Source organism: Ranitomeya imitator, chromosome 4 (genome assembly GCF_032444005.1).
Source record: "Ranitomeya imitator isolate aRanImi1 chromosome 4, aRanImi1.pri, whole genome shotgun sequence".
Taxonomy (NCBI): Eukaryota; Metazoa; Chordata; class Amphibia; order Anura; family Dendrobatidae; genus Ranitomeya; species Ranitomeya imitator.
In genome coordinates this window covers 447,413,165-447,701,522 of record NC_091285.1, presented here as the reverse complement: position 1 = coordinate 447,701,522, position 288,358 = coordinate 447,413,165, and the positions used below count along the sequence as shown (strand labels likewise).

Below are 288,358 nucleotides of genomic sequence, written 5' to 3'. Positions count from 1 at the left end.
GAAGCGTTCCAGAGTTATAACCTCATAAAGGGACAGTGGTCAGAATTGTTAAAATTGGCCCGGTCATTAACGTGCAAACCACCCTTGGGGGTAAAGGGGTTAAAAGCAAAGCCTTGCTTTCCGCCTCTCACCCATTGCCATCCTCTTGTATCTCTGACCACCTCACTGTTCTGGGCTTGCTTACAAAACAGATCTGCTAATGACTGACGTAACAGATGACCATCCATTATAAACCGTTACTCATAGCCTTTAATTTAAAATAAAACCCTTTCATTTTTTTTTTCTTCTTTGTCTAAAAAATAGCAAGCAGAATGGATACAAGCTAGTGACATTTTATGCCTTATTTTCATTTTTACGCTTCCCAAACTGAACAGAACAATGGAAATAAAAAAGGACATGTCAACAGTGCCTGAAGCTAAATTCACATATCGCAGTCGTAATGTGGAATGTTATACGGAAGCCTTCTTAAACTGCAACATTATTTTATATGATCTTGATAGTAACAATGTAACTTCTTGCTGCGATAAGGCTACCTACCCCGATCAGGAATAGTAGCATTTCGGACTCGACGCTTTTTCACTGCGTTGTAATCTCCGCACTTAATTGTTAGTACATGTGGATTTACCCCAGGTAATTACATTCTATTGGTCAAAATACACAGCGGAAACTAGCGTCTTCACTACAGAAAATCATCCTACTCGTAAGCCCGCACCGCGAGTGAGTTTACTCACCGTTAAATAGAAGCACAGCGGGAATGGGATTTGTACAAATCTCATCCACTGTGCTTCTAATGAAGGACGCAACGGCTTGGACACAACCATTCCTCATCGTGGGCAAGCACCCTAATACATTATTGTATCAGAGTGCAAGAAATACCAATGTATCCATGTTATGTTCTGACTCCTACTGGTGTCATTTGTGCTTTACTATAGATAGAACGTTAAATGGATCCCTATAACAATACCGCAACCTTAATATAGGATGTTACTGTGTCCGCCATAAGGCCACGTTCACACATTCAGTATTTGGTCAGTATTTTACCTCAGTATTTGTAGCCAAAACCAGGAGTGGAACAATCAGAGGAAAAGTCTAATAGAAACACGTCACCACTTCTGTATTATCACCCACTCCTGGTCTTGGCTTACACATACTGAGGTAAAGTACTGAATGTGTGAATGTGGTATAAGAGGCCATGTCTACTCTTTGGCCGCCTCTTTTTGTCAGAAATGGTAAAGATCTTCTTGGAGACCCTTGGTGTATGACCAGCAGATAAGCAAGCCTCCTATTAAATACCAAGGAGTATCCTCACCTTCCCACTCAATTCCTCTAAAAGGTTCAAGGGAATTTACAGGAATGGTGCAGCAACTGATTAACAAGCTTCCTGTATTAAGAGTTTTCCAGGCTTACTACACCAGTGATCTCTCTGTTTAATGGTTGGTTAATATCTGATTGGTGGGGTCCAACACCCCCACTGTTCCGCTTTTTCCAGATGTAAACGGAGCCAAATATCTCTGCTCTGTAGTGTCAGTTCTCAGGTACTGAAGGGTATAGGTGCTGATCTGCAGTACCCACGGACGGCCGCTACATGGTGACCGGAGCTGTGCTGTTCATCACTGTTAACAGCCATATGTGTATCCAGGTCTCCGGATGGGGTGGGGGTGATCCAACATTAATCAATATGAAAAGCCCCTTAAATGTATACCCTGAGCATTGCTATTGGCATAGTGAGAGTGCCCCCCTCTTGTTTAATTTTTCTAGCCAGTCATTGGCATCATAAGTAATACCCTTTTTTAGTTTTACATGTTTGGAGTGATATTTTTAGAGTAATTTTTGTTGTTTCAAAAAAAGAAGAAAAAAAACCCCTTCATACTGGTGGAAGCAGTTCCTCTTTTTTTTCTTCTATAATTTGCATCTTGAGGTTCTCACCCTTTAGCCCTTACTTCCTCCTGCACTGCTCCCCTTGCTGCTCAGGGGTGAGAAATACAAGAGGAGGCATCCGGAGTCTGACTGTACAGTTAGAGGCCCCCGCTATGCTTCTCAGTGCGGTTTCGGCCTATAGCCCCTTCTCCATTTCAAACCTTGTTACTAGTAGAAATCTATCACATTCCTTATTTCATTTTTCTGCATTTAAAGGTAATCTGTCATTAGGTGTTAGCTACCTAAGCGGAGTGCAGCATAATGTAGTTACACTTACTTTAGTTTTAAACAGTCATTATTTTATCAGATTATCACTAAAAGACTGCTTTGCCCCCTGCCTGGTAGTACAGTTCCACTCACACCACTGATGGCTTTGTGCCTATGCACAGTGTACATGGGAAGCTACCAATCAGTAGTATAGCTTGGGCTGTACAGAGGTTTGCATTCAGAGAACACCTAGATCTGCAGTAGATAAAACTGTTTTAATCCGAACTGCAGAACTTGGTAAAGTATGTGATTCATTGTGGAATTGGCGCCTCTGTACCTACATTAGGATGCTCTCTGATGGTGGAAAAACAAAACAACTAATGACAGATTCACTTTTATAAACATTTGTTCTGTAGGCAATTGGCACTTCTCACTCATTTTGCATATATTTTAATCAAGGGTTAAAGGGGATCTGTCACCAAGTTTTTACTTCATCAGAGACTAGCATGAGGTGGTGGCAGAGACCCTGATTCCAGTGGTGTGTCACTTTGCTGCTTACTGTCATTTTTTACATAAAATCTGCTGCAGGTGAATCAGTGATCTACCAGTTATCTGAATCCTGAGCTCTGTATAACCCCACCCACACCACTGATTGGCAGCTTTCTGCCTATGCACTGTGTGCGCAGAAAGCTGCCAATCAGTGGTGGGGCAGGGGTAAAACGGAGCTTAGGAATATGCTTGACTATCTGACAGTAGGTTTACCAGTCCTCTAGTGATAATCTCCTGCTGATTAAAACTGTTTTTTTATCAACTACGCAAAGCATCCCAGTGAGTGACACATCACTGGAATCAGGGTCTCTGTCTCTACACTATTTTGCTCTCAGATCAGCCCATATGTAGAGATATGTATATGGAAATGTTAATGTATCCTCAATTTTGACACCTCCGTCCATAATTAGCATGATCTATCATATCTGACTGTCCTCAGGCTCAGATGAGGTATGGATGCTAATGCATTGATGCCTTTTGTATCCTGTAGTGAAAACTAGTGCTGACACAGTGGTTTCCCTATCAACAAGTTGAAGGGTCTCAAAGGCAGGAGGATTCTGCAGCCATGTTTTATTTAGGGGGTGCCTAACCCTTTTTTGTGTGGGCACAAGAAGTTTTGAACTCTTATTTCTGCATCTTCTTTGTGATAAAGCTGTGAGGACAGGATGCTGAGCAGACGGTGTCACAGGACAGACAGACAACTATGGTTTCCCTCGCTGAGCTGTGACAATGCCATGCTGTGTTCTACAACCAGTAGCCTGGCAGACTAAGTTGGTGTACTATGACTAATAATGAAAATATGACACAGTCCAGCTCCTCACCACTGAGTGTCTGTAGGGACTCACAACTGGAACTTGCCTTTCACCACGTTTTAATCTAAATTACCTTGTTTCCTCCACAGCCAAACACCTCTGTCAGTGGCTGATCTCCGGGCGATCACACAGATTCATGCTGCCTGACACTTTTCTTTTCCGACAATAGGTATCTTAGAAAAGTCGGCATGTCCCCATAACATTTGATGATTGGCTGCAATTGACAAGTTTACGGACTGTTATCTAATGTTTATGGGGGGCTGTAAAATTAGAATAGCCTCAGGTTACAATATTTTCAGTGGGAAACAAGTTTTAAAGTAGGAAAAATCTCCTTTAAATCTTTTATTTTGGTGAAGGAGGGAGCGTTGCTGCTTTGTGCTCACAACGTGAGTCTGAGCATGATCTTGTATGTCTGACCGATTTTATAAGTTTCTTTAACAGAACCCCTTAAACTGATACAGGAGAAATTGCCTCTTCCTTAAAGGGACCATGTAATTAGGAGTCACTCTTAATGGTTGGAACAACTCATGCGTGAGATTTAGGGACCAGCAGAGGTGCCATCACACAATGCTGACTTTGGATCTGCTGTCAATCAAGCTTTGGAGGGTTGTGTTGGGTGGGGAAAGCAGAAGAGGAGCATAAATTGCAAGTGCAACCAGTGTGTCCCACCACTCCGGACCAAAGTGAATGTGGCACACTAACTTATACAGTTTTGCCTTTGGTTGACACCATATAATGAGCTGTATGGTTCTCTATAATGTTCTTTATGATCACATTGTATCCAATAGACTAAGTGCTGATGCCAAATATTCTGTGACTGATCACTTTACAAATTGCATGATTACTGGCCGCCAGCTACATGCAACACTTTCTGGAATGAACTTGGCTCTATAATTTATATACCAAGGCTACACTTCATCTGATATGTCAGTCCCAGTTATCGGGAAATGCAGCTTGAAAATAGATGTAATTTTTAAGAGTTCCCTAAGGGTCTCTTTTGACCTTTTGGGGAGGTCACAAAAAAAAGAAAGTCTTATCTTGACAATCCAGAACTATAATGCACACTTCATGTATTGTACAGAGCTTGGCTGCTGTTCCGCTAAGAAAATCTCCAACAAATTAAACTGAAATTTACACACCGGAAGAATAGCTGCGTTTTTCAAGGCATTCTCTGGCCTTGTATATGTCAAATTTGCTGTAGATATGCGGAAAAAACCCACTGCCAAAAAATCTTCTGCTCCTGAATATGCCCTAAGGCTTTGTTCACATTGCTTGATTGTAACATAGAGAAAAGGTTTCATTGCTAAACTTTTAAAGGGGATTTCCAGGAGTATGCTGCTGCTATTATTATTATTATTATTATTTTATTATATAACACCATTAATTCCATGGTGCTCTACATGAGAAGGGGTTACATCAAAATACAAATATCACTTACAGTAAACAAAACTAACAATGGCAGACTGTTACAGAGGGGAGAGGACCCTGCCCTTGCGGGCTTACATTCTACCGGATTATGGGGAAGGAGACAGTAGGTCGAGGGTTGCAGTAGCTCCGATGGTGTTGAGGTGACCGTGTGGTCTTTACAGGCTGTAAGCTTCTTTGAAGAGGTGGGGTTTCAGGTTTCTTTTGAAGGATCCAAATGTGGTGCATAACCGGACGTGTTGGGGCACAGAATTCCAGAGGATGGAGGATACTCAGAAGAAGTCTTGGAGGCGATTGGGTGAGGAGCGAATAAGCGTTGGTGAGAGGAGGTCTTGGGAGACCGGAGATTACGTGAGGGAAGATATTGAGAGATTAGTTTGGAAATATATGGAGGAAAAAGGTTATGGATGGCTTTGTAGGTCAGTGTTAGTAGTTTAAACTGGATATGCTGGGAAATTGGGAGCCAGTGAAGGGATTTGCAAGGAGGGGGAAGCAGGAGTGTAGCGAGGAGATAGATTAATTAGTGGGGCAGCAGAGTTAAGGACTAACTGGAGGGGTGCGAGAGTGTTAGAAGGGAGGCCACAGAGGAGGATGTTGCAGTAGTCGAGGCGGGAGATGATTAGGGCATTCACAAGCATTTTGGTAGAGTAAGGGTTGAGGAAATCACGGAGTTTGGAAATATTTTTGAGCTGGAGGCAACAGGAGGTGGCGAGAGCTTGGATGTGCGGTTAGAAGGACAGGGCAGAGTCAATGGTTACTCCAAGGCAGCAGCTGATTTGGGGGACAGGGGAAAGTGTGATTTCATTTATTTTGATAGATCAGGTAGGGAAGATACGTGAGAATGAGGAAAGATAATTTGTTCAGATTTGTCCATATTGAGCTTGAGGAAGCGAGAGGAAAAGTAGGAGGATATGGCTGATAGACACTCTAGGATTCTGGAGAGCAGAGTGGTGACATCTGGGCCAGAGAGGTAGATATGCGTGTCATCAGCATATAGATGGTACTGGAAGCCATAGGACCTTATGAGTTGTCCCAGGCTGAGTGTATAGATTGAGAAGAGTAAGGGCCCAAGGACAGAGCCTTGATGGCCACCAACAGAGAGGGGGCGAGAGGAAGAGGTAGTATGGGAGTAGCAAACGCTAAATGTGCGGTTAGTAAGGTATGAGAAGATCCAAGATAGGGCAAGGTCTTTGACATCAAAGGAAGAGAGGATCTGTAGTAGGAGGCATTGGTCAACTGTGTCGAAGGCAGAGGAAAGGTCTAGAAGGAGGAGTATAGAGAATTGTCTGTTAGCTTTGGCTGTAAGTAAGTCGTTAGTAATTTTGATCAGGGCAGTCTCAGTTGAATGGTGGGGACAGAAGCCAGATTGTAGGTTGTCGAAGAGAGAGTTAGATGCAAAGTGAGAGGAAAGTTCAGTATGGATGTGCTGCTCAAGGAGTTTGGAAGCAAATGGGAGCAAAGATATGAGGCGATAGGTGGACATAGCTCTTGGGTCAAGGGATGGCTTTTTGAGGATAGGTGTGATTGTGGCATGTTTGAAAGCAGTGGGGAAGGTGCCAGAAGTTAGTGATAGGTTGAAGACATGGGTTAGGGATGGAATTAGTGTGGTGGTGAGGTTGGGGAGGGGATGGGATGGGGTCAAGTGCACAAGTGGTGAGGTGTGTTTCGGAGAGAAGATGAGCAAGCTCCCCTTCAGTGATTTTGGAGAAGGAAGTTATAGGGTTTGGGCATTGGTCTGGTATACAAAGGGGTTGTGGTGGTTTGACAACAGACTTGCCTTGTTTGGTCTATCTTATTTTTGAAGTGCGTGGCAAAGTCCTCTGCAACAATTAGGGAACTCTGAGGGGGCAGTGGTGGGCGGAGGGGGGAGTTAAAAGTGTTAAACAACTGTTTAAGGTTGTGGGATAAGGAAGATATGAGGGTTGTGAAGTAGACCTGTTTAGCAGAGGTGAGAGCTGATTTGAATTTGAGTGTTGCTTGTTTGAGTGCAGTGAAATCATCTTGCAAATGTGTTTTCTTCCAACGCTGTTCTGCAATTCTGGATACTTGACGAAGCTTTTCAGTGATGTTATTGTGCCAGGGTTGTCTATTGGTTCGTCGCACTCTGCTATGCATGAAAGGGGCGACTTTGTCAATAGCTGATGCAAGAGTGGCATTGTAGAAACTAGTGGCAGTGTCTGTCATGGAGTGAGGATATGGATGCCATTGGTAGGATAGTCAGAGAGTGTGTGGGTGTCTAGGTGTGCAAGGTTCCTGCGTGGGTGCGCATGTTGCTGGACATGGGTGACAGGTGACGAGGACAGGGATGAGAAAGTTAGTAGATGGTGGTCGGATAGAGAGGAGGTTGTGAAGTTAGATAGGGAGCAGAAACGGGTGAAGACCAGGTCTAATGTGTGTCCGTCTGTGTGGGTGGCTGAGGAGGACCACTGAGTAAGTCCAAGGGATGAAGTAAGGGACAGGAGTTTGGAGGCTGCTGACTGGTGGGTGTCAATGGGGATGTTGAACTCACCCATGATGATGGTGGGAATGTCAGCAGACAGAAAGTGAAGGAGCCAGGTGGAGAACGGGTCAAAGGCAGTGGTTGGGCCCGGCGGTCGGTATATGACGGTTATTTGGAGGTTGTAGGGGGAGTAGATGCGGACAGAGTGGACGTCAAAAGACGGGAGGATAGAGGTGAGTGTGGGTTAAAGGTACAGTTGGAAGAAAGGAGAAGGCCCACTCCTTCACCATGTTTCTTGTCCACTACTTTTACATTGATGCCCTATTGTTAGGATAGGGCAATAAGGTCACGTCGGCACCCCTGTCGTTCAGCTGTTGTTGGTGACAGTGGGGACCAGCAGCCGGAAATACTTGTACTTGTAGTGGCCGGGGCTTGTTACTGCACATCAATTCGATAAGAAGTGGAATAGGAGAATATTAGAATATTGAATATTAAAATTAAAATCCAGAAAATCACATTGTATACATTTATTTGCATTTTGCAGTGAGAAATAAGTATTTGATCCCCTACCAACCATTAAGAGTTCTGGCTCCTACAGACCAGTTAGACGCTCCTAATCAATTCGTTACCTGTATTAAAGACAGCTGTCTTGCATAGTCCCTTTTATAAAAGACTCCTGTCTATAGACTCAATTAATCAGTCAGACTCTGACCTCTACAACATGGGCAAGACCAAAGAGCTTCCTAAAGATGTCAGGGACAAGATCATAGACCTGCACAAAGCTGGAATGGGCTAGAAAATCCCAAGTAAGACGCTGGGTGACAAGGCGACAACTGTTGGTGCAATAGTAAGAAAATGTAATCGATCCTTCCAAGACCTCCTACTTTCCTCCACACTTACTCGTTCCTCACACAACCTCCTCCATGATTTCTCCCGAATATCCCCCATCCTCTGGAATTCCACGCCTCAACACGTCCGATTATCCACCACCCTCGGATCCTTTAGACGTAACCTGAAAACCCAACTCTTCAGGATAGCTTACAGCCTGCGATAACCATTCTGCCGCCTCACCACCACCAGAGCTGCTGCACCCCTGACCTTCTGTCCCATTATCCCGTTATCCCGAAGAATGTAAGTCTGCAAGGACAGGGTCCTCTCCCATCTGTAGCAGTCTGTCATCGTAAATTTGTTTACTGTAAGCGATATATATAACTTTGTATGTAACCCCTTCTCATGTACAGCACCATGGAATTAATGGTGCTGTATAAATAATAATAATAAATACAAAATGACTGTCAATTGATATCGATCTGGGGCACCATGCAAAATCTTACCTCTTGGGGTATCCTTGATCATGAGGAAGGTGAGAGATCAGCCTAAAACTACATGGGGGGAACTTGTTAATGATCTCAAGGCAGCTGGGACCACAGTCACCAAGAAAACCATTGGTAACACATTGCGCCGTAAAGGTTTAAAATCTTGCAATGCCCACAAGGTCTCCATGTGCAGGCCCATCTGAAGTTTGCCAGTGAACACCTGGATGATTCTGTGAGTGATTGGAAGAAGGTGCTGTGATCAGATGAGACAATAATTTAGGTTTAATTCTGTTGCATTGTGCTCATGTTTTCTTGATTCGTCTTCTACTTTGGAAAGTAAAATGTTTGTCAAGCAGTAGGTAATTTGTAAGAAGTACTCAGCAGGAAGCCGGGGTTTTGATATGTTTGATTGTAGCACAGCTTTGTAGCACTGGGCATACGTGTATGTAAGACTACATGAATAATGGGCAGTGTAGGCTTAGCAGAGGGGAATGCAGTTAGACGAGACCATCGCACACCTTTCTTCCTTAGGGCTTGTACATAATCTTATCCCTGTCATTTACGACTACTGTACTGTAGAAACCCCGCTTGTATGAATACTTGTCTAGGTGTAAATTACTGCAGAGCTGCAGCCAGTGACTTCATATCTTTACATGATTTCAGGGATTTCTTTATTGTATATTCAGTCTGGTACTGTACAATTGGCAAAGGACGTGAAGAAAAAAGTAATGTCTCTATTTAGTTTTGTTGGCCGTTTACAGCGAGTAGTGATTTGTGTGACAGGAAGCGATTTGGGTTAACAAAAAAAAGCCTTCCCTTCTGTATCCTCACCCACCTCCCTTATAATGTTTAGCAGGGTTTTTTTTTCTTCTTGCGAGCAGGGTTATTTATTTATTTTTTGGCTGTTTATATGCTGCATTAAAAAAAAAACAGATTCTTGGGTACCATATTTTTCGGACTATAAGACGCACCTATGGTTTAGAGGAGGAAAATGGAAAAAATTGAAGTAAAAAATGTAGTCAATTCTGTACTAATATCCCCCATCCTCTTTAATAGCAGGCACACTGATCCCTCCCATCTCTCGGCACCGGCTTCAGTGCATAGAGGCGGGAGAGAATATGGTCATGGGGAGCAGTGAATATTCATTTTGTCTCCTACATCCTGTGATCCACTGCTCCCCCCCCACCTCCACAGCAGGTACATCCGGACAATAAGACGCGTCCCCCATTTTCCTCCAAATTTTGGGAGGAAAAAGTGTGTCTTAGGGCTTGTTTTCACTTGCAAGGAACACGTCCGTGTCTCGCATGTGGAAACGAAGCTCTGGTGCCGGCACTCCGGAGCGGAGCGTGCGGCTCCATGTGTTCCTATGCGGCCGCACGCTCCGCTCCCAAGTGCCAGCGCCAGAGCTTCGTTTCCACATGCGAGACACGGATGTGTTCCTCGCAAGTGAAAACAAGCCCTTATAGTCCGAAAAATACGGTAGTTTACATGTGAGATATCATCATTCGCAACGCAAGACTAAAGGTTCACACTTTTACAATGCTCTCGGTCAAGCACTGCATTGGTTTTTTTGTTGGAGTTTCAAAAAAACTGTTTTCCACTGGGAAACCAGACAAATTCCTGTCAGCCATTCGCATAAATGAAGCTGGAGTCACTATGTGGTCTTTATTATAGTGCTTTTGTAAAAAGCACTATATTGTTATTCCCCCGTAGACAACTTATTCTTCTTCTTATTATTATTCAGTCCGCAATTAATGCGGCCCGAACCGCTGCACGCACAGACTCCAGTGAGGTGTCATTTCGAAGCCAGCGTTCCTGTGAGGTGTGCTAAGTATTTTTCGTGTCGATCGGATTTGTAGTTTTGGCGCAATTTGCGTTTGAAAATGTTGTCTCAATGCATTTCAATAGGGAAATCTTGCCATAAGCTTATAATGGCAGTTATTTGGAAATTGCCTCAGAAATCAGCCCAACTGCCACCTGGCTGATTAGCTCATTGATATGCGAAGTCAGACCCAGTTACTATGCCAACGCCTACGAACTCTACATGACCCCACCAGGACACAGTTTTGCCAGATAATATCAGCTCTTAAAGTGACCCGCACACCAAATCCGACCCAGAGTGACCCCGGCCACCAAATCGGACCCAGAGTGACCCCGCCCTCCAAATGTGACCCAGAGAGACCCCGCCCATCAAATGTGACCCAGAGTGACCCCGCCCACCAAATGTGACCCAGAGTGACCCCGCCCACCAAATGTGACCCAGAGTGACCCCGCCCACCAAATGTGACCCAGAGTGACCCCGCCCACCAAATGTGACCCAGAGTGACCCCGCCCACCAAATGTGACGCAGAGTGACCCCGCACACCAAATGTGACCCAGAGTGACCCCGCCCACCAAATGTGACCCAGAGTGACCCCGCCCACCAAATGTGACCCAGAGTGACCCCGCCCACCAAATGTGACCCAGAGTGACCCCGCCCACCAAATCGGACCCAGAGTGACCACGCCCACCAAATGTGACCCAGAGTGACCCCGCCCACCAAATCGGACCCAGAGTGACCCCGCCCACCAAATGTGACTCAGTGACCCCGCCCACCAAATGTGACTCAGTGACCCCGCCCACCAAATGTGACCCAGAGTGACCCCGCCCACCAAATGTGACCCAGAGTGACCCCGCCCACCAAATGTGACCCAGAGTGACCCCGCCCACCAAATGTGACCCAGAGTGACCCCGCCCATCAAATCGGACCCAGAGTGACCCCGCCCACCAAATCGGACCCAGACTGACCCCGCCCACCAAATGTGACCCAGACTGACCCCGCCCACCAAATGTGACCCAGACTGACCCCGCCCACCAAATGTGACCCAGAGTGACCCCGCCCACCAAATGTGACCCAGAGTGACCCCGCCCACCAAATGTGACCCAGAGTGACCCCGCCCACCAAATGTGACCCAGAGTGACCCCGCCCACCAAATGTGACCCAGAGTGACCCCGCCCACCAAATGTGACCCAGAGTGACCCCGCCCACCAAATGTGACCCAGAGTGACCCCGCCCACCAAATTTGACCCAGAGTGACCCCGCCCACCAAATGTGACCCAGAGTGACCCCGCCCACCAAATCGGACCCAGAGTGACCCCGCCCACCAAATGTGACCCAGAGTGACCCCGCCCACCAAATGTGACCCAGAGTGACCCCGCCCACCAAATCGGACCCAGAGTGACCCCGCCCACCAAATGTGACCCAGAGTGACCCCGCCCACCAAATCGTACCCAGAGTGACCCCGCCCACCAAATCGGACCCAGAGTGACTCCGCCCACCAAATGTGACCCAAAGTGACCCCGCCCACCAAATGTGACCCAGAGTGAGACCGCCCAACAAATGTGACCCAGAGGTGCCCCGCCCACCAAATCTGACCCAGAGGTGCCCTGCCCACCAAATCTGACCCAGAGTGGCCCCGCCCACCAAATCTGACCCAGAGTGGCCCCGCCCACCAAATCGGACCCAGAGTGGTCCCGTCTACCAAATCGGACACAGAGTGGCCCCGCCCACCAAATCATCCCCTGAGGGGCCCCGCCCACCAAACCAGCGCCTGAGGGGCACCCAAGTGTGAAAGTCTTGCAGGGGCAGCCCGGGCACCATTACAAAGCACTATCTGTAGTTCCTTCAGGAAATACCCATCTAGTTGGTATTGATCTTTTTTCCGACATGTCAAATCACATATTTTTTTTTTGCATGTCAGAAAAGTTGAATACATGCAGTATGGAGACCATGCAGTGACTGTCAGCTTCATTTAAGTGACTGACTCCATTAGGGTTCCCGTCACAGGTACCCATATGTAGTACTCACCTTAGAGCACTCTATAAGTGTGAACCTACCCTTCATGTTGTACATTGCCCTACAATTGGATAATGATTAGTGATGAGCGAATATACTCGTTACTCGAGATTTCTCGAGCATGCTCGGGGGTCCTCCGAGTATTTTTTAGTGCTCAGTTTTAGTTTTTCTTGCCGCAGCTGAATGATTTACATCTGTTAGCCAGCATAAGTACATGTGGGGGTTACCTGGTTGCTAGGGAATCCCCACATGTAATCAAGCTGGCTAACAGATGTAAATCATTCAGCTGCGGCAAGAAAAACTAAAACTCGGAGGACACCCGAGCGTGCTTGAGAAATCTCGAGTAACGAATATATTCGCTCAGAGTCATCACTAATAATGACGCTTATGCGGTTTGGCTTTTAGAACAATCTTGTAAAAATTGAGACTTAATAAAGGGGTTTTCTACTTATAAATAAGTGTCTATCCAAACAATAGCACTGATATAAAATAGCAAAACCTGCTGATGTATTTAGCACTACACGTTGAGCTCAGTGATTGGCTGCAGGTATGATGTATGCCGTCGATGTGACGTCACAACTACTGCCAACACCGAGACAAAAGCAGTGACTGAGAGCCTGCGCTGGACCCGGGGTGGGTACAATCTGATTTTGTTTTACATGAGTGCTGTCATTAAGGGACCACTTTAAAAAAAAGGAAAACCCCTTTACGTATACAAGAAAATTCTATGTAATTATGTGGAAAAACAGCTTGAAAAAGTCCTCCCCCAATGTCTGTAATTGTGAGTGCAGACCCTGTGGAAAGTACTGAGCTGTGGCTGGTAAACTGGAGCCCCACAGCCCCTTCAATCAGCTGCTCAATGAGGCTGCTGGGCGTGCAACACATCGATCTGATGAATGTGGTTTTAAGGGGGGAATGATGTAAGCCACCTCCAGAGATCTGGGTAAGAAAAATGGAATTTTTTTTTTTTTTTCAGCCTAACCTTTTACTTCTTCTGCAGTAATTAAACCCCTTAGATGCTGCTGTAAATAAACCTGCAGCCTTTGAGTGGTCAGGTCAAGTGACGCAGTCCCTTTTGAAGGCACCCGAGTATGCCATCTTTGTGTGCAATTCATCGCCACATCACGATTGCTGAAGTGACAATATAGAAGGAATACAATGTATTTTACTCGCCATCTAGTTATTGCAGGTTCAATTCCGCAGTGGGACCAAAAGGGTAGTTAAAAAAAAAAAAGCACACAAAATTCTATTTTGAAATAACAAAAACCTGAAGAACAGAAAAAAGTCCCTTATTTGATATTGTTGCACCCATAACTGTCTGAACTAATCCTGCATGATGAATGCTGTATGTACCTGCCAAAAAGGAATTCTCATACTACGTTGATTGGAGGAGGGTGGATAAGATAGCAAAATGGCCCTCACTACATAGCAGCACAAATTAATTTTATTTTTTCCCTTATAAAACAAGAGGCAAGATCCAATTTTTAGTACCATAACTGTACCTCCTTCACTAAAAAAAAAATTGCAATTGCAGTTTTTTTTTCCTTTCACTTACACCACACTCAAGTTTTGTGTTTTTAATACCTTTTACAGTAAATTAAATGTCATTATTAAAAAATCTAATTGATCCCCCCCAAAAAATAAGGCCTTGCACAGCTATCTAGATGGAGAAATGAAGTTATGGCCCTTGTAAGATGAAAAAACGAAAGAGAACACTGGCAGTTTCCTCAAGGGCCTAATTATAACTAATCTCCTGGTCATGTGCCCACAGTTAGTGAAATAGATTTCCTGAAGGAGCACTTGATTCACCAACTCCTTATTAATATTAATCATCCCACATAGACATGTGTGGAGATCAGGTGCCCACGCGCTTGTGGCCATTTAGGCCGGGACTCTTGATTTAGTGTAGTGAGTGACTAAAAAATGTTAGGTATCGCCTTCGTGTAATACGTCAGAAGATTTGAGTTTCTGGAGAAAAAGCTATATTTTGGGGTAATTCTTATATTTAGATGGCCAGGTGACTTGTGAAATATTGTGAATATGAAGAAAGGAAATTCCAAGTGGAATTTTGTAAAATAAATAGCTTGATGTTATCCTCTTGTGGTTTCTTCTTCTAGCAGTGATGTCCAGGTACACATGTATATCCGTGCTATATACAGTGCAGAATGTAATTACGCTGGGAATGTGCTATGATGGCTGGCTGTCAGCTGTTGTTAAACCAGATTATCCGAGCTCTTATAGACTGCAGCAAAATTGTAAGGCCTAATGACTACAAAACAAGGAGTGGCATGTCCCTCCACTCCTCATGTATAGACTTGGTCCATACCAATGCGGATCAGTCATTAGAAGAGACTCAATTATATTATAAAAAATGATGGACCTGAAATGTAGTCCATGCTGAAGGGAAACCATGTGTGCAGTGCTAGGAGAACAAATACATGGGGGAGCCGACTTGGAGATTTCCTCAACCAAATGTAACGTGAACCCTCATGGCTCTGACCGGCGATCGTTCCGAGACGTGCCAGTCGCTTACAGCTCAAGCTACTTTTGAACTTCCCATCATTCATTCTTCGATCACTGAGCCTACTGTCCCCACATCGGCCATCTTCATTGCCCTCCCCCTTTTTATTACCTTTTTGCCCTTGTCATCAAACCCCTGTTTGGATGGTGACTGTGCCCCTTTCATGTTGGCTTTTTAGAGTCCCTGTTGCGGTATACCGCTAGATCTGACAAGGCTTGCTAAATCCTTGCACCCTGGTAGCACCTAGTCTTTTTTCTCTATAGCTCACCGTGTGTTGTATCTTCAGCCGACCTTTGATTTGCTCGTAAATGTGCTTGTTTTAGTAGAAGCAAGAGTGTCTTCTGGTGCATCTAGCATAACAAATGTACAGTTAAATATGTAATGGAAATTGCCTTATTTTGCCCCAATGGGAAATGGTGGGACTGTTAATCTGTCTTTCTATACAATTAATTAGGTGAAGTTTGCCCAAAATTATTTCATTTTTAACTGGGCAAATAAATTAATTTATGCTGACTAATAGGAGACCCATGACACTTGGCCTGTAAGATTTTACATAATACTATTCATTTTTACCCCTAGTCCTTAGTTAGAAATGTGGAGCCAAGCCAGTTCTAATGCGCCTACCTAGGCTTCAATGTAACGGGTGGTACTTTCTATAACCTTTGTGATGGAGTGTTGGGGAGAATACACAGTAGCCAGGGCATAAAGTACTGCGGTATAAAGCCACAAGTTTTTTGTAGCTGCATAAAATATTGCCAGATATACATGTAGGGATGACCTGACCTAGGGAAAAGAAATCAAATAGAAAAATCCCAAATAAATAATTATCGTATCACATTTTTGTTCTGGGGGATTGGATCGCACCTCCGTTTGCTGCAGGGTGAGATTCCAAACCGTTTGATTCCTACTCTTTGCCTTAATCTTAAAGATCTTCCGGAAGAAAAGTGGTTAAGGCGTCCTTCATGTCACGAGAGTGACCTTCCTTCGTGGTGGCATCGGCACACAAGGCATCTAATTGTTGTGACCTCCTACACATGATGGGCATTTCATACCACTAGTAGGCAAAGTATTTTGGTATGTAATGCAAATATGGATGCTGGCACTGATGAAATGTCTGATAATGATTATCATCAAGCGGTATCAACAATGACACAAGCTTGACACGTTCCAGGAGCCATGTGTAAAGGTACCATTACACTAAGCGACGCTGCAGCGATATAGACAACGAGCCGATCGCTGCAGCGTCGCTGTTTAGGTCGCTAGGAGACGTCAAACACAGCAACTCCAGAATGATGCAGGAGCGATCCAGTGACGTACTTACCATTCTCGCTGGTTTTTCGCTCCATGAAGAAACATTGCTGGCGTTGTTGCTTTTGCTGTCAAATATGACGAATCACGCCGACCTGACAACAAAATAAAGTTCCGGACTTCTAGCTCCGACCAGCGATGGCACAGCGGGATCCAGATCGCTGCTGCGTGTCAAACACAACGAGATCGCTATCCAGGACGCTGCAACGTCACGGATCGCTGTCGTTCTCGTTGTAAAGTTGCTCAGTGTGACGGTACCTTAAGAAATCTGCAACAACCACCAAATTTTTAGAGGTTGTTTACTCTAAAGTTTGTGTCTATTCAGATGCTCAGATCTGCAAACAATTCAAGTGCCATGTTTGGTATGATGTGTGTTTTTTTTTTTTTTTTTTTTAATCATGGATAACCCATCCAGTGTCATTCATAAGCCACTCCAACAAAGAAAGGGCACTTGCACCATTTATTTTCATATTTTTTGAGTGGCGATATTATCAGTCTGCAAAAATGTCATCTCTTTTGAGTGGGAAAGGTAGTGAGCCCTAGACCAGTGCATGCATGGAGTGACCATGATTTCTGGGCCCACTAACAGAAGACGTATTATGCATGCCCCAGTCCTCTGCTGAATCCGTCTAAATCAATTCAACCGATAAATTGTTTGTGCCACCTCGGCACGACAACTTAATGGTCTGGACACAACCATGCAAAGGGTATGGGGTGTCCTGGAGAGCGGGAGTGCCAGTGGAAACAATAAGGTTGGTGATGTTAGACTTCAACATGCCTGATCTTATTGTTCCTGCCTCGTGAATGGTCCACCAGCAACTTATTTCCACCCTTCAATGAGGGTACATGTAAACTCTGAGCACGTGGTTGTCCGGAGAAATCGCTGTTTTCCCATTCACAGTTTGACCAAGAGACCACCTATGGCAGCTTTATTATTTTGGCTTAAAGACAAAGGGTTGGACATGTTGAAATTTAAGATGCTCATATTTTTAGGGTCTTCATTGCAAAAGGGGTGAATACATATACACATTCCAATTTTTAGTTACGGTATTTGATCCCATAAATTTAATTTTATGCCTATATTTTTCTCCCTTCACTTCCCATACTTTTAGTGCTGATGCATCACACACAAATAGGATTGGAAAAGTATTTAAACACGTTTTACAATGTAACAAAATAGGTAAAACGCCAATAGTGGATCTTTGCAAATCTACATAGTATACAATTTTTACAGCGACTTTGAGTAAGACGCGGGAGAGTCAAAACGTCAAAAGTTTGGGCGCTTACTGTACATACTACACCATTTCTGCTCCCTTAATGATGTTATGTGAATAAAAATCATATATTGAATATAATTACTGTATCTATAGATTGGGCGGTGTATCCTTAATTCTTATATTGTTTAGGACTTTCATAGTCCATTACACCTGCACCTCGCTTTTTCCGACTGAGTGCACACCATTATATATTCTAACTATGTGTGTAACTAGATATAGGCGGATGAGACTACTACTCCCATCGGCCTATGTCTGTTCCCCTTTATTGGCAGCAGGATCAGCTCGATGGGAGCAGTATTTCCCATTTAACTGTTCCTGCTGTAAAAAAAAAACACAATTTTTTTCCCCCCAACTTTATTTGTGCTCAAAAACACTTAAAAAACGCATTAAAGAATGCATCAAAATCCGCATGGGTTTTCCTTGGCAATGGTGTGCGATTTTGATGAGGAAAAATCTGCTTCTATTCTGCAACGTGGGCACATAGCCTAAAGGGAATCTGTCAGCATATTTTTGCTACTTAGGCCCCTTTCACACATCAGGTTTTTGCCGTCTGGCACAATCTGGCAAATTTTGAGAAAAAACAGATCCGGCAAAAGTTGCTGCCGGATCTGTTTTTTTTCTCAGACTTGTGTTAGCAACGGATTGCGACAGATGGCCTCACGTCTCATCCGGTTTTTGCTGGATCCATCGAAAATAGTTTTTTCGGCAGCCAGAGAAAACGGACAGAGTAACGTGTCCATCGAAAAAATGGACAGCGACATCGCCATCCATCGTTTGCTAGAATGGAACCATATGGCGCCGGATCCGTCAAATGACAGAATCCGGCGTCAGTTTCCGTTTTTTTTAACTGAGCATGCTCCGTTTTTTTTTTGTTTGTTTTTTTTGTTAAGGATCCAGTTAGCTGTATCAGCTAGTTGGATACGTCGAAAAAAACAGATCCGCCGCATCAGTTTTTCACAATCTGCGACGGATCTGTTTTTTTCAACATTCGATGGATTGTGACTGATGGCAAAAAACTGATGTGTGAAAGCAGCCTTAGGGTACCGTCACACTATACGATTTACCAACGATCACGACCAGCAATACGACCTGGCCGTGATCGTTGGTAAGTCGTAGTGTGGTCGCTGGAGAGCTGTCACATAGACAGCTCTCCAGCGACCAACGATGCCGAGGTCCCCGGGTAACCAGGGTAAACATCGGGTTACTAAGCGCAGGACCGCGCTTAGTAACCCGATGTTTACCCTGGTTACCAGCGTAAAAAAAAAAAAACAGTACATACTTACATTCCGGTGTCTGTCCCTTGCCGTCTGCTTCCCGCACTCACTGACTGCCGGCCGTAAAGTGAAAGCACAGCACAGCGGTGTAATTAGCAGCTTGCTGACAATTCACGGTGTACACAAACTGCCAATTGGTGGTGGCGGGGCTACACAGATTAGCTGGACTAGTCCGGCAATGATAATCTCCTGCTGGTAAAACAGTGATTGTACTGAAACTACAGCAAGTTGCTGAGCAAGTGACACAGCTATGGAATCAGGCTGTCTGACCCCACATTAAGCTGCTCTCAGATTGAATGGCATTAACATGGTGACAGATTCCCTTTAGCCATGAAGTGCTCATTCTGCTGGGAGTTTACTGAGAACTCGGGAAACCATTGAACTGATTCTGCTTAGACAGCTGTAGGAATGTAAAGAATGGAGAACATCCGCCTCTTCTAACTGACCCCTCAAACATTTATGTACTGACTGCTTGAGAAAGTAAGCCAAATGTTGCATATGCTGTAGGAATGTGTTTATATACATAGACATAGCAGATAGTTATAGATATATATACACACACACACACACACACACACACACACACACAGTTATTTAAAAAAAATTCCAGAGAGCGTGGGGAGGGGGGGGGGGGGGCATAAATACATCCCACCTCACAATGGCAATAAAAAATGTCATACACGCGGGAAGACAATTATCAAATTGCTGCCATATCCTATCCATTGGGTATTGCCCTATGCATTATGTACTACCACTTAGGTCTGTGCCCCACATGTGCTTTTCTCACCTGATATCAAAGGTAATTTTGCTGAGAAAGGTAACAGAACCCCACCTTTTTAGTGCCATAGAGAGAACTGTCATGTGGATTATTAATTGGGATTAGTGATGAGCGAGTGTACTCCTTGCTCGGGTTTTCCTCAGCACGCTCGGGTGACCTCCAAGTATTTGTTAGTGCTCTGAGATTTAGTTTTCATCACGACAGCTGCATGATTTACAGCTACTAGCCAGGCTGAGTACATGTGAGGGTTGCCTGGTTGCTAGGGAATCCCCACATGTAATCAAGCAGGCTAGTAGCTGTAAATCATTCAGTTGCCGAGATGAAAACTAAATCTCCGAACACTAACAAATACTCGGAGGTCACCCGAGCGTTCTCGAGAAAACCCGAGCAACGAGTATACTCGCTCATCACTAATGGGGATCTTTAGTTAGGATACGTTTAGTCTTCCATATTGTAGTCGTATGGACTCCAGTCTCTGCTCGGGAACTCTGCAGCTCCTTCAGGGTTTCCTTTGGTCTCTGTGCTGCCTCTCTGATTACTATCCTCCTTGCCATGGCTGAGGGGATTGGTGGGCGGCCATCTCATGACAGGTTTGTTGTGGTACCATGTTCTTTCCTTTTGATGATAATGGATGTCATGGTGCTGCAGGGGATCACCGGAGACTGGGATATTTTTTTTTATACCCCAACCCTGGCTTGTACTTTTTAACATCTTTGTCCCTGACCTGTTTGGAGCTCTGCTTGGTCCTCATGGTGTTGCAGTCTCTGTGGCCTTTCAGAAAAGGTGTGTATATACTGACCGACCACAGGGCACTTGTACTGCACCCAGGTGGACTTCCTTTCACTAAACATGTGACTTATGAAGGTAATTGCTTGGACCAGAAATTTTTAGGGGCTTTATAGCAAAAGGGGTGAATACATACGCACATGTCAATTTTTAATTATTTGATTTCATAAACTGAATGCCTATATTTTTCTCACTTCTCAGATTGACTATTTAGTGCTGATGTATCACACATACAAATCAGATTACAAAATGATTTAAACATGGGTTCTAATGTAACAAAAAAGGTAAAAAAAAAGCCAAAGAAAGGGGGTCTGGGCTGGGTGAATACTTTCACAAGCCACTGTATCCTTTCTAGAAGGAGGTGTGAGAACTCCGTGGGGAATGCTGGATATTTGGCGCATATCTTTGCTGCATTTTAATGTCTCACATTTCATACATAATTTTCAAAGTGTAGTGCTATAACGGCAAAGGCATAAATCTGTTGACCTGACTGCTACTGCCCTGCCATAGCACATTTATTGCCAAGGTTGCACCGTCTTAGCATCTGACCCTTTTTATGACATTTGTCCTCTTCTGACGGTCTCATTTTCTTGATTATCATCCTCCCATGTCACATTTCCTGCTCTGGCCATCTGTAGTGAGTGCTGCTTTAATTTTTACATAAATCCCACTTGTCCGCCTCCATGGAGTGCTTTTCTTGTATGCCAGCATTTTCTTCATCCCCTTGTCCTCTCTTTCCGGCTTCCACACTACTCAAATAATGTCCTAAAATAGCATCAAACAGCTGGGACTCTTAAATATTCCTCTTTGCGCCTTAATTGTCTGCCGGGCTGGGGAGGGGTAATAATGTTCTCTTATACGGCTGAGCTTTTGCAGCGTGTTGTCCTTTGCATATAGGATTCTCTGGGGAGCCTCTGCTCGGTCGTCAGCCTCTGATATTAATAACCCCAGATGACAAATTAATCCATGCTTTTAGTTAATGCATCAGATGTCTTCACCGGGGTTAATCAAAGGTGGGGGTAGGGGCTAGTGTGTGTCCAAAACCACAGGTCAGTTAATGATGCTCTTCACACAGCTCATCCCATTGACGTGCAGGACATTTCAGCTGTTGTCCTCTTCTCCGTATATTGGTGTAAGGGACGTCCTATAGCCTCCAAACATAGTTCAACTATAGGTTGATAACTTAGGGAGTTAGTTTCTTATCGCTCCTCTGCTTATTTGCCTATATTCTTTGCTAAGTACACATTCTGCAGAAATGGTTCATGGTCAGACTTTCTCAGTACTTTGGTTTTGTAAGACAACAGTGCTAACACTTCTTAAGACTTCAGCTCTCCACTTACCGTACACACCGGTGGCCTGGCATCGGTAGAGGTATACATTATTGACATATTAATTTTAAGTAAAGGGGGGTTTAAAAGGACAGGAGAGATGACATTTTCTATTTTAACGTTTTAAGCTGAAAAGGTGTGTAGTTTTTCCTTTTTTTTATTTCCCTTTACAAACCATTGTTTAAAAGTACAATCTCATTTGTGGGCAAAAATGCTCATCAAATGAATATATGACTGCGTAGAATATGTAATCTGTTACTTGTAGATTTCGATCACTGTGGGCTTAGGAGTCCAGTGGGTGGTCTTTGAGTGTGCGTACAAAAATGTCCATCACTGATTAGGATCACTTGACTTATGATCACAGAACAAGCTGGAACTTAAAAAGGTAAACAAATATAATTTTACTAAATCTTTTCCCCACAAAGCCTATATACTTATGAATCTCCTAAACTCAACATGCTGCCAACCCACAGATTGGACTAAATATTACGCGTGACAGGTTGACTTTAAGGTAGATTGCTTTTGCTCATAACTATATCTAATAGTGGGAAGAGCTGAGATTTTTACAGTAATCCTGTAAAGTGTATAATACTTACTTTATTGGGTAGTTTTTGGTATTTTATTCATATGGCATGCACTCATTGCTATCAATATCAGATAAGTGGGATCCGGCGTCCACAGTGATAAGCTGTGATCAGCTCTGGCAGCGGCCAGATGTTACACAGTGGACAGAAATGAACAAGAATTTGTTCTCTAATATGTTTTGTTGCCTCTGGATACCTTGGCCAGATGTGTAAGAGTATGCACAATAATATACCGTAGTGTATATATAGTATGCCGATACTTGCCAATACTTCTTGGATTAGAGTATGCCCAATAATACAAATGTAAATCCACAATACTAAACCTAAAATAAACATTGAGAGATGTAACCAGTTTTTCGGGTGGTAGATTACCCTCCACAAACGTGATGCAGTGTGCAGATTGTTATCATGGCTGCCTATCCGAGAAGTCATCAAAACTGATTTACCTGCTCACTAGACGGGTCGATCAATAAGCCTGGCTATACATAGTTCTATTGCTAAGACTACTACAAGATCAAACTGCCATCTATGTGGGTGTCTGCAGACTTTCCACACCATATGACAAACCCGCTTCCTGTGCAATGGCTGATGCTTAGTAGTCTACATGTTTAGGCGAAGGTGGTAATGAGCATCCTTTTCAACCTGTGATGTATAGCTTCACACTTTTTGACATATTTTATGGGACATACCTTCTTACGGAACAATATGTTACCTCTTGTGATATTGATGACCAGTGAAGGAAAGAATATTCATCATTTAAAGCACCACTCCAGCGGGTTTTTTTGGTTTACCACTGGAGTGGTGCCACTAATCCAAGTTCCCTTCCCCTAGTAATATACTCACCAGCTGCCGACTTCACCTTTTATCAGCACCGCTCCAGTCGTTTTTCTGAAGTTTGTGGTCTAACACTGGGCGATTGTGACCATTACCTCTGACATCTGGCCAGTCAGAAGTTGTGGTTATAAGATGGCAGTGCCGGGAACAGCTGAAGACAGCGGTTGATAAGTGTAAGACACAGGTCAGAGAACTTGCGTTTACCGGCACCACTCTAGCGCTGAAATTAATAACACCATATACTGAAGTGGTGCTTTAAATAGAACCCGTCACTTACAGAAATGCAACTTACCTGCAGAAATAGTGGTAATCGGCCGGTAAACAGGGTTTATATAATTTGTACCCAGCTTATTTTCCTGCAGCTACTCTCTTCTTGTCATTGGGCCAGTGCAGGAGCTGTAACGGTGACCACTCACTACACAGTGACTGTGCGGTAATAACGCCCTGGCAGAATGACAATGCTCTTCAGCATGTGCGCATCTTATGTGTGTGCAGGGCAGGCTGTCCATCAATGTGTCGTTCGATGTATAGAGGTTGGTGACACTAGCGGCTCTGTACTGCCCCGATGATGGGGAAAAAAGTGGCTGAAGGGAGAATGTCACTTTGTTTCCTCCCTGGAGCTGTTGCTCCAGTAAGCTGTAACCGCTGTTTACCTGCAGATATAGGGGAAATCCATAAGTAAATTACATTCCTGAACATGACAGGTTGCCTTTAAGTTACAGAAGTAAATGGTTATAGCTGCTGTTGTGTTCAACTACCTTTTAAGAACAAATGGCTATAAATTACTATAACCACAATAAATGTTTGATGAATATAGATCCATATCTGTCTCTAGAATGGAGCCCAGTCTCACCCCACAATCGTCAGGTCAAAAATGGACAGCTTTTAGTCTTATTTTATTCCTGATGCTGCCCTGAGTAATTTTGTTTGTTTTCTATACATGTGCCTTATGATTGGTACTTTTTCTTGTCTCTAACAAAGGGTCGTGGCTCAAGGGATTCTAAGAGTCCTACTCCTTGTAAGATCAATCGGCAATAAATGAAAGAGCCCAGATCTCTGGAAGTGTATGGAACTGCAGTGGAGCAGCATGAATAAAATAAGAGTGAAAACTGAACACTTCAGACCTGGTGACTAATGTCCTTTTAAAGAGGACCTTTTTACCATGTACCATGATAGACGAGATTTACCTCCCGACAAATCCAAGCCAGGTTTTTTCCAAGCCGAGGCTATAGTTTGTTTGGCTGCTAAGAATATAAACGTGATAAGGGCTCGGGAATATTTAGAAATATGTTATACTCACTGACAAAGTAGAGAGATTTGAACTTACTTGGCTCCCCTGGGCGGAATACGCCAGCCACACCCCTTTCGCTATTCCAGTATCTCGACTATCTAACCGTAGTCCTCAGGCTTCTGATTAAAATTACCCAAATGGGCATGGATTCATTATAACCTTTTCTCGGGTCCCCCTTCCCTTCCCCCTCCCTTAACCCTTGTCACCCATTTTGTGTGTGTTTTTGTCGCTGTTACACTCGTCCTTTGATATGACTCGTCTTAAGTTTATTGCCAGTTATCAGAACATAAATGAAGGACTGTTACCCCCTTGTTATGATGCAATGTACTATATGATAATACTAAAGTTTCTTCTTTTCCTGTATCATATATGCAAACTTCAATAAAAAAATTTATGGTTTAAAAAGAGGACCTTTTTTCCTTTATCGCTGTTTAAAATTAAAAAAATAAAATAAATACCGTAATTAGTTCCTTCTTCAGTTGCCGCTGTTCCTTTGACTCTGGATTATTTTTTTCTTTCTTCTGTGCCCCTCCTTTCCAAAGTTATACATGCGTAATTATTTTTAAGCTATTGTTGCCATCAGCATCTATAAATTAACTCTCTAAATACCTTTTCTGTTACATACGGTAATTTTTATTCTTTCTTTATTCTTAGGTCTGATTGTCTGCAGAATACCATCACTCTGAGTCTCCTTTACAAAGACTGCTCCCAAGATGTCTGTGGTGCAGGTAAGTCTTTGAGTTTTTTGTTGTTTTTTTTTTCTATTCTACAGCTATGTACATTTTTTTTTGACTCCTAGTAGAAGATTTGGACTATACAGCCCTTTTACCTGGAAAGAAGGATTTGCAAGTGACAAGTTCATTGCCTTTAATTAAAGACCTGGATTAAAACAAAAATGCTCTCCTTACATTTTCCCCCAAAGGGTTGTCCCTTTCAAAACTTTTATTGTACCATAAGGTTGGAGAGATCTAAAATTTCAAATGCAACTGTTACTCACCGTCCTGGGGTTTAGTCAGGGCTGTGGAGTCGGCGTTGGGGCCCATTTTGGTGGATTCGGAGTTATGGAAATTGAGGAGTCTGAGTCGGAGGTTTGGCTTACCGACTCCACAGCCCTGGGTTTAGTGCTGCCTTTCTACCTTTGCCGTGGTCTTTGATTTGTTCACAGTGCGTTAAAGAGCGGCCTGTTCAACATACGCCAACAAGCTGCTGTCAACTCAAGTGCCGGTATATGCAGAGCGCTAGCGCAGATAGAGCATCTGCTAGCTCTATCAGCGCTAGCAGTGACGGACCCGGAAACGCTGCAGCCCACGTCTCAGGGTCCGTCACTTAATGACGGCACATCGCCCATTGTGGTCGTGCGCTAGCGATGCGTCCGACATTAGATTCAATGGTGGCGCTAGCGGACTACGTTACACCACGGTATGCCGCGGTGTAACGTAGTCTAACGGACGGGTTCAACGCATTGTGAACCCAGCAGTTACATCACGTATACAGTGCTAGTAACCGCAGAAGCCAATCACTGGGCTCATTGCTCCTGCTGATGTAGACTACACAGTCTGCTGAGCCTAGTGATTGGCCGCAGCACTTATAAAGGCTGCAGGCGTGACAGTCGTCTGCAACACTGCAGCCAGTCAAGTATGGGAACCGTGTTTGGGCAGCATCGCTGGACCCCAGGGATGTTGAGTTATCAGTCCATCTGTTAATTTACATCTCCGCATCCCTATAGTATAATACAATTTTGAAAAGGAGATAATCTCTTTAAAAGGGTTCTCCAGCTGAATACTCTATTAGTATTTCCTTTGCAGACTGCTCGTCCAGGTCATGACGCTTCATGTTATTCCAGTCAGTTACGGAGTCTTTATTCTTGTCTGGAAAACTCTTTTTACACTTTGGTTAAGTTGACTTGAGTGTTTAAAAAAAAAAATAAAATAAAAAAGTACCGGTAATTAACAATTGTGTTACTGCATTTTATGAGTAGATTGGAAAAACTTTTTTACATTTATTTATCTTCCTTGATTTTTAAAAAAAATATAATTATTTATTTTTTTAAGCATACATCTCCCTCCAACTTTGTAACGTTAAACTGGGTCACACACATCAGACTGCATGTACTACCAAGTATCCTTGGGTTACTGATCTTGTACAATAAATATTAGCTACAGTATTGTCAATTTTAAGTTAGGAATATTTTATTAAAACTCTTCCTTGCATCCATAGACGCCCTGGCAAGCTGGTACAGAATGTGTCGCAAACTATGATTTCCAGAGGAGAACAGACCAGGATCTTCCATTTACGAAAGGAGAAGTCTTGACAATTGTGGCTGTGACCAGGGTAAAATGAGTTCCCATAGATCTTTTCCTGATGTACTATATCTATATCCTTAGACCTGCACTTATTGGTACTACTGTGTTTATCAAAGTGTTTTTGTTTCTTGTTTCCTGTTAAGTGAATTGAGGAAACAATAATAACGTAGAGAGAAAATGACAAATAAAAATACACAGTTTTTAGATGTATTGTTGGTTTTTCACAAAAACTGTTCTAGGAGCAATGGAAATGACAAAGTTAAGAATCTAATAGAAAACACAAAACAAGTACTACTTTTACTTAGACTGTACACGTCTGTTAGGTTTTATAATTATTGTGTTCTGTGAATGGTCAGCCTATATAACAGTCTGTTTACATGGCATAACCAAGAGGTCTTGAAACTTGGAATGTAGTCAATCTAAGGTTTTATAGGGTTTCCTGAAGCAGTTAGTTTTTCCCTGTAATTTTTTATATAGACTTTGTACACATCTCATTATGTGATCATATATAGCATATGCACTGTGAGAGTGCACAGTGCACACAACATACATGGCCATAAATACCCTTTCACCCAACAGAGACCAGTGTTTTCCACCTCCCTATGTGAAATGTTTTTCAATAAGGAGAAGCTGATGGATAGATACCATAACCTGACCCTTCGTCAGCAGCCATTTTGAGAAAAGGAGAGTTGTGCAGTCTGTGAGGAAGCTACATGAACAAGCAGGCGACACTTCATAAAGTAGAAGATGTTATAATACATGTATGCTCCTCAACATTGAAATTGCAACACCAAGAACGATAAGTCATGGAATTATTCCAATCACAAGATCAATAGATATGTTAATGATATATTTAAAAAATAAATAAATGGAAACAACGTTTTCAAACCATCTTAATTTATCATTGAGTTGAATAAATTGTTGTCTGAGGATTGTTGTCACTCTGAATGCATTTGGGCATGGAAATCATCAAGATCTGATCCTGGCAGGATTCTGTGTAATTGCCAACCAGTGATGTCCCGGATGTGCTCTATAGGAGACCAGTCCGGAGACTCTGCAGGCCATGGTAGCACGCTTAAGCCACACAGGAAGCACAAGCAGCATACAGCGTGGCATTTTTGTGTAAGGCCGGGTTCACATTGCATTAAACAGCAGCCCCTTCAACACATACGTGAACGGGCTGCTGACGCAAGTGCCGACATTCTCCATCGCTCTAGCGCAGATAGAGCATCTGCTAGCTCTATCTGCGCTAGCAGTGACGGACCCAGAAACGCTGCAGCCCGCGTCTCTGGGTCCGTCACTCAATGATTGCACATCGCTAGCCCATGCCCATTGTGGGCGTGCGCTAGCGATGCGTCCGACATTGGACTCAATGGCGGTGTTAGCGGACTACGTTACACCGCGTTTATGCCGCGGTGTAACGTAGTCCGTCTAACGGACGCCACTAACGTAATGTGAACCCAGCCTTACAGAAAATAACTGCTCTTGGGAACTTTGGAGAGTGGATGTACCGCTGGTTCACGACAAAGTCAGTGTAACATAGAGATGTTAATGTACGTGGAATGAGGAATAGAGTAGTTTGGCCACCTAACATTTATTCTACTGCATACCACAATGCCAGGAGCTGGACCGATGTGATGTTCTTTTGTGAAGGCCTCTTCATGGTGCTGTCCACGTGGTTTCATCAGGTTCGAAGAATGGTTGGTAGTGATTAATTCTGTACTGCAAGTGAAATTGGACGACACATACTAAGCCTAAAACGTCAAACTGTGCCTACACAATCCCAAGGCGTTTGCATGACGTTCGGGTACGAGCCAGATGTCCAGCTAGAAGGGTGTCCCAAGATATACTGATAGGGAATTTAGATTGTGAGCCCCACTGGGACAGTGATGATATGTGCAAAAATGTAAAGCGCTGCGGAATATGTTAGCGCTATATAAAAATAAAGATTATTATTATTATTATTATTAGGGCTGTGGAGTCGGTAAGCCAAACAACCGACTCTTGACTCCTCAATTTCAATGACTTCCAACTCCAACCCCACATCACTGCCTCAGTGCAGCACAGTTTCATCTCAACTAAAAGCTGAGATCCTTAGATCAGGAACGGAAGAGACATTTATAGGACCTTTCATAGTTTTCCCAAATTCTTATGAAAACATTTACAACACATCCTGTGATGTACTACTGTACCCAATTTATATATTTTAGTAGTCCAAGTCGGTCCATTTTATACCAAGTCCACCAAAATGGACACCGACTCCACAGCTCTGGTTTCATTAACCTCATGCCACTGCTGTCAAAGGCGAACATTGCACAGAGCAAGATGGCAATGGAGGTAGCAATGGAGGTAGTAATGGAGGTCTATCTTCAGCACTTGTTTTTGATATTAATATAGCTGAAGATTGGTCTGAAGACAACGTGGGCAACTCCATGAATAAGCCTTCACGAAAGAGCATGAAACTAACCCAGATGTCATTTTTCAACACTACTAGCCAGGCCGCTTGTTACTTGTGTTATTGTCAGCAACTTACGTGGTCTAAACATGCTACCGTGGCCTGCAGCTTCTTCAGACTTGTCTCCCATTGAACACATCCTGGACATCATTGGTCTGCAATTGTAATGGGAGCTGCCAGCAGCAGATTTTGATGATTTGTGTGACCAAGTGCAGTCAGTGTTACAGAACATTCCTTGGACAACGATTAAAGGGAACCTGTCACCCCGTTTTTTCAGATTGAGATATAAATACTGTTAAATAGGGCCTGCGCTGTGCGTTACTATAGTGTATGTAGTGTACCCTGATTCCCCACCTATGCTGCAAAATACATTACCAAAGTCGCCGTTTTCGCCTGTCAATCAGGCTGGTCAGGTCGGGTGGGCGTGTTCACAGCGCTATTTCTTCCTCAGCTTTACGTTGGTGGCGTAGTGGTGTGCGCATGTTGAAGTGACTAATCCACTGTGGGCACGTGAACAAGCAGCGCGCGATCTGTGCTATCACCCCCTGTCATCGGTGGGGGCGGCCATCTTCCTGGTGCCGCGCGTGCGCAGATGGAGTGCTCTGCTGCACGGGGCTTCAGGAAAATGGCCGCGGGATGCCGTGCGTGCGCACAAGAGATCGCGGCGGCCATTTTCCCAAAGCCGAGATGCAAACTGTTTGGCCTTGTGCGCACGCGCGGCATCCCGCGGCCATTCCGGATTTTTTGTGTTTTTTTTTTAAAACCGAGAAAAAAAAACGCTCACATTAAGCATTCTATTAAAAGAATACAATCCACGTTTTGTATGCACATGTTGCGTTTATTTCCTGAGCGTAAACGCATTCCAGAAAAAAATGCAGCATGTTCATTAATTTGCGGAATCGCGGGCATACCGCACACATAGGAATGCATTGATCCGCTTACTTCCCGCATAAGGCTGTGCACACCATGCGGGAAGTAAGCGGATCATGTGCAGATGTTACCCAGGGTGGAGGAGAGGAGACTTTCCTCCACGGACTGGGCACCATATAACTGTTAAAAAAAGAAAAAAAGAAAAAAGAATTAAAATAAAAAATAGTGATATACTCACCTTCTGATGGCACCCAGAGTCCTCCCGCCTCTCAGTGCTGAGGAGATTGGGGCCGTCGGAAGGTGAGAATAACCTTTTTTTATTTTTTTAACATTAGATCTTTTTATTATTGATGCTGCATAGTAGTAAAAAGTTGGTCACACTTGTCAAAAACTGTTTGACAAGTGTGACCAACCTGTCAATCAGTTTTCCAAGCGATGCTACAGATCGCTTGGTAAAGGCTATCATTCTGCAAGCTAATTACACTTGCAAAACGCTAGTGTTTAGCGGGAATACACATGCCAATTCCGCATGCGACGTACCTGCTGCAGGAGTTGCGGAATTGCAGCTGAAATTTCTGCGGCAATTCTGCAACGTGTGCACTTAGCCTAAATGAACTTTCATCAATAGTTTGCTGGTAAGTGGTCATTAACCCCTTCCCGACCTTTGACGCCACGTAGGCGTCATGAAAGTCGGTGCCAATCCGACCCATGACGCCTATGTGGCGTCATGGAAAGATCGCGTCCCTGCAGATCCGGTGAAAGGGTTATCTCCAATTTCACCCGATCTGCAGGGACAGGGGGAGTGGTAGTACAGCCCAGGGGGGGTGGCTTCACCCCCCTGTGGCTACGATCGCTCTGATTGGCTGTTGAAAGTGAAACTGCCAATAAGAGCGATTTGTAATATTTCACCTATTAAAACTGGTGAAATATTACAATCCAGCCATGGCCGATGCTGCAATATCATCGGCCATGGCTGGAAACACTGATGTGCCCCCACCCCACCGATCGCCCCCCCAGTCCTCCGATCCGTCCTATGCACCGCTCCGTCCTGTGCTCCGCTCCCCCCGTGCTCTTGTCCGCTCCCCCCGTGCTCTTGTCCGCTCCCCCGTGCTCTAATCACCCCCCTTGCTCCGATCCAACCCCCCTGCACTCCGATCCACCCCCCCCTGCTCCGATCCACCCCCGTGCTCCGATCCACCCCCCCGTGCTTCGATTCCCCCCCCCCCCCGTGCTCCGATCCCCCGTGCTCCGATCCCCCCCCCCCGCGCTCCGATCCACCCCCCAATGCTCCGATCCCCCCTCCCCACCCCGTGCTCCCCCCCACCCCATCATACTTACCGATCCTCCCGGGGTCCGTCCGTCTTCTCCGTGGGCGCCGCCATCTTCCAAAATGGCAGGTGCATGCGCAGTGCGCCCGCCGAATCTGCCTGCTGGCAGATTCGTTCCAAAGTACATTTTGATCACTGTGATATAACCTATCACAGTGGTCAAAATAAAAAGAAATAGTAAATGACCCCCCTCCCCTATGTCACCCCCATAGGTAGGGACAATAATAAAATAAAGAAATTTTTTTTTCCACTAAGGTTAGAATAGGGTTAGGGTTTCGGTATGTGCACACGTATTCTGGTCCTCTGCGGATTTTTCCGCTCGCAGTGCTAAACCGCTGCGGATTTATGGCGGATTTACCGCGGTTTTTCTGCGCATTTCACTGCAGTTTTACAACTGCGATTTTCTATTGGAGCAGTTGTAAAACCGCTGCAGAATCCGCAGAAAGAAGTGACATGCTGCGGAATGTACACCGCTGCGTTTCCGTGCAGTTTTTCTGCAGCATGTGTACAGCGATTTTTGTTTCCCATAGGTTTACATTGAACTGTAAACTCATGGGAAACTGCTGCGGATCCGCAGCGTTTTCCGCAGCGTGTGCACATACCTTTAGAATTAGGCTATGTGCACACGGTGCGGATTTGGCTGCGGATTCGCTGCAGTGTTCCATCAGGTTTACAGTACCATGTAAACCTATGGAAAACCAAATCCGCTGTGCCCATGGTGCGGAAAATACCACGCGGAAACGCTGCGTTGTATTTTCCGCAGCATGTCAATTCTTTGTGCGGATTCCACAGCGTTTTACGCCTGTTCCTCAATAGGAATCCACAGGTGAAATCCGCACAAAAAACACTGGAAATCCGCGGTAAATCCACAGGTAAAACGCAGTGCCTTTTACCCGCGGATTTTTCAAACATGATGCTGAAAAATCTCACACGAATCCGCAACGTGGGCACATAGCCTTAGGGTTAGGGTTGGAATTAGGGTTGTGGTTAGGGTTGTGATTAGGGTTATGGCTACAGTTGGGATTAGGGTTAGGGGTGTGTTGGGGTTAGTGTTGGAGTTAGAATTGAGGGGTTTCCACTGTTTAGGCACATCAGGGGTCTCCAAACGCAACATGGCGCCACCATTGATTCCAGCCAATCTTGTATTCAAAAAGTCAAATGGTGCTCCCTCCCTTCCGAGCCCCGACGTTCGCCCAAACAGTGGTTAACCCCCACATATGGGGTACCAGCATACTCAGGACAAACTTCGCAACAATTACTGGGGTCCAATTTCTCCTGTAACCCTTGGGAAAATAAAAAATTCTGGGCTAAATAATTATTTTTGAGGAAAGAAAACGTATTTATTATTTTCACGGCTCTGCGTTATAAACTTCTGTGAAGCACTTGGGGGTTCAAAGTGCTCACCACACATCTAGATAAGTTCCTTTCGGGGTCTAGTTTCCAAAATGGGGTCACTTGTTGGGGGTTTCTACTGTTTAGGCACACCAGGGGCTCTGCAAACGCAACGTGACGCCCGCAGACCATTCCATAAAAGTCTGCATTTCAAAAGTCACTACTTCCCTTCTGAGCCCCGACGTGTGCCCAAACAGTGGTTTACCCCCACACATGGGGTATCAGCGTACTCAGGAGAAACTGGACTTTTGGGGTCAAATTTCTCCTTTTACCCTTGGGAAAATAAAAAATTGCAGGCTAAAAGATCATTTTTGAGAAAATAATTTTTTTATTTTATTTTCATGGCTCTGCGTTCTAAACTTCTGTGAAGCACTTGGGGGTTCAAAGTCCTCACCACACATCTAGATTAGTTCCTTTGGGGGTCTAGTTTCCAAAATGGGGTCATTTGTGGGGGATCTCCAATGTTTAGGCACACAGGGGCTCTCCAAACGTGACATGGTGTCCGCTAATGATTGGAGCTAATTTTCCATTTAAAAAGCCAAATGGCGTGCCTTCCCTTCCAAGCCCTGCCGTGCGCCCAAACAGTGGTTTACCCCCACATATGGGGTATCAGCGTACTCAGGACAAACTGGACAACAACATTTGGGGTCCAATTTCTCCTATTACCCTTGGCAAAATAGGAAATTCCAGGCTAAAAAATCATTTTTGAGGAAAGAAAAATTATTTTTTATTTTCATGGCTCTGCGTTATAAACTTCTGTGAAGCACCTGGGGGTTTAAAGTGCTCAATATGCATCTAGATAAGTTCCTTAGGGGGTCTAGTTTTCAAAATGGGGTCACTTGTGGGGGAGCTCCAATGTTTAGGCACACAGGGGCTCTCCAAACGCGACATGGTGTCCGCTAACAATTGGAGCTAATTTTCCATTCAAAAAGTCAAATGGCGCGCCTTCCCTTCCGAGCCCTGCCGTGTGCCCAAACAGTGGTTTACCCCCACATATGAGGTATTGGTGTACTCAGGAGAAATTGCCCAACAAATTTTAGGATCCATTTTATCCTGTTGCCCATGTGAAAATGAAATAATTGAGGCGAAAAGAATTTTTTTTGTGAAAAAAAAGCACTTTTTCATTTTTACGGATCAATTTGTGAAGCACCTGGGGGTTCAAAGTGCTCACTATGCATCTAGATAAGCTCCTTGGGGCGTCTAGTTTCCAAAATGGGGTCACTTGTGGGGGAGCTCCAATTTTTAGGCACACGGGGGCTCTCCAAACGTGACATGGTGTCCGCTAAAGAGTGGAGCCAATTTTTCATTCAAAAAGTCAAATGGCGCTCCTTCCCTTCCAAGCCCTGCCGTGCGCCCAAACAGTGGTTTACCCCCACATATGAGGTGTCGGCGTAGTCAGGACAAATTTGACAACAAGTTTCGTGGTTCAGTTTCTCCTTTTACCATTGGGAAAATAAAGAAAAATTGTTGCTAAAAGATCATTTTTGTGACTAAAAAGTTAAATGTTATTTTTTTCCTTCCATGTTGCTTCTGCTGCTGTGAAGCACCTGAAGGGTTAATAAACTTCTTGAATGTGGTTTTGTGCACCTTGAGGGGTGCAGTTTTTAGAATGGTGTCACTTTTGGGTATTTTCAGCCATATAGACCCCTCAAACTGACTTCAAATGTGAGGTGGTCCCTAAAAAAAAATGGTTTTGTAAATTTCATTGTAAAAATGAGAAATCGCTGGTCAAATTTTAACCCTTATAACTTCCTAGCAAAAAAAAATGTTGTTTCCAAAATTGTGCTGATGTAAAGTAGACATGTGGGAAATGTTATTTATTAACTATTTTGTGTCACATAACTCTCTGGTTTAACAGAATAAAAATTCAAAATGTGAAAATTGCGAAATTTTCAAAATTTTCACCAAATTTCCGTTTTTATCACAAATAAATGCAGAATTTATTGACCTAAATTTACCACTAACATGAAGCCCAATATGTCACGAAAAAACAATCTCAGAACCGCTAGGATCCGTTGAAGCGTTCCTGAGTTATTACCTCATAAAGAAACACTGGTCAGAATTGCAAAAAACGGCAAGGTCTTTAAGGTCAAAATAGGCTGGGTCATGAAGGGGTTAATAGACTGTTCATATCGGGAGACCTCGATACAGATGCTCACTAGGCCGGTTGGTAACAGATCGCTCAGTGTGTATAGGCTGCCGCTGTTCTCTGCAGCGCAGGTACTGTTGTGGCTCTAAAATGGGTGATCTTTTGAGCTAGCTAAAAGATGAATCATTTGACATGTCAAACATACACAATACTTGTTCATCTGGTGATCGGCAGCCTGTTTACTCTGCAGGATTACTATGAGACGAGTGTTAGGAATGCTTGTTCACATTAATTGTGCTGTGTAAGTGCACCCTTAGAATAGATATCTTGGACATCACTAACCATGGTCACCTACATACTCTAATTGTACGTCTGTTTACTCATCAGAGATGCGTGCAAGTTATTATTGTAATGAATAGATTGTTTGTTTTGAAACTTACTCACACCACTTCCTCAAAGCTGCTTAAAGGGGTTTTTCATATTTGACATATTGATGACCTCACCCGTACACTCCTACTGATCAGCTGATATCTGCTCTGGTGGCAGAAGAATATAAATGGCTCTGTGGCCCGGCAGCTGTGTAGATTGTATAGTGATCTCTCTGGTGCTGCAGATCGCCCATGCAAGTGTCCATTAAAGGTACAGAGCCACACTGTTCCTGCTCCATACAATGTTTATATCTGACCACTGCTGGACCAGATAATAGTTAACCTGGGGGTGCCGGGTATCAGACCTTATGGATAGGTCGTGTGTTGCATACAGCCTTTCTAATTTCTAGGACATGTCCTGTCACTTTTTTTAATTCACTTGGTTTCAGTGGGGATAATGTAAGTCATGAAAATATTTTTATAAAACCATGAAAAAAATGTGAACCTTTTAAAAAGATCCTGGCATACGATGTTAATGGCATCACAATTAGTATTTCTGATAACAGAGGTCCCCCCGTATATGCGACAAGGAAAGTTAGCTCACCACATTCAGATGCACGCTGGTTAGTGATCATCGCACAGTGCCAGTCTGGGACGTTATAACCGCATACAAATGAAAGAGGGTGGTTCTCCAGATTAGATAAATCCAATTAAAAGTGAAAAAAAAACCTATTAAAGTAATAAAAAAATGTACAACCGCTGGTCACCATGAAAGTCCGCAATTGGAGTTGAGCGAATATGTTCGGATTTGGTCACCAAATCTGAATTTGCCATATTGTTACCTTATTTGTGCCAAATTTATGTGGTGATCGGTTCCAAACATATTCAGTAATTTATACTCCCATTGACTCCAATGACGTTCGGGAAATATTGCAAAACCAATATTCGCTGACGATCGTAATCCGAACCAAATTTTCCAAAAATTCCCTCAACTTATCCGCTATATAGAGCCAACTCATTTTCAGCTGGAAGCCTTAGGGCAGTGTTTCTCAACTCCAGTCCTCAAGACCCCATAACAGGTCATGTTTTCAGGATTTCCTTAGTATTGCATAGGCGATGGAATTAATGCTTGAGCAGGTGATGAAATTATCACCTGTGCAGTACTAAGGAAATCCTGAAAACATGACCTGTTGTGGGGTCTTGAGGACTGAAAAGTCCTGAAGAGTTGAGAAACACGGCCTTAGGGTATGTGCACACGTTGCGGATTTGCCTGTGGAATTTTCTGTGCGGATTCCTTGGCAGAAAACACAGGTCAAATTCGGCGCGTTTTTTGTGCATTTTTGTTGCGGATTTCAGGTTTTTTTTTTACCCCCAGGGATTTCTATTATGGAATGGGTGCAGAAACGCTGCAGATCCGCACAAAGAATTGACATGGTCCTTCTTTTAATCCGCTGCGTTTTCCGTGCGGATCAGCAGGAAATCTGCAACATGTGCACATACCCTTAAAAGGGAACCTGTCACCCCCAAAATCGATGGTGAGGTACGCTCACCGTCATCAGGGGCTTATCTACAGCATTCTGTAATGCTGTAGATAAGCCCTCGATGTAACCTGAAAGAGGAGAAAAAGAGGTTAGATTATACTCACCCAGGGGCGGTCCCGCTGCGGTCCGGTCCCATGGGCGTCTCAGGTCCGCTCCGGCGCCTCCTATCTTCATTCCATGACGTCCTCTTCTGGTCTTCACGCTGCGGCGCAGGCGTACTTTGTACTGCAGTGCGCAGGCGCTGGGCCTCTCTGACCTTTATATATTTATTTAAGTAATCGTACTGGATTTTTAAACTGCATATACTATTTTTATAAAAATATTTGTTTTTTTTTGTTTTTTTTTTATTTTACTGGCATTTTACTCATTATTAGTTGTTTCATTTATGTATTCGTTTATTTCTGCTCTGATAAGGGTATACCGTGAAGATTGGTAGAGCAGCTTAGTATACATTTTTTGCAAAAAACGTATATCAACAAAATACCCTGTTTTTTACATCTTTTACTAGCACTTGCGGATTACTGCAACATTTTTTCAAACTGAGTGTTTTTGGTTTTACTATTCTCTTTTGTGTCTTCTCGTTTATTACTTTGTTTACTGCTTTAATAAAGAAGGTTTTTCACTTTTAATTGGATTTGTCTTTGCTGGAGAACCACCCTCTTTCTTTTGTATAATTAGTATTTCTGGTTGTTTGAGAACTGAACACAAGGTTCTATACTTCATACAAGTGGCGTATTGTTAGTGACAAGTCTCTGTGTTGGGATTTTCCCATGTCACTTCCTTGTTACTAATATGAAGGCTGATGTCTCTAAAGTACAACCTGAGATAGTGTGCGCTGTACCAGGAAACCTTGTGCTGGGTTTGCGTTTCGTACACGAGTGTTGGATCCTAGTGTCAGGTTGTAATATGGCTGTATATAGAGACTCGTGTAATATTCAGCTTGACTTCAAAAAGTCTGTGCATTTCTTATTAAAGGTCGCTATTATAACATACATTAGGTGATAGAAGAAAACTCTCAAGATTCTGTCGTTTTCTTCTATGGGAGCTGTTAATTTTAAGTGCACATCTTTAACCGCTTAAAGACTGCTGATCAGCCATTTAACGGCGGCAGTTAGGGGTACTTATTCCTAAGTGCCACTTTTTAACGGCACCAAGAAATAAGGTTATAGCGCCCCCCAGCGTCGGAAAAGCTCTGGTGTCTGGAGAACGTAATTAGGGCCGTTTTTCACACCCCCTGTCATGTGATTGCAGTTATTCACCGAATAACGTTGATCACAAAAAAAGTCAGAATTTAAAATTCATTTCTCTCCCTTCTGATATAATCTAACATATCAGTGAAGAGAGAAATGGGGACCCCGAGCCCACCCGATACCTACGTGCCATCCCTGGGCCCTCCTGCTCTGTCCCCGGCCCTCCACGTCATCTTTCTTGGAAATAATGGCGGGCGCCTGCGCAGTGTGCCCACGGAGACCTATTGGTTCATTTTGATCACTGTGAAAGGGTCTATCACAGTGACCAAAATAAAAATAAAAAAATAAAATTGTAAATTAAATCCCCTTTTGTCACCCCATTAGTTAGATGAAAATTATAAAAAAAAATTAAAATTTGTTCCCATTCTTTACAGTTAGGGTTGGGTTTTGGGTTGTGTTGTGGTTGGAATTAGAATTGAGGTTTTTTCGAAAGAAAAAAAAATGAACGATATGATGGTTAGTGTTGAGGTTAAGTGCTTGCTACTCGAGTTTGCATCGGGTGCACGGAGTATTGCGGATCCTCACATGTTTTTTTTGGGTGGCTAACCTGCGGGGCAGGGACTCGAGCATGTCACTTGCGCACACGCAATATTTGATGTCTACCCGAGCACCCGATGCAAACTGGAGTAACGAGCACTTGCACTCAACACTAATGATATTCAGTATGACATCCTTATTTTATCAAATTCTGTGTCGTACCTGTGGGTTCAAAATGTTCACTATACACCTGGATAAAATCCTTGAGGGTTGTGGTTTCCAAAATGGTGTCACTTGTGGGACATTTCCACTTTTTAGGCACATAAGGGGCTCTCCAAATGGGACATGGCGCCCACTCTCTATTCCAGCTAAACGGTGCTCCTTTCTTTCCAAGCCCTTCTGTGCACCTAAACAGTGGTTTTCCCCCACATATGGGGTATTGGCATACTCAGGAGGAATTGCACAACAAATCTTGTGGTTAATTTTCTCTTGTTATCCTTTTTAAAATAAAAAAAAAGTTTGGGTCTAAAGTAAATTTTTGGTGAAAAAAGGGAAATGTTAATTTTTTTTCCTTCCACGTTGCTTCAGTTGTCGTGAAAGGGTTAACAAACTTCTGAAATGTGGTTTTGAACACCTTGAGGGGGTGCCATTTTTAGAATGGTGTCACTTTTGGGTATTTTCTGTCATATAGGCCCCTCAAAGCCACTTCAAATGTGATGCGGTCCCTAAAACAAAATGGTTTTGTAAATTTTGTTGGAGAAATGAGAAATCGCTGGTCAACGTTTAACCTTTAAAGCTAACAAGAAATTGATATTTCCAAAATTATGCTGATGAAAAGCAGACATGTGGAAAACGTTAATTACCGTAACTATTTTGTGTAACTTAACGCTATTATTTAATGGCACAAAAATGAAGTTTAAAAATTGAAAAATTTTCGCCAAAATTCTATTTTTTTCATAAATGCTAGTCATATCGAATAAATGTTACCACGAACATGAAGTACAATACGTTACGAAAAAATTTTCTCGGAATCAGTGGGATATGTTGAAGCTCTTGAGTTATCACATAAAGTGACACTGGTCAAAATTGTAAAATTTGGCTTGGTCACTAAGGTGTTAAAGGGGTGGTCCATTACTGGTCAACGCCTCATTATATGCTACAGTACAATATAAACTTTTACTTTCCTCCTGGATTGGCGCAGTTCCAGTGATGTCTGCGCTGTGTCTCCCGACGCCGATGAGCTGCAGCCTTCATAGTCCCGTTTGATTAAGCTGTTCTGTCTACGGAATTTGGAAATCAAGTCATGGTGTCTTGTTTCTCAAACCGTTCCAGGGCTAGTTCTGCAGTGAGCAGGGTTCATTATTCTGCTGAGACCATTGCCATTAGGAAACGCCACTCCCATGAAGGGTTGTACGTGGGCTATATTAAGGTAGATGATGTTGTAAATCATGGTCTTGGGCAGCAATTTCTAGATACCAACAGACAGCTGCAAAGTTTACTAAAGTTTTTTTTTAACATGGGCAGATAGATTAAAAAGAGTGCTGATGGACAATACAAAGCGTTGGTTAAAGATCACAAGGCATACATTTGTGGTACAGTAATCACATGTTTTTGTACTGGCGATTGCTTGTCTTTCCTTCTCTCATGCTTCTACCAATTGAAACCACTTTTAGATGAATGGTTACATTGGTAGATGTATTCTCGGTAAACTTTCAATCTTCTGTCGGAATATAAGATGCGATCATTGATAAATGAGTGAATTGCTTACATTTTTATTTTTAATGTATCGCTCACTGAACAGTAATTGTGAACTGAACCTTTTCTTTTTTTATTTCATAAGGTTATCATACCATTATAAACAAAGAACAGATTGGGATTAATGATTTCTGGACCACCCATAGACTTTAAATGTTTGGGTGGTCCTCACTTTACGCTGCAGTGATGTTCTAAAAGGTCAATGCAGAGTAAGCTTCTTGCATAAGATTTTGCAGTTGCTCCATCAGGGAACCATTTGTCAGAGAAAGCAAAGTTTATTTATTACCATTTCTGCCTTTTTGATCGCTGTTTACTCAGCGAAGGACACAATAACGGGTGGCGCTTCCTCCTCCGGACTCATAGATCTTGTGGATCACTGTGTGTAGCGAGAGACAAGCAGCCTATGCAGGCAGGAAGCTGAATTTCCCCTGTAACCAGGGTGAATATACCAGCCACAGTTACAGGGAGCATCTGTAATAAAAAGAATATACTAATATGTTAATATTCTCTCCCAGTGGTCTTTTAATACCATAAGGGGGCAGTGTATGATATAAATTTAAAAAAAAATAATTAAAAACAGCAAGTAAAATAAATGGGTTTCCAGGGAGAACATTGCTCAGAACTAGTGATGAGCGAACATGCTCGGATAAGGCGCTAGCTGAGTATCTGGGTCATGCTCGAATAATATGTTAGAATCCCCACGGCTGCATGTCTCGCCTCTGTTTGACAGTCTTAACAACCACAAGACATGCAGCCGCGGGGATTCTAACATATTATTCGAGCATGACCCAGATACTCTGCTAGCGCCTGAGTATGTTTGGATAAAACCTTGTCCAAGCACATTCACTCATCACTACTCAGAACGCTACATTGCTGGTGCTGGCTGGCATTCTAACAATAGTGATCCTGGTGCAGCTTCTTAACTATTTAAAAGGGTTGTCCACTATTTGATAACCCCTTATTAATGTCCTCAGGGTGCTAAAATAAAGAAAATCTACACTTTCCTCCTGTACCAGCTCCGCTCCTTTGCTCTGAGCCACATGACCCACCTCGGCCTCCTGATGTAAACCGTGCCACATCACCGCTAGCTGCTGATTTGGCTGTAGCCTTCACCTTTTACATTCAAGTGAAAAAAAACACTGTTGTTCCACTCAGATGGAATTGTAATTTTCAAGTTATTGATTGGTTAGTGTTTACAGATTTATGACCTGGGGTAGATTTACTATGATTTTATTATTTGTGTATATTTTCATGCAGGATCCTAACTGGTATAAAGCAAAGAATAAAGGTGGCCAAGTTGGCTTTATACCCGCCAACTATGTACAGAAGAGACAAGGCGTGAAATCTGGGACAAAGCTTAGTCTAATGCCGTAAGTATATCTAGCATACTACCTGTATACTTCTAGTAGCAATATACTGACAATAATTCTTGTGCTATAATACATAGTAATCTGTACTGTTTCTAAGTCATTAAGTGGACTATCATATGTTCATTATCACCACGCACCACATCGGTAAATGTTCCTGTGGTATATAATTCTGTCTCTGCTCATTGGGACAGAAAGAAATCAGAAATAATGATGTATCATTTTTACACGATGCAGTAGGCTCAAACTAGTGTCAAAACGTTATTTATATCTAGGTCTTACTTTGGGACTTGCAGCTCTGTATCATAAAAACAGAGCTCCAACCATGTTATACGTTAAGAATTGATTAGCGTAGAGTTTTGGACCTTTAAAGAGAACCTGTCATGTCCCCAAATGCTATTAACCTGCAGCTTTGGTGTTATACTTCAGGTAAACAATTTTACATTTTTGTTGCTAGTTTTATACTGCCAGGATCCACAGTCCTATTTTTTGGTCAGTGCTAGTGACATATTATATGTTTAACCCCTTAACGACTGCCGATACGTCTTTTAACGGTGGCAGTTAAGGGTACTTATACATCAGTGCTGTTTTTTAACGGCGCTGAGAAATAAGGATACAGCGTTGGAAAATCTCCGGGGTCTCGGCTACCGGAGGTAGCTGAAACCCCAGAGAACATGATTCGGGTCGGTTTTTACTGTTCCCACAGTTGCGATCACCGTTAATCACTTAACAGTGACCGCAAAAAAAAAGGCAGATTTCCCAGTTATTTCCCTCTCCTCTGATATGATCTAGGATACCAGAGGAGAGAGAAACGGGGTCCCTGAGCCCCCCCCCCCTTTCCCCATACCCCATGCCCTTGGACCTTCCGGCTTTGTCCCCCGGCCCTCAGCGTCTTCTTCCAGAAAGAAAATGGCAGGCACATGCGCAGTGTGCCTGCCGAAATCTGCCCGCAGGCATCCTGCAACAGTAGATTTTTCCTATTGGTTCATTTTGATCACTGTGATAGACCCTATCACAGTGATCAAAGTAAAAAAAAATGTTAGATCAAACCCCTTTTATCACCCCCTTAGTTAGGTAAAAATAATAAAATGAAAAATGTATTTTTTTTCCATTTTTCGGTTGGGGTTAGGGTTGGGGCTAGGGTTAGAGCTAGGGTTGAGGTTAGGGTTGGGGCTAGGCTTGGGGCTAGGGTTAGGGTTGGGGCTAGGGTTAGGGCTGTGGTTAGGGTTTGGGCTAGGGTTGGGGGTGTGTTGGGGTTAGGGGTGTGATTAGGGTTATAGTTGGGATTAGGGTTAGAGGTGTATTGGGGTTACGGTTGGAGTTAGAATTGGGGGATTTCCACTGTTTAGGTACATCAGGGGTCTCCAAATGCGACATGGTGCACGCCATTGATTCCAGCCAATTTTGCGTTCTAAAAGTCAAACGGTGCTCCCTCCCTTCTGAGCCCTGCCACGCGCCCAAACAATGGCTTTCCCACACATACGGCGCATGGATGTACTTAGGAGAGATTGCACAGCAAATTTTGGGGTCCATTTTCTCTTGTTAACCTTGTGAAAATAAAAAAGTTTTGGTCTAAAGTAATTTATTTGTGAAAAAGTTAAAATGTTCATTTTTTCCTTCCATATTGCTTTAGTTCTCGTGAAGCACCTGAAGGGTTAATAAAGTTCTTGTATGTGGTTTTGAGCACCTTGAGGGGTGCAGTTTTTAGAATGGTGTCACTTTTGAGTATTTTCTGTCATATTGATTCTCCAAACGCACTTCAAATGTGAGGTGGTCTTTAAAAAAAAAAAAAAAATGGTTTTGTAAATTTTTTTGGAAAAATGAGAAATCGCCAGTCAAATTTTAACCCTTACAACGTCCTAAGAAAAAATGTTGTTTTCAAAATTGTGCTGATGTAAAGGATACATATAGGAAATGTTATTTATCTATTTTGTGCAATATGACTCTGATTTAAGGGCACAAAAGTTAAGTCATATCGACAAAATTTTACCACTAACATGGAGTACAATATGTCACGAAAATACAGTCTCGGAATCAGTGGGATCTGTTGAAGCGTTCCAGAGTTATAACCACATAAAGTGACACTGGTCAGAATTGTAAAAATTGGCTTGGTCATGAAGTACAAAATTGGCTCTGTCATTAAGGGGTTAAGATGAGGTTTTGTTTTGTGGTGTTGCACTGTTTTGCACTTTCAGTCCTGCGGGACAATATCTGTTCAATGGATTTATTTGCATTATTAAAAGCTAAGTTTTATAATACCACTTTTTGCTTTAGTACTGTGAACGTGGCCTTAGTCTAACCAAAAGCTGAGACGCCACACCTTTCATAAAAAGAGATACTTGAGATGTGCAAAGTTCTTAAATGTCAAGTCTGTGTATGTGTACATATGTTCACGATAACCATGCTTCATAGATCAATAATTCAATAATGGTTCTAGATGCCAATTCGCTTTTGAGTCAAGTTTGACAAATGTCATAGTTGGGTATAGGAGTCGTGAGATGTAAAACTGCTCAGCTTCTTACCCCTTTAGTAGTGCTTAAATTAAAATGAAAAAAAAAGTCTCACCCCCATTACCACCAAAAGGGACATACCCTCTGACTAGGAAGGATGGGTGGTATGAAGAAAAGTTTCTGTCTAATCCACTCCCTCAGGTCACTGGAAGACTATGCAGAAGGAATAATGGACCGAGATCCACGAGCCCTCATTTAGCCATCTTCCCTGGGGTCTGACCAATTTTTGAGTCTAATCTAATGCCTGATATTTGAGTCTGAATAAATGTTGACCTTTTTGTATGTTGCCGCGCCCTGAAAAAGGCCACTAAGTTTTTGCCCACTGCCATTAATTTTTCCTCTACATGCAAATTGAGTAGGCCCTGTAAAGGGGTCCTCTGGACTGGGATCTCAAGGAACATTTCACTAAGAATATTGAACCTGATATAATTTGAATATTAAGCATCAGGATTCTAAGCTTTAGTTCTTATTGAATGTGTTATGACTTATAAGGGTTAAAGATCAATGATGCATTCTGTTTAAAGGGATATTTTGGTTTCAATAATGGCCATGTTATGGTCATACCAATGTGCATCTTGTCACAAAGCGGAGGTCTAAGAAGTGTGCCACAACTGTATTAACCTGACCTTCACCGATTTATCCCTGAGAAGTAAATTAGAAGGCTAAATTCACACACAAGAAAAAATCATTGAAGAATTGTAGGCACATAAAGATTTTCTCATCCTCAGGTCTTCTGCTTCAGATTTATTAATTATATAGGGCTAAATCCGTGTGCATTGCCTGCTAGAATGAAGGTATGGAAATAGTGGCGCTGTTATACTGATTCAAATGGTACTTTCAGTGAAGATATCTGCAGGTTGGTTAATCATCATTAGAACTTTTGGTTTCTTGAGTTTTCTGATACAGGAAAAATAGATATATTTCTATCTGGTTTGGGTTAGGGATCAACCATTGGGGATAATATTTTTCTAAGGTTTCTGTGCATATGGATGTCACTATGGGTAGGGTCTTCAGTTCTGGCCGAGCCCTCCGCTGTCCCTGGTGACAGTATCTTCCTGTATTAAATTTTGCTCCTGCCTAACCACGGGTGGCGCTTGCACACATTGATCTCTCGGCAGCCGTCAGTAAAATGTCTGCGCATGTGTAGATTTAGATCTTCGCTCAGTGAGGAGCCAAATTCTGAGTCTGCCTTCAAGAGAGGGAAGAGGAAATTGACATCAAAGGAACGTCACTATGTACCCCTTGACAACCCCAACTAGTCACAGACATAGTTTTCCAATGCAGCACCGGATTATGTTCCTGTAACCATGGAAAACCCAGTACAACAACATCATGCAGGTTATGCAACACCAGAAAACGGCAATCTTCCTGATGTGCTGGAGCCATGTACATGGTCATCTGCGTCCAGTACTGAGGTTTATCCTTGGCCAATGGAGTAGCATCAATGCCCCTCAAAGGAATAGGGCTCTGCAAAGGCTGCAAGGAAAAACCACAGCGCCTGGCGAATTCTAAGTCCATTAAGTTCAGGGCAGCGCCTGAATCCACAAATGCCATGACAGAAAAGGACGATAATGAGCAAATCAGGGTCACAGATAAAAGAAATTTAGGCTGTACAGTACTGATGGTAACAGACCTAGCGACTCTCTTAGGGTACGTTCACATTTGCGGTCTGCGCCGCAGCGTCGCCGCCGCAACAAAACGCATGCGTCGTGCGGCCCTATCTTTAACATTGGCGCCGCATGGGGCCGCATGTGCATGCGTTGTGTTGTGTTTTACGCCGCATGCGGCGTTAGGGCGCACCTGTCTGGGCGCGGCAACGCAACATGTTGGATTTTTTGTGCGGCGCCGACCTTTTAAAAAACGCATGCGTCGTGCGGCCCTATCTTTAACATTGGCGCCGCATGGGGCCGCATGTGCATGCGTTTTGCTGCGTTTTTGTTTGCGTTGTGCGTTGCGGCGACGACGCTGCGGCGCACAACGCAAATGTGAACTTAGACTTAGTACGCTTAGGGCAATCAGAGATAACATGAGCCGAATCACCACAGTAAAAACACAGCCTATTCTGACGTCTGAATTCCTGCCGTTCTGTTCTAGTCAAAATCCTATCACATTGCATAGGCTCAGGACTCCACCACTGACGTAATTTTACTGAAGACTACCGATCGCTGTTAGGATGGTGCTGGGGCGAACTTTAAACAGGAAGAAACTACTGTCTTGAGAGGCAGGGGCAGAACTGAAGACCCTACCCACAGACCCGCCACAAAGCACAGAAAGCTTAGAAAACCCAAACTTCTAATGGTTAAACAACCTCCAGGCTGCGTATTTCTTCACTGAAGGCATTATTTGAATCATTATAACAGCACCATTATGGCCCTACTTTTATTTTAAGAAGAATAATCCTGATAACAGGTTGTCTTTTAAAAATCAAGAAAAGAATATTAGATAAATGGAATGCTTCTTTACTAATCCCAGCTCTGATTTCTTGACCTGCTGTCTTGCACGTCATTGCTTTTTCTTACAACTGATCATACCTTATTATTGCCCTTTGATCTTAATTTGCATACGCATTTTCCTGTAAACTTCCTTGTGCAGTATTGAACGTTCGCTGTTGTTGTTGTATTAATGTGCTGCTACTTGATACGTGTACCGGAGCGACAGCAATGTCTAAAATGCCATTATCCTCCTCTGCGATTCCAGTGTCCAGGTAATCGGTAACCCCGTTTTATTATCTGCACTTTTTATGTTAATTTTCTGTTTTGTGCACATTTCAAGTTGTTGTAAAGAAACTTCACTTTTGTACCTGTAGTCTATTACAGTGGATACTTATGTGGATATTGATACATTAAGAAGTAACTGTTGTTTTTATTTTTTCCCATAAATCAATAGTACGCATCAGAATAAGTAACTTTGTAATATATCTTATCGGAGAAATCTACTTTTTTCTTTGCCATATGTGATAGTTCGTTATCAAACTTCTCAATTTAGAGAAGACAGTCTTTCCCATTACTGAGATAGGAGATGGCGGCTGCTACTGATGAGTCTATGTATGACAGGAGGCGGTAGAGACAGAGCTCCTGACTCCCATCTACATAGGAGATGGCGGCTGCTACTGATGAGTCTATGTATGACAGGAGGCGGTAGAGACAGAGCTCCTGACTCCCATCTACATAGGAGATGGCGGCTGCTACTGATGAGTCTATGTATGACAGGAGGTGGTAGAGACAGAGCTCCTGACTCCCATCTACATAGGAGATGGCGGCTGCTACTGATGAGTCTATGTAGACGGGAGGCGGTAGAGACAGAGCTCCTGACTCCCATCTACATAGGAGATGGCGGCTGCTACTGATGAGTCTATGTATGACAGGAGGCGGTAGAGACAGAGCTCCTGCCTCCCATCTACATAGGAGATGGCGGCTGCTACTGATGAGTCTATGTATGACAGGAGGCAGTAGAGACAGAGCTCCTGACTCCCATCTACATAGGAGATGGCGCCTGCTACTGATAAGTCTAAGTAGACGGGAGGCGGTAGAGACAGAGCTCCTGACTCCCATCTACATAGGAGATGGCGCCTGCTACTGATGAGTCTATGTATGACAGGAGGCGGTAGAGACAGAGCTCCTGCCTCCCATCTACATAGACTCATCAGTAGCAGCCGCCATCTCCTATCTCAGTAATGGGAGAGTCTTCACTGAATACAGATTTTACCTCAAAATTAATCATGACCAATTTTGGCAAAATAAGCGCAGATTTCTCTCACCGGGGGAGCGCGGCTGATCGCGGCTAGGTGTCAGCTGATGATCACAGCTGACATCCAGCACTATGGCCACGGACCGCTCCCGGCACATTAACCCCCGAAACACTGCGATCAAACATGATCGCAGCGTTCCGGTGGCATAGGGAAGCATCGTGCAGGGAGGGGGCTCCCTGTGTGCTTCCCTGAGACCCCCGGAACAACGCAATGTGATCACGTTCCAAGTGTCTCCTCTGTCCTCCTCCCTGCAGGTCTCGAATCCAAGATGGCCGCGGGGGTCCTTCCAGGACCTGCAGGGAGGTGGCTTGCGAGCGCCTGCTGAGAACAGGCGCCGGCAAGTCACCAGCACTGCATGTCAGATCGCTGATCTGACACAGTGCTGTGCAAAGTGTCAGATCAGTGATCTGACACTATACAGTGATGTCCAACCCTGGGACAATGTAAAAAAGTTTTTTAAAAAATCACACTGTGTAAAAATATTTTTTTTTAAATTCCTAAGTAAAGAAAAAAAAATGAATAAATATTGTTCCAATAAATATATTCATGTAAAAAAAATTAATAAAAGTTCACATTTAGTATCGCTGCGTCCGTAACAACCCGACCTATAAATCTGTCCCACTAGTTATTCGCTTCAGTGAACACCGTAAAAATTTTTTTAAAAAAGAGGCAAAAAACAATGCTTTACAATGCCGAACAAAAAATGGAATAACACGCAATCAAAAAGACGGATATAAATAAACATGGTACCGCTGAAAACGGCATCTTGTCCCTGCCATACAGCGTCATCAGTGAAAAAAAGTGATAGCCCTCAGAATAAAGCGATGCAAAAATAATTATTTTTTAATATAATAGTTTTCATTGTATAAAAGCGCCAAAACATAAAAAAATTATATAAATGAGGTATCGCTGTAATTGTACTAACCCGAAGAATAAAACGGATTTATCAATTTGACCAAACGCGGAACGGTATAAACAGCCCCCAAAAGAAATTCATGAATTGCTGGTTTTTGTTCATTCTGCCTAACAAAAATCGGAATAAAAAGCGATAAAAGTCATGTGCCCGAAAACGATACCAATAAAAACATCAACTCGTCCCGCAAAAAACAAGACCTCACATGACTCTGTGGGCCAAAATATGGAAAAATTATAGCTCTCAAAATGCGGTGACGCAAAAACTATTTTTTTCAATAAAAAGCATCTTTTAGTGTGTGACAGCTGCCAAACATAAAAATCGCTATAAAACCCGCTATAAATAATAAATTAAACCCCCCTTTATCAACGCCTTAGTTAGGGAAAAATAATAAAATAAAAAATGTATTTATTTCCATTTCCCATTAGGGTTGGAGCTAAAGTTAGGGTTGGGACTAAAGTTGGGGTTACGGGTGTGGTTTGGGTTGGGATTAGGGTTAAGGGTAGTGTTGGGGTTAGGGTTGGAGTTAGAATTAGGGGGTTTCCACTGTTTAGGCACATCTGAGGCTCTGCAAATGCAACCTGACGCCCACAGACCATTCCATCAGTCGGAATTCCAAAACGCCACTTCTTCCCTTCCGAGTCCAGACATGTGCCCAAACAGTAGTTTTCTCCCACATATGGGGTATCCGCATACTCAGAAGAAATTGGACCCGAAAAGTTGTCCAATTTCTGCTGTTACCCTTGGGAAAATACAAAACTGGGGGCTAAAAAAATCATTTTTGTGGAAAAAAAAAAAGATTTTATTTTCACGGCTCTGCGTTACAAACTGTAGTGAAACACTTGGGGGTTCAAAGTTCTCACAACAGTTAAAGATAAGTTCATTTGGGGTCTAGTTTCCAATATGGGGTCGCTTGTGGGGGGGTTTCTACTGTGTAGGTACATCAGGGGCTCTGCAAATGCAGCGTGACGCCCGCAGACCATTCCATCAAAGTCTGCATTCCAAAACGGTGTTCCTTCCCTTCCGAGCTCTGCCATGCACCCAAACTGTGGTTCCCCCTATCAGCGTGCTCAGGACAAATTGCACAACAACTTTTGCGGCCAATTTCTCCTGTTACCCTTGGGAAAATAAAAAATTGGGGGAAAAAAGATCATTTTTGTGAAAAAAAAAATAAATACATTTTTTATTTTTACAGCTCTACATTATAAACTTCTGTGAAGCACTTGGGGGTTCAAAGTGCTCACCACACATCTAAATAAGTTCCCTAGGGGTCTAGTTTCCAAAATGTGGTCACTTGTGGGGGGTTTCAATGTTTAGGCACACCAGGGGCTCTCCAAACGCGACATGACGTCTAATCTCAATTCCAGCCAATTTTGCAAAGTCAAATGGCGCTCCTTCCCTTCCGAGCTCTGCCATGCGCCCAAACAGTGGTTTACCCCCACATATGGGGTATCTGCGTACTCAGTACAAATTGTACAACAACTTTTGGGGTCCAATTTCTCCTGTTACCCTTGGTAAAATAAAACCAATAGGATCTGAAATTTTTTTGTGAAAAAAAGTTAAATGTTCTTTTTTTTTTTTTTTTTTTAACATTCCAAAAATTCCTGTGAAGCACCTAATAAACTTCTTAAATGTGGTTTTGAGCACCTTGAGGGGTGCAGTTTTTAGAATGGCATCACTTTTTGGTATTTTCTATCATATAGACCCCTCAAAGTGACTTCAAATGTGATGTGGTCCCTAAAAAAAATGGTGTTGTAAAAATGAGAAATCGCTGGTGAATTTTTAACCCTTATAACTCCCTAACAACAGCAAAAAAATTTGGTTCCAAAATTGTGCTGATGTAAAGTAGACATGTGGGAAATGTTACTTATTAAGTATTTTGTGTAACACATCTCTGTGATTTAAGGGCATGAAAATTCAAAGTTGGAAAATTGCGACATTTTCGCCAAGTTTCAGTTTTTTTCACAACTAAACGCAGGTAATATCAAATAAATGTTACCACTATCATGAAGTACAATATATCACGAGAAAACATTGTCAGAATCACCGGGATCCGTTGAAGCATTCCAGAGTTATAGCCTCATAAAGAGACAGTGGTCAGAATTGTAAAAATTGGCCCGATCATTAATTTGCATATCACCCTTGGGGGTAAAGGGGTTAAACATCCCAAGGAGCACTGTGCAAGCGATCATATTGAAATGGAAGGAGAATCATACCACTGCAAATCTACCAAGACCCAGCCGTCCCTCTAAACTTTCATCTCAAACAAGGAGAAGACTGATCAGAGATGCAGCCAAGAGGCCCATGATCACTCTGGATGAACTGCAGAGATCTACAGCTGAGGTGGGACAGTCTGTCCATAGGACAACAATCAGTCGTACACTGCACAAATCTGGCCTTTATGGAAGAGTGGTAAAAAGAAAGCCATTTCTCAAAGATATCCATAAAAAGTGTTGTTTAAAGTTTGCAACAAGCCACCTGGGAGACACAAACATGTGGAAGAAGGTGCTCTGGTCAGATGAAACCAAAATCAAACTTTTTGGCAATAATGCCAAACGATATGTTTGGTGTAAAGGCAACACAGCTCATCACCCTGAACACACCATCCCCACTGTCAAACATGGTGGTGGCAGCATCATGGTTTGGGCCTGCTTTTCTTCGGCAGGAACAGGGAAGATGGTTAAAATTGATGGGAAGATGGATGGAGCCAAATACAGGACCATTCTTGAAGAAAACCTGTTGGAGTCTGCAAAAGACCTGAGACTGGGACGGAGATTTGTCTTCCAACAAGAAAATGATCCCAAACATAAAGCAAAATCTACAATGGGATGGTTCACAAATAAACGTATCCAGGTGTTAGAATGGCCAAGTCAAAGTCCGGACCTCAATCCAATCGAAAATCTGTGGAAAGAGCTGAAAACTGCTGTTCACAAACGATCTCCACCAAACCTCATTGAGCTCGAGCTGTTTGCCAAGGAAGAATGGACAAGAATTTCAGTCTCTCGATGTACAAAACTGATGGAGACATACCCCAAGCGACTTGCAGCTGCAATCGCAGAAAAAGGTGGCGCAACAAAGTATTAAGTTAAAGGGGCCAAATAATATTGCACGCCCCACTTCAGTGTTTGAATTTCCACAAAAATTTATAATAACCAATAAATTTCGTTCAACTTCACAATTGTGTTCCACTTGTTGTTGATTCTTCACCAAAAATTTACATTTGGTATCTTTATGTTTGAAGCATGATATGTGGGAAAAGGTTGAAAAGTTCCAGGGGGCCGAATACTTTCGCAAGGCACTGTATCTCTGGCTCTTTATACTCACTATGATCATACTATGGGATCCATTGCACTTGCTTATGTATAGCCACCTGATTGATTGTGACCATTCAGTATTCTCTATTTGTAATCACTAATATTACCTCACTTTTGTGACCAGCTTTTATCACCTTCCCTTGCTTTCGTATTGCACATGCACTTTGATAGATTGTGTGCTTATTTTTATGTGACTCGTTATAATCTCTGATTAAAATTTTAATTTGTCTTGCATCTACTCTCGTTTATCACCTTGCGCTCGTATCTTTTTTGAGATTTTTTTTTCTGGTTATATATAACTTTTATATTTGATTTTTTTTGCACAATTTCACCTTAGTTACACACATGTTCAATTTTATACTATGTTCTCCGGTCATACTAACAGTATAAGACTGTTTTTTGAGCTCTTTGACGTTAACGCTGCAATGCCTATATTAATTCTCTTCGTATAAAACCTGGTGTGTTAGTTTTTAATTTCAATTTTATTTAACATAATTTAATATACTCTTTTGTATTCTATTTCTGGTGTAATTATGTGTTGTTTTTCTACTTGTGCGGGCACCTCTTTTTGCTTGTAGTGCTACATTTTATTACTAATAAAGGTATTTTAGCCTCAATATTTAATTGTCCTATTGTTTTCTGACATTTGTTCGGTCCTCTTCTTCGGTTTCACACTTATTCCCAAATGGTCTGCCATTCTCCCTTATACAGCCGATATATATCATACACTGTCTATTAGACTCACTACTATTTTTTATATACCGTAATTGGTGATATACATCCATTGCTGTGTTCAATACGCGTTTTAAAAATTATAGATCTTCTGTATATTTTTAGTGATGAGTTAATTATGGAAAGAAGGGAAGTAGTCTTCTAATTTCTCCTTCATTTTCTCTTTTTGCAAGTGAAAAAATCTATTATCCGGCCTTAAAATGGCTAAAGGCAGATGAATGAAGTCTGATTTACAGATTTGGTACTGATATCTGGCAATGAAAAAGTATCAAGAGACAAAACATCCAATAATGTTCAATTAGGATCATCTTCCATGCTGCCTCTTCTGGGCTAAAGTGCTGCATTCTTGCTCATCTGCAAACTGAAATAACCAAAGTCAACTATGCCACGAAATCCTCACCCTTACTGTCAGCTATGGGGTTGAAGTGCTGAAAGTCACATGCAGTCTTATGTGGGTTGTATAACATGTCTGACCCAAATTAAGTGATTGTAAAATTCTGGCATTTTTCCTATTTATATCAGAAATGTATTTCCCCAGTAAGTCATCTATTACATAAAGATTATTTCTAACTTGCTGCAAGTTCCTCTAACCTTTGCCCTGTGTGGCGACAGAATTGACATATTTCCATTTATGGTTTAAATGGCATTATTTCCTGAATTAAATATAGCATAACTTTACATGAATTCTGCCTTGTTTTCAGTGTACTTTGTTTGCCGGTAATAAAACAAGAATCTAATGATTTTATAATGGAATCCGATTTATGACACACATGAATAATTGTTGTTATCGCTATCTGGCACATTGCACCTGAATCTACGGTTCATGTTGCAGGTGGTTTCACGGCAAGATTACTAGAGAACAAGCTGAGCGACTATTGTACCCGCCAGAAACGGGCCTGTTTCTTGTGCGAGAGAGCACAAACTATCCCGGAGACTACACACTGTGTGTGAGCTGTGAGGGGAAAGTGGAGCATTACCGGATCATCTACAAGACTGGCAAGCTGACTATTGATGAAGAGGCATACTTCGATAACCTCATGCAGCTGGTGGAGGTAAGGGGCTTTACCCAGATCACTCGTGATTCAGTTCCGTAAGTTAGCGTGATATGATGCGTGACATGAATCATTTTATGGTATTCAGAGTCTACGCAGCTTCTTCTTTTTTTTTTTTCACCAGTTTAGTAACACGGTTAAACACCATAAATGCTGCCTGGTGAAATTTCTAAATTAAATAATCATTGTAAGACCTATCCCTTCACAACCTCTTTAAGGGGAGCCTACACTTTCAGAAGAAACTGATTATGGTGCAGAACTGTGCTGTATGATCACTTTTAGTGATAACCTGCAGCACGGACCACCCAAAGAATGTGCTGCGGGCTAACTAGGCAGCATCCCACTTGTTACTCTTAGCCAGTGTCTTCAGTGCCGGAGCAAACGCTATAAAATTCTTTGACTCTCGCACTGAAGACTGCAGCCTGTTAGCAGAAGGATGCTGTTTAATTTAGTGCACCCTGGAGCAAGTCCGTGCTTGGGGTTATAGCCAAAAATGATCATATTAGAAAGCTTGAGGTGCACTTTAAGCTCTGATTTTTCACTACTTTGTCATGTCACTGATCATTTGAGCTGTTTGAATTGGTTGGTGTCTCTAAGCCAAAATCCCCACCACTTCTGTACGAAAAGGGGGTTGCAGTGTTTTAGCAAGCGCTAGTGTCCTTTCAGAGCTTTCTGTTGATTGTGGTAGCTTTCAGGGAGTAGACTGCAATTGATTCTGAAGTGCTATGATACATCATGGTTAAAACCACAGTTTCAGTTATATGGCTAAGGCCCAGAGTATATCACATTGATTGCAGGGTCTCAAAGCAAAATATAGACTGCTCTGCGTAACGTGTTACTTTTATTTCAGTTAATGTCCACCATTCCAATATTTTGTGTCTATTGCTTTTAATAGTTTCTGTGTAAGGATTCTCTGATGTTTGATACATTTTTATAATTTTGACTGCATGCAGATGCCACTAGGGGGAGCTAACTGCATATGGATAATCTCTAACTGCATATGGATAATCTCATACTGGCATGCCAGACCTGGCATGTCACTTTCCACAAGGAGAAACCTCAAGCATCTCACTTAGCCAAATCAGATCTCATACTTTGCACTGACGAGGGGCAATACCCTGTCTGCAAATTGAGATTCTGATTTGGCTTTTATCCTAAGTCATGTGGCAAGGCTCGTTAAAGGGACAATATTGAATAGTAGGATTGCTACTTCCCATATGTGGCATTAGAGTACAAGTCCCCTTCCTCTCTGAAGAGACCATTTGCATGTGGATTTATACAGCTTTTTAACTCTGTAGAAGCCAAATCTTTATACTGTAAGCTCCTAGTGGAATCTGCAGGTAAATTCTATAAGTGCCACAACAAGCTGGGAAGTAATCCAGTGGTGCCACGTGCCTTGCCTCTCTGATTAGGTGCATTACTAAGCCCTTGGATGTGGAGATTGTCTTGAATGTCTTACTGCTGACAAATTTACTCACCGTTGGAAGATAATATGAATTCCATGCAGCCATATATAGTAGTGCAATTTATACAATTTTCTAATATTTTTGTCTAGGTTAGCAATTCTGCATGTGATCAATTAATGCAGATTTTTATTTCGTTATTGTTACATTGAAATTGAAAATGCTGGATCTGATGTGCAAGATTTCCCTTCAAAGTTGGGTGTTACTTGGTCCAGTATTTTTAGAATGCAGTTGGAACATGTATGGTCATATAGTAAAAAGCATAGAGCTGGGTGTATATGCTGTATTCCCTACGCATTGATCTGAAATGGCTGAATAGATAAAGTAAAAGTAAGACAGTAGACATCTGGCTGAATTTTCTCCAATAACTGTCTATCATAACTTGCCAAATTTAGTGAATGTTTTACACACATATTGTGACTGTGGGTCACGTGAACCCTGAAATGCGTAGAATAAACCACGTTGAAACCTCTACAATGTTTGGAATTCTTGCAGCAGCACGTGGATAATCCTTTTTTCCTACCTAAGTGTATTGTCCAAGAAGGGGGCATAGCACTGCTGAAAAGGGGTCTAGCTGCTATTCCTTGTCCAACAAGGGGGCATAGCACTGCTGAAAAGGGGTCTAGCTGCTATTCCTTGTCCAATAAGAGGGCATAGCTCTGCTGAAAAGGGGTCTAGCTACAATGCCTTGTCCAACAAGGGGGCATAGCTCTGCTGAAAAGGGGTCTAGCTTCAATGCCTTGTCCAACAAGGGGGCATAGCTCTGCTGAAAAGGGGTCTTTTTGCTATGCCTTATACAATAAGGCGGCATAGCTCTGCTAAAAAGGGGTCTGGCTACAATTAGGTAGGAAAAAAGGATCATCCCCGCGCTGCCGCAAGACAAAACAAATATTGTGGTATGTCCTGATGAAGGGGTCAGGTGAACCCTGAAATGCGTAGAATAAACCACGTTGAAACCTCTACAATTTTTGGAATTCTTCTTGCAGCAGCACGTGGATGATCCTTTTTTCCTACCTAAGTGTATTGTCCAAGAAGGGGGCATAGCACTTCTGAAAAGGGGTCTAGCTGCTATTCCTTGTCCAATAAATGGGCATAGCTCTGCTGAAAAGGGGTCTGGCTACTATGCCTTGTCCAACAAGGGGTCATAGCTCTGTTGAAAAGGTCTTTTTGCTATGCCGTATACAATAATGGGCATAGCTCTGCTAAAAAGGGGTCTGGCTGCCATGCCTTGTCCAACATGGGTGCATAGCGCTGCTGAAAAGGGGTCTGGCTGCTATTCCTTGTCCAATAAGGGGGCATAGCTCTTCTGAAAAAGGGTCTGGCTGCTATTCCTTGTCCAATAAGGGGGCATAGCGCTGCTGAAAAGGGGCTTGGCTTAGTTGGAGGCGCCATAGTTAACTTCTGACATCATGCACCAAAATATGTAGAAAAAATGTGGTGCAACTTTGTACTACTCAGTAAACCAACTAATAGGTGCCGTATAATTAGAGTAGGCAGTCTAACGATGTAGAACATTTATCAACTATCAAAAAGCACTTTGTTAAATGTGTCCCATTAGATCGTGTAGTCAGCACTAAGAATTAGTATACCGTAAATATGTCCTACTGGAATCGGCCTCCATACATCCGAAGATGTGAGAGAAAATGTCTCCATTTAGGCTATGTGCCCATGTGCAGAAAGTATGCAGAATTTTCCTGACAAAATCCGGACTCCCATCGCAGGAAATCAGCTTGCGTTTTTTTTAGAGTTTTTATCACGTTTTTTGCACTTATTTTTTTGCATTTTTAGCGTGTATTTTTTATTTTTTTTTTTCAATTGTCCAAATACAATTCTATTGTGGGAAAACCGCGGATTTTACGCAAAATTAATGAACAGGCTGTGTTTTTTTCTGCAATGCTTTTCCGCTGCGGAAAAAAACGCAGCATGGGCACAAAAATTGCGGAATGCATTAAAATAATGGGATGCTTAATGTAAGCTTTTTTTTTTTTTTTTAGCGTTTCCACAGCAGAAAACCGCCTCAAAAACGCTAAAAAAAAAAAGCTAAAAATCCAGAACGTGGGCACATAGCCTAATAGTACTATTCCTTCCCTGCAGAAAGACGCAACATATTTCATTCTGCAAAACCATGCATCATTACATATAACCATGTGGTGCGAACATCTTCCTGAACATGACTAACCTCACCCGGTTTCCTGTGTCAGGAACTGAGAGATGCCGAAAAAGCGCAGCCAGTTCCTCTATGTACTGAGCTGTGCTGCGTTCACATTCTGGAACATAAAGCCCCGGCATACTCCGCCATGCTGTCAGTAAAAGGAAGAAGTACAGGGTGGAGCGCGGTAATTTGCTTTTTTGCACTGCATGCTGTGGCGGCACTGTCGGTCGAAGAGAGGGGAGAGTGGGTGTGGCTTACAGTGGCTGATGGGAGATTTGTATTCCTCTGCCTTTCAGTTGCCATCATGCAGTGGACACGTGAGGAGAGGTCATTTTGTGTTGAAGCGTATTTTTCAAATGCCCACTCGATCATTGCAGTGCAGCGTGCTTTTCGTTTACAATTCGCTGTTCCTCCACGCGGACGTGTTCCTGGACGGCAATCAATTGTAAATTGGGTGAATGCATTCAGAACAGCAGGGAATGTGTCATGTGTACGAAGGGGACCTAAGAGAAGGATTACAACACCACAAAACATCGAGAGAGTTAGAGCAGCAGTACTGCAATCTCCGAAACGCTCTGCTCGGAAGCAATCATTTGCTCTTGGCATTTCAAGACGTTCTCTCCACCGGATTCTTCATGATGAACTGAATTTTCACCCGTATAAAATGTGCGTGGTCCAACATTTGTCAGCATGGGACTATTTGACACGGCGGACCTCTTGTGAAGACATGTTAGCAACGATACCCCGTGACGCAATTGTGTTTTTTTCTGATGAGGCACATTTTCACCTCATTTTCACTGTGTGGTGCGCCATATCACGAGTAGGCATCATTGGTCCTTACTTTTTTCAGGATAATGGTCGTGCCATAACTGTGAACTCCGAACGGTACTTGTCTATGATACAGGATTATTTTCAGCCGGCTCTTGAGGCAATGGAACTAGAGGATACATGGTTCCAACAGGATGGTGCCACTGCACACACAGCGAGGGTTACCATGAATTGTTTGAGGCAAATGTTTCCTGGACGGCTTATCTCTTTGAGGGGAGATGTGAACTGGCCAGCACGCTCACCAGATTTAGCCCCATGCGATTTTTTCCTTTGGGGTTACCTGAAGTCTAAGGTGTATATCAACCGTCCCAACACCTTGGAAGACCTAAGGAACAATATTGAAGCTGAAATTGGCAGAATACCAGTGGACATGCTTGTTAGAGTTCATGAAAACTTCAGAAAACGTATGCAGCAGTGTGTGGATAGCGAAGGTCGACATTTGCCAGATACACTATTTAAAACCATGTAATTTAACCCCTTTACCCCCAAGGGTGGTTTGCACGTTAATGACAGGGCCAATTTTTACAATTCTGACCACTGACCCTTTATGAGGTTATAACTCTGGAACGCTTCAACGGATCCCAGTGAATCTGACATTGTTTTCTCGTGACATATTGTACTTCATGACAATGGTAAAAATTCTTTGATAGTACCTGCGTTTATTTGTGAAAAAAACGGAAATTTGGCGAAAATTATGAAAATTTCGCAATTTTCCAACTTTGAATTTTTATGCAATTAAATCACAGAGATATGTCACACAAAATACTTAATAAGTAACATTTCCCACATGTCTACTTTACATCAGCACAATTTTGGAACCAAAATTTTTTTTTGTTAGGGAGTTATAAGGGTGAAAAGTTGACCAGCAATTTCTCATTTCTACAACACCATTTTTTTTTAGGGACCACATCTCATTTGAAGTCATTTTGAGGGGTCTATATGATAGAAAATACCCAAGTGTGACACCATTCTAAAAACTACACCCCTCAAGGTGCTTAAAACCACATTCAAGAAGTTTATTAACCCTTCTGGTGCTTCACAGGAATTTTTTGAATGTTTAAATAAAAATGAACATTTAACTTTTTTTCACAAAAAATTTAATTCAGCTCCAATTTGTTTTATTTTACCAAGGGTAACAGGAGAAAATGGACCGCAATCATTGTTGTACAATTTGTCCTGAGTACGCCAATACCCCACATGTGGGGGTAAACCACTGTTTGGGCGCATGGCACAGCTCGGAAGCGAAGGAGCGCCATTTGACTTTTCAATGCAAAATTGACTGGAATTGAGATGGGACGCCATGTTTCGTTTGGAGAGCCCCTGATGTGCCTAAACATTGAAACCCCCCACAAGTGACACCATTTTGGAAAGTAGACCCCCTAAGGAACTTATCTAGAGGTGTGGTGAGCTCTTTCACCCACCAAGTGCTTCACAGAAGTTTATAATGTAGAACCGTAAAAATAAAAAATCATATTTTTTCACAAAAATTATATTTTCGCCCCCAATTTTTTATTTTTCCAAGGGTAAGAGAAGAAATTGGACCCCAATAGTTGTTGTACAATTTGTCCTGAGTAAGCTGATATCCCATATGTGGGGGTAAACCACTGTTTGGGCGGATGGGAGAGCTCGGAAGGGAAGGAGCGCCGTTTGACTTTTCAATGCAAAATTGACAGGAATTGAGATGGGATGCCATGTTGCGTTTGGAAAGCCACTGATGTGCCTAAACATTGAAACCCCCCACAAGTGACACCATTTTGGAAAGTAGACCCCCTAAGGAACTTATCTAGATGTGTGGTGAGCGCTTTGACCCACCAAGGGCTTCACAGAGGTTTATAATGGAGAGCCGTAAAAATAAAACAAAAATTTTTTCCCACAAAAATTATTTTTTAGCCCCCAGTTTTGTATTTTCCCGAGGGTAACAGGAGAAATTGGACCCAAAAATGTGTTGTCCAATTTGTCCTGAGTGCGCTGATACCCCATATGTGGGCGGAAACCACTGTTTGGGCGCATGGGAGGGCTCGGAAGGGAAGGAGTGCCATTAGAATGCAGACTTAGATGGAATGGTCTGCAGGCGTCACATTGCGTTTGCAGAGCCCCTAATGTACCTAAACAGTAGAAACCCCCCACAAGTGACCCCATATTGGAAACTAGACCCCCCCGGGAACTTATCTAGATGTGTTGTGAGAACTTTGAACCCCAAGTGTTTCACTACAGTTTATAACGCAGAGCCGTAAAAATAAAAAATCTTTTTTTTCCCACAAAAATTATTTTTTAGCCCCCAGTTTTGTATTTTCCCAAGGGTAACAGGAGAAATTGGACCCCAACAGTTGTTGTCCTATTTGTCCTGAGTACGCTGATACCCCATATGTTGGGGTAAACCCCTGTTTGGGCACACGGGTGAGCTCGGAAGGAAAGAAGCACTGTTTTACTTTTTCAACGCAGAATTGGCTGGAATTGAGATCGGACGCCATGTCGCTTTTGGAGAGCCCCTGATGTGCCTAAACAGTGGAAACCCCCCAATTATAACTGAAACCCTAATCCAAACACTCCCCTAACCCTAATTCCAACGGTAACCCTAACCACACCTCTAACCCTGACACACCCCTAACCCTAATCCCAACCCTATTCCCAACTGTAAATGTAATCTAAACCCTAACTGTAACTTTAGCCCCAACCCTAACTGTAGCCCTAACCCTAGCCCTAACCCTAGCCCGAACCCTAGCCCCAACCCTAACCCTAGCCCTAGCCCTAACCCTAGCCCTAACCCTAGCCCTAACCCTAGCCCTAACCCTAACCCTAGCCCTAGCCCTAACCCTAACCCTAGCCCTAACCCTAGCCCTAACCCTAGCCCTAGCCCTAGCCCTAGCCCTAACCCTAACCCTAGCCCTAACCCTAGCCCTAACCCTAGCCCTAATGGGAAAATGGAAATAAATACATTTTTTTATTTTTCCCTAACTAAGGGGGTGATGAAGGGGGGTTTGATTTACTTTTATAGCGGGTTTTTTAGCGGATTTTTATGATTGGCAGCCGTCACACACTGAAAGACGCTTTTTATTGCAAAAAATATTTTTTGCGTTACCACATTTTGAGAGCTATAATTTTTCCATATTTTGGTCCACACAGTCATGTGAGGTCTTGTTTTTTGCGCGACGAGTTGACGTTTTTATTGGTAACATTTTCGGGCACGTGACATTTTTTGATCGCTTTTTATTCCGATTTTTGTGAGACAGAATGACCAAAAACCAGCTATTCATGAATTTCTTTTGGGGGAGGCGTTTATACCGTTCCGCGTTTGGTAAAATTGATAAAGCAGTTTTATTCTTCGGGTCAGTACGATTACAGCGACATCTCATTTATATCATTTTTTTATGTTTTGGCGCTTTTATACGATAAAAACTATTTTATAGAAAAAATAATTATTTTGGCATCGCTTTATTCTCAGGACTATAACTTTTTCATTTTTTTGCTGATGATGCTGTATGGTGGCTCGTTTTTTGCGGGACAAGATGACGCTTTCAGCGGTACCATGGTTATTTATATCTGTCTTTTTGATCACGTGTTATTCCACTTTTTGTTCGGCGGTATGATAATAAAGCGTCGTTTTTTGCCTCGTTTTTTTTTTTTTTTTCTTACGGTGTTTACTGAAGGGGTTAACTAGTGTGCCAGTTTTATAGGGCGAGTCGATACGGATGCGGCGATACTAAATATGTGTACTTTTATTGTTTTTTTTTTTTTTTTATTTAGATGAAGAAATGTATTTATGGGAATATTTTTTTTTTTTTTTCATTATTTAGGAATATTTTTTTTTAATTTTTTTTAAACATTTGGAAATTTTTTTTTTTACTTTTTTACTTTGTCCCAGGGGGGGACATCACAGATCAGTGATCTGACAGTTTGCACAGCACTCTGTCAGATCACTGATCTGACATGCAGCAGTGCAGGCTTCACAGTGCCTGCTCTGAGCAGGCTCTGTGAAGCCACCTCCCTCCCTGCAGGACCCGGATCCGCGGCCATCTTGGATCCGGGACCTGGAGCAGGGAGGGAGGGCGGCAAGACCCTCGCAGCAACGCGATTACATCGCGTTGCTGCGGGGGTCTCAGGGAAGCCCGCAGGGAGCCCCCTCCCTGCGCGGTGCTTCCCTGCACCGCCGGCACATCGCGATCATCTTTGATCGCGGTGTGCCGGGGGTTAAAGTGCCGGGGGCGGTCCGTGACCGCTCCTGGCACATAGTGCCGGATGTCAGCTGCGATAGGCAGCTGACACCCGGCCGCGATCGGCGCCGCTCCCCCCGTGAGCGCTGCCGATCGCATATGACGTACTATTGCGTCCTTGGGAAGTAGGGCCCACCCCCCATGGACGCAATAGTACGTCTGATGGCAGAAAGGGGTTAAAAATTCCATTACTGTTCAGTATAATTAAAATATAAAATAATTTTTTCTAATTATCATAATTTTTTTATTTAATTCCCAAATCAGCAAATTACCGCGCTCCACCCTGTACATGATCATACTATAGGAATGGAAAGAGTTGTGTTTTCAGACTTCAGAAACACATCTGCCATATAAAATGTGATATACCAGAGCTGCAAGAAGTTATCCCATTACAACATCCATTTGAATGAAGCTGAATACTATAACGTCTCTGTTCCATACAAGGTTGTCCATGTTTTGAGACTACTTTTTGTAATCCTTTCATTAAAAATATCGCACCATTTGCCTTCTATTGCCCTGAGTTGCACGGTGTATAGCTGGCTGCAGAATGGGTTTGTTAACTGTTGGTCTGATGGGGAGTTTTACATTTATCTGTCTTTATCGGAGCTCCTCTTGGATGATTTATGGCTGCAGATGACCTCAACACATAATTGCAGGGAAACAAAGAGCCTGTAAAAGCCAAACTGCAAAATTTGTAATAAAACCCAATTACAAAATTATTTTTAGCCCCAAGTACATGCATTAAAAAAAAAAAAAGAGGGTCGCAAAAGAAGGACGACCTCCTTTAATGGCACAGCCTACCATTCGCTTCTTCAATGTGGATTTTTCCCCACTTTCGGATTTTGTTAAAAATCAGCCTTTCAGAGTAGGAGAAGTTCACTGTGGTATGGACGCACTGTCACTGTTGTCCTATGCATGAATCTGCTGTCTGGTTCCGTTTAAAGAGATTTTTCTATGCAATACTTGGCTTTGTATCCAGTCGGGACATGAATCCCCTCTGCTAAGGCTTTTTTCACACTAGCGTCGGAATCTCCCCGTCGCAATGCGTCAGGGAGAGATTCCGACGCTAGCGTTTGCTGCATTGCACAATGGGTGCAGCGGATGCATTTTTCCGGCGCATCCGCTGCCCCATTGTAAGGTGCGGGGAGGTGGGGGCGGAGTTCCGGCCGCGCATGCGCGGTCGGAAAAAGCAGTCCGTCAGGAGAAAAAAAACGTTACATGTAGCGTTTTTTTCTCCCAACGGTCCGCAAAAGCACGACGCATCCGTCGCTCGACGGATGCGACGTGTGGCAATCGTCGCAAATGCGTCGTCAATGCAAGTCTATGGGGAAAAAACGCATCCTGCAAGCACTTTTGCAGGATGCGTTTTTTCTGCAAAACGACGCATTGTGACGGATTGCAGAAAACGCTAGTGTGAAAGTAGCCTTACTCCGAACTGGTCAGCAGCGCATTTGTGTGTGTTTATTATTATTATTCTTCATTTTTATAGCGTCATTTATTCCATGGCGCTTTACATGTGAGAAGGGGCATACAAAGACAAGTACAATAAACATGAGCAATACAAGGCACACACAAGTACAGAAGAGAAGGGTTATTCACTTTATCTTTATTCACATATGTTGGGGTAGGATGTGGTTTTGTGGGACTGAATGTTACCTGGAATGTTAGTGCAGCCTGCCTCACAGACCTCATCGCTCTCCTGAACACAAAATGGCCGCTGGCGGAGTAGCATGTGACACTGTCCATTAGGCATTTCTCGTTGAGTAACTACTGCACCGTGGAAGAGGCTGGTGGATAGGTCGGGTCACATGCTCCTCCGCCAGCAGCCATTTTGTGCTCAGGAGAGTGGTGATGTCTGTGAGGCTGGCTGCCCTATCAGGCCGCAAACCCATGTTCCCAATACTTGTGTTAATATAAAGCAACTAACCCTTTCCTTTTAAGAGCCAAAATGGAAAGGAAAATTTCCTCTTTAGATTTGTTGGCCACATCCACTCATTTTGCCGGAGTTCCTTAGCTGTATAATGTTGATGAGGGGCAGCGTGATTGTACCCCGATGGCAGTCATTGGAAAGAAGTATCTGCAGGCTGAATTTCTACATGATATAGTGTCTCCTAGTTCGAGGTGTCCCCTCTCCTAATTATAATATTCTTGTATGATGTGATGTTTGAGGTAAATAGCTGAAGGAGCAACTTGCAGACGGTTTCTATTGTAGCCCTGTAAGCTGGATACATAAATGCAGGGAGCGCTGGTGTATTCTGCACTGTGGTTCTTACAGCAGAAACTAATACAAACCAGAAAGCGCTCTTTAACTGTACCTGAAACGCTAAGCAAATGGCGGCCCCCCTGTGTGGCTGTCTTGCCCTTTATGCATGTTTCCAGGCTGCCCGCTGCTGCACAGGTATAATTTGCCCTACTGTAATGTGATGGGGTGAGGTGTCCTGCGTAGGCAAATGTGTTTCATTTCTGCTTTTTCTGTTGTGAAGCAAATGGCACAATTTTCAAGTGAAACTGTGTAAACTTCCTTATTTGTCCTATTAAGTGCTTGCAGTGACCTCATCTTGAAGAAATAGCTACGGTATTTTTTAATGCGGAAATGTGCAATATACAGTTAATAATGTCAGAAGTGGAATACTTAAACTATGCTATCGCAAAATGTGCCTGAAGTTGCTAAGCTGTATGCAGTGACCCGACAATCAGGACAAATTAGCGTTTATTATTATTTGTTTTCAGGAGCATGCCGTTCCCCAGCCCCCCGGTTTCCTACAGGCCGGTGGGCGGTGTGCTCGGGGTTAGCTGAACTGTGCGCTTTCCAGTGCTGCCAACAGCATTGCAGTGCCTCTGCAGCCTCAGAGGAGCGCAGGGGAACTGAATATGGATGGAACCAGTGATCCGGTCAGCTTCAGAACAGTGTTTACAAGCTCTAAAGAAGAGTTTGTAAATGCCTCCACTGATAGACTGCAGGAATAACCGGTGACTTAGGCCACGAGCAGTATGCAATAAAATGTAAAAATCTATCTTATTCTTGAAATTGAGATTTATTTTCGTTTTTAGTAACGAGTAAGTTACAAAGATGCTTGATTTTGCAAACACCTAGTAAATTGAACAATTTAGGATGATGAGTAAAAGCCCTTTAAACTGGGCTCTTCAGATTTCATGAGACGACTGTCGTAAAGTTCTGTATCCCCCATGAAATACTAATTCTAGAACCTCTTTTCTCTCCTTTATACCGTTCCTCTGTTATTCCTTCTAGAAATTCACAAATAAATTGACCTCTTGGTGTTACCAGTTGAGGGCTAGTCCTTGCGCACTGACACTGTTGGTCTGTATTGATTATGACCCTTTTGTTGAGGGGGATGTTTTCACCCATTAGGAAAAATAACAAAGGAATGGTAGATTATTATTATTATTATTATTATTATTATTATACATTTTTATAGCGCCATTTATTCCATGGCGCTTTACATGTGAATACGGGGCAAATATAGACAAATACATTAAACATGAGCAGATAACAAGGCACACGAGTACATAAGGAGGGAGGACCCTGCCCGCGAGGGCTCACAGTCTGCAGGGGGTGGGTGAGGATACACTAGGAGAGGGAAGAGCTGGCTGTGCGGCTGTTCAGTAGGTTGAGGATCACTGCAGGCTGTAGGCTTGTCGGAAGAGATGAGTCTTCAGGTTCTTTTTGAAGGTTTCTATGGTAGGCGCAAGTCTGATGTGTTGGGGTAGAGAGTTCCAGAGTATGGGGGAGAGATTGAAGAGATGCTCCAGAGTTCCTATATTATGGAGAGTACAAGTATTTTCTAATCTATGCACGTCAGTGGTCACCTTACGTTGACCCTTTATCATTACATTAGTACGTTTCCTAGGCTATATAGGGCCTTGTTTTTCATGGGATGAGTTGGGGGTTTCTTAACGCATCATATAATAATTTTTTTAAAAATATGAATGATTTTTTTAAGGTTTACATTATAATGGCAAAATGCATATCTGCCGGTGTTTCTTTTTATTTTTTTTCTTGCATTGTTTACTGTAATCATGGTAAATTATATTTATAGACTGTACAAAAATCCAATTTTTGAAATATGCTAATTTATTTGTGTGCAAAAGAACAGTCAATCAGGTATATCAGATCAAAACAGAATTATTACAGAAATGGTGAATGCGACTCAGTATGATTTCGACGTTTCGACCCCTCCCGGGTCTTATTCTTGTGGTCGCACTGTGAATATAAAACGGTATATACATATCTTAACATAGATAACAAACAACGGATAAATACAACACAACAGACAAATATATGATACAATATATACAACATGATTTGATTCCTTAGTTACTGCTCCCCACAAGGAAAATGTTTATATTATGAGGCTAGGCTCTAGTTAATACTGTAGAGGGAGTCTGTCAAGTGACATGGTATCTACGAGAACTTCAATCTCATAAAGTAAGGTTATTACCTTAGTCCAGGCTACGTGAATGGTTCTTAGGATAGAAATGATGTTGTCCCTGTGATGTCCAGGGGCTATGAAGAATGATAATTACATTAATATCCGGTGGTGAATATCCTGAGTCAGGATCAAATATATGTATCTAAAGAGGTGAATTACCAGGTATAGTTTCTTTAATATTTACGTGTAGCCTAGAGATTGATCTGTCTCCGAATATGACCTGAAAAAGTCACATACAGCTGTAAGAGGCAGTGGGTGATAGTGTCCCAAAGAGATTTGGTAAAGTAATTACCTTACTAAAGATAAATAGTGACGTTTCAGTGTCTTGCTGATAATTGATATTTAATTTGGGGGCTGGCTCGCCTCTTGGTACAACCTGGAAAGTTACATATATGGTGGTAATATAATAAAATAAATGTAATAAAATAAATGTAATATACAGAGCTCCATGGTAATGGTAAAGGGTAATTACCTCATCCGGCCGTAATGGTGTATATATTACGAGTGATTGGTAAGGTGCATGCAGCCTTCTGGGTATATCGTTTCCAGGGAAAGCCTAAAATATCATAAGTTGGTCTAGTGAAATACAGCTATTTACATGGAAGTGTCCCAGGGAGAGTGAAAGAAGATTACTACCTTGGGGAGGAGTAACAGCGGCGCATCCGCATCTTGCTGTTGCTTATGAAGGCATATAACCCTATGGGGACCAAAATAAAGTATTAAGTGTGATATCACCACTGCCTCTTACAGCTGTATGTGACTTTTTCAGGTCATATTCGGAGACAGATCAATCTCTAGGCTACACGTAAATATTAAAGAAACTATACCTGGTAATTCACCTCTTTAGATACATATATTTGATCCTGACTCAGGATATTCACCACCGGATATTAATGTAATTATCATTCTTCATAGCCCCTGGACATTTTATTATTATTATTATTATACATTTTTATAGCGCCATTTATTCCATGGCGCCTTACATGTGAATACGGGGCAAATATAGACAAATACATTAAACATGAGCAGATAACAAGGCACACGAGTACATAAGGAGGGAGGACCCTGCCCGCGAGGGCTCACAGTCTGCAGGGGGTGGGTGAGGATACACTAGGAGAGGGAAGAGCTGGCTGTGCGGCTGTTCAGTAGGTTGAGGATCACTGCAGGCTGTAGGCTTGTCGGAAGAGATGAGTCTTCAGGTTCTTTTTGAAGGTTTCTATGGTAGGCGCAAGTCTGATGTGTTGGGGTAGAGAGTTCCAGAGTATGGGGGAAGCACGGGAGAAGTCTTGGATGCGGTTATGGGAAGAAGAGATGAGAGGGGAGTAGAGAAGGAGGTCTTGGGAGGACCGGAGGTCGCGTGTAGGTAGGTACCGGGAGACCATGTCACAGATGTATGGAGGAGACAGGTTGTGGATGGCTTTGTATGTCAGTGTGAGGGTTTTGAACTGGAGTCTCTGGGCGATAGGAAGCCAGTGAAGGGCTTGACACAGGGGAGAGGCTGGGGAATAGCGGGGGGACAGGTGGATTAGTCGGGCAGCAGAGTGTAGGATGGATTGGAGTGGTGCCAGAGTGCTAGAGGGGAGTCCAGAGAGTAGGAGGTTGCAGTAGTCGAGGCGGGAGATGATAAGGGCATGCACTAGCGTTTTTGCAGTGTTGCGGTCAAGGAAAGCACGGATCCGGGAAATATTTTTGAGTTTGAGACGACAGGAGGAGGCAAGGGCTTGGATATGTGGCTTGAAAGAGAGGGCAGAGTCGAGGATCACCCCGAGGCACCGGGCGTGTGGGACTGGGGATAGTGAGCAGCCATTGACATTGATGGATAGGTCTGGTGGAGGGGTAGAGTGAGATGGGGGAAAGATGATGAATTCTGTTTTGTCCATGTTCAGTTGTAGAAAGCGAGCAGAAAAGAAGGCTGAAATGGCAGACAGACAGTGCGGGATTTTGGTAAGCAAGGAGGAGAGGTCAGGTCCGGAGAGGTAGATCTGCGTGTCGTCAGCGTAGAGATGGTACTGCATACCGTGGGATTCTATGAGCTGTCCCAGGCCGAAAGTGTAGATGGAGAAGAGTAGGGGTCCTAGAACAGAGCCTTGAGGAACACCGACTGACAAGGGGCGAAGTGAGGAGGTGGTGTGGGGGAGGGAGACACTGAATGTTCGGTCTGTCAGATATGACGAGATCCAGGAAAGGGCCAAGTCTGTGATGCCAAGGGATGAGAGGATTTGTAGCAAAAGGGAGTGGTCTACAGTGTCAAAGGCAGAAGACAAGTCCAGGAGAAGGAGGACAGAGTAGTGTCGCTTGCTCCTGGCAGTTAGTAGGTCATTGGTGACTTTAGTTAGGGCAGTTTCAGTTGAGTGATGGGAACGGAAGCCTGATTGTAACCGATCAAAGAGGGAGCAGGAGGAGAAGTGGGAGGACAGTTCAAGATGGACGTGTTGCTCCAGCATCACAGGGACAACATCATTTCTATCCTAAGAACCATTCACGTAGCCTGGACTAAGGTAATAACCTTACTTTATGAGATTGAAGTTCTCGTAGATACCATGTCACTTGACAGACTCCCTCTACAGTATTAACTAGAGCCTAGCCTCATAATATAAACATTTTCCTTGTGGGGAGCAGTAACTAAGGAATCAAATCATGTTGTATATATTGTATCATATATTTGTCTGTTGTGTTGTATTTATCCGTTGTTTGTTATCTATGTTAAGATATGTATATACCGTTTTATATTCACAGTGCGACCACAAGAATAAGACCCGGGAGGGGTCGAAACGTCGAAATCATACTGAGTCGCATTCACCATTTCTGTAATAATTCTGTTTTGATCTGATATACCTGATTGACTGTTCTTTTGCACACAAATAAATTAGCATATTTCAAAAATTGGATTTTTGTACAAGATATTCCACATAGGGAGTGCGGTGGATCCCAATATAATACTAGTAATAGACCCTATGGTCTGTCGCACCAGCACCCCGACTTTATTATAGAGTGCAGGCTAAAATATTTGTATTTATATTTATAGACTGGATTGTTAGCAATATGTAGATGCAAAAAAAAATCTGAAATATTTACCTAAATTTTTATTATTTTTAACATTTTTTAAATCTGTTTAGGAGACCCTTTTTTTTTTTTTTTAATTTAAATGTATGTTTAAATTATTTCAATTTCATTATTCTTTTTGACACAATATTGCTGACTGTGCAATCTTTATGCACAGGCAACAAAATACAGTAGCTTCGATATGCTGTAACATAATGCCCTGCATTATTTCTGGACAGCAATGGATTTTTTTTTTTTTTATTTGCAAGCTGGGCTGTCCATATAAATCCATCAGACCTGGCTACCCCAATTCTGGAACTTGCAAACTTTTGGCAGAATCATGATTACCTTAGAATAAGTTAAAGGGAATCTGTCACCAGGGGTTTGCCACCTAATCTGAGAGCAGCACAATTTAGTGATCAAACAAGGATTCCAGCGATGTGTCGCTTTTTGGTCTGCTTGCTATAGTTTTGATAATCTCTGCTAATAAAACTGTGATTTTTGTCACTATAGGACTAGTAAGTCTGCTGTCATGTAGTATTTAGTGATCATCGGATAAGGTGTTATCTGAGCATGCTCGGGTGCTATCTGAGTGTCTTCGGCATGCTCGAAAAATGTGGAGTCTCCGCAGCTGCGTGTCTCGCGGCTGTTAGACAGCCACAACGCATGGATTGACTAAAAAACAGGAAATCCCTGCATGAGTTGCGACTGTCGAACAGCCGCGAGACATGCAGCAGCGAGGACTCAAACATATTTTTCGAGCACGCCCAAGACACTCGGATAACCCCTTATCCTATACCGCCTTATCCAAGCATGTTTGCTCATCACTAGTAGTAATCCATATTCCTGAGCTTTTATAACTCTACCAGCACCACTGACCGCTTCCTGTGTCCACTGTGCATAGGTAGAAAGTTGTCACAGTGGTGTGGGCAGGGTTTACATAGCTCAATATTCAAAGAACTGGTAGATCTCTGAGCAGCCCAATAAGTAAGGGTATGTTTCCACGGTCAGGAATGGCTCAGTATTTGCTCAGGATTTGACGCAGGTAAAATCTACATCTGAGGTCACTGGTAGGTCACCTGCGTTTTTGATGTGTTTTTTTTTACATGCGTTTTTTATGCGTTTTTTCATTGCATGCGGGGGTTTTGTCACTTGAAATAAAGCAAATAGAAAGTTGGCTTCAGGGAAGGAAAAAAAAAAGTGATTTTTTTTTTTTGTTTGCAGATATATTGGGATATGTTCCCACGGTCAGTAAACGCTGCGGGTTGGATGTTGTGTACATCTGCAGCGTCCAACCCGCAGCGTCCAGCTGTTACAGCATAGTGGATGGGATTTAAAGAAATCCCATGCCCAATATGTGTGCACCAATGCCCGCGGCTCACCCGCCAAGACGGACATGCGGCGCATCTTTCCAGACCACAGCATGTCAATCTATGTAGTGGAGACGTGCTGTATCCGCTGCGCAAATTACCCATACACTTTCATTAGATGCGGTAAAACCGCATTATCTTCCTAGTCACATGCATATTAAGTGCGGTAACTTAATAATCTTTTTATAAAAATAGTGTGGGGTCCCCCTATATATGTTAACCAGCCAGAGTAAAGCAGACTACTGGGACTGGTATTTCAGGCTGGTAAGGATCCAATATCCATGAACCTTACCAGCCTGATAATACCAGGCCGCAGCAGTCTGCTTACCTTGGATGGTTAGCAAAAATAGTGGCATCTCCTCCAAAAACAAAACGGCGTGGGGTCCCCCTATTTTTGTTAACCAGTCAAGGAAAAAGCAGACAGCTGCTGCCTGATATTCTCAGGCAGGCGAGGACCATGGATTTTGACCCTCACCAGCCTAAAAATAGCAGCCAGTAGCCACCCCACAGCTGGCACATCCAAAGATGTGCCAATTGTGGCACTTTACCCAGCTCTTCCCACTTGCCCTGTAGCGGTGGCAAGTGGGGTTCATATTTGTGGGGTTGTCACCTGTGTATTGTCAGGTGAAATCAAGCCCACGGCTTAGTAATGGAGAGGTGTCAATAAGACACCTATCCATTATTAGTCCTATAGTTATATGGTCAATAAACACACAGCCAGAATAAAGTCCATTATTAATCTTAATTTGCCATACTTACTGCATCGACTAATCCCTGATCCTTCGATCTCCTGCAAAAAAAATTTAAATAGTAAACCGACACACATGCTCGCTGTCCAACATAGCCCATTTACCGAGTGTTCCATGACAAGTCCAGCTCAGCTACATCTGGACGCCTTTGGATGAATGGTGGCAATATGCAGCAGAGCTTGTAGATGACCACTGGAAATAACTCGGTCTCCGACGGTCACCTGTATAGCTGATCAGCTGACCGGAGATAACCCCGGCGGTCACGCGCACGGCAGTTTTCGCGGTCAGCTCATCTCATTGCGAGAACTGCAGTGGACGCGAAGTTCCGGCTGTGGCAGAAGGCAAGACATTATTTAAAGGGAACCTGTCACCCCAAAATTCGCGGGTGAGGTAAGCCCACCGGCATCAGGGGCTTATCTACAGCATTCTGTAATGCTGTAGATAAGCCCCCGATGTTACCTGAAAGAGGAGAAAAATACGTTATATTATACTCACCCAGGGGCGGTCCCGCTGCTGGTCAGGTCAAACGGGCGTCTCTGGTCCGCTGCGGCGCCTCCCATCTTCATTACAAGACGTCCTCTTCTGATCTTCAGCCACGGCTCCGGCGCAGGCGTACTTTGCTCTGCCCTGTTGAGGGCAGACAAAGTACTGCAGTGCGCAGGCGCCGAGCCTCTGACATTTCCGGCGCCTGCGCACTGCAGTACTATCCTCTGCCCTCAATAGGGCAGAGCAAAGTACGCCTGCGCCGGAGCCGTGGCTGAAGATCAGAAGAGAACGTTTTGTAATGAAGATGGGAGGCGCCGCAGCGAACCAGAGACGCCCGTTTGACCTGACCAGCATCGGGACCGCCCCTGGGTGAGTATAATATAACGTCTTTTTCTCCTCTTTCAGGTAACATCGGGGGCTTATCTACAGCATTACAGAATGCTGTAGATAAGCCCCTGATGCCGGTGGGCTTACCCCACCCGCGATTTTCGGGGTGACAGGTTCCCTTTAAATTAGTTCACGTGCATAGTAAGCTGCGTTTCCGCACTTACTACGCATGTGACTATAAAGATGATGCAGTTTTACCGCATCTAATGATAGTCTATGGGACATTTATGCTGCGGAGAATGAGCGTCTCTGCAACATAAGTAGACATGCTGCGGTCTCGAAAGACGTGCCACATGTCTGTTTACGCAGGGCTGCTGCCGGCGTCTTTTAACGCATAGTGGAGATGAGATTTCTTGAAATCCCATCCACTATGCTATAACATCTGGACGCTGCGGGTTTGACGCTGCAGATGAATGCAGCGTCAAACCCGCAGCGGTTACTGACCGTGGAAACATACCCTAACACATTGTTGAATTCAGGGTCTCTGCCCTTTATATCTTGCTGCTCTCAGATGAGGTAGCAAAAACCCAATGACAGATTCCCTTTACCACAGTGACCACAGGCAAGTGCCAAGTGTAATTCAGGCTTTAAAATAGAGGAAGGGGCACAGAAACCCTTGTGAGAGGAGGAATGGAGTAAGACCGCGATCATTAAGTATATAATAAACACGTGCAGCATATACACCATACCTATTGAAAAGGACTAGCATGAAAATGTTGCAGGGAGTGTTTCTCTGTGAACTCTAAGCGAATGTTTCCATTAGCAAAATGTAAAGCGCTGCGGAATATGTTAGCGCTATATAAAAATAAAGATTATTATTACAATATTATTACTGTTTGAGGTCTTGTCAGCCTCTAGTGGATGTAAGAAGAAGTTTCCTGTGCCACGGTAACATTTTACTTACCATTTTCAGCACTACACTAATGATGCTGATGGCCTCTGCACCAGTTTGATGAAGCCCAAATTGATGGAGGGAACGGTGGCTGCTCAGGAAGAGTTTTTTCGGAGTAAGTTTTGAAGATGTTTTAACACATATTCCTGAAAGTAACTTTGTGTTATACTATTGTTGAAATTACTTGTATTCCATTAACTACATAGCTAGAACGATGTGCTGGAGAATACAGTGAAACTTCTTAGAGCTGTCCACCCAACATAGCACTTTAAGTGTGGTGGTCCTCTCAAAGAAGATGGCCAGTAAAAATAAAATATAATGAAACTGAAAACCTTATAACAGGAATTTTGTTCTGGACAAAGGCCCATTCTTACTGGCATGTACTCCCATTTTCTGTTGTAAACCCTTTCTGTACTTTATTCTCTCTTCTCTAGCACTTCTGTCCTCTACAAATTCTTGTCTACTAAATAGTTTTCTTTCTTTTATTTTTTGTTTTGTTAGTTTGGCCCTTTTTTTAATATCCTGTAACTCTCCCAGCCTCCTTTTTATTTATTTTCTTTTTTACTTATTTTTCTTCCTCCGATTTTTTTTTTTTTTTTGCTTATACTCTACCTTCCCACTCGTCACCAACTGTATTTTTTTATCAGGTGGCTGGGCACTGAAGATGAAAGAACTGACCCTTTTGCAGACTATTGGGAGAGGAGAATTTGGAGGTACTTATTTTTCTTTTCATAGTAATTAACGAGTGGAACTTTACTGTAGGCCATGAGTATACTTTAATACTGGTTCATTTTCTTATATTCAATTAATACACCCACATCCTGAATTCATATGGGCAAAAAGAGGCATTTACCATCATGGATTTTCTTCGGCTTTATAATGGGGAGGTTTACAACATGTAAGAGATCACAGAACAGCTTCAGATAGTGACTTACAGCTGACGTTCTTTCTGATGGAATTGTCCACTTTTCCTGTCTATACCAACTTTCCCAGACCGACATGACAACTTCTTCAGCCCAGGACTCAACTGCAGAGATTACAACAAAGACACATCTGACTTCTCACATTTCACTAATCGTCACCATCTATCCCCAACCTACACAAACTCCTTATCCTGCTGATACCCAAATGCCGAGCCGCTGCTGCTTTTTGTGTCCCTACTACAGCACCTACTGCGTGGTGCTGTGTACCCTCTAGATGGTAAAACAAACCTATAAAATATATTAATTCCCTTTGCAAGTGCCCCAGAAAACAGTTCCCAAATTTTGCCCCTTAGAAAGTAATACTGCCCTCTGTTTACCCCTTTGACAGTCCCGATAACCACTTAACATTTAGTAATGTTCCGAATCTCCTCCTCCTGTACAGCTCCCCTCTACAAAGTATGATTCTCCCCTATACATACTGTAGTATAATGCCTCCAAACTGTTTTATGGTGCCAACACTGTATCATGGCCCCCACATTAGCTCCCACTCTGTATAATGGCCCCGTCACTGTAATCACCACACTGTATGATGGCCCCCTAAATAGCCTCCATATAGTATAATGTACTCCACAGTCCTCCATATTGTATAATGCACCCTATAGCCCCCTGTATAGTATAATATGTCCCCCATAGGCCTTCATATAGTATAAAGCACTCCCCATAGGCCTTCATATAATGTACTTCACTCCCCATAGGCCTCCATATAGTATAATGCACTCCTCATAGGCCTCTAAATAGTATAATTCACTCCCTATATTCCTCCATTCAGTATAATGAACTCCCCATAGACCACCATAAAGTTTAATGAACTCCCCATAGGCCTCCATACAGTATAATGCACTCCTCATATGCCTCCATACAGTATAATGCACTGCTCATAGCCTTCATTATTATTGTTGTTATTAGTCCATTTATTCTATGATGCTTTACATGTGAAAAGGGGTATACATAACAAAAAACACGCACAGTAATCTTAAAGAATCATAGAATGTTAGAGTTGGAAGGGACCTCCAGGGTCATCAAGTCCAACCCCCTGATCAATGCAGTGCAGTATTCACTAAACCATCTTGGACAAATGTATGTCCAGCCTTTGTTTCAAGACTTCCATTGAAGAAAAACTCACCACCTCTCATGCCACCTGTTTCACTCATTGATCACCCTCACTGTCAAAAAGTTTTTTCTAATATATAATCTGTATCTTCTCCCTTTCAGTTTAATTCCATTGCTTCTCGTGTTTCCATGTGCAAATGAGAATAGGGATGATCCCTCTACACTGTGACATCCCTTCACATATTTGTACACCGCTATTAAATCTTCTCTTAGCCTTCTTTTTTGCAAGTGAAACATTCCCAGCAATTTCATTGCTTGCAGGAAAACATTTGCAGTCCGCTCACCATCCTGGTAGCTCTTCTATGACCTTGCTCCAGTTTTTCAATGTAATTTTTTTAAATGTGATGCCCAGAACTGGATACACCATTCCAAATGAAGGCTGCCTAAGGAGGAGTGGAGGGGGATAATTACTTCATGTGATCTAGACTTTATGCTTCTCTTAATACATCCAATTACTGTTTTTGCTTTTTTTTGCTGCTGCATCACACTGTTGACTCATGTGCAGACTGTGATCTATTAGTATACCCAAGTCTTTTTCACACGTGCTGTTGCTCAGTTCTATTCATCCCATTCTGTCGATGTAATTTTTGTTTTTCTTGCCCGGATGTAGAATCTTGCATTTCACCATGTTAAATACCATTCCATTAAGGTACCGTCACACTCAGCGACGCTGCAGCGATATAGACAACGAGCCAATCGCTTCAGCGTCGCTGTTTAGGTCACTGTAGAGACGTCAAACACAGCAGCTCCAGAACGATGCAGGAGCGATCCAGTGACGTAACGGAGACTCGCTTATCGTTGTAGCTGGTTGTTAGCTCCATGTAAAACATTGCTGGCATCGTTGCTTTTGCTGTCAAACACTACGATACACGCCGACCTGACGACCAAATAAAGTTCTGGACTTCTAGCTCCGACCAGCGATATCACAGCGGGATCCAGATCGCTGCTGCGTGTCAAACACAACGAGATCGCTATCCAGGGAGCTGCAACGTCACGGATCGTTGTCGTTCTCGTTGTATTTGCTGAGTGTGACGGTACCTTTAAGGTACCTTCACACTGAACAACTTAACAACGATAACTATGGCAATCCGTGACGTTGCAGCGTCATGGATAGCGATATCGTTGTGTTTGACACGCAGCAGCGATCAGGATCCTGCTGTGACATCGCTGGTCGGAGCTAGAAGGCCAGCACCTTATTTCGTCGCTGGATCACTGGCTGACATCGCTGAATCGGCATGTGTGACGCCGATCCAGCGATGTCTTCACTGGTAACCAGGGAAAACATTGGGTTACTAAGCGCAGGGCCGCGCTTAGTAACCCGATGTTTACCCTGGTTACCATTGTAAAAGTTAAAAAAAAAAGCAAACAGTACATACTTACATTCCGGTGTCTGTCCCCCGGCTTCAGCTTCCCTGCACTGTGTCAGCACCGCTGTGCTCTGCTTTACGGCCGGCCGGCGCTGACACAGTGCAGGGAAGCTGACGCCGGGGGACAGACACCGGAATGTAAGTATGTACTGTTTTTTTTTTTTTTTACTTTTACAATGGTAACCAGGGTAAACATCGGGTTACTAAGCGCCGCCCTGCGCTTAGTAACCCGATGTTTACCCTGGTTACCCGGGGACTTCGGCATCGTTGGTCGCTGGAGAGCTGTCTGACAGCTCTCCAGCGACCACACAACGACCTAAACAGCGACGCTGCAGCGATCGGCATCGTCTATATCGCTGCAGCGTCGCTAAATGTGACGGTACCTTTAGTCTCTGCACATTGTTCTAGCTTATCTAGATCCTCCTGAATCCTTTCTGTTATCTATCCCTCCTAGCTTTGCATCGTCTGCAAATTTGATTCATTTACTGTCAGTTCCCTTTATCTAGATCATTTATAAAAATGTTGAAGACTGAGGCCAGGACAGAACTTTGTGGTACCCCACTTGAAACACTCTTCCAATTGGATCTGCAACCATGTATTACTACTCTTTGAGTACGATCACTAAGCGAGTTATAATTCCACCTAACCATAGCCTTGTCAATCCCATACTTGGTCATGTTTACAATAAGGCTAGTGTGAGGTACTTTATCAAATGCTTTGCTGAAGTCAAGATATACTATATCGTATTTACCTGATCCACCTTCCATCATAGAAGGAAATTAGATTAGTCTGACATGACTTGTTTGCTACAAACCCATGCTGGCTCTTGGTCAAAACGCGTCACCCACTGGTACAGGTGGAGAGAACCCTGCTCCCGAGGGCTCGCAATCTATGAGGAATTGGTGAGAATGCAGTAGGTGAGGATTGAGCTGGTCGTGCAGCGATTTGGTGGAACAAAGGTTTTAGTCTTGTCGGAAGAGGTGGATCTTCAGGTTCCTTTTGATGGTTTCCATGGTCCTCCATATAGTATAATGCACTACCCAGAGGCCTCCATATAGTATAATGCAGTTTCCAAAGGCCTCTATATAGTACAATGCACTTCCCAAAGGCCTCTATATTGTATAATGCACTCCCAATAGGCTTCTGTATTGTATAATCCACTCTTTATTGACCTCTATACAGTATAATAAACTCCCCAAAGGCCTCCATAGAGTATAATGCACTCCCCATAAAAAATACAATACTCACCTTTCCTCCTAGTTCCCTTGCTGATCTGATCGCCCGTTCATCTCAGCACAGCGGACGCATTGTACTGAAGTCATCGTGCCCGCTGCCAGAGGGGGAATGATGGGAGAGGTAGCCTCTTGTTCCCTTTCTCATCATTGTTTTTAACTATAACGGCATCCAGCCACTATAGTTGAACGTGCGATTATGGGTGGGGGCCCCTGTGCTGCCACACACACACACACACACACACACACACACACACACACACACACACACACACACTCCTGTTCAAGGGCCCCATAGCGGCAGGTAGATACTCAGCGGCAGAGCAGGGAGACTAACTGTATGGGGGCACTGTGTACGCCGATACAGTTACAGTAGTGTAGCTCCGAGTGAGCCCCGTCAGAATGTGGGGCCCAGGGGGACCACCCCCACGGTGGCTCCACCTTTGCACTATACTGGTGATCAAGAATACGTTTAATATACTTGTAGGAAAGGATGTGAGTTATCGATTAAAATCTAGCAATAATAACACCACCACACTTTTTCTGTCGCCAGAATATACTGATGATTTAAGTTCACAATGCACTATACATTCCAACAACAAACTGAAAAAGTATTCTATTTGTCGAACAGAAGCAAAAAAATGTAGTAGATGTTATATACAGTAGCTGTATTCACGAGTAGAGTGCTCCACTTGCCACCTCCGTTATCAGTGTCTGGTTAATGGTATATTCAGATGGCAGCAATGTAGAAAATAAATGCCTCCAAAAATTGATAAATAAAACTGATCAAAGATTGGAGACAATACCCAAACTAAATACAGATCCATATAAATATCTTTATTACTTCATAGATAGACAATTTAAAAAAAACAACAACACATTAGTTATATGAGCCAAACAGGTGGCTCTGTACCAACTATAATGATACATTGGCTATACATTAAATAATTAGTAATTGGGTCCAACCAATTTTGTATCTAGAATTTCAGTGGGATGTCATAGAATAAAGCTAGACACCTGGCAGACAAAAAATAAATTATATAACAATGAGGAAGTGCAAATTTATAAACTTCCCAAAAAAGTATATGTCAAACCATGCCCTTAGCAAACAACTGGTAGTTACCAGGGTATCTGGTATGGCGCAGAACAGGCCTCAACTCTTGTTTTGCATTCGTTTTTTGGGGGGCATCCTGTTGCATAGACAGGCAGGAGCTGACAGTCACAGGTAAAAGGGAATTTCTCAGCAGATTTTTGCTATGTAATCTGACAGCTGCATGATCTAGGAACAGAGATCCTGATTCCAGCGATGGAGTTTACTGGGTGCTGCAGTTGGCGGGGTTGGCCAGGAGGCACGGGACATCTAATCCTCTAGTGATAATCTCCTGCTGATGAAACACTAATTTTATTAAAGCAGCACAGGGTAAGTGACACATCACTGGAATCTTGGTCTCTTTCCCTACATCACGCAATTCTCAGATTACCGAAGAAAAACCTGCTGACAGATTGCCTTTAAGGGAGACCTAAGAGGCTCGGGAAGTGCTACACTCAGTGACCGGTCAGCTACTATTGGACTGAACGGCACATTATATACACCCTAAAATAGGGCATCACTAACGTGACAGATGTGCTTTTATGCAGTTGCTGGGTTTTGCTATTGCAAGTTACATTTTGGAAATTCGATATTCGTATTTTTGTGTCTGCTGTAGTCGTATTTTTTTGTTTCTAGCAGACAAAGCCGGATCATGCTGTGCTCCTCTACCTTTAAAGCCCATCTGTGACCAGGTGTGATGAATAACGCTCTGACTGTGCTCCACACTTTTTTTGCTATGCTTTTTTTGGGGAAAAAAAAATGTTGTGCTCTGTTTACTTGATTTTTTATTTTTGTGTGCACTTCTTGAACTGGCGAGCTAGAGTTTTTAAAGCACATGACTCCATTTGTCTAAACCTATTTGCCACAGTTTTCTCTGCAAACACAAAATTTGTGCATGAATGTTCAGCAGAATGGCAGGCCTGAAAAACGTGAAACTGTATTCGGCACAAGCAAGCATACCACGCTCTGGGAGGCTTCAGTCACTCTCTCTATGCATAGCTGAGTAGCTTACCACGGTGTTTTACTGAACCTACTGCAGAATAGATATCACAGTTACCTGCTGGATAAAAGAGAGAAAAGGAGACTGAAGAAGCTCATAGACCTCATAGGTTGGGCTTCTTTCACATTTCCATTTTTTGGAATCCGTCACAATGCGTCGTTTTGGGGAAAAAAAAATGCATCCTGCAAATTTTTTCCCATGGATTTGTATTGCCGACGGATCGCGACGTATGGCCACACATTGCATCCGTCGTGCACTGGATGCGTCGGGTTTTGGCGGGCTGTCGTCACAGAAAAACGTTCAAGGGAACGTTTTTCTGTACATCGCATCCAGTGTTTCAGACTGTGCATGCCCAGCAGGAAATATCGCTCTCACGATCTTTCCTCACCCTGCAGTCTGACGGAAATGTGAAAGCACACACTTCCGTCGGTACGTCGTGCCGACGCTTAGTGAGGGCCCCGTACCGACGGAAATGTGAAAGTAGCCTTAGCCGGCATGCTCCATTGCACATGGAGGCTCAAACAGAATCTGTCACCATTTTTATGCTTCGCAATTTGACAGCAACAAGAAAGACTGAGACCCTGATTCTAGCAGTATGCTTTTTACTGGATTTTTTGCTGTAGATTTTCCTAAAATCACTATCTTCTCTGTTGCAGCTCTGCTAGTCCTCTCAAAGATGAGTTCTATCTAACTCTGCTCAAATCTTTGGCATCTTTCTGTCTACACAGTGCATAGGCAGAAAGCTGCAAATTAATGCCGAGGGGGCATGATAACCAAGGCTCATGAATATCAAGAACCTACGTAGCAACACTGTTAATCAGTGGTTTGCACTAAAACCTTGGAGCGCTGGCATCCTGGGTTTCTCCTTCGCCTCATTGGGGGACACAGGACTGTGGGTGTATGCTTCTGCCGCCAGGAGGCTGACACTAAGTAAACGTGAAAAAAAGTTAGCTCCTCCTCCATCGTATACACCCTGACACTGGCTACCAGAGACTCCAGTTTATGCTTAGTGTCTCAAGGAGGCACACCTCTGAGTCCTGTTCCTTTGGACTCCTTTTTTCTACATTATGAATTGAAGGGGCGACGGATCCTTTTGAGGGTCCGATCTCCCCAAAACCATCAACGGGCAAGCACGTGTGATTCCATATCCACGTTCTCTTTCCCGCTACGTGGGATTCTGCACCGGACTTGGCCCTGACCACCCTAAGGTATTTAGACCCTGGGCTGTACAGGCGCCCCCAGACGTCCGTGCTTCCCCCCGGATTTCTACACCCCTGCTCTGCTGCGGTGATAGATGGGGTGGTGGACGGTCCCTCTCCTTATCCTAGATAATGGAGATAGGGCTCCTGCACCGTCTTTTTTGCCTCCCTCCTCGCTGCTGGCATCTAACATGGGGGGGGGCTCCTGACAGGGCGCCTTAGGTTTTACCTTTATGCATCTTGCGACGACAGGGGCTCTCCAGTGCTGGAGGGGGATCCGTCGCCTGCGAGTGGTTGTGCTGCGGCGCTGCAGCGCTGCTTTGCTGCTGACCCCTTTTTTCTTTCTTTCTTTCGGCCGTTTCTGCGGCACTGTGGTGGGGTCTCTGTATGCGGCCGGCGCTGTGGTGCCGCCGATGCTGCGTTGCGGCCGGCGCCGCGGCGCTATGGTGCGGCGGCGCTACGTGCGGCTAGTACCACACTATTATCTCCAGGTGCGGGCCAGGTCTCCAGATTTCATGGGGACATCTTCGGGCAGCACAGGGCCCGGGCTTCCGCCCTGCACACCGCGCCGTTAGGCTCCTCCCCTTCCGGCGCGTCCACTTCCGGTTCCGCCTTTCCCCTCTCGGGGGGAAAAAATTGAGGTCCCGGCTTTAGGCCTACTACAGGCCGCAGCGCTGTTTGGCGGTCCCTCCCCCTGACATCTGCTCTAGGGGCTCTGAGAGGATAAAAGCAACTTCCTTTTGCTCCGCAGCGTACGTCTGGATCTGTCGCTACAGCCTTGGGGACACAGGACTGGGGTAAGTGCTTCTCCCTCCGGCTGAAGCAGTATTTTTTTTTTTTTTTTTTGTCCCAGTCTCTGGCCCTGGGTATAGCATTTACGGATCACTATGTCTAGAAGAGTTTAGTCTCACACGGTTCTTTTTACCGGTTGTGTAGATTGTCATGCCCCATTCCCGCACGCCCAGAGTAATCGCCGCTGCGAGGCCTGTGAGTCTGAACGCGCCCAGGAAAGCCCCCCCCCCCCCGCCAGCCCCCCAATAATCCCTCCGGCTCCTGGCCCTCAAGATTCTGGGGCAGCTCCGCCGGAATGGGTCACGTCTTTGTCGCAATCGATGGCGTCCCTTACTGAAGCAATCAAATCCCTTCAGACCCCGGCAGTTAGGGCCAGCAGTCCATCTGTCTCGGAGAGGGCCTCGGAGTCTCAGGAGCCTCCAGCCTGCAGGGGCCGCGCTCGCGCTAGACAGACGCGTGGTAAGCGGATTCGCACTGCGTCTCCCAGACCCTCAGGTGCTTCCGCATCCTGGAGCTCTGTATCTCGTTCTCCTTACCCTGCAGAAAGCGGGGAAGTTGAGACAGACTATGAGTCGAGAGGGTCCCTTAATTTTAAGAATCCTGGTTTTCAGGAGTCAGTAGATAGCCTCATTGAGGCTGTCAATCAGTCCCTGGGAATAGAGGACGAGTTCGCCTCGCCCACGGATCATAATGGTCAAGGTCCTCGCCCTTCGGCAGGAAGTGTGGAAGCTTCAACAACCGTACTTTCATACGATCCGGTCTTGCATGAGGGTGTTAGGAAAAATGGTTGCAACTATAGAGGCAGTTCCTTTTGCGCAGCTTCATCTTCGTCCTCTCCAACAAGCTATCCTGGCAGTGTGGAACAGAAATCCTCTCTCCCTCAACCACAGATTCCGGTTGTCTCTCCAGGTCAGGCAATCCCTCTCTTGGTGGCTAAACAGCTCATCACTCCTCAGGGGGAAGCCCTTTCCTCCAACCAATTGGCTTGTGGTCACAACAGATGCCAGTCTCCGGGGTTGGGGAGCAGTGTTCTTCCATCACACAGCTCAGGGGCTCTGGTCCCTTCAGGAATCAGCCCTCCCCATCAATCTCTTAGAGATTCGAGCAGTTCGGCTAGCCTTGCGACATTTCCACCATCTTCTGGCGGGTCGCCCTGTCCGAATTCAATCGGACAACGCCACAGCTGTGGCCTATATAAATCACCAGGGGGGCACTCGCAGCAAGGCAGCCATGCAGGAAGTAAAACAGATTCTGTTCTGGGCAGAGAGAAATCACTCTGTGATTTCGGCAGTCCACATTCCGGGCGAAGAGAACTGGGCGGCAGATTTCCTAAGCCGTCAGGGTCTAGCTTCCGGGGAATGGTCTCTCCATCCCGAGGTTTTTCTGCAGATATGCCATCGTTGGGGGACGCCAGACGTGGATCTAATGGCATCCAAGGGCAATGCCAAGGTGCCCAGATTTGTCTCTCGGTACCGAGATCCTCAGGCTATCGCGGTAGATGCGCTAGTACTGTCTTGGAACCAATTTCTCTTCCCTTATCTGTTCCCGCCTCTGGCTCTGCTCCCGAGAGTAATCAAGAAAATCAAGGCAGAGAGAGTACCGGCTATTCTGATCGCTCCGGATTGGCTTCGTCGGACCTGGTATGCAGACCTGGTGCAGCTTCTCGCTGGGGTTCCATGGCGGCTCCCCGATCGACCAGATCTTCTTTCGCAAGGGCCGATCTACCACCAGAACTCAGGGGTCCTACGTTTGACGGCTTGGCCGTTGAATCTTGGGTGTTAACTCGGGCTGGATTCTCCCAAGAGGTAGCAGATACTATGATCAGTGCACGTAAGACTGTTTCGGGCAGAATCTACCATCACACTTGGAAAGTTTTCCTTTCTTGGTGTAGAGAGCACGGGCTGCCCCCTCTGCGGTTTTCCGTCCCCAACATTTTAGCCTTTCTTCAAACAGGCCTGGATTCCGGGCTTGCGCCAAGTACTCTTAAACGGCAGATCTCTGCCTTATCTGTCTTTTTTTTTTTCAGCGCAGGATTGCTACTAATCTTCAGGTCAAAACTTTTTTCCAGGGTGTCGCTCATAAGGTCCCTCCTTATAAGACTTCCTTGGATCCTTGGGACCTTAATCTGGTCTTAAGGGCTTTACAGGACGCTCCTTTTTGAGCCTCTTCAGGATATTTCCTTGACTCTCCTTTCCTGGAAAGTTGTTTTTTTAGTGGCCATAACCTCCATAAGGCGGGTATCAGAGCTGGCAGCCCTCTCCTGTCGTTCTCCCTTTCTTCGTTTTCATCAGGACAAGGTAGTGCTCAGACCAGCACCGTCTTTTTTGCCGAAGGTTGTTTTCTCATTTCACATCAATGAGGATATTGTTATGCCCTCTTTTTGTCCTACGCCCACGCACCGTGTAGAAAAATATCTCCATACGTTGGATCTGGTGAGGGCACTGAGGAGGTACGTCTCCCGAACGGCTCCTTTTCGCCAGGCAGATGCTCTGTTTGTCCTTCCGCAGGGTCGTAGGAAGGGATGCGCGGCTTCAAAATCTACCCTGGCCAGGTGGATAAGGGCCACCATTCAGGAGTCTTATCGCTCCATGGGCATGACGGTTCCGGCCGGAATCAAGGCTCATTCGACAAGAGCGGTGGGGGCTTCCTGGGCCATTCGGCACCAGGCCTCAGCAGAACAGGTTTGCAAGGCTGCGACCTGGTCTAGTCTGCATACGTTTGTCAAACATTATAATGTCCATTCCCAGACCTCTGCAGATGCAAGTCTGGGTAGAAGGATTCTTCAAGCGGCAGTGGCGCACTTATAGACAACCATCATCTGGATGTCTTTTACTGGTGAGTTATTTTTCCCACCCAGGGACTGCTTTAGGACATCCCACAGTCCTGTGTCCCCCAATGAGGCGAAGGAGAAATAGGGGTTTTTGTGTTACTCACCGTAAAATCCTTTTCTCCGAGACGCTCATTGGGGGACACAGCTCCCTCCCTGGTAGCCTTATGGCTGCTTTGGTTATATCTGATTACATTAGTCAGTAGGATCTTTTCTAGACATAAGTTTTCTGTATTTATGCTGTTATATTATTTTTTGTGTTTTGTTCTCCTACTGCTTTTGCACCAAACTGGAGTCTCTGGTAGCCAGTGTCAGGGTGTATACGATGGAGGAGGAGCTAACTTTTTTTCACGTTTACTTAGTGTCATCCTCCTGGCGGCAGAAGCATACACCCACAGTCCTGTGTCCCCCAATGAGCGTCTCGGAGAAAAGGATTTTACGGTGAGTAACACAAAAATCCCTATTTTAATCCCACCAAGGGCTTACACCTGCAATGAATTTTGTATGTTCTCGCCTTGTTTTCGTGTTTTTTCTTTTTTTTTTTTTCAGGTACTCCGGTTTCCTCCCACACTCCAAAGACCTGCTGACAGGGAATTTAGCTTGTGAGCCCCAATGAGGACAGTGATGATGTCTGTATTAAATAAAGCTCTGCGGAAGATGATTGCTCTATATACATACTAATAATATAGCAGGAGATCATCATTGAGAGGACTAGCATATCTGCAGTAGATAAAACAATGCTTTATTAAAACTACAGCAAGAATCCCAGTATGTCACCCAGCATTAGTCAGGATTTCCGCCCAAACTTTATACTGCTATCAGATGAGGCAACACCAATCTATTCGCAGATCTTTAGAGGTCCTTTCATTGGGTTTGTTTCATTTAAAGCGAGCACCTCCTCCAATTGGTTGCTGCTTCACTGTTTCTGCAACTGTTTTTCTTTGGTGCCCCTTTTGTGCCAAAATGATTTTACACAAACCCCCACACCCCTCACCTCACTTCCTACTTTTCTGTAGCTGCAGACTTGTTTTGATTGGCCAAACATCAGAGAAAAAAAAAGCCAATGCCCACAGAAGTTCTCAATTGGTAAAAGGGAACATCTCCATTTTTATTACTGTGGGACATAACTCTGGAACAGTGGGTCACAGGAGAAAAGCTGTTCCAGACTCAATAGAGCAGTGCCAATTGGGTGAGGTGCTCAGTTTTAATAAACATAAATAAAAAGGTTCCTCTTTAATTCTCCCTGCCAGACATCCTCATTTTTGAATGTGATGCTAAACTGGGCAGTGCATGTTTGCATACTGTACTTCTTACAGAGAAGTAGCGTTTAGTTATTGTAAATGATACACATTACATTTTCCAAGCTGTAATTTTAAATGTTAGTCTTTAATTTCTTCTGCAGATGTCATGTTGGGTGAATACAAGGGATCAAAAGTAGCTGTCAAATGTATCAAGAATGATGCAACAGCACAAGCATTTGTTGCAGAGGCTCTGGTGATGACGTAAGTAAAGAACTCCTTGTATGAATGCATAGTTTCCATGTATTGCTCAAGAAATAAATTACCCTGATCACTTCCAGGTATTTTCACCAATTTGCACCTCCGGTAGTCAGGACAATTTTCACACTTGACTTGTGGAATGAAAACATAAATTTGATGTATGCTATTTAAACATGTATAGCTAGCTAATATGTTACCGAGAGTAGACCCATAGTACACTGAGAATGCTAATGAGCACCATATCCACGAGAGTGCTGCCATACTATTAAAAGGAAGGTGCCACCAGTTTTCTTGTAGTTTTTTTTTGGTGAAATTAAGCTTAAAATAGTAATTAAAATGCATTAATGCAATGTTTGCAAACATTTCTATATGAAAAATATTATATATTTTCTTACAAGTATATATATATACTTATCATTAGGGGGAGCATTTTCCATTTTAGGCCTCAAGCAGCTATAGTGAGACTTACCAGCTTTACTGTTAGCAGCAAAATTGGGGCAGTAACTGCTGATATCACCATTTCCCTTCCCTTTTGGGTGGTCTAGTATCCTTGGGGCAGAATGAAGAGTAGCATCACAGGGCAGTGACATTTTGTGGGTGACTGCTAGTGATGAGCAAATATACTCATTACTCGAGATTTCCTGAGCACGCTTGGGTGTCCTCCGAGTATTTTTTAGTGCTCGGAGATTTTCTTCGCCGCAGCTGAATGATTTACATCTGTTAGCCAGCATAAATTACATGTGGGGATTCCCTAGCAACCAGGCAACCCCCACATGTACTTATGCTGGCTAACAGATGTAAATCATTCAGCTGCGACGATGAAAACTAAATCTTCGAGCACTAAAAAATACTCAGAGGACACCCGAGCGTGCTCGGGAAATCTCGAGTAACGAGTATATTCGCTCATCACAAGTGACTGCCTTTTGATCTGCTATCACCAGCAGTTACTGTCTCTCTCCCATCAGTCTCTCTCACCCAAATTACAGGATTCTCTCACCCCCCCCTCCACAATATCTGGCCATTCACTGCAGACCCACAGCTCCTTATCTTATCTTAGGAAGGGATGAATCACAGCTCCTGCCGAGCAGCTGGCAGCTCCTGCTCCGATAATGCTAATGTTACTCTGTTCCTCCTTGATGTCTATGCTATTCTGCTGTGCTTTTCTCCTGCTGGAAGCAGTACTGCTTATGTTAGCAGATCCCAGATCCAAGGGCTTCATGAATATGGCTGCAGAACACTCCCACTACTGTGAATTGTGCAGCCCACAGAGGTGTGCCCAGTCCACAGCAGTGACCGTTCTATTACAATAGATAGGGTCGGCGTCTGTCGGTTATCTCCTATGACCATGGGGTGCTGTATTAGGACACTGGTAGTGTCGCGCTGCTACTGTGAAAACAAGATGTCAGCCCTCAGTGCCTTCTTTAAACTCCTATAACACACAAAATATGTTTCAAATGCATTCAAAACTTGGTTTTAACAGCATGTTAAGTAACATTACATTGATCTATTAATGATCTACAAACGCGTTACCTTCTCTTTTAAGGGCTAAAATTAAATTTTTATAAAAGTTTATATTGGAGATGGAAAGTGTTATTAAAATTTGGTGCACAACACCTGCAAAAAATGATGATTTGAAATGTGCATCATCCATTCATACTACTTAAGCTTCTTTATAAACATCTACAATATGAAGGATCTAGCTAAATGCTCAAATAATAAATATACTCATAAGAAACCATTGGACTACAATTCAAATATAAAACTGACTACAACAACCCAGTAAGTGCCAACATACGATTATGAAAATCAAGTAAATTATTTACTGGGATAAATACAGTAAGCAGACACCCAAAGATAAAAAAAAAATTGACAACGGAACGGATAAGTCAAGTGTGACATTTCTACAGGGCAGCAGATTGATCAAGTTGTAAAAGCTATAGAGGGACTTGGGAGCTCTGTCTAATGAATATAGAGGGCCCCCCAAGAATCATACATTTATCACTTGGCATGTGGATAATAATGGTGGATGTAAATGTTCTAGTGGCATTTCCCTTTTAAGGCTGCTACACTAACAGTATTTGGTCAGTATTTTACATCAGTATTTGTAAGCCAAAACCAGGAGTGGGTGATAAATACAGAAGTGGTGCATATGTTTCTATTATACTTTTCCTCTATTTGTTCCACTCCTGGTTTTGGCTTACAAATACTGATGTAAAATACTGACCAAATACTGCTAGTGTGACGGCAGCCTAAGGCTGTGATTATCTCAGAAGCCATTATTGGTGCCATATACCGTAATTTATACTAGGAGCATTCAGTGGGGTCTGTCAAACTGAGGACAAAATTAGTGTTGAGCTTTTTTCATTCTTGCAATTAAGGCCGGCGTCACACACAGCGTAAAACAATACGGTCCGTATATTACGGCCGTAATACGCTGAAAAGTCCCGAAAATAGTGGTCCGTAGCTCCTCCGTAGGCAGGGTGTGTCAGCGTTTTTTGCGCATGGCATCCTCCGTATGTAATCCGTATGGCATCCTTACTGCGTGGTTTTCTCGCAGGCTTGCAAAACCAACATACCGCTATAGAAGTGATCCATGTGTCCCAAAAATATATATATATATATATATATATATATATATATATATATATATATATATATATATATATATATATATATATGTCAGTGAGACACATATATGTATATATATTAATATTTATTCCAGCGCTATACAGCTTGAAAGCCGGTAATTCAATTACCGGCTTTTTCTTTCTCCTTCCTAAACCCGACATGATTTGAGACATGGTTTACATACAGTAAACCATGTCTTCTCTCCATTTTTTTTGCAGATTCCACACTACTAATGTTAGTAGTGTGTATCTGCAAAATTTGGCCGTTCTATCTACTAAATTAAAGGGTTAAATGGCGGAAAAAATTGGCGTGGGCTCCCGCGCAATTTTCTCCGCCAGAGTAGTAAAGCCAGTGACTGAGGGCAGATATTAATAGCCTGGAGAGGGTCCATAGTTATTGGCCCCCCCCTGGCTAAAAACATCTGCCCCCAGCCACCCCAGAAAAGGCACATCTGGAAGATGCGCCTATTCTGGCACTTGGCCACTCTCTTCCCATTCCCGTGTAGCGGTGGGATATGGGGTAATGAAGGGTTAATGCCACCTTGCTATTGTAAGGTGACATTAAGCCAAATTAATAATGGAGAGGCGTCAATTATGACACCTATCCATTATTAATCCAATTGTAGTAAAGGGTTAAATAAAACACAAACACATTATTAAAAATTATTTTAATGAAATAAAAACAATGGTTGTTGGAGTATTTTATTCTACGCCCAATCCAGTCACTGAAGACCCTCGTTCTGTAACAAAAAAAAACATAATAAACCAACAATATCCTTACCCTCCGCAGATCTGTAACGTCCAACGATGTAAATCCATCTGAAGGGGTTAAAATAATTTGCATCCACGAGCTTTGCTAATGCAATGATGCTCATGTCTGCAAAAACCCCGGAAAATGAAGGTAAAGTAGGTCAATGACCTATATTTACCTTCATTTGCGGTGAGGCGCCCTCTGCTGGCTGTTCCTAGATCGTGGGAACTATCCTAGAAAGCTCCCTGGCTCGAGATCATAACAGGCGCCCTCTGCTGGTTGTCCTCATATGAACTCGAGCCAGGGAGCTTTCTAGGAAAGTTCCGACGATCTAGGAACAGCCAGCAGAGGGTGCCTCACCGCAAATGAAAGTAAATATAGGTCATTGACCTACTTTACCTTCATTTTCCGGGGTTTTTGCAGACATGAGCATCATTGCATTAGCAAAGCTCGTGGATGCAAATTATTTTAACCCCTTCAGATGGATTTACATCGTTGGACGTTACAGATCTGCGGAGGGTAAGGATATTGTTGGTTTATTATGTTTTTTTTGTTACAGAACGAGGGTCTTCAGTGATTGGATTGGGCGTAGAATAAAATACTCCAACAACCATTGTTTTTATTTCATTAAAATAATTTTTAATAATGTGTTTGTGTTTTATTTAACCCTTTACTACAATTGGATTAATAATGGATAGGTGTCATAATTGACGCCTCTCCATTATTAATTTGGCTTAATGTCACCTTACAATAGCAAGGTGGCATTAACCCTTCATTACCCCATATCCCACCGCTACACGGGAATGGGAAGAGAGTGGCCAAGTGCCAGAATAGGCGCATCTTCCAGATGTGCCTTTTCTGGGGTGGCTGGGGGCAGATGTTTTTAGCCAGGGGGGGGGCAATAACCGTGGACCCTCTCCAGGCTATTAATATCTGCCCTCAGTCACTGGCTTTACTACTCTGGCGGAGAAAATTGCGCGGGAGCCCACGCCAATTTTTTCCGCCATTTAACCCTTTAATTTAGTAGATAGAACGGCCAAATTTTGCAGATACACACTACTGACATTAGTAGTGTGGAATCTGCAAAAAAAATGGAGAGAAGACATTGTTTACTGTATGTTAACCATGTCTCAAATCATGTCGGGTTTAGGAAGGAGAAAGAAAAAGCCGGTAATTGAATTACCGGCTTTCAAGCTGTATAGCGCTGGAATAAATATTAATATATATATATATATATATATATATATATATATATATATATATATATATATACATATATGTGTCTCAATACATACATATATATATATATATATATATATATATATATATATATATATATATATATATATCTCTATCTATCTCTCTCTATTCTATGTGCAGACATTAATTCTAGCTATTCTATTGTAACCTGTCAGTATGATTTTACTGTACACCGCACTGAATTACCGGCTTTTCTCTATAACACCGCTGCGCATTTCTCGCAAGTCACACTGCTTGTCTGTGTGTAATCCGTATTTTTCACGCTTCCATAGACTTTCATTGGCGTATTTCTTGCGCAGTACGGTGACAAACGCAGCATGCTGCGATTTTGTACGGCCGTAGAAAGCCGTATAATACTGATCAGTTTAATACGGCAGATAGGAGCAGGGGCATAGAGAATAATTGTGCCGTATGTTTTGCGAGTTTTACGGACGTAGTTTCTGCGCTCTTACGTCCGTAAAACTCGCAAGTGTGACGCCGGCCTAAAAGCAATGAAGTCCAAATTGGTTCTAAAAGCCTCCTATGTGAATTAAGCACATTTTTCACAACCAGATACATTTGTATGCAGAGCCCATTTGTTCTTTAGTATGATTACAAAAATAGCCGAGTCTAGTTAATTGTAGCAGTTCTACGCCTTATAATGTTGATAGACCTATAGCATCATTCCAATATCCAATTCACAACAATCCAACTCTTCAATTTTTCCTATTTATTAAAGTAACACTTAACATGGAAAACTCACAAAAATATAAAAACTTTTCTCTGCAAGATCAGTCTTGTACCCCGTTTTCTTCTTCACTATCTTAATAAACACGGAGGGCAGGATTATCATTCATTTGTAGGTTTATGGGCCTCTAAATTTGTATACGTTAACCTTGGCATTCCCTAGTCATGTATTCTCTATCTGCAGTAGATAATGTGACCATTCTTTAACTGAAGGAATGATTTGTATTTTCAGGCAATTACGACACAAGAATCTGGTTCAGTTACTGGGAGTGATTGTAGAAGACCGGAGCAGCCTGTTTATCGTCACAGAGTTTATGGCAAAGGTAAATCTGGAACAGGTTGGCTTTAATGAAGCTCCCAGATTATTGATCTAGTCACCTTCTGGCCCATGTGTTAGGGTACCGTCACACTATACGATTTACCTACGATCACGACCAGCGATATGACCTGGCCGTGATCGTAGGTAAATCGTAGTGTGGTCGCTGGGGAGCTGTCACACAGACAGCTCTCCAGCGACCAACGATGCCGAGGTCCCCGGGTAACCAGGGTAAACATCAGGTAACTAAGCGCAGGACCGCGCTTAGTTACCCGATGTTTACCCTGGTTACAAGCGTTAAACTAAAAAAAAACAAACAGCACATACTTACATTCTGGTGTCCGTCAGGTCCCTTGCAGTCTGCTTCCTGCACTCAGTGACTGCCGGCCGTAAAGTGAAAGTGAAAGCACAGCCGCTGTGCTCTGCTTTCACTTTACAGCCGGCAGTCACAGTGCGAGAAGCAGAGACGGCAAGGGACCTGACTGACACCAGAATGTAAGTATGTGCTGTTTTTTTTTTTTAGTTTAACGCTTGTAACCAGGGTAAACATCGGGTAACTAAGCGCGGTCCTGCGCTTAGTTACCCAATGTTTACCCTGGTTACAAGCGAACGCATCGCTGGATCGCATCGCTAGATCGGTGTCACACACACCGATCTAGCGATGACAGCGGGAGATCCAGCGATGAAAGAAAGTTCTAAACGATCTGCTACGACGTACGATTCTCAGCAGGATCCCTGATCGCTGCTGCGTGTCAGACACAGCGATATCGTAACGATATCGCTGGAACATCACGAATCGTACCGTCGTAGCGATCGAAATGTTATAGTGTGACGGTACCCTTACTTGTGCGCCCCATTGTTCTGACTAGTTGTATGTTTGTCGTTCCTAGGGGAGCTTGGTAGACTATCTAAGATCTCGAGGAAGATCGGTGCTGGGAGGAGACTGTTTACTGAAGTTTTCTTTGTAAGTATACCCAAATTTGCTGTTAATGTGAAGACAAAAATTTGATGTCATTACCACAAGACGTTCTTACAAAACTACAAGAAAACAATGTGATTTCCAAACAGTTGTAGTGGGAAATAATAAATCTGTCTATACAGTAAAGGCTCTTATACACATTAGACTAATGTTGGCTAAACTTGCTGATATCCATGGGTTCGACCCACAATCTAATGTGTATGGGGGAGATAACGATTAGGCATGTCTGATTTTGAACTGCTCTCCCTGAGATGAGTCCTCAGCAGGCATGTCTACACCAGCATTCTCATGGAGCACACAAGATCGATGTGCTTAATGAATGCTCACGCATATGGGAGAGCCTGCCAAATGATCAGCTGAAGCTTCGCTCAACAGACAGCCATCTAATCAGTTTGGCCTACTTTATGGGCTTCAGGTGGTCTTTCTCTAGTTTTATGGCTTGTCTATGAAGGTCATCCCCTTGGATTACAGTGCCACTGATTATCCCCTTTAAAAGGCTTGTCCACTAGTATTGCTCACAACCACAGGTAGATTTAGTCTTTGTGGTCCCCTGGTCACTATAAATGCTTTTGTTTTTCTTAGAGACGTGTCGGAAGGTATGGAGTATTTAGAAGACAATAACTTTGTGCACAGAGATTTAGCAGCACGAAATGTGTTAGTCTCAGAGGAAAACATTGCCAAAGTCAGTGATTTCGGACTCACAAAAGAAGCATCTGCAACACAAGACACCAGCAAATTGCCTGTGAAGTGGACATCACCCGAGGCTCTACGAGAGAAGGTAAGTGGCATTTGAACATAGTCAGCAGCATCATGACTTGGCACTTAGCTGGATATGATCAATCTGCTCCAAGCTCTGAAATATTTCATTTGATTTCTTAATTTCTTTCTTTCTACTACCTCTAGTATATTTAGGGGGTGCAGAGGTGGTGGTGGTGCCGGGGCACTGGTGATTCTGGGGTTCCAAAAGCTTAAAGAATACTGGAATTTTAAAAGTGACACTTAATGGCTGTTACAGATATGGCTCAGGTGATGCAAGTCACACTTCCAGGCATAATTATGCATCTTAAAGAGGTTATTGGTACAGGCCACTAATTAGCTATACTCTTCACTATTCCAGAAGAGCAGATTTCCAGTCTGGCTGCAACCTTCTCTGTCAATCAGCAGACACTGTCGCATAACAATGTTTGTCATGGGACTGCCAGGTGATTGCCCAGTAGTTAACAACCTCATAAAACTTTGGGTGTAAAACTGAAGATTTTAGCGTCTAAAGTCCTTAGAAATAGATACCGAAAATCAAAAATGAATTAAGATGTGTTCAATGTTTAAAGAAGTTATTATCCTTTATCCACAGGATAGGTAATATGTTACTGATCACTAGGGTCCTATTTCTGCAGTCCCGCAATCATGAAAAGTGAGACACGAAACGCCCCGATTAAATAGAGCAACGGGGAAGCATAAGCACTGCCCTCCATTCAATGTCTATTGGACAGCTGGAGATGGCCATCAGTTCCATAGATTTTGAATGGAGCAACAACGAGCAGGGCCGAACCTTGCTTCTTTCAAATGATGGACGCTGGACTCCTGTTCTTGTATTTGGTGGGAGTTCTAAGCTGTAGGATCCCCAGTTTCTTACCGTTCTTAAAGATTGAGTAGAAATGTTTATTTTTTTGCATAATTTACAACATTATAATGTATGTTTTTTCAGAATTTTTCAACAAAATCTGATGTGTGGAGTTTTGGAATACTGTTGTGGGAAATCTACTCATTTGGGCGAGTGCCTTATCCACGCATTGTAAGTATATTGGTTGTCACTTATCAGCTGAAAATGCTATTGCCAGCAGATAGAATTCATATAGGGAAGGGTATATGTGAAATAAAATTAGTAAGGTATCTATATGTTTTCAGTAGTATAATTATTTGCATACATACGGCTAAAAGTGAACACTTTTTATGCTATAGCTTAGAACTTTCAGCTTAGTAAATTGCTTTATATATTGTACTATAGTTATATGCAATAAAGAGAACTCTCAGGCAATATGTCCACTGAACCTCTCCAATCACTAGACATCAAGCTCCTGTCAGGCTGTGTGCACACGTTGTGTTTTTGATGGGGATTTTTTCTGTGCAGTTGAATGTGTCCAATTTGTGTAAGGCTAAGTTGACATTGCGTTAGTGCAGTCCGTTCATCGCATGCGTTAAACTGACTACGTTAATGCAAGTGCGGAAAAAGATCGCGTTATACGATCGCGCTAGCGCAGATGCTCTATCTGTGCTAGCGGTGCCGGACCAGGAAACGCTGCAGCCTGCGTCCGAGGGTCCGTCACAGAATGACGGCACATCGCTAGCGCATGCGGATTATGGCACGCATTGGCGATGCGCCCGATAATTGGGGTTAATGACATCGTTAACGGACTGCGTTATGACGCAGTCGTCTAACGGACTGCCATAACGCAATGTGAACCCAGCCTAACACCCATGTAGAGATATTCTCAAATTTGAAAGTTATTCCCTAGCAATGCGATATAGGTAACTTTACGATCACTGGGGGTCCGGACCACCATGGTTCCCAGAATTTCTGCAAGCTGGGGCTCTGAAGAAGGCCGGCTGAATACAGTTGGAGGTTGATCATGGACTAGCACTACCACTCAATTCAAAAAACAAACCAAACTAAGGCATAACCCCTAAACTTTTACTTTTATTGTTATATTAAAAGTACACAATTTTTAAAAAAGGTATTTTCTTTCTATTCTATCTCTCAATGTTAAAATTAACCTATCCTTAAAATTATAGACTGTTCATGTCTTCGTCAGTGGGCAAACTTACAAAATTATCAAGGGATCAAATACTTATTTCCCCACTGTAACTACTGGCATTGTAGTAGTCTAATTTCATTTATTATAAAGAATCAGGGATTGGCATTCAGTCCACCAAAATATCAAAATCCTAGAGAACCCTAGCTTTTCGTTGCAGTATGTTGTTTTTTTTTTTAATTAATTTTTATTACACTTTATAAAATTTTACAATCAGAAATAAGACAAAACAATCACAATTTGTCTTGAGAATTAGAGGATCAGAAAGAATGGAGTAAGATTAGAATGAACTCTTGGAAGACGTTTCCCTTTAGTGGCATCAAAACATATTGTGCAATAGAACAGAAAAAGACCAAGCCCAACAGCAGTTCTAAATTATACCAAGTTAAGATGACTCCATCCCCATACACCTATTACAATTCTTATAAAACCTCAATACTAATTAAGACGAGACATTCATGTAGGGAAGGGAAGAAGAAGAACCCTGTTCAAAAGCCAACCTTCTCCTAACTGTTGTTTTGGGCCCTAAAATAGTCCCAGGGAGCCCAGACAGTTTGAAATCTTGAAATCTGTCCAGACTCGCATTCAATAAGGCTGTCGTGCTCCATCCTGTGGATGTTGGCTATTCTATCCAAAACCTTCTGATAAGATGAGGGAGTAGTCTGTCTCCAATGAAGGGCAATCAAACATCTAGCTGTCATCAACAAATGTAACAGCAGTCTGGTTGAATTCCGCACCATCCCTCTAGGGGAAACATTTAGTAGGTATATAGCAGGGTCCAGTTCAACCTCCACATATAGAACCTTTTTATATTAAGGTTTTCACCTTTTCGGAAAATCCAGCCAGCCCAATGCAAGACCAGAAAATGTGGAATTGAGAACCCGGTGCTGAGCAACAACACCAGCAAATATTTGGGAGCTGGTGGTTCAGTCTATGAAGGAGCCCTGGAGTGTGATACCAAAACATAAAAAAATGTATATTGGTTTTTGCGGTACGTTTTAACATCTTGATTGTTTGCTACCTAGGCCCTAAAAGATGTTGTCCCTCGGGTAGAGAAAGGATACAAGATGGATGCACCAGATGGATGCCCCGCTATTGTGTACGAGTTGATGAAACAGTGTTGGCATTTAGACCCCAACCAGCGACCTTCTTTCAGGAAACTAAGAGAACAGCTAGAGCATATCAAAGACAATGAGCTGTATCAGTGAAGGCAAGGAGGCCACATGTAATCACAGAGCCAGAGACAGTGACTCCTCCATATCCAAATTGTGGATATCGGCACAGAAAAAGGACTTTTGTGGGTACAGTAAATATATGTTGGGCTCTCCAAACTCCCCTGCCTTGCACTACCTACCACTCTTGTGCCCAGAAACTGGCTGAAGATCCCTGCTGGTCTGGAGAAGGATTCAGAAGTTCTCCAAACAAAAGTGGTTTTATTGTCACATTTTCCATCTCCTCCTGACCTGGGTGTTCTGATACCTGGCTCACCCCTCAATGGCTATGCTCTGGAAGAGAAGATTACATGGCCAGGCAACAGCAGATATAGAGACCAACACTGAAAACTTCTTTGAATTCTAATTGTTTAGTTTTTCTCTTTGTTTTTTTGTTGTTTTTTTTAGGTCACTATGTTACGCGTGTTATAAAATCATCAGAGACCAGGGGAATCATTGCAACAAACAATCAGCAATGGCTACTTTTGATGCTCTTGTATAATATAATGCAAATAATAATGCATGCTTCAGACCAGGAACTTCTTTTCTGATGCTTCTCTGCCTTACTTAATGGGTTATAAACTGACATGGAGCTGGAAAGCAAATTTATGGGGGTGATATAATTCATAATAACTTTTGTCTCCTTTACTTTCCATCCTTCCTGCGGAGCATGTCATAAGTCTAGTGCAATCCCTCCTAAATTTGGAAAGTACCACTCTTTAAGCATTTTGTACTAAAATCCTTTATGACCCCACTACTTTTTTTCATAAATGGATAAACCTATGTACAAATATTGGAGCGCAAACATTTCTTTAGGCCGGACATATGATATTAGCATTTCAAGTGAGGGAGGTGCTAGCATTTGCGTATTCATCATCTACCACAGTTTTAGGGTTTGGATTACCTGGTCCTGTCACAGCAGGTGGCAATACTTCTTCTTCTTTTTTTCTTCCTTTTTTTCACATGCAGCATCTTTTTAGATGTTTCTTGGTCCTCGTGCAATTTGTTTTTTTCCACAATTTTGCAACAAACCAATTATTGGCAGGCTCCAATAATTAATTCCTTGGGGTCATATTTAGCTTCCCTTTGTAGCAGAGCGCACCGCCATGATGCAATGCCATCCTCTTTCAAAATGCTTTCTTCAGGCCCGTTGTGTTGATGTAAATACGAGAAGCTTTTTACCGATATATATAATTGTAAGATAGATGTGCAACCAGGACCACATGTGATTTACAATGGAATGGTAATACCCAACAGTCAGAATAGACCTGTCCATTGTCAGGTCTTTCTACTACCGGGGACTGATTCTACAGGAGTGCTCGTGAATCTTGACCTTCAAGGCTGACTGCTCAGTCGTCTTCATTTTAGCCGGTGTCTATATTCAGTCAGTTTTGAGGATAATGGCTTGCAGTTTTCTGATCCATACAGTGATTTAGAGTTTTAAAGCTTGCTCAGGGAAAGGGTAGATCAAATCTTAAATCTGCAGCTGAAATCCAAGACAATGGTAGCATAGCAGACCCAACTTTTATCCCTGTCCCTCTGCCCATGCCTCTCTGTTACTTAAATTTTTATAAAGAAAACCATTCACGAAAATGTAACTATTGTGCTGTGAGCCTTAAACACATATTATGTAAATTATTGGCCTATCAGATTTACTGCCTTCTTAAATAAAATTAGATTTAATTAAAAATTTATCGAAGCTAGAAAATACCACAATTCAGCCAAACCTTTGCATGCCTTTTGTTGAAGACGCCTCATACTACGAAATGACCAGGTACCAGTATGTGTCAATAGTACAGTGGAGAAAATGCTTGTACAATAAAGTATATACCCCCTTCAGGCTTTTACTTTCGGTGTATGCCCCTTAAAGGTGGACCTCCATAATAGATTCTTCCTCCGCGATTGCAGCCTGGGATGCCTGTTTCTGAAACGCTGCGGCCTTTAAGAGAAAAAGTACTTTGGATATATATATATTAGACCTGACAAGTCCGGCGCAGCTTCCAGCCGTCTCCTCCCTGCACCGCTCCAGTTGATTATCATATCTCTACCATGTATGTACATAAGGAGATATCTGTTAATTGACTGACGCCAGGGCCCGTGGCGGACTACTCTAGTCTCTCCTTATGGTCCCCATTCACTTTTCAAAAATGTATTTCTCTGGAATTATACAGGGCAGCAATCACCTGTGGTTTTGGCTGTATGACTCTAGTAACGGGTTCCCTTTAATGTCCTGTTCACACTGCATTAGGACTTTCTTTCATATCAAAGCTATGAAAGTTGTGGCAGATTCACTTTTAAACAGATCCCACCAAATCATAACTAACCAGATTTACTTGTAAAGGGGTCCTTTAAGTTTCCATCAGGGTTCGGGTATTTTTGATGAGAAAACTAGCATTGCCGATTTTGCTGTTATCAAACATACCAGAACTCTTTACTAGTTGTGTGATCAAAACCGTATAAGATGTTTGTTTTTTTAAGAGAATCAATATTTTTTAAATGTATGAAAACTGGGTATCAAAATATAGGATGTGTTATACTATATTCACTTTCAATTTTGGCAGGGGGAGGGGAGGAATACTCTCTAATGAAAAGTCCTGAATTTCTGTCTGATTGTGTGCTTGTATTTTGTGTATAATTTGCCATATATTTTTTTTTGTTGTTGTTTTTTAAAAGGGGCGCAGGAGGGTCCATTTTTCATATTTTTTTTTTTTTTTTTTTTTTACTCATGTTTTGTTAAAAATCACAAAAAAATACTGCCTTTTTGGTTAAGGAGGTGTTTTACTGAAGTACGAATTTTATTGTATACAAAGACAAACATGGTTTGGGGAGGATGGTGGGGGAAAAAGATACAATCACTCTGGAAAGGTGAACTTTCTTGGATTTAATCTTGTGGAAATTGTGTGCATGCTGTCTTGTGTCTTCATTTCCAAAGGCCTTTCCTTTCTTCATTCCTGTCCAGTGCTTTAAACACATGTATATGCTGCATTTTGGTGGGATAAAAATGTAATAAACCATTCCATATGGAAGTTCTCGTTGCCTGTTTGCTCAGTATACATTCATTGTATTGGTCAATTATTGCTTTTAAAGGTGACGTACACACATACGGGGAGGGTGGTGACAGGGGGGACTGATTTTCACTGAAAAGGTCCATCGGTTTACTCCTTTCTTGGTGCCCTAGTTCACTTCCTTCATTCTGTACATCCCTTCACTAGGAAAAGTGCAAAGGATGGACTTAACTGTTCTTCTTATGTATTTTAAGGGTAGGTTCACACAGGACTTTTTTGGTGCGTTTTTTTTTTTCCAGGCTAATGTCCTTGGATTTTCAGCAGCAAAAATGCAGCAAATAATGATACCTGCGTTTTTGCTGCGTTTTTTTTTCAACACCCATTCAAGTCAATGGGTGAAAAAACGCAGCAAAAACGCTCAAAGAAGTGACATGCTCTATGTCCAAAAAAAACGCAGCAAAGCACAAAATACTGATCAAACAAAAAACCAATGTGTGTGCATGAGATTTCTGAAATCTCATAGGCTTTGCTGGTACTGTAAAAAGCAGCTGAAAATTAGCATATAAAAAGCAGCAAAAAAGTCCTGTGTGAACTTACCCTAATAAAAGCCATCTCTTAGGAAGTTCACTGAAGAACGAATGAAAGGTGGCACTCACCCAGAAATTGCTGAAAATAGATGTCCTTTATTCAGAGGAATACGTGGACATACATACGATGGAGCAGCGGCTGGTAGTGGTTAGGGTGCGGGAGGGAGGTGAAGGACGACGGCCGTTTCGCGCTTACGCGCTTCTACGGGTCCACCTCCCTCCCGCACCCTAACCACTACCAGCCGCTGCTCCATCGTATGTATGTCCACGTATTCCTCTGAATAAAGGACATCTATTTTCAGCAATTTCTGGGTGAGTGCCACTTTCATTCGTTCTTCAGTGAATTTACAATAGTAAACAGCTTTATGTGATGCACCTCCGATAATTCCCATGGCTGAATTGTGCCGGCTAGCGTTCTGAAATAAATCCAACGTGCTAGAAGATATTTTATATGGACTAAATTTTAGTGCCTTCCGATCTCGATTTTGTTGCTTGGCATCTCTTAGGAAGGTTTGGGATGACAAAAAAAACTGCTTCATACAGACTTGAATTTTCTGGGCAGAGACCTTCCCTTGTACCAGGTGTTGGGAAAATAGTCCAGCTCTCAGGATTACATTGTTCCATATATACAGTTAGGGCCAGAAATATTTGGACAGTGACACAAGTTTTGTTATTTTAGCTGTTTACAAAAACATGTTCAGAAATAAAATTATATATATAATATGGGCTGAAAGTGCACACTCCCAGCTGCAATATGATAGTTTCCACATCCAAATCGGAGAAAGGGTTTAGGAATCATAGCTCTGTAATGCATAGCGTCCTCTTTTTCAAGGGACCAAAAGTAATTGGACAATGGACTCTAAGGGCTGCAATTAACTCTGAAGGCGTCTCCCTCGTTAACCTGTAATCAATTAAGTAGTTAAAAGGTCAGGGGTGGATTCCAGGTGTGTGGTTTTGCATTTGGAAGCTGTTGCTGTGAGCAGACAACATGCGGTCAAAGGAACTCTCAATTGAGGTGAAGCAGAACATCCTGAGGCTGAAAAAAAAGAAAAAATCCATCAGAGAGATAGCAGACATGCTTGGAGTAGCAAAATCAACAGTTGGGTACATTCTGAGAAAAAAAGGAATTGACTGGTGAGCTTGGGAACTCAAAAAGGCCTGGGCGTCCACGGATGACAACAGTGGTGGATGATCGCCGCATACTTAATTTGGTGAAGAAGAACCCGTTCACAACATCAACTGAAGTCCAGAACACTCTCAGTGAAGTAGGTGTATCTGTCTCTAAGTCAACAGTAAAGAGAAGACTCCATGACAGTAAATACAAAGGGTTCACATCTAGATGCAAACCATTCATCAATACCAAAAATAGACAGGCCAGAGTTAAATTTGCAGAAAAACACCTCAAGAAGCCAGCTCAGTTCTGGAAAAGTATTCTATGGACAGATGAGACAAAGATCAACCTGTACCAGAATGATGGGAAGAAAAAAGTTTGGAGAAGAAAGGGAACGGCACATGATCCAAGGCACACCACATCCTCTGTAAAACATGGTGGAGGCAACGTGATGGCATGGGCATGCATGGCTTTCAATGGCACTGGGTCACCTGTGTTTATTGAGGACATAAGAGCAGACAAGAGTAGCCGGATGAATTCTGAAGTGTACCGGGATATACTTTCAGCCCAGATTCAGCCAAATGCTGCAAAGTTGATTGGACGGCGCTTCATAGTACAGATGGACAATGACCCCAAGCATACAGCCAAAGCTACCCAGGAGTTCATGAGTGCCAAAAAGTGGAACATTCTGCAATGGCCAAGTCAATCTCCAGATCTAAACCCAATTGAGCATGCATTTCACTTGCTCAAATCCAGACTTAAGACGGAAAGACCCACAAACAAGCAAGACCTGAAGGCTGCGGCTGTAAAGGCCTGGCAAAGCATTAAGAAGGAGGAAACCTAGCGTTTGGTGATGTCCATGGGTTCCAGACTTAAGGCAGTGATTGCCTCCAAAGGATTTGCAACAAAATATTGAAAATAAAAATATTTTGTTTGGGTTATGTTTATTTGTCCAATTACTTTTGACCTCCTAAAATGTGGAGTGTTTGTAAAGAAATGTGTACAATTCCTACATTTTCTATCAGATATTTTTGTTCAACCCTTCAAATTAAACGTTACAATCTGCACTTGAATTCTGTTGTAGAGGTTTCATTTCAAATCCAATGTGGTGGCATGCAGAGCCCAACTCGCGAAAATTGTGTCACTGTCCAAATATTTCTGGCCCTAACTGTATGCATGAAAAAAAATCCATTAAAAATCTATTTGAAACATACTAGGCCTAAAACAAAATGTACAAAATCCAAAGTGTTGGGAGAAACATATTTTTGTATTATTTTTTTTTTATTTGCTTACAAAGTCCTTTTATTTTTAAAAACTTTCTAAAAAGTTGTGAAGAATCAGTTTTTTGATGCATCTGTAACGCCCTGTCCAGTTGAATGAAACGTTCTAAATAGTGATGAGCGAACGTGCTTGGATAATGTGTTATCTGAGCATGCTTGGGTGCTAACAGAGTGTCTGCGGAGTGCTCAAATAATATGCTGAGTCCCCAAGGCTTCATGTCTCGCTGTGTTCAACACCATATGCAGGGATTGCCTGTTTGTTAGACAATCCCTTCAGCTGCAGCTGAGGGGACTCGAGCATATTATTCGAGCACTCCGAAGACAAGAGCATGTTCTTATCCAAGCACGTTCGCTCACCACTAGCTCTGAACCGTGAACACTGCTGTTCTTGTTAATTCCGCTTATATGAAAACAGCAATAAAAAGTAATAAGGTTATATGTTTCCAACAAGGGAACCAAAGTCGCTATGCAAAAAAAAAAAAAAATCAACCCTACACAGCCCCATGAACAATAAATGTCAACTTTTTTTTTTAACCTGGTACCCAAAAATATTTTCTAATCTGAGAGCAGCATACTGTATTTGCAGAGAGTCTAGCTCCAATAAAATGAGTATTTTATCACAAGGAGATTATCACTACAGGACTAGGTCTCACATGCAAGCCAGACCAGCTAATCTGTGTAACCTCCACTACAGATTGGCAGCTTGCGCACAGAGTACACAGGCAGCTGACAATCGGGTGTGGTCAGGGTTAGACACAGCTCAGCATTAAGAGAACTGATCTATCTACAGAGAAATCGGGGATTCTATCAAAACTGCACCTGCAGACCAGTAAGTGATACATCGCTGGAATCTGGCTTTTTGCCCCTACATCGTGCTGCTTTTGGATTACACACCAAAAACTTGCTGATGGATTTAATTAAACAAAGTGTTTGTGTTTTTTTCCCATACATGCACATTTTAGAACTTGAACTGAGTTACCTTACAAAATACCAAGCTGAGACACATCACACATGGATCTCCAGAGGAAAATGATTTTTCAGTCTTTTTACAGGACTGTGTCATGTGAGCTGAACTATTACTACACAAGTGAATGGAGATACCACCCCACTATGCAACATTTCTCTGCATTATTTATTGCACTAAAATGCATCCCCATTTGGGCTTGTTCAGGCTAGCATATTTTACTTCCATGCTTTGTCCAAACGCAAAACTGATAGGAAACGGAGAGCACCTGAATAAAAGTAAGTAAATAGTTTACATGGTTCATATGTAACAAAAAATTGCAGTGCACTAGTCTTCTTTATCAGAAATGGCTGTCCTTTATACTTTTTCCCTTTTTATGATCCACATCAGGTTTTGACTTCACAATTTCATCAGTAAACCAGACAGTGTGGCCGCACTGACACCGATCCAATAACTGGTGTTCCTGTTTACACAAGAGTCACAGCGCGCACTAGTCTGGTCCGATATACATTTACAGGCAACTCTGGTGCTTGTCCAATTTCCTGAGGTGTTTGGCCTGGCAAGATGTTTTAGTAACTAGTGTATGAAACATCATTTGTTTTCCAAGCAGAAAAAAGGACAATTTTAACCTCTTTACTAGTGATGAGCGAATATACTCGTTACTCGAGATTTCTCGAGCACGCTCGGGTGTCCTCCGAGTATTTTTTTTAGTGCTCGGAGATTTAGTTTTCATCGCCGCAGCTGAATGATTTACATCTCTTAGCCAGCTTGATTACATGTGGGGATTCCCTAGCAACCAGGCAACCCCCACATGTACTTATGCTGGCTAACAGATGTAAATCATTCAGCTGCGGCGATGAAAAGTAAATCTCCGAGCACTAAAAAATACTCGGAGGTCACCCGAGCATGCTCGAGAAAGCTCGAGTAACGAGTATATTCGCTCATCACTACTCTTTACCCTTCAAGGTGGTTTGCACGTTAATGACCGCTCCAATTTTTACAATTCTGACCACTGTCACTTTATGTGGTAATAACTCTGGAATGCTTCAGTGGATCCCGCTGATTGAGATTGTTTTTTTTCATGACATATTGTACTTCATGACAGTGGTAAAATTTCTTTGGTATAACTTGTGTTTATTTGTGGGGAAAAAAAAAGGAAATTTGGAAAACTTTTCAACTTTCAAACTTATGCCTTTAAGTCAGATAGATACCGGTGCGTCTCACAAGATTAGAATATCATCAAACAGTTAATTTATTTCCATTCTTCAATACAAAAAGTGAAACTCATATATTACACAAGTCATTACAAAGAGTGATCTATTTCAAGTGTTTATTTCTGTTAATGTTGATGATTATGGCTTACAGCCAATGAAAACCCAAAAGTCATTGTCAGTAAATTAGAATAATTAACAAGAAACACCAGAAAAGGCTTCCTATGCGTTTAAAAAGGTCTGTTTCAGTAGCCTCCACAATCATGGGGAAGACTGCTGACTTGACAGATGTCCAGAAGGAAGTCATTGACACACTCCACAAGGAGGGTAAGCCACAAAAGGTCATTGCTAAAGATGCTGGCTGTTCACAGAGTGCTGTATCCAAGCATATTAATGGAAAGATGAGTGAAAGGAAAAAGTGTTTTAGAAAAAGGTGCACAAGCAACCGGGATAACCGCAGTATTAGGATATGTTTCCACGTACAGGAAACGCTGCGTGTTTGATGCTGCGTAGAGCCACAGCATCAAACACGCAGCGTCCAGATGTTACAGCATAGTGGATCGGATTTCATGAAATCCCGTCTCCACTATGCATTAAAAGACGCATGTGGCAGACCCGCGGAATTGGACATGCGGCGCGTCTTTTCAGAACACAGCATGTCCTTACAATGCTGAAACAACGCAAGAACAACGCAGGTGACCTGCCAGTGACCTCAGGTGCAGATTTGCTCAGGAATCCTGACCGCATCCTGATGCAATCCTGAACATGGACACATACCCTTAAAAGGATTAAGAAAAGGCCATTTAAAATTTGGGGAAGATTCACAAGGAGTGGACTGCTGCTGGAGTCATTGCTTAAAGAGCCACCGCACACAGATGTATCCAGGACATGGGCTACAAGTGTCGCATTCCTTGTGTCAAGCCTCTCATGACTAATAGACAACTCCAGAAGCTTCTTACCTGGGCCAAGGAGAAAAAGGTGTTTTTTTTTCAGATGAAAGTAAATTTTTCATTTCATTTGGAAATCAAGGTCCCAGAGTCTGGAGGAAGAGTGGAGAGGCCACAAGCCAAGCTGCTTGAGGTCTAGTGTGAAGTATCCACAATCAGTGATGGTTTGGGGAGCCATATCATCTGCTGGTGTAAGTCCACTGTGTTTTATCAAGACCAAAGTCAGCGCAGCTGTCTACCAGGAAATTTAAGATCACTCCATGCTTCCCTCTGCCAACAAGTTTTTTGCAGATGGAAGTTTAATTCTCCCGCAGGGCTTGGCATCTGTCCACGCTGCCAAAAGTACCAATACCTGGTTTAAAAACAACAGTATCACTGAGCTTGATTGGCCAGCAAACTCGCCTGACCTTAACCCCATAGAGAATCTGTGGGGTATTGTCAAGAGGAAGATGAGACACCAGACCCAACAATGCAGATGAGCTGAAGGCTGCTATCAAAGCAACCTGGGCTTCCATAACACCTCAGCAGTCCCACAGGCTGATTGCCTCCATGCCAAGCCACATTGATGCAGTAGGAGTCTAGACCAAGAATTGAGCGCATTTACTGAACATACATTTCAGTAGGCCAACGGTTTGGATTTTAAAATAATTTTTCAAGCTGGTGTTATAAAGTATTCTAATTTACTGAGATAATGACTTTTTGGTTTTCATTAGCTGTAAGCCATAATCATCATTAACAGAAATAAACACTTGAAATACATCACTCTGCTTGTAATGACTATCATATATATAGTTTCACTTTTTGTATTGAAGAACTGAAATAAATTAACTTTTTGGTAATCTAATTTCGTGAGAAGCATTTGTATGTGTTTTAAAGCCAAACGTGTGTTCTCTTAGGCTACGTTTACATTTGCGTTGTGCGGGGCTGCGTCGGCGACGCAGCGCAAAACGCAAACAAAAACGCATTGTTTTGTGATGCATGTGTCCTTTTTTGGCATGATTTTGGACGCAAAAAAAATGCAACTTGCTGCGTCCTCTGCGCCCTGAAGCTTGCGTCCAAAAAGACGCATGCGTCACAAAACGCAATACAACGCATGTCCATGCGCCCCCATGTTAAATATAGGGGCGCACGACGCATGCGTCGCCGCGGCTGCGCCCGACGCAGCCCCGCAAAACGCTAATGTGAACGTACCCTTACAGTCGCCTTGACCTGTTTCCATGTTGAACGTAAGGCCTTTTGACCACAGTTCTTCCATGACCACTTCTGGGCAGAGCTCTCCGAACAGTACATGGGTGCAGCTGGGTCCCAATTCTTTATTCATACCCTCACCTGACTGTAATCCTACAAAATTTCTGACTTTCCTGAAGTGTATCTAGAAGAATTGATGCTGTTTTGAAGGCAATTGGTGGTAAACAACAAATATTGGCTTCACTTAGATTTCTCTTTTGTTCATTCACTTAGCATTTTAATTGATAAAAAAAATTTGAACTCTTCTATTTTTTTTTAAGTATTTTTATTTTCTACCATTTTTTTTCCAAACCTACCTAAAACTTTAACACAGTACTATATATAATATATACATGTGCGCACATGAATACCGCGTCTCAGCCATTTTTTTTTTTTTTGCCTGCAGAAGAGTGAATTTTATTTCCTTGCAGGTTTGGTAGATCAGAATCTGACATTATATTAGAAAATTGCATGAAATACAATTCCATAGTATATTATAAAAAAGAGACTATTTGATAAATGACTTTTGTTTTCATCCACTATACGAGCAAAACCTAAATACAGAAAAATGTCTTTGCTTTTCTAACTTTAGCTCAGTATCACCAGTGTATATTGTATATCTTGTAAAGGGTTTTGACACCAATTCTTTTAGTTTGTGTCTAATATATTTGGCATGTTTATATATGACAATGTTCACTATACTGTGACGCGTAGGCAAAAGTTAAAGGTTACACATTAACCCTCCATGTGTGGGAATATCCAGCTGCTCCAATTCTGCTAACCGATCAATGAGTCCTGTACCCAATCAGCAAACGCCGGGTTTTCTTCAATTGGAGCCCGCCTCCTTGGTCCTCTCTGGCTAGTGTGGTTCTCCTCTGGTCATTGTCTACCGATGGTCCAAACTGACCTCCAGATGTGTTTCCCTGGTTGGTTCTTGCTTCTGTCCCTCCTCGCACCTTGTTACATTGCACAGGACGAGCCGGCACACCGCAGGTTTGAGTACAAGTACAGTTTCAAGAGACCTCATGTCACCCTTCCTGATGGAACTATACCCTTCTGGGAAACCTTTGGAGGTAATTTTATTTTACAGTACAAGACTGAATTAAATACATATATTTTACCTTACAATATGTATACTCCACTTGTGTAACCCCTTAGGTGGCCAAAGTATTTTGTATGATGTGTACCAATTTTTCAAAAAAGACAATGGCGGTCAAAACCTCATGATTAGATGAGACATTATGGCAGTAATTTACCTTCTCTTAACTTTCTTTTTTTGGTACCACAAGCTACCACAAACCACTTTCTTGGTTGAAATAATGGTAAATTCTCCTTCATATGCAATTTATCACCCTTAGTATCATACCCCTACATGTGCCACAATTTCTATAGTCTCAAATGTGGCAAATGTAACAAATGAAAAGGGAAACATCTTTTGCAAAATGTAAAAAAAATGTAAAAAGACTGACAAAGAATAACTAAACAGTAATGCTTGTGGACCAATGTATCCTCTTGCTATTTAAATTAACATTTTATTATCAGACTTGATGAGACAGATGCACTTACTTTGAAAATATGTGTCAGAATCTATACAGCCATCATGACACATATTTTCAAAGTAAGTGCATCTGTCTCATCAAGTCTAGGATCTATTCAATAAAGTATACAGTTTCTATTGTGAAATCGTATATAGTAATTTTGGATTACAATGCTGTACTATAGTTTGGGGTATGAAATCCTGATGTCAGATTTCTTTTAGCTCTTTTGCACAAATGCTTGAATCAGGCTAATCATTTTCAATGTGTCAGTTAAATTGTCACATAATATGTATTTTTGTAGATGCGGTTTCTGGTCCTGATGAAGTTCGCCTTGTTTCATCACTGAAAAATCGCAAAGGTTCGATGTGGACTAAGAATAATTCTTCCTTTCCACACTGGGAAGTAGAGATGTCTATAACGATCTCCGGTCATGGACGTGAAGGGGCAGAGGGACTGGTAAACAGAATTTTAAAATTGTATATGGGAGAAAGAAGTTTAAGTTTAGAGCGACTCTCCAGGGTCACATACATTTGCCACTCAGATGTGAGATATTAGAATCATTTTACTATTTCAAAATGACTCTTTAAAAAGTTTAATATTTTTGACTCATTTGTTTGATTTGGTTCTCTTTTTCTACTTTTAAGACTTGTGTGAAAATCTCACGTAGTTTTAGGTCAAATTTACGCAGATTAATGGAAAATTCTGAAGGGTTCACAAAGCATCACTGTAATTGCTATTGTGGTTTGAGGGACCGGTATACCTCAGACCCCTGTAATTACTGTAGATGAGCTGTGTCAGGTCACACCAGCAAATATGCAGGGAAATAGCAGGTAACCACCACTTAGAGGTGATGGTGATTTCTAAAATGGATGATAAACATAAAGATGAATGACCTCGGGGAGATCAAAACATCCAACACCGCGGAGACACCATCACGTGTTTCTCAACGCAGTGATCCAGAACATTGCCCCCATCCCTTATGGGAAATATGCAAATGCATGTAGAAAAGCCGTGGAGACACCATCACGTGTTTCTCAACGCAAGCAATAAATAGCCAGGTCTTTCACTGGGAAAGAACAACCACGGGAAGGGCAGCATCCAAAAAGGAAAACCACCTATGCCAAAACATGGTATCCATCCACAGACAGCTGTTTCGGGGTATTTGCCCCTCATCAGTGTGGAGTAGGAAACTGGCTATTAGGAGCAGTGACTAGTAAAAGGACTATAAATATAATTATTGCTTGCATTGAGAAACATGTGATGGTGTCTCCGCAGCTTTTCTACATGCATTTGCATATTTCCCATAAGGGATGGGGGCAGTGTTCTGGATCACTGCGTTGAGAAACACGTGATGGTGTCTCCGCGGTGTTGGATGTTTTGATCTCCCCGAGGTCATTCATCCTTATGTTTATAGTCCTTTTACTAGGCACTGCTCCTAATAGCCAGTTTCCTACGCCACACTGATAAGGGGCAAATACCCCAAAACAGCTGTCTGTGGATGGATACCATGTTTTGGCATAGGTGGTTTTCCTTTTTGGATGCTGCCCTTCCCGTGGTTGTTCCTTCCCGGTGAAAGACCTGGCTATTGCTTGCGTTGAGAAACACGTGATCGTGTCTCCGCGGCTTTTCTACATGCATTCTAAAATGGATGGACAGTCACTTTAAGGCTACGGTCAGATGGACGTAAATTCTCTCATATGAGAAAATTGGGCTGATTATGCAAATGATGCTCTGATCAAAGTGTGATCAGATTCTCTTTGATGGCGAGAATATGGAGAACAAAATTTCTCCATCTTCTACATTGTATGAGTCTGAGATGTAATCCGAGTTCAGTCTGATATTTTACACACACTCATAGACTAGAATGGGTGAGTGGCATCCAATTTCAAAGTGAAATCACGGCATTCTTGGCATCAGCACTGCCCCAGTGAATAACATTGGTCCAAATGCTATCCGATAAAAAAAAAAAAAAAATCAGATGGCACTTGTCTAATGTATACGCTGGTGTGAATTTGCCCTAAAGGGAATGCACAAGTCAGATTATCACTCCTAAGCCATCTATATGGGCATATAGGTGATAGAAATTTTAATAAAATTATAGAAAATATAAATTACCGTAGATGTGCCAGACACAGAACTCCCTGCCTCCAAAGCTTATGTTAAATGAAAGGGGGAATAACGAGTGAAACATGTAATGACTGACAGTCTGCTCTCCTGAATGACATGTCTCACACTGGTAAAGCCCCTTTTCATTTAGAATAAGCTCTGGAGGCAGACTATTGGGGAGATCTATGTCCTGCCCATAGATCTTAACATCTCATTTACATATTAAGAAAAAAAAGATTTTTCTGGAATAAAACATTAAATAACAGATCTCAAGGTATAATTTCTATAACCTACATTCCCATATAGGAGGCTTAGGAGGTTGATCCTACTGGTAGATTCCCTTTAAGACTGTTTCTTGTAGTTAGATACCTTTCAAACATTTGATTAAATTACTGAATATATATTCCTAACTCCAGTTAACTAGTGACTGAGGTGTCCTTTAGTTGTGGGTGAGGAGAACATGGGAGGCAGCAGAATTGATTGTATACTACACCGTTCTTTCTCTGGCTACTCCGGTCTCTGGTTTAGTAGCATGTTTAATTATTATTATGCTTATTCTAAGGTTTACTAGGTATAGGAAACAAGCAACATGTATATTTTGACATGGACTTAAATCACATGTGCTAATGCCCAAGGATCACCATGTTCTAGCTGATGGTACATAAAGTAAAAGAAATCCTGTTCTAGATAATAAATGCTAAATCGATAGATCTACTAGTATTCTCTCACTTGGAGGAAATGCTTTTTCGAATAATTAGTCACACTTTTAAATTAATGCAAAATTTTTTTCAATCAGAATGAATGCTATTTTTCCTGACGTTCCAGATTGTAGTCATGCAGTATACATTATTGCTGGTGACTGTAGGTCTATAGCCTGCATTTAGACCATTAATGTTGGGTTTTATTATACTTTCTTGCGTTCAGTGGTATAGTGATGAAAGTAGTTTATAATTTATACTAATTAGAATTAATAAAATTCCTTCTTAATAAAAAAAAAAAAACAACTATATTTCACTTTATATATTGATCCACCTTATTTTGAATGGGACCAGTCATTTAAAAAAAAAAAAAAAAAAAGTGACGTCAAGAATTTCCTTACAATTATTTCACCAGAAAAAAAATATCTCAGCAATAAATTTGAACCTTAAGAGTGTGATTGTAGAATCCTGTGTGATATAGTCATCCGTTTCTTCTAGGCCTTTTGGTATACCAGGGAAAAAGGAGAATTGGGCACAGTATTTGGTGCTGCTGATCTTTGGGATGGAGTGGCAATTATTTTTGACACATTTGATCATGATTCTATGGTAAGTTCACGTATTACAGGTGCACATACACACAGCTATGTCCGTGTATCTCAATGTAATTTAATGCTGTATTCTATCTAGGTAGAAAATTCTTGTCATTCATGGTTCAGCCATGGTGGAGGGACCAGAGTCTGAAGAAAATTTAAAAAAGGGAATAGTTAAGTTAGTAAAATTTGGTGACAGTCCTGTCTAAAAAAAAAAAACAACAAAAAAAGTGTTTTTAACCCCTTTACGACCTATGATGTATAGGTACGTCATATATCGCCTCCCTCTCTTTGATGCTGGCTCTGGCGCTGAGCCCGCATTTTTTCAGGCACATGGAACAAACCCTGCCCATCAATGCCCCTGTCACTTGTTTGTGAGGCATCGATGGGTTAGCATGACAACAGGGGTCTGCAGGAGACCCCCGTGCTTGTCAATGCTGGTCTGCCATGAGTACCACTCCATGCCGGGCGTACAAAGCAGATGATCATTTCTCCTACACATAGCAGGATTGAAGCCCTGTTATGTATAGCACAAGCAATCAGAAGATCTCAGCTTCAAGTCTGCTAAGGAGTCTAATGAAGTAAGAAAAAAGTAAAAAAAAAAATGGTTTTAAAAATTCAAGTTCAATTCAACCCCCTTTTGACCAATTAAAAATAAAACGCTTAAAAAAAATACACATTTGGTATCGCCGCATTTAGAAACGCCCGATCTATAAAAATATATAAAAATAATTAACCCGCTTAGTATAACGAGGCATAATGAGAAAACAATTGAAATGCCAGATTTACATTTTTTTGTTGTTGCCGCAACATTGCAATAACAGGTGATCAAAATAGCATATCTACAGAACCCAAAAATGTCAGCTTGGTGGGCAAAAAATAAGCTCTCACCCATGCGAACTTTATTTCTAGCATTTAGTGAACATGGTAAAAAGAAAACACAAAACAATTGTGAAACTGCACTTTTTTTTGCAATTTCATCGTACTTGGAATTTTTCTCATGTTTTCCAGTACATTATATGTTTAAAAGAATGGTGGCGTTCAAAAGTACAACTCGTCCTGCAAAAAACAAGCCCTCACATGGCCATATTGACAGAAAAATAAAAAATGTTATGGCTCTGGGAGGAAGGGGGAGCAAAAATCGAAAATGCAAAAACTGAAAATCCTAAGGTGATGAAGGGGTTAAAACGCTTAAATGTATTAATCAGCTTTTTCTTGGGTAGAGCATTTCAGAAAACTAGTGCAGCATGAGCGAAGTCTTGGAGACGGAAATGGGATTTTCAGAGTATCGTTTTAGATCATTTGCAGAACATTATAAACAATATGTAAAAGACAACTGGAATTGTTAGGGTTGTCCCCATTTGTATTCCTGAAATGGAATTACTCTGCTATGATGCAATGACATCTTGTTCTGGCATCCAATCTGCTGGGATGCCGAGTGTACTCAACCACTTCATAGTGGAGTGACTGCACTATGTATTATATAAACCAATTTGTTAGTGTACTTCATTACGACAATTTCACACTGCACTTTGAAGCATTTATCAAATGTTTACAGTAAGTTGTAATCATCAACATTAACAGAAATAAACACTTGACATAGATCACTCTGTAATGACTATAATATGAGATTCACTTTATGTATTGAACTGAAATAAATTAACTTTTTGATGATCTTCTAATTTAGTGAGAAGCACCGGTATATGCCATGAGCTTTCATGGAACATATTGCAAACGGACAATGTAAAATGCAGTGTTTGACCTGGAATATGACCATTTTGACCCCTTTACCTTAATCTATCATAACATTTCTCAGCCATGGCAGCTCATGTTGAAACTTAGGACAGTACTGCAAGACTGTGGGTGCTAACCACTGAGCCATTACACCACCCTGCCGGTATCTCCTTATCTGGAATTTTATATTTATGCTTTGCCATTTTGCTTGTCATGTAGATATTTGAGCTACTCCAAAGCACTTTCTTTATATATTTCATAGCCCTGCTATCTGAAGAATCATTTTCTATTTTTCTTTCTGCAGGGAAATAATCCAGCTATAGTCATTGTGGGCAACAATGGCAAGCTTCAGTATGACCACTTGCGGTAAGTGCAGGGAAAAAAAAAACAAACATGTTTTTGGGATTTCTATAAATAGAGATTTTTATTCAAAGAAAAAAGAATAACTGGTTTCTTTTCGCAAGTGTATATAGCATAACTGAAATATCAGAATTGTCGTCCACTGATACATGGATGGTCTGTTACATGCAGCAGCCTATATATACATGTAACAGTATGTGTGTATATATATATATATATATATATTTATGCAGACATTTCATTGTGTTGAAAGATTAAAATATACAGCAGTCACGCAGTTGAGGCAGGCACGCCGTCACATGAAAGTCTTGTATTTCTTCTATGTACAGTAGCTTCCCCATACGATGCAAATGTGGCCCAAGTTTTATTTTCCATCTGCATAGCATTGTGGTTTCATACGGCAGCTACATAGCTGAATTTGTGGCCTGTGTTTCCGTTTCTGTATTTTATTTTTTCCAAAACAGGGTTGGAATGGTTTCAGAACGGTAACTCCCTCTATTTCCTACCAGCCGACAAATTACTTTATCAGCTTTCCGAATGCCATAGATTGGGCAACCGTTTATTAGTCGTAAATGATAAAAATAGAGCAAACTGCATTGTCACGTTTTGTACAGAAATAACAGCAGGCATGATGAGAAAAGAAGTCGCTTTTCAGCAATATTTCCTTCTTCATTCTGTTTATTTGTACATATTTGGTAGATGCAGCTTCATGCCCCCTCCTTAGAGACAGGAACACGCCATATGGTTGTTCCCTCCATTCCCTCCAAGTTATAATGTCCCCACGCACATATGTGCAGCACTGAATGCGCAGCGTCTTCCTAGCCAGGAATGAAGAACATCTGTTAGCCCTTTGCTATACAGTTTTATGGACTCATGAAGAAATGGATGAAGATACTTACAAATTGTCCACGTGGTTTTTCCTATTTTTGCATGAACGAGGAGTTCCTTTTTACCGGTTATTGTTGCTTTTGGCATTATGCTAATACCAGGGTACCATATGTGATGTATCTACACAGTATGTATTATTTCACAGTATCTGACATCTGATTTGCCAGCATCTGACACCAATTACCTGGAACACTTTGGTGTTGATGCAGAGAGAACATTCTGTATAGCGTTGCTCTGCGCCATACCACTTCCTGACCGCTCGCCAACCCAACAATCTGTACTTCACAACGCAAACACATTACACTGCACTAGCAAATTTATCTAAATACATCATAGCCTTATTTTCTTTTAAAGGGAACTTGTCAGGTCCCGTGTGCCCTCCAACCCAGCAGCATTCAAATATGTATTACTAAATTCCCAGGCTAAGTAGCCCTTTATACTTACCGTATATCCTCTTAAATCCATGTTTTTCTTATGCTAATTCGGACTTTTTCCCCATACTAATCATCCCTCTTTGCATTTAATAACATCACCAGCTCCTTGCAAATCTTTTGCATGCGTGCAGCCCTATTCACATCTGAAGCCGTACACGTGGCCAAAAGAGCAGAAGATGTATGTGAGAAGGTTTTTGCTATTTAATCTGAGAGTAGAAAAATAGGGCAAGAGATCCTGATTCCAGGGATGAGTCGCTTATTGGGCTGTGTCTTGTAGAGTCAATACAATCAGTGTTTTATCATCAGGAGATTATCACCAGAGGACTAGGTCTCACTTGCAGGCCAGTCAGTGGTATGAGCGTGGTTATACACAGATCAGCTTTCTGACCAAGATTATATCTGCAACACAGAAAACAAGGATTATAGAAAAACATAGCAAGCCATCCAGTAAGTGATACATCTCTGGAATCAGGATATCTGTCCCTACATTGTGCTGCTCTTAGATTACATAACAAAAATGTGCTGACTGATGCCCATTAAAGTTCATCTATAGATCAACTTCTATCAATTGATATGCAAGATCTATTTTTATCCCAAAATACCGTATATGCATTTCAGTAAAAAATAAAATTCTTTAATGAATATATTTTGGGATAAAAAGAATTTTTGCATTTCGGTTGGTTTAAAAATTTTCCACCATTTACCTTCTATAGCCTCTGTATTTCACAACCAAAAACACCAAGCCCGTGTAATCTATATACATAATTGTCTAAGGGGTACTTCCGTCTGTCTGTCTGTCCTTCTGTCACGGATATTCATTGGTCATGACCTCTGTCTATCATGGAAATCCAAGTCGCTGATTGGTCGCCGCAAAACAGCCACGACCAATCAGCGACGGGCACAGTCCGGAAGAAAATGGCCGCTCCGCTCCCCGCAGTCAGTGTCCCCGGCGCTCCGCTCCCCGCAGTCAGTGTCCCCGGCGCTCCACTCCCCGCAGTCAGTGTCCCCAGCGCTCCGCTCCCCGCAGTCAGTGTCCCCGGCGCTCCGCTCCCCGCAGTCAGTGTCCCCGGCGCTGCGCTCCCCGCAGTCAGTGTCCCCGGCGCCTGCTCCATACTCCCCTCCGGTCACTGCTAACACAGGGTTAATGCCGGCGGTAACGGACCGCGGCATGGGTAACGCATTCCGTTACCGCCGCTATTAACCCTGTGTGTCCACAACCTTTTACTATTGATGCTGCCTATGCGGCATCCATAGTAAAAGAAAGTAATGTTAAAAATAGTAAAAAAAAAAAAACCTGCTATATCACCCTCTGTTGTCCACTGAGCCGCTCGAGGCTGCCGCCATCTTCCTTTCCCAGCGATTCTTTGCGAAATTACCCAAAAGACCTAGCGGTCTCGCGAGACCGCTAAGTCATATGGGTAATTTCGCAAAGCATCCGGGGAACGCAAGATGGCGGCAGCCGCGCGCCCATCTACACAACGCCATTGGATCCCAGGAAGCGGAGAGACGGGACGCTGAGGAGCAGCGACCAGAATGGTGAGTATGTTCAACTACAAGGGGCCCTCAGATCGTTAGGTGAGTATGTTTATTTTTTATTTTTTTAACCTGTGACATACTTGGCTCGGTAATATACTACGTCACTGGGCAATATACTACCTGGCTCTGTGCTGTATACTACAAGGCTGTGCAATATACTACGTGGCTGGACAATATACTACGTGGCTGGACAATATACTACCTCACTCTGCAATATACTCTGTGGCTCTGTGCTGTATACTACGTGGCTGGACAATATACTACGTGGCTCTGTGCTGTATACTACGTGGCTGGACAATATACTACCTCGCTCTGCAATATACTACGTGGCTCTGTGCTATATACTACGTGGCTGGGCAATATACTACGTAAATGGCCAATATACTACATCGCTGGGCAATATGATACGTAAATGGCCAATATACTACGTGGCTGGGCAATATACTACGTGGACATGCATATTCTAGAATACCCGATGCGTTAGAATCGGGCCACCATCTAGTGGATTATATTAATTTAAAAGCCAGATTAGGACTTTGTTTCAGGTAATTCAAGATATTGGTAACATAGCTCAACATGTCCTTGCTTGTGTTGTTCTTCATGGAGAAATTTATCCAAATATAAAGACACTTCTCCAACTCTCCTCATTGGTTACTTTCCATTGGGAAATGGACTGCATATGGCCAAGTGTAACTGAACTTGCAAAAAAAAAACCACGTAGAATGGTGGAAAATTGGGTGGATGGGATGCACTGACTTTAATATGAAAGATTTTGCTTTTGGTGCCTTAATTCCTATCCAGGGCACTGTCCACCCCTCTTGAACCGGGTAGATATGGGGCTGTTCACAACAAATTGTGGGTTATAACCCAAACAGAATGCAGTTACCGTAGATATATTCAGATTCCAGAAGGTATTCCACCGCCTTATGCAGGAAAGAATGCTCTGACCTGATGTGCCCCTATGGAGCTACTAATTACGTTTACGATCATCCTTGTTGGGAGAATGAAAGTTTGACAATGGAGAGATGTATTTCCATGTTCCTGCTAAACAGTATGTCACCTTTCATTCTCCATCTTGTGTGATTACGGGTCTAGCCCAACCTGTTCTCCATAGTACTTCCCAATTAATGACCAAAATTCATCTTGGTAGGCAAGTGCAGCGCCCCAGAGTCCTGGTCATTGCAGTAATGTCGCTCTGCCACTAAGGGGAGTGATGTTATGTCTGATTGCACTAAAGGAGTTCACCTGACCAGGTATCACAGTCACACATTACACTTCACACTCCGGCCACCAGGGGGAGCAAAAGGCACTATGTATTAGGCCACTCCTCACACTATGGTAAAACTGGGGGTTGGATAGGAAGTTAGACAGAATGCAGCCTGGGAGAGCTCCAGGGAGGACCTGTCAGGGGTGGGTTCCTGGCAGGTACCTAGCAGAAAGGACAGACCGTTACGGAGCCGCGCCTGCACTACTTTGCGGCTTTATCCTAAGGAAGGACACGAAGCGAAGGATATTGTGGAGAAGTGAGAAACGAGATCACAGCACAAGGAGATAGACCAGTAGGAGTCGTGCCCCGAGATCGGCAACATCCTACTGAGGCGCGTAGCCGGTGGCCGGAACGCCGAGGAAGTAACAGACTTCAAGCATTACTTCAAACAGCGGCAGGACAGTTGATTATAGGTTGGCTGTCTACCTTAAATCACCTAAGCAGACATAGGGAGCAATTGTGGAAGAGGGGCGTCTCTAGGGTCCCAGAATAACTCCAGGCCTTCCCATCAAACGGGTGCGTCCTAGCCAGATAAACTTGGGGGACGGAGAGAACGAACGAATACGAAAGTTGTGAGGACTATCCCGTGGTGCTCAGCAGGGAAGGACTACAACACACAGGCGCTAGTTGGTAGGCACTGATCTCCACCTGCAAAGGGAACTCTGGATGTGCCTTCGGACCGGCCGGACTCAGCCAGCCCTGTTAGCAGTGCTCTGGATTGCGGATCCCGAAGTCTTCAGTAAAAAGGTAAAGAGACTGCAACCCTGTGTCCTCGTTATTAACTGCGCCTCACCGCATCGCTACCTACACTACTGGGAAGCCCTGGGGATATACTTCACCTGTGGGAAGGTATACCATCTAGCTGCCATTCCATCACCCCAGCGGACCCGTAAGCAGCGTCGGTCACCCTGACCGAATACCACAGGTGGCGTCACGAACCCTTGACAAACTTTCATCACCCTTTCCTTGGACGCCCCTTAGTAGGGTCACGGACCGGGTCCAGCCACCATGACAACCCCAGCACCGAGACAGAGAGGACTGGTACTGAGTACCCCGCGGCCCTGCGTCTGGGGGCGCTCCACAAGCAGTACAATGTACCTTATTGAACCCCAAGATTACCCTCTCCCCATCTGTCTATGGGAGTTGGCTTGTACCAGATGGTCAAGGACCTGAACGTTTTGGAACATTTCTAGGGGTTGTATAATAAGACTGGTCAGAGAGTTCTCATTACCGTGGTCCACAACAATGAAATAATTCAGAAAATAATCCAACAATATGAAGACTTGAATATATCTTGGAGTGATGAAATTGTTAGGTTTTTCATGGGTAAACCCCCTCCACTCCAGGGTACGGTAGGCCATATCTTTACACATCCCATACTCTGGGCGTTCATTCTAGGTGGGATTGTGTTCGGTTGTTCTCTCTGGATGTGCTGTAGACGAAGGCTCCTTACAAAAGATCTGACTCATGTTGAGGAGTTGTATCGTCTTTAGTCCTGAGTACATCAGTAGGCTGCTCTCATGAGGAGATACAAGAGACCTGCTTCGTCCACGATTCATAGTATGCATCTTGATTTCCCATCTTTAACATTGTAGAAAAGGTGCATGCGTTTGCTTACGCATGCGGTTTTTCGCGGTGTGCGGCTAAGTGCAGCTCATGCACCATGTTAAACAACCCAAAAAGACACATGGAGCATATGTCCCAAAATATATAAAATGTACGTTTTTATTATAACAAAATTTAAAAACATATCAAATCAAAATACTCATAGAAATATATAGAGCATACAGTAGGAGAACACTACGGAAAACACTGAAAGTCTAAAAAGACGGATGACCCCAATATGCCGCTAATACGGCTTAGTAATCTTAATGCCATAAAGTGCACAGTTTCAGGGAAGAAAACCACCACTTCCACACATCAATAGGTGGAATAATACACTTCCCCAAGTGGAGTGCCGCTACTCATAACGCGGCCCACATCATAGTCTCTGGTAATTTCTAGTGGTTCTTACCCATCAGGTCAGAGTCCGGCACATGGGGGTCACCGCCGCAGCCCCAACGCGCGTTTCGCGTTGGCTTCGTCAGGGGGCAGTGCAGTGCATAATACTGGGCCAGATTTTATAATGCCCGACCATCCGGAACAGGTGCACCTAATTGCGGCGCATGTCCTCCATTGATCACACCGGGAGCTGCATCCCGGGCCGCATCCAACATGGCGCCGCGGTTCACAGTCGCGTACTAGTGACGCCACTGACCCGCAGACGCCATTACCGGGCGCCGCCCACAATGCCCCAGCCGCAGACCATGGGAGACATGCGCACTAGGCACCAATACAGCAGGTACACGTGAAAACCCTTATACCCTTCACTAACATATGCGAGATTGCATAGAAACAAAGTGCAAAAAGTGCATTCCATCAGGCGGACTATGTGAGTTAAAGAAACGTGAATAATATATATATAAACACAACGAAAAAAATGGGGCTAGTGAGTAGTACCTCCAGGAGAATTGGCACATTGGATACCACTATAATTTAGAAAAAAGCCAGGTATAATGATATTATTCAATGACACTATATACTTCACATATAATTCCCGGACATATGTGGTTTTAATAGTCTGATGTAGAACACATCAGCTATATCCAATGTAACAAAAAAACTCCCAAATACCCCACAACAGTAAACATAAAGGACCATATACACAAAGCATATGATAATATTAATATATACCCCAAATAGACATTTCATAATACCACATAACCAAACAACATAATAAGTTAAACACATAAAGAAAAGTGTAGGAGTGCATCCACTTTAAATTGTCCGCCACTTGATTTTCATAAATCGCATGTGTAAGTTGTTTCAGTGAAGAAACCTGATGATGGTGCTTCAATCATGGTCAGTGTCATATTGATCCATACATCCCATCCGGAAGATTCAGTGTATAGGCACATATATGCAGCAGGGCATGAGAACTAAACATAAGAATAGCAAAAATACAAAAATACACTATTATACACAGATATATACACAACACAAAACAATAAAAATAAAATCACCAAAACTGGAGAAAATATTTATAAAAAGGAACTAAAGCTAAGATGTTCATTAAGCCCTAGTGGGGATACGGTATTGAGGAGCGTGATCCACCTACACTCGCATTGTGCCAGTTTGCGCTTCAAATCTCCTCCCCTAATGCCAGCACGCACTTTATCAATACCCCATATCTTCAAAAATTTGGGATCACAGTGATGGTGTAGGCGAAAGTGTCACGGTATTGGTTTCAGGCTGTCCACATCGTTCGCATCTCGGGCTCCCATGATGTCACGTACATGTTCACGAACGCGAACACGCAATTCGCGTGAAGTTAAACCCACATAGATTAAATTGCACGTGCATACCGCGTAGTAAACTACAAAGGTGGAGCTGCACGTAATGTGTTCTCTGATTTCAAAAGTTCTTCCATCCGATGATGCGAACGACGTGGACCTCACCAAATTCCTACACGCCAGACAACTACCACATGGGAAAAAAACATTTCTCTGCTGTCCCACGCCAAACAAACTTGGTGTTTTTGCGACATAGTGGCTATGTACCACCATGTCCCGTATATTTACACTCCTGCGTGCTGTCATCAGGGGACGGTCAGACAAATATTTGCGCAAACTAACGTCTGTCAATAAGACAGACCAATGTTTATTCATAATAGATCTCATAAGCTCCCATCTGTGGTTGTAGGTGGATATAAATCGTGGCTGACCATCCCAATTTTTGTCTTTTCTGGTATCTATTTTCCTATCAGCCAGTAAATCGTTTCTCTTGGATTTTCTAGCTCTGAGGTAACCCTTCTTAATTGAGCGGCCACTATATCCACGTGCCCTAAATCTCTCCCCAAGGTCCACAGCCTGTCCCTCAAACATAGAGTCCGAGGTACAAATCCTTCGAGCCCGAAGAAATTGTCCAACGGGGATGGCCCTTATCGTGGAGGGGGGATGTGAGGATGTGGAGTGCAAGAGGGCATTAACAGAGGTCTCCTTACGGTACATGTCTGTATATATTGACCCATCCTCCTGTACCTTCAGGATGATATCAAGAAAGGAAATTTCCTTCTGATGGTATACATAGGTGAGCTTGATGTTGGAGCCGTTGCGATTGAGGTCGATCATAAAATTCTGTAATCCAGAGACAGAGCCCTGCCATATAAACAAAACATCGTCGATATATCTATACCAACCGAGAATCTGGGGGGCGGCCTGCACGCCATCGCAAAAGACTTCTCTCTCCCAAAAACCCAAAAACAAATTTGCATACGAAGGCGCACAGGCCGCCCCCATTGCAGTGCCCTGCCTCTGGAGAAAGAAACGATCCTTAAATACAAAAAAGTTGTGTGTCAATACAAAATCCAACAGCTCCAACACCAGCTCACGCATGTCCGCATCTAGATTACTTGATTCCAGAAAAAATCTCGTTGCCCTCATGCCATCCACATGCCGAATACTCGTGTACAGAGATTCAATATCTGCTGTCACCAGGAACATATCCCCCTCCACGACAAGGCCATCAACCCGTTTCAGAACGTCCGTAGTGTCCCTGACATAGGAGGGCAGCGTTTCCACTTGTGGTCTTAAATAATGTTCTATGAACTTACACGTCATATCGCAAAGCCCCCCTATGCCAGAGACAATCGGACGTCCTGGAGGGAAAACAGGATCTTTGTGGACCTTGGGGAGAAGGTAAAAAGTAGGCACTACCGGGTTCTGTGGAAGCAGTCCCCCCAACATTTTTTTAGTTATAAGACCTCTCTCACATGCCAGCTCCATGTGTCTTTGGGACATATGCTCCATGTGTCTTTTTGGGTTGTTTATATATTTTGGAGTGTCCGAGTTGAAGGATTTCTAGCACGGGTACTTTCCCTGACACTATACCACTAGTATGTGTATGAAATCCACTATATTGCTGTTCATCGTGGGATGTGTTTATTCTATTTGTCTCTGTGTCTTCACAGCAACCATTGTGGAACAAATGGACTTTCTTGAACGCGAAAAAGCGTGGCTTACACAGCTGGATAGAGTATTCAGTGAGGGACCTGGGAACACTGTTGATTTTAAATCTGGAGATACTAGTAATTTGACATCTAAATATAAGGAATTGCTTAATAGGCGTACTCGCCTATGGTGGAATCGTGCTTTTTTGGAACGGTATTTGGGATGTGGCCTTATCCCTAGAGGACTGAGGGTTCAAGTTTTTCCCTCGTTTGTGGTAGATGATCCTGATTTCATCAGACAATGGGAGGAGGCGGCTTCTACATGCTCCAAGAAATTCATGGAACTTCTATCTAAATCCAATGATAGTCAATTGAGAGAACTGGACATAGAACTTAAAAAAATACAGGATGAAATTAATAGATGCCTTACGGGAGAAATGGTGATAAAATTTAAAAATGAAGTAGATATAGCTGTTAAGAAATGGGAAACCGAATTGGTACAAAATAAAACCAAGAAATACCAAAGAGATCTTGGAGACCGACAACAGGATCGGGTATATAAGTGGCATAAACGTACACTATATAATAAGAAATTCTCTAGGAGCCGCTCTGCCTCATTGTCTTCAGTGTCCTCGGCTGAGGACAGAACATCAAGTATAGATGGATCCAGACCTCATTGGAATAAGAGAGATCATGTGAGAAACAATGATTGGAGGAGTGGAAAATCCAGCAACAATAAAAGAAAACTGATGACTTCCCCTCAAATGGATAAAAAAATAAAAACAAGTAACCTGGAGGTAATAAATTTGTCCTCACATGATCTCTCTAAACCACAGCGAGAGGTCTTGGAGCTGGGGTTATCGTTTTCTCCTTCTAATAACTTTGATTTTTTTATAGCTTTGAAGGACCTTCATTTGTTTGCTCGGAAGGTCATTCTGAAAAAATTACATCTACGGTCCTCTCCAACTTCCGATATAACCGACCCAATTGAATTGGAGGCACTGCGAGATCTTGAAGAACTGGAGCAGGAGTCCAACCTAAGTGGGGTGAGTACCTCTCCACCTAACATCTCAGCCAGATGTACCACCTTTCCCCCCTTGTCTCTTTGCCCACAGGTTGAGATCTTCACTAAATTGGTAACAGAAGATTTCAAAAAGATAAATAATCATAAAAAAAGAGATAATCTCAATAAAGAACAGAGACAGGCATTACGGGAGATGAAAATGTGGGATGATGTGGTAATAAAACCTGCAGACAAGGGGGGAAATGTGGTCATCTGGCCTGTGGAGAGGTACGAAAAGGAGGCTTTTAGACAGTTGAAAAATAGAGATACATATACTCAACTGACACAAAACCCACTCCCTAAGTTTCAGAGCCAGCTCCGGATAATTTTGGAGCTGGCATGTGAGAGAGGTCTTATAACTAAAAAAATGTTGGGGGGACTGCTTCCACAGAACCCGGTAGTGCCTACTTTTTACCTTCTCCCCAAGGTCCACAAAGATCCTGTTTTCCCTCCAGGACGTCCGATTGTCTCTGGCATAGGGGGGCTTTGCGATATGACGTGTAAGTTCATAGAACATTATTTAAGACCACAAGTGGAAACGCTGCCCTCCTATGTCAGGGACACTACGGACGTTCTGAAACGGGTTGATGGCCTTGTCGTGGAGGGGGATATGTTCCTGGTGACAGCAGATATTGAATCTCTGTACACGAGTATTCGGCATGTGGATGGCATGAGGGCAACGAGATTTTTTCTGGAATCAAGTAATCTAGATGCGGACATGCGTGAGCTGGTGTTGGAGCTGTTGGATTTTGTATTGACACACAACTTTTTTGTATTTAAGGATCGTTTCTTTCTCCAGAGGCAGGGCACTGCAATGGGGGCGGCCTGTGCGCCTTCGTATGCAAATTTGTTTTTGGGTTTTTGGGAGAGAGAAGTCTTTTGCGATGGCGTGCAGGCCGCCCCCCAGATTCTCGGTTGGTATAGATATATCGACGATGTTTTGTTTATATGGCAGGGCTCTGTCTCTGGATTACAGAATTTTATGATCGACCTCAATCGCAACGGCTCCAACATCAAGCTCACCTATGTATACCATCAGAAGGAAATTTCCTTTCTTGATATCATCCTGAAGGTACAGGAGGATGGGTCAATATATACAGACATGTACCGTAAGGAGACCTCTGTTAATGCCCTCTTGCACTCCACATCCTCACATCCCCCCTCCACGATAAGGGCCATCCCCGTTGGACAATTTCTTCGGGCTCGAAGGATTTGTACCTCGGACTCTATGTTTGAGGGACAGGCTGTGGACCTTGGGGAGAGATTTAGGGCACGTGGATATAGTGGCCGCTCAATTAAGAAGGGTTACCTCAGAGCTAGAAAATCCAAGAGAAACGATTTACTGGCTGATAGGAAAATAGATACCAGAAAAGACAAAAATTGGGATGGTCAGCCACGATTTATATCCACCTACAACCACAGATGGGAGCTTATGAGATCTATTATGAATAAACATTGGTCTGTCTTATTGACAGACGTTAGTTTGCGCAAATATTTGTCTGACCGTCCCCTGATGACAGCACGCAGGAGTGTAAATATACGGGACATGGTGGTACATAGCCACTATGTCGCAAAAACACCAAGTTTGTTTGGCGTGGGACAGCAGAGAAATGTTTTTTTCCCATGTGGTAGTTGTCTGGCGTGTAGGAATTTGGTGAGGTCCACGTCGTTCGCATCATCGGATGGAAGAACTTTTGAAATCAGAGAACACATTACGTGCAGCTCCACCTTTGTAGTTTACTACGCGGTATGCACGTGCAATTTAATCTATGTGGGTTTAACTTCACGCGAATTGCGTGTTCGCGTTCGTGAACATGTACGTGACATCATGGGAGCCCGAGATGCGAACGATGTGGACAGCCTGAAACCAATACCGAGACACTTTCGCCTACACCATCACTGTGATCCCAAATTTTTGAAGATATGGGGTATTGATAAAGTGCGTGCTGGCATTAGGGGAGGAGATTTGAAGCGCAAACTGGCACAATGCGAGTGTAGGTGGATCACGCTCCTCAATACCGTATCCCCACTAGGGCTTAATGAACATCTTAGCTTTAGTTCCTTTTTATAAATATTTTCTCCAGTTTTGGTGATTTTATTTTTATTGTTTTGTGTTGTGTATATATCTGTGTATAATAGTGTATTTTTGTATTTTTGCTATTCTTATGTTTAGTTCTCATGCCCTGCTGCATATATGTGCCTATACACTGAATCTTCCGGATGGGATGTATGGATCAATATGACACTGACCATGATTGAAGCACCATCATCAGGTTTCTTCACTGAAACAACTTACACATGCGATTTATGAAAATCAAGTGGCGGACAATTTAAAGTGGATGCACTCCTACACTTTTCTTTATGTGTTTAACTTATTATGTTGTTTGGTTATGTGGTATTATGAAATGTCTATTTGGGGTATATATTAATATTATCATATGCTTTGTGTATATGGTCCTTTATGTTTACTGTTGTGGGGTATTTGGGAGTTTTTTTGTTACATTGGATATAGCTGATGTGTTCTACATCAGACTATTAAAACCACATATGTCCGGGAATTATATGTGAAGTATATAGTGTCATTGAATAATATCATTATACCTGGCTTTTTTCTAAATTATAGTGGTATCCAATGTGCCAATTCTCCTGGAGGTACTACTCACTAGCCCCATTTTTTTCGTTGTGTTTATATATATATTATTCACGTTTCTTTAACTCACATAGTCCGCCTGATGGAATGCACTTTTTGCACTTTGTTTCTATGCAATCTCGCATATGTTAGTGAAGGGTATAAGGGTTTTCACGTGTACCTGCTGTATTGGTGCCTAGTGCGCATGTCTCCCATGGTCTGCGGCTGGGGCATTGTGGGCGGCGCCCGGTAATGGCGTCTGCGGGTCAGTGGCGTCACTAGTACGCGACTGTGAACCGCGGCGCCATGTTGGATGCGGCCCGGGATGCAGCTCCCGGTGTGATCAATGGAGGACATGCGCCGCAATTAGGTGCACCTGTTCCGGATGGTCGGGCATTATAAAATCTGGCCCAGTATTATGCACTGCACTGCCCCCTGACGAAGCCAACGCGAAACGCGCGTTGGGGCTGCGGCGGTGACCCCCATGTGCCGGACTCTGACCTGATGGGTAAGAACCACTAGAAATTACCAGAGACTATGATGTGGGCCGCGTTATGAGTAGCGGCACTCCACTTGGGGAAGTGTATTATTCCACCTATTGATGTGTGGAAGTGGTGGTTTTCTTCCCTGAAACTGTGCACTTTATGGCATTAAGATTACTAAGCCGTATTAGCGGCATATTGGGGTCATCCGTCTTTTTAGACTTTCAGTGTTTTCCGTAGTGTTCTCCTACTGTATGCTCTATATATTTCTATGAGTATTTTGATTTGATATGTTTTTAAATTTTGTTATAATAAAAACGTACATTTTTTATATTTTGGGACATATGCTCCATGTGTCTTTTTGGGTTGTTTATATATTTTGGAGTGTCCGAGTTGAAGGATTTCTAGCACGGGTACTTTCCCTGACACTATACCACTAGTATGTGTATGAAATCCACTATATTGCTGTTCATCGTGGGATGTGTTTATTCATGCACCATGTTAGAAGTTTTTGGGTGTCAAATTTCCGCAGTCATATGCATGCGGACGATTGCGGAAGGAGTGTGTCAACACAACGCATTACAGTCTATAGGAATGCAAGGACATGGGAACGCATAGGAATGCAAGGACATGCGTTTGCACAAGGGTCTACATACAGAAATCCCATGATTCACACCCATTGGGCGTGGCTTGTCAAGGAAATTCTCCTTGAAAAATGTTTTATAACAAACGCATGCACATAAACAATGTGAATGCATGCAAACGTTGCGTTTTTTATCCGTCATGCGTAAGTTGATGCGGATAAAAAATGCAGTGTTATCATGCGTTTTTGCTGCGGACTCAACCGCTAATGTGAACCTAGCCTAATATTGCCGACCCAAATCCAGATATTCCGTCTAAATCCAGCTCACGAATATATAAATTGATGACCTCCCTTGCTGACCCAGTTTACAATAATTCATCTTTGCGTATTGCAACGTGGTGAGTTGTACACTGCAAAGAATACAAGAGGGGGAGTTGTAAGAGAATGGACAGCCATAATATGCTGAACAGGCGTCTTGGACAATCTCTAGTCAACTAACTTTGCAGCTAATGTTTTGAGGATCTCCCCAGAGTGGAGGTATAAATGACATTAGTGCCATTAGTAAGTATGGATGGAGTCCAGAAAGACTGATTGGAACAGCTGCAGGAGGCCGTGATAGCTAATAAATGATGTTATATGGTAGTGAGTAGTGTATGTGTTAAATTGATATAGAAACCAGGACAGTAGGGCTGTCAGCATATGAAGAGTTATGTGAGTAGGCTAAGAGCAGTGATGTGAGTAATGACATTAGCTGAAAGGAACATAGAGATTTATAGGATTATAATCAGGTTTGTCACAATACTCATAAATATTGTCATGTTCTATCATTGCTTGCTTTATTAAAAAAATGTAGACACTTTTTTGCAGTATGTGGTTTCCTTTGTGTAAGGGCTCGCTCAGACTGGAGTATAATTTGGACAAGAACTATCTGGTTTTTCATCGAATAGCAGTCGCTCCAATATTATAATATGGAATAGTGCCGACTAGCGTTTATTTTCTCACGCTGAGTCGGCATGAAAATAAAATCATTATATGCTGGAATTGCCAGTGTATATAGGACAGCAAGCACCCATATAAGTCTATGGGTGCGTGCAAAACATCAGATTGCACTCGGATGCCATCTGAGTGCAGTGTGGTTACCACCTGTAATGTATAAGAATTAGATCTGTCTCTTTAAGAAAGCGAGGGCGGGAGTTGAGAGGAGTTTCAGTTTCAGTTCTGACCTGAGGAGGAAAATGTTATGCTGCTGTTATGCTGTGTGCTGGAGGAAATGAGAAGAATAAACTACAGTTAAAGCTTACTCTCTATTAACCCCTTCATGACCGGGGGATTTTTCGTTTTTCCGTGTTCGTTTTTCGCTCCCCTCCTTCCCAGAGCCATAACTTTTTTATTTTTCCGTCAATTTGGCCATGTGAGGGCTTATTTTTTGCGGGACGAGTTGTACTTTTGAACGACATCATTGGTTTTAGCATGTCGTGTACTAGAAAACGGGAAAAAAATTTCAAGTGCGGTGAAATTGCAAAAAAAGTGCAATCCCACATTGGTTTTTTGTTTGGCTTTTTTGCTAGGTTCACTAAATGCTAAAAATGACCTGCCATTATGATTCTCCAGGTCATTACGAGTTCATAGACACCAAACATGACTAGGTTATTTTTTATCTAAGTGGTGTAAAAAAAATTCCAAACTTTGCTAAAAAAAAAAAAAAAAAAAATTGCGCCATTTTCCGATACTCGTAGCGTCTCCATTTTTCGTGATCTGGGGTCGGTTGAGGGCTTATTTTTTGCGTGCCGAGATGACGTTTTTAATGATAGCATTTCGGTGCAGATACGTTCTTTTGATCGCCCGTTATTGCATTTTAATGCAATGTCGCGGCGACCAAAAAAACGTAATTCTGGCGTTTCGAGTATTTTTCCCGCTATGCTGTTTAGCGATCAGGTTAATACTTTTTTTTATTTGATAGATCGGGCAATTCTGAGCGCGGCGATACCAAATATGCGTAGATTTGATATTTTTTTTATTGATTTATTTTGATTGGGGCGAAAGGGGGGTGATTTAAACTTTTATGTTTTTTTTATTTTTTTCACATTTTTTTAAACTTTTTTTTTTTACTTTTGCCATGCTTCAATAGCCTCCATGGGAGGCTAGAAGCAGGCACAGCACGATCGGCTCTGCTACATAGCAGCGATCTGCTGATCGCTGCTATGTAGCAGAATTGCACGTGTGCTGTGAGCGCCGACCACAGGGTGGCGCTCACAGCGACGGGCAATCAGTAACCATAGAGGTCTCAATGACCTCTATGGCTACAATGGAGACGCATCGCCGACCCCCGGACATGTGACGGGGGTCGGCGATGACGTCATTTCCGGCCGCCCGGCCGGAAGCGGTAGTTAAATGCCGCTGTCTGCGTTTGACAGCGGCATTTAACTAGTTAATAGGTGCGGGCAGATCGCGATTCTGCCCGCGCCTATTACGGGCACATGTCAGCTGTTCAAAACAGCTGACATGTCCCGGCTTTGGTGCGGGCTCACCGCGGAGCCCTGCATCAAAGCTGGGGAGCCGGCATCGGACGGTATAGTACGTCCGATGCCGGTAAGGGGTTAAATTCCTTACACCGTGTGGACATTACAACTGGCGACGAGGATCGGATAGAATCACCTGCTTCTGTGAGTACTGACCCCTGCTTTACTGCTTCACACGCCAGCGCCACTGAGAGACTCCATCATGGCTGAATACTTGCACATGTTCACACAGTTTGATATGACTGATGTCAGTAATCTCTCTCATAACTGGAGAAAATGGTTAAATCGATTTGAGAATTTCCTGGAAGCAATAGATATAAAAGAGGAGAACAGAAAAAAAGCCGTGTTCCTGCATTGTGCGAGCACAGGAGTCTATGACATATATAGCACATTACCAGCAGCGGAGACAGACCCGTACAGCAAATGCTCCAAAGCTCTCACTGACTACTTCAACCCTAAACAAAACATCAGATATGAAAGATACAAGTTCAGGATTGCTAAGCAGCTTCCAGAAGAATCCATAGACACCTATGTCACCCGGCTAAAAGAACTAGCACATGGGTGTGCATTTACTGACGTAGATGATGAAATCCTAACTCAAGTAATTGTCACCTGCTCGTCTAATACCATAAGGCGTAAAGCTCTGCAGCAGGATCTCTCTCTGCATGATTTACTCAAGATGGCCCGTGCTATAGAGATAGCAGATCATCAGGCAAGTGCAATGGAGAGTGGGGATAAGTTACATGTGCATAATCTCAAACATAACAGTGCACAAGGCAAGCAGGCCCCGCAACAGAAGAAATGTTATAGATGTGGACAAGATTTCCCTCACCACATGAACAAATGTCCAGCTCTAGGACAAACTTGCAGTAAATGTGGAAAAGGGAACCATTTTGCAGTTGTCTGGAAATCAGCGCCCAACAAGTCTCCTCTGCCAATTACAAAGCCTGCAAATATAAAAATGGTAAATCAGGATATAGAAGAAATGTCTGTGGCTGAGAACTATGTGTTCACAACTTCTGTCACTGGCTCAGTGCAGGCTCCATGTATTACACTCACCATCTGCAACACGGATATCACCTTTACCATAGATACAGGAGCTTCGGTGGATATCATAGACAGCAATACTTATGAACAGTTGAAAACAAAGCCAGTCTTACAGCAAGTGCATACTAAAATCTTTCCATATGGATCTAAAACACCTCTAGTTACAATGGGACAATTTGATGCTGAACTTAGCTATAAAGAAAATAGGCAGAAAACCACTTTTCACACATTACAAGGATCAGGAGGCTGTCTTCTCAGCTATCACACTGCCTTGAAGCTAGGACTCATCCAGATTGTTCATACCATAACCGACCCTGCGGACCTGGATGTACAAGCCATGGTGAATAGTTTTTCCTCCCTATTTAGTGGATTAGGAAAATTAAAGGACTCTCAAGTGCATCTTCATGTGGATGACAGTGTCCGTCCAGTAGCCCAGGCTCACAGGCGTATTCCATTTCACCTGAGAAAGAAGGTAGAAAAGGAACTCCAATTACTCATGGATGATGATGTCATTGAAACTGTTTCTGGTCCCACTCCGTGGGTCTCTCCACTTGTGGTAGTTCCAAAACCAAAGACTCCAGAGCAGGTAAGACTGTGTGTTGACATGCGCCTGCCCAACACTGCTATTCAAAGGGAAAGACACATCTCGCCCACAATTGATGACATTATTAATTTATTAAATGGAGCAACTGTTTTTTCAAAGCTCGACCTCAATAAGGGCTATCATCAATTAGAATTGAGTCCAGAATCCAGATACTTAACAACATTTTCCACCCATGTGGGTCTCAGAAGATACAAAAGATTGACGTTTGGGGTCTGCTCAGCAGCAGAAATTTTTCAAGATACGATAAGGAGCGTCATTCAACATATTCCAAATGCCTTTAATTACAGTGATGACATACTGGTTTTTGGGAAAACTCAAGCTGAACATAATCGTGCTCTATATGCTATCTTTGAATGTCTGCTCTCTGCTGGACTCACTTTAAACAAAGAAAAATGCGAATTTGATAAAAATTCATTGGAGTTCTATGGTCACATTTTCTCGGCGGAAGGAGTACGACCTGATCCCAAGAAAGTGGAATCCATCAGAGCAGCTTCAATTCCACAGGATGCCAGTGAAGTGCGCTCTTTTCTTGGAATGGCAAGTTACTGTGCTAGATATATTCCAAATTTTTCGACAATCAGCACTCCATTAAGGGAACTTACGAAACAAAATTGCGTTTTTCAATGGTCCCAAGACTGTCAGGCCTCTTTTGAAACAATCAAAAAGGAACTCTGCTCAACAACCACCATGGCCTATTTTGATCCAGCTCTTCGAACCGAACTGATTGTGGATGCTAGTCCCGTGGGACTGGGTGCAATTTTAGCACAATACAAGGATGACAATCAAAGTCCCCACATCATTTCCTATGCAAGTAAAAGCTTAACAAGCACTGAAAGAAAGTATTCACAACCTGAAAAAGAAAGCTTGGCAGTCGTCTGGGGATGTAAACACTTTCACTTATTTCTCTATGGCGCTCCCTTCACCATTGTCACAGATCATCAAGCTCTCCTTACAATTTTTGGAAATCCCCGAGCTAAAATGCCAGCACGGATTGAACGATGGGGTCTACGTCTACAGGACTATAATTACAAAATTGTTCACAAACCTGGAAAATACAGCAATCCGGCTGATTATCTCTCAAGACATCCCACGAATGATGATTTACCTGTGCATTCCTCCATTGAAGAATACATCCACTTTGTTGCAGCTCACGCCGTGCCAAAAGCACTTTCTGTTGATCAGTTTGTGAATACGACAACAAGTGACAAGACACTCTGTGCCTTAATACAAATTATTCAAAATAGAAGGTGGCATGAAATTCAAAAGAAAAAATTTCCTGAAGATGGGATTGATCTGAAAGAGTTAAAACTATTTTCAAATGTACGTGAGGAATTATCAGTAACTGAAGATCAACTCCTCCTTCGTGGTACCAAACTGGTTGTACCTAAGGCCTTGCGCAACCTAGTCATACAGATAGCACACGAAGGTCATCTAGGAATTGTTGGCACAAAAAAGTTACTCAGAGAAAAAGTGTGGTTCCCAAATATGGATAAATTGGTGGAAGAGAAGCTTGGACATTGCTCCACTTGTCAATTAATTACTCCATCATCAACTCTAGAGCCTTTACAAATGTCTCCGTTACCCACTGCTGTATGGGAGGAAGTGGCAGTCGACATATATGGACCATTACCAAATGGCCAATACATTCTAGTAACAATTGATGAATATTCTAGATACCCTGTCATTTCATTCATCTCTTCAACGTCTGCTAATAGTGTCATACCAGAACTGGACGACATATTCTCTGCATATGGTATTCCAAGAGTGGTCAAAACAGATAATGGACCTCCATTCAATGGACATGTGTTTGCACAGTTTTCTGAATACTTGGGGTTCGGCCACAGAAAAATCACACCTTGCTGGCCGCATGCTAATGGAATCGTAGAACGTTTCATGCGCACCATGGGGAAACGAATCAAGGCAGCTAGCCTGGAGCACACCCCACTGAAACAGTCACTATACAAATTCCTGCGCAATTACCGCAACACGCCACATTCCACCACTAATGCTGCGCCATCTCATCTAATGTTCAGCAGAACTCTTCGTACACGGATCCCTGATGTGACCAGTCATCCCTTACCAAATGACTCTTCAGTGCGATCAACGGATTTCTTTAACAAGCAAGCCATGAAACATTATGCAGACAGAAGGCGACGGGCACAGCCATGTGCCATCAAAAGAGGTGATATGGTTGTTGTGCGTCAAAAATCAACCAACAAAACCTCAGCTGTATATAGTCCTGCAAAATATAATGTTACTGAGAGAAAAGGCAGTATGGTCACGGCTGAGCGAGACGGACACTCCATCACTCGAAATTCCTCACATTTTAAAATCATACCGCAGAACAATGGTAATGAACTCCCACCAGTGGAAGATTTGATACCCGACGGTGGAGAGGACCAACAAGAGGTGACTGATCCGTCAGCACTGGACACCGCCAATGAACGCAGACATTACCCTACACGGGAAAGAAGGGCTCCATCGAGACTAATTGAAGAGATATAGTTCAAAAAAAAGGGGAATAAGACAATACAGACATGGTTTTTCTTGGACATTTTTGTGTTGTTACATTGTCAATATTTGTTTTAGGTTGCTAATATATGTATATAAAAAAAAAGGGGGATGATGTAATGTATAAGAATTAGATCTGTCTCTTTAAGAAAGCGAGGGCGGGAGTTGAGAGTAGTTTCAGTTTCAGTTCTGGCCTGAGGAGGAAAATGTTATGCTGCTGTTATGCTGTGTGCTGGAGGAAATGAGAAGAATAAACTACAGTTAAAGCTTACTCTCTATTAAATTCCTTACACCGTGTGGACATTACACCACCGATGCTTACAATGGAGGAGATACTCTGCATCTGTGCTGTGATTCTCTCATGCAAGAGGATCAGAGCACTGACACGTGGCTGACGCTCTGTCTGTGACCCTGGCCTTATGATATATAGAAAAATCGAATACTGTAGTCTGGGGCCAGAACACATATCACCGTCTCATCTGGACACCTGTGTCTGCTTGCTTCAATTAACCGGTCTCCTGTATCTGCTCTGTTGCCCTTCTCTAATAAACCTCAGGCCCCATTTTGTAGAGGAATTGTCTACAGCAGGGGTCCCCAACTCCAGGCCTCGAGGGCCGCCAACAGTGCAGGTTTTCAGGATTTCTTTAGTATTGCATCGGTGGTAATGTGATCATCTGCACAGGTGATGATTCCAACCCCTGTGCAATACTAAGGAAATCCTGAAAACCTGCACTGTTGGCGGCCCTCGAGGCCTGGAGTTGGGGACCACTGGTCTACAGTGTCTTCTTGGACTTTGGCTCTCACAGACTTTCTAACAGCTGTCTGCTGAATGAGATTACAGGTTACGTCCCATATTGATAAATGGGTATTGTCGGATAGCGCTTGGATATACAATCAATTTTGCCATTTACTGATTAATAATTTTTTAGCCATTTTGCAATAATCCAAATTAACAGAACAGCTACTACTACCCCATTTCTTTACTTTTCTCTAAACATTCACATTTCAGTACAAATTTGTAATTTGTTGAATGGCCTACGTGTTTCAGGGTTTCACTGGGTCCCTTCTTCATGATGATTTAAAAAAAAAAACACAGACAGAAATGTAATGTTGAATACCCTGCAGTAAATAAATAAACAGCATAGTGCATGAAAATAATATATGGTACTTAGTTAACATATTTTTTTTATCAAAAACATGCAAAAGCCATCCCACCACTTCACGGTGACCCTAATTGGGACAGTCCTAACGCTAATATTAAAAACCTTACTGTTTGTCAAGTGACATGCATGTGGATAAGGGCTGAGAAGGACTTATTTTCTGCAGGGTATTCAATTATTATGTTTTCATCTTCGTTTTTTTTTCTGTGCAGTGGCCAGTGTGAACGTGCGCTTATACTCTGCATGCACACCAGTTTATATCCCAGTTCATACCTTTGGGTTTTTTCATGATGATTATCCTGATGACGTTAATTTATCTTAAAATGTGTAGACTATTAACCCCTTCATGATCGCAGCTTTTTTCGGTTTTGCGTTTTCGTTTTTCTCTCCACTCCTTCCCAGAGCCATAACTTTTTTATTTTTCCATCAATATGCCCATGTGAGGGCTTATTTTTTGCAGGACAAGTTGTACTTTTGAACAACATCATTGGTTTTTGCATGTCATGTATTAGAAAACGGGAAAAATAATTCCAAGTGCGGTGAAATTGCCAAAAAAGTACAATTCCACACTTGTTTTTTGTTTGGCTTTTTTGCTAGGTTCATTAAATGCTAAAACTGACCTGCAATTATGATTCTCCAGGTCAGTACGAGTTCATAGACACCTAACATGACTAGGTTATTTTTTTATCTAAGTGGTAAAAAAAAAATTGCACAGTTTTCCAATACCCGCAGCGTCACCATTTTTCATGATCTGGGGTTGGGTGAGGGCTTATTTTTTATGTGATGAGCTGACGTATATAGTACCACTTTGGTGAAGATATGTTCTTTTGATCGCCTGTTATTGCATTTTAATGCAATGTCACGGCGACCAAAAAACGTAATCCTGGCGTTTCAATTTTTTTCTCGCTACGCCGTTTAGCGTTCAGGTTAATCCTTTTATTTATTGATAGAACGGGCGATTCTGAACGCGGCGATACCAAATATGTGTATGTTTGTTTTTTTTATTGTTTTATTTTGAATGAGGTGAAAGGGGGGTGATTTAAACTTTATATATATATTTTTTTTTTTTTTTACTTTTGCCATGCTTCAATAACCTCCATGAGAGGCTAGAAGCTGGCGCAACTCGATCGACTCTGCTACATAGGAGCGATGCATAGATCGCTCCTATGTAGCTGAATTACTGCATTGCCTTGAGCGGCAACCACAGGGTGGCGCTCATAGCAATCCGGCATCAACCATAGAGGTCTTTAATAGACCTCTGGTTGTCATGCCGACGCATCGCTGACCCCCCGATCATGTATGCTCATTTCCAGCCCGATCGCCGGAAGCACTAGTTAAATGCCGCTGACAGTGTTTGACAGCGGCATTTAACTAGTTAAGGCTACGTTCACATTTGCGTTGTTGGGCGCAGCGTCGGCGACGCAACCCACAAAGCATATACTCAACGCAGCGTTTTGTGACGCATGCGTTGTCAAAAGATAGTAAAGATCAGGAAATTCGGCGCAGGAAAAACGTAACAAGTAGCGTCGTCTGCGCCCTGTCTTGTGCGTCAAAATGACGCATGTGTCGTAAAATGCATTACAACGCATACCGGCGCATGTCCATGCGCCCCCCGTGTTAAAGATAGGGGCGCATGACGCATGCGTCGGTATCCGTCGACGACGCTGCGCCCAACAACGCAAATGTGAACGTAGCCTAATAGCAGCGGGTGGATGGCGATTGCGGGCACATGTCAGCTGTACATAGCAGCTGACATGTTCCGGCTTTGATGTCGGCTCACCGCCGGACCCCACATCAAAGCGAGGGTTCTGACCTCAGACGTACTATACCGTCTGAGGTCAGAAAGGGGTTAAATGATTCATTTATATTGAACAATGAATGTTTTAGATAGAACAGCTACTACTCCCCACATTTTTTTGACTGTCTATCTGTTAATTTGGAGTTCCATCAATGAACCACATTGATCCTGGAGAAGGGTCACTAGACAAGAGCGGTTCTCATGATCGAGCTTCTCTCTGGTTATGCTCTGGCACTTACAGGAAAACAGTGTCCCAGGAGCCACAACACATAACTCAGGACACCAAGTTCATTGCAACAAGCAAATGTTTACTGGCCAGTTCAAGTTCATCTAGTTGTAACATCCTTATTTCCTTAGCACAATACATCTTTTGCCCTACCGAGAATCTCCTGTGCAGTTCCACAGGGCACCCAGGATCAGCCACCTGCCTTACATACAGTTCCTTGTCCATGTTCCCGTGTGTGTCAGAGGACAAGATGCGCCCATCATCCCTCACAATGAGATTTAGCTCCTGACGTTGCCTAAATGACCGCAAGGGATATCAGTACGGCCACCCACTGCCTCAAACAATTGGTGCATCCTGGCCCTAGCAGCTCACTGCACTTGAATTTGACCCTGATACTGTACTTTCCAATCTGACAACTACCAAGAAGTGTGTCCCTTTTATAATCTCACATACCCCCTCTCAGTATGGACTAGCCCCAAACATTAACCATACCTTATCCTATATCAGTATATACTAAGCCCTTTGTCCTTATCCTATGTCCTGTACCACTGCTAAGTCACATAAGTATATTAAAAGTACTCATATTATTCCATATTACAGCCTAGTTACAACATGCACTAAAACCACAGTACATGGTTCACATTTCACATGACACTATATCCATATATAAAAAGTATGACATTATTTGCATTACGCGATTGTTGTCTTCAGGAACAGGACAATACAGTCCACGCTTACATTCCTACTTTTTTTGTATGGTCATCCTCAACCATCCAGGAACTGGAAGACCACAGCGTATTTCTCAACATATAAAATATAAGTAAGATTAATGGTCCCTGTGAAGAAACCAGATTGTATCTTAATTTCCCAGGCAGCCACATTTTTGCAAACCAAGAAGAATTGACTTTTCATCTGTATATTGGCTTGTGGATTTAAGTGTTTGTCTAGTGGGTCAAGAAGACAGACTTGCAAACTGATATACCATTTAACATACTCTGTAAGTCTGTAATAGTGACTTGTACATAGTGTGCGTTTATATTTGTTTATTGTGTGCTGATATGCTAATTGTGTATTGCATTCTATAACCAGTTTATTCGAAGGTAGATAGGTGTAAGCTCGGTTCTGTTCCCATATCTCTGTAGTAAGTTCGGTTCTGCTCCCATATCTCTGGAATAAGCTCGGTTCTGCTTCCATATCTCTGGAGTTAGCTCGGTTCTGCACCCATATCTATGCAGCAAGCTCCGTTCTGTTCCCATATCTATGTACCAGCCTGTTTTTAAAACCTGTTATCTCTGCTGCTTTAATGCAATGGACAGGGATAAGCAGGGAAAAGGAGGGCCACCGCAACTCGAGGGCCACTGCCTTGTGATTGCCGCCAAGGCTGAAAAGTGCCAACCAGCCCCCGGATAGGGAAAGGCTGTGAGGGGGGACTGAAGGACACTGGTTAATTCTAAAAATAGATCACCTGCCTCGGGTATAAAAGATACTTCTTTTCTTCTGGTTGGTGTCACTCTTCAGGATCTCAGCTGAGGGTACATCGGACCCAGCTGAAAGAACACAGGACTGCTCTCGGTTATCTCCCTATGCTTGTCGTTACAATCTCTCTGTGTGCATATCACAGGTGGAGTAGTGACCCTGGGAGCTTGGACTTAACATCTACCATTATCCTGGCGAGTCAGCGGAAGGGTGAGATCCTGCAATGTGCACGATCTTAGGGTAATTGCTGGGATTGTTCTGTTTGCTATTGGGTGTTGTAGTTCAATAAAGTGTTGCCACACTGTTTTACCCTAATCAAAGAAGCTTTGCCCTGTGAGACATTTTTCAATTGGAGGAGGCTAAAGGACAAGTCTGATCACATGTCCCTCCGTCGGCAGCCATTTTATAGGCTGGGTAGTTGTTGGGTAGTTGTGCAGTCTGAGGAAAGCTGCACTAACAAGTACATGAAAAGAATCTGTCATGTTTATATGATGGTAAGTGTCCACAAAATCATTTACAGTACCTTACGCATCTGATAAAATGAAGATAATGTGGCCAACCTCTTTAATAGAGATAAGCGAATATGATCGAAAAACGATCGCCAAGCATAAGTTGGGAACGAATATGGCAAATTCTGATTTGTGATCAGAAATACGAGCAAATTTTCATAAATTCATAAAATATCGCTAACATTCGGTAAGTGCGGGAAAATATTTGCATTGCCACTAAAGTATTTTGAGCACTTTAGCTAGGATAGTGGGGATAGTGGTGGTACGATAACTGTGGAGCATGTGTTTGATGAGGGTAGGGAGTATTTATTTATTTTCTAACTTTGTGTGCACATTGCGGCTAGCCAATCAGGGCGCAGGAAACATCCACAATGTCCAGACATAACAGCTTGTGTCATTGGCTGCTGAAATCACATGTCCCTCTCTATAGATCTCATTTTAGTACCATTTTTTTCACTATAACAATGCACAGAGGCTGCTCCTGACACTGGACTTGGGTGCTGATAGATTTCAGCTAGTTAGATAGGCGGTTGTTTCTAAATCAGATAGTTTAGATAGCTAGTGTCCTGTGTGGCTGTGAAATAAACCTTCCAACAATTTTTCCCTTCTACCATGACAGCACCAGCTGAGAGAGGTATCCGCCCACCAGGACCAGAAATGTACTGAATAAAAAGGCAGTACCTCTCCTCTGCATCAGATCGAATTCCTGTCCTCATGGGAACCTGCAGAATGAAGTGGTACACTTACCTGGGAGGGTGTCCGTGAGCATAGGATGCTGTCCGCGTTTGAAGTAACGCCAACTGGGAGGTTGGCGCAGTGCCCTGCAGGCTGAGACCTCTTGAGCAAATGTCTCTTGACCAACACGGGGTCCTGGGTTTGCGTGTGCTGGGGGTTGCTGGAGCACCCCAGCGATGTGCGCCGGGACACGCTTCTTGGTCTACGCATGGCCGGGAACGCTAGAGGAAGCTGGCGTGTCCTGGAGCCAAATACGCCGGAAAGCGAGGCCGCCCGGGTCTGCGCACGCGTGGGACGTAGCGTGCCGGGGACTTCAGCTGCCATCCAGGACCATGCATGCATAGGGCTAAGGGGATCCCTGCACACAGCGTGCCAGATTTGAAATCGCAGGAGACTAGGTGGGCGGGGCCATCAGATATTTAAAAGGGAAGTGCCCAGGAAGATGGTGGCATTTTCTGCAGCAATCTGAATTATGAATGAGCTACAGCAGCAGCGTCACCCGACGCCACTGCAGCAGCAGCCGCAGCCGCCACCACTACCACCATCTTCTTCACTGCAGTCAACACAGGAGCTTTTTCAACGCCGCCAGCAGCATCGGCAAGGATGCAATGGCAGTCACACAAGCAGCAGGACCAGCCTGAAGAGCAAGGCAGGTCACAAGCCCACCTCCAGGGAAGACGTTCTTCGGAACCAGCTCAGCCTCTGTCTCTGGTACGGTAGATTATTCAACTGAATGATGAGTGATCCACGTGAAAGTGCACTGTATTAAAACAGGCCCCCTTTCTCTGTGTATTCCTTTACTAGGGAAGGCCCCTGAAGCGTAGTTCAAAGCAGAACAATAGGGAGTGTGCCCTGTGCAAGAAGGATCTACCCAGCACTTATAATAAGAGATTCTGCCCTGGGTGTATACAGCAGACGGTCGCAAAAGAAACCCCTGGGCTTGCTATGGACCTGAAGGCCATTATCAGATCGGAGGTCCAGGAGTCCTTAAGACACCAGATGGGGTAATGAGAAGAGGGGAAGCAAGAACCACTGTCGTCAGAGTCTGAAAAATCAGTAGAGTTCAAGGGGGATTATTCAGATCTGACAGGGTCATCCTCATCTTCCTCCTCTAATGAGGACACAGGGGTAGGCCCTGCTTCCTAGCTGAGGATACTGACAGACTGGACAGGGCAATAAGGTCCACTATGGGCATATCTGATCCCAAGACTACCAAAACAGTTCAGGACATTATGTTTGGTGCCTTGGATGAGAGGAAGAGGCGTTCCTTTCCGGTTAATGAAAAAATCAAAATGCTCATTAAAAGGCCGGAAAGGAAAGGGCCACTACCATCTTCTTCAAAAAGGAGATATCCTTCCGATGAAGACGAGGCGGGCACATGGGAGAAGACCCCAAAAATCGATGTTGTGATTGCTAAGTCAGTTAAAAGATTTACGTTGCCCTTTGAAGACCTAGGGACTCCCAGGGATCCCTTGGACAAGAAGGCAGAGGTCTTCCTAAAACAAGCCTTGGCAGGCTCATTAATGCCGGCAATAGCAGCAACCTGCATGGTAAGATCAATGATGGTGGGGCTACAGCAGCTTGGCGACCATCTAAGAGACAACATTCCAAAAGAGAACATCCTGGCGGATCTTCCACTGTTGCAGGGAGCAGCTTCCTTTTTGGCCGATGCCTCGGCTGACTGTTAGGTTAGCAGCAAGATCGTCAAACCTCTCTAATGCCGTCCGCAGAGCCCTATGGCTCAAAAGCTGGCCGGGAGATGCCCAGTCCAAGACTAGGCTATGCTCTGCTATGTTGAGTTACCACGACAGAGCAGTACCAGAAGATCGCAGCGTCTGATGGCTCCTGCTTCGCCGCTGAGAAGAAGCACTTCTCCGGTGTATTAAATGTGTTTGTTTTCTTTCAGCAGGACAGTGGTTTATCTGCCATGCGGTAATCCCTGCATTCAGCTGTGTTCAGTTAGCCACTTCTCTCTCCTATAAAAGCTAGGCCTTCTTCCAGATCCTAGTCTGAGATAGCACTTGCTAGATACATCTGGAGAGTGAAGAGCTGGTGTCTGGAGAGCTGGAGTAGTTTTTTGTGCGACTGTTGCTTGGTTTGTATGCTTGGAAATTCCTCATCCTTACCTGCCTTATTTTCTTCCCCCGTCCTTCACACCCTGGTGAATACCTCTGTGATTTGTGAGAGTATATTTGTGTGAGTGGAATTTTCTTTTACCCTTGTCTTTGTTCCCCTGTCTGTTGGGTTGGTGTACTGCGGTACACGGTAGCACCTCTCTTCCCCGAGTGGGGGAAGGGGACAGACGCAGGGCTGTAGTTGGAGACAGGGCAAGGACGGAGACCCCGGCATCCTTGTCAGGAAATGTGCCCCTGGTCCCAGTTTACTCGCCACTCCTATCGTAACAGGAAATATATTTTTGGTCCAGCCCTGGACGATATACTTGACAAGGCAGCAGACAAGAATTAAGGGTTTCCCAGTGTGTCCCGTCCCCAGTTTAAAAGTTCCTTTCATAGGACAAGGTACAGCAGTAGTAGATTTTCCAAGGAAAAGAGCGACTGGACAGATAAGAAACCGAGGAGCAAGGGTTTTGTGTTCGAGGGTTCCTCGATGAGGAGCCAAAACTCTTCCAAGTGATGGTAGGTAGGAAGGCTGTCCCACTTCCAACCTACCTGGGAGAAAATCTTGGCCAATGCCTGGGTGCTCAGTATTATAAGATCAGGGCTGAGATTAGAGTTCATATCCACCCCCAGGCACAGCTTCAGGATCTTGTTCCCCAGATCCTGGAAGGAACAACAGGCCCTGGAATAAGAGGTGTTACTCCTACTTCAAAAGAGGGTACTGGTGGAGGTGCATGTTCAGCAGCAGGGGAGGGGGTTTTACTCTCCCCTGTTTCTGATAAAGAAGCCTGACCAGTCATTCAGGACAATTATCAATCTGAAAGTCCTCAACAAGTTCCTGGTCTATAGACCATTCAAAATGGAGTCGATAAAAACTGCAATAAAGATCTTGTCCCCTGGCTGCTACATGAGTGCCTTAGACTTGAAGGACGCATATTACCATGTCCCCGTTAATCAGGAAAACCAGCAATACCTGAGGGTAGCAGTGTATATTGACAGACAACTCAGACATTTCCAGTACAGGGCTCTGTCCTTTGGTCTGTCCATGGCCTTGAGAATCTTCACCAAGATAGTTCTGGAGGTGACGGCACATTTACGGGAAAAGAATGTGTTAGTAGTGCCATATCTGGATGATTTTTTAGCGATCGGCAAAACAGAACACGAATACAGTTCTCAACTAAATCACATCCGAGCCACTATGTCAAAGCTCAAATGGATGATAAATATCGAAAAGTCGAGGCTGCAGCCACTGAAGGTTCAATCCTTCTTAGGGCCTTAGGGCTTATTTTGGACTCCGAGAGCCAAGTCTGTCTGCTACCAGAGAAAAAGTAAGACAGGATTATAGCCCTAGTGTCAGTAGTATTAACCAACCCAATAATGTCTCTGAGGAAAGCTATGTCCCCTCTGGAATCAATGACATCATGCATCCCAGCAGTACAGTGGGCCCAATGGCATTCCAGGGCCTTACAGCAAGATATCCTAGAGGGAGAAAAGAAGCTTGTTGGATGCCTAGAGGAAAAGATTATGCTCTCCCAGGAAGTAGTAGACTCCAGGGCTTGGTGTCAGAATCCTAGGAATTTGTCGCAGGGTATTCCATGGTCCCATCAAATATCGGATGTGATCGTAATGGACACAAGCGTGAAAGAATGGGATGCGCATCTCGGGGACCGTATAATCCTGGGAATCTGGTCAGAGGCAGAAGCAGGGGATTCCTCATACTACAAGGAGCTGTTGGCAATTAAGAGACGCAGTAATAGAGTTCCTTCCCCATGTAGAAGGAGACCACGTTTGAATAATGTCGGATAATTGCACTTCAGTGGCCTATATCGATCATTAGGGGGGCATGGGTACAAGATCTCGGCCCCTAATGCGACTAGCTCAGGAAATTCTCCAGGTTATGGAGGAACCTCAGCTACAAATATCTGCCCTACACATAAAGGGGAAGGAGAATGAGGAAGCAGATTTCCTCAGCTGGACAACCTTAAAACAGGGAATGGGAGCTGGATCCATCAGTTTTTCAACAGATCGTGGATCTTTAAGGGGCAGCCAGAGATAGACTTGTTTGCCAACAGGAAGACAAAGATCTTCTGCTCCCTAAACCCAAGAGAAAAACCATATGCAGTGGATGCACTACAGATTCCTTGGGATTTCCAACTGGCTTATGCATTTCCTCCGTTAATGTTGATCCCGGCAGTTCTGAGGAAAATTCGGGAAGAAGGAGCAGATGTTATCCTCATTGCTCCTTTTTGGCCCAAGAAACCATTTTTCCCATGGATGAGTAGGATGTCTTTGGTGGATCCCTGGATTCTCCTGGATGTTCTGGGTCTCCTCAGGCAGGGCCCAGTGTCACATCCTCAGAACTCAGGTCTACATTTGACGTCCTGGATTTTGAGAGGGCTCTGAAGGGTTCTCTCTGGCTTTGGTCGCTTCTCTGATGCAGAGTAGAAAGCCTATAACAACTAGGATATACGGCAGGATATGGGCTAAGTTTTTGGCTTTTTTGGGGGTACTGTTGTGAATTCTGTGGCTGAATTCACTCCTGTGGTCACAAGTGGTACTGCAGCTTCTGAGCTTCCTCCCTCAGGTGTTCTGGTGAGCTCGTTAACTGCTTCATTACTTAACTCCGCCTGATTCTGCTATCCTTGCTCCTTGTCAATGTTTCAGTGTTGGATCTGAGCTTCTCCTGATTGTTCCTGTGACCTGCTGCTCTGTATAGCTAAGTGCTTTTTGTTTTTTTGTTGCTTTTTTTCTGTCCAGCTTGTCTTTTGTTTTGCTGGAAGCTCTGAGACGCAAAGGGTGTACCGCCGTGCCGTTAGTTCGGCACGGTGGGGTTTTTTTTGCCCCCTTTTCGTGGTTTTGCTTTAGGGTTTTTTGTAGACTGCAAAGTTCGCTTTACTGTCCTCGCTCTGTCCTAGAATATCGGGCCCCACTTTGCTGAATCTATTTCATCCCTACGTTTTGTCTTTTCATCTTACTCACAGTCATTATATGTGGGGGGCTGCCTTTTCCTTTGGGGAATTTCTCTGGGGCAAGTCAGGCCTATTTTTCTATCTTCAGGCTAGCTAGTTTCTTAGGCTGTGCCAAGTTGCCTAGGTAGTTGTTAGGCGCAATCCACAGCCGCTTTTAGTTGTGTTTAGGATAGGATCAGGTGTGCAGTCTACAGAGTTTCCACGTCTCAGAGCTCGTTCTTGTATTTTTGGGTATTTGTCAGATCACTGTGTGCGCTCTGATCGCTAAGCACACTGTGTTTCTGGATTGCCTTCATAACACCTGTCATTAGCAAACATAACAGCACAAGGAGCCTAACTAATGATTCTCAATAGAGGGAAAGAAAAAGTTCTGACATCATTTTTTTTTTTTTTTTTTTTTCTGCTCTGTGTTCACTTTTTTTTTTTCCCCTAGACATTTGGGTGATTCTGGACACAGGTGTGGACATGGATATTCAGGGTCTGTGCTCTTCAATGGATAATCTCGTTATAAATGTACAAAAAATTCAAGATACTATTGATCAGAAATCTATGTTAGAACCAAGAATTCCTATTCCTGATTTGTTTTTTGGAGATAGAACTAAGTTTCTAAGTTTCAAAAATAATTGTAAGCTATTTCTGGCCTTGAAACCTCATTCTTCTGGTAATCCTATTCAACAGGTTTTGATTATTATTTCTTTTTTGCGCGGCGACCCTCAAGACTGGGCATTTTCTCTTGCGCCAGGAGACCCTGCATTGAGTAGTGTCGATGCGTTTTTCCTGGCGCTCGGATTGCTGTACGATGAGCCTAATTCAGTGGATCAGGCTGAGAAAAATTTGCTGGCTTTGTGCCAGGGTCAGGATGATATAGAAGTATATTGTCAGAAATTTAGGAAATGGTCAGTACTCAATCAGTGGAATGAATCTGCGCTGGCAGCTTTGTTCAGAAAGGGTCTCTCTGAGGCTCTTTAGGATGTCATGGTGGGATTTCCTATGCCTGCTGGTTTGAATGAGTCTTTGTCTTTGGCCATTCAGATCGGTCGACGCTTGCGCGAGCGTAAATCTGTGCACCATTTTGCGGTACTGCCTGAGGTTAAACCTGAGCCTATGCAGTGCGATAGGACTATGACCAGAGTGGAACGGCAGGAATACAGACGTCTGAATGGTCTGTGTTTCTGCTGTGGTGATTCCACTCATGCTATTTCTGATTGTCCTAAGCGCACTAAGCGGTCCGCTAGGTCTGCCGTCATTGGTACTGTACAGTCCAAATTCCTTCTGTCCATTACCTTGATATGCTCTTTGTCGTCGTTTTCTGTCATGGCGTTTGTGGATTCGGGCGCTGCCCTGAATCTGATGGATTTGGATTATGCTAAACGTTGTGGGTTTTTCTTGGAGCCTTTGCGGTGTCCTATTCCATTGAGAGGAATTGATGCTACACCTTTGGCCAAGAATAAACCTCAATACTGGGCCCAGCTGACCATGTGCATGGCTCCTGCACATCAGGAAGTTATTCGCTTTCTGGTGTTGCATAATCTGCATGATGTGGTCGTGTTGGGGTTGCCATGGCTACAAACCCATAATCCAGTATTGGATTGGAATTCCATGTCGGTATCCAGCTGGGGTTGTCAGGGCGTACATGGTGATGTTCCATTTTTGTCGATTTCGTCATCCACCCCTTCTGAGGTCCCAGAGTTCTTGTCTGATTATCAGGATGTATTTGAAGAGCCCAAGTCCGATGCTCTACCTCCGCATAGGGATTGTGATTGTGCTATCAATTTGATTCCTGGTAGTAAATTCCCTAAAGGTCGATTATTTAATTTATCCGTGCCCGAACACGCCGCTATGCGCAGTTATGTGAAGGAATCCCTGGAGAAGGGACATATTCGCCCATCGTCATCACCACTGGGAGCAGGGTTCTTCTTTGTAGCCAAGAAGGATGGTTCGCTGAGACCGTGTATTGATTACCGCCTTCTTAATAAGATCACTGTTAAATTTCAGTATCCCTTGCCATTGTTATCTGCCTTGTTTGCTCGGATTAAGGCGGCTAGTTGGTTCACTAAGATAGATCTTCGTGGTGCGTATAATCTGGTGAGAATCAGGCAAAGAGATGAATGGAAAACTGCATTCAATACGCCCGAGGGTCATTTTGAGTATCTAGTGATGCCGTTCGGACTTGCCAATGCTCCATCTGTGTTTCAGTCTTTTATGCATGACATCTTCCGTGAGTATCTGGATAAATTCCTGATTGTTTACTTGGATGACATTTTGATCTTCTCAGATGATTGGGAGTCTCATGTGAAGCAGGTCAGAATGGTTTTTCAGGTCCTGCGTGCTAACTCTTTGTTTGTGAAGGGATCAAAGTGTCTCTTCGGTGTGCAGAAAGTTTCATTTTTGGGGTTCATCTTTACCCCTTCTACTATCGAGATGGATCCAGTTAAGGTCCAAGCCATCCAGGATTGGATTCAGCCGACATCTCTGAAAAGTCTGCAAAAGTTCCTGGGCTTTGCTAATTTTTATCGTCGCTTCATCTGTAATTTTTCTAGCATTGCCAAACCATTGACCGATTTGACCAAGAAGGGTGCTGATTTGGTTAATTGGTCTTCTGCTGCTGTGGAAGCTTTTCAGGAGTTGAAGCGTCGTTTTTGTTCTGCCCCTGTGTTGTGTCAGCCAGATGTTTCTCTTCCGTTCCAGGTTGAGGTTGATGCTTCTGAGATTGGAGCAGGGGCGGTTTTGTCACAGAGAGGTTCTGATTGCTCAGTGATGAAACCATGTGCTTTCTTTTCCAGGAAGTTTTCGCCCGCTGAGCGTAATTATGATGTGGGCAATCGAGAGTTGCTGGCCATGAAGTGGGCATTCGAGGAGTGGCGTCATTGGCTTGAAGGAGCTAAGCATCGCGTGGTGGTATTGACTGATCATAAGAACTTGACTTATCTCGAGTCTGCCAAGCGCTTGAATCCTAGACAGGCCCGTTGGTCGTTATTTTTTGCCCGCTTCGACTTTGTGATTTCGTACCTTCCGGGCTCTAAAAATGTGAAGGCGGATGCTCTGTCTAGGAGTTTTGTGCCCGACTCTCCGGGTTTATCTGAGCCAGCGGGTATCCTCAAGGAAGGAGTCATTGTGTCTGCCATCTCCCCTGATTTGCGGCGGGTGCTGCAAAAATTTCAGGCGAATAAACCTGATCGTTGTCCAGCAGAGAAACTGTTCGTCCCTGATAGGTGGACTAATAAACTTATCTCTGAACTTCATTGTTCGGTGTTGGCTGGTCATCCTGGAATCTTTGGTACCAGAGAGTTAGTGGCTAGATCCTTCTGGTGGCCATCTCTGTCACGGGATGTACGTACTTTTGTGCAGTCCTGTGGGATTTGTGCTAGGGCTAAGCCCTGCTGTTCTCGTGCCAGTGGGTTGCTTTTGCCCTTGCCGGTCCCAAAGAGGCCTTGGACACATATTTCGATGGATTTCATTTCTGACCTTCCCGTTTCTCAAAAGATGTCAGTCATTTGGGTGGTCTGTGATCGCTTTTCTAAAATGGTCCATCTGGTGCCCTTGGCTAAATTGCCTTCCTCCTCTGATTTGGTACCTTTGTTCTTTCAGCATGTGGTTCGGTTGCATGGCATTCCTGAGAATATTGTTTCTGACAGAGGTTCCCAGTTTGTTTCAAGGTTTTGGCGAGCCTTTTGTGGTAGGATGGGCATTGACCTATCCTTTTCCTCGGCTTTCCATCCTCAGACTAATGGCCAGACCGAACGAACCAATCAGACCTTGGAAACATATCTGAGATGTTTTGTTTCTGCAGACCAGGATGATTGGGTGTCCTTTTTGCCGTTGGCTGAGTTCGCCCTTAATAATCGGGCCAGCTCGGCTACCTTGGTTTCTCCATTTTTTTGCAATTCTGGGTTCCATCCTCGTTTCTCTTCAGGACAGGTTGAGTCTTCGGACTGTCCTGGTGTGGATTCTGTGGTGGATAGGTTGCAGCAGATCTGGACTCAGGTAGTGGACAATTTGATCTTGTCCCAGGAGAAAGCTCAACTTTTCGCTAATCGCAGACGCCGTGTGGGTCCCCGATTTCGTGTTGGGGATCTGGTTTGGTTATCTTCTCGTCATATTCCTATGAAGGTTTCCTCTCCTAAATTTAAACCTCGTTTTATTGGTCCGTATAGGATTTCTGAGGTTCTCAATCCTGTGTCTTTTCGTTTGACCCTCCCAGACTCCTTTTCCATACATAATGTATTCCATAGGTCGTTGTTGCGGAGATACGTGGCACCTATGGTTCCATCTGTTGAGCCTCCTGCCCCGGTTTTGGTGGAGGGGGAATTGGAGTATATTGTGGAGAAGATTTTGGATTCTCGTGTTTCTAGACGGAAACTCCAGTATCTGGTTAAATGGAAGGGTTATGCTCAGGAAGATAATTCCTGGGTTTTTGCCTCTGATGTTCATGCTTCCGATCTTGTTCGTGCCTTTCATGCGGCTCATCCTGGTCGGCCTGGGGGCTCTGGTGAGGGTTCGGTGACCCCTCCTCAAGGGGGGGGGTACTGTTGTGAATTCTGTGGCTGAATTCACTCCTGTGGTCACAAGTGGTACTGCAGCTTCTGAGCTTCCTCCCTCAGGTGTTCTGGTGAGCTCGTTAACTGCTTCATTACTTAACTCCGCCTGATTCTGCTATCCTTGCTCCTTGTCAATGTTTCAGTGTTGGATCTGAGCTTCTCCTGATTGTTCCTGTGACCTGCTGCTCTGTATAGCTAAGTGCTTTTTGTTTTTTTGTTGCTTTTTTTCTGTCCAGCTTGTCTTTTGTTTTGCTGGAAGCTCTGAGACGCAAAGGGTGTACCGCCGTGCCGTTAGTTCGGCACGGTGGGTGTTTTTTTGCCCCCTTTGCGTGGTTTTGCTTTAGGGTTTTTTGTAGACTGCAAAGTTCGCTTTACTGTCCTCGCTCTGTCCTAGAATATCGGGCCCCACTTTGCTGAATCTATTTCATCCCTACGTTTTGTCTTTTCATCTTACTCACAGTCATTATATGTGGGGGGCTGCCTTTTCCTTTGGGGAATTTCTCTGGGGCAAGTCAGGCCTATTTTTCTATCTTCAGGCTAGCTAGTTTCTTAGGCTGTGCCGAGTTGCCTAGGTAGTTGTTAGGCGCAATCCACAGCCGCTTTTAGTTGTGTTTAGGATAGGATCAGGTGTGCAGTCTACAGAGTTTCCACGTCTCAGAGCTCGTTCTTGTATTTTTGGGTATTTGTCAGATCACTGTGTGCGCTCTGATCGCTAAGCACACTGTGTTTCTGGATTGCCTTCATAACACCTGTCATTAGCAAACATAACAGGGTACGATCCCAACAATAGCTATTTTAGAGTTCCTTCAGAAGGGTATGGAGATGAGCCTAGCCAACAGCATGCTTTAGGTGCTAATATCCACCTTAGCGGCCCCAATATAGCTATAAAAATACATCCATGGGACTTAAAGCTAGTCTTCAAAGCCTTAACAAAATCACCATTTGAGCCTCTTCATGAAGTGTCAGATGCGATACTAACATAAAGCTAGTCTTGAAAACCTTAACAAAATCGCCTTTTGAGCCCCTTCATGAAGTGACAGATAAGATACTAACACTAAAAACAGTGATTCTAGTGGCCCCGACGTCGCCCCATAGGATTAGTGATTTACAGGCCCTGTCTACTAATCATCCTTTTATGCAGGTATTGGAAGATAGAGTGGTTTTGAGGCCAGATCCAGCATATCTCCCCAAAGTGGCCTCGAAGTTTCATAGCAGTCAGGAGGTAATTTTTCCCTCTTTCTGTAGTAAACCAAAGACTGCAGAGGAATGCAGACTTTACACACCAGACATCAGGAGGGCCTTGATGCAGTACTTAGAAAGAAATAGGCAATGGGGGAAGGATGAGGCCTTATTTGTGTTATTCCAGGGAATCCGGAAGGGGTGTGGTGTTACAAGGAGGACCATAGCTAGCTGGATAAGGGACGCCATTAGCTTAACTTACACCTCTAGTAATAAGCCGGTTCCTGGAAACCTGAAAGCCCATTCCACCAGGGCCGTGGCGACCTCCTGGGCTGAAAGAGAGGAGGCGTCGATCGACAAGATATGTAGACAGCCACATGGTCTTTCCCTTCCACCTTCTAAAGACACTATTGCCTCAAACTGTCCTCTTCTGTTGACCTATCATTTGGGAGGAATGTATTGCAAGCGGTGATACCTCCCTAGGGTGCTTTTGATCTATTTAAATCTCTCAGGTGGTGATGTCATGGGAGAAGGGAAAAAATTGTAGTTACTTACCGGTAACAGGATTTTACAAAGCCCATGAGAGCACCCTTATATTCCCTCCCCTGCTTGGTCACTTATGGTATGCATTTTTAAAGGTGTTAAGAAAATGTATTTGGTGACTGTTATGTTACTAGCTGTCTGGAGGTCCTCTCATGCTCTGAAACCAAACTGATGCGGAGCAGAGGTTCTGCCTTTTTATTCAGTAGGTTTCCTGTCCTGGTGGGCAGATTTTTTCATGTGGTGCTGTCAGGGGCTCTGTAAAATCCAGTTACTGGTAAGCATCTAATTTTTTTTTTTTGTGCTTATTAGTGAGGTCCACAGACAAAGACAGCAGGGCACATTTCATACAAGTGTGTTGTGCACTGCTTCTATAGTGCTCCATGCACAAGCAGATGTTTCAAAAACTTATTTTTTCTGTTGCTAAACGTGATACAGCACTCTATATCCCACCTTGTCATTTAGTGGCGGCTAAATTGTCCTGTGTGTAGAGCTGTTGCATAGTAAAAAAAAAATTTTTGCAGTTACGAATAGGATTCAGCACACCATATCTCAACTTATCATTTAGTGGCGGTGAAATTGTTCTGTGTGCAGAGCTGTTGCACAGTAAAAAATAAATTCTGTGACAAACATGATTCAGTAGGCTATATCAGAGTTTGAAATTGTTTGGAGCATATCTTCTAGGTTATACGGGCCTCATCCATACTGAAACAATTCTTTCTTCTGTTAATATCGTGATACAGTAGGGGAGATCTCCTTTTTGTAATTGTTTGGAGCTTATATTCTTTGTTATACAAGCCTCATCCACACTGAATCAATTCTTTATTCTATGACTAACATGATACAGTAGGGGAGATCTAATTTATATAATTGTTTGGAGCATATCTTCTTTGTTATACCGGCCTCATAGGCACTGAAACAATTCTTTTTTCTGTGACTAACGTGATACAGTAGGGGAGATCTCAGTTTGAAATTGGAGCACATTTTCTTTGCTATACAGGCTTCTTTGCTATACAGGCTTCATCCGCCCTGAAACAATTCTATATTCTGTGACTAACGTGATTCAGCATGCCATAGTTCACTTTATTTAGTGCCGCTTAAATTCAGCTGTGTGCAGAGTAAAAAATCTAATTTTTTGATTCTAATACTGTGCTCCTACCACACTATCTGAGCAACTCAACTGGGAAAAAGTGAGGTCGTGGTGGAAGGGGGATTAGGCTTGGTATTCAAGGTGTACGTGGGGTAGATGGTAATGGTAGTGAAAGCACTAGTGAACCAATAACGTTACGACCTATACAAACACAACTGACTTCTGTTACTGGATGGGCTACTCCTCTACCTTTCTTTGGCAGTCGCACAGTGGTATGCCTTATTGATGAGGCCCAGCAAGAGCAGATTCAAATGGCCTCTCCTCTTCCTCCAACTCAACATTACACACAGTACAGTCCACAGATGTGGCACCACAATTTTCCTTGCTTCTCCCCATGTCACAACTCTCCAACCGCCCAACTGGAACCACAGATGGGTGAGTCTGCAGAGCTATTCACACATTGTCACATTGTATGCAAAAGTGTACTCCAAAGATTCATAGTCAAGAGGAGAAATTCATCCAAAATTTTTTTTAGCTTTGATGCGGGACAGAATGAAGTAGGGTCCAAGCAGCATCCTAACCCTCATCACCAGATGTTATCCCCCGGGGAGGGGGGGGTGAGCCTCATATCTGAGGCTCACGTGGACTGCACTGTGATGTCAGGGCAGAAAGAGGAGTAGGGTGACTTTCAGGGTGAGGAATGTGATAATGCAGAGGATGATGATGAGGTTCTAGATCCCACTTGGTGTGAACACAGAGGCACGCAGCTGAGTAGGTCATCTGAGGAGATGGAGGAGGAAGCAGATGAAGAGATTACATTGCACCATACGGTGCTGACACGGAGTGATGCAACCACATCCTCAGCCGCAAATGTGGCTTTAGCCAGCAGTGTTTGTTGGTCTACAGCTCGCAGGGGTGGCAAGGGTTGCCTAGCCTGGGCCTTTTTTGACACTGCAAAGGATGAGTCAACTCACGTTATCTGCCAACTTTGCTACAAAAATGAGTAGAGGGAAAAAGTGCAATAATTTGACTACTGTGTGCATGAACCTTCACATGCGCAATCAACATGCGTTACTCTAGCAATCCCACTGCTAGGCCAGCGGACCTCAACAACCATCAGCCACCCCATCAACCACATCTGCTTCTTCTTCCTCCTCCTCTGTTGCCATGCCAAGTATTGTTACGCAGGTATCCAACTGCAGAACCTCTGTTACCTTACCCGCTCCAGTAAGGCTGAGTGAGAGCCCGCCGTCAGCTGTAACGGAAGCGGATATGCCTGCTGTTTTTAACTGATCTCAGAGATCGAGCACACCACAACTTTATCAATCCACCGTATCTCTGCCTGCATCTCACTCACAGTCCAGCAATTTGTCCGGTTCACCGTACTCCGCCTTCTCTCAGCACTGCTGCCAGCTCTTGGTCCCACAGTTGTGGTCACGTAAAAGATTGTTTCCTCCTACACATGACAAAGCTAAGAAGTTGAACTCCACCATCTCCAATCTGTTGGGCACAGAAATGCTGCCTTTCCACCTTGTAGATAAAGATGGTTTCTGAAAGTTGATGGCTATCGCAGTCTCCCAGTACCAGTTGCCAAGACGCCATTACTTCTCTAAGAAAACTCTGCCTGCGTTACACCAGCATGTCGCAGACAAGATCACCCATTCCTTGAGTAAATTTATGCCAAGGTACATTTCACCACAGACACTTGGACGAGTAACCATGGCCAAGGGGGTTACATCTTGCTGACTAGTTACTGGGTGACTCTGGTGGCTGTGGGAGCAGACGGGAGAGGGGCTGCTCCACAAGTATTGGAATCCCCAAGGCTTGCAAGCAAACATTCCTCCACTGCTTTCACACTTCCTCCATTGCTTTTGCCTCCTCCTCTAGGACTTCCACATGCGTGCTCAACCTCTGCCTTAATGAGACACGCATTTCAACATTGCAGATAGAATTTCCACCACCTCCGTACTGCGCAGCCAGGGCTCACCGCAGTCGGGCAGTGTTACAATTGATATGCCTTGGAGATCGCAGTCATATAGCTGAAGACTGTGGACAGCTCTCCAGGCTGACTTTAAGCAATGGCTGCCTCCGCTGAACCTGGATCTAGGGAAGGCTGTGTCTGATAACAATGCAAACTTGGTGGCAGCCCTACGGCGAGGCAGGCTCACACATATGCCTTGCATGGCTTACACAGTTTCAAAATGGCTACTAAGATGGTTAGTGCTGACGATGCTGTCATCAGCGTCACTATTCCGGTCATCTACATGCTCAGCAGACTTTGAATAGAAATCAGGAGGACATGGTGGTCCCAGAGGAAGAGGAGGAAGCAGAGGAGGATGCAGAAGTGATAACATTCTCAAAGTTCCAGATTGTTGTCACACAAGCAGGTGTCAACAGAGGGTGGATTAATGCCATCGAGGGGGGCTTGTGATACCAGGCAAACTATTAGTAAAGGTGCAAGTGTCGAGGAACAAATGGAGGAGGAAGAGGTGATGAGCGAGCAACTGTCAGGAGATGAGGAGGATAATCATTCCCTCTTTGTTGTTTGTGATTGTCATGAGGGGTTAGAGGAAATAAGCATCAGTGTTACCCAGCCACCATCACAGCATGGGCTTGGACCTCATGGAAGAGCCCGGCATATGAGTGGCTTCTTGCTCCACTATCTGCAACATGATTCCCATATAGTTATGATTCTAAATAGTGCTGACTACTGGGTTGCCACTCTGTTAGATCCACGTTATAAGACTAAATTTTGCTAGATGCTTCCCACCCTGGAAAGGAACTAGCGATTGCTAGAGTATCGAGACACGCTTTTACACAACCTTAAGAGAGAGAGTTTTCACCAAGACAGCAGTGAGGCACACAGGCCCGTCAGCCAGCGTTCTCTCAGAACATGTCTTCAGCTCTGCTGGTAGTGTCCTGACGGATAAGTGCATCCAGCTGTCCCCCGAAAGTGTAGACCGACTAACTTACATCAAGATGACCAAGTCATGGATCTCCAAGGACTTTTGCACCCCAGTCGCAGACTATACAGACTAGGTGATGTTGTTGTTAGTGAGCTGCTTTGATCTCACATAATTGCAATCTGTGATTTCTTTAGTTGGGCTTCTGTGTCTTTTGTTGCTGCTGCTGCAGATTCTAACTCTAATTTGTGGAAATGTGAACAGTCCTGGTTGGGTCTTCATCTGCTGTGTTGGCTGTAGTGTCGCTCCCCATTATACTACTTCTACTCTGGTGAAATTGATGCCATTTTGGAGGCATCTGCCACTAATTGTTGGAAATGTGAACACTCCTGGTTGGGTCTACATCTGCTGGTTTGGCTGTAGTGGAAGACGTGTAAGTCCCTATTATACTATTTTTACTGTGGTGAAATTGATGCTGCATAGGTAGTGTCAGGCCCTAATTTTTTTTTAATTTGAAGACTCCTGATTGGGTCTACATCTGCTGGGTTCACTGTAGTGGAAGAGTGTCGCTACCAAATTTATTATTTCTACTCTGGTGAAATTGATGCCACTTTGTTGGTGTCTGCCACAAATTTTTGGAAATGTGGAGAGTCCTGATAGAGAGACCCAATCTGCTGGGTTGGTTGTAGTGGAATAGATGTCGCTCTCCATTATATTATTTCTACTCTGGTAAAATTGTTGCCACTTTGTTGGTGTCTGCCACTAATGTTTGGAAATGTGGAGAGTCCTGATTGGGTCTCTCTATCTGCTGAGTTGGGTGTAGTGGAAGAGATGTCGCTCCCCATTATACTATTTCTACTCTGGTGAAATTGATACCACTTTGATGGTGTCTGCCATTAATTTTTAGAAATGTGGAGAGTCCTGATTTGGACTCTCCATCTGCTGGGTTGGGTGTAGTGGAAGACCTGTCGTTCCCTATCATACTATTTCTACTCTGGTGAAATTGATGCCACTTTGTTGGTGTCTGCCACAAATTTTTGGAAATGTGGAGAGTCCTGATAGAGAGACCCAATCTGCTGGGTTGGTTGTAGTGGAATAGATGTCGCTCTCCATTATACTATTTCTACTCTGGTAAAATTGTTGCCACTTTGTTGGTGTCTGCCACTAATGTTTGGAAATGTGGAGAGTCCTGATTGGGTCTCTCTATCTGCTGAGTTGGGTGTAGTGGAAGAGATGTCGCTCCCCATTATACTATTTCTACTCTGGTGAAATTGATACCACTTTGATGGTGTCTGCCATTAATTTTTAGAAATGTGGAGAGTCCTGATTTGGACTCTCCATCTGCTGGGTTGGGTGTAGTGGAAGACCTGTCGTTCCCTATCATACTATTTCTACTCTGGTGAAATTGATGCCACTTTGTTGGTGTCTGCCACTAATTTTTGGAAATGCGTAGACTCCTGGTTGGGTTTCTTTCATGTGTGTTGCCTGTAGCAGTTGGCCTCCGAGACTTGCAGGCCTCCACTTTCTTTGAGCCTACGACCCGTGTTACTATCCTTACATTTTTCTGACAATAGTAGTGTATAAAACTATTTGTGCCACCTGAGTGTGACTGAGCATCAAAGCAGGTTGAGGTGTTGCATGTGGTATCAGGGCACCCAGCACAGCAGGCCTACACTGATCCCTCACCCACCTCGTCTTAATTTAAAGTTCAATTGAAAGCTGTAAATGCTGTCCCTGATATCTCATGCCTGGCTGATTGCTGAGGTGCCATTCTAAAATTTGTACTGCGGGTGAATTGAGGCCACATTCCTGGGGGCTGACCCTAATTTGATGTGTTTTGAGAACTTTTGAAGGTGTTGTGCCTGCGTTTGGTTTTGCCTCCCATTGACTTCAATGGCGTTCAGCTATGTTTGGCAAATATTCAATGAATAAATCAGCGAATATTCCAAAATCAGCAATCGTAATCCGAACAGAACATTGAAATATTCGCTCATCTCTCCTCTTTAACCTATTCTGCAGCCCGTGTATTATAGAGGCAACAGAAGGCAAATGGTGCCAAATTTTAAAGGGAACTCCATTGCAAGAATAATTTTTAGCCCCAATTTCCTGCATTTACTTTAGAAAAAATATTTTAAAAAGTTGTGCGGTTTTTTTTTGGAGCAAACATTGTTATAACAGTGAAAGATATGATTGCGCCTTATTAATTAATTTGTGCCTTCTTTAATTTAACTTTACTTGGTTTAGTAACATTTTTGCTATTCCTCATTATGAGCATTGTTTTCATTGTCCAGATGTTTTGGAGGTAATTCATCATTTGCAACTTTTTGAAACCTTACAACATTTTTGCAGAATTGCATTCCAATACTAGCGGTACTACAAAATATGTCTACGGTAATTTTTTTTTTTTTTGCTCAAAAGTCGAAAATCCATGTGAATCATTTTGACGAATTTGGTTAATTAAAAAAAAATGCAATGAACATCACAAAACAAATAAAAAAGGAGTCACTTAAAAGAATGTTGCAAATGATGAATTGGGCCTCCTATACTACTCCTGACTGTTATTTAAATGGCCAGAGCTGCTTACATAAATACAATGCAACCTACACTTTCAAATGTAGTTATTTATTTCTGTTACTATTTTTATAGTTGTTTATTTTTTTTCTAGGTAAGGTTTCACAACTCGCCACTGTATGTTTCATTTCTGTTGCCGATTAATCATGCCATATACCATATAAAAGTTCAGGATCAGCAGTTTTTTTTTCTTGTTTTTTTTTTTAGGGATGGCTCGAGTCAAGCACTGGGCACTTGTGTGAAACATTTCAGGAACACAATTCGTCCTTTCAAAATAAAGATAACATATTATAAAAGAACTCTGCGAGTAAGTGTCCCAAACATTTATATGTACTGGGGCTTTTCTGTATACGCGTACTGTGTAAATCCAGATTCATGATTAGTGATGATGAGCGCAAGGGCTCCTTACTCGAGTTTGCCTAGGGTGCTCCTGTATACACAGAGTATAACGGGTGCTTGAGTGACATGTTCGAGTCCCTGCGCCCGCATCTTTAGCTTAGATGTATAGTTGCTAAAATGTTGAATTTCCCTTTGTGTGTGTATATGTACCATTATACCACTAAAACTGTGTAATAAGTAGAGTGTGCAGAAATGGTGCTTTGTAATATCAAAATCCCCACAGCAGCTTTGTCCTCAACGTCTTAAGGCAGTCAGTAATCACTAACAGATCTTTTTAGTTTTTATTATTTTTTTTTAAATGGTTAAATGTTAATTTTTACACTTGAGCTGCTCATGTGCTGAATACTGGTTAGCCAACCATTTTCAAATTTAGCGGTTTGGTTATTCTCATTTTAACAGATGAAAATAAACAATTGAGATGTGAAAATGTATGTTGTTGCATAACAATTCTTTACACATAATAATAGTTCTATTTATATTGCACCAACATATATCACAAATTAAGCAGGGAAAGGTACATACAGTAAAGAAATCCCAAAGTTACACATAGTTCATCAGTTAAAGGAGTAGTGCGGGCCCTGCTCGCAACCTTACAATCGATAAGATAGATTTTCTTCTAAGGCCCTATTCACATGTTCAGTATTTGCCATCAGTATTTGTAAGCCAAAACCAGGAGTGGAACAATCAGAGGAAAAGTGTAATAGAAACATGTGCACCACTTCTGTATTTATCACCCACTCCTGGTTTTGGCTTACACATACTGAGGTAAAATACTGACCAAAATACTAATAGTGTTAATGTGATTTTAGACAGACAATACCTCATTTTTACTTTCTTATATGTACAGATTAATAACCTTTTGGACTTGCCGATAGCACTGTATTTGTTCAGTAATAAAATTAATCATCAAAAATACAAATTGAATAATAATTGTGCACACGGTGTATGTGGCCTTGGGGCGCAGTTTGCACAGGTTCTCCAACCTCTAAACCTAAGCAGTTAGGTCTGTGTGTACTGAACAGAAATAGTTGCCAGAAATGTTATGGCTGCCCAGTTTAGTAGCTTTTATTATGTGTCTGACACTATATTACACCTGAGTCATAGATCTTGATGCTTTCTAAGAAACAGATGTTGCTAGTGTGATTTATTCTGTTACATAACGGAGCAATAAAGATGTGCTGGTTGTTTGCTAAACACAAACCATACTGCTTGGCTGGGGAGCTCTTATTCTTGATGGGATTATTACAGTCAACATTACTGCCATATCCTGCCACCTACTGGTCAATGAGTTAAACTGTTATGTTTGGCTATAGTGAAAGACAATGGTAATATATTGCACCTTATGGCTGTGATCATATTGTAGCAAACTTGTAAATTGTCAGTAGAGCTGAAATTTTGCAATCATACAACCACTGCTCATGTTCTGTGCACTAGTCATAGATGTGTACTACTTGCCTTGGTAGTTGAACAACTAGTTACCAAATGGACTCTGCACATACAAGTGTTTCTCACAAAATTAGAATATCATCAAAAAATGAATTTATTTCAGTTCTTCAATACAAAAAGTGAAACTCCTATATGGAGTCATTACAAACAGAGTGATCTATTTCACGTATTTATTTCTGTTAATGTTGATGATTATGGCTTACAGCCAATGAAAACCCAAAAGTCATTATCTCAGTAAATTAGAATACTTTATAACACCAGCTTGAAAAATGATTTTGAAATCTGAAATGTTGTCCTACTGAAATGTATGGTCAGTAAATGCACTCAAAACTTAGTCAAGGCTCATTTTGCATCAATTACTGCATCAATGCAGCATGGCATAGAGGTGATCAGCCTGTGGCACTGCTGAGATGTTATGGAAGCCCAGGTTGCTTTGATAGCAGCCTTCAGCTCATCTATACTGTTGGGTCTGGTGTCTCTCATCTTTCTCTTGACAATACCCCATAGATTCTCTATGAGGTTAAGGACAGGCAAGATCAAGCACAGTGATACTGTTGTTTTTAAACCAGGTATTGGTACTTTTGGCAGTGTGGACAGGTACTAAGTCCTGCTGGAGAATTAAATTTCCATCTCCACAAAGCTTGTCGGCAGAGGGAAGCATGAAGTGCTCTAAAATTTCCTGGTAGACGGCTGAGCTGACTTTGGTCTTGATAAAACACAGTGGACCTACACCAGCAGATGATATGGCTCCCCAAACCATCACCGATTGTGGAAACTTCACACTAGGCCTAAAGCAGCTTGGATTGTGTGCCTCTCCAATCTTCCTCCAGACTCTGGACCTTGATTTCCAAATGAAATGCAAAATTTACTTTCATCTGAAAACAACACCTTGAACCACTGAGCAACAGCCCAGTCCAGTTCTTTTTTTCCTTGGCCCCAGGTAAGACGCTTCTGGTGTTGTCTATTCGTCATGGGTGGCTTGGCACAAGGAATGCGACACTTGTAGCCCATGTCCTAGATACATTTGTGTGTGGTGGTACTTGAAGCAATGATTCCAGCAGCAGTCCACTCCTTGTGAATCTCCCCAAAATTTTTGAATGGCCTTTTCTTAACAATCCTTTCAAGGCTGCGGTTATCCCGCTTGCTTGTGCACCTTTCTCTATCACACTTTTTCCTTCCACTGAAATTTCCATTAATATGCTTGGATACCAGGGCCGCCATCAGGGCATTATTGTCCTTACTGGCGTATGGGACCCGATGAGCAGAGGGGGCCCACCAGGCCCCAGAGCATGATCCTGCCGCTTCAGTAACTGATTGTGCATCCTCAGACACACGATCAGTTAAAATCTGTTGCCGTACAGGAAATTGCTCCCGCACGGCAACAGTTAACAGCCGCCAGTCAATCACAGACCGGCAGCTGACGTCAGCGCAAACTTCGCTGACGTATGATGTCACAGTCATACGCCGGAACGACGCTGCGCGCCTCAGCTGAATTGTAGCAGAGGACACTTCTGGACCTCAGCCAGGTAAGGAGAATTTTTTTTTATTTTTGTAAAGTCGTGGTATGGGGGTGCATTATATTACTATGGGGGTGCATTTTTCTATGAGGTGCATTATATTATATATGACAAGGGGGTGCATTATACTATATATGACAAGTGGGTGCATTATACTATGGGGGTGCATTATGCTATATATGACAAGGGGGTGCATTATACTATGGGGCTGAATTATACTATGGGGTTGCATTATACAGCTATGGGACTGCATTATACCACTATGAGGCTGCATTATACTGCTATGGGACTGCATTATACCACTATGAGGCTGCATTATACTGCTATGGGACTGCATTATACCACTATGAGGCTGCATTATACTGCTATGGGACTGCATTATACCACTATGAGGCTGCATTATACCATTATGGGGTGCATTATACTGCTATGGGTTACATTACACTATATATGACAAGAGGGTGCATTATACTATGGGGCTGCATTATACTATATATGACAAGGGGGTGCATTATACTATGGGGTGCATTACACTATATATGACAAGGGGGTGCATTATAATATGGGACTGCATTATATTATGGAGGTGCATTATACTGCTATGGTACTGCATTATATTACAATGGGGGTGCATTATACCACTATAGGGGTGCATTATACCACCATGGGGCTGCAATATACCACTATGGGGCTGCATTATACCACTATGGGGTGCATTATACTATATATAACTGTGGGGGTGCATTATACTACCATGGGGGTGTATTATACTACCATGGAAGTGCATTATACCACCATGGGAGTGTATTATACCACCATGGGGGTGCATTATACCACCATGGGGGTGCATTATACCACTATGGAGATGCATTATACCACTATGGGGGTGTATTATACCGCTATGTGGGGTGCATTATACCACTATGGAGATGCATTATACCACTATGGGGGTGTATTATACTACTATGGGGTTGCATTATAATACTATGTAAGTGCATTATGCCACTATGGCTGTGCATTATACTACTATGGGGGTGCATTAAACTGGTATGGGGGTGCATTATACTATATATGACTGGGGCTACATTATACTATATATGACTGGGTGTGTATTATACTGCTATGTAGATGCATTATACTGTTATGGCGGTGCATTATACTATATAGGACTTTGGGGTATATTACACTACTATGAAGGTGCATTATACTGCTATATATGACTATGGCGTACATTAGACTATTATGGATGACTATAGGGGCAATATGGAGAGACATGGGGGGGAAGTATGGAGAGACATGAGGCAGAATGGGGGGACACGTGGGGTCCAGAATGTGGGATATTATTATTGTACGGGCTAATTAAGGGATATTATTTTTGAGGATATTGTCTTCAGTGTGGGAAAGGAGAGGTCCAGTTACTGTGCAGGGCGACACAGTAGCTTTTTTCTTCATCTGGCATAGTGTAGAAGTTGGGGAAAAATTGGGGAATGTGCTCTAGATAAATGTGTGGCTGAAAGAAGTGATGGAGTTGTGAACTGTATGAAAATGAAAAGCGAAGATGAAGGACTTCAACTAGCGACGTCACCGGTGAGTCAGTGTGATACCTGTACATTGACACTAAACAATGTGTACTATATACAAAGCTCCTATGTATAATGGCGCTTATGGTAACATTAGTATTTTTTTATTAATGATCAGTATTGTAGTATTCGGTCACTATGTGGTTGTAATATGTGGTCCGGTCATGGTGTGGCCGTATTTGACCCTTGTATGTGGTATTATTCGTTCCCTATGTGGTGGTAATATGTGGTTTGGTCATGGTGTGGTGGTATTTGTCTCTTGTATGTTGTTTTATAGGTCACTATGTGATGGTTTTATGTGGTTCGGCCATGGTGTGGCAGTATTTGTGCCTTGTATGTGGTGGTATTCAGTCACTATGTGAAAAACTCACTTCTTAAAACCAGAATACATGTTAATCCATAATACCTCAATCACAGTGGTAGAGGAAGTTATAGTAACAACGGACACTCTCATATACGAAATTGTTACATAAAAATAAATACTGTAACAATACATTTATAGACAAAGTAAAAAGTGACCAAAACAGGTGTATTACACAAGGTCAACCTGCATAATAAAGGATGGGGGAACAGACTGTCGTGACAGATAAAAAAAGGAAGATAATGTGGGAAAAAGGGGAGAACAATGTTAAAGTGCCAGTGCAAGTCACTCCCGCAAATCTCAACCCACTTGCGGACACCAGTTAATCAGTAATTCCTCATATAACTATACAATTCAGAACAAGTTAGTCATATCAGCAGCCTGTTCTTACCCATGGTATCCCTATTGGTGACCAAGTGTGCGCAGCTCCGACGCGCGTTTCGCGTGAGCTTCTTCCGGGTGGTAATATGCGGTCTGGTCACGGTGTGACAGTATTTGTCCTTTGTATGTCATGTTATTGTTCATTTTAGAAATTGATGTGACACATTCACTTAAAAAAAACATAAATAAAAATATAACTAAAAAGAGTATTGGATATTTGAACAAATATTTATTAGGCTAGAGTAGAATAGGGCCTGGCCAAAAGAGTCTACCTAGTCGTGGTGGCGGCTTAAAAAAAAATCTTTTAGCCAAAACAAAAGCTGATGGATATTTATGTGATCTGATGTTAAATGGGAACTGATAATGTGTGATTGGTGAGGATATGGTGCAGAAGTGGAGTTTTTCTTTGTGGAAGGTTGGAGGCAGAGCTGGGGTGGAGCCTGGGTGGAGTCTCAAGGGGGACGAAAATGTTGCCAGTATGGGGCCCTGAAATTCCTGGTGGCAGCTTTGTTGGATACAGCACCCTGTTGACAGCCAGATTCTTTAGCAATGACATTTGTGGCTTACCATCCTTGTGAAGTGTGTCAATGACTGCCTTCTGGACATCTGTCAAGGCAGCAGTCTTCCCCATGATTGTGGAGCCTCCTAAAACAGACTAAGGGACCTTTTTGAATGCTTAGGAAGCCTTTACAGGTGTTTTTTTGTTCAACAATTTAGATTGTGAGCCCCATCGGGGAGATGATATGTGCAAAAACTGTAAAGCACTGTGGAATATTTTGGTGCTATATAAATAAAGAGACAATTATTAATTATTCTAATTTACAGAGATAATGACTTTTGGGTTTTCATTGGCTGTAAGCCATATTCATCAACATTAACAGAAATAAACACTTGAAATAGATAACTCTATTTGTAATGACTTTGTATAATGAGTTTCACTTTTTGTATTGAAGAACTGAAATAAATTTACTTTTTGATGATATTCTATTTTTATGAGAAGCACCTGTATCTCATTGCTTACTGATAATTATCTGATTTTTCTTTGTTCAGATCTTTGTACAGACTGGCTTTTCTCCCAGGAACACTCTGTATGAGCAGTGTGCACAGGTGCCTAATATGGTGATCCCATCCACTGGATATTTTGGCATCTCGGCAGCTACATCGGCACTCGCAGGTGATACTGCCATATTTCATGTTTAAAATTTTTATTAGAATTAAATAATTTCTTTGAAAATTTAACATACCAACATTTATTAGCCACTTTCCTTGTCTTCAAAGATTGCTAGTTATAATTTTAGTATTTGTACTGTACTATTATCAGGGTGTAAAGTGAGAAACCTTATGCAGGAGCTGTACATAGAGAACAAATAATTATTTTGAGTCATATTGCTGGCACGTTAATATGTATTAAGGTAATCAGTATTAATATATTATGCGTGCAGAAATGATCACTACATTATTGGTTTATGCTCATCATTGGCGAATTGAATTTACTTGCATTTTATTCTAACGGCCTCTGTAAAATCATCTTTGAAGTGCCATAAGATTCCCAGTAGTATGAATGCGTTTTCTATATACTGCTGAACATAATATCTGCCTGTTTCTTTGATACTTTTCAGTATCTTGATACTTGTGGCACTAGGTGGCGCTGTTACTCTTAAGACTAATGTATGTTTAGCACACAGACTAGGATAATTACTCTGGTAATTATGGATGTATTATTAAGTTACTAATTCCTTATGTAGCACTTTGGGGTTAATCTTTCTCTTTCTTTCTCTCAGATAACCATGATGTTTTCTCATTTATGGTGTACAGTCTAAGCACAAGCTGGGAAGAGGTAACATAACATTTTTCCTTATATTACTTATCTATTATATAATCCAATTTCCCTTCTCTGAATTTAAAGAGTATCCAAATTTTTATTTTAATAGTACCCCTGGAAATAAGAAACTTTGTAATATATCTTTATCAGAGAACTGTCTCTGTGCAATCAGCATGGACAATGTCAAAATGGCATTCAGATAATTGTAAAGTGACAGATCTTACCACCTAACTAAAGCCATCCCAGCATCTGGGCCTCCTATCCGCTGCTGTGGCTGTGTTATTGGACACTGAAAGAGAAAATAGTATTCCATAGTTATTTATTAGAGGCGAATGCACCTAAGATGTCACAAAGTAAAATTGTAATATGGATAGGCTTTGTTTTGGAAATGTTCTGGTTCATCAGAATTTATGATTAATAGGACCAATTTCATGAACTGAAGTATTGTGTGCCAACATGACAGCTGCAGCACACTACACTATTAATATAATGTGGCAGTCGTCATCTTGGCAGCTGTTACATCTATATGTAGTCTCTGTGTAAACTACTGCATGTTTTGCATTAAAGTCACCAGCAGCTCAGATCCCAAAGGACGAGAGGGAAAGGTACGAGAAAGAATATGAGGAATTTCAGAAGGAACTGGAAAAGAACATGGAAGACTTCCAGAAGAAACATCCTGTAGAAGGTTTGAGTTTGAGCATTCTCCATTGATATGTCATATTCTCTCAGGATCAGTGGTCATCCAGCAGCTGGAGTCTTCATCACATTACAGTCCGCACAGGCCATTTATTTGGGGCAGGGTAGAAGTAGCCATGATGGAATATTTCCATCATTAAATGTGTTACCCTATGGCAAAGGTGGAGATCCGCTCCCTGAGACCTCCAGCATGATGGGAATAACCTTTTAAGACTCCTTCGACCCTGCCCCAAATAAACAGACTGTGCAGACTGCAACATGATGAAGCTACCAAATACTATACAACCAGGGGTTGCAGTCACATCCAGGCCCTGGAAACTAGGGGTGCTCAAAAAGTCCTTTTAGCCCATATGAGAAGACCAATATTATTAAAGGCCCCTGCTAATAGGGGTCCATGTTTGAGATTTTGCATTGGGGCCTATGAGCTTAAAGTTTCACCATTGAATAGAACATTTAGTTTTTATTTCCACATTGGAAACCTGAAGGTATGCACTCCGGTACAGATCTGAAGATATACATGTATAATGTTGCTATATTATTAGCATTATTTTAGGCGCTGCTTTGCCAGGAAGTTTGGCCTGCAGAATTCTATTCAACCTGACGATATCTCTCCATGAGAGGCACTAGAATACTGTTTTTTGCTGGTTACTTCTGTGCCTTCTTTATCCATAACCTCACATCTTCTTGTTGTTCATCATGGACAGAAAAGGATGAGTTTGAATCGGAGAGTCAGCGGGAACTAGAGATGATACTTTTTGGACAGACTCGGTTGCTGGAAGAGACGAGAGTACTGAAAACAAGACTAAACATGACGTTGGAGGCACAGATCAGACACCGAGAGATATTGACCAATTCCAAAGCCAATGAGACCACCACTGTAAGCATGGAACATGTGAGTATAAGGCAGCACTCGGGTCTACTACCTAAAGGGAACCTGCCATGGAGAAAATAGTGTCTGATCTCCATGCAGGATGTTATAGAGCAGGACGAGCTGATCGCATTGATAGACATTTTTGTGGAAAACGTAAAACTTACACTTTATTCTTTGAAATCTCTGGTGTTTGCATGCATCCAGTGGGCGGCCAACTCGGTGATTGACAAATAGTAGACAGTGAAGGAACTACACACCTAAAGGCACTTGGAGATGCTTCAGGACTTATTGACAGTATTTCATAGCAGGGTGAATCCCACCCCACACCCTGGATCCCCTTGACATATATGCAGTGGACATAGCCCATACTTCTGATGAACCAATGGATATGAAATACTGCCAATAAATCCTATGTGCCTTTAGGTGTGCAGCTCCTTCATACTGTCTACTACTGGTCTATAGGAGCTCTGTGGTTGGCTCCAGAGGATCGGATCAAGCACCCTTATCAAGCTAACGCTAATTGACTGGGTGTGCCACCTACCTGTTTGATTACTTAGTGATTGACAGTCTCACCTGTATGACTGTGCATGCAGAGATAGCTGTGAATAACTGCGTAAGAAGGACCGCCCACTGGACTCCCTTGTATACCAACACCAGGGATTTCAATGAATAAATGACAAGTTACAAATAACATTTCTGACAATTTCATATATCATTCTGTTCAGCTTCTCCTCCTTCTCTACACCATGCTGTCCACAGATCCAACTGCATGTACAATGTGACAGGTTTCCTTGAATTGCATATGTACAGTGGGTATAGAGGTGATCAGTACGCAGGACAACAGACTTTGTGCAAAGGAAAACTGCTTGCAACTGGCTTATGAGCGCCCCCCTCCTATTCACTTATTCATTCATTCATTTACTTAGATGCTGTGGTCTTAAACCGCTTATGATTTCAAGGATTAAGAGCTTAGAGAAAGGGTTTTCTGTTTTTGCTCCTGTTTTTTTTTTTGAGCAGGATAAATGTTTTTGAGTGTAATCATTTTACTGTATTGTTCTGCTTGATACGTGCAACTCATCCAAATAAATGTATCTATGGAACACTAATTACTAAATAATTACATCCACAACACCTACACTACTGGGTAAAAGGTGTGTAAAAAATGCTGCAAAGTAAGAGTACTTTTAAAAATAGATGCGTTTATTATCAATTAACAAAATGCGAAGTGAATGAACGAAAGAGAAATCTAAATTAAATCAGTATTGGGTGTGACGGCCAGGGGCGTAACAACCACGGTCACAAAGGTCGCGACCACGACCGTGCGGGTGAGGAGCCCACTAACGTTAAAATAATTTTCAACTGGATGTGTGTCCGTTGCGTAGGGTCCATGCAAATCAATACACACTGACAGCCAATCAGATGCCAGTACCTGACATTGGCGTGCCTGTGACTGGGGGCATATGGCAGTGAAATCATACGCTGCCGTCACTTGCACGCACGGTGAATGAGGCTGCCAGCTTTCAGAAAGGGACGCCATCTGGCAGGGGTGTGGAGGGAAAGTAGGTATAATTTTTTTTTTATCTACATTAAAGAACATTGTTCCAGGAAGGGGAACATATATACCAGGATGAAGGCATTGCAGTGTATATATATACCAGGATAAGGGATATACAGTTGTGCTCAAAAGTTTACATACCCCTGCAAAATTTTGGCTTTCTTGGCCTTTTTCAGAGATTATTAATGATAAAACCAAAACTTTCTCTCCACTCATGGTTAGTGGTTGGGTGAAACCATTTATTGTCAAACTACTGTGTTTTCTCTTTTTAAATCATAATGACAACCCAAAACATCCAAATGACCCTGATCAAAAGTTTACATACCCAATTTCTTAATACCATGTTTTGCCCCCTCTAACATCAATGACAGCTTTAAGTCTTTTGTGGTAGTTGTGGATGAGGTTCTTTATTTTCTCAGATGGTAAAGCTGCCTACTCTACTTGGCAAAAAGCCTCCAGTTCCTGTAAATTCCTGGGCTGTTTGAACTGCGCTTTTGAAACCTCCCCAGAGTGGCTCAATGATATTGAGGTCAGGAGACTGAGATGGCCACTCTAGAACCTTCACTTTGTTCTGCTGTAGCCAATGACAGGTCAACTTGGCCTTGTGTTTTGGATTGTGGTCATGTTTCAATGTCCTAGTACATCCCATGCACAGCTTCCGGGCTGATAAGTGCAAATTTGCCTCCAGTATTTGCTGATAACGTGCTGCATTCATCCTTCCTTCAACTTTGACCAAATTCCCTGTACCTCTGTAGCTCACTCATCCCCAAAATATCAGCAATCCACTTCCGTGCTTTACAGTAGGAATGGTGTTCCTTTCATCATAGGCCTTGTTGACCTCCCTCTAAATGTAACATTTATGGTTGTGGCCAAAAAGTTAAATTTTGGTCTCATCACTCCAAATTTCCTTGTTCCAGAAGTTTTGAGGCTTGTCTCTGTGTTGTTTTGCGTATTGTAGGCGAGATACTTTGTGGCATTTGCAGAGTAATGGCTTTCTTCTGGCGATTCTACCATGCAGCCCATTTTTATTCAAGTGCCTACTTATTGTGCATCTTAAAACAGCCACACTGCTAGTTTTCAGAGAGTCCTGTATTTCAGCTGATGTTATTTGTGAGTTTTTCTTTGCATCCCGAACAATTTTATTGACAGTTGTGGACGAAATTTTTCTTGCTCTATCTGACCATGGTTTTGTTTTTAAAAAGCCCCTGATTTTCGATTTATTAATCACAGTTTGAAAGCCGCTGACTGGTATTATCAATTCCTTGGATACCGTTTTGCATCTATTTTCTGTTGTATATACTTCAACTACCTTTTCCCGTAGATCCGTTGAAAATTCTTTTGCTTTCCCCATGACTCACAATCCGAAACGTCAGAGGCTGGTTGAAAGAAGCAACAGTCTGGATCCCAGAAACTCACTCAGCTTTTATGCACACACACTGATTGCAAGCAAACAGGTCACAGGTGAGGATGTTACCTTCAGTAGCCATTCAAACACATACGGCACGAACACTGCCGGAAAAAGCCGAAGACTGCCAAGTGCAGTGAATACGGCTGGAAGTTAATGAGCAGCCCCGGAAGCAGATGCGGCCAGGGGATGGGAGGACACGTCGCTGGACAGGTAAGTATAATTATAATGTTTATTATTAAGTTTATGCTTTGTTTTAGAGCCCACCCGCCCCATCCCATATCTGTAAAGTCCAAGCTCGGGCTTCGGACCCAAGTTCACGTCATCTCCGGCCCCAAGCTCGAATTTTAAAAAAAAAAACTTGGACGAACCTGCCTATTCCGATCATCAGGGGATTCGCCCATCAATAGTTTTGGGTTGTCATTATGATTTAAAAAGAGAAAACACAATAGTTTGTCAGTAAATGGCTTCACCCAACCACTAACCGAGAGTGTAGAAAAATTTTGGTGTTATCATTCATATTCTCTGAAAAAAGGCCAAGAAAGCAAAAATTCTGCCGGGGTATGTAAACTTTTGAGCACAACTGTATATATAACAGGGAAGAGGGTATATGTATATATGTTATATATACAGTTGTGCTCAAAAGTTTACATACCCCGGCAGAATTTTTGCTTTCTTGGCCAGTATATACCAGTATGAGGATCATCAGACTCTAGTTATGCCACTGGTGACAGACCTTTGTCTTGAAAACAGCGCCAATTCTTCTAGGTACAGTTGTACACAGTTTTATAAGAAACTCTGTAGGTAGGTTGTTCCAAACATCTTGGAGATTTTTTTGGGGGATGTAGGCTTGCACAAAATATTTCTGTGCCTTCAGGTAATCTCACACAGATTTGATTATAGAGACCAGGACTCTGCAATGATGATATCATCATTTCCAGGACTCCTTGTTCTTCCATACTGTCACGCTGTAGTACTGAGGGTTAATGCTGATTAACACAGACTCCACTAGATGGCAACAGAGTGGAGAGTGAGTTGAAAATCCTGCTGTAAAGCAGACCCACAGTGTTACAGTAGAGCTACCACTAGGTGGCAGCAGAGTAGTCAGAGAGCCGAGTCAATACCAGGAGGTAACGCAGTATCAAGGGAAAACCAAAAGAGCAGAGTCAGACAAGAGCAAAAGATCAGTACCGGTCAGTAGAAGAAATGTCAGAAGGGAGAGACAGAATCAGCTCAAAGCCAAGCTAAAATCAATACCGGGAAATCCAAATACACAAGGGAAAAAAGGGCAGGAATAGGTAGGTGGAAGGTAAACAGACACGGGTTGGGTCAGCAAAGCACAGCAGGACAGATCAGGAATAGTGATGAGCGAATATACTCGTTACTCGAGATTTCTCGAGCATGCTCGGGGGTCCTCCGAGTATTTTTTAGTGCTCGGAGATTTAGTTTTTCTTGCGGCAGCTGAATGATTTACATCTGTTAGCCAGCATAAGTACATGTGGGGGTTGCCTGGTTGCTAGGGAATCCCCACATGTACTTATGCTGGCTAACAGATCTAAATCATTCAGCTGCGGCAAGAAAAAATAAATCTCCGAGCACTAAAAATATCAAATATCAAAAAATCTAAAGTGAAGATGCAATACCAACCTACAAACCGGAGCGTGGAAGTCCCTCTTCTACCTAAAATACATTCTATAAACATAAACCTTTTCAATGCATTATATTGGCTATAGAGTGATACAAAGTTCCTCTCTCATGTTTTGCAGGTGCACAGTAGTCTTGAAACCGTCATGAATGGTATGCCAGATCTTCTCTCCATGATAAAGGATCTCAAGTGAGTAATGTCAGCTTGGACAGGTTACACCATTTTTAGAACCTATAGCCTGCGTTAGACTATGATTGCAGATTGATGAAGATGGATTTCGAATGTCATATTTATAAAGGTATCACTCACCACCTTGTAATAAAATTGGTGAATCATGAGTGAATGTCGCTTTAAGGCTGGGGTCCCACTTGCGAGTGTAATGTGAGAAACTCGCAGGAGTCTCTCGCATCAATACCGGACACAGCCGCCGGCTCTCAGGACCAGAGAGTGCTGCTTCATGTATTTCTGCCTCGTATTGATGCCAGAGACTCGTGCGAGTTTTTCGCATTGCACTCGCAAGTGTTCCCCAGCCTAAGGCTACTTTCACACTAGCGTCGGCCCATCGCAGTGCGTCGGGCCGACGTACCGATGCATCCTGTGTCAACGCAGCACAACGGGGGCAGCGGATGCATTATTACAACGCATCCACTGCCCCATTGTGAGTTGCGGGGAGGAGGGGGCGGAGTTCCGGCCGCGCATGCGTGGTCAGAAATGGCGGACACAACGCACCAAAAACGTTACAAGCAACATTTTTTGGTGCCGACGGTCCACCACAACACGACGCAACCGCCGCACGACTGTTGCGACGTGTGGCAATGTGTCGCTAATACAAGCCTATGGAGAAAAAAACGCATCCTGCAAACAACTTTGCAGGATGCGTTTTTTCTGCAAAACGACGCATTGCGACGTGCGTCGTACGACGCTAGTGTGAAAGTAGCCTAACGCTTTCAGTAAGGCTACGTTCACATTAGCGTTGCGCGCCGGTGCGTCGGCGACGCAACGCACGACGCACAAAAAACGCGCGCAAAACGCGCGCAAAAACGCTGCGTTTTGCGACGCGTGCGTCGTTTTTTGACGAAAATCGGACGCACGAAAAATGCAACTTGTTGAATTTTCTTGCGTCCGACGCTAGCGTCGGAAACGACGCACGTGTCGAAACACGCCACCCAAAAAACGCACGCGTCCCCTATGTTAAACATAAGGGCGCGTCGCCGCTGCGTCGCCGACGCAACAGCGACGCACATTAGCGGAACGCTAATGTGAACGTAGCCTAAAGCAGTACATTTTTTAACCCTTTCGCGCCAGAGTCTGTTTTCACCTTCATAACCAGACCAATTTTTACAATTCTGACCAGTGTCACTATACTTGGAAACAACTCTGGAACGCTTCATCATATCCCAGTGATTCTGAGAGTGTTTTTTTTTTGTGACATATTCTACTTCATGTTAGGCCTCTTTCACACTTCAGTCTTTTGGCGTCAGTCTAAAACCGCCATTTTCCTCAAATAACGGATCCGTCATTTTTTTTGACGGATCCGTTATTTTCCCATAGACTTGCATTAGTGACGGATTGTGACGGATGGTCGTCCGTTCCATCCGCCATGCGACGGATCCGTCGAAATTTGGCGGACGTTTTCTGAAAATAGACGGACATTGGAACGTTTTTTGTCAACGCCGAAATGGCGGATCGCGACGGATCCGTCGCGTCCGCCATTCCATAGAATGGGCGCCTATGGGCGACGGATCCGCCGCAACCGTTTTTTCGGCGGATCCGTCGCCCCAATCCGTTTTTTCAATTGCGCATGCTCCAAAAAGTAGATACTTCTCCCAGACAACCCCCAAGTAACGGATCCGTCAAAAAAACGGATCCGTTAGAACCGTTTTCGCAACAATTGTGACGGATCCGTCAATCCGTCACTATGTCGGTAGTGACTGACGCCAAAAGACTGAAGTGTGAAAGAGGCCTTAGTGGTAAATTTAGCTACATATTTTTTGAGGGTTTTTTGTGAGAATATCGGAACTATGGTGAAAATTTTGCAATTTTCACTTTTAATTTTTAAGCCCTTAAACCAGATAATTATATCACACAAAATACTGTATATACTCGAGTATAAGCCAACCCGATTATAAGCAGAGACTCCTAATTTTGCCACAAAAACTGGGAAAACTTATTGACTTGAGTATAAGCCTAGGGTGGGAAATCCAACAGCAACTGGTAAATTTAAAAATAAAAATAGATACAAATAAAAGAAAAATTAATTGAGATATCAATAGGTTTAGCGTTTTTGAATATCCATATTGAATCAGGAGCCCCAAATAATGCTCCATAAAAATATGCCCCATATAATTCTGCATAAAAGATTAATGATGGCCCCATAAGATGCTCTATAGAATATTATGCCCCATATAATGCTGCACAAAGGTTGATGGCCCCATAAGATGCTGCACAGAATAATATGCCCCATATGCTGCAGGCACCAGAGGCCATCGGAGAAGCAGGGAAGTGCAGAGACCGTGCCGGGAGCAGCTGAGTATGATGTGACAGCTGCCGCTCCCCCTCCCCCGCCGACCCTCTGGGACAATGTCTCTAGTATAAGCCGAGAGGGACACTTTTAGCCTAAAAAAAATGGACTGAAAATCTCGACTTATACTCGAGTATATACGTTATCATTTACCACATGTCTACTTCACATTAGCATCATTTTTGATAACATATTTTTCTGTTTTGTTAAGAAGTTAGAAGGGTTAAATGTTAATCAGCAATTTCTGATTTTTCCAACAAAATTTACAAAACCAATTTTTTTAGGGACCACATCAATTTTTAAGTTACTTTGAGGGATCTATGTGACGGAAAATACCCCAAACTGACGCTATTTAAAAAACTGCACCCCTCAAAGGGCTCAAAACCACATTTGAGAAGTTTATTGACCCTTTAGGTGCTTCAAAAAGAATTTAAGCAATATGGAAGGAAAAAATGAAAATTGTACTTTTTCCCACAAAAATGTTTCTTTAGCCCCAAATTTAGCATTTTTACAAGGGTAACAGGAGACAACGGGCCATACAATTTATTGTGTAATTTCTCCTGAGTACACAGATATCCCATAAGTGGTGGAAAATGACTGTTTAGGTGTACGGCAGGGCTCAGAAGGGAAGGAGCACCATTTGACTTTTGGAATGCAAAATTGGCTGTAATAGATAGCGGACTCCATGCCACATTTGCAGAGCCCTTGATGTGCTTAAACAGTGGGACCCTCTCACAAGTGACCCCATTTTGGAAACTTCACCCATAAAGGAATTTATCTAGATGTATGGTGAGCACCTTGAACCTGCAAGTGCTTCACAGAATTTTAGAACGTTGAGCCGTGAAAATATAAAATCTATTTTTTCCTACAAAAATGTTGCTTTAGCCCAAACTTTTTTATTTTTACAAGGGTTGCCAGAGAAAATGGACCAAATAATTTGTTGTGCAATTGCTCCTCAGTATGCAGATACCCTAGATGTGGTAGAAAACTACTGTTTGGACACACGGCACACATCAGATGGGAACGTACGCCATTTGGGCTGGAATAGGTTGCGAACGCAATGTCACCTTTTTAAAGAGCTCCTGACTTGGTAAAAAAAAAAAAGCAACACCCACAGTTGACATCCATTTTGGAAACTACACCTCTCAAGAAATTAATCTAGGGGAGTAATGAGTATTTTTAATCTTCAGGCAATTCATAGAATAGTATAACACAGGTCTGAGTAGATAAAAGATTAGCATTTTTTCCATTAAAATGTGGCTTTGGCCCCAGGTTTGTAATTTTCAAAAGGGGTAATAAGAGAAAACAAACAGTACAATGTGTTATGAAATTTCTCCTCAGTACGCCAATACCCGTTAAGTGGTCAAAAAGTACTTTTGAAGCACAGTGCAAAGCTCAGAAGGCAAGGAACTCTCTATTGCAGATTTTACGGTTATGGTTTGAGGTTGCCATGTCACATTGGCAGAGTCCCTGAGGTCCCAGAACAGCAGAACCTCCCAAAAGTTAACCCATTTTACAAACTAGAACTCTCAATTCATCTATGGGTACAGTGATTATATTAACACCACAGATGTGTCACAGAATTTTATACCATTGGGTGGTTTAGAGAAAATAATTACATTTTACAAAACAATTGATTTAGCCACATATTTTACATTTTCACAAGGTGAAATGGGTAAAAATAGTACCAAAATGTGTTGCACAATTTCAGCTGAACGTGACAATACCCCATATGTGGCTGTACAGTACTGCATAGCCACACTGTGAGACTCAAGAGGGAAGGGATGTTATTTGACTCCTGGAGAACAAATTTTCATAGAATAGTTTGCGGACTCCATATACAAAGCCCTTAGTGCGAAAAGAGCAGAATTCCCCCCTCAAGTGACCCCATTTTGGAAATTACATCCCTCTGGGAATTTATCTACAGGCGGATGCTGCTTAGTGAAATTTGCAAACCTGCCATTGTAGTGTCCAGTACGTGGTAGTGCCCAGTACATTGTAGTACCCTGCTCATGCTTCTGAAGACACACACCAATAAATTAAGCAGGTTGTCATTGCTACAGAAATACCAAATGTGAACTGTAAATGTGGTTTAAGCACACTCTAGGGCTCAGAAGGGAGGGGCGCATTTTGATTTGGGAGCGCAGAATTTGCTTGATTTTTTTCTTCTTTTGGGGGGGGGGGATAATGCTTTTCCAGAGCCTTTGTGCTACCAGCAACATGGACACTTCTATTGGAAACATTTTGCATAACATTTTGGATCACATTTATCTTGAGCTCTACTCTGAGCACTTATATCGGGGTTTTCATTGAAATATCTGCATGACATGATTCAGATGAAACCCCTGAGGCATCTAGGCATCCATTAGCTATAATGAGACAGCAGAGTTACTCTGGACTCAGTCTGGCCTCTATTCAACGGCGTCCGTCTTTTCAGAAGTGCACAAAATTGTGGTCGACCACACTTTTTTTTTCACACACTAAAAAGTGATTTTTAAACAAAAAAAACATTTTTCATTGCCATATTTTGTGAGCTATGATTTTTCTATATTTCTGTTGACACAGTCATATGAGAGCTTGTTTTTTTGCAGGACTAGTAGTTTTTATTGGTTCCATTTTTGGAATCACATCCTCTGCTTCTCCATGATCATGTCATGGGATGCTGGAGTAGTAAGAGATGGACCCACTCCCTCTTACAAACTCCTAAATGCTGCAATCGCTATTGATCATGGTATCTTGAATATAACACAGGGTTAACATTGGTGGGAACTGATTGGCTATCGCTCTGCATCGGAGTCCCAGCGCTTACAGAACTCTGGGGGTATCAATCGCTCCAAGACCGCCAACTGTAGAGAAACGTCTGCACTGCCAAAGCCCAGCAAGCACCAACGTTTATTTACCATTGGTGTTTGTGAAGAGGTTAATGGAGGGTGTAACCTTTTTTTGGGCCACGTTATAAATATTTTAAAGAGAAAGTGTCTGAAAATTAGATATTGTTTAGTTCAGGTTTTTGCGTTACATGTATTTTTTAATTTGAATTTTTTTTGTTAAAAAAAAATAAACAAATCTTGCAATTTTAATAATGGCCACTAGTTTAGACTCAAACTTTCTGTTGTTTCTGAAAAGGTTTTAACTAAGGGTCCCCATCATCAGAGACAGAATTACAATGACAAGTAACACCTCTATACACAGCTGAGAGCACAGAATCCACTAGTCACAATTGGCAATGTTACAACTGACCCTGCTCCTCCTCCTTTCACAGTGACCTTTGCACTGCATCATTGGATGCTTCAGTGCAAAGAGTCATGGTGAAGGGTGGGGGAGAAAAGAAAAGCGTAATCAGAGGTCTGTGTACAGATTCCACAAACCTTGTGGTGTTTATACCTGAGAATCCTAGGATAGGAATATTCTATATGCTTCCCAAGATTCATAAGTCGGGTAACCCTCTCTCTGTTGGAGTCCCTCAATGCTCTGTCCTAGGGCCCCTACTTTTTTCCATCTATACCCTTGGCCTAGGACAACTCATAAAGTCCCATGGCTTCCAGTACCACCTGTATGCAGACGACACTCAGATATACCTCTCTGACCCAGATGTCACCTCTCTGCTGTCCAGAATCCCAGAGTGTCTGTCAGCCATATCCTCCTTCTTCACCTCTCGCTTCCTAAAACTCAATGTAGACAAAACCGAATTCATCATCTTTCCCCACCTCACGTATCCCCTTACCCGATCTATCTATTATGGTAAACTGCATCACGCTCTCTCCCGCACCTGAAATCCGCTGCCTCGGGGTAACTCTCGACTTTGCCCTGTCCTTCAAACCTCACGTCCAAGCTCTTGCCACCTCCTGTCGCCTCGAACTCAAAACTATTGCTAGAATCCGTTCCTTCGTCAGCCCACAATCTACCAAACCTCTTGTGCATGCTCTCATCATCTCCCGCCTCGATTACTGCAACATCCTCCTCTGTGGCCTCCCAGCTAACTCTCTTGCACCACTCCAGCCTGTCCTCAACTCTGCTGCCCGGCTAATCCACCTCTCTCCTCACTACTCCCCTGCTTCTCCCCTCTGCAAATCCCTCCACTGGCTCCCAATTCCCCAACGAATCCAGTTCAAACTACTAACACTGATCTACAAAGCCATACACAACCTGTCCCCTCCCTATATCTCTGAACTAATCTCCCAATATCTTCCCTCACGTAATCTTCGATCCTCCCAAGACCTCCTACTCTCCTCCACACTTATTCGTTCCTCACACAACCGCCTCCAAGATTTCTCCCAAATATCCCCCATCCTCTGGAATTCCATGCCTCAACACGTTCGATTATCCACCATCCTCGGATCCTTCAGAAAACCCATCTTTTCAGGAAAGCCTACAATAACCATGCCGCTGCCTCACCGCCGCCAGAGCCGCCGCCTCTCCGCCGCCAGAGCCGCTTCCGCCGCCTCACCACCGCCAGAGCCGCCGCCTCACCCCTACCTTCTGTCTCTTCCCCACTATCCCATAGAATGTAAGTCCGCAAGGACACGGTCCTTTCCCCTCTGTACCAGTCTGTCACTGTAAACCTGTTTACTGTAAACAATATCTATAACCCTGTATGTAACCCCTTTCTCATGTACAGGACCATGGAATTAATGGTGCTATATAAATAAATAATAATAATAATAACCCAGGGAGGCCAATTATCTTAGGGGTGGGAAGACTCATTGAAAAAATCTGAGTGGGTAGAAAATGACCACAAGCCGCTGATTAGGAAGACAGCCAGTTATTTACAGGACACCATGGACCTATTAAAAAAAAGCTATCTACAATAGGTCTTCTCCCTAAGAGTGCCATCTTAGCGACCATGGATGTGGAATCCATATACTCTAACAACCCACATGAAGATAGTCTATCCATATGCCAAATTTTTCATGAAACTAATGGGATCCCTTCTGAGTCTATATTAACCCCTTCCCGACCCATGACGCCACGTAGGCGTCATGAAAGTCGGTGCCAATCCGACCCATGACGCCTATGCGGCGTCATGGAAAGATCGCGTCCCTGCAGATAGGGTGAAAGGGTTAACTCCCATTTCACCCGATCTGCAGGGACAGGGGGAGTGGTAGTTTAGCCCAGGGGGGGTGGCTTCACCCCCTCGTAGCTACGATCGCTCTGATTGGCTGTTGAAAGTGAAACTGCCAATCAGAGCGATTTGTAATATTTCACCTATTATAACGGGTGAAATATTACAATCCAGCCATGGCCGATGCTGAAATATCATCGGCCATGGCTGGAAACACTAATGTGCCCCCACCCCACCCCACCGATCGCCCCCCCCAGCCCTCCGATCTGGCCGGTACACTGCTCCGGCTCCCCTCCGTCCAGTGCTCCGCTCCCCCCCGTGCTCTTGTCCGCTCCCCCCGTGCTCCAATCACCCCCCCGTGCTCCAATCACCCCCCCTGCACTCCGATCCACCCCCCCCGGTGCTCCGTTCCACCCCCCCCGTGCTCCATTCCAGCCCCCCGTGCTCCGTTCCACGCCCCCCGTGCTCCGTTCCACCCCTCCCGCACTCCGATTCCCCCCCCCCGTGCTCCGATCCCCCCCCGTGGTCCCCCCCCACCCCATCATACTTACCGATCCAGCCGGGGTCCCGTCCGTCTTCTCCCTGGGCGCCGCCATCTTCCAAAATGGCGGGCGCATGCGCAGTGCGCCCGCCGAATCTGCCAGCCGGCAGATTCGTTCCAAAGTGCATTTTGATCACTGAGATAGATTATATCTCAGTGATCAAAATAAAAAAAATAATAAATGACCCCCCCCCTTTGTCACCCCCATAGGTAGGGACAATAAAAAAATAAAGAAAATTTTTTTTTTCCACTAATGTTAGAATATCGTTAGGGTTAGGGGTAGGGTTAGGGGTAGGGTTAGGGGTAGGGTTAGGGGTAGGGTTAGGGGTAGGGTTAGGGTTAGGGTTAGGGCTAGGGGTAGGGTTAGGGCTAGGGTTAGGGTTTCGGTATGTGCACACGTATTCTGGTCCTCTGCGGATTTTTCCGCTGCGGATTTGATAAATCCGCAGTGCTAAACCGCTGCGGATTTATGGCGGATTTACCGCGGTTTTTCTGCGCATTTCACTGCGGTTTTACAACTGCGATTTTCTATTTGAGCAGTTGTAAAACCGCTGCGGAATCCGCACAAAGAAGTGACATGCTGCGGAATGTAAACCGCTGCGTTTCCGTGCAGTTTTTCCGCAGCATGGGCACAGCGATTTTTGTTTCCCGTAGGTTTACATTGAACTGTAAACTCATGGGAAACTGCTGCGGATCCGCAGCGTTTTCCGCAGCGTGTGCACATACCTTTAGAATTAGGCTATGTGCACACGGTGCGGATTTGGCTGCGGATCCGCAGCAGTGTTCAATCAGGTTTACAGTACCATGTAAACATATGAAAAACCAAATCCGCTGTGCCCATGGTGCGGAAAATACCGCGCGGAAACGCTGCGTTGTATTTTCCGCAGCATGTCAATTCTTTGTGCGGATTCCGCAGCGTTTTACACCTGTTCCTCAATAGGAATCCGCAGGTGAAATCCGCACAAAAAACACTGGAAATCCGCGGAAAATCCGCAGGTAAAACGCAGTGCCTTTTACCCGCGGATTTTTCAAAAATGGTGCGAAAATATCTCACACGAATCCGCAACGTGGGCACATAGCCTTAGGGTTAGGGTTGGAATTAGGGTTGTGGTTAGGGGTGTGTTGGGGTTAGGGTTGGGATTAGGGTTACGAGTGTGTTGGGGTTAGGGTTGTGATTAGGGTTATGGCTACAGTTGGGATTAGGGTTAGGGGTGTGTTGGGGTTAGTGTTGGAGCTAGAATTGAGGGGTTACCACTGTTTAGGCACATCAGGGGTCTCCAAACGCAACATGGCGCCACCATTGATTCCAGCCAATCTCGTATTCAAAAAGTCAAATGGTGCTCCCTCACTTCCGAGCCCTGACGTGTGCCCAAACAGTGGTTTACCCCCACATATGGGGTACCAGCATACTCAGGACAAACTGCGCAACAATTACTGGGGTCCAATTTCTCCTGTTACCCTTGTGAATCAAAAAAAATGCTTGCTAAAACATAATTTTTGAGGAAAGAAAAATGATTTTTTATTTTCACGGCTCTGCGTTGTAAACGTCTGTGAAGCACTTGGGGGTTCAAAGTGCTCACCACATATCTAGATAAGTTCCTTGGGGGGTCTAATTTCTAAAATGGGGTCACTTGTGGGGGTTTCTACTGTTTAGGCACACCAGGGGCTCTGCAAACGCAACGTGACACCCGCAGACCATTCCATCAAAGTCTGCATTTCAAAAGTCACTACTTCCCTTCTGAGCCCCGACGTGTGCCCAAACAGTGGTTTACCCCCACTCATGGGGTATCAGCGTACTCAGGAGAAACTGGACAACAACTTTTGGGGTCAAATTTCTCCTGTTACCCTTGGGAAAATAAAAAATTGCAGGCTAAAAGATCATTTTTGAGAAAATAATTTTTTTTTTTTTATTTTCATGGCTCTGCGTTATAAACTTCTGTGAAGCACTTGGGGGTTCAAAGTCCTCACCACACATCTAGATTAGTTCCTTTGGGGGTCTAGTTTCCAAAATGGGGTCACTTGTGGGGGAGCTCCAATGTTTAGGCACACAGGGGCTCTCCAAACGCGACATGGTGTCCGCTAACAATTGGAGCTAATTTTCCATTCAAAAAGTCAAATGGCGCGCCTTCCCTTCCGAGCCCTGCCGAGTGCCCAAACAGTGGTTTACCCCCACATATGAGGTATCGACGTACTCGGGAGAAATTGCCCAACAAATTTTATGATCCATTTTACCCTACTGCCCATGTGAAAATGAAAAAATTGAGGCGAAAAGAATTTTTTTGTGAAAAAATAGTACTTTTTCATTTTTACAGATCAATTTGTGAAGCACCTGAGGGTTTAAAGTGCTCACTAGGCATCTAAATAAGTTCCTTGGGGGGTCTAGTTTCCAAAATGGGGTCACTTGTGGGGGAGCGCCAATGTTTAGGCACACAGGAGCTCTCCAAACGCGACATGGTGTCCGCTAACGATGGAAATAATTTTTCATTCAAAAAGTCAAATGGCGCTCCTTCCCTTCCGAGCCTTACCATGTGCCCAAACAGTGGTTTACCCCCACATGTGAGGTATTGGTGTACTCAGGAGAAATTGCCCAACACATTTTAGGATCCATTTTATCCTGTTGCCCATGTGAAAATGAAAAAATTGAGGCTAAAAGAATTTTTTTGAGAAAAAAAAGTACTTTTTCATTTTTACGGATTAATTTGTGAAGCACCTGGGGGTTCAAAGTGCTCACTATGCATCTAGATAAGTTCCTTGGGGCGTCTAGTTTCCAAAATGGGGTCACTTGTGGGGGAGCTCCAATTTTTAGGCACACGGGGGCTCTCCAAACGTGACATGGTGTCCGCTAAAGAGTGGAGCCAATTTTTGATTCAAAAAGTCAAATGGCGCTCCATCCCTTCCAAGCCCTGCCGTGCGCCCAAACAGTGGTTTACTCCCACATATGAGGTATCAGCGTACTCAGGACAAATTGGACAACAACTTTCATGGTTCAGTTTCTCCTTTTACCATTGGGAAAATAAAAAAATTGTTGCTAAAAGATAATTTTTGTGACTAAAAGTTAAATGTTCATTTTTTCCTTCCATGTTGCTTCTGCTGCTGTGAAGCACCTGAAGGGTTAATAAACTTCTTGAATGTGGTTTTGAGTACCTTGAGGGGTGCAGTTTTTAGAATGGTGTCACTTTTGGGTATTTTCAGCCATATAGACCCCTCAAACTGACTTCAAATGTGAGGTGGTCCCTAAAAAAAATGGTTTTGTAAATTTCGTTGTAAAAATGACAAATCGCTGGTCAAATTTTAACCCTTATAACTTCCTAACAAAAAAAAATTTTGTTTCCAAAATTGTGCTGATGTAAAGTAAACATGTGGGAAATGTTATTTATTAACTATTTTGTGTCACATATCTCTCTGGTTTAACAGAATAAAAATTCAAAATGTGAAAATTGCGAAATATTCAAAATTTTCGCCAAATTTCCGTTTTTATCACAAATAAACGCAGAATTTATTGACCTAAATTTACCACTAACATGAAGCCCAATATGTCACGAAAAAACAATCTCAGAACCGCTAGGATCCGTTGAAGCGTTCCTGAGTTATTACCTCATAAAGGGACACTGGTCAGAATTGCAAAAAACGGCAAGGTCTTTAAGGTCAAAATAGGCTGGGTCATGAAGGGGTTAAGACTCACCAGATTTTTCCTCACACATAACTTTCTCTTTCGAGCTATATCTACAATGCATCAGAACTGCTATTTTCAGAAAAATGGCACCCAGTAGGCCAGCCTTTTCATGGCTAAACTGGAAAATGAGCATTGTGCTCCATTAAACCTTGGACTATTTCTGTTACATCGTTGATATCTTAATATTCAAGACTGCGTCTGAATAAAAACTTCTAAAATTCCATGACCAATTCAATATCATTTCATCAGACCATACACATACCATTGGACCACTCAAATATAGAAATCAACTTTCAAGATATCACCATAAAAATTCAAAATGCTTCAATCCAGACATCGATGTATCGGAAACCAATTGACCATCCCACATACCTCAGATGGAACAGTTTCCACCCGAAATAAATAAAAAGTCTACAGCCTTAGATATAATTGTACCTGTTCCAGCCCAACGGACAGGTGATGAACACTTGACCCATATTAAAAAGACATTTTTAAACCAAGGCTGCCACCGCACCTCCATTTATGATCAGGTCATTAGAGCCAGATAAATACCCAGAAGTCACTTTCTTCTTTACGAAGATGATGTACAATAACAAATTGTATTGTGGTACCGTGTTAGCAAGAAAAATCGATGTGAATACTTTTCTGCCCAATGATGAGAGAAGTATTCTAGGAGTGATACCTTTATTGGCTAACCAGAAAATATGTTTGCAAGCTTTCAGAGCACAGTGGCTCCTTCTTCAGGCATGATTACAAATAGATTAATAAGAAACAAGCACAACATTTAAAGAATACTACAGTAGGACATTTGTTAGGTTGTGGGAAGTGTGATGAGTCCATAGATAAGCCAAGGTAATCAAATTAGGCATTTTCTTACAAATGGAGAGGCAGTGGGAATAGTGTTCTTAAGGTACCGTCACACTAGACGATATCGCTAGCGATCCGTGACGTTGCAGCGTCCTGGCTAGCAATATCGTCCAGTGTGACAGGCAGCAGCGATCAGGCCCCTGCTGTGATATCGCTGGTCGGGGAAGAAAGTCCAGAACTTTGTTTCGTCGCTGGATTTCCCACTGACATCGCTGAATCGGCGTGTGTGACGCCTATTCAGCGATGTCTTCGCTGGTAACCAGGGTAAACATCGGGTTACTAAGCGCAGGGCCGCGCTTAGTAACCCGATGTTTACCCTGGTTACCATCGTTAAAGTAAAAAAAACAACCACTACATACTTACCTACCGCTGTCTGTCCCCGGCGCTCAGCTTCTCTGCACTCCTCCTGCTCTGGCTGTGAGCACAGCGGCCGGAAAGCAGAGCGGTGACGTCACCGCTGTGCTTTCCGGCTGACCGGCGCTCACAGCCAGAGCAGAGAAGCACAGCGCCAGGGACAGACAGCGGTAGGTAAGTATGTAGTGGTTGTTTTTTTTACTTTAACGATGGTAACCAGGGTAAACATCAGGTTACTAAGCGCGGCCCTGCGCTTAGTAACCCGATGTTTACCCTGGTTACCGGCATCGTTGGTCGCTGGAGAGCTGTCTGTGTGACAGCTCTCCAGCGACCAAACAGCGACGCTGCAGCGATCCGGATCGTTGTCGGTATCGCTGCAGCGTCGCTTAGTGTGACGGTACCTTTAGTTATCTGGAGTCTGCCTGGTGGAGGTGTGAATTGTATCCATGTAGTGACTCATAAATCCAGGTGTTAAATTGAGTCCTAGTGTCAATGAATTAAACATATTCATTAGTTTGTATTCCCAAATTTTTCTTTCCCTGTGGTCCTTAAAATGACCTTTTAGTACTAAGACTTTTAAATCTGTCATACTGTGTTCATGTCCAGAGAAATGTTTTCCCACAGGTGTGTCCACTTCATTCCTGATTGTGTGTGTGTGTAGATTCATCCTACATCCTATAAATACTTCTAGGGCACCTCGTACATTGTATCATGTACACCACGTTGGAGGATGTACAAGAAAAGGAAACCATGACCTTATAGTCCTGATTTGTGTTTGCGACACAGACTATATTTGTTGGTAATATGTGGGTACAAGTTTTGCATTTTTTATTGTTACAGGGGAATGTGCCAGTCACTGATTACAAACTGAGAGATGATAACAACAGGGTACCTCTTGTAGTCACATACAACCCCCACATGAGCATCCTAAGGAAAATTGGTGCTGATCTCCAACCCATATTCCATAGAGATCACAAATTGAAAGACATATTCCTAAAACTACTACTTCTCTCCTACAAACAGCCCCCTAACTTAAGGAATCTCCTTGTCAGAAGTGTCCTCTCATCACCATCAGTGACTGGCACATTCCCCTGTAACAATAAAAAATGCAAAACTTGTACTCACATATTACCAACAAATATAGTCCGTGTACCAAACACAAATCAGGACTACAAGGTCATGGGTTCCTTTTCTTGTACATCCTCCAACGTGGTGTACATGATACAATGTAGAAGGTGCCCTGGAAGTATTTATATTGGGGAAACTATGCAAAGACTACAAACTAGGATGAATCTCCACACACACACAATCAGGAATGAAATGGACACACCGGTGGGAAAACATTTCTCTGGACCTGGACACAGTATGACAGATTTAAAAGTCTTACGGTACCGTCACACATAGCGACGCTGCAGCGATACCGACAACGATCCGGATCGCTGCAGCGTCGCTGTTTGGTCGCTGGAGAGCTGTCACACAGACAGCTCTCCAGCGACCAACGATCCCGAGGTCCCCGGTAACCAGGATAAACATCGGGTAACTAAGCGCAGGGCCGCGCTTAGTAACCCGATGTTTACCCTGGTAACCATCCTAAAAAGTAAAAAAACAAACGCTACATACTTACCTACAGCCGTCTGTCCTCGGCGCTCTGCTTCTCTGGTCTGGCTGTGAGCGCCGGGCAGCCAGAAAGCAGAGCGGTGACGTCACCGCTCTGCATTCCGGCTGACCGACGCTCACAGCCAGTACAGGAGCAGTGCAGAGCACAGCGCTGGAGGACAGACGGCTGTAGGTAAGTATGTAGTGTTTGTTTTTTTACTTTTAGGATGGTAACCAGGGCAAACATCGGGTTACTAAGCGCGGCCCTGCGCTTAGTTACCCGATGTTTACCCTGGTTACCAGCGAAGACATCGCTGAATCGGTGTCACACACGCCGATTCAGCGATGTCTACGGGGAGTCCAGCGACGAAATAAAGTTCTGGACTTTCTTCCCCGACCAGCGACAGCACAGCAGGGGCCTGATCGCTGCTGCCTGTCACACTGGACGATATCGCTAGCGAGGACGCTGCAACGTCACGGATCGCTAGCGATATCGTCTAGTGTGACAGTACCTTTAATGCTAAAAGGTCATTTTAACCCCTTTACCCCCAAGGGTGGTTTGCACGTTAATGACCAGGCCAATTTTTACAATTCTGACCACTGTCCCTTTATGAGGTTATAACTCCGAAACGCTTCAACGGATCCTGGTGATTCTGACATTGTTTTCTCGTGACATATTGTACTTCATGATAGTGGTAAAATTTCTTTGATAGTACCTGCGTTTATTTGTGAAAAAAACGGAAATTTGGCGAAAATTTTGAAAATTTCGCAATTTTCAAACTTTGAATTTTTATGCAATTAAATCACAGAGATATGTCACACAAAATACTTAATAAGTAACATTTCCCACATGTCTCCTTTACATCAGCATAATTTTGGAACCAATTTTTTTTTTTGTTAGGGAGTTATAAGGGTTAAAAGTTGACCAGCAATTTCTCATTTTTACAACACCATTTTTTTTTAGGGACCACGTCTCATTTGAAGTCATTTTGAGGGGTCTATATGATAGAAAATGCCCAAGTGTGACACCATTCTAAAAACTGCACCCCTCAAGGTGGTCAAAACCACATTCAAGAAGTTTATTAACCCTTCAGGTGTTTAATAGGAATTTTTGGAATGTTTAAATAAAAATGAACATTTAACTTTTTTACACAAAAAAATTACTTCAGCTCCAATTTGTTTTATTTTACCAAGGGTAACAGGAGAAATTGGACCCAGAAAGTTGTTGTCCAATTTGTCCTGAGTACGCTGATACCCCATATGTGGCAGTAAACCACTGTTTGGGCGCATGGGAGAGCTCGGAAGGGAAGGAGCGCTATTTGACTTTTCAATGCAAAATTGACAGGAATTGAGATGGGACGCCATGTTGTGTTTGGAGAGCCACTGATGTGCCTAAACATTGAAACCCCCCACAAGTGACACCATTTTGGAAAGTAGACCCCCTAAGGAACTTATCTGGATGTGTGGTGAGCACTTTGACCCACCAAGTGCTTCACAGAAGTTTATAATGCAGAACCGTAAAAATAAAAAATCATATTTTTTCACAAAAATTATATTTTTGCCCCCAATTTTTTATTTTTCCAAGGGTAAGAGAAGAAATTGGACCTCAAAAGTTGTTGTCCAATTTGTCCTGAGTACGCTGATACCCCACATGTGGCAGTAAACCACTGTTTGGGCGCATGGAAGAGCTCGGAAGGGAAGGAGCGCAGTTTGACTTTTCAATGCAAAATTGACAGAAATTGAGATGGGACGCCATGTTGCGTTTGGAGAGCCACTGATGTGCCTAAACATTGAAACCCCCCACAAGTGACACCATTTTGGAAAGTAGACCCCCTAAGGAACTTATCTAGAGGTGTGGTGAGCACTTTGACCCACCAAGTGCTTCACAGAAGTTTATAATGCAGAACCGTAAAAATAAAAAATCATATTTTTTCACAAAAATTATATTTTTGCCCCCAATTTTTTATTTTTCCAAGGGTAAGAGAAGAAATTGGACCTCAAAAGTTGTTGTACAATTTGTCCTGAGTACGCTGATACCCCATATGTGGCAGTAAACCACTGTTTGGGCGCATGGGAGAGCTCGGAAGGGAAGGAGCGCCGTTTGACTTTTCAATGCAAAATTGACAGGAATTGAGATGGGACGCCATGTTGCGTTTGGAGAGCCACTGATGTGCCTAAACATTGAAACCCCCCACAAGTGACACCATTTTGGAAAGTAGACCCCCTAAGGAACTTATCTGGATGTGTGGTGAGCACTTTGACCCACCAAGGGCTTCACAGAAGTTTATAATGCAGAGCCATAAAAATAAAACAAAATTTTTTTCCCACAAAAATTATTTTTTAGCCCCCAGTTTTGTATTTTCCCTAGGGTAACAGGAGAAATTGGACCCCAAAAGTTGTTGTCCAATTTGTCCTGAGTACGCTGATACCCCATATGTGGGGGGGAACCACCGTTTGGGTGCATGGGAGGGCTCGGAAGGGAAGGAGCGCCATTTGGAATGCAGACTTAGATGGAATGGTCTGCAGGCGTCACATTGCGTTTGCAGAGCCCCTAATGTACCTAAACAGTAGAAACCCCCCACAAGTGACACCATTTTGGAAAGTAGACCCCCTAAGGAACTCATCTTGATGTGTTGTGAGAGCTTTGAACCCCCAAGTATTTCACTACAGTTTATAACGCAGAGCCGTGAAAATAAAAAATCTTTTTGTTTTCCCACAAAAATTATTTTTTAGCCCCCAGTTTTGTATTTTCCCAAGGGTAACAGGAGAAATTGGTCCACAAAAGTTGTTGTCCAATTTGTCCTGAGTACGCTGATACCCCATATGTTGGGGTAAACTCCTGTTTGGGCACACAGGAGAGCTCGGAAGGGAAGGAGCACCGTTTTACTTTTTCAACGCAGAATTGGCTGGAATTGAGATCGGACGCCATGTCGTGTTTGGAGAGCCCCTGATGTGCCGAAACAGTGGAAACCCCCCAATTATAACTGAAACCCTAATCTAAACACACCCCTAACCCTAATTCCAACGGTAACCCTAACCACACCTCTAACCCTGACACACCCCTAACCCTAATCCCAACCCTATTCCCAACTGTAAATGTAATCTAAACCCTAACCCTAACTTTAGCCCCAACCCTAACTGTAGCCCCAACCCTAACCCTAGCCCTAACCCTAGCCCTAACCCTAGCCCTAACCCTAGCCCTAGCCCTAACCCTAGCCCTAACCCTAGCCCTAACCCTAGCCCTAACCCTAGCCCTAACCCTAGCCCTAGCCCTAACCCTAGCCCTAACCCTAGCCCTAACCCTAGCCCTAATGGGAAAATGGAAATAAATACATTTTTTTTTATTTTTCCCTAACTAAGGGGGTGATGAAGGGGGGTTTGATTTACTTTTATAGCGGGTTTTTTAGCGGATTTTTATGATTGGCAGCCGTCACACACTGAAAGACCCTTTTTATTGCAAAAAATATTTTTTGCAATACCACATTTTGAGAGCTATAATTTTTCCATATTTTGGTCCACAGAGTCATGTGAGGTCTTGTTTTTTGCGGGACGAGTTGACGTTTTTATTGAAAACATTTTTGGGCACGTGACATTTTTTGATCGCTTTTTATTCCGATTTTTGTGAGGAAGAATGACCAAAAGCCAGCTATTCATGAATTTCTATTGGGGGAGGCGTTTATACCGTTCCGCGTTTGGTAAAATTGATAAATCAGTTTTATTCTTCGGGTCAGTGCGATTACAGTGATACCTCATTTATATCATTTTTTTATGGTTTGGCGCTTTTATACGATAAAAACTATTTTACAGAAAAAATAATTATTTTTGCATCGCTTTATTCTCAGGACTATAACTTTTTTATTTTTTTGCTGATGATGCTGTATGGCGGCTCTTTTTTTGCGGGACAATATGACGCTTTCAGCGGTACCATGGGTATTTATATCTGTCTTTTTAATCGCGTGTTATTCCACTTTTTGTTCGGCGGTATGATAATAAAGCGTTGTTTTTTGCCTCGTTTTTTTTTTTTTTTTCTTACGGTGTTTACTGAAGGGGTTAACTAGTGGGACAGTTTTATAGGTCGGGTCGTTACGGACGCGGCGATACTAAATATGTGTACTTTTATTGTTTTTTTTTTATTATTTAGATGAAGAAATGTATTTATGGGAATAATATTTTTTTTTTTTTTCTCATTATTTTGGAATATTTTTTTTTATTTTTTTTACACATTTGGAAAAATTTTTTTTTACTTTTTTACTTTGTCCCAGGGGGGGACATCACAGATCAGTGATCTGACAGTTTGCACAGCACTCTGTCAGATCACTGATCTGACATGCAGCGCTGCAGGCTTCACAGTGCCTGCTCTGAGCAGGCTCTGTGAAGCCACCTCCCTCCCTGCAGGACCCGGATCCGCGGCCATCTTGGATCCGGGGCTGGAGGGAGCAGGGAGGGAGGTGAGACCCTCGCAGCAACGCGATCACATCGCGTTGCTCCGGGGGTCTCAGGGAAGCCCGCAGGGAGCCCCCTCCCTGCGCGGTGCTTCCCTGCATCGCCGGCACATCGCGATCATCTTTGATCGCGGTGTGCCAGGGGTTAATGTGCCGGGGGCGGTCCGTGACCGCTCCTGGCACATAGTGCCGGATGTCAGCTGCGATAAGCAGCTGACACCCGGCCGCGATCGGCCGCGCTCCCCCCGTGAGCGCGGCCGATCGGCTATGACGTACTATCCCGTCCAGGGTCAGATAAGCCCAGGGCACCTCGACGGGATAGTACGTCTAAGGTCACAGAGGGGTTAAGGACCACAGGGAAAGAAAAATTTGGGAATACAAATTAATGAATATTTAATTCGTTGACTCTAGGACTCAATTTAACACCTGGATTTATGAGTCACTACATGGATTCAATTCACACCTTCACCAGATTGACTCCAGATAGCTAAGAACACTATTCCCACTGCTTCTCCATTTGTAAGTAAATGCCTAATTTGATTACCTTGGCTTATCTATGGACTCATCACAGTTCCCACCCCCTAACAAATGTCCTACTGTAGTATTCTTTAAATGTTGTGCTTTTTTCTTATTAATCTATTTGTAATCTTGCCTGAAGAAGGAGCGTCTATGCTCTGAAAGCTTGCAAACATATTATTTTCTGGTTAGCCAATAAAGGTATCACTCCAAGAATACTTCTGTCATCATTGGGCAGAAAAGTATTCACATCTTCTATATGAAGAAAAAGAGGGAAATAATTGTGTACTGCTCAAAAACTTCACCATATCCTATGCATGGAAGACCGACCGGCTAAAAACAATAGATAAAGACCCTCCTTTGCTATGCTACAGTCAACCTCCTAATTTAAGAAACATCATGATCCACAGTTCAATGCCCTCAAATACTCCAAGGAAAACTTATATGTGCAATGTGAAGAGCTGCAAAATCTGCACTCATGTAGAGACCCAAGACAGGATACAGATTCCCAACACACAGCAGGGCTATAATATTCCTGGGACATTCACAAATTCTTCTTCCATTGTGGTGTACTTAATTCTGTGCGCTATAAGGCCAATTGGGATTTCTATGTTGTAGAAACAAACCAGAAACTTAAAGCTAGATTGAGGTCTCATCGCCACATGATTACAGACAGAAAAAAAAAACATTTACCTGTGGTCAAACATTTTTGTCGTCCAGGACACAAAATAAACAATATAAAAGTTGTCATATTAAAAGGAAATGTCAAATTACAAAAGCACTGAAGAGTCTGAGAATATAAAGTTATTAAAGTCTTTGATTCCTTCCACAAAGGACTAAATCTGTCAGGAGGATTTATGACTTACTTCAAGATCTGAGTAATCTGCTCCAGAGATAGTGAGGGCATCAGGTCTCTGATCTTAAATGGATATTGGGGCAATAAAACTTTCATACCTTTAATCTAAGCTAATTAAGGATTCACTGTCTAAACTCAGTTTGTTGCTTTATTTAAATGTCTATTTATTATAATAATAATCTTTATATAGCGCCAACATATTCCGCAGCGCTTTACAGTTTAACCGTTTCAAACACAACAGTCATAAGTAACAATTTTAACAATACAATAAGTAAAGCAAAATAAGATGACCCTGCTCCTGAGATCTTACAATCTACAATGAGGTGGGGGAGATACAAGGTAGCGGTGTGTATTTACAATGATGGTCCAGCCATCTTCAGGGGGTGGGGGATAGATGGAAGTAGTTAATGGGCTACACACACACATACACTTACACATAAAATGACTTTGATTAGAGAACGTGATAGGCCGCTCTGATTTCCTGTACGCTTTCCAAAAGCACGCGTTAAATGCCGCTGTCAGAGATTGACAGCAGCATTTAACTAGTTAACAGCCGCGGGTGGATCGCGATTCCACCTGCGGCTGTTACTCACATGTCATCTGTTCAAAACAGCTGACCTGTGCCAGAAAAGATGTGGGTTTTGCGCCGGAGCCCACATCAAAGGGAGGGAGTCCGATATCGGAGTACTATTACGCCTGATGTCGGAAAGCGATTAAAGAGAACCTGTAATCATGAAAATGCAGTCTAATGTGTGGATAATATTTTATAGAACAGGGAAGCTGAGTAGATTGATATATAGTATTTTGAGTAACGACTCAGTATAACTTGTGTTTTCATCGTTTAAACCTTTGCTCTTTCTGGGACTTTCAGTCCAGTGGGCTGTTCTATCAGTGACTGACACTTGTCTCTGTATGCACAGTTATACAAAGAAAGTTGTCAGGCACTGATAGAACAGCCACTGGACTGAAAAGCACAGAAAGAGCAAAGGTTTAAATTACTAAAAATCAGGTAATACTGAATTCTTTCTAACAAAGCAAGATATCAAGCGACCTAACCCCCCTATAAAAAGTGTCGATAGATTGGACTGTATTTTCATTGTGACAGATTCCCTTTAAGAAAGTGTTATATTCCTACTAGATGGAGGCCCGATGCCATCGCATCGGGAGGGTGGTAATGTCATCATGGGGGCAGGCTTGGCAGCGTTGAAAATCTCTCCCTCCCATGTACTCACCCACCTATCCACTCTCTCTTTCCCCATGTGCTGACTTCTCCCATCTGTGATCTCTTCTTTGACCTGTCTACCCATGTGCTATATGCATTTGTTTTTGTCCCAGCGATGCTGTTGCTCTTCAAGAGTTTCAATTGCCCGTTGTTGTCTACGACATTGTGCCTTTGCTGCTTTCCTTTCATTGGCATTGGCGTACTTTTTATGAAGAGCCATGTTGGCAGTGATATTTACTTTTTAAAGGGGTTTTCCCACGAACGAAAGTTAATTTTAAAAATAGTCTGTGTCTGACCGTGTACAGAACATACCACAGCTACTGGGCAGGAGAGGAAGCAAAAGACAATACTGAGATTACAGCCGGAGATCGCAGTGGATACGTTTTGTGAGGTAAAATATTGTTTAAAAACAGTCAATGAAACATTTTACCTGACAAAATGAATCCTGTGTGATCCCCTCCTGTAATGTCAGTATTGTCTTTTGCTTTCTCCCCTGCCAAGGAGATGTGGTATGCTCCATACATGGTCAGACACAGACAATTTTTAAAATGAACTTTCATTTGTGGGAAAACCCACAATGTGAGCGGCTTCCTCTGCCTGTAGACACGTCGGGCATCTGCTGCTGGGATCAGCCGAATTATTCACTGTGCCAGAGCAGAATTCGCACAGGCGCAGTAAATCAGACCGCCGCCATTTTTGTGCAGACAGATAGTGGCGGTCACATTAAAACTGCGCATGCGCTCCTCCTGTACAAAGATGGTGGTGGTCAGTGAATTATTCGGCTGATCCCGGCGGTGGCGTGTTCGCGATGGTGTTCCGCTGGTGGTACCACGCAAGAAGCTGCGTACGGCGTATACAGTGTGTGTGGTGCGTACAGCGTATATAGTGTTTGTGTGTGTGTGGTGCAACGGTGTTCTGCTGGTGGTACCTCGCAAGAAGCTGCGTACGGCGTATACAGTGTGTGTGTGGTGCAACAAGACGGTGTTCCGCTGGTGGTACCGCGCAAGAGGCTGGAACCACCAGCAGTTTCCATATTGAGACACCCATCACTTGGGTGTCCCAATATGGAGGTCGCTGAACTTCCGCCGCTTGGAATCCTGGGGTTTGGACACATCTGCATGGAACAGGATGTGAAGACATTACAAGGTAAGTATATATTAAGATAATGAGTATTCCATGCCTCCTCACTGTTTTTAATGCCGTTCGAATAAAGTTTGCTGATTTTTGCCACAATGCATCTCTTCATATATGTTTTGCAACTATCTTCTGAATTTTTTATATGTCACTGCTGAACACCACTGAAGCATATGAGTGTTGGTATCAATCCTCAGGATATTATTTTCTGATGACGCGTTCCCTTTAACTATTAGAAATTTAGACTTTACGGCCATCGGATAATGTTCCTGTTGTTAAGTTCCGTTCATTGCGTAGACACCATTCTCTTTGGTACCATTCAACATTGGCATGTTGCATAAATTAGTATTTATTGTGGTTACTCGTAATACACAATTATCATAGTGTTCTGTCTTCTGGCTGCTTATGCCTGCAGCACAGTATCCTATGGTTTATTTAAAGAACAGAACAATATGTATGAATGTAGACACCCGATTACCGTATATATGAAAATCTAATATACATGTGTTTCGTGAGCCCCAAGAAAAAACAATGTTAGTCTCTTAATAATGCTTTGGTGGCAATATCTGTATACGGTAATCTGTTTTGACATAGTAATGTTTGGGTCGCTGACTTTTCCCTAGCATTTTCTTGGCATATACTGGATTGCCCTTTCCAAGTATCTGGGCACTATTTGACCCACAGGCCTCAGTGACTCCTAGATGTGTGTAATCAGATCTATGGTTTGTTTTGTAGAAATAATTCTTACTAATGAATCTACACATCAGAGCTTTGGGGAGAATCACAAGTGAATTGAAAAATGACTTTAGTGTTGACCTTGTGAAACATTATAGTTACCGAGGCTTTCTATTTTTCAATCATTCTGTGCAATTTCAGTCCTTAAAAAAGTACAAACAATAATTACCATCTTAATACAAGGAAATTTCAGGTCGCAATTCCTTAGTTTTAACTAACTGAAAACATTGCAAATCGTGTCTTGTTTCCAATACACCTAATTACATTTAATGCCTTCTTATGTAAAAAAACATTACATAGACCATTGTTAGTTTGGCAGATTGATTATAAGGAAAGCCGTTAACGTGCACCGCACTAGACAAATAAAAAGTTGCAATAGTTTTTACAATTATCATTATTATTGCTAAAGGATGCAGTCATTAAACTTTCACTTTTTCATATTCTATATTATCCATGTTTTAAATTATTTTAATTCTACATATATTAATTCCATCTGTACTATATTTGCAGAAATGACATTAAAAAAATGGCCAAGGACCTATCTTCACCTAAGCGGTCAGACAGCACCCTCCATAGTTCAAAAAATGTCAGTGAGGTGAAGGATGATTTCCGCAATATTAGGAAAAGCCTGCAAAGCCTTGTGAAAAGTCCGGTAAGACTTGTGTTATAAATAATGCTGATATTATACTTTTGTGAACAAGGTGAAGCCTCCCACTTTACACAATTTATCTTTTTCCTTTATCCTGAACTATGTAAATTGTGCAAAGGATGGAGGTCTCAGCACCTGGACTCTCAGCAATCATACATTTATTATTCAGACATTGTATATGTAATAATTGTTGTTTATGGAACAACCCCTTTTTGTGCGTACTGTCAAATCCCATATAACCTATGGCATCCTGCTTCTTGGTACCTAGTTGTGGATGCTAATGTGTTTGAAATAAAATGCAAAGTATAACAACACTTACCTAGAGCAGGTAAGTATGATGGGGGGCAGTGCGCGATACTCACCTGCTCCTCGTTCCACCGTCGGCGCCGCTGTGTCTTCCGCAGTGACGCTCAGGTCAGAGGGCGCGGTGACGTGATTAGTGCGCGCCGCCCTCTTCCTGAATGTCAGCGCAGAGGATGACGAAGACAGCAGCGGTCAGCGGTGGAACGGGAAAGCTGAGTATAGCAAGTGCCGGGGGCCTGAGAGGTGAGTATGTAATTTTTTTATTTTTTTAATCACAGCAACAGCATATGGGGCAAATATCTGTATGGAGCATCTTATGTGGCCATGTCCAGCATTATATGGGGGCAAATATCTGTATGGAGCATCTTATGTGGCCATGTGCAGCATGATATGGGGGCAAATATCTGTATAGGGCATCTGTATGGGGCCATATGCAGCATTATATGGGGGCAAATATCTGTATGGGGCATCTGTATGGGGCCATGTGCAGCATGATATGGGGGCAAGTGTCTGTATGGGGCAACTTATGTGGACATGTGCAGCATGATATGGGGCAAATATCTGTATGGGGCATCTTATGTGGCCATGTGCAGCATGATATAGGGGCAAATATCTGTATGGGGCATCTGTATGGGGCCATGTGCAGCATTATATGGGGCCAAATATCTGTATGGGGCTTCTTATGGTATCGTAATCAACATTTGTGGAGCATTATACGGGGCAAATATCTGTATGGAGCATCTTATGTGGCCATGTGCAACATTATATGGGGCAGTTATCTGTATGGAGCATCTTATGGGGCCATGTGCAGCATTATATGGGGCAATTATCTGTATGGAGCATCTTATGGGGCCATATGCAGCATTATATGGGGCAATTATCTGTATGGAGCATCTTATGGGACCATAATCCACATTTGTGGAGCATTATACGGGGCAAATGTCTGTATGGAGCATCTTATGGGGTCATAATCAACATTTATGCAGCATATGGGGTATATTTTAATATGGAGCATCTTATGGAGCCCATCATAAACTGTATGGAGCATTATATGGGGCTCCTGATTCAATATGGATATTCAAAAACACTTAAACTACTGATGTCTCAATTAATTTTACTTTTATTGGTATCTATTTTTATTTTTGAAATTTACCAGTAGCTGCTGCATTTTCCACCCTAGGCTTATACTCGAGTCATTAACTTTTCCCAGTTTTTTGTGGCAAAATTAGGGGAGTCGGCTTATACTCGAGTATATACGGTATATGATACAGTCTGTTATTTGTCACAACTGTTGTCTGGTGTCCCAGGACCAGGGGCTCCTTCCTTGTTCCAAACTCTAGGGGCGCCCTAGCTCGCCCTGTTCCCCGGATTACTTCTGATGGTGATGACGCCAGGGCCATGTACTTTGCCTTAGCTTCTGAATCCACCATCAGTCTGTACCCTTCTCTCACCCAGAGAAGAGGGGAGTAGTGGTGTACCGTAATACACCAACCAGACTAACAATGTAATACAAACAGGAATAAAGGAAAGTACCAATCATACAAATATACCCACACAAACAACAGAGGAATGCATCGGGGAGTGGGTGAGGAGATAAAACCAAAGTAGGAGAAGAAAGGGTATTATCACACACTCAAAACCTAGCAACAGTCACAGATAAATCCACCAAACACCTTCTCCAATAACAACCTCCATCCATGCAGCATAAGCTAGTTCTGACAATGAGTGCTTGCCAGGGCTCAGATCATACAGGAGATGGGAGTGTCTAACAGTGAACAGCTGAGACTTGCAAGAAAGCTTCCAGGATCTCTCCACTGAGCAGATTACCCCTACACTGCTAAAAGAAACTTGCACCATTTAATATGAAGGTGAAGTGCTTCTAATCAGTGCAGGACTAGGAGAAACTAGATGCTGCTTTCTGTTGCAGTAAACCCGTGACAGTATTAACAGGCTGTACAATAACAAATTGTATTGTGGTACCGTGTTAGCCAGATAAATCGATGTGAATACTTTTCTGCCCAATGATGACAGAAGTATTCTAGGAGTGATACCTTTATTGGCTAACCAGAAAATAATATGTTTGCAAGCTTTCAGAGCACAGTGGCTCCTTCTTCAGGCAAGATTACAAATAGATTAATAAGAAAAAAGCACAATATTTAAAGATTACTACAGTAGGACATTTGTTATGGAGTGGGAAGTGTGATGAGTCCATAGATGAGCCAAGATAATCAAATTAGGCATTTTCTTACAAATGGAGAGGCAGTGGGAACAATGTTCTTAGTTACCCCCACATGAGCATCCTAAGGAAAATTGGTGCTGATCTCCAACCCATATTCCATAGAGATCACAAATTGAAAGACATATTCCGAGAACTACCACTTCTCTCCTACAAACAGCCCCCTAACTTAAGGAATCTCCTTGACAGAAGTGTCCTCTCATCACCATCAGTGACTGGCACATTCCCCTGTAACAATATAAAATGCAAAACTTGCACCTACATGTTACCAACAAATATAGTCCGTGTCCCAAATACAAATCAGGACTATAAGGTCATGGGTTCCTTTTCTTGTACATCCTCCAACGTGGTGTGCATGATACAATGTACAAGGTGCCCTGGAAGTACCGTATATACTCGAGTATAAGCCGACCCGAGTATAAGCCGACCCCCCTAATTTTGCCACAAAAAACTGGGAAAACTTATTGACTCGAGTATAAGCCTAGGGTGGAAATGCAGCATTTACCGGTGAATTTCAAAAATAAAAATAGATCATTATTTCCCCATAGCTGTGCCATATAGTGCTCTGCACCGTTCATTATTTCCCCATAGCTGTGCCCCATATAGTGCTCTGCACCGTTCATTGTGCCCCATTGCTGTGCCCATATACGGTGCTCTGCACCGTTCATTGTGCCCCATTGCTGTGCCCATATACGGTGCTCTGCACCGTTCATTGTGCCCCATTGCTGTGCCATATACGGTGCTCTGCACCGTTCATTGTGCCCCATTGCTGTGCCATATACGGTGCTCTGCACCGTTCATTGTGCCCCATTGCTGTGCCATATACGGTGCCATATGCTCCCTGCATGTCCCACATATATACACAGCTCTGCCGCCTGCATGTCTCACATATATACACAGCTCTGCCGCCTGCATGTCCCTCATATATACACAGCTCTGCTCCCTGCATGTCCCACATATATACACAGCTCTGCTCCCTGCATGTCCCACATATATACACAGCTTTGCCGCCTGCATGTCCCACATATATACACAGCTCTGCTCCCTGCATGTCCCACATATATACACAGCTCTGCTCCCTGCATGTCCCACATATATACACAGCTCTGCTCCCTGCATGTCCCACATATATACACAGCTCTGCTCCCTGCACCGTTCATTGTGCCCCATAGAAATCTCTGCCGCCGCCGCCGCTGCTGCAATAAAAAAAAAAAACACATACTCACCTCCCTTGATTGCAGCTCCCGGCGTCTCGTTCCGGCGCCTCCATCTTCCCGGCGTCTCTGCTCTGACTGATCAGGCAGAGGGCGCCGCGCACACTATATACGTCATCGCGCCCTCTGCCTGAACAGTCAGAGCGCAGACGTCGGGAAGATGGAGGCGCCGGCCGGGAAGATGGAGCGACGCCCGGCGGCTGGAACGAGGACAGGTGAATATGACATACTCACCTAGTCCTGGCGATCCTCGCGCTGTCCCTCTGCCTGGTCTTCGGTGCCGCAGCTCTTCCTGTCAGCGGTCACCGGCACCGCCGATTAGAGGAATGAATAGGCGGCTCCGCCCCTATGGGAGGTGGAGCCGCTTATTCATATCTCTAATGAGCGGTCCCACGTGACCGCTGAAGAGAGGAAGAAGCTGCAGCACAGAAGACGGGGAGGAAGGCAGGGACAGCGCGAGGATCGCTGGGACTAGGTAAGTATACCTCAGCGCCCTCACCCCCTCACCCGCCGACCCTGCCACCCACATTGACTCGAGTATAAGCCGAGAGGGGCACTTTCAGCCCAAAAATTTGGGCTGAAAATCTCGGCTTATACTCGAGTATATACGGTATTTATATTGGGGAAACTATGCAAAGACTACAAACTAGGATGAGTCTACACAGACACACAATCAGGAATGAAATGGACACACCTGTGGGAAAACATTTCTCTGGACCTGGACACAGTATGACAGATTTAAAAGTCTTAATACTAAAAGGTAATTTTAAGGACCACAGGGAAAGAAAAATTTGGGAATACAAACTAATGAATGTTTATTTCGTTGACACTAGGACTCAATTTAACACCTGGATTTATGAGTCACTACATGGATACAATTCACACCTCCACCTGACATACTCCAAATAACTAAGAACATTGTTCCCACTGCCTCGCCATTTGTAAGAAAATGGCTAATTTGATTACTTTGGCTTATCTTTATGAGGCATCACACTTCCCACCCCCTAACAAATGTCCTACTGTAGTATTCTTTAAATATTGTGCTTTTTTCTTATTAACCTATTTGTAATCATGCCTGAAGAAGGAGCCACTGTGCTCTGAAAGCTTGCAAACATACTATTTTCTGGTTAGCCAATAAAGGTATCACTCCTAGAATACTTCTGTCATCATTGGGCAGAAAAGTATTCACATCGAGTATTAACACGCAAAACATTCATGGTCTTACTGCAAACTGCAAGATCCAATACTGCCTATGTTTTAAAGGAGTTCATTAAGTGCATACATTTTAATACATATGGTGAGGGCTGCTTACCTCTTCATTGCATCATATAACATCTGTTCTTTACACTCATTGAACTTAAAGCAGAGCACCACTATATACTACTGCTTCGGCTGTGTAAGAAGTGGCATTTGATTTCCTTAAATTTTCATTGATAGCACCTGACCAAACCATTTCCCTTCTCTTTTTTTCCCTCTCCTCTTTATAGTGGCTGCATGCTGCTGTGTGTAGCAAACGGCTGCTATACAGCAGAAAAGGATGAGAACTCAGCCCCTGCACTCTAACATTGTGTATGTAGGCACTCGGACACTCCAGTGTCAGTATGTGCAGGGCTGGGGAGTTAGATCAGGCAGTGCTCCAAAGCAAGTGCTGCAAATTACCATCAGAGAAAGGAGTATTGTAATTGAATTGATGGACAGATGAACCACGATCTTTGCCACGCTAAGGATGCACCAAAGACTCTCATCTCAGGGGCATACATATCATTGTTGTAACCTGTGTAGACACACAAGGGCTCAAAAGGCAAGAGGGTCCATTTCCAATCTCAATGCAAGTGTGTCTAACATATGGAACTATTTTTTAACAAGAGAGAGTATTGTGTGAGAAAACTTCAAAAATTGTGGTCAGTTCTATATGTCACAGAGGTGACTGCCTGGTCGCTCCCGTTTGATTTCCTGCTCAGTACGGTTGAAAGGTCTCACTTGTTCAGTAGGACCATTTTACCCGTTACTAACTTTCATTACCTACAGTTAGGGTAGGAACATCTTTCGGATAAGTAATCACTTTAAAGGGAACCTAATATTCATTTATTGGTCCTGATTGTTTTAGAAACCCAACATTAGCAATTTGTATCCTGTAGAGACCAACAGATTTTTTTTTATTTCTTCTAGGCAAGTCCACATGCAACATCATGTCCCTCAAGCAATGCTCACGCTTCCTGTTTGTCCAGTGGAGTTTTCCTGACTTTTCTCTTTCTTCAGAGTGTTTGCACAGTGGCTTTCATGTTCTACAGGTGGGGGTTTTCTTTTTTTTTGTTCTAAGTTCAGTACATTCTTTTTAAAATTTACACCTCAAATTCCTGGTTCCTTTTTATTACATGGATAGCTTTAAACAGAAATTTCAAAGGGATGGTCACAGCTTTATATATTTTATAGTATCTGAAGTAAATACTGCATAGCTTAAGTGATACCTCACTTAGTGATCGGACCCAAAGAGTGGTCATAAATGGCTGCACATCCAGTTGGAACAATGTCTCAAGTGGGGTACCACAGGGCTCTGTTCTGGGCCCTGTATTGTTCAACATCTTTATCAATGATTTAGATTAAGGAATTGAGGGTAAACTGGTTAAATTTTCTGATGACACAAAGCTATTAGGGATAGCTAATACTAGAGATGAGAGAGAGAGAATTCAAAAAGATATAAATAAAATGGAGCAGTGGGCAGCCACTAACAGAATGATTATTAACAAGGAAAAATGCAAAGTACTACATCTAGGCAATAAAAATGTAAATAGCATACACATAATGGGAGTAATAGGGCTAAGCAACAGAACATGTGAAAAATACTTGGGTATACTAATAGATCACAGACTGAACATGAGTCAACAGTGTGATGCAGCAGCAAAAAAGGCAAATACAATTCTGGGATGTATTAACAGAACCACACAGTGTAGGTCACGTGAAGTCATTATTGCCCTCTACTCCTCTTTGGTCAGACTTTATCTGGAATACTGTGTCCAGTTTAGGGTACCACATTTTAAAAAAGACATCAACAAACTGGAGCAAGTTCAGAGAAAGGCGACCAGAATGGTGACTGGTCTGCAAACCATGTCCTATGAGGAACATTTACAGGATTTGTGAATGTTTAGCTTGCAAAAAAAAAAGACTGAGAGGAGACTTCTACAAATGTCTCAAGGGCTGTCAAATTGTAGAAGGACCATCTTTATTCTCATTTGCACAGGAAAGACTAGAATCAATGGGATGAAACTGAATGGGAGGAGACACAGATTAGATATTAGAAAAAACTTTTTGACAGGGTGATCAATGAGTGGAACAGGCTGCCACGAGAGGTGGTGAGTTCTCTTTCAAAGGAAGTCTTCAAACAGAGGCTGACCGACATCTGTCTGGGATGATTTAGTGAATCCTGCTTTGAGCAGGGGGTTGGACCAGATGACCAAGGTGGTCCCTTCCAACTCTAACATTCTATGATTTTATGATCCCCTACTGCTCCCATTCAGATGTTGCCTTTCCCTTCCAGTCTCTACTTCCTGCTACAGTGATGATACTGACTGACACAGGAACATTTGTGCAGCTAAAGGCAATCACTGGCTGAAGGTACCTTCATACTAAACGACGCTGCAGCGATCCAGACAACGATCGGGATCGCTGCAGCGTCGCTGTTTGGTCGCTGGAGAGCTGTCATACAGACAGCTCTCCAGCGACCAACGATGCCGGTAACCAGGGTAAACATCGGGTTACTAAGCGCAGGGCCGCGCTTAGTAACCCGATGTTTACCCTGGATACCATCCTAAAAGTAAAAAAAAACAAACGCTACATACTTACCTTCGGCTGTCTGTCCCCGGCGCTGTGCTTCTCTGTACTGGCTGTGAGCACAGCGGCCGGAAAGCAGAGCGGTGACGTCACCGCTCTGCTTTCCGGCCGCTGTGCTCACAGTGAGTGCAGGAAAGCACAGCGCCGGGGACAGACAGCCGAAGGTAAGTATGTAGCGTTTGTTTTTTTTTTTACTTTTAGGATGGTATCCAGGGTAAACATCGGGTTACTAAGCGCTGCCCTGCGCTTAGTAACCCGATGTTTACCCTGGTTACCAGCGAAGACATCGCTGAATCGGTGTCACACACGCCGATTCAGCGATGTCAGCGGGAGAGCCAGCGACCAAATAAAGTTCTGGCCCTCTAGCTCCGACCAACGACATCACAGCAGGACTCTGATTGCTGCTGTGTGTCAAACTGAACGATATCGCTAGCGAGGACTCTGCAACGTCACGGATCGCTAGCGATATCGTTTAGTGTGAAGGTACCTTAAGGCTGATCACCACTGCAGCCAGTAATTGGCTGATCTGTCATTTCCTAAGTATCAAGTAGGACCAGAAAGTTGAGACCAGCAGAGAGATAACACTATAATGTTTTTTTTGCCATTGTGACCATTTTTTTGAAGTGTAGGCAACCTTGCTACAGTATGCCTATACTCATAGTTAACAAAATGGCTAAAGGAAAAAACTGATCACACAGCACTGATTGGATTATTAAATAAGATTGTCTAAGAAAATGGTACTGTAATTGCATAAAAAGGTGATTCCTGAAATGAGAATATTAGGACTTCGGGCAGTTCCATCAATATTGTTTAGGCCTTAGGTCACATTCATAAGGCACAAACTTTGTCATAGGAAAATCTACCATAGATCTGTCAAAAAGTCAGTAGCTAAACTTGGTATTTTTTAATGCAAATTTGTCAGCGAATCTGGAACTGGATCAGCACTTTTGTAATTCAAAGGATGTAAATCAATGTTTTTGTTTGTGGAATCTGCAGCTTCGTTTGTGCAGAACCCTCTGTAATGATTATCATCTTGTATATCAGGGGCGGACCTACCGCCCGTTCAACCAGTGCAGCCGCACTGGGGCCCGGAGGTGAAGGGGGCCCTTGCAGGCAGGGGCGTACAGGGGCCCGGCTTTCTGCTGCTGAAGTAGATCGGAGCCTGCCCGGCACTGTATTAGAAGTGTACAAGTGCCGGCCGGCATCCCCCTATTGCAGACACAGCAGGCTGTGTGTCTGCTAAGCTGACTTCACCTGCACGCCTGGTTCACTCTGCCGGAGGCCCGGAGAGGAGAGATGAAGTCAGCAGAGAGCCAGGGGGTCGGGGCAGGAGGTATGTGACGGGCTTCATCTGATTCCTGCTTTCTTATCTGCTTTCTGTAGAGGATCTATCTGTACTGTGAGATTTATTGCACCATCCTAAACTTACATACAGATAAGGTTCCAGCTCCAGTGTCACCCGATCTGCATGTAAGTTGAAGCTGCAGCAATAAGTCACAGTGATCCTCACCCTGCACTGTGTGACCCCGAGCCCGGCACCAGGACATCCCGCATTATATATCAGATATATATTATAATGTGAGGTCCTGCAGCCTCGTCAGTGCATGTAACACTATATATGTGCACATAGAGTACAGTGGTGGCGATCCTATGGCACGGGTGTCAGAGGGGGGCATGCGCGATCTCCTCAAAACTAGCTCTGCCACCACTTTTCTCAGCCTGCTTGTAATCTCCCAGACCCTCATCAATAGCTCCACGGCCACTCTGCTCCTAACTCTCCCATCAGCCGTACGCCGTTCCATCAGTCTGCGCTCTTGCTGAGGACGGGGATGGCGAGTGATCTGAGGAGAGTGGCGGTGGCACTATTGCTGAGATGGTGCGCATGCCCACAGGTAGGACTAATATATGAAGAGACTAGATAAGTGTTGGAACGGGCAGAGGTGAGTATTTTTTTTTTAATGCAAGGCCATTACACAGTATGGAGCAGTATATGGGGCCATTATACTGTATGCAGCATCATGTGGGGCCATTATACTGTATGCAGCATCATATTTGGCCATTATACTGTATGCATCATCAAGTGGGGCCATTATATTGTATGCATCATCACGTGGGACCATTATATTGTATGCATCATCACGTGGGGCCATTATATTGTATGCATCATCACGTGGGGCCATTATATTGTATGCATCATCACGTGGGGCCATTATAGTGTATGCATCATCACGTGGGGCCATTGTATTGTATGCATCATCACGAGGCCATTGTATTGTATGCATCATCACGTGGGGCCATTGTATTGTATGCATCATCTCGTGGGACCATTGTATTGGATGCATCATCATGTGGGGCCAGTATATTGTATGCAGAATCATGTGGGACCATTATACTGTATGCATCATCATGTGGGGCCATCATACTGTATAAATCATCATGTGGGGCCATTATACTGTATGCATCATGTGGGGCCATTATAAAGTATGGAGCATCACATGAGGCCATTATACTGTATGGAGCATCATGTGTGGCCATTATACAGTATGGAGCATCATGTATGGCCATTATACAGTATGGAGCATCACATGAGGCCATTATACTGTATAAAGCATCACGTGGGGCCATTATATTGTATGCATCATCACGTGGGGCCATTATATTGTATGCATCATCACGTGGGGCCATTGTATTGTATGCATCATCACGTGGTGGCATCGTATTGTATGCATCATCACGTGGGACCATTATATTGTATGCATCATCATGTGAGGCCATTATACTGTATAAATCATCATGTGGGGCCATTATACTGTATGCATCATGTGGGGCCATTATACTGTATGCATCATGTGGGGCCATTATAAAGTATGCATCATCATGTGGGGCCATTATACTATATGCATCATGTGGAGCCATTATACAGTATGGAGCACTATGTGAGGCCATTATACAGTATGAAGCACTGTGTGGCTATTATACAGTATGGAGCATCATGTGTGGCCATTATACAGAATGGAGCATCATGTGTGGCCATTATACAGTATGGAGCATCATGTGTGGCCATTATACAGTATGGAGCATCATGTGGGGCCATTATACTGTATGCAGCATAATGTGTGGCCATTATACAGTATGAAGCATGTGTGACCATTATATAGTATGGAAAATCATGTGAGGCCATTATACTGTGTAAATCATCATGTGGGGCCATAATACTGTATGCATCATGTGGGGCCAGGCCATTGAAGACACAAAAAGAGGACAGCGAGGTCAAAAATACTCTGTTGTAAAGAAGTCACAGTAAATGAGCAAGTTCTAGTCAAAAAATGAAAAAATACAGGGTATTAAGTTAATACATTTTTTTGCCAAAAAATGTATATTAAGCTGCTCCACCAATCGCCAAGGTATACCCATAATAGAGCAGTCCTATCTAATGTATATAATCCCTATCTGATGTATTAAAAACCTGATCATCTGTATAGTACCTGCAGGGCCGCCATCAGGGCATTACAGCCGTTACTGCTGTATGGGGCCCGGTCAGCAGCAGTACACAGAGGGGCCTGCAGATTCGGGGCCCCACTGTTGTGTTTCTATTGATCGGGCCCCATCATGCACTAAAATACTGTGCACTGCGGCGCACAGGTCGGCACTGGGGCCCGGGAGCCTTCTTGGAGCTGTGCACGGCCGTCTTACCTAGTCGGCTGCGCAGCTCCTGCTCGGCCGTAGCTAGAATGTATAGGCTCCCTGCAGGTCCTGACTACAGCCCATACATTCTAGCCGTCTCAGTAGTGAATGTGCTAGAATGTAGGGGCTCCTTTCAGGTCCTCTCAGCAGCCCATACATTCTAGCTGCTGCTTCACTGCTGAAGACACTAGACGCCCCGGGAACGACTGAGGTAAGTATAACAACATTTTTGTTTTTTTAAATAGATGAGGTGAGGGGGAGTGAGACTGCAGATGATGGAGTGTGTTTTAGGGAGTACTGCACATGATGGAATAATAGGGGGCTGCAAATGATGAAGTGTATTTGAAGGGGTACTGCACATGAAATGATAGGGGACTGCAAATGAAGTGAAGGGGGGATAGGGGACTGCAAATGATGATGTGGGGGTGATGGGAACTGCAAATGATGTGGGGGTGATGGGGATTGCAAATGATGTGGGGGTTATGGGGACTGCAAATGATGATGTGGGGGTGATGGGGACTGCAAATGATGTGGGAGGTGTTGTGAATTCTGTGGTCGAGCTCCCTCCTGTGGTCACAAGTGGTACTTCGGCTGATTCTGTCTATGAGCTTCCGTTGGTGGATGTGAGTGGTACTGCAGCTTCTAAGTTTCCTTCCTCTGGTGATGTGGTGAAGTCGTTAGGTGCTGCTCTATTTAACTCCACCTAGTGCTTTGCTCATGGCCTGCAGTCAATGTTCTAGTGTGGATCTTGCTCTCTCCTGGATCGTTCCTGTGGCCTGTCTTTCCTGCATAAGCTAAGTTTTGCTGGTGTTGCTTTTGTTGCTATATTTTCTGTCCAGCTTGCGATGTTGGTTTTTCTTGCTTGCTGGAGGCTCTGGGACGCAGAGGGGGTACCTCCGTGCCGTTGGTCGGTGCGGAGGGTCTTTTTGCACCCTCTGCGTGGTTGTTTGTAGGGTTTTGTGTTGACCGCAAAGCAATCTTTCCTATCTTCGGTCTGTTCAGTCAGTCGGGCCTCACTTTGCTAAAATCTATTTCATCTCTGTGTTTGTACTTTCATCTCAACTCACAGTCATTATATGTGGGGGGCTGCCTTTTCCTTTGGGGAATTTCTCTGAGGCAAGGTAGGCTTATTTTTCTCTCTTAGGGCTAGCTAGTTTCTCAGGCTGTGCTCGAGGCGCCTAGGCCTAGACAGGAGCGCTCCACGGCTACCTCTAGTGTGGTATGATAGGATTAGGGATTGCGGTCAGCAGAGTTCCCACGTCTCAGAGCTCGTCCTTGTTATTGGTAACTGTCAGGTCACCTTGTGTGCTCTTAACCACTAGACCCATTGTGGTTCTGAATTACCTGTTCATAACAGTACTGCAGGCCCAAAGTACTAATGCTTCTCAATAGAGGGAAAAAAGAAGTTCTGAGACCATTTTTTTTTCTTTGCACTGTGTTTTGCCTTTTTTTTCCCCTAGACATTTGGGTGGTTCAGGACACAGGTGTAGTGATGGACATTAAAGGTCTGTCTTCATGTGTGGATCATCTCACTGCAAGAGTACAAAATATTCAAGACTTTGTGGCTCAGAATTCTATGTTAGAACCAAGAATTCCTATTCCTGATTTGTTTTCTGGAGATAGAGCTAAATTTCTGAGTTTCAAAAATAATTGTAAACTGTTTCTGGCTTTGAAACCTCGCTCCTCTGGTGACCCAGTTCAACAAGTTAAGATCATTATTTCTTTATTACGTGGCGACCCTCAAGACTGGGCATTTTCCCTTGCGCCAGGAGATCCTGCATTATGTAATATTGATGCGTTTTTTCTGGCGCTCGGATTGCTGTATGGAGAACCTAATTCAGTGGATCAGGCAGAGAAAAATTTGCTGGCTCTGTGTCAGGGTCAGGATGAGGTAGAGGTATATTGTCAGAGGTTTAGGAAGTGGTCTGTGCTCACTCAGTGGAATGAATGTGCGCTGGCAGCGATTTTCAGAAAGGGTCTCTCTGAAGCCCTTAAAGATGTCATGGTGGGATTTCCTATGCCTGCTCGTTTGAATGAGTCTATGTCTTTGGCCATTCAGATCGGTCGACGCTTGCGTGAGCGTAAATCTGTGCACCATTTGGCGGTATTATCCGAGCATAAACCTGAGCCTATGCAGTGCGATAGGACTTTGACCAGAGCTGAACGGCAAGAACACAGACGTCAGAATGGGCTGTGTTTCTACTGTGGTGATTCCACTCATGCTAACTCCGATTGTCCTAAGCGCACTAAGCGGTTCGCTAGGTCTGCCACCATTGGTACGGTACAGTCAAAATTTCTTTTGTCCGTTACTTTGATCTGCTCTTTGTCATCTTATTCTGTCATGGCATTTGTGGATTCAGGCGCTGCTCTGAATTTGATGGACTTGGAGTATGCTAGGCGTTGTGGGTTTTTCTTGGAGCCCTTGCAGTGTCCTATTCCATTGAGAGGAATTGATGCTACGCCTTTGGCCAAGAATAAGCCTCAGTACTGGACCCAGCTGACCATGTGCATGGCTCCTGCACATCAGGAGGATATTCGCTTTCTGGTGTTGCATAATCTGCATGATGTGGTCGTGTTGGGGTTGCCATGGCTACAAGTCCATAACCCAGTATTGGATTGGAAATCAATGTCTGTGTCCAGCTGGGGTTGTCAGGGGGTACATGGCGATGTCCCATTTCTGTCTATTTCATCATCCACCCCTTCTGAGGTCCCAGAGTTCTTGTCAGATTACCGGGAAGTATTTGATGAGCCCAAGTCCAATGCCCTACCTCCGCATAGGGATTGTGATTGTGCTATCGATTTGATTCCTGGTAGTAAGTATCCTAAAGGTCGACTGTTTAATTTATCTGTGCCTGAGCACGCCGCTATGCGGAGTTACGTAAAAGAATCCTTGGAGAAGGGTCATATTCGCCCGTCATCATCGCCATTGGGAGCAGGGTTCTTTTTTGTGGCCATGAAGGATGGTTCGCTAAGACCTTGTATTGATTACCGCCTTCTTAATAAAATCACGGTCAAATTTCAGTACCCCTTGCCGCTGCTATCTGATTTGTTTGCTCGGATTAAGGGGGCTAGTTGGTTCACCAAGATAGATCTTTGTGGTGCGTACAATCTTGTGCGTATTAAACGGGGCGATGAATGGAAAACTGCATTTAATACGCCCGAGGGCCATTTTGAGTACCTGGTTATGCCATTTGGACTTGCCAATGCTCCATCAGTATTTCAGTCCTTTATGCATGACATCTTCCGAGAGTACCTGGATAAATTCCTGATTGTATACTTGGATGATATTTTGGTCTTCTCGGATGATTGGGAGTCTCATGTGAAGCAGGTCAGAATGGTGTTCCAGGTCCTGCGTGCTAATTCTTTGTTTGTGAAGGGATCAAAGTGTCTCTTTGGTGTTCAGAATGTTTCATTTTTGGGGTTCATTTTTTCCCCTTCTACTATCGAGATGGACCCTGTTAAGGTCCAGGCCATTTATGATTGGACTCAGCCGACATCTCTGAAGAGTCTGCAAAAGTTCCTGGGCTTTGCTAATTTTTATCGTCGCTTCATCTGTAATTTTTCTAGTATTGCTAAACCATTGACCGATTTGACCAAGAAGGGTGCTGATGTGGTCAATTGGTCTTCTGCTGCTGTGGAAGCTTTTCAAGAGTTAAAGCGTCGTTTTTCTTCTGCCCCTGTGTTGTGTCAACCAGATGTTTCGCTTCCGTTCCAGGTTGAGGTTGATGCTTCTGAAATTGGAGCGGGGGCTGTTTTGTCGCAAAGAGGTTCTGATTGCTCGGTGATGAAGCCATGCGCCTTCTTTTCCAGGAAGTTTTCGCCTGCTGAGCGAAATTATGATGTTGGCAATCGAGTTGCTGGCCATGAAGTGGGCATTCGAGGAGTGGCGTCATTGGCTTGAAGGAGCTAAGCATCGCGTGGTGGTCTTGACTGATCACAAGAACTTGACTTATCTCGAGTCTGCCAAACGGTTGAATCCTAGACAGGCTCGTTGGTCGCTGTTTTTCTCCCGTTTTGACTTTGTGGTTTCGTACCTTCCGGGCTCTAAAAATGTGAAGGCGGATGCCCTGTCTAGGAGTTTTGTGCCCGACTCTCCGGGTTTGCCTGAGCCGGCGGGTATTCTCAAAGAGGGAGTAATTTTGTCTGCCATCTCCCCTGATTTGCGGCGGGTGCTGCAAAAATTTCAGGCTAATAAACCTGATCGTTGCCCAGCGGAGAAACTGTTTGTCCCTGATAGGTGGACGAATAAAGTTATCTCTGAGGTTCATTGTTCGGTGTTGGCTGGTCATCCTGGAATCTTTGGTACCAGAGATTTAGTGGCTAGATCCTTTTGGTGGCCGTCTCTGTCGCGGGATGTGCGTTCTTTTGTGCAGTCCTGTGGGATTTGTGCTCGGGCTAAGCCCTGCTGTTCTCGTGCCAGTGGGTTGCTTTTGCCCTTGCCGGTCCCGAAGAGGCCTTGGACACGTATCTCTATGGATTTTATTTCGGATCTCCCCGTCTCTCAAAGAATGTCGGTCATTTGGGTGGTTTGTGATCGCTTCTCTAAGATGGTCCATTTGGTGCCCTTGTCTAAATTGCCTTCCTCCTCTGATTTGGTGCCATTGTTTTTCCAGTATGTGGTTCGTTTACATGGCATTCCAGAGAACATCGTTTCTGACAGAGGTTCCCAGTTTGTTTCGAGGTTTTGGCGAGCCTTTTGTGCTAGGATGGGCATTGATTTGTCTTTTTCCTCGGCTTTCCATCCTCAGACAAATGGCCAGACTGAACGAACCAATCAGACCTTGGAAACATATCTGAGATGCTTTGTTTCTGCTGATCAGAATGATTGGGTGTCCTTTTTGCCGTTGGCTGAGTTCGCCCTTAATAATCGGGCCAGCTCGGCTACCTTGGTTTCGCCGTTTTTCTGCAATTCTGGGTTCCATCCTCGTTTCTCTTCAGGGCAGGTTGAGTCTTCGGACTGTCCTGGTGTGGATACTGTGGTGGACAGGTTGCAGCAGATTTGGACTCATGTAGTGAACAATTTGACCTTGTCCCAGGAGAAGGCTCAACGTTTCGCTAATCGCAGACGCTGTGTGGGTCCCCGACTTCCGGTTGGGGATTTGGTTTGGTTGTCATCTCGTTATATTCCTATGAAGGTTTCCTCTCCTAAGTTTAAGCCTCGTTTCATTGGTCCGTGTAGGATTTCTGAGGTTCTTAATCCTGTGTCTTTTCGTTTGACCCTTCCAGATTCTTTTTCCATCCATAACGTATTCCATATGTCATTGTTGCGGAGATACGTGGCACCTATGGTTCCATCTGTTGATCCTCCTGCCCCGGTTTTGGTGGAGGGGGAGTTGGAGTATATAGTGGAGAAGATTTTGGATTCTCGTGTTTCGAGACGGAAACTCCAGTATCTGGTTAAGTGGAAGGGTTATGGTCAGGAAGATAATTCCTGGGTCTTTGCCTCTGATGTCCATGCTGCCGATCTTGTTCGTGCCTTTCATATGGCTCATCCTGGTCGGCCTGGGGGCTCTGGTGAGGGTTCGGTGACCCCTCCTCAAGGGGGGGGTACTGTTGTGAATTCTGTGGTCGAGCTCCCTCCTGTGGTCACAAGTGGTACTTCGGCTGATTCTGTCTATGAGCTTCCGTTGGTGGATGTGAGTGGTACTGCAGCTTCTAAGTTTCCTTCCTCAGGTGATGTGGTGAAGTCGTTAGGTGCTGCTCTATTTAACTCCACCTAGTGCTTTGCTCATGGCCTGCAGTCAATGTTCTAGTGTGGATCTTGCTCTCTCCTGGATCGTTCCTGTGGCCTGTCTTTCCTGCATAAGCTAAGTTTTGCTGGTGTTGCTTTTGTTGCTATATTTTCTGTCCAGCTTGCGATGTTGTTTTCTTGCTTGCTGGAGGCTCTGGGACGCAGAGGGGGTACCTCCGTGCCATTGGTCGGTGCGGAGGGTCTTTTTGCACCCTCTGCGTGGTTGTTTGTAGGGTTTTGTGTTGACCGCAAAGCAATCTTTCCTATCTTCGGTCTGTTCAGTCAGTCGGGCCTCACTTTGCTAAAATCTATTTCATCTCTGTGTTTGTACTTTCATCTCAACTCACAGTCATTATATGTGGGGGGCTGCCTTTTCCTTTGGGGAATTTCTCTGAGGCAAGGTAGGCTTATTTTTCTCTCTTAGGGCTAGCTAGTTTCTCAGGCTGTGCTCGAGGCGCCTAGGCCTGGACAGGAGCGCTCCACGGCTACCTCTAGTGTGGTATGATAGGATTAGGGATTGCGGTCAGCAGAGTTCCCACGTCTCAGAGCTCGTCCTTGTTATTGGTAACTGTCAGGTCACCTTGTGTGCTCTTAACCACTAGACCCATTGTGTTTCTGAATTACCTGTTCATAACAGGGGGGACTGCAAATGATGATGTGGGGGTGATGGGGACTGCAAATGATGTGGGGGTGATGGAGACTGCAAATGATGTGGAGGTGATGGGGACTGCAAATGATGATGTGGGGGTGATGGGGACTGCAAATGATGATGTGGGGGTGATAGGGACTGCAAATGATGTGGGGGTGATGAGGACTGCAAATGATGTGGGGGTGATGGGGACTGCAAATGATGATGTGGGGGTGATGGGGACTGCAAATGATGTGGGGGGACTGCAAATGATGATGTGGGGGTGATGGGGACTGCAAATGATGTGGGTGTGATGGGGACTGTAAATGATGTGGGGGTGATGGGGACTGCAAATGATGTGGGGGTGATGGGGACTGCAAATAGTGATGTGGGGGTGATGGGGACTGCAAATGATGTGGGGGTGATGGGGACTGCAAATGATGATGTGGGGGTGATGGGGACTGCAAATGATGTGGGGGGACTGCAAATGATGATGTGAGGGTGATGGGGACTGCAAATGATGTGGGGGTGATGGGGACTGCAAATGATGTGGGGATGATGGGGACTGCAAATGATGATGTTGGGGTGATGGGGACTGCAAATGATGTGGGGATGATGGGGACTGCAAATGATGATGTTGGGGTGATGGGGACTGCAAATGATGTGGGGGTGATGGGGACTGCAAATAGTGATGTGGGGGTGATGGGGACTGCAAATGATGTGGGGGTGATGGGGACTGCAAATGATGATGTGGGGGTGATGGGGACTGCAAATGATGTGGGGGTGATGGGGACTGCAAATAGTGATGTGGGGGTGATGGGGACTGCAAATGATGTGGGGGTGATGGGGACTGCAAATGATGATGTGGGGGTGATGGGGACTGCCAATGATGTGGGGGGACTGCAAATGATGATGTGGGGGTGATGGGGACTGCAAATGATGTGGGGGTGATGGGGACTGCAAATGATGTGGGGATGATGGGGACTGCAAATGATGTGGGGATGATGGGGACTGCAAATGATGATGTTGGGGTGATGGGGACTGCAAATGATGTGGGGGTGATGGGGACTGCAAATGATGATGTGGGGGTGATGGGGACTGCAAATGATGTGGGGGTGATGGGGACTGCAAATGATGTGGGGGTGATGGGGACTGCAAATGATGTGGGGGTGATGGGGACTGCAAATGATGATGCTGGGGTGATGGGGAATGCAAATGATGTGGGGGTGATGGGGACTGCAAATGATGATGTGGGGGTGATGGGGACTGCAAATGATGATGTGGGGGTGATGGGGACTGCAAATGATGATGTGGGGGTGATGGGGACTGCAAATGATGTGGGGGTGATGGGGACTGCAAATGATGATGTGGGGGTGATGGGGACTGCAAATGATGTGGGGGGACTGCAAATGATGATGTGGGGGTGATGGGGACTGCAAATGATGTGGGGATGATGGGGACTGCAAATGATGATGTTGGGGTGATGGGGACTGCAAATGCTGTGGGGGTGATGGGGACTGCAAATGATGATGTGGGGGTGATGGGGACTGCAAATGATGTGGGGGTGATGAGGACTGCAAATGATGTGGGGGTGATGGGGATTGCAAATGATGTGGGGGTGATGGGGACTGCAAATGATGATGCTGGGGTGATGGGGAATGCAAATGATGTGGGGGTGATGGGGACTGCAAATGATGATGTGGGGGTGATGGGGACTGCAAATGATGATGTGGGGGTGATGGGGACTGCAAATGATGTGGGGGTGATGGGGACTGCAAATGATGATGTGGGGGTGATAGGGACTGCAAATGATGTGGGGGGACTGCAAATGATGATGTGGGGGTGATGGGGACTGCAAATGATGTGGGGGTGATGGGGACTGCAAATGATGTGGGGGTGATGGGGACTGCAAATGATGTGGGGGACTGCAAATGATGATGTGGGGTGATGGGGACTGCAAATGATGATGTGGGGTGATGGGGACTGCAAATGATGATGTGGGGGTGATGGGGACTGCAAATGATGTGGGGGTGATGGGGACTGCAAATGATGTTGTGGGGGTGATGGGGACTGCAAATGATGATGTGGGGGTGATGGGGACAGGAAATGATGTGGGAGTGATAGGGACTGCAGATGATGAAGTGTTTTTGAGGGGGTTCTTCACATGATGAAATGATAGGGGGCTGCAAATGATGAAGTAAGGGGGACTGCAGATGAAGTGACGGGGGGATAGGGGACTAAATGATGATAGGGGACTAAATGATGAAGTGGGGGTGATGGGGACTGCACATGAAGTGAGTGTGAAGGACTTGGACAGCAATTGAATTGAAGGTGGGGGTGGGAAGAGCAAATAATGAATTTTGAGGGTGGGGAAGAGCAATTGATAATGAATAGAGGGTGGGAGAGAGAGAAGACATGGCAATGAATTGAGGCAGAAGGGGCATGTAACTATAATGAATTGGGGTAAGGGTTAGAGCAGGAGGTAAATAGTGGGGGTCGTTGAGGATAAAGTGACTGGTAATAAATTGGGAGAAAGAATACAGGTGCTAATTAATTTATTTGTATTAAATGGGGAAAGTGGCTATATACAGATAGTGGGGGCACAGTGGTGGATTATAATTTATATTTGGAATGGTGGGTTGCATAATAACCAATTATATATTAATGGTGGGTGAACGTCTGTAGTCAGATGTGTAGTGTAGAAGAAAGGGAAAAAATGGGGAATGTGCTCTGGAAGCGGTGCTCTAGATAACTGTGTTATTTTATGCAGAGACGAGTCCTGGCAGAAAGAAGTGATAGCGGTCTGCGCTGGATTAAAAAGAAACGCAAAGATGAAGGACTTTAGCTAGAGACGTCACTGGTGAGTATGTTACCTGTACACTGACACCATACACTGTATAATGTATACTGTATACAGAGCTCCTGTGTATAATGTCACTGGTGATCACTATATTATCTGTACACTATACACTATATACAGAGCTCCTGTGTATAATGTCACTAGTGATCGCTGTATTACATGTACACTGTACCCTATATTCAGAGCTCCTGTGTATAATAACATAGTAACATAGTAACATAGTTAGTAAGGCCGAAAAAAGACATTTGTCCATCCAGTTCAGCCTATATTCCATCATAATAAATCCCCAGATCTACGTCCTTCTACAGAACCTAATTGTATGATACAATATTGTTCTGCTCCAGGAAGACATCCAGGCCTCTCTTGAACCCCTCGACTGAGTTCGCCATCACCACCTCCTCAGGCAAGCAATTCCAGATTCTCACTGCCCTAACAGTAAAGAATCCTCTTCTATGTTGGTGGAAAAACCTTCTCTCCTCCAGACGCAAAGAATGCCCCCTTGTGCCCGTCACCTTCCTTGGTATAAACAGATCCTCAGCCTAATGTCACTGGTGATCCCTGTATTACCTGTACACTGACACTATATAAAGAGCTACTGTGTATAATGGCATCAGTGACCACTGTATTACCTGTACACACACTGCATACTAAGTACAGATCTCCTGTGTATAATGGCACTTATGGTGATAGTATTTTTTTAATTAATTATCAGTATTGTACTATTCAGTCACAATGTGGTGGTAATATGTTGTCCGGCCATGGTGTAGCGGTATTTGTTCCTTGTATGTGCTATTATTCGGTCACTGTGTGGTGGTAATATGTGGTCTGTTCATCTTGTGTTGGTATTTGTTCCTTGTATGTAGTTGGTCACCATGTGATGGTAATATGTGGTCTGGACATGCTGAGGTGGTATTTGTCCCTTGTATGTGGTATTGTTCAGTCACTGTGGTGGTAATATGTGGTCTGGTCATGGTGTTGTGGTATTTGTCCCTTGTATGTGGTATTATTGGTCATTTGAAAAATTGAAAAATAAATAAAAATACATCTAAATTGTATTGCATATTTTAACAAATGTTTAATAGGTTAGAGTAGGGCCCGGCCAAAAGAGTCTACCTTGTTGTCATCTCAGATTAAAAAAAACCTTTTGGCCAAAACAAAAGCTGCTGGCTATGTGTTTGATCTGATGATGGGAACTGTTAATGTGTGATTTGTGAGAAGTGGAGTTTTGCCAAGAGACAGCGGTGGGGCTGTGGACAGTTCGAGGGGTGGAGGCGGGGCTGGGGTGGAGCCTGGGCGGAGTCTTAAGGGGGCCCTGAAAATTTTGCCAGTATGGGGCCCTGAAATTCCTAGTGGCAGCCCTGAGTACCTGTATAAGCAGGGTTCAGAGAGAAAATATCCATGTGGACATGCAGGATGGAACAGCTTTACTGCAAGTGGCCCACAGAGGAGTGGTGGACACCCCAGTCTTGTAGAAACAAGAGAACAATTAGAACCAAAAACACATGGGCTACTTGCACAGTGAACAAGTCTGTAGAAACTTGTTCACACCACCAAGAAACTTGAAGACACAAAAAGAGCACAGCGAGGTAAAAAATACTCTGTTGTAAAGAAGTCACAGTAAATGAGCAAGTGCTAGTCAAAAAATGAAAAAAAATACAGGGTATTTAGTTAATACGTTTTTTTGCAAAAAAATGTATATTAAGCTGCTCCACCAATCGCCAAGTAAAGTATGTATCATCATGTGGGGCCATTATACTGTATGCATCATGTGGGGCCATTATACAGTATGGAGCATCATGTGGGGCCATTAAACTGTATGCATCATGTGGGGCCATTATACAGTATGGAGCACTATGTGAGGCCCATTTCACTGTATTGAGGAAAATGTGTATTTAGTTTAACATCCCTGGCTTAAAGGGTTATTCTCATCATGATAAAGGGTTCCAATTGCAAAGAGGTTGTAAAAAACAAACAACTTGCCAATTTTACTTTGGAATAAAAATCCTCTTCACTCTCAAGAACAGACCTCCACTGCAATCAGTGGCTAGTATCTTTGGCTTGGAGTGCAGTGCTTACAAGCTCTTTGCTATAGACGCTATAGCGCACTAATGTAGGAGATTTTCTAATCTAAAACCACAGTATTCCGGTTAAATTGCTGTGTTGGCAGTTTGCGATAAATAAGTGGATTTTAGATTGCAGTTTGGGCACTCGGTCTCTAAAAGGTTCGCCATCACTGGTATAGTAGATAACACCCAGTACACAGATTAGTATATGGATCATATTTAACAGACCTGGGCAAAATGTGGAAATCGGACCAGGCTATCTGTGATAACCAAACACCCGGAAACACTGGTCCGCAGGTCGCAATATACAGCTGACCTGCATCCAGATTTCATCGGGGGCTCTGTGAGGGCTCCTGCTCTATATAGGGGGCTCTGTGAGGGCACAAATTGTATATAGGGAGAGTTGTGTGGGTTCTCTCCCTGTAGTACGTCTTTTACATGATACTGTTGTATGGAATAATGCAGTCTACTACACTATGCCATACTTTTCTATGTAGTATACTATCAGATACCAGACATATAATGTAATATAATATATACATGGTCAGGCTCTGCCGTTTTCCACAGTAATCACATAACCAAGAGGATGCACTTCGCACACTTGCTGTCATGTGCCAACTAGAGAGTCAGCAGCGTCTGCAGTGTTCTATTCACTGACAGCGAACACTAGTTGTCACCTGACTGCAAATCTGACTGCGCTAGAACCAGCAGAACCAAATCTTAACCAGGGCTTTGATAATGAGGGCAATCTGGTTTGTTTCTCGGAGCCAGATTTCTCTCATCAGCATGCTGGGCAGGGAGGGGGGCCCAGACACATTTCTTGCACAGGGGCCCAAAGCTGTCAGTGTCCGCCACTGTTGTATATCACACATACATTACAGGTGGGATGGCGTCAGATTCTGTCACGGTTTAGGTGTTGAAAGTATGCCTAAATTCTGACTCAATCTTGAAGGTGTCAACATGGTTTGAGAGTAAAATCCTATATTTGAGTATGCAGCTATAGAATTGATACAGGAGATCACACATCGAAGGCCTTAACGGTCTTTTCCTGCTGAGTACGAACACAGTGTAGTAAGTCTAATGTAGTAGAATGTTATGTGCTTGGATTGAGGTAATAAATGTGATGCTTAGTCCCCCCTCACAAAAAAAGGTTATTGGTCCAGAACGGTAAGCTTTTATATATGTGGCATCAAAATAATAAACAGATACTTACCTAGCAATCTGTGATCCTGGACCCTGTGAAAGTGGGGTCAAAAGTTGAAATGTTTATTAGACACATCTAATATATGACCATAAAGGGTGAAATTAATGCTTTCTAAGAGGCCGAAACTGATGTACAACAGTTTGAATTCACATAATTGGGAAAAAATTGTGATGTTTGGCATTTTCACACCACTTTGAAGCAGCTCCACCAACATGAGCTAGGATGGGGCATAGTTATACTTCCTTGTCAAATTTATCACAAAATCCTAAAAAAAATAAAAAATATATTGCACCCATAAATAAATATTATTATGAAAAAAAGTACACATATTTGGTATTGCTACGTCCGGGACGACCTGACCTATATAAAACTGTCCCACTAGTTAACCCCTTCAGTGAACACCGGAAAAAAACAATGCTTTTTCATCTGGCGACTGAATAAAAAGTGGAAATGAAACGCAATAAAAAAAGACGATTGTAAATAAAAATGGTATCACTGGAAACATCATCTTGTCCTGCAAAACTCAATCCACTATAAAGCTTCATTAGCAGAAAACTAAAAAAGTTATAGCTCTCAGAATAAAGCGATGCAAAAAAATAATTTCTATAAAATAGTTTTTATTGCGTAAAAGTGCAAAATATGAAAAAAGATATTAACCCCTTTACCCCCAAGGGTGGTTTGCACATCAATGACCAGGCCAATTTTTAGAATTCTGACCACTGTCCCTTTATGAGGTTATAACTCTGGAACGCTTCAACGGATCCTGGTGATTCGGACATTGTTTTCTTGTGACATATTGTACTTCATGATAGTGGTAAAATTTCTTTGATATTACCTGCGTTTATTTGTGAAAAAAAAAACGGAAATTTGGCGAAAATTTTGAAAATTTCGCAATTTTCCAACTTTAAATTTTTATGCAATTAAATCACAGAGATATGTCACACAAAATACTTAATATGTAACATTTCCCACATGTCTACTGTACATCATCACAGTTTTGGAACCAAATTTTTTTTTTGTTAGGGAGTTATAAGGGTTAAAAGTTGACCAGCAATTTCTCATTTTTACAACACCATTTTTTTTTTAGGGACCACATCTCATTTGAAGTCATTTTGAGGGGTCTATATGATAGAAAATACCCAAGTGTGACACCATTCTAAAAACTGCACCCCTCAAGGTGCTCAAAACCACATTCAAGAAGTTTATTAACCCTTCAGGTGTTTCACAGGAATTTTTGGAATGTTTAAATAAAAATGAACATTTAACTTTTTTTCACAAAAAATTTATTCAGCTCCAATTTGTTTTATTTTACCAAGGGTAACAGGAGAAAATGGACCCCAAAAGTTGTTATACAATTTGTCCTGAGTACACTGATACCCCATATGTGGGGGTAAACCACTGTTTGGGCGCATGACAGAGCTCGGAAGCAAAGGAGGGCAATTTGACTTTTCAATGCAAATTTGACAGGAATTGAGATGGGACACCATGTTGCGTTTGGAGAGCCACTGATGTGCCTAAACATTGAAACCCCCCACAAGTGACACCATTTTGTAAAGTAGACCCCCTAAGGAACTTATCTAGAGGTGTGGTGAGCACTTTGACCCACCAAGTGCTTCACAGAAGTTTATAATGCAGAACCGTAAAAATAAAAAATCATATTTTTTCACAAAAATTATCTTTTTGCCCCCAATTTTTTATTTTCTCAAGGGTAAGAGAAGAAATTGGACACCCAAAAGTTGTTGTACAATTTGTCCTGAGTACGCTGATACACCATATGTGGGGGTAAACCACTGTTTGGGCACATGGGAGAGCTCGGAAGGGAAGGAGCGCCGTTTGACTTATAAATGCAAAATTGACAGGAATTGAGATGGGAAGCCATGTTGCATTTGAAGAGCCACTGATGTGCCTAAACATTGAACCCCCCACAAGTGACACCATTTTGGAAAGTAGACCCCCTAAGGAACTTATCTGGATGTGCGGTGAGCACTTTGACTCACCAAGGGCTTCACAGAAGTTTATAATGCAGAGCCATAAAAATAAACAAAAATTTTCCCACAAAAATTATTTTTTAGCCCCCAGTTTTGTATTTTTTCGAGGCTAACAGGAGAAATTGGACCCCAAAAGTTGTTGTCCAATTTGTCCTGAGTATGCTGATACACCATATGTGGGGGGGGAACCACCGTTTGGGCGCATGGGAGGGCTCGGAAGGCAAGGCGCGCCATTTGGAATGCAGACTTAGATGGAATGGTCTGCAGGCGTCACATTGCGTTTGCAGAGCCCCTAATATACCTAAACAATAGAAACCCCCACAAGTGACACCATTTTGGAAAGTAGACCCCCTAAGGAACTCATCTAAATGTGTTGTGAGAGCTTTGAACCCCCAAGTGTTTCACTACAGTTTATAACGCAGAGCCGTGCAAATAAAATAAAAAATTTTTTCCACAAAAAATATTTTTTAGCCCTCAGTTTTGTATTTTTCCAAGGGTAACAGGAGAAATTGGACCCTAAATATTGTTGTCCAATTTGTCCTGAGTACGCTGATACCTGATATGTGGAGGGGTAACTACCGTTTGAGCGCATGGCAGAGCTCGGAAAAGAAAGAGCATAATTTGGAATGCTGACTTAGATGGATTGGTCTGCAGGCATCACATTGCGTTTGCAGAGTCTCTAATGTACCTAAACAGTAGAAAAGCCCCACAAGTGACCCCATATTGGAAACTAGACCCCTCACTAAACTTATCTAGATGTGTTGTGAGAACTTTGAACCCCCAAGTGTTTCACTACAGTTTATAACGCAGAGCCGTGAAAATAAAAAATCTTTCTTTTTCCCACAAAAATAATTTTTTACCCCCCAGTTTTGTATTTTCCCAAGGGTAACAGGAGAAATTGGACCCCAAAAGTTGTTTTCCAATTTGTCCTGAGTACGCTGATATGTTGGGGTAAACCCCTGTTTGGGCACACAGGAGAGCACGGAAGGGAATGAGCACTGTTTTACTTTTTCAACGCAGAATTGGCTGGAATTGAGATCTGACGCCATGTCGCGTTTGGAGAGCCCCTGATCTGCCTAAACAGTGGAAACCCCCCAATTATAACTGAAACCCTAATGCAAACACACCCCTAACCCTAATCCCAACGGTAACTCTAAACACACCCCTAACCCTAATCCCAAACCTATTCCCAACCGTAAATGTAATCCTAACCCTAACTTTAGCCCCAACCCTAACCCTAACTTTAGCCCCAACCCTAACTGTAGCCTTAACCCTAGCCATAACCCTAACCCTACCCCTAACCCTAGCCCTAACCCTAGCAGGAAAATGAAAATAAATACATTTTTTTATTTTTTTATTTTTCCCTAACTAAGGGGTGATGAAGGGGGGTTTGATTTACTTTTATAGCGAGTTATTTAGTGGATTTTTATGATTGGCAGCCGTCACACACTGAAAGACGCTTTTTATTGCAAAAAAATATTTTTTGCATTACCACATTTTGAAAGCTATAATTTTTCCATATTTGAGTCCACAGAGTCATGTGAGGTCTTGTTTTTTGCGGGACGAGTTACCGTTTTTATTGGTAACATTTTCGGGTACGTGACATTTTTTGATCGCTTTTTATTCCGATTTTTGTGAGGCAGAATGACTGAAAACCAGCTATTCATGAACTTCTTTTGGGGGAGGCGTTTATACCGTTCTGCGTTTGGTAAAATTGATAAAGCACTTTTATTCTACGATTACAGCGATACCTCATTTATATTATTTTTTTATGTTTTGGCGCTTTTATACGATAAAAACTATTTTATAGAAAAAATAATTATTTTTGCATATCTTTATTCTGAGGACTATAACTTTTTTATTTTTTCGCTGATGATGCTGTATAGTGGCTCGTTTTTTGCGGGACAAGATGACATTTTCAGTGGTACCATGGTTATTTATATCTGTCTTTTTGATCGCGTGTTATTCCACTTTTTGTTCGGCAGTATGATAATAAAGCGTTGTTTTTTGCCTCGTTTTTTTTTTTCTTACGGTGTTTACTGAAGGGGTTAACTAGTGGGACAGGTTGGGTCGTTACAGACGCGGCGATACTAAATATGTGTACTTTTATTGTTTTTTTTATTTAGATAAAGAAATGTATTTATGGGAATAATATTTTATTTTATTTTTAATTATTTAGGATTTATTTTTTTTTTTACACATGTGGAAATTTTTTTTTTACTTTGTCCCGGGGGGACATCACAGATCACTGATCTGACAGTTTGCACAGCACTCTGTCAGATCAGTGATCTGACTTAGAGCAGTGCAGGCTTACCAAGCGCCTTCTCTGAGCAGGCACTTGGTAAACCACCTCCCTCCCTGCAGGACCCGGATGCCGCGGCCATCTTGGATCCGGGCCTGCAGCGAGGAAGGAAGGTAAGAGACCCTCGCAGCAATGCGATCACATCGCGTTGCTGCGGGGGTCTCAGGGAAGCCCGCAGGGAGCCCCCTCCCTGCGCGATGTTTCCCTATACTGCCGGCACACCGCGATCATGTTTGATCGCGGTGTGCCAGGGGTTAATGTGCCGGGGGCGGTCCGTGACCGCTCCTGGCACATTGTGCCGGATGTCCGCTGCGATAGGCAGCTGACACCCGGCTGCGCTCCCCCCCGTGAGCGCGGCCGATCGCTATGACGTACTATCCCGTCGAGGGTCAGATATGCCCAGGGCACCTCGACGGGATAGTACGTCTAAGGTCAGAGAGGGGTTAATGGGGTATCGCTGTAATTGAACTGATCCAAAGAATAAAGCTGCCTTATTAATTTTACCTCACATAGAACTGCATAAAAAAAGCACAAAAATGACTGAATTGCTGGTTTTGTTCATTTTACCCCCAAAAAATCTGAATAGAAAGTGATCAAAAAATGTTATGTGCCTGAAAATGGTACCAATAAAAATGTCAACTTGTTCCACAAAAAACAAGTCCTCACATGACTGTCAGCAGAAATATGGAAAAATTATAAAATTATAGCTTTCAAAATACGGTGATGCAAAAACTATTTAAAAAAATCTTTTAGTGTGTGACAGCAGCCAAAACAGAAAAAGCCATACAATTCTGGTATCGCTGTAATTGCACCGACCCGAAGAATAAAGTCGTCTAATCACTTATACCACACGAGGAATGGCGTAAAAAATAAATAAAACCAATCCTTCACTTGCTGCTGACTTATTCATTCTGACTATTGCATTAAGGCTCGGCTCACATTTATCCTGCACTTTATACTGAGCACTTACACTGGGATTTCCGTGTACATCTCTGAAATAAGTGATTCAGACAGAACCCCCGGCAGAAGATTCCCTACAATGAATAAGATCAATGTTTCTCAACTCCAGTCCTCAAGAGCCACCAACAGGTCAAGTTTTCAGGATATCCTTAGTATTGCACAGGTGATAATTTCATCACCTGCTCAAGCATTAATTCCATCACTTATGCAATACCTGTAGATAAATTCCAAAAGTGGTATAATTTCCAAAATGGGGACGCGAGAGGGGAGATTTTGCTCTTCTAGCAATTAGAGGCTCTGCATATGGAGTCATGAAACTATTCTAGGAAAATCTGCACTCCAGGAGACAAATAGTGCTCTGTCCCTCCCAAGTCTCGCCATGTGGCTAAGCAGTACTGTACAACCACATATGGGGTATTTCTATATTCAACTGAAATTGTGGGATACATTTTGGTACCATTTCTACCGATTTCCTAGTGTGAAACTGTAAAATCAGGGCCTAAAACTAAATTTTGGTGGTAAAAATGTCTTCACTGCCCAATGATATAAAATTGTGTGACCTACCTGTGGTGTCAATATGATCACTGCTCCCCTAGATTAATTCATTGAGAGATGTAGTTTGTAAAATGCGGTCTCCTATGGGGGTTCGCTGTTTTGGCACCTCAGAGGCTCTGCCAATGTGACACGGCACCCTAAATCTAGTCCAGCAAAATCTGAACTCCAATATGGCTCTTCTTCCCTTCTCAGCTTTGCACTGTGCCTCAAAAGAAGTTTTCAACCACATATGGTTTATCAGCATACTCAGGAGAAATTGCACAACAAATTTTCAGATCCATTTTTTCCTGCTATCTACTGAAAAAATTGGGGCTAAAACAACATTTGTGTGGGAATTTTTTTTTCCATTTTCACAGATCAGCATTGTAAAATTCTGTGAAGCACCTGTGGGTTCAAAGTTTTCAGCACACATCTACATAAATTTCTTGAGACGTCTGGTTTCCAAAATTGGGTCACTTGTGGGGCTCTGTCATGCAACGTGTAGGAAAGGATGAGTGCAGCACGAAGGGATAAGGGAAAGGGAACCAAACACTAGGGAACAGAGGAGTGGAGACCCCCAGACAGATCTAACGTCACCCTGTCTGCCCTATCGTCCTTATATAGGTTCCGCACCTATCGACAAGTAGGATACCTAACCCTTGCCTGACCCTGGCAATAAGCCCTGCACCGAGAAGGGCAGAGTGGAGGCTAGTCAATCCCCACTACCACTAAAGACAGATGGGAGACACAAAACAAAGGAGACACTTAGCTTGAGTAGACTCAGAGAGAAACACCAACATCCTCCAAACTCCAAAGAAGACAATATGAGACTTCTACAGCTGCAAGCCTCAACAGAAAAGTGCAAATAGAAAATATCACCCGCGACTCCCAACAGCGGGAGTTATAGACACCGATATCCAGGTGTGACCATTAGAGCCGGGGGAGGTGGCCACTGGGTCCTAGCATCAGAAGGACCATACAGAAGTCTTCAAAGCAAACTGCTCAGACCTTCTGCAGACAGATGCAGTGCAACGGTCTGGAGCTTCTGACATATCCGTAACACTTTCCATTGTTTAGGCACATCAGGGCATTTCTAAACATGACATGACACTCGCAGACCATTCCATCAAAGTCTGCATTACAAAACGCCTATCCTTCCTTTCTGAACGCTGCGGTGCTCCCAAACAGTAGTTTACCCCCCATATAAGGGGTGTCTGCGTACTTAGGAGAAATTGCACCACACATTTTGGGTTCCGTTTTTTTTCCTGTTATCCTTGTGAAAATAAAATATTTGGGGCTAAAACCACATTTTTGGCTTGGTCATGAAGGTGAAAACAGACATTGAGGGTAAAGGTGTTAATAAAACATATAACAGGTTACTCATTGACATGTATGATAAAAATATTATTTATCACCTGTCATAATGTCCTTCAATTGTGACTGCAATTTTTTTTTCAAAAATCTGTAACCAAGAAAACAAATGTGCGTTTTATTCTCTCTAATATTTTCATTTTTTAATTGCTGAAAATAATCTCGACCATGAGTTTACCGAGAACAGACGGCATAACAGGATGATCGCAACATACAAATGTGTGTTTTGATTATGTAATCTCAGCCAAACAAATGTTCATTGTCCGAATATCTGCTTCAAAAATACACTGCGGGCTGGACCCAGAAAGCTGCCTCATGCTTAGGGGCTTGTACTGCATTATAATTATTATGGAGAGTTTTCATCAGGTGTTTTTTTTTTTTACTTATTAAAATGTGCAGATACACCTATAAAAGAATCCTATAATTTAAGGTCTTAAAGTATAGCTATAAAATATCACCAAGAAAAAAACACTTCATAATTAGACCATAGTACGCTTAAAATAATATTTTATTGAATGCAATGTAAAAATATGAACATGATATATATATATCAAAAGCAAGGGAAGCCACAGATAGAAAAAATAGGTGGAAATCCGGACCAGATAAGTTAAACAATGTGAAGAAAAAAATTACAAAAAATGGTACTGTGTGTGCAGGGCGGGCCATTTATATGGATAAACCTAAATAAAATGGGAATGGTTGGTGATATCAACTTCCTGTTTGTGGCACATTAGTATATGGGAGGGAGAAAACTTTTCAAGATGGGTGGTGACCATGGCGGCCATTTAGAAGTCAGCCATTTTGGATCCAACTTTATTAATGGCCCACCCAGGTGTATTCATATAAATGACCCACCCTGTATAGATAACAACAATAATAAAGTAAATAGGTAGACAGCACAGTGCAAAATATAATACCAAATGGATAAAAATATAAACTGGGTATGGGTGAGTTATTAATAATTAAACAGTGTTTGAACTGCTCACACATATCCAAAAATTGATAAAGGTAGTAGTAAAAATAGTGATTACATATCCTAATAGCTGCCAAGTGGGGTAATTCAAATAGATGAGAAATGACATGTGCCAGTAAAGTGCATAGTGCCATATCACATACCTATAAAATTCACATATGAGTAAAACCGTTGTTACCTAGGTAGGTGCTACTCATCCGAGCGTCCACCACTGTTTTGTTAAGTTTCAAGGAATTGTGATGAATAAATAAATGCTCACACGAAAATTGAATGAACAAAAATGAGTTTACTTAATAGAAGATAATAAATAAACAGTCACTCAAATAGCACATAATCAATAAAGTCATACATTACATTAGTATGGTAAAAATCAATCAGCCTCGTCTCTCTGTGTCTCCCATCGCTCTTCCATCTGTGTGAATCAGTCCTTCATCTCAAGGTATGGGTACTGAAGACTGAAACTGCCTCCAATTAGCATAAACGGAGAAGTAGCAGTGGACTGATTAACCTGATTATTGAATGTGAATTCAGGCATCAGCAGTGAGGAGCACCAATCATCTTGCCGAGACATGGCAAGACACTGCAAAATTTGTTCAAGTGACTGGTTGGTTCTCTCCATCTGCCCTTTGATTTCAGGATGGTAGGCCAAGGAGAAGGTCAAATCAATATGCAGTCTCTTACAGAAAGCCCTCCAGAACTTGGACACAAATTGTACCCCTCTATCAGACACCAAATTCAGAGGGACACCATGCTCAATAAATAACTTGGATAAAGTTTCAGCGAAACGGTACAAAATGCGCCTGTTTACTAAATCAGTCAACGACTACCCAGACCACAGTTTTGCCATTGAAAGGAGGGAGGTCAGTGATAAAATCCATGGACAATTGAGTCCAAAGTCTATCCGGAATTGGCAATGGCACCAATTCCCCGGCTGACCGGTTATGGGAGGTTTTAGCACGGGCACACGTATCACAAGCAGACACAAGCCTGCCAATGTCAGAAGACATGGAGGACCACCAGAACAGTCTAGCCATAGCTCTACGGGTAGCCGAGACCTCTGGAGGCCCACTGACAGCAGAGTCATGAAACTCCCGGAGAACCCTAAACCGATACTGAACAGGGATGAAGAGCTTATTCTCAGGCAATGACAGAGGAGCAAAAGACTGAGCCTCAGAATCTCTCGCTCCAACTCGGAGGACACCCCAGCAATGACCACCTCTTTCTAAAGAATGGAGGAAGGAGGTTTGGGAGGTGATACTGGATACAAACTGCGAGACAAGGCATCGGCCTTGACATTCTTGGAACCAGGCCGAAAGGTGATGATGTAAAAATGGAACCGTGAAAAAAAAAAAGCGACCACTTTGTCTGCCTAGGAGTTTAGCTTTTAGCCAACTCAATGTATGACAGGTTCTTGAGGTCCGTAATCACTGTAATCCGGTGAACAGCCTCTTCCAAAAAGTGCCTCCTTTCTTCAAAAGCCAATTTAATGGCTAATAACTCCCAATTCCCGACATCATAATTTCTCTCAGCAGGAGAACATTTATTGGAGAAAAATGCACAAGGTCTCAAGTTAGTCAAAGTGGTGGGTCTCTGAGACAACACTGCCACCACTCCCACCTCCGGTGCGCTATTTCAACAATGAATTGTTCAGACGGATTGGGCTAGATCAACACAGGAGCAGACATCCAGCATTTTCTTCTTCAAAAAAATGTTTTAAGATCAGCCCCCTTACGAGTGAGATCAGTGAGAGGCTTGACTACCTGAGAAAACCCTTTAATAAATCTCCGATAATAATTAGCAAACCCCGAAATGTGCTGAAGACCTCTTTGGTCTGTGGGTTGCACCCAATCAACAATGGCCTGTACCTTTCCAGGGTCCATGCGAAACCCTTTGGCAGACAGAATGACCTCAAGAAAGGACTGCCCTTGGACAAAAATTACACACTTCTCAGGTTTTAGAGAACAGCAAATTCTCCCGTAGCCTCTGGAGAACTGCACATAGATGACCCAAGTGAGATTCCTTGTCAGTTGAAAATACCAGGATGTCATCTAAATATATCACCACAAATTGCCCGATGAAGTCGAAAAAAACATTATTAATGAAATCCTGAAACACAGCTGGCGCATTGGTGAGATCAAAGGGCATGACCAAGTTTTCAAACAAACCCACAGAGGTGAGAAATGCCATTTTCCACTCATCCCCCTCGTTGAATACGAATAAGATTATATGCTCCTCTGAGGTCTAACTTGGAAAACCACTTAGCCCCAGACAATTGGTTGAAAAGATCAGGGATATGCGGGAGAGGGTAATTCTCACTGTAATCTTATTAAGTTCACAAAAATCGAGTCAAGGGCGTAAACCACCATCTTTTTTCTTAACAAAAAAATCCAGCAGCCAAAGGAGAGACAGAGGGACAGGTGTGTCCTTTATGTAAACTTTCAGAGACATACTCCTTCATAGCGGAACGTTCCGGGCCAGAAAGATTGTACAGATGGGCCTTGGGCAATTTAGCACTCCGAACGAGAACGAGTGCAATCATAGGAGCGATGTGGTGCTAAAACCTCAGCCTCTTTTTTGGAAAATACATCCTTAAAATCCTTCAGGTGCTCCTGTATACCATCCAGATCAACGGACGACACCAGTACAGTAGAAAGACAACCTGTAGAACTATTAGGCCCCCATTTTAGAATATCCTGAGATTCCCAGTTAATAACAGGATTCTGTAACCATAACCAGGGGAATTCCAACACCAGTCCTGCTGGAAGATTGTCCAGAACGTAACATGAGATGCGTTCCTGATGCAAGGAACCCACCTTGAGTAGGAACTCCTCCGAGACAAAATTAACAATGTTCTTAACTAGCGGAGTCTTATCAATAGCAATTATGTGAATTGGTGTTTCAAGCCTAACTGTCCCTATCCGACACTTAAGACACCAATAAACGTCAATTAAGTTCATGGATGACGTACTGTCCACGAAAGCTGAAGTGGGTATGAAACAATCTCCACAACAAAGTTCCACCTCCAACAACATTTTTTGACATGAGGAAAAGGGTATCTGAAAGTCTGGGTGATCTCCTTGGCAATCACCAAGATTTAGTCGTTTCCTGGCAACTTTTTAGTCGGTGGACAAGAGGGTCAGTCCTTTTTCCAATGTCCAGGATCTCCACAGTAAAAACACAATCTCCTCTCTCGTCATCGCCTCCTCTTTTTCTCCTTCAGCTTGGTGGCTCCTACCTCCATAGGTTCAGTATAGGGTGCCACATCGGAATTAGCCGGACGTAAAGGAGTCTCTTGTTGCATTATGCCTCTCTACCGCAACCTACGATCCATACTAATGGCCTGAGTCATAGCCTCCTCCAAGGAGCTGGGTGGCGGATGGAGAGCCAGAGCGTCCTTAGGATGATCCAACAGTTCTCTTCTGAACTGACATCTAAGTGCAGAGTCGTTCCAGGTCACTTCAGTGGCCCACTACCTGAACTCAGAGCAATACCATTCGGCGGTGAGTTTACCATGGAAGAGACCCATGGTAGTGTCCCCTGCCGTCCTGACCCGGTCTGGTTCATCAAAAATCAGTCCTAAGGCCTCAAAGAACCTATCCACAGACACACATTCAGGGGCATTAGGAGGTAACGAAAAAGCCCAAGTCTGAGGACCTTCCCGGTGCAACGAAATAATTATCCCGTTGACTCTCATCCCCAGAGAATCGGGGTCTCAGGGAGAATAGTAACTTACAACTCTCCCTGAATGTACGGAACTCCTCCTCTCTGGAAAAAGTATCTGGGAGCCTGACCGTAGGTTCAGGAGCGTGAAACGAGACATCTATGGGGTCCGAGTGCCAACAGGCAGATTGGGAAATAGAACCCTGAAAAGACCTAACCGTCTCAGAGAGCTCCTTTTGAAGCTGATGATAAGTAGCCAGGGCTCTATGTTCAACAGACAAATCCTGCATCCATTGAGTCAGGCTAAACATCTGATATGCCAGCGTGCGAAGCGTATCCATAAAGAGAGGAGTAGAGAAAAAAAAACTGTCAATGGTCAGTTATAATGTCACGCTGCAACTATGCAGGTAACTGCAACTTCCACTAGATGGCTATAGAGTGGAAGAATACTAACAAGTCTGCGAGAGCAGACCTGCAGTGCTGCAGCGAAGCTACCACCAGGTGGCAGCAGAATAGTCAAACAAGCTGAGTCAAAACCTAAACCGTTACCCAGTACAAAGGGAAAAATCAAGCACAGAGTCAGTGGAGAGCCAAAGGGTCAATACCAGACAAAAGGCAGAAGTCAAGTCAGAGTCAAAGCTGAGTCAAACACCGGGAAATCCAACAGCAATCAGAAAACACTAAGACAGGATGGTCAGGGAAGGAGGCATAGTCATGGGCAAGGTCAGAAAGTGCAGCAAGATCAATCAGGGTACTACCAGAGTTAGATACACACGCCGTAGGCAGCAAATATAACTGACACCGCCTGCAGGATGCAGCAGAGCTAAATAGCAAACCTGAACCCAGAATGAGGCAGAGCAGACAGGACTCAAAACCCGGACTGGATCAAGACAAAATCGTTCTCTTTTCCTGTCTTTTCCCTCTGGCCCAGACCAACATGACAACTTCTTCCAGTCAGGACTCCGCTTCAGATATTACAACAAATACATATCTGACTTCTCGCATTTCAGGAACCATCCTCATCTATTCCCAACCTGCACAGGCTCCTTATCCTGCTGATACCCCAATACTGAGCCACTGCTGGAGTATGTATCCCTATTACTGCACATACTGTGTGGTGCTAGATGGTAAAACAAACCTCTAGAATATAGTAATGCCGTGAGAAAGTGCCCCAGAAAACAGTGCTCACATTTTGCCCCCTAGAAAGTAATAATGGCCTCTGTGTGCCCCTTTGACAGTCACAACCTGAGTTAACATTTAATAATGTCTTCAGTCTCCCCGTGTACAGCTCCCTTCTACACAGTATGATGCTCTCTTATACACAGTATAGTAGTCCCCACACAGTATACTGAACCCTTAGTAGCACCCAAACTGTTTGATGGCTGCAACACTGTATGATGCTTCCCACACTGTACAAAGGCCCCACATTTGCTCCCACACTGTACGATGGCCCCCTCAGTAGCCCCCAAACTATTTCATAGCCCCATAAGTAGATCCCACTCTGTATCATGGCCCCTTTAGTTGCCCTTACTCTGTTTAATGGCCCCCATAGTAGCCCCCACACTGTATGATGACCCCTCAGTAGCTTTCTGTATCATGGCCCTTTAAAAAGCTCCCACACTGTTTATGGCCCCCTTAGCCCCACACTGTCATGACCTCTTTAGTAGCCTCCACACTGTCATGGGCCTCTTTGTAGCCCCTACAATGTATGATGGCCTTTCTAATTATGGGAGCCCCCTTAGTAGCCTCTACTATTTATGGGGGCCTTCTTTGTAGCCCCCACTATTTATAGAGGCCCCATTAATAGTCCCCACTATTTTTGTGGGGTCCCACACACATTATGGCCATAGCACAATTTTAAAAGGAAAAAAAAACATCATATACTGACCTTACCCCAGTGAGTCCAGTAGCCAATACAGTTAATAGTATTGTAGCCCCAAGTGTGCCCCTCAGAACACGGGGCTGGGGGAGGCTGCACTCTCTGTCGACCCGATAGCTATGCTTCTGACCACAAGCATACATTTTATTATAACTAATTGACTGCAGACATGTGAATACTCACATTGCGCACACTGCGAGCCATGAGGAATTCTCTATGCTGGCGTCGGACGGGCACATGACTGCAAGTATGCGATTTGCATACTTATGGCCAAATTCTGACTAGACCCTGGCCTTGCTCAATACACTTGCATTGCGTGAGGCCACACTCAACTAGTTGGCACGTGACCACAAATATGCAAATCACAAACTTGCGGTCAGGCTTCCGCCACGCATCAGTGAAACATCACAGCACGGAGTGCGCATGATGTGAAAATTCACAAATCTGCAGTGACTGCAGACTTATAACCTAAAGCCGGAAAACCCCTTAAACATTTTACTTTGCTATAAAATCCATTTATCTATATAATCGTCTAAGGGGTACTTCCGTCTGTTTCTCTGTCTTTCTGTCTGTAATGGAAATCCCGCGTCGCTGATTGGTTGTGGCCTATCGGCCACAACCAATCAGCGACATGCTTAGTCCGGCCGCGAATTGGCCCCTCCCTACTCTCCTCCAGTCAGTGCCCCCTCCCTACTCCCCTCCGTCAGTGCCAGTGTGTCTCCCCATCCCGAAACAACTTTTTACTATTGATGCAGCCTATGCAGCATCAATTGTAAAAAAGATATAATGTTAAAAATAATTAAAAAAAAAAAATTGTGCTATTCTCACCTTCCGACGTCCACCGATGCGCGCGATGCTGTCGCCAGCTTGCGTTCCCAGAGATGCATTGCGAAATTACCCAGATGACAGCGTGGCTGTATTATATACTACGTGGCTGTGCTATATACTACATGGCTGTCTGTTACATGGGCTGTGCTATATAGTATGTGGCTGCTATATACTATATGGCTGCTATATACTATGTGGCTGTGCAATATACTATGTGGCTGTGCTATATACTACATGGCTGTGCTATATATTATGTGGCTATGGTATATACTACACGGCTGTCTGTGTTATCTACTACGTGGCTGTGTTATATGCTACGTGGCTGTGCTATATACTATGTGGCTGTGCTAAGCGCGACGTACATACATACATATTCTAGAATACCCGATGCGTTAGAATCGGGCCACCATCTAGTCTACTGTATGTTTGTGGTATAAATCTGAATGTACATAGCCCAGATGACAGATGGCTGTTACTGTATGCGGACAAGATTTTAAGTGGCACTGCTGTATTGAAACAGTGCACTATGTGATGCCAATGTTGGTGTTCATAATGCTCCTGCGTGGAGGATACTCTGCTGTGTAGGCGATGTGTATGGAGGTATTATATACAGGATGTGTATTATGCTATGCTGCTATATGTACTTTTTCATTAAATTGACTTTCTACCAGAGGGCATGTTTTGTCTTTCTCCATTTTAGGCGAAACCACTCAGAGATCAGGCCCTTAGTCAGTTCTGCACCCATCTGCTATAGGTCATCATGCAGAATAAGCCATAGTGATCCAAGCTACGTTTCTTTATCATACCACATGCTCCTGTTTTTCTCCCGATGACAGACTGTTCCATTCTATACCATTCTGTGATGCCGCACAGGAAATGTGACTGTCTGTTGGCCAGAAAAATTGTGGTATAGCCCTGTCAATAACACACATCTTGTTGGATCCCTGAAACAATCTGTACAAAGTGATAAGTTAGCGACTATTTAGCATAGACACCTGCCAGAGCTGTCATTAATATATTCTGGTCACAGATGGTGTTTAATTTAGGGGTTCCATCTGGAGAGAGAAAATTTCCTGCTCCCTCCCGTTCATCCATCCCATTTTAATTTGAGATTCTATGTTAACTACTTCCCTTTTGCACAATTAACAATAATTAAAGTAAAGCTCCACCTTTAAAATATACTAAAGAGTGACACAGATAGGAAGGTCTACTGATTATTTATTATTAGTAATGTTTGTCTGGCTATTAGAAATATTATAATTATTATTGCTTGACCCCTCATGTTGCCCTTTACACCAGAATATACCATTTTTTTGTCTTTCATCAGACCTTGTCCACTTCGAAAGGGTGTCATTACAGTAAGGAAAAATTTAAAAAACAGCTTTTTTTAAGCAACTGCTTGTGTTTGTAACAAAATACATTGCCCAAAACAGTAAAGGTAACACTAAAATCCTACATCCTAGATATCACTGAATGAAATATTCCAGTTGTAAATCTTTATTCATTACATAGTGGAATGTATTGAGAACAATAAAACCTAAAAATTATCAACATAAATCACAATTAATATCCCACAGAGGTCTGGAGTTGGAATGATGCTCAAAATAAAAGTGGACAATGAAGTTACAGGCTGATCCAACTTCAGTGGAAATGCTCAAGACAAGGAAATAATGCTCAGTAGTGTGTGTGGCCTCCATGTGCCTGTATGATCTCCCTACAACGCGTGGGCATGCTCCTGATGAGGCGGCGGATGGTCTCCTGAGGGATCTCCTCCCAGACCTGGACTAAAGCATCCGCCAACTCCTGGACAGTCTGTGACATTGGTTGATATTGAGACATGATGTCCCAGATGTGTTCAATCGGATTCAGGTCTGGGGAATGGGCGGGCCAGTCCATAGCTTCAATGCCTTCATCTTGCAGGAACTTCTGACACACTCCAGCCACATGAGGTCTGGCATTGTCCTGCATTAGGAGGAATCTAGGGCCAACTGTACCAGCATATGGTCTGAGGATTTCACCTATGGCAGTCACGCTAGGTCTGGCGAGCACATGGAGGGCTGTGTGGCCCTCCAAAGAAATGGCACCCCACACCATTACTGACAGACTGCCAAACCTGTCATGCTGAAGGATGTTGCAGCCACATCTGTCACATGTGCTCAGTGTGAACCTGCTTTCATCTGTGAAGAGCACAGGGCGCCAGTGGTGAATTTGCCAATCCTGGTGTTCTGTGGCAAATTCCAAGCGTCCTTGCACAAAGGCTGAGGTAGCGGTCCTGCTGCTGGGTTGTTTCCTTCCTATACCCCCCTCCACATCTCCTGGTGTACTGGCCTGTCTCCCGATAGCGCCTCCAGCCTTTGGACACTGCGTTGACATACACAGCAAACCTTCTTGACACAGCTCGCATTGATGTACCATCCTGGATGAGCTGCACTACCTGAGCCACTTGTGTGGGTTGTAGAGTCCGTCTCATGCTATCACAAGTGTGAAAGCACAACCAACATTCAATAGTGACCAAAACATCAGCCAGAAAGCATTGGTACTGAGATGTGGTCTGTGGTCCCCACTTGCAGAACCACTCCTTTATTGAGTGTGTCTTGATAATTACCAATAATTTCTATCTGTTGTCTATTCCATTTGCACAACAGCATGTGAAATTGATTGTCAAACAGTGTTGCTTCCTAAGTGGACAGTTTGATTTCACTTAATATACTTGGAATTATATTCTGTTGTTTAAGTGTTCCCTTTATTTTTTTGAGCAGTGTATATACATATATATGTGTGTGTCACTGACATCTACATATCTATGTATTCTCTATGTATATATCTATATATTCATATATGTATTCTATCTATTCTATTGTAACCTGTCACTGTGATTTTACTGTATACGACACATGAATTGCTAGCTTTTATTCTGTCTATCTTTTATACATATGTTTTGAAGAATATTTCCTTTGAAAATGATGTGTAAATGGTTTAAAGAATTGATTTATGTAAAAGCTCATGTTAAAATTGCATTGCAGTCGGATGTAAATCGGATGCTAGGTGTGAAAAATCAGATTGTACTCACATCACACTCGTGCAATTCTCGGCAGGGAGACTCGGAACGATTTTTCATACGTTTAGTGTGACTCCGGCCTAAGTAGAACTCTAGTGGTCAGTATCTGAAACCATATCTTTAACATCTATTTCAGTTTGTGCATTTTTGTTTTTTGCTCCCCTTTTTCCCAGAGCCATAACTTTTTTATTTTTGGGTCAATATGGCCTTGTGGTGCTTGTTTTTTGCAAGACACGTTGTATTTTTGAACCACTCCATTGGTTATAACATATCATGTACTGAAATCAGGAAAAAAAAATCCAAGTGTGGTGAAATTGCAATAAAAATGCAATTCCATAGCGTCTTTTTTTTATTTTTTTAAACATGTTCACTAAATGCTAAAACTAACCTGCCATTATGATTCTCCATGTCATTATGAGTTCACATACACCAAACATGTCTAGGTTCTTTTTTTACTTAAGTGGTGAAAAAAATTCCAAAGTTTGATTAAAAAAAAAAAAATCGCACCATTTTCCGATATCCGTAGCGTCTCAATTTTTCTTGATCTGGGGTTGGGTGATGGCTTATTTTTTGCGCCCTGAGCTAACATTTTTATTGATACTATTTTGTTGTAGATACAGTCTTTTGATCACCCTTTATTGCATTTTAATGCAATGTTGCAGTGACCAAAAAAAGTAATTCTGGCGTTTTTACTTTTTTTCTCATTATGCCGTTTATCGATTGGGTTAATTATTATTTTATATTGATTGGGCAATTCTGAATGCAGCGATACCAAATATGTGTATACACATGTGGTCAAAATTGTTGGTACCCCTTGTTTAATGACAGAAACACCCACAATGGTCACAGAAATAACTTGACTCTGACAAAAGTAATAATAAATAAAAGATCTATGAAAAAGAACAAATGAAAGTCAGATTTTGCTCTTCAAACATGCTTCTACAGAATAAAATAAAACTCATGAAATAGGCCTGGACAAAAATAATGGTACCCTTAACTTAATATTTTGTTGCACAACCTTTTGAGGCAATCACTGCAATCAAACGATTCCTGTAACTGTTAATGAGACTTCTGCACCTCTCGACAGGTGTTTTGACCCACTCCTCAAGAGCAAACTGCTCCAGTTGTCTCATGTTTGAAGGTTGCCTTTTCCAGACAGCATGTTTCAGCTCTTTCCAAAGATGCTCAATAGGATTTAGGTCAGGGCTCATAGAAGGAAACTTCAGAATAGTCCAATGTTTTCCTCTTAGCCATTTTTGGGTGTTTTTAGCTGTGCGTTTTGTGGCATTATCCTGTTGCGAAACCCATGACCTGCAACTGAGACCAAGCTTTCTGACAACGGGTGTGACGATTCTATAGAAGAAAAAAAAATGGACCCTTTGGACCGTGACGACAATCCCCTCACGGATGAGCTGACCAGGTGGACCGCCTCCTATACAGGGAGAGTTAGGGGCAGGCCCGTGAGGGACTATCGCCTCAGAAGCTGGGGGAACAAGATGGAAAAGAGACCAATGAAGACGTGGGACCATGGGAAACAGAAGAGGCACCAGACTGACGAGAGCGGTAGAGACACAGAACTGACGAGAGGACTGCAGGGACACAGGAACGGCGAGAGGACTGCAGAGACACAGGACTGCAGAGGAGCAGGACTGCAGGGATACAGGACTGGCAAGACAGGAGCTGCAGAGACAAAGGTATGGCGCTGGAAGAAACAAGGAGAGAACCAGGATCCGGAAAACAAGGAGTACACAGAACAAGCGAGCGGCCAAGAGCACTTGCAAACATAAATGATCATCAGGCACAGTCGGAAGTAGTTTACATACCAGCGCAGCGCAGCACTTCCGGGGGAAGGTCCTCCAAGACGATAGAGAGGATAGTAAGAAGCGCCAGCAAGAAAGTATAGAAGTGCGCGCACGTAGTGCTGAACCTAGCAAGCGCGCGCCCGACGGACAGCAGAGGGCAGGAGCGAGCACTGAGAAGACGCTACAGGAGAGGAGACGTGCTGGGACGTCGAGGACAGGTGAGTATGACAGGGCGTGGGGAGCAGCAGCGGCATGACAGTACCCCCATCTTTACGTCCCTCCTTACTCTTTAGACTAGAAAGAAACCTAGCTAAAATTCGAGGAGCCTGAATGTTCTCCCGAGGCTCCCAGGACCTCTCCTCAGGACTCAAACCCTTCCAGTCGACCAAAAACAAAGTTCTACCTCTAAGTTTTTTCATGGCCAAAATGTCCTTAGCCTAAAAACATCATCCGCGGAAACAGGCGAAGGCGAAGAAAAGGTCGGGGCATGAAACTGATTAAAAACTACAGGTTTAAGGAGACACACATGAAAGGAATTGGGAATACGAAGAGAGGCAGGTAACTTAAGCTTGTAAGAAACATTATTAATACGTGCCAGAACCTCAAAAGGACCAATGTAACGGGGACCCAGCTTATGCGAAGGGATTTTAAGGCGAATAAATCTAGAAGAAAGCTAGACTCTCTCCCCGGGATGGAATACAGGAGAATCAAGACGCCTTTTATCCACATGTCTCTTCATCCTATACTGAGCTAGTTCGAGAGCAGACTTGGTCTCCTGCCAGACCCTGGAGAATTCTCTAGACAGAAGATCTGCTGCTGGCACAGTAGAGACCGGAGGACCCGGTAGAGGAAGACCAGGATGTTGTCCATAGACGAAAAAATGGAGACTTGGCAGAAGCTTCACTGGTATGGTTATTATAAGCAAATTCGGTCCACTGTAGTAAGTCAGACCAATCATCCTGATGAGCGTTGGAGAAATGACGGCGATAAGTCATCAGAATCTGATTAGTACGCTCCACTTGGCCGTTGGACTGTGAATGATGGGCCGAAGAGAAGTCTAGCGAGATGTTCATTGACTTACAGAGTGATCTCCAGAATCGAGCGGTGAACTAGACTCCACGGTCAGAAACAATATGCAGAGGTAGACCATGAGTGTGAAAAATATGCTGAACAAAAATCTTCACCAATACAGGAGCCGAAGGTAAGCCTGTGAGGGCAATGAAATGAGCCATTTTAGAAAAACGGTCCACAACCACGAGGATGACAGTGCAACCACAAGAATGAGGCAGGTCAGTAATAAAATCCATTGCAATATGTTGCCACGGAGAAGTAGGCACAGGAAGAGGATGTAGAAACCCCGAAGGTAACTGCCTAGGAACCTTGTTTTTAGCACAGGAAGGACAGGAGACGAGAAAACTTCGAACATCCTTCAAAAGAGTCGGCCACCAGTAGTAGTAGCGAGATATGAGATTGAGGGTTTTCTTGATACCGACATGACCAGCCAGCTTGAAGGCATGTCCCCAGAGTAAAACGCGTTTCTTGTTCCCTTCAGAAACAAAAGTCTTGCCCAGAGGTAAAGAGGTCAGAGAGACCGGAGCAACCGTGATGACTCTGGTTGGATCAATGATGTGCGTGACCTCCTCCTCAGTATCCACTGACAAGAAGGACCTGGATAGAGCGTCGGCCTTGAAGTTTTTATTTCCAGGCAGGAAGCGAAGTTCAAAGTCAAATCGGGCGAACAACAAGGCCCACCACCTGGCCTGCCGGGGATTCAGTCGGTGCGCAGAACGAATGTATGCCAAATTCTTCTGATCCGTATAGATTACAAAGGGATGTAATGCTCCCTCCAACAGATACCTCCACTCCTCCAGAGCCAATTTGATGGCTAAAAGTTCTCTGTCGCCAATGGAATAATTCCTTTCGGACGACGAGAAGATCTTGGAGAAGAAGCCACAAGGCACAATGCGACCAGAAGAGGACCTTTGAGAAAGCACAGCTCCGGCTCCGATAGCGGAGGCATCAACCTCAAGGATGAAGGGTTTATTTGCTTCAGGGCGTTGGAGAATAGGAGCGGAGGCGAATGCTTCTTTGAGAGATAGGAAAGCCTCTTTGGCCTCTGCTGGCCAATGATGAGGATTGACACCTTTTCTAATCGGAGAGGAGATGGGAGCAGATAAGGAGGAAAAGTGAGGAATAAACTGCTGATAGTAATTTGCGAATCCAAGAAAACGTTGAATTGCCTTCACCCCAAGCGGACGTGGCCAGTTGAGTACGTCAGAAACTTTGCCCGGATCCATGCGCAGACCAGAATCGGAAATGATGAAACCCAAGAATGGCAGGAACGACTGTTCAAAGGCACACTTTTCAAGTTTAGCATACAGACAATTCTCTCTCAGATGCAGAAGAACTTGCCGAACATCTCTTCTATGGGAAAGCTGATCTGGTGAAAACACAAGGATATCATCCAAATACACCACAACACAGGTGTAAAGTAAGTCCCGAAAAACATCATTCACCAACTCTTGGAAGACTGCGGGAGCATTACATAAGCCGAAGGGCATCACTAAATACTCATAATGACCATCCCTGGTGTTAGATCGGAGAGTTCCCGGATGAGAGGAAGTGGATACTTGTTTTTAACCGTGATATTATTGAGACCACGGTAATCAATGCAGGGACGAAGAGAACCATCTTTCTTTTTGATGAAGAAAAAACCAGCTCCAGCAGGTGAGGAGGACTTCCGAATAAAGCCTCTGGCCAGATTCTCTTGGACATATTTGAACATGGCTTGAGTCTCGGAGGGGGACAGAAGATAAATACGATCTCTGGGAGGAGTAGAGCCAGGAACAAGATCTATCGGACAATCATATGGGCGATGTGGTGGTAGGACCTCTGCCTCCTTCTTGTTAAATACGTCTGAAATTGAGCAATAAGCTGAGGGTAGATTCGCTAGTTCCGAAGCTGACAGGGAGGGACAAACAGGCTTGACGGGAAGCAGGTATCTATTCTGGCAAGACAGTCCCCAGCGTAGAACGTCCCCAGTTCACCAGTTTAGAGTAGGTTCATGATTTCTTAGCCAGGGAAGTCCCAAAAGAAACGTATGAGATAGGGACTGCAGAACATAAAAAGCCAACTTCTCACGGTGTAAAGCTCCAATTTGAATCTCAACCTCCTCAGTGACAAAACTAATGGTCTCCTGCAAAGGCTGACCATCAACAGAAGCTATTTGCCTAGGAACTTCCAAGGATCTGACAGGAATCCCAAGTCTCTTAACAAGCTCTAGTTGAACAAAATTCCCAGCAGCAGCAGAGTCTACATAAGCCTCCAGAGAGAAGTGACTGGAACCCAAGTGCAATAAAACAGACAGCATCAAAGGTGGAGAGGAATCATAGCTACCTAGGGAGGCCTCTCTTACCTGTCCTAGGTGGAGGTGTTTCCCGGCTTCTGGGGGCAGGAACGCAGAAAATGAGAAGCATTGCCACAATAGAAGCATAGGCCCTGTGCGAGTCTCTCCTTACGGCGTTGTTCGGCAGACTTGAGGCGATCTACCTGCATGGGCTCAGGGGAGGAAGAGGAAGAAACTGAAGTGGTTTGGGAGAAAGAAGAACCTCGTGTGGCAGAGGACAAACGAAGGGGTCTCCTTTCTCTGACAACTTCACGAGAACGCTCCTGAAAGCGCAAATCAATGCAAGTCGCCAAGAAAATAAGATCATCCAAAGAAGTGGGTGTGTCTCACCCTGCCAGCTCATCCTTTATCCGGGATGACAGACCTCGCCAAAACGCTCCAACCAAAGCCTCATTGTTCCAACCTAAATCAGAGGACAGCGTCCGGAAGCGGATGGCGTATTGAGCTGCAGAAAGAGTACCCTGATGAAGGTTGAAAAGGGACTCGGTAGTCGAAACCAGACTACTGAGTTCATGAAATACCTTGCGAAAGGTATCTAGAAAGAGAATAAGTTGAGAAACCACTGGATCATCTCGCTCCCAGAGGGGGTTCACCCAGGCCAAAGCCTCGCCCTCTAAATGGGAAACCACAAAAGCTACTTTAGCTCGGTCGGTAGGGTATAGTAGCGGGGACAATTCAAAGTGTAGTTGACACTGATTGAGAAACCTGGGACACAATTTAGGATCCCCACCATACCGAGGAGGCCTGGCAAGACGGGGCGAGGGCTGCGGGGCGGAGGCCTGGATAGGAGCAGAGGCGGCAGTCTGGAGGGAGAGAAGCCGATTATCCACAGAGGCCATGTAATTCAAAATATGTGACTGAGTGTCCCATTGTTGGCCTAGCTCCTGCTGGAGAGCCGCCAACTGAGAGGCATTACCTGGATCGGTAAACTGTAAAGCCGCGAGATGAGATTCCATGTTCTAAAGGAAGGACATGATAATAAATAATCTTTATTTTTATATAGCGCTAACATATTACGCAGCGCTTTACAGTTTTGCACACATTATCATCACTGTCCCTGTTGGGGCTCACAATCTAATTTCCCTATCAGTATGTCTTTGGAATGTGGGAGGAAACCGGAGTACCCGGAGGAAACCCACGCAAACACGGAGAGAACATACAAACTCTTTGCAGATGTTGTCCTTGGTGGGGTTTGAACCCAAGACTCCAGCGCTGCAAGGCTGCTGTGCTATCCACTGCGCCACCGTGCTGCCCCGACATGATTCTAGTCTGGTTCTTTCGCAAAAAAAGTAATTCTTTTTGAGTGGCGGAGACATCAGCGGGATCCATGGCCTGATGATACTGTGACTATTCTATAGAAGAAAACAAAAGTGAACCCTCTGGACCGTGACGACGATCCCCTCACAGACGAGCTGACCAGGTGGACCGCCCCCTATACAGGGAGAGTTAGGGGCAGGCCCGTGAGGGACTATCGCCTCGGAAGCTGGGGGAACAAGATGGAAAAGAGACCAATGAAGACGTGGGACCAGGGGAAACAGAAGAGGCACCAGACTGACGAGAGCGGTAGAGACACAGGACTGATGAGAGGACTGCAGAGATACATGACTGTAGAGACAGGGACTGCAGAGACACAGGAATGCAGGGACTCAGAACTTACGAGAGGACTGCAGGGACACAGGAACGGCGAGAGGACTGCAGAAACACAGGACTGCAAAGGAGCACGACTGCAGGGATACAGGACTTTTGAGACAGGGCCTGCAGAGACACAGGTATGGCGCTTGAAGAAACAAGGGGGAAACCAGGATCAGGAAAACAAGGAGTACACAGAACAAGCGAGCGGCCAAGAGCACTTGCAAACACAAATGATCATCAGGCGAAGAGGGGCAGAAGGAAGCAGTTTACATACCAGCGCGGCGCAGCACTTCCGGGGGAAGGTCCTCCAAGACGATAGAGAGGATGGGAAGAAGCGCCAGCAAGAAAGTTTAGAAGTGCGCGCAGTGCTGAACCTGGCGTGTGCGCGCGCTCGACGGACAGCAGAGGGCGGGAGCGAGCGCTGAGAAGACGACGCTGCAGGAGAGGAGACGCGCCAGGATGCCGACGACAGGTGAGTATGACAGGGCGCGGGCAGCGGCATGACACCGGGCAGTTCATTTTTCTCTAGAATCCCTTGATTGTCTTGAAATTTCATTGTACTCTGCAGAGATTCTAGACACCCTGTGCCAGATGCAGCAAAGCAGCCCCAGAACATAACAGAGCCTCCTCCATGTTTCACAGTAGGGACAGTGTTCTCTTCTTGATATGCTTCATTTTTCTGTCTGTGAACATAGAGCTGATGTGCCTTGCCAAAAAGTTCAATTTTTGTTTCATATGTCCATAGCTTGTCAACGTGTAGTTTGGTAAATTCCAGTCTGGCTTTTTTATGATTTTTATTCAGCAATGATGTCCTCCTTGGTCGTCTGCCATGAAGTCCACTTTCAGGTGAATTGCGGTCTCAGGGGAGCGCAAAGGAGGCAGATGGTTTGAATAGATGAATATTCCCCTGCAGCTCCAGCCGTGTGCCTCCAATGGAGGAAGGATGCAATAGTAAAATAAAATGACGGTCTAACGAGCGCTAAGAAATACAGGACACAGGTGATTTGGTGATTCAAATGACTCTTTAATTAGTTTTAAGAATAAACACCAAAAATTGTATTATAGGCAGCATAAAGAGAGTTTGAAGGGTTGCATCAATAATAATAATAACTATAATTTGGTTGAGCCCAAGGGGCCTACCCTAAGTGACAAGGGATGCCCGCCATTTTGCCCTAATCCTGCAGTAACCTCTTCATCATCTTCTCTAGAGAGTAAACCTATAGTTAATACAGACATTGGTGTATTACCGCAGGTCATTTCTGATGATGAAAGTTTGGCTGTGGTGGACCAGTTTCCAGGTTTATCTCAGTTTACTGTTCATAAGTGCCCCCTCTCCCAAATTTCATCCCCCTCAATACCATCATTATCTACATCTCCTGTGCTTCCTCCCAATACTTTGAGTGTTTCAATTCCCTTGCCAATAGTTGAAACCATTGCACCCATTGGCCTACTGTGGAACAATGTAGTGGACTCATGTTCTTTACAGTAGATACTTCCCCTGTTTCTTCTATTAAACCCCCGCAGAATACTAAAATTACTCAGTTTTTTCAGTTGGTTCCAGGTCACCAGTCAAAAAGGAAAAGAGAAAACGAGCATGTAGGGGTAAGGGAAAACCCCCAAAAAACTTTTGGGCTACTCTCAAATTTCCTACTGAAAGAATAAATAATTGTTTAGACTATTCTAATCATTATTCCAGTATTTTCAATTTGTCAGATTACACTTTAAATAATGATGAAAAATTACTTCTTGAGTACAGATTGTCAATTTTTTTGTTCAAAATTAAATAAAAAAAGGTTGAAAACTCTGCTGTGCATAATAATTTGGAACATGCATTTTGAGTGTTTATTTTTTTTTTTAAAAGATACTGATTTCATAGGCAGTTTGTTCCAAAACATTGCAATTATACATAGATTAGTAGATGACTGGAAAATAACAATGACTGCAATTCAGATAGGTAATTTAGAGAAAATATGAGGAAATATTATTTGCATAATAATTTGGAACACAGTGTAAGTTTACCTTGCTTCTGTGTCTCAAATATTTTGACCCTTATTTGTTGGCTTTTCCTTCCCCTGGAGAAAGCCACATATAACTTCCCGTGTGAAAACACTGGGAGAGGCAAATAAACTCCTACAATATTTAAGGACTGTCCCTGAGATTTATTGATGGTCATTGCAAAAGTCAACATGACAGGAAACTGACGCCGTCACATCTGGACTGGCAAGTTTTTATCTTTCGAAATCAGGTCAATTCTTGGAATCAGAACTGTCTGACCTTTTGGTTTTCCATTTAAAGCAATGGCATGAATAACGTTTGCTTTTAAGCTTTTCACATAAAGCCTTGTGCCATTACAAAGGCCACGCTTTCTGTTAAGATTACGCAGGAGCATAATTACAGCTCCTGGTTTCAGCTTTAAGGTACCGTCACACTAAGCGACGCTGCAGCGATACCGACAACGATCCGGATCGCTGCAGCGTCGCTGTTTGGTCGCTGGAGAGCTGTCACACAGACCGCTCTCCAGCGACCAACGATGCCGGTAACCAGGGTAAACATCGGGTAACTAAGCGCAGGGCCGCGCTTAGTAACCCGATGTTTACCCTGGTTACCATCCTAAAAGTAAAAAATACAAACACTACATACTTACCTACAGCCGTCTGTCCTCCAGCGCTGTGCTCTGCACTCCTCCTGTACTGTCTGTGTGAGCACAGCGGCCGGAAAGCAGAGCGGTGACGTCACCGCTCTGCTTTCCGGCTGACCGACGCTCACAGCCAGTACAGGAGGAGTGCAGAGCACAGCGCTGGAGGACAGACGGCTGTAGGTAAGTATGTAGTGTTTGTTTTTTTTACTTTTAGGATGGTAACCAGGGTAAACATCGGGTTACTAAGCGCGGCCCTGCGCTTAGTTACCCGATGTTTACCCTGGTTACCAGTGAAGACATCGCTGAATCGGTGTCACACACGCCGATTCAGCGATGTCTGCGGGGAGTCCAGCGACCAAATAAAGTTCTGGACTTTCTTCCCCGACCAGCGACAGCACAGCAGGGGCCTGATCGCTGCTGCCTGTCACACTGGATGATATCGCTAGCGAGGACGCTGCAACGTCACGGATCGCTAGCGATATCGTCTAGTGTGACGGTACCTTTAGTTCATGAGGATGGGATTGAAAGAGATAAGAAACTCTACAGTGTAATCTGTGAGAATCACACCCTCCTCTTCCGCAATTGTGTCGACAGAGCGATATGTTGAGTGTTCACCTTGAACTTCACTAAGAATTTTGTCGTTCGAGGCGTGAACATCATCATTCAATGGCGTAAGAATTGCTTTATTGGCAATTGCTTCTACCGTTGCATCGGGAATCTCAATTGAGTCACCAAAAATAGCTGTAGTTAAATCACCCTCTTCAATAAAAGAATTTGGGATTTCAATTGTGTCTTCTGATAGACCATATACATTTGACAACTCTCCATTGCCAAGTTTCAGTAACCATGAGTTGTACTCAACTTTGTCCTGAGACGTTCTCATATTCTGTTGTAACTGAAACCGTGAAAACTGATTCCAGGATTTTGAGTATTTAATGGTGGACTGTACAATTTGGGCTCTTTTTCCACCTTCCACTATTGGTAGGGTTTGACAAAAGTCACCACCGTTTATGAAAAATTTCCACCAAATGGTCTTTTTTTCGACATATGTCTTGGAACAAATGATCCACACCGTTCATATTAAAACAGGGAGTCATTGTTACTTCGTCCCAAATAATGACAGATGACTCCCTATGTTCCTTTGCTTGAAATGAGGTTGGCTTAATTTTTGAAACTGTGGTCTCATTTGTTGTAATTCCACGGCCAATGGTAGTTGCTACCGCTTTGTGGTAAGGTAATTTTCTGCTTGTAGTGTCTTGTGCAAGCAGTTGTACAAAAATGTCTTCCCACTGCCTCCTGGGACGTCCAGAAAAAAACAGTGTGAGCTAGTGTCGTCTGGCTGTGATGCAGCATTGACTGCTTGCATAATTGCATGAAAAGCTGATTTCTGAGCTTCATTAATCATAGCTTTCAATTGCTCAGCCTCCTGCTTTATTACAGCATAATTCAGTTGGTCCAGTATTTCATCTGGAACATTTACTGGAGTTGGCAATCCGTAGTTAGCACAGGACTTTTTATTGCTTAAGAACACTTCATTAATATCACGAAGAGCTAGTTGCACAGCAATTTCTGGAGTATACCGCCTGGTGTAATCCTTCACAAATTCGGTTTTGTATTTTTGCCGTAATGCCAATGGTTTAGCTGGTTCCCCATAAGCACAAATTCTAGCAAATAATTTGTGAAGTTGGTAGGGCATTTGGAAAGCGATTGCATCCGTTATACCATCTTGCCATTGGGAATCGTCTTCCAAAAGATGAAGATCAATGCACGCATTTTTATACATGTCAAGTACGACTCCATTGACAGTCCTTAAGTCAGCATAAGACTTTGCTCCACTTACGTGAAGTAAAAGTATTCTTGGGTAATACAGCTCACCATCTGTTAAAGAGACTGTATACATTTGGGCAATTGTTTTCCCAAATTGAGCCTGTCGTTTCTTCCATCCTTCTGGTACAGCTTTTCTATCCCAGACATAGTGTTCAGGGATTTCACTGTACAAATAATGATGGGCGGAAGTGTCGACTCTGTTTAGCTCAAAATAAGCCTGCAGAGTAGAGGCTTTTGAGTCCGAAATAACCATATCCACATTACCATCTTCATAAAACACTTGCTGCATGTTTTCAAGGTGAACAGCGAGCCTTCTAATGGTATGTGAAGCATTATGCGTTTTATTTTTTCTGATTCTCCACATGCCCTCAGGGGTGCTTCTATACCGAGAATCTAGTTACATGGCTATTTCATTCCAGTTTAATGTATCAAACTTGATATTGGCACATTCGTGTCCTTTGTATACATATTTGAAAAGATATTTAAACACTTTTTATTGAAGCACATATCTCAACATTGATATGGGAATTGTGCTTGAGTAATAAATAGGGGTTGTATGGAACTACCCATCTATTGTCAATTTCTCGCGTTCCTCGCCTGGTTTTCCCAATATTGCGTCGACAGTACTGTGGGCAACCATCAACATTGGGGTTTATCTCTGTATTAAATTCCTTTGGGAATTTTTTGTGCATTGATCATCTGTCATGCATATAGCACCAGGTTGATCTACGCCACATGGGCCATGAATCATGTGCTTCATCACTGCCTCATGCAGTTTTGGATTTGCTGTCTCATTTGGGATTTCAGCAGAGACCAATTTGTCAATTATTTCTTTGTTCCTCAGTTTATCTTCCTCTCTGAGGATTAAGAGCATGTAAGCGTGTGGTAGTCCACACTTTTGAAATTCTATTATATGCACAACAGGCAACTGCACGGTCAAAAATGTGTTTTTTCAAAATCTCGTTAAGCACGGCTTGGAGTTTGATTTTAAATACTCGTGCAACCAAATCTGGTCTGAGCTCTGGCCTTTGCCATGGTTCTAAGTTTTCAGTAATTTCTTTCCACTTTGGGTTACAGGTCATCGTAACAAAAAGATCTGGCTTTCTGAATTTTTGGACAGTCTTGGCGTCTTAGTAATTTTGCTGCATAGCTCTTGGGCTTCCAGTGAAAGTGAACGGTAAAATTACTGGTGTCACAGCTTTTAGCCCTTGGTGTGTAATGCAGCATTATGGATGTGATCCATAACGCCGGAATAACTGTCGACGCATAATGCCTTTTGATTTTGTTTTATATATTCGATCCTGTCGGATTCAATTTTGACGTAACTGTAAAGGATAAATTGCTGTGTCAACTTCCCAGCATTTAAAAGGGGATTGAACATGTCACGAATGGCAAGCCTGTATGCATAGTACTGCAACTGAGTGATTTTTTCTTATCAATCTTGATCCACTGGTATGGATGGTAGATGAATGTCACCAATTCCTTGATGTTGCACACTTAGGGCAATTAGAGTTGTCAAATTTATTGTCCATCCACTGTCTCCATATGGGAATAGAAGTGGATATGTCATTGTATCACACTTTCTGTGAAGAAAGCTGATTTGAACAGTTTGGTTTTCACTTTTGAGGTGAACTCTGATGTCCCTATTAAATGGGGGTTCACCCATTGCATTTTGATAAATTATAGCTACTTCATTTCACCTTGGTGCATTGTAGCACCTCTGGTCATCATTGTAGTCAGTTATAATTGACATTGTTATTTCGAGTGATTCGCGATTTTCTAATTCAGCAATCCTCTCTTCCTCTATTTCAAATTCCCTCATAATTGTGAAGGCTCTTGCGAGTGGGTTAATTGCTTTCATTTTATCTCGAAGAGATGATAGCAGTGTTGGGAGGCACTTTTTATTTGCTTGACTTCTTGTACTTAATGCTTCTTCATTGTCCACGATATAAATCTGGGCAAACTTGGGAGTACTACCAACAGCGGGATGCAGTGGGGCAGTTCTGTAGTAAATTTGTATATGCCATATATGGGCCATGCCCAGGAGGTGGCGCTACTTGTGCTCCCAATGATGCCAAAGCAAGCTATTGTATTGCCTTATATTAGCCATAAAGTTATTGGAGTGCTGATGCTTTCCTTTTATCAACATGACTAATTGATTATCCATACGAATGGGACGTAATTGGATGAACCCTCTCTTACAGCAGGAAGGGAATGTTTTGTCCTGCGCCATTTCGTCTTTGAAATTTTTAGATTGGCAGAACTGACATCGAAATGTCAGTTCGCCAGCATAGTGCTCTTAAACACATGTCTCATCAATTTGATTGAGAAGTCCTCTAGCAGAAAAATGTAACTTGCCGTCGTCGAGTGGCTCTTGCATTTTGGACACATATTCTATCTTGCCCTCTTTATTGTGAAATATATGTATCACTTTGTGCATTGCATGTTGCTCATTGTCATGCAGCATTAGATGCTCTATGTGATTGGGTTACTTTATTAGTTTCTCTTGCTCTGGCCGCCCTCTGTTAGGCTGCATCAGCAGTTCTTCGACAATTTTGTTCGTCTTCTGTTTCATTAAGACACTGGTTACCCATTTGTATGTGATTCGCTTCTCTACGTGCAGCAGTGCGCTCAATTTGATCAATCTTTGCAATGTTGCTTCACACCGTTGCCTCAGTGTTGCCTCACAATGTTGCCTCAAAGTGTTGCCTCACAGGCTAACGTTCAAAAAAGGTGCATATACCAGGGAGAGCTCCTCTCCTTAGGTATCCATGGATACGCCCACACAGTTAGCTGCTAGTAGTAGTAACTATGGATACCTAAGTTACTGTTCAGCTGTGGATGACTCATTGTGCACAGACACACGGACACATCCAAATTAGGTATATTGATACTACGGGTGCTAGTTATAAAATTAATCATCATTTTAACTGACAGTAAATTTATATACTTTATTTAACAGAATGTGGATGCGGACTTCAATATGTAGGTCGCACTATACAAACTATGCATGCAAGGTTAAATAAGCACCGTCAGAACATCCAGAACGGTCTTCTACTACATAGTTTGTCTAAAAATTTTCTGACCGAAAAATCTGAATTCACTAAGTCTGACAATTATTGACTTTATACTAGACACTGTTTCTGACTGATACAGCAGTCTAATCAATAGAGAAAGTTTCTGGATTTTCAAATTTGGTACATTGGCCCCTGAGGGATTAAAGGGAATCGTCCACCTCATTTTGGCCCTATAAACTGCAGCAACCGCCATCAGGGGCTTATCTACAGCGTTCTGTAATGCTGTAGATAAGCCCCCGATGTAACCTGAAAGATAAGAGAAACAAGTTAGATTATACTCACCCAGGGGCGGTCCCGTTGCGGTCCCGTTGCGGTCCCGTCCGATGAGCGTCGCAGGTTCGGGTCCGGCACCTCCCATCTTCATCTTCTTTGCTTCCTGTCATGGCTCCTGTGCAGGCGTACTTTATCTGGCGGTGGCCACAGTTTATAGGGCCAAAATGTGGTGACAGATTCCCTTTAAACTTTACTATTGAAAAAGTTAGCAGAAAACCCAACGTATTATTTCATTTTAATATAATTTTTATTATACATTTTTTAATCATGCATCTGGTACGATTATCATTTTATTTTTATATATTTTTTCATTTTATTTTTTTATTTTTATTTTATTTTTTTTGTCATGATGATTTTTTTTATGATGATTTTTTTTTTTTTTTTATGTTTTTGCTCCACTTGTGACCCCGGAGAGACTAAATTGTATTACTGAAAAAGTTAGTGGATAATCTAATGTATCAATTTATGTATACAGTACAGACCGAAAGTTTGGACACACCTTCTCATTAAAAGATTTTTCTGTATTTTAATAACTGAAAATTGTAAATTCACACTGAAGGCATCAAAATTATGAGTTAACACATGTGGAATTAAATACTTAACACAAAAAGTGTGAAACAACTGAAATTATGTCTTATATTCTAGGTTCTTCAAAGTAGCCACCTTTTGCTTTGATGACTGCTTTGCACACTCTTGGCATTCTCTTGATGAGCTCAAGAGGTAATCACCGGGAATGGTCTTCCAACAATCTTGAAGGAGTTCCCAGAGATGCTTAGAAGCAAAAATATATACATCTGCACTGCTAGATGAGTTGGACCCTGGTGCTTTCCTTACGCTGTGAACATATACCGCATAGAACCTAAAGAAGCCAGATTCTACCACCCGGGGTGCCGCTGTTGCCACAGTTCAATGAAAGTCCAAATAATAGAAAAAAGAAAAAAAGAACAGCGCACTCACCGGTGATGCTTTGGTAGCTTTATTCAGACATCATAACAAACGTTGCAGGGAGGGTAGTGAAACACACACAGACGACGGCCGTTTCGTGCTAATAGCACTTCAACAGGTCCTGTGACGGAAGGAAGCAGGGCGGGCATATATACACAGAGAAATCTCATAACCCCTCCTACCTCCTGAAGCGTCACCATGGCTACATGGCCACGATCGAAAAAACATGTGAAATACAAAAAACAATGTGCAATAAAAACAGAAATTTAAAAACAATTACAAAGCCACAAAATACCTAACTAGTTTGTACAAAGGAGCAATGTCATAAATTGTTACAGAAAGACCGACATATCAATTTTCTCATTGAAACCAATTGGTCCCGAGGCACCAGCGCGCAGAATCCATCTAGCCTCATGTCTAAGCAAAAGACGATCAAGGTTCCCCCCTTGTTGAGGTAAGAAAACTCTCTCCAAACCAGCAAAGCGTAAAACCTGCGCATTACCCGCATGTACTTCTCTCAGATGTTGAATTAAACGGGGCACCCCTTTCCCCGTACGCATGGAATTAAAGTGCTCTCTAACACGAACAAACAAAGGACGCACTGTCTTGCCAATATAGAAGAACCCACACGGGCAAAACAACACATAGACAACGTTTTTAGTCCTACAGGAGATGAAGTGCCGAACTGTATGAGAAATTGGGCCCACTCTAATGGAATTCCCTGTTAAGTGGTAAATACAGAAGTTGCAATGACCACACTTGTGATTGCCTTTAGGTACCCCTGTCTGTAACCAATTGCCTGATGGAGACACGATCCTATCTGTATCTATAACCTCTATCTGTCTGTATTTGAGGATCGGTATATCTACTCCTCTAACAACCCCTTTTTAAAGCACATCAAGTTCTATGTTAGGTTCGTTGATGATATGTTCATGGTGTGGGACGGGGACCGGGAGTCTTTCACAAAGTTTGTGGGGCACCTGGGGCTGTCCAACACCATGAACATGAAATTTACTTCTTGTTTTGGAGAATCTAAATTAGTTTTTTTGGATGTGAGCTTAAGGGTTAACGCTGGTGAATTGATAACAGAAGTATACCGTAAGCCATCCGCGTCCAATTCCCTCCTTCACTTTAATAGTGCCCATCCCCCATATACCAAATTGGCTTTACCATACAGCCAGTTTTTGAGGGTTAGAAGAATAAATAATAGTGCTACTGGTTTCCTTGAGCAATCACAGGATTTATACAGCAGATTTGAAAGGAGAGGTTACCCCCGGTCTGTATTAAATACAGCTCTTGAAAGAGCAACTAACACGGTTCCATATAAAGCGAACAAAGAGAAAAAAGGAAAAAAATTTATATTCAGTTTCAAGTATGGTCCAATGGACACTACGATTAGGTCTGCGGTCAGAAAAAATTGGCAAATATTAGCCCAAGACCCCGACTTAAAAGATATCATTGAGAGAGGACCACTATTCGCCTGTCGGCGTAGCAGGAACATCAGGGATTGTTTGGTCCGTAATAGGATCGTGTCTCCATCAGGCAATTGGTTACAGACAGGGGTACCTAAAGGCAATCACAAGTGTGGTCATTGCAACTTCTGTATTTACCACTTAACAGGGAATTCCATTAGAGTGGGCCCAATTTCTCATACAGTTCGGCACTTCATCTCCTGTAGGACTAAAAACGTTGTCTATGTGTTGTTTTGCCCGTGTGGGTTCTTCTATATTGGCAAGACAGTGCGTCCTTTGTTTGTTCGTGTTAGAGAGCACTTTAATTCCATGCGTACGGGGAAAGGGGTGCCCCGTTTAATTCAACATCTGAGAGAAGTACATGCGGGTAATGCGCAGGTTTTACGCTTTGCTGGTTTGGAGAGAGTTTTCTTACCTCAACAAGGGGGGAACCTTGATCGTCTTTTGCTTAGACATGAGGCTAGATGGATTCTGCGCGCTGGTGCCTCGGGACCAATTGGTTTCAATGAGAAAATTGATATGTCGGTCTTTCTGTAACAATTTATGACATTGCTCCTTTGTACAAACTAGTTAGGTATTTTGTGGCTTTGTAATTGTTTTTAAATTTCTGTTTTTATTGCACATTGTTTTTTGTATTTCACATGTTTTTTCGATCGTGGCCATGTAGCCATGGTGACGCTTCAGGAGGTAGGAGGGGTTATGAGATTTCTCTGTGTATATATGCCCGCCCTGCTTCCTTCCGTCACAGGACCTGTTGAAGTGCTATTAGCACGAAACGGCCGTCGTCTGTGTGTGTTTCACTACCCTCCCTGCAACGTTTGTTATGATGTCTGAATAAAGCTACCAAAGCATCACCGGTGAGTGCGCTGTTCTTTTTTTCTTTTTTCTATTATTTGGACTCCCAGAGATGCTTAGCACTTGTTGGCCCTTTTGCCATCACTCTGCGGTCCAGCTCACCCCAAACCATCTTGATTGGGTTCAGGTCTGGTGACTCTGGAGGCCAGGTCATCTGGCGTAGCACCCCATCACTCACCTTCTTGGTCAAATAGCCCTTATGCAGCCTGGAGGTGTGTTTGGCGTCATTGTCCTGTTGAAAAATAAATGATGGTCCAACTAAATGCAAACCGGATGGAATAGCATGCCGCTGCAAGATGCTGTGGTAGCCATGCTGGGTCAGTATGCCTTCAATTTTAAATAAATCCCCAACAGTGTCACCAGCAAAGCACCCCCACACGATCACACCTCCTCCTCCATGCTTCACGATGGGAACCAGGCATGTAGAGTCCATCTGTTCACCTTTTTTGCGTTGCACAAAGACACGGTGGTTAGATCCAAAGATCTCAAATTTGGACTCATCAGACCAAAGCACAGATTTCCACTGGTCTAATGTCCATTCCTTGCGTTCTTTAGCCCAAACAAGTCTCTTCTGCTTGTTTCCTGTCCTTAGCAGTGGTTTCCTAGCAGCTATTTTACCATGAAGGCCTGCTGCACAAAGTCTCCTCTTAACAGTTGTTGTAGAGATGTGTCTGCTGCTAAAACTCAGTGTGGCATTGACCTGGTCTCTAATCTGAGCTGCTGTTAACCTGCGATTTCTGAAGCTGGTGACTCGGATAATAATGGTGATCCTCAGAAGCAGAGGTGACTCTTGGTCTTCCTTTCCTGGTGCACTCCTCATGTGAGCCAGTTTCTTTGTAGCGCTTGATGGTTTTTGCAACTGCACTTGGGGACACTTTCAAAGTTTTCCCAATTTTTCCGACTGACTGACCTTGATTTCTTAAAGTAATGATGGCCACTCGTTTTTCTTTAGCTCCTTTTTTCTTGCCATAACACAAATTTTAACAGTCTATTCAGTAGGACTATCAGCTGTGTATCCACCAGACTTCTGCACAACACAACTGATGGTCCCAACTCCATTTATAAGGCAAGAAATCTCACTTATTAAACCTGACAGGGCACACCTGTGAAGTGAAAACCATTCCCAGTGACTACCTCTTGAAGCTCATCAAGAGAATGCCAAGAGTGTGCAAAGCAGTCATCAAAGCAAACGGTGGCTGCTTTGAAGACCCTAGAATATAAGACACATTTCCAGTTCACCACCTGACAGCACCATTGGAGGACGTCCTTCTTACCCTCAGTGGGACAGGAACAACAAGCGGTTAAAAGGACCCTCCCCACTCCACCCACCAGTGTTTTTCCTGTCCCACTGCGGATAGGAGCGGCAAGCTTTCCTCCGACAGTGCTGTGCAGATGGTGGGGATCGGGGGGCCCAGCCTTTCCCTTCCCTGCCGCAAGACATCTGCGGCCGATACCTGCTATGGGGGGTCCCTCAGCCTCCCCAGTGCAGCGCTGCTCCTGGGGTCAGGTCCGTCTCCTCCACTCAGGGGGCTCTCGGTCCGGGTGCCTGTCTGCTGGGTGGTGAGTGCGGCCGGTTCCAGCAGGCGGCCGCAGCTTTCGCCAAGAGACCGCATCCAGGCGGCCAATTCCGGGTCCAGCGGCTGCGTCACTTCCAGCCGCGACGGCCACGTCACTTCCGGTCGCGGCCAGCGAGGGAGAATGGTGCCGGCAGCAGCGCCAACCTCGATGAGGCATTACAGCGCAGTCAACCGCAGCGGCGGTAAGGAGACAGGATTAACCAGGTAAATCCTATTTAAACAGCCTAAGGGGGTCTTTATGCCACCAGCCATCCTAAACAGAGAGCACTCGCCTGTACGGCTAGGATTATCCTCACTATGGAGGAAACAGCCAGACCTGAGGGGACTGACTAGCTTCAGGGGCACGTGAGTGGGCTATACTAAGCCATACCACAATGCTCACCCCTCCCCCTACTTCCCTATCTACGAATGTACCTATGTATCTCTATCTATCCTAGGCAGAACCTCCCATCCCCGCACCCGAAAGGAAAAAATCAGGGAAAAGTAAATGCCCAATATGTGCTACTTTATTTCCGGAGAATTGGCGAAAGCCATTATGCAAATCATGCACATCTAAGATTGTGGGGGATGAACAGACTGCGTTATTAACCAGAATGAGGATGATGATTCGTCAGGAGGTTCAGGCATCTATCTCAAGCTTGAATCTTCCCCAGACAAGTCAGTCGGAACCACAAACCTCACGGAAAAGACCAAGAGAGTCTAGTCCCTCTTCCGAAGGAGAGATTTCGGAAGATTCAGACCAGGAAGAAAGAGACGGATCATTGAGCAAAGGAAAGAGATATCTCTTCTTTGCGGCGGATACAGATGAACTTCTTCTTGCAGTTTGTAACACCATGCAGTTACAGGACATGCCTGAGGAGACCTCGGTCCAGGATGAAACAACCACATCCATTCCATGATTCTGGAAGAATGGCAGGAAGCGGTAGAAAAGACTAGTTGTACCCAAAGACTTCAGACTCCGTCTGCCTTATAATCCAGAGGACATTAAAGTATGGGATGAAGTTCCCAAGATTGATGTTCCGTTAGCAAAGGTGGCGAAGAAGACCTCAATCCCATTTGAGGATTCCTCCGGTTTAAAGGATCCAATGGATCGCAAAGTGGATGGACTGCTCAGGAGAACCTGGGAATCCTCGGCAGCAATAATACGGGCCAAAATAGCTGCAACATCAGTAGCCCGGTAAATGCATCTATGAATAGATGATTTGGAGGAACATGTCAGAGCTAAGACTTCCAGAGATGTTATTCTCAAATCTCTACCTTTACTTAAACTCGCAACAGGCTTTATGGCGGAAGCTTCAGCCGAATCCGTGCGCTTCGCCGCCAGAAGCGAGTTGTTGTCCAATGCAGCCAGAAGAGCTATCTGGCTAAACACTTGGTCAGGGGATATCCAATCAAAAAATAAACTGTGCGGAATCCCATTCTCAGGGAATAAAGTATTTGGCCCATTCTAGATGACATTTTAGAAAAAGCCTTAGATAAAAAGAAAGGGTTCCCTGAGGAGAGTACTAAAAAATTCCAGCCCTTTCATAGATCCCGACCTGGTCAGAAGACAGACTTCAGGGGGAAAGGGCAGACTGGGAGGTGGTCTTATCCCAAGGGTGGAAAGGGTAGAGACTCCATCTTCCCAAGTACAGGTGCGGGAAAGCCAAATAAATGACATCAAGTTGGGAGGTCGGTTACAAAACTTTCTAGGGGGTTAGCAGAAAATATCCCGAAATCCTTGGATTCTGCAGGTAATTGCTCAGGGGTACAAGCTGGAATTCTCCAGCAGTCCCCCAGAAAGATTTGTTGTAACCCGTCCCTGTCCGCTCTCAGACTCCTCGATGTGGATAAACATCCTGGAGTTGATAGAGTTAGACGTAATCATCCCGGTACCCATCTCAGAAAGAGGCAAAGGCCATTACTCCCACTTGTTTTCAATAAAAAAAAACCTTTGGGAGACTCCCGAACAATCATAAATTTAAAACCCCTAAACAGGTGGGTTCGGTACAAAAGATTCAGGATAGAATCAATAAAGTCCACAACGCCTCTGATAGACAAAGACATGGTGATGTGCACCTTAGATCTAAACAATGCATACTAACATGTCCCAATACACACTTCCTACCAGAAGTTTCTGAGATTCACCATAATGAACAAAGGAATAATATATCACTTCCAGTTCAGATGTCTCCCCTTCGGGCTTGCTTCGGTGCCCAGAATATTCACCAAATTAATGTCGGAAGTCGTAGCAGAATATTGCCATAGTGCCATATTTGGATGACTTTTTGATAATGGCAAGATCCGAGAAACTGCTCAAAATAGACTGCAGCTTCACACTCTCCATTCTGCAGGACCTGGGGTGGATTGTGAATTGGAAGAAATCATGCCTGGTCCCAAATTCCAGAATGACATTTTTGGGGGTCATATTAGACTCCAACGTAAGAACATCTTTTTTACCGGAAGACAGACAGGAGGCCTTAATCAGGCACATACACCAATTCAGAAAGAGTACCCCCTCCATAAGAGAAGCAATGAGGATTCTGGGCTTTATGATGGCATGCATTCCCTGTGTGAAATGGAGCCAATTCCACTCGCGGGGATTGCAGAGAGAGGTTTTGAGGTCTTGGAACAGGAAACTGAGCTCCCTGGAGAGGAAGATGATTGTTTCTCCATCAGTAAAGAAATTCCGAACCTGGTGGACCACACTGAAGAACCTAAAAGAGGGAGTTCCATGGATCCTTGATCTCTGTGTTACGGTTACCACAGACACCAGTCAATTCGGATGGGGCGGACATATAGGAAAGACATATTACCAGGGAGAATGGACTCCTCAGATTGCTGCAAGATCATCAAACTACAGGGAGCTGTATGCGATCTGGAAAGTGTTATACCAGGCCCAGTCACAGGTCAGGGGCAGACACGTAAGGATACTGTCTGACAGTGTCACAGCACTGGCATTTCTAAGACACCAAGGAGGTCCGAAACATCTACCACTGCAACATCTAGCAGACCAGATTTTCAGATGGGCAGAGAAATCTGTCAAATCCATCTTGGCAGTTCATCTGGAAGGCGCCAAGAATCAAGTAGCAGACTTCTTGAGTGGAACATCTGTACATCCCGGAGAATGGGTAACTGAACCCGGAAATATTCAACAGTCTGTGCCAGAAGTGGGGAACACCTCAGGTGGATCTTTTTGCCGCCAGGTCAAATGCAAAGACCAGAGCATTTTTCTCTCTCAATCCTCTAGATGGAGCCACAGGAGACGCCTTATCTCAGAATTGGGGAGAAGGTCTCCTGTATGCATTTCCGCCTCTTCATCTGATACCGAAGACACTCAGGAAGATACGGGACGAGAGAGCAACTGTAATCCTGGTGGTTCCTTTTTGGCCAAAAAGTAGCTGGTTCTCTCTACTATCCAGAATGTCAACAGAGAGACCAATCTTACTACCGAACAGGCAGGACCTTCTGCTACAGGGCCCGGTGTTCCACAAAGACCCGGACTCTATACACCTATCTGCTTGGATCCTGAACGGCAAACCCTAAGATCCAGAGGCCTGTCAGAAGAGGTCATTACCACTCTCCAGGCAAGCAGAAAGCCAGTGACTTCGGCAATTTATAACAAAATTTGGAAGCGGTATTGTTCCTTTCTGGAAAAGGTTCCTGTGGATACGTCAAAACTGGGCATTCCCAGAATCCTCAACTTCCTGCAGCTCGGATTTGAGAAGGGCCTCTGGCCTAGTACTTTAAAAGTACAGATTGCAGTGCTCAGTGTCTTTTTTGATATGTCACTAGCCTCCCATCCTTGGATAGCAAGATTTTCCAGGGCCACACAGAGAATGAGATCACTTGTGAGAAAATCAACCCCTCCTTGGGACCTAAACCTGGTCCTTAATACCTTGTGTAAAACCCCATACTTGTTATCAGAGGATATGGGCATAGTCAATCTCTCCTTTAAAACTGCCTTCCTGATTGCCATCACATCAGCTAAAAGATTGGGGGAGATGCAGGCTCTTTCCACACAGGACCCATATCTTCAGATCTACGACGACAGGATAGTCTTAAGGCTTAACCCAGCCTTCCTTCCCAAGGTAGTGTCCTCAACAAATATAAATCAGGAGATAATCCTTCCCTCATTCTGCCAGCACCCTAGAAACACAAAGGAAGGGGTCTACCATTACCTTGACGTTAGGGAAACTGTTCTAAAATACCTGAGGGCGACGGAAGGTTGGAGACGGGACACTAACTTGTTCATACAGTACGGGGGTCCAAATAGAGGTTGTAAGGCAGCAAAATCAACCATTGCTAGGTGGATAAAAACCATGATAAACCTAGCATATACAGACCAAAGGAAAGATCCCCCGGATATTCTTAGGGCCCATTCAACCCGAGCTATCTCTACATCATGGGCGGAGAAGGGGGGAGCTTCAGCTGAGCAAATTTGTAGGGCGGTGACTTGGACCAGTCTTTCTACCTTTGCTAGACACTATAAATTAGATGTCTCATCAGATCAGTTAGCTTTTGGTAGAAAAGTATTACATGCAGTAGTCCCACCCTGGTTAACATCCTTTGGTATTTCTCCAATGGTGCTGTCAGGTGGTGAACTGGAAAACGGTAATTAGTCTGTATTTCCAGGAATCCACCTGACAGCACTACTAGTTCCCTCCCACTGCAAGTTTTTACTATTGACCAATGTGATGTAACATTGGTGTATAACTGTTAATAAACTCTCTTTTTTGCATCCATCCAGATGTGGTACTTAGAAAATCACTGGTGGGTGGAGTGGGGAGGGTCCTTTTAACCACTTGTTGTTCCTGTCCCTCCAATGGTGCTGTCAGGTGGATTCCTGGAAATACAATTACCGGTAAGACTAATTACCGTTTTTCAGTTGTTTCACACTTTTTTGTTAAGTATATAAGTCCACATGTGTTAATTCATAGGTTTGATGCCTTCAGTGTGAATTTACAATTTTTATAGTCATGAAAATACAGAAAAATCTCTAAATGAGAAGGTGTGTCCAAACTTTTGGTCTGTACTGTGTATATATATATATATATATATATATATATATATATATGTATATATATATACTATATAATTGTCTAAGGGTCACTTCCATCTGTCTGTACTTCTGTCTATCATGGATATTCATTGGTCGCGGCCTCTGTCTATCGTGGAAATCCAAGTCGATGATTGGTTGCGGCAAAACAGCCACGACCAATCAGCGACGGGCACAGTCCGGCGGCAACATGGCCGCTCTCCTTGCTCCCCGCAGTCAGTGCCCGCTCTGTACTTCCCTCCAGTCAGCGCTCACACAGGGTTAATGGCAGCGTTAACCAACCGCGCTATGCCGCTGTGTAACACACTTGGTTAACACTGCTATTAACCCTGTGTGACCAACGTTTTACTATTGATGCTGCCTGTTATGAAAGGCAATTCAGTGCCACAATGGACATAGCGGTCAGAGCACATACAGTGATCTGACAATAACCCAAAATCATAGAACGAGCCCTGAGACGTGGGAACTCTGCAGACCGCAATCCCTAATCCTCTCCAAACAACACTAGAGGCAGCCGTGGATTGCGCCTAACTCTGCCTATGCAACTCGGCACAGCCTGAGAAACTAGCTAGCCTGAATATAGAAAATAAGCCTACCTTGCCTCAGAGAAATACCCCAAAGAAAAAGGCAGCCCCCCACATATAATGACTGTGAGTAAGATGAAAAGACAAACGTAAGGATGAAATAGATTCAGCAAAGTGAGGCCCGACTTTCTTAACAGAGCGAGGATAGGAAAGATAACTTTGCGGTCTACACAAAACCCTAAAGAAAACCACGCAAAGGGGGCAAAAAGACCCTCCGTACCGAACTAACGGCACGGAGGTACACCCTTTGCGTCCCAGAGCTTCCAGCAAAACAAATAGACAAGCTGGACAGAAAAAATAGCAAACAAATAGCAAAGGAGCACTTAGCTATGCAGAGCAGCAGGCCACAGGAATGATCCAGGGAAAAACAAGTCCAACACTGGAACATTGACAGGAAGCCAGGATCAAAGCATTAGGTGGAGTTAAGTAGAGAAGCACCTAACGACCTCACAAGATCACCTGAGGGAGGAAACTCAGAAGCCGCAGTACCACTTTCCTCCACAAACGGAAGCTCCCAGAGAGAATCAGCCGAAGTACCACTTGTGACCACAGGAGGGAGCTCTGCCACAGAATTCACAACAGTACCCCCCCCCCCTTGAGGAGGGGTCACCGAACCCTCACCAGAGCCCCCAGGCCGACCAGGATGAGCCACATGAAAGGCACGAACAAGATCGGGAGCATGGACATCAGAGGCAAAAACCCAGGAATTATCTTCCTGAGCATAACCCTTCCATTTAACCAGATACTGGAGTTTCTGTCTTGAAACACGAGAATCCAAAATCTTCTCCACAATATACTCCAACTCCCCCTCCACCAAAACCGGGGCAGGAGGGTCAACAGATGGAACCATAGGTGCCACGTATCTCCGCAACAATGACCTATGGAATACGTTATGTATGGAAAAAGAATCTGGAAGGGTCAGATGAAAAGACACAGGATTAAGAACCTCAGAAATCCTATACGGACCAATGAAACGAGGTTTAAACTTAGGAGCGGACACCTTCATAGGAATATGACGAGAAGATAACCAAACCATATCCCCAACACGAAGTCGGGGACCCACACAGCGTCTGCGATTAGCAAAACGTTGAGCCCTCTCCTGGGACAAGGTCAAATTGTCCACTACATGAGTCCAAATCTGCTGCAACCTGTCCACCACAGTATCCACACCAGGACAGTCCGAAGACTCAACCTGTCCTGAAGAGAAACGAGGATGGAACCCAGAATTGCAGAAAAACGGCGAAACCAAGGTAGCCGAGCTGGCCCGATTATTAAGGGCGAACTCAGCCAAAGGCAAAAAGGACACCCAGTCATCCTGATCAGCAGAAACAAAGCATCTCAGATATGTTTCCAAGGTCTGATTGGTTCGTTCGGTCTGGCCATTAGTCTGAGGATGGAAAGCCGAGGAAAAAGACAAGTCAATGCCCATCCTACCACAAAAGGCTCGCCAAAACCTCGAAACAAACTGGGAACCTCTGTCAGAAACAATATTCTCTGGAATGCCATGCAAACGAAGCACATGCTGGAAGAACAAAGGCACCAAATCAGAGGAGGAAGGCAATTTAGACAAGGGTACCAGATGGACCATCTTAGAAAAGCGATCACAGACCACCCAAATGACTGACATCTTTTGAGAAACGGGAAGGTCAGAAATAAAATCCATAGAGATATGTGTCCAAGGCCTCTTCGGGACCGGCAAGGGCAAAAGCAACCCACTGGCACGAGAACAGCAGGGCTTAGCCCGAGCACAAATCCCACAGGACTGCACAAAAGTACGCACATCCCGCGACAGAGAGGGCCACCAAAAGGATCTAGCCACTAACTCTCTGGTACCAAAGATTCCAGGATGACCAGCCAACACCGAACAATGAAGTTCAGAGATAACTCTATTCGTCCACCTATCAGGGACAAACAGTTTCTCCGCTGGGCAACGATCAGGTTTATTAGCCTGAAATTTTTGCAGCACCCGCCGCAAATCAGGGGAGATGGCAGACACAATTACTCCTTCCTTGAGGATACCCGCCGGCTCAGATAAACCCGGAGAGTCGGGCACAAAACTCCTAGACAGAGCATCCGCCTTCACATTTTTAGAGCCCGGAAGGTACGAAATCACAAAGTCAAAACGGGCAAAAAACAACGACCAACGAGCTTGTCTAGGATTCAAGCGCTTGGCAGACTCGAGATAAGTCAAGTTCTTATGATCAGTCAATACCACCACGCGATGCTTAGCTCCTTCAAGCCAATGACGCCACTCCTCGAATGCCCACTTCATGGCCAGCAACTCTCGGTTGCCCACATCATAATTTCGCTCAGCAGGTGAAAACTTCCTGGAAAAGAAAGCGCATGGTTTCATCACTGAGCAACCAGAACCTCTCTGTGACAAAACAGCCCCTGCTCCAATCTCAGAAGCATCAACCTCGACCTGGAACGGAAGAGAAACATCTGGTTGACACAACACAGGGGCAGAAGAAAAATGACGCTTCAACTCTTGAAAAGCTTCCACAGCAGCAGAAGACCAATTGACCAAATCAGCACCCTTCTTGGTCAAATCGGTCAATGGTTTGGCAACACTAGAAAAATTGCAGATGAAGCGACGATAAAAATTAGCAAAGCCCAGGAACTTTTGCAGACTTTTCAGAGATGTCGGCTGAGTCCAATCATGGATGGCTTGGACCTTAACCGGATCCATCTCGATAGTAGAAGGGGAAAAGATGAACCCCAAAAATGAAACCTTCTGCACACCAAAGAGACACTTTGATCCCTTCACAAACAAAGAATTAGCACGCAGGACCTGAAAAACCGTTCTGACCTGCTTCACATGAGACTCCCAATCATCCGAGAAGATCAAAATGTCATCCAAGTACACAATCAGGAATTTATCCAGGTACTCACGGAAGATGTCATGCATAAAGGATTGAAACACTGATGGAGCATTGGCAAGTCCGAACGGCATCACTAGATACTCAAAATGACCCTCGGGCGTATTAAATGCAGTTTTCCATTCATCGCCTTGCCTGATTCTCACCAGATTATACGCACCACGAAGATCTATCTTAGTGAACCAACTAGCCCCCTTAATCCGAGCAAACAAATCAGATAACAATGGCAAGGGGTACTGAAATTTAACAGTGATCTTATTAAGAAGGCGGTAATCTATACACGGTCTCAGCGAACCATCCTTCTTGGCTACAAAAAAGAACCCTGCTCCTAATGGCGACGATGACGGGCGAATATGCCCCTTCTCCAGGGATTCCTTCACATAACTGCGCATAGCGGTGTGCTCAGGCACGGATAAATTAAGGCAAAAAGGAAACCCAGTCATCCTGATCAGCAGAAACAAAACATCTTAGATATGTTTCCAAGGTCTGATTGGTTCGTTCGGTCTGGCCATTAGTCTGAGGATGGAAAGCCGAGGAAAAAGACAAGTCAATGCCCATCCTACCACAAAAGGCTCGCCAAAACCTCAAAACAAACTGGGAACCTCTGTCAGAAACGATATTCTCTGGAATACCATGTAAACGAACCACATGCTGGAAGAACAATGGCACCAAATCAGAGGAGGAAGGCAATTTAGACAAGGGTACCAGATGGACCATCTTAGAAAAGCGATCACAGACCACCCAAATGACTGACATCTTTTGAGAAACGGGAAGATCTGAAATAAAATCCATAGAGATATGTGTCCAAGGTCTCTTCGGGACCGGCAAGGGCAAAAGCAACCCACTGGCCCGAGAACAGCAGGGCTTAGCCCGAGCACAAATCCCACAGGACTGCACAAAAGTACGCACATCCCGCGACAGAGATGGCCACCAAAAGGATCTAGCCACTAACTCTCTGGTACCAAAGATTCCAGGATGACCAGCCAACACCGAACAATGAACCTCAGAGATAACTTTATTCGTCCACCTATCAGGGACAAACAGTTTCTCCGCTGGACAACGATCAGGTTTATTAGCCTGAAATTTTTGCAGCACTCGCTGCAAATCAGGGGAGATGGCAGACACAATTACTCCCTCCTTAAGGATACCCGCCGGCTCAGACAAACCCGGAGAGTCGGGCACAAAACTCCTAGACAGAGCATCCGCCTTCACATTTTTAGAGCCCGGAAGGTACGAAATCACAAAGTCAAAACGGGCAAAAAACAGCGACCAACGAGCCTGTCTAGGATTCAACCGCTTGGCAGACTCGAGATAAGTCAAGTTCTTATGATCAGTCAATACCACCACGCGATGCTTAGCTCCTTCAAGCCAATGACGCCACTCCTCGAATGCCCACTTCATGGCCAGCAACTCTCGGTTGCCCACATCATAATTTCGCTCAGCAGGCGAAAACTTCCTGGAAAAAAAAGCGCATGGTTTCATCACTGAGCAATCAGAACCTCTCTGCGACAAAACAGCCCCTGCTCCAATCTCAGAAGCATTATCCTCGACCTGGAACGGAAGAGAAACATCTGGTTGACACAACACAGGGGCAGAAGAAAAACGACGCTTCAACTCTTGAAAGGCTTCCACAGCAGCAGAAGACCAATTGACCACATCAGCACCCTTCTTGGTCAAATCGGTCAATGGTTTAGCAATACTAGAAAAATTGCAGATGAAGCGACGATAAAAATTAGCAAAGCCCAGGAACTTTTGCAGACTTTTCAGAGATGTCGGCTGAGTCCAATCATGGATGGCTTGGACCTTAACAGGATCCATCTCGATAGTAGAAGGGGAAAAGATGAACCCCAAAAATGAAACCTTCTGCACACCAAAGAGACACTTTGATCCCTTCACAAACAAAGAATTAGCACGCAGGACCTGAAAAACCGTTCTGACCTGCTTCACATGAGACTCCCAATCATCCGAGAAGATCAAAATGTCATCCAAGTACACAATCAGAAATTTATCCAGGTACTCTCGGAAGATGTCATGCATAAAGGACTGAATCACTGATGGAGCATTGGCAAGTCCGAACGGCATCACTAGATACTCAAAATGACCCTCGGGCGTATTAAATGCAGTTTTCCATTCATCGCCTTGCTTAATTCGCACCAGATTATACGCACCACGAAGATCTATCTTTGTGAACCAACTAGCCCCCTTAATCCGAGCAAACAGATCAGATAACAATGGCAAGAGGTACTGAAATTTAACCGTGATCTTATTAAGAAGGCGGTAATCTATACAAGGTCTCAGCGAACCATCCTTCTTGGCTACAAAAAAGAACCCTGCTCCTAATGGCGACGATGACGGGCGAATATGCCCCTTCTCCAGGGATTCCTTCACATAACTGCGCATAGCGGTGTGCTCAGGCACGGATAAATTAAACAGTCGACCTTTTGGGAATTTACTACCAGGAATCAAATTGATAGCACAATCACAATCCCTATGCGGAGGTAGGGTATCGGACTTGGGCTCATCAAATACATCCCGGTAATCAGACAAGAACTCTGGGACCTCAGAAGGGGTGGATGACGAAATTGACAGAAATGGAACATCACCATGTACCCCCTGACAACCCCAGCTGGACACCAACATGGATTTCCAATCTAATACTGGATTATGGACTTGTAGCCATGGCAACCCCAACACGACCACATCATGCAGATTATGCAACACCAGAAAGCGAATATCCTCCTGATGTGCAGGAGCCATGCACATGGTCAGCTGGGTCCAGTACTGAGGCTTATTCTTGGCCAAAGGTGTAGCATCAATTCCTCTCAATGGAATAGGACACTGCAAGGGCTCCAAGAAAACCCCACAACGCTTAGCATACTCTAAATCCATCAAATTCAGGGCAGCGCCTGAATCCACAAATGCCATGACAGAATACGATGACAAAGAGCAGATCAAGGTAACGGACAGAAGAAATTTTGACTGTACCGTACCAATGGTGGCAGACCTAGCGAACCACTTAGAGCGCTTAGGACAATCAGAGATGGCATGAGTGGAATCACCACAGTAGAAACACAGACCATTCAGACGTCTGTGTTCTTGCCGTTCAACTCTGGACAAAGTCCTATCGCACTGCATAGGCTTAGGTTTAATCTCAGGTAATACCGCCAAATGGTGCACAGCTTTACGCTCACGCAAGCGTCGACCGATCTGAATGGCCAAAGACATAGATTCATTCAGACCATCAGGCATAGGAAATCCCACCATGACATCTTTAAGGGCTTCAGAGAGACCCTTTCTGAAAATCGCTGCGAGCGCAGCTTCATTCCATTGAGTGAGTACAGACCACTTTCTAAATTTCTGACAATATACCTCTATCTCATCCTGACCCTGACACAAAGCCAGCAAATTTTTCTCTGCCTGATCCACTGAATTAGGCTCATCGTACAGCAATCCGAGCGCCAGGAAAAACGCATCAATATTACTTAATGCAGGATCTCCCGGCGCAAGGGAAAATGCCCAGTCTTGAGAGTCGCCACGCAAAAAAGAAATAATAATTCTCACTTGTTGAGCTGGGTCACCAGAGGAGTGAGGTTTCAAGGCCAGAAACAGTTTGCAATTATTTTTGAAATTCACAAACTTGACTCTATCACCATAAAACAAATCAGGAATAGGAATTCTTGGTTCAAACATAGGCTTCTGAACCACCAAATCTTGAATCTTTTGTACATTTATAACGAGATTATCCATTGGAGAGCACAGACCCTGAATGTCCATGTCCACACCTGTGTCCTGAACCACCCAAATGTCTAGGGGAAAAAAAAGGCAAAACACAGTGCAAAGAAAAAAAAATGGTCTCAGAACTTCTTTTTTCCCTCTATTGAGAATCATTAGTACTTTTGGCTTCCTGTACTGTTATGAAAGGCAATTCAGGACCACAATGGACATAGCGGTCAGAGCACATACAGTGATCTGACAATAACCCAAAATCATAGAACGAGCTCTGAGACGTGGGAACTCTGCAGACCGCAATCCCTAATCCTCTCCAAACAACACTAGAGGCAGCCGTGGATTGCGCCTAACTCTGCCTATGCAACTTGGCACAGCCTGAGAAACTAGCTAGCCTGAAGATAGAAAATAAGCCTACCTTGCCTCAGAGAAATACCCCAAAGGAAAAGGCAGCCCCCCACATATAATGACTGTGAGTAAGATGAAAAGACAAACGTAAGGATGAAATAGATTCAGCAAAGTGAGGCCCGACTTTCTTAACAGAGCGAGGATAGGAAAGATAACTTTGCGGTCTACACAAAACCCTAAAGAAAACCACGCAAAGGGGGCAAAAAGACCCTCCGTACTGAACTAACGGCACGGAGGTACACCCTTTGCGTCCCAGAGCTTCCAGCAAAACAAATAGACAAGCTGGACAGAAAAAATAGCAAACAAATAGCAAAGGAGCCCTTAGCTATGCAGAGCAGCAGGCCACAGGAATGATCCAGGGAAAAACAAGTCCAACACTGGAACATTGACAGGAAGCCAGGATCAAAGCATTAGGTGGAGTTAAGTAGAGAAGCACCTAACGACCTCACAAGATCACCTGAGGGAGGAAACTCAGAAGCCGCAGTACCACTTTCCTCCACAAACAGAAGCTCCCAGAGAGAATCAGCCGAAGTACCACTTGTGACCACAGGAGGGAGCTCTGCCACAGAATTCACAACAGCTGCCTATGCGGCATCAATAGTAAAAAAGATCTAATGTTAAAAATAATTAAAAAAATAAAAAATCGCTATATACTCACCGTCCGTCGGCCCCTCGGATCCACAACAGGCCTTTCCTGCTCGCGACGCTCCAGTAACCAGTCCATGCTGCGATCTCACGAGATGATGACGTAGCGGTCTCGCAATGCACTCTTGAAACCGGAGCGCGCGAGGTAACCGCTTCGCTTGGATCCGGGGGCTCCGGAAGGTGAGTATATAACTATTTTTTATTTTAATTCTTTTTTTTAACAGGGATATGATGCCCACATTGCTATATACTACGTGGGCTGGGCAATATACTACGCGGGCTGTGCAATATACTACGCGGGCTGTGCAATATACTACGTGGGCTGTGCAATATACTACGTGACTGGGCAATATACTACGTGACTGGGCAATATACTACGTGACTGGGCAATATACTACGTGACTGGGCAAAATACTACGTGGCTAGGCAATATACTACGTGGGCTGTGCAATGTGGCTGGGCTATATACTACATGGGCTGTGCTATATACTACATGGGTTGTGCAATATACTACGTGGCTGGGCAATATACTACGTGACTGGGCAAAATACTACATGGCTGGGCAATATACTACGTGGGCTGTGCAATGTGGCTGGGCTATATACTACATGGGCTGTGCTATATACTACATGGGCTATGCAATATACTACGTGGCTGGGCAATATACTACGTGGACATGCATATTCTAGAATACCGGATGCGTTAGAATCGGGCCACCATCTAGTATATATATATATATATATATATATATATATATATATATATACCGTATATACTCGAGTATAAGCCGAGATTTTCAGCCCAAAATTTTGGGCTGAAAGTGCCCCTCTCGGCTTATACTCGAGTCAAGGTGGGTGGCAGGGTCGGCGGGTGAGGGGGTGAGGGCGCTGAGGTATACTTACCTAGTCCCAGCGATCCTCGCGCTGTCCCTGCCGTCCCACGGTCTTCTGTGCTGCAGCTTCTTCCCCTCTTCAGCAGTCACGTGGGACCGCTCATTACAGAAATGAATAAGCGGCTCCACCTCCCATAGGGGCGGAGCCGCCTATTCATTCCTCTAATCAGCGGTGCCGGTGACCGCTGATAGAGAAAGAAGCTGCGGCACCGAAGACCAGGCAGAGGGACAGCGCGAGGATCGCCAGGACTAGGTAAGTATAGCATATTCACCTGTCCGCGTTCCAGCCGCCGGGCGTCGCTCCATCTTCCCGGCCGGCGCCTCCATCTTCCCGGCGTCTGCGCTCTGACTGTTCAGGCAGGGGGCGCGATGACGCATATAGTGTGCGCGGCGCCCTCTGCCTGATCAGTCAGAACAGAGACGCCGGGAAGATGGAGGCGCCGGAACGAGACGCCGGGAGCTGCAATCAAGGGAGGTGAGTATGTGTTTTTTTTTTTTATTGCAGCAGCTGCAGCGGCGGCAGAGATTTATGTGGAGCATCTATGGGGCACAGTGAACGGTGCAGAGCACCGTATATGGCACATCTATGGGGCACAGTGAACGGTGCAGAGCACCGTATATGGCACATCTATGGGGCACAGTGAACGGTGCAGAGCACCGTATATGGCACATCTATGGGGCACAGTGAACGGTGCAGAGCACCGTATATGGCACATCTATGGGGCACAGTGAACGGTGCAGGGCACCGTATATGGCACATCTATGGGGCACAGTGAACGGTGCAGAGCACCGTATATGGCACATCTATGGGGCACAATGAACGGTGCAGAGCACCGTATATGGCACATCTATGGGGCACAGTGAACGGTGCAGAGCACCGTATATGGCACATCTATGGGGCACAGTGAACGGTGCAGAGCACCGTATATGGCACATCTATGGGGCACAATGAACGGTGCAGAGCACCGTATATGGCACATCTATGGGGCACAGTGAACGGTGCAGAGCACCGTATATGGGGCACAGCTATGGGGCACAATGAACGGTGCAGAGCACCGTATATGGCACAGCTATGGGGCACAATGAACGGTGCAGAGCACTGTATATGGGGCACAGCTATGGGGAAATATGAACGGTGCAGAGCACTGTATGGCACAGCTATGGGGAAATAATGATCTATTTATATTTTTGAAATTCACCGGTAGCTGCTGCATTTCCACCCTAGGCTTATACTCGAGTCAATAAGTGTTCCCAGTTTTTTGTGGCAAAATTAGGGGGGTCGGCTTATACTCGGGTCGGCTTATACTCGGGTCGGCTTATACTCGAGTATATACGGTATATATATATATATATATATATATATGTAATTTTATGAACATGGATGTTGCTTGCATTTTTTATTTTATTATGTATTTCTTCTTTTTTGTGATGCTTGTATTTATTGTCTGTGTCTCATTTTTGCCAATCCTTTGTCATTATGTACGTGGTCCTTATGTGATTTTACTTAGTCATATGACACCATCATGTGACATGATTGCATTTTGATTGGTCGAATCTTGTTTAGATACCTCTTCCTGTGTGTCATTAATATATCTCCACCTGATGAAGACGGGGTACCGTCAAAATGCGTTGTGGATTCATCCAAATTACCTGTGTCCTGTATTTCCTAGCGCTCCTTAGACCATCATTTTATTTTACTAATGAAGTCTACTTTAGCTCATACAACGACGTTTAGTGAGATCTGACACAAGTTTTTCTGGGCTCTTTTGTTATCATTCCTATCATCTGTCTCTTTGATTTGTCATCAATTTTCCTCCTGCAGTCAAGTCCAGTGAGGCCAACCTACAGTCCCATGGATCTTAAATTTCTGAATAATATGTAAATGAAAGGATTTTATCAGCTCACCCAACCAGACATGTTTGAATCAAATTCTCAGTAGACATGTGCAGAGCACGGATCACCACCAAGTTCCTGCTGGCCGACTCCCAGGTAAAAATGCAAATCACTCACTTGTCCAGCTCATGCAAATATTGAATGGAGGAGATGAAGATAGAATAAAAATCTTGTCCTTAATTAGTGCATCATAAAACAAGCTGACATGTTTCATGCGGTACTGCCCTTAGTCATAGAATAATAAAAACACATTACAACACAATATATAAAGTCACATAACAAAAGGCTACAACCAATCACAATACATGTCAATTAACCATATATCAAGCCCCTGAGTACCCAGTGGACAAAGTCACACACCCTGCCCAACCTGAGTATTATACAAATCTTATAGCCACTAAATCTATATACAATATTGCAAAAACAAATTGTAAAAATATAACAATACCCTTTACTCATATATATAAATACATATAACTGCCCCCACATATTTATTTATATAATTGCCTTGTAATGTTTTGATTTCCTATTCTGTCCAGATGTCACCGTATCCAAGAATTTCAAGCGGAGGAAGTTCACTGACCGCCATATTGGGACACCCAAGTTATGGTGTCTCAATATGGAAACGGCTGCTGGTACCAAATTATTGTGCGGCACCACCAGAGGAACACCGTCACACCACACACACTCACACTCACATTCACACTCACATTCACACTCACACACTCACGCTGCCTCTTGTGTGGTACCACCAGCGGAACACCGTCGCGAACACGCCACCACCGGGATCAGCCGAATGATTCACTGACCGCCGCCATCTTTGTACAGGAGGAGCGCATGCGCAGTTTTAATGTGGCCGCGGCTATCTGTCTGCACAAAGATGGCGGTGGTCTGATTTACTGCACCTGCTCAAATTATGCGCAGGTGCAGTGAATCATTCGGCTGATCCCGGCGACAGATGCGCGATGCGTCTACAGGCAGAGGAAGCCGCTCACATTAAAGGGGTTTTCCCACCAACGAAAGTTCATTTTAAAAATTGTCTGTGTCTGATCATGTATGGAGCATACCACATCTCCTGGGCAGGGGAGGAAGCAAAAGACAATACTGACATTACAGCAGGGGATCACAGTGGATTCATTTTTTCAACTAAAATATTTCACTGACTGTTTTTTAAAAAATATTTTACCTCACAAAATGTATCCTCTGCGATCTCCTGCTGTAATGTCAGTATTGTCTTTTGCTTCCTCCTCTGCCCACGAGCTGTGGTATGTTCGGTACACGGTCAGTCACAGACAATTTTTAAAACAAACTTTTGTTTGTGGGAAAACCTCTTTAAAAAGCAAATATCAACGCCAACATGGCTCCTCCTAAAAAGTATGCCAATGACAGTGAAAGGAAAGCAGCAAAGGCTCAACGTCGAAGACAACAAAGGGCAAATGAGACTCTTGAAGAGCAACAGCATCGCTAGGACAAAAACAATGCATATAAACGTAGGCGTCAAGCACATGAGTCCCCTGATGCAAAAGTCATTAGATTATCACAGGATGCAATTAGGCAACAACAGCGCCCCGTACTTGCCCCTATCGTGACATTACCGCCGGGCCTCCATCTTGTATATACATAAACCATCTATCTTTATTGCATTTATGCATGAAAGCATCACTTAATAAAAATACATCAGATCTGTTTTATAATTCATTCCTTTCAGGAAACAAGTATCTAATTTTAAAATCCAAGCTGCCCCTCTGGCTCGCAGAGTAGATACTGTATCCCTTCCTCTGACTGCCCTCTTTACTTGTTCAATGGCAGTTACTTTCATGGAAGTCGTGTCATCAGCATGAACCTCCTTGAAGTGTCTTCACACTCCTGACAAAGAGCGTTTATCATTGCTATTACCTATAGCAGCTCTTGATACATGTTCTTTAATTCTCTGCTTTAATTTACGTGTGGTCGATCCCACATATTGCACATTGCATGCCTGACAAGAAACCAAATATATTACAGACCTGGAATTGCAATTAGCAAAAAATTTGATAGTATAATCATATAATAGCATCTTTTGCTCTGAATTTGGAGTTTTTTTGCATATATTAATAATAATAATAATAATAATAATAATAATAATAATTTTATTTATATAGAGCCAACATATTCCGCAGCGCTTTACAAATTATAGAGGGGACTTGTACAGACAATAGACATTACAGCATAACAGAAATCACAGTTCAAAATAGATACCAAGAGAAATGAGGGCTCTGCTCGCAAGCTTACAAACTATGAGGAAAAGGAGAGACATGACACAATCCACATCTACTCATGCCGCATTAGTAGTTACCCATTCTTTCTAACCAGGAATAAGCTCTTTTTTCTGAATTATTTGATCCCACATATAAACTGGGTGACATGTTGGCTAAAGTCTTGGATTTTTTGGCTACAAATCGCACTCCATCATCTAAGATGGTGTTAGATTTTTTATCCTGCCTCAAAACTGGAAGATGCCATTTTATTAACTATTTGTGGATATTCAATGGAAAATGGTGTAGAAAAAACTACTTGTGATTGAGAATCCCATATACAGTCCTGAGACAACTCTTTCCTTCGCTTCCTTAGGCCCACTCACTGATTCCAAGATTGTAGACACCTGTGATGCTGGTTAGTGGACACCTTGATTTAACATGTCCCTTTTGTCAAATTATTTTCAGGAGTACCATTTGACCTCACTGTGCTCTTTTGTGTCTTCAAGTTTCTTGGTGGTGTGTGAACAGGTTCCTACAGACTTGTTCATTGTGCAAGTAGCTCATGTGTTTCTGGTTCTGTAATTGTTCTCTTGTTTCTACAAGACTAGGGAGTCCATCACTCCTTATGGGTCATTTGCATCAAAGCTGTTCCATCCAGCATGTCCACATGAAAATTCCCTCTCTGAACCCTGCTTATACAGGCACTATACAGATGATCAGGTTTTTAAATACATCAGATAGGGGTTATATACATTAGGTAGGACTGCTCTATATGGGTATACCTTGACGATTGGTGGAGCAGCTTAGTATACATTTTTTTGCAAAAAAAGTATCAACTAAATACCCTGTTTTTTCCATCTTTTGACTAGCACTTGCTTATTACTGTGATTTTTTTTTTTTTACAACAGAGTATTTTTTTACCTCACTGTGCTCTTTTGTGTCTTCAAGTTTCTTGTTGGTGTGTGAACAGGTTCCTACAGACTTGTTCATTGTGCAAGTAGCCCATGTGTTTCTGGTCACGTAGTATATAGCAATGTGGGCACTATATGCGTGGTTAAAAAAGACTTTAAATAAAAAATAAACATATACTCACCTTCTGAAGGCCCCTTGAAGTCCTGGCGCCTGTGTGCGGTGCACACGGCAGCTTCCGGTCCCAGGGTTGGTATGAGCGCAGGACCTGTGATGACATCGCGGTCACATGACTGTAACGTCATGCAGGTCCTTCTCACATAGCATCCTTGGCACCGGAACCTGCCACTTGCACTGCCGAGGACAGCAGGCGACGTCGGAGGGTGAGAATAATTTTTTATTATTATTATTTGTAACATTAGATCGTTTTACTATTGATGCTGCATGCGCAGCATCAATAGTAAAAAGTTGGTCACACAGGGTTAATAGCTGCGTTAACAGAGTGCGTTACACCGCGGTCCGTTAACTCTGGCATTAACCCTGTGTGAGCGCTCAGCGCTGACTGCAGGGCAGTAAAGCAGAGGCCATTTTGCTGACAGACTATGGCCATCGCTGATTGGTCGTGGCAATGGTCGTGGGCATTTTGCCACGACCAATCAGCAACTTGGATTTCCATGACAGACAGAGGCCGCGACCAATGAATATCCGTGACAGAAAGAAAGACAGACAGACGGAAGTGACCCTTAGACAATTATATAGTAGATTCTTTTTATTTTCATTTTTCAGTTTGGATATGACTAGAGTAAAGATATGGTGAACTCTTTGCATAATGTTTTGTATCCTATTCAGACAAGACATACCACAAATGGTTACTGGATCCGCACTCCTGTGAGTTTCGTAGCTTACATTGGCAGCATTTTGTTTAAGTGGTGATTAAGGTTGAGATAAATACAGGAGGAAATAGATTGGTGAGAAATTTCAGTTTAGCAGGAGCTAAGAATGCTAGGTGTTAGAAATATGTGTAATAGCTTAAGTGAGAAAAGATGACACATGTTCCCATGATGGAAAATCCAAAATATAGGGCTGGAGTCACTAAACTGCGTGACCCCTTAACCTGTGATGTGAACTGTGTGCAAATTAACTATTTATTAATAAGTACAGCATTACTACCATTATGCAGCCAAAGAAAAATAGCAATTTGATGCAAGTAATGTATTTATAGGACTGCAAATGACACAATGTGACAGATGGTCCTGGAATAACAAGTTGAGTAGACATCAAGACTTTTTGAGTGTTCGGAAAATGAAATCGCAGATGTGACTTGATATGTAAGAGCAAAGATTGTCAGGAAGTGATTCATCCATATAGCACCTTTTATCAAATGAGGATCAGGGCAGCCTACAGATTTATAGCCTGAATCCATACTAATCTATACATGATCCATACTGATTAATAACCGCATCTAATGTTAGCAGCTACCAAGGGTTTATTCAGATGTGTGGTATTCCCATTCTCCATTCCTCTGAAGAATCCTAAATGAAGTACCGTAAGTATTTCCACTGATTAATTGAGTAACATTTATGTGATTTCAATAACTGGAAATCAAGGCGTAAGCCTAAATCTATAGACACCATGGGCCCAATTCATCAAGCATTTTCCACTAGTTTTCTAGCATAAAATGCTGATGCTTGTAAGTGGAATTAATGGCGCTATGCACTTAGCAGCTTATGGCGTTATATGTTAGTCCTGGCCAGCTCTGCCAATTTTATTTAAAATTTGGTTGGACCTTAGCGATGAGGGTGGATGGTGAAGCACGGCCAACAAATTCATCATAATTTATGCCACTTTTGTCATGTAAATTATAACAGTAATATACTCCAGGGCCTGATTGGAGTACATTTCTTGTGATGGTGATCAGCCGCTAAAAGATGCGTCATACTTGAGCGAATTAGTACAAAATGCCAGTCTCGATAAATCTAGGAAACAAATATCCAAAGAGGACAAAATGTATATGTCACTCGCTCGTGACATATGTACCTTGGATGCTGTTGTAAAGAGGGACTCCGCTTCCTACATTCACTCGTCCACTCACCTATCACAATAGGCTGACAATGAACTAAGCGCATCCTCCAGCCAGTTCACAGCCACACAACACTTTTTACTACCACTATTCGACATTTTGATAGGTTAGCTAAATGCCTGCAGGCAGTGGTGTAACTAGAGTCCGATGGGCCCTGGTGAAAATTTTGGAGCTGGGCTCCCCCTGTGTGTTGGTTACATGTATGGCCTATTGTAGTGTTATAAGTCCTATAAAGACATACTTGTTCATCCCCCTTTCATTATCACATAAGATAAAAAGAGAGCAATAAGCTCAGCAACTTGTCACAGAAGTATGAAGAGTGTTTGTGAAATTCTCAGTTTTAATGTGGTATCAAGGGTAAGGACAGAAACTTATTTCCTATTTTGCATGTAAGGAAAACGGAGATTTACATCTTGAGCCTTTGTGAATGAAGACGTGACCGGACATGTGCTGCTCTCTATTAATATGGGGATTCCAAACATAGCCAATGTGTCAGCAGCGCACAGCACCGCAGTATGGAGACATGTACGGCTATTCTGCGGGAAGGCAACACTGCCATTGCAGTTTATTTTAATTGTTTTTTTATATTATAGGGAATGGTGGTGGCAAGTGTAGTTAGTTAGGTTTCAGTAGGAATTTATCTTCAGAAAAAAATATATTATTTTTTCACACTTCTGTTGTTCCTTTCTGGTATTTTCCTTTCTTTTAACAATATTTAAAAGCAAAGTTTAGAAATACATCAGTTTTTCACACTGCCCACTCATGATAATGTTTGGCTGACGCATCCTGCTGTGTAGAGATCACTTTTCAGAATTCTTCTCATTATAATCACAGGCAGGATTACAATAAAACATAACACCTGTATTATCCAGCTAGAGATGGGCAATACTGGATCACACCATACACAATAGGTGATGGTCACAGCGCACCCTCCCTGCACAATGACCTCTGCACAGGTCACACAGCATGCTCACAATACTGAGTTGTTATTTGACTGAGGGTCTTTTAATCCATGTGGCTGAGTTAATGCAATAATCTTGACTGCTTTTCATAACACAAAGCAGCGGCAAGATGGCAACCCTCTATAGTTAAGTAAAGAAACTGAATGCAAGAAATATTGAGTAGAGAAAATATAAACAGACATGCAAGTATAAATATGAAGTTAATATAAAATCAATTAATTAAATATATTTATATGTCAGTAAAATACAACGACTGATCCATTTTGTAAATGCATGGTAAATGAAAATGTAATCCATGTGGAGGTATGCAACACGTAGTATATGACTGTATATTGTATGGAGTAAATGGCAATATATTATTACAGCAATAACCACACAAATTAGTTGTGCCGCCACTTAGATTTGAACATCACTATAGTTAAAACCCATAGTTAAAACCCCCAAAATTAATTTTGCCTGTACTTTGTGCAGCAATATGAAACTATCTGAAAAAAAAACAATATAGCCCCTAGATATTAGCACATGAATATTGATCCTGTCATACAAACAGATACCTTTACACCAAAACCACATTACACACAACATTTTGGGTTCATTTGTATTGCGTTAGTTAATTATGTCGATATTACTTGTATATGTCATACCAATATGATCAGTAGGGGGTCCATTTTTGGGACTCTCACTTATTTTTTTTTTAGAAAAAGAGATGCAAATACACCTTAAGATTTTTTTTCCCCTCATAGTGCCACTCATCGCCACCCAATGTGCAGGCTTCCACAACACAGCAAATATTACTGTGAATTGGCTGTTTTGTAGTCTCATGAACAGTGGATTGTCATGGAGCTTTATGGTGCAGGGAAAAGAAAAATCACTGGCGTAGAGAAAGAGCAATGCCACCTTTTAAATTACTGAATTAATGGAGGGCCCAGCAGTCATGTCTTCCCCAGTCATTAAGGCCCCTTTCACGTTGGTTTCTTGCCCACATCCAGTGGCCCTGTCAGGACTTGTTTCCGAACCCCTCTCCTTCCCCGCAAAATGGGTTTCGGGTGTATGTGCCGAGAGGGCCATTGACTATAACAGTAATTGTAGTCGCCGTGTGCTGTGTTTAACATCATTTTCAGGAGCGTACACCTACTGAAGGCCTACACTCAGACAAAGCAGACTGCGTCTGAGTTTAAGCCTCCAGAAGGCATATACGCCCAAGAATGATGCACGACGCAGCACTCAGTGACTACATCAGCACTATAAAAGTCAATGACCCCATCGTTGCATACACCCGAATTCCCTTCTGCTGGGGGGGGGGGGGGGTTGGACACAAGCCCCAATGAGGTCATTGAACATGGGCAAGAATGCAGTTTGTAGGCACCCTAAGTGATGGCATATCTTATTGTTACTATAGGGGGAAGGAAGAAGTCAGAAGATAGACTGATATAAACATTTGTTTTACACGGGATGTCCCATGTAGAGTGAGACATATCCAAAGGATGTGTTGTCATTTTTAGAACTCCCATACAAGTGAACTGACAGAGCTGCACATGTGCAACAACCTCCTCACTAAGAGAGTCATGCAACATGGGACCTTTCTTAACCCTGCTGTTCTGTTCGGTCTGGGGAGACCTATTTTGAACTTTGGTATTTTTTGGGGTGTTCAAGATGCGGTTCTGAAACTTGTGGTTGATTGACTTAAATGAGGATGGGTCGGTCGGCCACGGGTTTCAGAGCCGCATCTTGAATATTTTAAAGAATATTGAAGTTCAAAGTCGGTCATTTTTGACCAACAGAACAGCAGGGTTAAGACAGAGGTAGAAGCTGCACCTGTTGGACATGTATCCCGTGGACATACATTCAATGTCCAAAATGGGAATACTCCCTGAATGTTTGTAGATATCTGTTTGGTGGTATGACATTGAGAATTCTTTTTTTTCTTCATTAGGAGGCAAACGAAAACAGCTACTAAGAAATTCTACTGAAGATGGAAGCAAAGAAATGCAGCACCTGAACTTGTGCTCCTCGTATGAGGGAAAGTCTTTTCTGTAACAAGACTTCTAGAAGAGAAGAAATCATTTCCAATATCCCTCTCTTGAAAACAGAAGATTTTGGAGCTACAAGAAGTGAAAAGACTGACCTCGTATCGAAACGGTGTTGTTTTACTGTGCAGATGAAACACCATTATAAAGCAGTTAAAATAGAAACCTGCTTACATGATCCTCTTCTCTTTTATCCATGTAACAAACATACTATATTTCAAAATAATTTTATGAAATAGAAACTATCCGTGATGAAAATGCTAAAAGACTTTACATTTGTGTCTTCATATCACTGCCAACTTCATCTGGGAACATATGCTGTAAATCTAGGACAATATTAAAGTTGTGAAAGGTTTCCGTTTTCAGTGTTTGAAAATTTCCACAGTTAATCTTGGTTTGTGGAGAATTGATAATTACTTGTGCTCATAGCATTTTGTATAGGACTTGACTTGTAAAAGCTGAGGTTTATGCTCAGATCTGGTTCTCCTCTATCAATACGAAATAGGAAGTTAGGACTGAAGTCGGTCACACTGTAGTTACTTAATTTTATTTTGCGCGGTCTGTATGGTACCAACATATTCTGCAGTGCTGTACAGAGATAATTACTGTGCACCAGACTTATCAAGCATAGATATTTAGTTAACTAGTTACTGTGGATACATCCAAAAATACACACACATGCTGTTTCTACTTCTTTTTCCTTGCTTCTACTTATGAGTCCCTGCACGAAACGGCTCACACAGGACAAAGATTAAAAGACAAATAAACAGCCTTACCAACACCAAGTCAGATTATGCCCAATCAGGATGCAGCAGACCTCCGATAAAGGCAGGAGCAGCACATGTGCAAAATACCAATAAAAAGGCTGGTAATTATCTAATGGTGTAGCGTCTTCAATAGGCTGCAAGCCAGACCCTGTGCATCATACGAACCTGTGTGACTGGCGACCTATGCAAGTTTCATTTGTGTGCATTTTTAACGCTAGGCAACCAAACCCTCCTTGAATTAGTAGGTTTATGAGTGGTTGTTTCATTAGTAGTTTGCACCTCTGTTGCCCCTGTCTTTATCATAGGGGTCTGCTACATCCTGTTAGGGCACTGGTAATCTGATATTGTGTTGGTAAGGCAGTTTCTTTTTCTGTGATTTGTATTTAACCCATGTAACACCTGCACTGGGAACTGTCAGAGCAGCTACAGGTATATTGGGACTTACAGACACTAAGATGAGCTTTGCAGCTGCTGTTAGGCGGGGACCAACAGACATTAGCAGATTTTCCCCTGAGCTGCATTGGACTACCATTCCCAGGGACCCTTGTTTCAGTCAGATGACACAGCCTGGATTGGATGAGGAGGGACTCCTCAGCCCTGATTTCAACCGGGCAGATATTGAGGAAAGAATACTTCCCATCCATGGTAGCCGTGTCTTCAGAGTATAGTCGACAATGGCAGATCACTTGGCCTACGGAGTCCGAAGTTGAGACCCGACAACCGGAATCAACCACTCAGCCTAGAAAGACTAGTATAGGTGAGCCCTCTACTCCACCTAGACTCCGTCCTGAAGAGACAGCGGCCCCTGCTGATGTGCTTATGACAGCTATGGAAAAGTTAGTCAGTCAGTTGCCAAGATGCAGCCAGAAGGGAACTAACGTCATCTAAGAACTTTCTTGGGTGCCCTCCCCACCCCTGCTGGAGAAGAAGGATATGATACTTGGAGGGATGTCACTTTACAGTGTCTAGAAGAGTGGCAGTGCACTGATGCTGTAAAGAAGCAGAGAATAGTAGAGAGCTTGAAGGGTACTGCTATGGAAGTGGTGCAGGCTGCTTGGTGGAGCGAGCCCCTGGCAACTTATCAAGATTATATGAGTGCTTTACAAGATGCTTTTGGATCCCCTGAAGATGCTACTGATCTACTTTATAAACTCCGTACCACCTACCAACAGCCAGATGAGAAGATGTCCGACTATCTTTACCGACTAGATAAGCTGGTTCATAGAATAGCATCTAAAGGTGGAGTCAGTCTTAAAGAAGTTGATCAGTGTCGTTTGGAACAAGTACTCAGAGGAGCTCTCACTCATGATCCAATTGCCCAGCGGATGAGGTCTTGTGATAAAGAGAAGATTCCGGGTTCTTTTCATGAGTTGCTTAAGGAAGTTTGGAAGGAGGAGGTTATTTTGGCCGCAAGAGAGAAGACATCCCCTCGGTTGACTACTGTTGCCTTGAAGCCAGCAGACAACTGCCAAGAGATAGAACTGTTGAAAGTCATCGAGAAACAGGGGGAGCAGATTACACAACTGTTAAGTGCTCAGGCCAAGACAATACAGCGGCTACAAAGTGCTGCGGAGGTAGCCGAGAAGCAAACCCTGGTTTCAGGAAGAGAGAATGATGACCTTTGTAGAGTAGAGAGTAGGAAACCAGAAGGGTGCTTTGTCTGTGGGAGTCCAGGCCATATAGCTCAGCAGTGTCCGAAGAGGTGGAGCCCAAAGAACTCTTCACATCTTCCCCCCCCACCCTCAGAGGCAGACGGGAAAGGGGGCCAGTAGAACCCCATACTGAGCCCCCATCAACAACTAAGACCTACTCTACTGCCCCCTCCCACAGTGCCTCATCTAAAACCCTGCCTTAAGGTTTAGTGGGGCCATCCCCACATGTCCCCGCATATATCAATGATCAACCATGCACAGTATTGCTGGATAGCGGGTCTCAAGTATCCATCATCTTCGAAGGATGGTATAAGAGCTATTTATCCAACGTGCCTCTGAAACCGTTGTCTGGACTCATGGTGTGGGGACTGAGTGAGCACAGCTACCCCTACAGAGGATATGTGTCTGTGACGCTATGATTCCCAAAGACTGTTGTTGGAGTGGATAAAGAGATACCCACCATAGCGCTTAGAGGCCGAGGCAGATGAGAGACCAACACCTGTCATAGTGGGAACAAATGCCAACATATTCCGTGCGTTTGCTCAGTGGTGTCAGAAAGTTGGAGGAGAAAATTACTCGCAGACCCTATCCATCCACCCAGTCTGCCTGGAGGCCTATGTGAGAATGGAGGAGGAGAAGAGGGAACTGCAGCCTGAAAGCTTTGACCCTTGTTTTGAAGGAAGTGAGCTAAAAGGAGAAGAGAGGGAGTTGGTCATTGACTCCCAGATGATGGGGGGTGCAGTTTTTTCTCTAGGTGAATGGGACATGGGCCTCACCCAAGGAGTGGAGCATCGCATTCGGTTGAAGGATCAAAAGCATTTTCGAGAGAAATCCCGAAGATTGGCTCCGGCGGATATCGAAGATGTCAGGCAGCATCTACGCGGTATGTTAGACACAGGAGTCATCATAGAGTCTACCAGCCCCTATGCTCCCCCCCATCGTGATAGCTCGAAAGAAAAATGGAGCTATTAGGATGTGTGTGGATTATCGCACCTTGAATAAACGTACGATCCCTGACCAGTACACTGTGCCCCGAATCGATGAAGCTTTGGATTGCCTGCAAGGGAGCCTATGGTTTTCTGTGTTAGATCTCCGGAGTGGCTACTATCAGATACCCATGTCAAAAGAGGATCAAGAGAAGACCGCTTTTATCTGCCCCATTGGGTTCTTTGAGTTTCAGAGATTGCCTCAAGGACTGACAGGCACTCTGGCCACTTTTCAGAGATGTATGGACAAAGTAGTGGGGGACATGCACTTACGTGAAGTCCTGGCTTATCTAGATGATCTTATTGTTTTTGGGAAGACTCTGGAAGAACACAACCAGCGATTGTTCAAGGTGCTGGATCGGTTGAAGTTGTCCCTTGACAAGTGCCAGATTTGCCAGACGACTGTGAAATATGTGGGGCACATAGTCAGCAGAGAAGGAATTTCCACCGACCCCGCCAAAGTGGAGGCTGTTGTAAACTTGCCTTAGCCCACCAAACTGAGTCTAGGTCCTTTTTAGGATTTTGGGGTTACTACAGAAAATTTGTACCCCAGTACTCTCGGATTGCGAAGCCGTTAACTGCCCTTACCCAGGGGTACCCGGAGGACAGCCCACTCCTCGAGGTCAAGAAAGAGGGTCTACTTCAAAGTTAATGAACTTTTTGGGGATAGATGGACACCTGCATGCGACGAGGCATTCGAGAAACTGAAGTCATGCTTGACTCAAACCCCAGTGTTGGCCTATGCAGACCCCAGTAAACCATATGTGTTACATGTAGATGCTTCTCTCGACGGACTAGGAGGGATTCTCTATCAAGACCATGATGGCTGTCTGCGTCGCGTTTACTACATTAGTCGAGGATTGACTCCAGGTACGGACTGTGGATGAAATTCAGCCCTGGCATTTGAAATCACACAGGCCCATTTTGTCCCAGTCCCGATGAACCAGATGGGATATATTACTAATATTACCCTGGATGGAGGAAAGGAAGATTTTCTACAAGACCAATATTTCTAATGATACCTGTGGCCTGCTGTGGCATGTGATGGAGTCAGCGACTTTGTGCTCCGTCACAACTCTTAACAATATGGATGTCTTGATAACGCCGATTCTGTTAACAACATAGCACACAAGACAGCCCATGACCAGACAGGCCCTTCTGGCATTTGCCAGAATTGCGAGATGGCCAGTCCGGCCCTGATTGACTCCCAGTGAACGCAACTACCCAGCTCACAAACTGGAGTTTCTGGCTTTGAAATGGGCCGTAGTGGACACGCTGCATGACTACCTCTGTGTGAGTACACTTTGTGGTTCATACGAAAACAATCCATTCACCTACGTGAGAACCACGGCAAAACTGGATGCCACGGGGTACCGGTGGCTTGCCGCCCTCTCTTTGATCCCCGGTTGATACTTTAAGCTGAAATCATACAGTAACATTGATGCAGATACACTCTCTCGCTTGCCCAGGGAACCCTTAAATGAGGAAGAAGAAGGGGGATGGATAGAGGTCCCTACCCCTGAGGTGAAGACTCTGTGCCATAGACATCAAACTAATGCTCTCCCTATGCAGGGTTGTGCTGAATTCTTAGGAGTATCCAGTGAAGCGCTCCCGTTGTTGTATTGCCGAGTGACAAATGTAACCCCAGACTCGCTCCCTCCACTGACTCGTAATCAAGTCTGAAAGGCGCAGCAGGAGGATCGATCAGTGGGGGTAGTCCGATGGTGGGTTAAGAGGGGCTGGAGGCCCGAAAAGAATGCCTTACGAACAGAGGAATCTGTTCTGCTGACTTGGCAGCTAGAGTCTCTAGTAGTAAGAAATGGACTACTATACCGGGAGGCAAAGCGCCAGAAGGGAGTAGTCCACTGACAGCTGGTGTTACCCACCCGATTTCGGAGGAAGGTCATGAAGTTCCTGTATGATGACCATGGACCTCTTGGCACCGAAAAGACCACGAGTCTCGTGGCTGACCGATTTTACTGGCCTCAGATGGAAGCAGATATTGAAGAATATTGCAAATCATGCTCCCGGTGTGTGTTGAGAAAAACCTTGCCTTTGAGAACAGCCCCTCTGGTGAAAATTACCAGTGATGGCCCACTTGAGCTAGTGTGCATTGATTTCTTCTCCATCGAGCCTGATGAAAGCAATGTCAGTAATGTGTTAGTGGTCACTGACCATTTCACCCGACATGTCCAAGCCTACTCCACCAAAGATCAAAGGGCAATTACTGTAGCAAAAACATTATGGGAGAAGTTCTTCTACATTATGGGCTGCCTGCCCGCATTCATACCGATCAAGGAAGGGATTTCGAAAGTAGACTAATCAAGGAGCTATTCGCCATCTGTGGGATCAAGAAATCCAGAATCACCCCGTATCACCCCCAAGGGGACCCTCAACCTGAGAGGTTCAACCGTTCTCTTCTGAACATGTTAGGCACTTTGGATCCCAGGAAGAAGGGACAATGGAGCAGGCATGTGAGTCAGTTGGTTCATGCCTACAATTGCACCAGAATTGAGTCAACGGGATACTCGCCTTATTTTCTCA

The 288,358-nt window shown here is 43.5% G+C and overlaps 2 protein-coding genes across 3 annotated transcripts in view; both read left to right on the top strand.

The window, feature by feature from the left end:
• CSK (C-terminal Src kinase) overlaps nucleotides 1-100,782 on the top strand; it is a 135,522-nt gene extending 34,740 nt beyond the window's left edge. Inside the window, exons 2-13 of one of the 2 annotated variants that reach the window (XM_069765707.1) lie at nucleotides 25,137-25,210; nucleotides 26,700-26,813; nucleotides 41,568-41,680; nucleotides 53,727-53,946; nucleotides 73,999-74,092; nucleotides 74,625-74,690; nucleotides 86,980-87,079; nucleotides 92,673-92,763; nucleotides 93,647-93,720; nucleotides 94,318-94,513; nucleotides 95,441-95,527; nucleotides 97,571-100,782. In XM_069765707.1, the coding sequence (XP_069621808.1) occupies nucleotides 25,196-25,210; nucleotides 26,700-26,813; nucleotides 41,568-41,680; nucleotides 53,727-53,946; nucleotides 73,999-74,092; nucleotides 74,625-74,690; nucleotides 86,980-87,079; nucleotides 92,673-92,763; nucleotides 93,647-93,720; nucleotides 94,318-94,513; nucleotides 95,441-95,527; nucleotides 97,571-97,753 (1,353 nt within the window). In that variant the 5' untranslated portion in view covers nucleotides 25,137-25,195 and the 3' untranslated portion in view covers nucleotides 97,754-100,782. Of the gene's footprint in view, nucleotides 1-25,136; nucleotides 25,211-26,699; nucleotides 26,814-41,567; nucleotides 41,681-46,749; nucleotides 46,892-53,726; nucleotides 53,947-73,998; nucleotides 74,093-74,624; nucleotides 74,691-86,979; nucleotides 87,080-92,672; nucleotides 92,764-93,646; nucleotides 93,721-94,317; nucleotides 94,514-95,440; nucleotides 95,528-97,570 lie in introns of those variants that run through there. The other variant, XM_069765708.1, reaches the window with a different exon arrangement.
• Nucleotides 100,783-108,941: 8,159 nt separating this feature from the next.
• On the top strand, nucleotides 108,942-282,764 carry LMAN1L (lectin, mannose binding 1 like). The gene is made up of 13 exons (XM_069762093.1): nucleotides 108,942-109,161; nucleotides 109,928-110,082; nucleotides 112,929-113,036; nucleotides 115,059-115,120; nucleotides 159,683-159,782; nucleotides 166,210-166,333; nucleotides 166,941-166,996; nucleotides 167,549-167,666; nucleotides 168,382-168,569; nucleotides 173,275-173,342; nucleotides 197,183-197,324; nucleotides 203,244-203,365; nucleotides 282,316-282,764. The coding sequence occupies exons 1-13, from the start codon at nucleotides 108,981-108,983 to the stop codon at nucleotides 282,350-282,352; spliced, it is 1,461 nt and encodes a 486-aa protein (XP_069618194.1). The 5' UTR covers nucleotides 108,942-108,980; the 3' UTR covers nucleotides 282,353-282,764.
• The last annotated feature ends 5,594 nt before the right edge of the window (nucleotides 282,765-288,358 follow it).

What these genes read in the sequence shown, in the direction of transcription:
- LMAN1L (XM_069762093.1), top strand. Translation starts at nt 108,981, where the DNA reads ATGGTCCAAACTGACCTCCAGATGTGTTTCCCTGGTTGGTTCTTGCTT. An exon ending in CTTCAGTATGACCACTTGCG is followed by an intron (nt 115,121 to 159,682) that starts GTAAGTGCAGGG and finishes TTTTTTTTTTAG; the next exon opens with GGATGGCTCGAGTCAAGCAC. An exon ending in AGCTACATCGGCACTCGCAG is followed by an intron (nt 166,334 to 166,940) that starts GTGATACTGCCA and finishes TCTTTCTCTCAG; the next exon opens with ATAACCATGATGTTTTCTCA.